Consider the following 270,569-nt stretch of genomic DNA (forward strand, 5'->3'; position numbering starts at 1 on the left):
GATATGGCCTTTTCTGTCCATTCGCAGTTCGCAATCCTCGCAATCCCACCCTGCGCCCCTGCTGCCGCGCCCAGAGGTGTCCACCACGCCTGCCCCCAATGGCCCCGACTCACCGACATCGAAGGACTTCTTTCCCTCTTTCGCTCGTCGATGGACAGCTGACCTCCTCGCTTCCTCCTCCGCGTGAGATAAGCCCAAGCCCGACCCTAGGGCCAGCCAAAGGTAGAGCCAGAGCCAGAGTGCCAGGTCGAACATCATCTCGCTCCCAGACGCCCCTGACTATCATGCCCGACATGGACCTTGAACCAACGAGACCTGTTCTCCCTCGCGATTTCCACGACAGCGAAAGTGAGAGCGACACTGTCGACACTTTGGATCTGCTAGGAGGATACACAGATGCTCCTGAGACACAACACGCTTCACCTTCACCCCATCCCGATCCCCTGGTCCCGCGCGGCCGTCACCCGCTACCAGTACCCGTCCACCAGCAGCAGCAGCAGCAGCAGCACTACCACTACCACTACCACCACAACCACACAGACGTCCAGCAGCGAGGCAAGCATACCTCCCACGCCCACGCCTCTTACATTGCGCACTCGCCCATCACGGCGCCGCCCTCTGCCGCCAGCTCCCGCCAGCCCTCACCCGGTCACGCCCGCTCCCACACGACGCCTGTCGTAGGCACACCCAAGACCAACATCATCAAGAGGAAACCCCTTTCCTCGACCGCCTCGCCCCTAGCCACCCGTTTCTCTGAAGGCGCTGCCACCCTCAGCATTCACCTGCCCAAGCCCGAGACGCGATTCTCGAGAGCCTACTCTGTCGACAGCCCCACGCTCTACGAGTACCCGGCCGCAGCCTCGGAACATTCGCTAGCTCCTTTCATCCTCGACTCCTTCCCGACCGTGCCCACTACTCTACCGCACGAGAAGCCGCCGTAGGTCTTCCGCCGTGCGCCTGGTATTGGTCCGACCACGGGCCAGTTGCTATTGGCAAACAAATTCTAACTTGTTTCTTCCAATAGGACACCAACAAACACCGACCGTGCTGAAGAGGACGACGACGGGCCACACCCTTTGACGCGAAACACTCCCAGCAACAACCTGGCTTCCCCTCAAACGAGAACTTCAGACGACCTGCCGCAACATGCCAGACTGACCAACAACGTCACGCAAAACCCACACTCGTTCGACGCACCTTTGCTACCAAACGCGACCAAGGCGGACACCACAGACAGCGAGTCAGAGTCGGCATACAGTCTTTATTCTAATGATAATCGTACCATGTCCATCATCGCACCAAAACCAACACCACCACACCTCAACCTGGACAAGGTCGAAAGAAATAGTCACATATCCACGCCACCAACAACTGCCATCGACTCGAGCAGACTGCCCGAAATCAACAAGCCATTACCTAAATCCCCCGGGTCAACAAAATTCGGAAGCCTTTTCGGCTGGGCCATCTCACCCTCGCCGTCTACCACCGAATTCTCATCCCTACCGTCGCCGCTCTCGGCCAGGAACCCAGGTTCGACAGATGAAGCCGGTTTCTCTGCAGCCCCATCTATCCTGCAGCGCAAGGGCTCAAAGGCGAATGCCAACCCCCTTGGATACCTCGAAACGAATTTACTCACACCACCGCCGGCATCCACCCTACTACCACCGGCGCAGATACAAGAGATGGAAGATGAGCTCAAGGCCATCAGCGCCGAACTGGCTTCGTCCATTCGGCGCGAGATGGACCTAGAGGATCTTGTGGACAGGTTACAGTCCGAGATCAGCAACCCGCAGGCCCCGGGCAAAAGGACAAGTGATTACTTCTCCGACTCGGGTGTCAGCTCCACCAAATTCAGTGAATATGACCAAAATAAAGAAGAAGTAGAAAAGGTGCAGAGGAGGTCGGAGCAAGAGAAGGCGTCTATCCGACTCGAACTGACCACGAAGGTGCAAGAAGAACGTCTGAGGAGGAAAGCCCTCGACCAACAAATTAAGGAGCTCGCCGACAGAGCTTCCCAGATCGATCTTGCTCAGATGAACAACGTTGATGCCAATGGACGGGTGAAGGAACTCGAAGCCACGTGCGAGGATCTCCGCCGAAGGCTCTCTGAGGAGAAGAAGGTCAAAGATAATTTTGAGGACCTGCTTGCTGCTCTACGAGGCGAGCTGCAGAGCGCATCAAATGAGCGCGACAACCTTCGTGACGAGGTCGTACCCCAGCTCCGGGCGCGTGTTGAGGGTCTTGAGGCTGAGGCCTCCGAGTACGACAACCTCACATACGAGTCGAGCAAGTTGCAACAGGAACTCCACGCCTTGAAGAGCGAAAACCAGAATCTTCGCACCATCAAGCAGGCTTCTGTCGAGGAACCCCCCACACGCTCCACGCGGTCGTCCGTTGCGTTGTCTAGGTCCAACTCGGTTACCGCAGGATCGTTCAAGCTGCAGAGAGCCCCGACCGGCTTGACGCGATCCAATACTGTCAAGGGTGGTATTGAGTCTCGCGAGGCCCTGTCAGAACGGCTGAAGGACGTGGAGGCGCAAAGGGACGCCCTTCACAGCGCGCTCAAGAATCTTCTTGACCGTCAGGAATTCCAGAACCGCGAAAATGAGAAAAAGATCAGGGTCCTCGAAACGGAACGCGAACGTCTTCTCTCGGATTCGCCCAGGCGAGGCGGCTTCGCCAAAGACGTCTCTGATCTGCAAAACGAGATCAAGGTGCTGCGGCGCCGCGCAGAGGATGCCGTGAACGACAAGTTCCAGGTGGAGAAGGGTCTGGTCAGTCTTAAGATGGACCTAGACCGAGCCGAAGGGGAGATTGCCTCGCTTCGCGCTCTCCTGGACGAGAAGGACATCCTGATCCCGCCCTCGATGGCGCGCTCCAGCAGCGGTAGCAACTCGGATGCTTATCCCGTGACGTCCGAGTCGCTCGAGGCAGCGTTCAAAGACCTCCAGGCTGCGTACCAAGAGGCCTTGAATAGGATCAAGGAGCTGGAAGAACAAGGTGGGGCGATTATTTCCGATGAGAGGACGCAATTGGCTTTGGAGAAGCTGCAACACTCCCTGTCGGCCGCCATCATGGAGCGCGATGCGGCTCGCCAGGAGGCGTCGGACAACAAGACTCAAGCCGACAGTCTCCATGAGAGCGAGGCCAAGCATATTGAAAGCGAACGTGTGCTCGCCGACGAGCTTCGCGATTCGGCCCGTCGTGTTGAAGAGCTTGCCACTCAGGTCCGACAACAATTGGCGGCGAACGCCAGCCTTCGACAGCGTCTCGCTGATACGGTGGCGCGAGGCGATATCGATCGCCAGGCTAATGTTGAGCGCATCGCTAGCTTGCAAGGCCGCCTCCGCATGCTAGAAGAGGAGGTCTCTGCGGCGCAGAGCGCGTCAGAGGACCGGGTCGCGCGCCACGAGGAGCAGATCAAGGAGATCAAGGAGGCGCACAACATTCAGCTTCGCCGGGCTCTTCCCTCTCCGGCCAGTAGCGGCGGCCGATCACCTCGCAAGATGCTCAGTCCTGTGGCGTCGCCCATGTTCTCGCGTCCGCCGCGCTCGCCGCTGCCCAAGATGTCCATCGAGGACGAGGTCCAGGTCGACAAGCTCCGCTCCAGAGTCACGGAGCTGGAGCGCACGCTGTCAGAGGCCGATACGGAGATGCAGGATGTCATTGCGCGGATGAGCGCTGCTCAGATCGAGGTTCTGAACCTGCAGGAGGAACGCGAGGCGGCGGTCCGGGAAACGAGGAAGCTCCAGCGCATTTTGGAAGAGGAGAGGGTGAAGTCGTTCGAGGACCGGTTCAGGACGCTGAGCGGTAACGCATGAGGCGCCGCAATCTGAACCGACAGGTTGCGGTCGTGTGTCTTTCATTTTACAAGCGAAGCGCATATATCGGCATTGGAACACACTCTGGAGTTTTGCTTTTATGGGATTCAGAGGCTTAGACGACGTACTCTGTTCCCGTTCTGCATAAAGCCGACGTCTACTCAGCTTGTATATCTGCCGCACCGCGGTGCGACACGGGGGGCGTGTTTCAGGAGTAGTGTGCAGATTAGGGCGGTGGAGTTTGGATGGGATTTGGCTTTCTTGCATGGCTGATTGGCTCTGCCAATTTGTTCTCCCCGTTTTCTTTTCGCTGCATCATCCTGGCGAGTCTTTGTATATATTCTACGCTGGCTAGCTGGGCAGGGCTGAACATGTACGTAGCTGGCTGGCCGTGCCCCTCGCGGCACCTGGCCTGGTAATGAGGTTGTGTTCAGCTGGGTGAGTTGGCGTGATGAGACTTGTATGTTGTGAGTAGTGACGCGAGGACCTGGGGTGAACTTTGTCTAGTCAATCGTACTGCTCCTGGCCCCCCCACACTCATAATATCCTCAGCATGACAGCTGGACCATCCACGGATCGGTCATCTGTAGTTCGGATGGTTCGGACGAACTTGGGACGACGCTGTACCCCCTCAACAATGTCACAAATCACCCACACGACGAGAGGAGAAGAAGACGAAAACACGTTGACCACCTGCGTTGCTTTCTGTCTATGCTCGTCCCTGGAGGCGGTCATGTATCCAAGGTTTTCATTTTTCCGTGTCACCAAGGGAACGAATGACATTTGTCGTGAAGGGGTCATGACGAGAAGTGGGAAAGAACATCCGGCTAGCTCCCCTGCCTGTGGTCTGCCTCGCCCGGTTTGCTCCTCTCCATATTTCAAATGGGGTGGGATAATGAATGCTTCTCGGAGTTAAAAGAAAAAAACTTTTTGATTCACAACACAAAAAAAAGAAATCAAGTGGCTCAGAGCAGCAGCGGGCTGTCCCAGATCAAGTCTGTCACGTCGTCAAGGCTGAGCGTGGCGTTTGCCTGCTGCTGCTCCCCACCCAGGCACCTCTTGCTGCGGACGCTCTACGAACCGTACTGGGTGACGTACTCGGCGACGCGAGCGGCAAGCTCGTCGGCCTCGGAGCGAGATGCAGCCTCGGCGTAGACGCGGCAGGCGTTCTCGGTGCCGGAGGCGCGCGCAAAGGAGCGGCCGCTCGTGTACTTGCGGACGCACTCGTCAATCTTGTCCTGGAGGCCGGCGGGGGTCTCGAGGCGGCGCTCGGCGTCGTAGGTGGTGAAGGCGTCCTTGTTGGCGACCTCGACCTTGACGAGGCGGTTGGGGAGGTCGGTGTAGGTCGTGGCCCAGTCCTTGAGGGTCCACTTCTTGTGAGCGAGGATGACCTCGATGAGGAGCATGTCGGTGAGAGCGTCACCGACGGTCTGGTTGACGAGATCGCTGACGGCGGCGAGGGTCTCGAGGGCGTCCTTCTGGGCGGGTGACTGGGGCTGCGTCTCGCGGAAGGCGCGGCGGGCGTCGTTGCTGAAGAGGACGGTGCCGTGGCCGTTGGCTTCAAAGTAGCAGCCGACGTCGAACTTGAGCGCGGCGTGGTGCAGGTGCTTCACGCCAGTCGGCGTGCAGACGACAGGCAGCTGGAGGTGCTTCTCAATGTAGTTTGTGCTGGCGCCGTTGGCGTAGGCGGTCTGGACGACGCCGATGCGGAGGTCGGTCAGGCCTGCGGAGCGGACGAGGTCGGCGATGAAGGAGGCGGCCAGGGACGATATCCTGTCGCCGTCGAGCATGAAGAAGCCCGTGTCGGGGTCGGTCCAGTAGTAGATGAGGCGGTCGGCGTCACCGTCAAACGAACAGCAACGGGCGCCGGGGACGGGCTTGGGCGAGGGAGGGGCCCTCTGCTTGGTCTTGACGTAGTCGGCGCCGGACTGGATATACGCCAAGGTGCTGTCAGCAGGGGGCAAGCTTGTGGGAGAGAGATGGAGCCAAGGTGGGAAAATGGGCGGTGGCACTCACGTCGAGGTTCAGCACCTCAGGACGAAGGACGTCATCGTTGACAACCTTGACATCGAAGCCCGTGACGTCCTTGGGCACGTATTTCAGGAAATCGACCAGCTTGGGACCACCAACGCCGTTGGAGCAGTCGACCGTCAGCTGGCCCTGGACCTTGCGACCCCTCAGAGCCTTGACAAAGGCCTCGGCAAACTTCTCGTGATATCCGACCTCGCTGACCTTGCCATAGGCCTGGGGCGTGCCCTGGGTGTTGATGGCGCGGGTGAGGTAGTGGAGTTGGGGGGTCGTGAGGATCTTGTAGTCGGTGTATCCGACGTCGGTGGCGTCGAGCGAGTCGGCCAGCGCAATGGCAAGCTTGTGGCCGGAGGGACGGGTGTCACGACCAAAGACAACGCGGCCCGTGGCGGAGAGGTCGATCTTGAGCTTGGCGGCGAGCTCCTTGTATGTTTCGAGCAGGGCCTCGTGGGACTTGCTGTTGACGAGCTGCGTAGCATGGGCCTCCCAGTCTTGCTCGAGCATGTCACCCTGGGGGTCCACGACCTTGACGCCGTTGTCCTCGGCCGGGTTGTGACTCGCCGTGACCATGACGCCAATGGTGGCACCGAGCTTGCGGCTGCGAAGGCCGGCGAGCAGACCGACACGGAAGGTCACGCCATCGAGGAGGTCAGAGTTCATGCGAAACCCCGCAGTGCCATACTTGAAGGTATGGCCCTCGAGGATGGGGTGCTTCTGGGAAGCGGCGAGGAACTTTGCGTCCATGGCTGGGAGAGTGTGAAATCGATCGCGGGCAGAGAGGCTGTCAGGAATTGGGAAGAGAGAGAAAGAGAAGATAAAAATTGATCGTCGAGTTGAAGTTGGTGGTTGTTGAGACAAGCTGAGAAAGTTGTCTGAGAGACGGTCAAGCCCAGCACCAAGACAAGACGCACGTCGGCGGAGGGTGGGGTGGGAGAAGTGGTAGGTGAGGTAGGTAGGTAGGTAGGTAGGTAGGTAGGGGTTGGAGGGGCAGGGAGGGGCTGGGCGGGATGCCCTGAAGGCCTGCACTGGGCTGCGGTGCCTGAGCGAACTCGCCCGGGGTGGCCCCCTCTTGGGTGGACCAGCAGGACCAGCTACAGGTGAGACCCCGCCATGGCCAGCTCGTGTGGTGGCCCCTGCTTCCTGCTGCTTGACCGCTTCAAGGCTAGCGTGGGGTGGCAGCAAGACCTTTTTATCGTGTCTGCCGGGCTGATGCAAGTCAGTCGGTGACGCAAATACGACGCAACGTTGCGCTGAGAATAGAAACCGACCCGTCCTTGGGGATCACGTGAGTTCGCGCGCCTAGCTCGCACTTGCGTCCCCACCCGCCGCAACCTCGTCGCGTCACCATTGGCGATGCCTTCCCTGCCATCTTGGGAGCGTCTGGCCACTACTGAATGGCTGATCTCTCCAGTTCTCCAGTCTTTGGCTCATCCCGTCGTTTGGAGCTTTTTTTTTTTTTTTTTGCCGCTGCTTTTCTTGCCCGCGCTTTCTCCCTGCCACACTGCCACCCCGATCCCATGAGCCCTGGCCATTGCCATGAGGATTGACCACTCGCACCACCATGGGGGAACACGATCAATACGCCAACCCCCTTCTCCTGGACTGGGTCAAGGAATGGCTCGACACGGCCAGGGAGCGCAACTCAAAAGGCGTCACGACATACAAAAACGCCTACGAGTCCCTGAAAGCATGTCCCCTGGCCTTCGAACACCCCCAGCAGCTGGTCCAGCTCAAGGGCTTCGGCGAGAAAATGTCGTCGCGGCTGACGGATCGCATGAAGAAACACTGCGAGCAGAACGGCCTGCCGATGCCTGAGCGTCCCCGGAAGAACAGGAACGCCGGCGAGACGCAGGATGGCGAGGGCGAGGGCGAGGGCTCGGCGGCGCCCAAGAAGACGAGAAAGCCGAAACCGTACGTTCCTGCCTATCGATCCGGCGCGTATGCTCTCGTCCTGGCCCTCGCCACTCTCGGTGAAGACGCCACGTCGGGCATGACCAAGGCCGATCTCGTCGACAAGGCGCAGGAGCACAGCGACTCGTCTTTCACGGCACCGAGCGATCCCACCAAGTTCTACACGGCGTGGAACTCGATGAAGACGCTGCTGGACAAGGAGTTTGTCTATGAGAGAGGCCGGCCGCTGCGAAGGTACGCCTTGACGGATGAAGGCTGGGAGGTTGCGCGGCGGATCCAGCAGACCACAACGGGCGGCGGGGGACCATCTGGGGCCGCCAGCGCCGCCGACGCGCCCCAGGCGGCACATGAAAGTGGCGGGGCACCAGCACCGATCAACACAGCAGAGTCCACGGGAGCACTGCGGCGCACCGAAGCAGGCAGCTCCGCTGAAACCGCCCCTCAAGCTTCTTACGAGGGCGTCGTGGGTAACGGGTCCGTCACCGCTGGTGATAGCCTCCCCCAGTTTACCCCTATCGAGCTCGCCCCCGGATCCTTCACGGTTCACCTCCTCCTCGACGTCCGCGAAATCCGCGCCACAAAAGACCGAGATTATCTGCAAGAGGAGCTCATCAAAAAGGGCGTCAAGCCCATCATGCGTTCCCTCGACGTCGGTGACGCGCAGTGGATCGCCAAAACCCACGACGCTACAGCTCTGACTGCCCACGGTGCCGAAGGCGACGAGGTTGTTCTCGACTGGATCGTCGAGCGCAAACGTCTCGATGACCTTGTCAGCAGTATCAAAGATGGTCGGTTCCACGAGCAAAAGTTCCGCCTCCGCAAGTCCGGAGTTCAGAACGTCATTTACATTGTCGAGGAGATCGCCATGGACTCGAACCACTTCTCCAAGTACGAGGAGTCGGTGCAGTCGGCGGTGGCGTCGACGCAGGTAGTGAACGGCTACTTTCTCAAAAAGACGCAGAAGGTGGACGACACGATCCGGTACCTTGCCAGGATGACGGTCCTGCTGAAGAAGCTGTACGAGAGCAAGCCGCTGTTGGTGATTCCGACCAAGGTGCTCACGGCGCAGAACTACCTCCCCCTGCTGGCGCACCTCCGAGAGAAGGAGCCGGAGAGGGGCTACTACATCAGCTACCCAGCGTTTGCATCTCTGGCCTCCAAGTCGGATATGATGACGCTGAGGGACGTCTATCTGAAGATGCTCATGACGACGAGGGGTGTCACTGGCGAAAAGGCACTCGAGATACAGAAGCGGTGGAAAACACCGCACGATTTTGTCAAGGCATTTGCGGCGTGCGGAACCTGCGAACAGGGTCTCAAGAGGAAGCGCGAAATGGTGTCAAACGGCTTGGCCCATATGGTGGGAAGGAAGAAGATTGCCAAGGCCGTCAGCCAGCGGATTGCCGAGGTATGGGGGGACGCATGACCGATGCGTGACAGATGCATGTCTGAGGAGTCGTGCCGGGATCGTCCCCCACAACAGGCTCATTGTCTTTGTAGCACGGCGCGCACACAGGACGTTAGGATAGTCTCACGCTTCGAAGCGAATTTCATGTCATTGATGCAATTTTTTAATTTTTTTAATTTCTTTTGCTACTGCTCGCTGACGCACCCACTCACTGGTTCTGCGCCGCAATGTCCTTGATGGTCGTCCCCGCGGCGGCGGCCCCCGCCTTGCCAAAGTAGGCCGCGAGGCTCTTCTCGGCATACTTGGCCATCATGTCGACCTCGACATTGACCGTCTCGCCGGGCTTCTTGGCGGCGGTGACGACCTTTTCCTGGGTGTAGCTGATGAGCATGACCTCCCACCAGCCCTCGTCGTCGTTGACGCGCGTGACGGTGAGGCTGGCGCCGTCAATGGCGATGAAGCCCTTGTAGACGACGTAGCGCAGCAGGGCGGGGTCGGCGGGGGCGAAACGGAAGGTCAGGGCATTGCCGTCCGGGGTGACGGCGGCAATGGTGGCCGTCGTGTCGACGTGGCCCTGGACAAAGTGGCCGCCCATGCGCGTGTCGGCGCGGACGGCGCGCTCGAGGTTGACGCGCGAGCCCGTCGTCAGGGCGCCGAGGTTGGTGATGCGCAGCGTCTCGGGGGCGACGCCAATGGTGAAGGCCGTCGGCGTGAAGGAGGTGACGGTCAGGCAGACGCCGTTGACGGCGATCGAGTCGCCGAGGTGGGCATCGGAAAGGAGTTGGGAGTCGGGGGCCAGCGTGATGGTCAGGGAGGTACCGCCGGTGGCGTCTTGCGCGTTGAGCTCGGTGACGGCTGCGATCATGCAGTGTGAGTGCGTGTGTCCGCACAGAGGTGAGAGTCATATGAGGGAGTCATATGAGGGAGGGGCTTACTGCCGAGGTCTTCCACGATGCCTGTGAACATGGTGACGGCTTGGTCGTCAACTTGACTGCAGAGTCTTGAGGTGGTATCTGGGTTGGAAGGATGGCCGATTTCAATTTTCGATGATGAATGGAACACAGACGCTGAGAATGTCAATCTGATCCCAAGTGATGCCCCTCCGAATATTGTTCACAGAAGCCCGGGGTACGGAGGGGCATTGCCCCACCCTCGGCCGGCAGACACAGATCTGATTACTAAGCTCGACACATGCTTCCGTAATGGCGTCTTGACCCTTCCAGAAGTCCAGTCACACAACCTATCTGCACCAGGGGTACACGAAGCCTCGAGCGGGACTGCAACGGAGGAATGAAGCTAGTCATTTCATCGCTGTTCATTTCCGACGCCCGAAGACGCCCGATTGCACGATCAGGGTCTCACGTTCGGGCCGCTCCATCGCACGCCCCCGAGATCTGGGGAGGAGGGAGGGGAGGGGAGGGGGGGCCAGTGCAGCTCCGAGACGCAGCCAATCAATCAGCCCTGAACCGCCAGCCAGTGACGAGCAACAGCTTGGCAGGGGGAGGGGGGGAGGAAGTGAGCACACGCTGTCGGCTTCTTGCATTCACCAGACGCTCGGAACTGGCAACTTTGCTTCCATTCTACCTTTGCCTTTCGTCCATGCTGCAGCCATGATCCGATCGAGTGCGAGAGCATGGCTCTCGCCACTGCTATGCAGCATCGCCCTGCTTCTCCTTTTTGCCGTCGTTGTTGACGCTTCTGTGGGAGACCGCCTCCCAGACTTTCGTGAGTGTGTCGAGGTTCGTGTGATGCCCTCCCCGCAACCCTGAGGGACACCAGCTCATTGATCGCAGGTTTGCAAGCAGGAGAACTGCCTGAATTCCAATCCGACACCGATTCGTATGCATTTCCCGCCTACCCCCCCCCCCCCCCCCCGACCAGACAACGAACGGACCTCTTCCTCCCCTGTCTGTCATCCGCCACGACAGCACGCTGACTTTCTCGTCCCTGACAGCTCTCCACCGCCGCCTCCTCTTCTGGACATGTTCCTCCGAATGCGACTACACCTGCCAACACATCATCACAAACCGCCGCGTCGACCGCGCGCTGCCCATCGTCCAGTTCCACGGCAAGTGGCCCTTCCACCGCCTCCTCGGCATGCAGGAGCCGGCCTCGGTCCTCTTCTCCCTCGGCAACCTCGTGGCGCACCGCGACGGCCTCCGCAAGCTCCGCGCCGCCATCCCGACCGCCTACCCGCTGCACCCCTTTTACGTCCTGCTCGCCCAGGTCGGCATCGCCTCGTGGGTCTTCTCCGCCGTCTTCCACACGCGCGACTCGACGGCCACCGAGCAGCTCGACTACTTCGCCGCCGGCGCCTCCGTCCTCTACGGCCTCTACTACACCGTCGTGCGCATCTTCCGCCTCTACCGCGCCACGCCCCGCCGCCGCAGCGTCCTGCGCGCCTGGTCCCTGCTCTGCGCCCTCCTCTACGCCGCCCACGTCGCCTACCTCAAGGGCGTCGCCTGGGACTACACCTACAACATGGCCGCCAACGTCGCCGTCGGCATGGTCCAGAACGCCCTCTGGGTCTGGTACAGCTACAGCAAGTACCGCGAGACGAAGCGCGCCTGGGCCGTCTGGCCCGGTCTCGTCGTCGCGAGCGTCATCACCGTCATGAGCCTCGAGCTCTTCGACTTTGCCCCCGTCTGGGGCGCCCTCGACGCCCACAGCCTGTGGCATCTCGGCACCATTGCGCCGACGGTGCTGTGGTACAAGTACGTCACCCCCTTCCTTCTTTCTGTCTCGTAGTCTGGCGCGCCGCGACGTCATTCTGGGTGGTGCTGACCTCGGCCGCAGCTTCTTGATCAAGGATGCGCAGGACGACATGGCTGGGACGGAGAGGCTCAAGGGTTGAGCCTGGCATGCATGCACAGCATTGCACTGGAAATATCTGATGCAAATATGACGAAACAAATGGGTAGTCCTCCGCATAAACAGAATAGTAGCATAGGTAGAAGTAACTCTAGAGCAAAAAGGGACATGTCATCACAGCACGCAGGCGACACTTCACACACGATTTCCACAGGACTGTGACCCTCAGCTTTATACTTGGTCTAATTCGGCCAGACCTAAACCTATATCCATGAAGGTGGCAGCTCAGAGAGAAAACGGCATTTTTAAAAACCAGCGATGACTTCGTGTATCCATACTTCGAAAAGCCAATCCTCGACACCCAACACCGGAAGCGAGAAAACTGATGGACTGAATCAGCATGCACCCAGGTCCGACTCTCTAAAACACGTAAATGACGCCCTCGCCCCAGATACCCACGACGGCCATCAGGAAGCCGACAGATGCGACACCGGCCTGCACCAGCTGCGTCTTTCCAAACGCCTCGACCTCGCCGCGCACCTGCTCCCCGTTGAGCGCCTCCTCCTCGGCATCGAGGTCCTCTGCGCCGCTGACACTGCCGGTGCCGTCGCTGTGCGAGTCGCCGACGACCTCATAGCTGGCCTCCATGCGTGCCGTCCGGGCGGCGTTGCGGGCGGCGCGCCTCTCGCGACGGGCGGCGAGGTTGGCATGGGCGGCCTCGTGGGAGGACGAGTCGGCGGCGAGAGAGCGTGAGGCAATCTGCTCGGCGAGGCTGGAAGTCAGGGCGAAGGCGGAGGCGTAGACAAGGTAGGGGTGGCGGAAGGCGCGTGGGGAGAGGAAGAAGGCGAGGAGGAAGGAGGCGGTCGAAAGGCCGGTCAAAGCGCGAAGCTGGAGGGTCGAGGAAGAGGTGAGGTTCTCGAAGGCGCGGACGGCGTCAGAAGCGGAGGGGAGGGCGAGAATCGAGGGCACCGTGACGGCGGAGAGAGAGTAGGAGAGGCCCTAGAGAGTGTTCGCGTTAGTGGTCGTTGACTGCGACAGGGAGATGTCCTCCCGAGTTGCGGACGAGAGTGCGGTGCGGTGCGGGGAGTCCAACAGGCGGTGGTGGCGTCACTACCCACCCGGCCGCTCGCGGAACCCGGCGTGAACAGAGTGCAGGGCGGAGAAAAAGCAAGACGTACCGTCAGGAGACCTAGTGAGACAGTGCCCACGAACTTCAGGGCCGAAACTCTTCTGGAAGCCATGGCTCAGGTGGTTAGGTGATGCTGAAGGAGTCGGGGACCGATGGAGGTTGAAGGGCGAAAGTGGGAGGGAATGGGACAGAGCTGATGACCGCCTGTCGTTCGACGTACGAAGAGCTGGGGTACCTCCCTACGGGTGGTTGGAGCCGGGGGGGGGTGTGCCTGATGACTGACGACTAAGGTCGTGGTGCGGCGTGGCAGGTGGTAATGAGGGGCTGGTCACTGGTCGAATGCTGTTGGGCAGGCGCTGGTGGCCGTCGGAGGATAGCGCCTGTCGCTGGAAACGGAGCGCTGTGGAGGTAGGCGCCTCCAAGCTCCAGTAGTATTGGGGTCATGTGGGGAAGGATTCACAGGCCAACCGTAGACTGATGCGAGCCAAACTACCTTACCTAATCACTCCAAACACCCAGCTGATGCCCGCGCTGCCTCACACGTTAGGCGAGTACAGGTAAGTTCCCCAGACTTTGGGCCCACTCTTAGTCCAAGCTCACGATGGTGGTGATGACTTGCCGAGGTTCGATCCTTGGCAAACTCTCAGCAAGGCCCGGGTGACACTGATTAGTCGAGCTTCATTCGTATCCTCGGAGTACGGTCGTTGTACACTTCATCATCATTTCCACTTCCTTTACGTAGCATACATCAAGATCGCGGATCTGACAAACTGTTCATCGCTTCTATCCTTCCTTCTCTTGCATACAGTCATCCTTCCCAAAATGCCTATTCCCGAGTCTGAATACGTGAGCTCCGTCTGGAAGGACGGCATCTTCAGTGAGCCCCTTCCCTTGTGACCGCTCACCACTTGCATGAGCTTGCCCAGCTGACACCTTCTCAGAGGATCGCGTTGTGTTTGTCACTGGCGGAGCAGGCACCATTTGCAGTGCTCAGACGAGAGCTCTTGTCCGCCTGGGCGCGAACGCCTGCATTATCGGCAGGAACGTGGAGAAGACGGAAACTGTCGCCAAGGACATCGCGACTGCCCGTTCAGGTGCAAAGGTCATTGGCATCGGCGCATGCGATGTCAGGAGCGTACGTGCCCTCAATCGCTGTGCAGTTCAAGTGAAGACGTTTTGCTTACGAAGCCCATGCAGCCCAAGAGCTTGCAAGATGCAGCCGATCGCTGTGTCAAGGAGCTGGGTGCCATTGATTTCGTCATGTAAGTTTCCTCGGACCTGTTTGCCCGGGTCACGATGCTGATTATCGCGACATAGTGCTGGAGCCGCGGGAAACTTCGTTGCTCCCATCTCTGGCATGAGCTCCAACGCTTTCAAAGCAGTCATGGATATTGATGTCCTGGGCACCTTCAACACGATCAAGGCCACCGTGCCGTATCTGGTCGAGTCAGCCAAGAGGAACCCCAACCCGAGCACGAATGGCTTGACCGGCGGAAGGATCATGTTCGTGTCGGCGACGTTCCACTACACCGGCATGCCTCTCCAGGCCCACGTGTCTGCGGCGAAAGCTGCTGTCGATTCGCTCATGGCCTCGGTGGCGCTTGAATACGGTCCCTACGGCATCACAAGCAACGTGGTGGCTCCTGGCCCGATCAAGGATACGGAAGGGATGCAGCGACTGTCGAGTAGCTCAGTCGACATGAAGGCTGCGGAGGCTGCCATTCCCCTCGGTAGATGGGGTCTGGTCAGGGATATTGCTGATTCGACCGTCTACTTGTTCAGTGACGCAGGAAGTCTCGTTAATGGTCAGGTCATCCCCGTCGACGGTGGTGCATGGAGGCGGTCTGGAAGCACGGCAGTCGGCCTCGACGACCATGTGAAGTACCCTGACTTCATTCTGTCAGGTTCTTTCTCCAATAATGTCAAGAGCGGGCGTAAGGGGGAGGCCAAGCTTTGAGCAGAGTACTGCGTAGGTATAGACTTTTATCAACACAGTGGTCGCCTTTGGTTACGGAATTTCGCTGGATGTGGCCCTCATACGCTGATGCAAGCTTGCCATGTGCCCAGACGCATTTGCTCCTCGAACCCCGCGGTGGAAGGTACCGGCAGGGCCGCTCCCTCCTTTTCACTTCGGGCCAGAGATCTAAGGCCTCCCATCCTCCTTCCCTTCGCTGGAGGCCCCGGCTAGTTCTTTTCAAGAGCCACACAATGGGGTTGCTTCCCTGGCATGATGGGCCGAGAATCCCCTACTCCCCTTGAACAAACTTTTGGCGTTGGCCCTCTTCTTTTTACACCTCTCTTCTTCTACATCTCTTCTTCCACATCTCCCATCTTCATCGCCTTGTCCCCCATTACTAGCAAGCTCCTCGAACCGACTTTGGTTTATCACTCATTGTCTTTCAGCTGCCACATTCTCTTATAGTCACCACAAATTGCCACTGCACCACCTTTCTTTACGCTACCATCCCGGAAAGACAACGGTCGTCAACCATACACCTGCCACATCCTCCGATTTCTCGCAAAGCTGGTTCAGTATCGGCTCAGGAATCCCAGGTTTATCTAGCACATCTTCTTTGACCCATTACTTTTTATCTCAACACGACCCTCATCCCTGCCCTTCGTACTCACGTCCCATCCCACGGCCACATTGTCCACTTCTCAGCTGCAAATATGCTGACGAACGTTGCCCTCGTGCTGTTCACGTTGCCGCTCATCCACGCTGCAAATTTTACCCGCAGTGTTGTCATTTACCATCGTCAAGAGGAAGAATGTGACACCAAACACGATTTCCAGATGCCCGAGGAGTGGTACGAAAACACAAGCAGCTCACACTCTGGCCAAGCATTCTTCAGCAGGTACTTTGACAGTGAAGCCACCTGGCTCAGCAACTGGGAGGTTGATGAAATAGTCAAGGGACAAGCCACAGTTATCCTCCCCGACAAGAACATTCATGCTGTCCGGCACGCTTGCATCGGCCTCGCCCATGGTCTGATTCCCGATAGCCACCGCGAGAGCCAAACCTTCTGCACCACGCGACGAGTCCCTCCCACTTCTCCTCACAGAGACCTTGAAGAGTTTTCAGTGAAGAACATTCTGGCAGACGTCGTCGTCCATCATAGTGTCAACCCCACGAGGGTTAAACATTCAAAAGAGTCAGATGGATTGACGCACAAAGCAGGGCCCGAGAAGGGAGTCAGTTGGGCCGAGTGCACCCCAAAAGGCAAAGGTGTCAAGGAGGCCTGTTCAGTTGCTGGCAGAGTGCTTGCGGGCCAAGTCATCAAGGCCTTTGATGGTGTCATCAAGGCCGATTACGAGAAGCCGCAGCTCACAATATCGATTGGACCATTCAATGCCATTCCGTCGTTTTTCCATCTCGCTCGCCTCGACACTTCTTCTCCAGAGGCTGAGAAGATCATCACGCGTGCCACCTCTGTGGTTTTCGAACTCATCTAGGAGGCTGAGGACCCCGCTGTCGGAAATCACGAAGACGTCTTCGTTCATTTCTACACTCATTCGAAGCTAGATGGCTTCAAGGAACATTTTCTCGGGCCCGATGGCAAAGGCTTGCGCTACAAGAAGTTCTCAGCTGAATACGAGCCGACCGCGATCGTGAGCCGAAAGGAGTGGTGCAGGGCATGCAACAACGATTCAGAGGAGTGCAAAGAAAGCAAGGCCGATCAAAACCTGGGCAACAAAGCTTGTGTCTCTGCAATCCTGATCTCCACGATGGTTGGGCTCATTGCTCTATTCAGTGTTTGATGTGTGATTTAAGGGGCCAGCTCCCAACTGTTTTGCCAAGAAGCCAGGGGCTAGATGACTGCGGGCGCATGGACTGGACAAAGTACGCTTACATAGAATCATTATGAATACACTCTTACAAGTTTTGTGTCTCTTGCTTTGATGACTTGAATTTTGCGGAGTAGTGATGTGGGCTTTTGTCGAGGAGATTGAGACCATCACGTGACACGCGATTCCTGTTTGTGGCGGTGCAGATTAAGCCACAGTACAGCCCGTTTCCTAGCTCCAGCCTCACCTATGCGAACCTCCACTGACGACACACCCGTACCCTCTAGGCAGCTCTGCATCAACAGCCTGAAATCCACGATTGACCGGCATTGCAACAGCATCCAGAAACAGAAACCAATTCGCAGGCCCCAGACAACCCAGACTTCGCAATCATGAAGCCTGTCGTGAGTGCTATGCAGGCGTGGTCGTGGTATGTATCCCTCTCTTGTCCTCGCGATCTGTAGCTCCGGACATGTCGACAAGTCCGGCGGCACCATCAACAGCAGGCTAACGTGCGTATGCTCACTGCAGCACGGTGATCTCCGTATTCGCGATCCTCATTCTCGGCGTCTTGGGGCTGCTCTTCAGGGCGAACAACCACGAGCTGGTCGGCGGTATTGAGGACCCCAAGAACGGCCCCGTTGTCGCGAGCACCCTCTTCGTTGCTGTGATCATCTACGCGGTAAGTTCTCCTCGCTTCTCCTCTCTGACCTGAAAGGTCTCAGTTTATGACTGGTGCTAATGTGTCGACGCAGGGCTTCCTGGTCTTCTGCGGCATGCAGGGCGTTCTGCACATGCGAGAGAGCCGCAGGGGGGCGATTGCGCTGTGAGGAGACGGCGGCGGCGGCGATTCGAATGCGACCTGCGATACGATACCAAGGCTGGCTGGTGGGGGGATTCGATCATCGAGATGGATGGGAGGATGGTCGAGCAGACAATAGAGGAGACGTCACACATATTTCTCTCTCCTGGCGTTTTCTGGCATGTTGCTTTGTATTTTCTTTTTCGGAGCTTTGTAGGCATCTTGAAGAGGGCGTCGACACCGGCCTGGGCGCTGACGGCTGCACAGCGACGGCTGGAGGTGGCCTGGGAGCTGTCCCCTTGTGTACCAATACGACGAGACGGCGGTCTTGCTGCAGTCAGTGGTTGCCGAAGTTGAGCAATGCCAGGCAATGTTCTGTTGTGATAATTGTGATGATGCTTCTGCTGCTGTGCGCGCTACGCCCTCGACGTGTGACCTACCTGGCATATCTTCATCGTGACATACATGGCTTGTTGGGGAGGCATAGGGTCGGCTCATGGCGTACGGTACATTGAAGTCCAGACTTGGCAGCATCATATCAGTCTGCTCAGCAGTAGTTCCAGACAGTTTTGAAGCCTGTAATCTGGCTTTCGAAGTCTCCGTTCACACTCCGGGCCGTTTTGTCCACGTCCGATACCTCAGCCCGCCACTTGCACGGTCATCTGCGAGTTGAAGCAGCTAAGCATCTAGCAGCTAAGCGTTGGATGCTTGAACACAAGTCGCCGCATTCAATAGCAACCAGTCTTGGCTGAAAAGATGTTTAGGATATGCTGGCTTCCTAGTTCGGAGCCGGGTTGAAAATAGCGGAGGGAGTCACCGAGCTCCTGTGTTATCTGGATAAACGCGGCGACCACTAACATGTTCGAGAATAATCGCACAATCGAGTTGGGTATCTACCTATTGTTCTGCTTTCTTTCTTTTTTTTGGAGTCAAGTATCAAGCGTGATGCTACACGCCTCGCGATGTGCCATGATGTGGACGGACATGGATTTAGATGATGTTTGATGCAGCACTCGATGTGCCCTTGAATCTGGCAAGGTTCGGGGGCGGTGCGGCCTTTTCTGTAAATGCTATATAGATCGTCAGGTGGCAGCAGTATTACTGTTTGCAGCTCCTACTCGCTGGAGACCATCTCTAGTAACTTCAGCAGAGGAGTCATTAACAAGTCATGATTTGCATTCCCTCTAAGTCTATCTCTGCTCTCATCATGAATTTCATACCGGAACGTTTACTGGAACGCCTCCAAATCTCGTCACGCTTGCTCTGAATGACTGGCGGGGGCAAGCTACCTCCGCGCTGCCGGTGGTGCCGGCATATCAGGATGCCCCTCTCCACTGTCCCTCGGCCCATCAGGACTGTACGCTCGGTATGTCGGTGATGGAGACCTAACACGGATTTGCCCACTCTCGATATCCCGCGGCGAGCTGGGTATTGAGACAACATTGAGCTCCATCTGTGACTCGCCGCTGGGTCCAAGCTGGCTCAGGTGCTTGGATACCGTGTGAGTGGTCGACGAAAGCTCCGTGCCCTTCTGGTCACGGCTGTGGATATTGTCGTCGCGAGGGTCTCGCTTACTTGTCCATCCAAAACCCCAATTCTTGAAAAGAGGACGGAAGGTAGCTGTACAAGCTGCGATGATGCCAAGGGCAGGTTCCATGATGGACCAAATGGCTACGTCACTGATGTTGTGTCTCAGCATATTGTGGTGTCGGGAGCTTGGTCAGGGGACTTACATTGTCGCATATAGAAACTCCATGGAAATGTCCAAGTGGCGTACAAAAGGAATGCGGACAATGAGGGCAATTCCAGCACTTCGTCTTGTTAGCACCCGGCGTCAAAGCAAGCGACAAAGACTTACACCATGCCCATGCTCAGGAGAATCGCAATGATGACCTTCGTTCTTCTGTTGATATCTACGTTCCAAAGCAACGCAATAGGTAGCAGTCCCAGGCACCAGTCAGACAAAGCCGAGATGACACTGTGAGCAATGGTTGCGTATGGCACGATGTTATGATCGATGCAGGTGCCCTGAATTCCATATAGCTGGCGCCAGAAGAAATGTACGGGGCTACACTGGAAGACCAGTAGGAAGAAGAAGGCGATGGAGACGACGCTAACGACGGCAAGATTGATCCAGATGATCCAACGGTGAATCTTGTTCGAGGCGAGACGGAGGAGCAAGACACAGACTGACGCGCGAATGGCCAAGGTCGTGGGAGCATAGAGAACTTCGCAGATGTACCAAGCCCGCAGTGAGACAGCTGCATCGTCTATCTCGAGCTCGGCGAGGGACTTTCCAGTGGCGCCGTTTCGAATGCCATCGAGAGCAACAGCACCATACACAAGGTATATGAGCTGACTGAGTTAGCTCATGCCACAATGGGAGAACTAAGAAGTCTGACCATAGCAAGGAAAATAAGCCAGTCATCCAGAGTTACTTTCTTGACCAACACAGTCCTGACATAGACCCTGAGCAGGACGAAGAGGCCTGCAACTATCAGGAATACGAGCTGGATGTAGAACATCTGTACTCCCCTTGACTTGATGTTTGAGTAGTCTTCCATGGTGGGCAACGCGGGTGTACTATGGCGTCTGATAACCCCCAACAGCGTTGGCTGTGACCGAGGCGTGTGCGTACCCGTAACCTAAGAGGGCATGGAGCATTTATAGGTTTGAGAGTGCGGACGAGTGGCGGGAAACACGTCTAACCAGGGGACGAACGCAGGGGATGGAAGGGTTCACACATAGTTTCTCGCGCAGAGCACGCACCAATGTGGCAGACATCAGACCAGAACCAGCCATCATCTGTTACGGCAGGGAGATATGGCGAAGATTTGTCACTGAGTAACGTCCATCAGCTTCCGTGAAGGGAGTGCCGGGGTCACATTTTGCGGGCAAAGCCAGGAGAAGCAAGATGTCAGTGAATGGAGTGAACCGTGCGGGAATAACGTCGCGTGCCGGGATGAGGAAGTCAGCCACGGGATCAAGGGTCGTCACACATCTATGTCCTAGCGCATCTGACTTGTCATACCATCGAGGCCATGGTGTGCGGGAAGGGAAGACGGGGAGGCAGGAGGTGCGCAAGCGTTCCACCCCCATCGTCACCAACGGTCGTCGCCTGCATCTCACCTATGGAGGCTGTATCGTGTCAAGCGAGAAGGGCGGAGAAGGGGCGGAGGACATCTATGATGCACGGACCCAGCACCATGGCTGATCTCAAGATCTCGACCATCCAGGGGAGCACGGCTTCGATCCGGCAGCGCATAAGTGGAGATGTAGAGAGGGGGAGAGCTGCGAAAGTCATCACATATCGATTTCAGTTTTATGGTGTGTCGCATCGTGTAGTACAGTATGTACGGTGGCCATGTTTCGCGTCGTAAGAGTATGTGGGGGTACAGAGCGGCGCTGATGATGTAGGTAAGAACAAATGAAGCTGCTCAAGCTCCTCTGGCCTCCCCTTACCGAAGCCTTACGGATGAGGGGAGCACAGGAGCTGGCTTCTGGCAGTATGGCGATGCCCACGATTGCGAGCGGCTTTGCGCCAGATCCCTGTTCCGTGGCGGTAACCCTGAACATCGTCTCATCGTGACCAAGTGGGCGCACCCGCTGCTGCTTCGATCCTCTGACAAAAACCTTGATGGGAAAAACCACATGTTTGCGACTCCTGCCGTTGAAGGTGGGTAATCTTGTTCCCATGCCGACAGAGAGTTCTGGTAGCCCTGAGACCGGTCTTCGCGGTGCTCAAACCGATGATAGATCAGACGAGTCCGAGGGCGAGGCCGTCCAATAGCCAATGCTGGCCAATGCTACAAGCTAGGCGTCACAAGCTGTTCTCGATCTCTGAAGTGCCGTGGCCTGGAAGTGTGGGTGGTATTGTTGGCGCTGTGGCGCGGCGATGTCGAGACGTGACAAGATGTCGCCAGATCTTACCGACGTGGGGTGGGTCGGACGGGACGGACGACGTCGGGTGGCTGTAGAGATACAAAGGCTCATGGCGGGGTTCTTGGTATGGACATGGCCTGGAACTCGCGGCGCCTCTCAGTCTCCATGATCATCGGGGGAGATGAGGGACTGCACACCAGGAGTTTGGAGGAGCTGGAGAAAAAGGAAGCAACGTGGTGTCTGGATACAAGCAGTGCCGCCAGCAGGGGTTGTTTCGCCAATCGACGACAGCCAAACCTCCCTCTTCCTGCCTCCTGCCTCTTGCCTCCCCCGAACCCACCCTGCTCCCGATTCGCGGAAGGCCCCATCAACCCGGGCCGGCAAATCGGGGCAATGACTGTCGGTGCGATATGGCCTTGAACCTGTCAAACCTGCCACGTCCTGCCTGGCAGGTATATGGTCTTGCCTCCCGGTGAGCCATCACAAAGCGGTCCAAGCTTAGCTCTTGCATTGCCTGCCTCGACTGGCTGCGCCTTGTATTCCGCTGCACATTTTCCCCACCTAGGTACCTACTCACCTGCCGAGGTAAGGTAGGTACCTTGCGGTGCGTCCTTCCCCAGCAGGTGCCTTGCTTGATCTAACTGGACCATGTGGACTGGCCGAACCATGAAGCCTCCTCATTTGGCCGCTTTCTTCTCTAATGCAGCATACTCTGCGTCCTCACGAGTTGCCCGCTACCTGGTAGGTAGGCATGAGTACTCCGATCCTGCGGCTATATCGATCCGGCCCTCCTATTCATCCATCTCGACCTGGTTGCTGGACCCTGTATATTTCTTTTTCTGTTCCATTTTCCCAATCTGTCAGTGGCTCATCGTGCATCGGAGCCCCCCCGTCCCTCGCAAGCTTTGTCTTTCTAGGACATATGCCCGGCCGTTTACAGCACTCTGGTCAATTATGGTCGGAGCTGTCATGTTTCCTCTAAAGGTACTTTCTCTTATCCCTTTGAACCCGAACTTGATCTCAGTACAAGCAAGCGCCCCACAAGCCGTATACCGCCTTCATAATCAGGTTTAGCGCTGCTACATTTGTTAACCTTGCTCACTACCTAGAGTCCTACCTCATTCTAACGTAATCCATCTGAGATCCTCGCTATAAACCCAGTACACCTGATGTCATTAGGTGGGCTATAGTACTATAGCTTATTGTGAATGTACTGTGGGCTAGGTGCATGATTTGATTAGCTGTCAAGCTCATTTCTGCCATGTTAGTTGGGTCCTTCCAGTACGTATTTTTTGTACCTGATATCAATTTCGGGTTCAAAGGGATGATGTATTTTCGTGATGTCCCCCGTCCCCCGTCCCCCCTTCGGAAAATCCATTCTACACTTTCCCGCATACCAGAAAGTGCTCTGTCAGAGGACTTTTCGGGGTCCAAATTCTACTGCCTCATTTCGGAGAGTCATGACTGCATTATCGGCTAAGCTTGGGGTTGACATAATGTTCGGCGAAAACAAGCACTTGATGTAGCACGCACGTGGCTTCGACGTGACGTCAGAGAGGACCAAACGATCCTGTAGAGGTGTTTCGCGCATGCAATTCACTGCTACCGAAACCTTCATGAGACTGGAAGGCAGTTTTCTGCCACTCAAGGCTAGGTATCTAAGTGGTAATCGATGATAGAGAGCTCGTCGCTGTTAGCTCAATTTCCACCTTGACCAACCGCGTCCTGCAACCGCGTCCCATCTCGCACCACGTTGTTTCTCGCCACAATGCGTGGTTATCCCGCCGCACGTGTCGACAAGCAAGCTGTCAATAAGTCGAATCACTGTGATTATGGAAACTAGAAAATTAGTGGCCACCGAGTTCGGGCTCAGGGCTTGCGGGGTCATTTTGGCCAGCAGGTGATAAGTGGTTCTACGCATTGTTGCGAATATGTATCCTTTGCATACTTGGCGGCTCATATCAAGCACTGCACGGTTAACACCACTTTGAATCAACGGTGTCTCAACCTCTCCTTGTGGTTGACCTGGTTGGAGAAGTAGGGCATTACCGGTCAATGACGACCATGTTGCCTGGACCCGCTACACCGCCCAAGCCTTCTGGTGAGGCACCTATGACGAAACACCACAACTATATTCATTGGGACCGATGAAAACATAAGACTACAGGCGTTGAAGAACTTGAGATATTGACTTTCTTGCACGTATCTTCAGAGGAACAGGAATTTTCAAGCACCCTAAGCAAGCACAACCCGTTCAAAATGTCCGAGCAATTTAAACCTGGTACGCCATACACCATCTCACCATAATAGCTACCTTGGCGATTCTAACACGACCTGCAAGGCCATGAGGTCCCCGTGACCGACCAGAGCTTTCCAGGCAAGGAAGGCGACATGCCTCACCCAACACCTAAGTTCGACAAGATCCCTACAGCCGACGGCGGCGAGAAACTTTACCAGGCTGCTGGGAAACTCAAAGACAAGAAGGCTATCATCACCGGCGGTGATTCCGGCATTGGCCGCGCTTCTGCGATCCTCTTCGCCATGGAGGGTGCTGACACGCTGATCGCCTATCTGCCCAACGAAGAGGACGATGCCCAAGAAACCAAGAAACGCGTCGAGGACTACGGCCGCAAGTGCTATCTGCTGGCTACCGACGTCACCGACAAGGCCAACTGCAAGAAAGTCGTCGATGAAGCACTGGAGAAGCTCGGAGGCATTGATATTCTCTTCAACAACGCCGCCTACCAGATGATGGTAGAGAACATCAAAGACCTATCCGAGGATCAGTGGCTGCATACCTTCAACACCAATATTCACCCGTTCTTTTTCCTGTCCAAGTATGCCCTGCCCCACATGGAGCCGGGCGCGACCATTATCAACAATGCGAGCATCAACGCCTACATTGGACGACCGGACCTGCTTGACTATACGTCGACCAAGGGCGCCATCGTGTCGTTTACTCGAGGTTTGAGCAACCAGTACGTCGACAAGGGCATCCGCGTGAATGCTGTCGCACCAGGCCCAGTGTGGACGCCGCTCATACCAGCGACAATGAATGAGAAGGCGCAGAAGAACTTCACAAGCCCCATGGGACGTCCGGCGCAGCCATCAGAGATTGCAACGTGCGTCGTGTTCCTGGCTTCGACGGATAGCTCTGCCCTAAGCGGACAGGTTATTCATTGCAACGGCGGCGTCATCGTCAACGGATAAGAGCCGAGTTGAGACATTATCAGGTAGAGTGAGAGCTTGAGTAATAACGGCCATTTTCATCCGCCATGGCTTGAGATCCGCCCCCCGATGACGTTGTCCACAAGCTCGGCGTGCATCGCGGAGTCGTGGAGGAGGAGCCTCTCCGTGCCGTTCTGCGTGTAACCCAAATAGGTAGGGGTGCCCACGCTAAGCCGTTTATGATATGGCGGCCCATGTGAAACACAGTACAGCCCGAAACGCGACATCCCTGCCAGCCCTTTCTTTGGGTTCGCGTCGTGATTCTCGCTTTGTTTATTATCATTGTGGACAAGTTGCGTTTCCACTGACAAGTTATGGCTATCTTGATGATGATGATGGACGGCATATTGAACGAGTTAGGCATGCCCGGGGAGGACAGATGGAGGTTGTGTCATTTTCGATTGGGTCAAACAAACAATGCCATGTCTTTCGCCAACTGGCACGTTGTCCTGACCCTTGACCTGCCATCCCAACTGCGGGAGCCGAGCATGCGCCATCTTCATGGCGGCGCATCCTACTCACCACCTGCCCCCGCTGTCCGACAGCCCGGCTCTAGATTCGACGAAGGGATTCCTAGGTGATGCTAACGGGGACTTGTAATTTAGGGCAATATTATGCATGGACGACAGTACCTGTTTAGTGGCCTCCAGTCCCCTGAACCCAATGCGCGCCACAGGGGTGGCCACGGCGCCAGAACGCCTGGCAGGCACCACGCTGCGGCACCTTCCAGAGTCGCGTTCGGGCTTCCCCTTGCCCCCCTTGCATCCCCCTCCACGACCAACAACAGAAACAGGGGCAATCCCTTCAATTTTCCTTCCTCCATCCACCCTCACACGGTAGCTTCCCCCTCTCCCTTCTGGCCCTCCTCCAGGTCAAGCATAGCCAGTCACACGTGTTGTCTCTTGTCTTGTTTTTCCCACTTCCCCCCCTTGTTGTTCTGCCTACCTTGATCAACATCGGTCTTCAGTTCATCGTCACCAGCTTCTTCTAGCTCCCTCCCATACTTGCAAGCCATCTTCTACCACTTTACCCACCGACAACTACCCCACACGATCAGACGCCGATACAAGTTTCCGAGACACTGAACATTAACCTCGCTTCTCCACGTTCCATCTCGCTTCCGTTCGCCATGTCTGCCACGGCGGCGTACCGGCAGTTTCTCGCCTCCCCCAACTCGGCGCTGCTTGCCGCGAACGCGACTCTCCATTACATCACCACCACTTCGACTTTCAACGGCCCTACCGACATCATCAAGCACCTCAGCACCCAGCGGAATCAGCTGAAGAAGCACCAGGAGGACATACTCGACGTGGTGGAGGGTCGTGATGCGCTAGCAGCCGAGATTGAGACGGCCCTTGAATTCGTGACGAGCGGTGGTGCCTACCTGCCTGGTCTCGACGACAACTTCCTGGCTGACCAGAAGGTCTACTTCACTATTGTATGTTTGGCCAGCAAAGAGCTCGCGAACTCGGTTACCCACATGGTGTACTGACCTCTGGTTGCCCAGACTCACTTCGTGACTTTCGATGCCGAAGGCAAGATCACACAGATCCGCTTGACCTGGGATCAGGGCTCGCTTCTGAAGCAGCTCGAAATCATTGGCAAGTCCGGACGCAACTGGCCTATTCGCGATGGCAAGGAACAAACCAAGTTGATCACGACTGCCCTCAAGGCCTCCGGCAGAATCGCGAGCGCACCCGACACGAACGAAATCACGATTCGTTCCCGCGGAGCATCCCAGAACATCCTGAGGGACCCGCACGCGTCCCTGTCTTTATTTGCCTCTCGCGAGCAGCAGGCGGCTGACGAGACCAACGGCCAGTCCGTCGTGTCACCATACGCAGGCACCCGCCCTCACCAGAGGTCATTCACTGACATCCTGACGGATGCGCCTGCGGAAGACCCTAGCTCACCCAGCACCGGGCGCGAGCGAGCGCCCAAGATTGGCGCCGGCAAGAACTTCCAGCCCCAGCGACTCTTCGACGCTGACCCCAATGCGCCACTGGAGCCCGAATCGCCCGAGGCCACCATGAGCCCCAGCAAGGCCTACCGTCCTCATCCCACCAAGTACGACCACTTCGATTTCGCCGATGGCTCTGATCCTCAGGATGCTGCCGCCGCGGTCGCTGCTCGCGACGCGCACAAGCCCAAGCCTGCCAAGAACGGCGCAAATTGGTCCTTCGAAGACTTCACCACCCCCCACAAGCCCCAGCCTTCGAAGGCGTTCCGCCACCAGGATGTCCGCCACTGGGACGCGGACAAGGACTCTGGTATCCAGGAGACCCCTGTGCACCACGCACCACCCAAGCCTCGCCGCGATGCCGAGGCCCATTTCGAATACCTTGACGATGGGCTTCCCCAGCCTGGAAGTCGCGTCTCTAGCCGGCCCCGCGGTGCAGGCCAGAACGAAGGCTCCCATCTGTATGAGAACAACCTGTACAATGAAGACGGATCAGCACCTACACCTGCTCCCAACCGAGCGCTGGGTAACATCACGAACCTGTCGGACCGCCACAAGGACTTTGACCCTCACTTCGCCATTGAGGACAAGTCTCCTGCTCCTAGCAAGGTGCACAAGCCTGCCGAGGAGGCCAAGAAGGAGAACGCGGGAGGCATTCACATTGCCGGCGACGGCATGGGTGGCCGCAAGGGCACCAACCGAGACTGGCTCTACGGCGAAGATTCGGAACCGACGCCAAAGGCCAACAATGGCAAGAAGCAGGGCACGTCGGGAGCACAGAAGAACTCAAGCTTCAACTGGGACTTTTAAGTGACTCTTGCAGCACCGGCGGCAACAGCAGTCTGACTTGTCCGCACTCTATTTAATCTCTCTGTTCTTTCCACCAATTTGTCACTTGACGATGCCACGGACACGCGGCTTATGAATCATGAGCTTCTTCGCTTTCGATTCTTGTCTCCATGCGGCGCAGATTCGCCTCTTTACCCCCTTTGTTTTTCCTCCTGAATTTGTTTTGTTGCATCGCCATCTGGGGTGGGGGTAGGAGAGAGGGGGGCGGTTCGTGCTGGATAACCGGGGAGGCCGCCCTCCCACCTCTCCCGTGAGACGAATGGTCTTGAGGGCGTATTTTTACTACAAGTTGTCTACCTGTATTACGTCCGTTGATAGCCTACGAAGTAAAAACAAAAGACGTATCCACTTGCAGAGTTTCCTTCAATCAGCTGTTACTAAAAGGAGATTTGGTGATGAAAATGCCTGCGTCAGCACGGGTTTTCGGAATGTTCAGTCACTTCCACTACGACGATATTACTAACATTCACCCGACTTAGGGTTCAAAAGTAAGAACAAGGTATATCCTGCCTCTTGTGAAAAAAAAACAAAAAACAAAGGCGCGCTAGTGCCAGCGTTATATCTGGCAATGCGAACCAATCATAGTTATCTCATATCCTAAAATTGCCGGCCCTTCAATCCATGACCGTCTCATCATATCGTGTTGCAGCTAGACGAGGAGGACGAGGACACCAGGATCCTTGCCTTCCCTCCCGCGCCCTGGGAACACGTATTCAAATCATTACCCCATGGGAATCCGAAAAAAGCACCGAACGCCAGGCTACCCGTAACCACTACCGACCCTCACACATCATGCTTGTTCCTCTCCAGAACGGCGGCTAACACAGGAACTTGTACACCTTCTTCCATCTTGGCCATGTCTTCTTCTCCTCCTCTTCCTGAGATATCAGGATGTTGAGGTGGAAATCCCGTCGTCCCGTGTCCACGTCCATGTCGGACAGTCTGACCCATGTCGTTCGGTAGTAGAGCTTGTGGCCGATGTAAAACACTGCGACGACGGGGGCGGCCAGGTAGCGCAGGAAGAAGGACTTTGCTATGCCTCTGCTGTCGAGCTCGTCGACCTCGATGGGCCATGCGCCTACCCAAAACTGCGCCACGAGGACGATACAGTTCATGATGAGGCCGCACCAAGAGCCGGTGACGCCGACCTGGGACCGCCAGGCGAGCTCGCTCGGGTGATGGCCGGCGGCGCGCCAGGCTTGGCGGAAGCGGATGTGGCAGTAGCAAATGGAGGCCCATGTGAAGATTGAAGATAGTCCTGAAGTAGCGAGGAGCCAGTCAAGAATATCGGACTGCTCAGGCATGTCCGCGATGTAAGAGAGGAGGCCGATAACGGCGGCGGCACCGATGGCCATCAGAGGCCGGCCCTTGCGATCAATGTACGAGAAAATGCGGGGAGCCTGGTTCTGGTCGGCCAGCGCGGCGAGAGTACGGGAGGAACCGAACACGGCCGAGTTGCCGACGGAGAGGACTGCGATAAGAATGACGGCGTTCATGATATCAGGAAGGACGCTTATCTTGGCTTCCTCAATGGCGATGACGAATGGGGAGGCGGTAGCGTTGATCGGAGACTCGACGGCCATTAGACGGTGGTCGTTGTGTGGCACGAGAAGGCCGACAAGGGTGAGGGCGACAATATAGAATAGCGTGATGCGCCAGAAAACCTGCTTAATAGCGGTAGGCAGGGACTTGCGCGGGTTGGCCGTCTCAGCAGCCGCGAGACCGACCAGCTCAGTGCCGGCAAAGGCGAAGGCGGCAGTGACAAAGACGGAGCATAGGCCCTTAAAGCCGTTGTTGAAGGCGCCCGGGTTTTGCCAGTAGCGCCCACCAACATAACCCTCGCCCGGGGTGCCACCAATGTTGAGAACAATGCCGAGCAAGATGAAGCCGATGACGGCAATGATCTTGATGAGAGAGAAGATGAACTCGGCCTCGCCATAACCCTTAACGCCGAACATATTGATGCCGATAATACCGATGAGGAAGATGGTGACAAAGATGGCGCGCGTCACCGACTCATCCCAATAGTTGATGGTAATAGAAGCGGCGATAATCTCCAGCGGCAAAACAATAAGCCACTGGAAGGCATAGTTCCATCCCATGGCGAAGCCCCAAGAGGGGTCGATAAAGCGCGTCGAGTAGGCCGAGAAGGATCCGGCGACGGGAAAGGTCACGGCCAGCTCGCCGAGAGCCTGACACGTACAGTACAGCATGGCGCCGACGAGAGAAAAGGCGATGAGCAAGGAAGCTGGCCCTCCGTTGGCGAGGGCCCGGCCTGAAGCAACAAACAGACCGGTACCGATAGAGCCTCCGATAGCGATCATCTGTAGGTGACGGCCCTTGAGACTCCTCACGAGGTTCGAGTTGACGGTCTGCAGAGTGGCTTGGCGTAGGTCATAGTAATGAGGGTCGAGCTCGTGCTCCTCGCCATCCTCGTCGAGGAAGCCGGTGGCGCTGGACGGCTTGGGCAGGATGCTGCGGTCGGGATCGCGCTGGAAGCTCTCGGCGAAGCGCTTCCAGCGAGAAGGGTTGGAGGAGGCGTCGTAGACGGGCTCGCGCAGGCTGAAGTCGCGCATGCTGTAGCTGCTCCCCTGGCCTAAGGAGTCCTCTTTGAACTTGAGTGTGTTGAGCTCTATATCCCGGTGCGATGCCATGGTCTAGACGGCGGGAGTCCCTAGGGCTTTGGGCGTGGGCGGGGTCGTAAATGGCCCGCCTTGGGACGGGACGGAGCGTCTCCTGGGAACCGCAGAGGGAGGCTGGCGGCAGCGGCGGCAGCAATGAAGGCTACCGGCAATGATTATGGCAGAATTCGATGTGGAGGGTCAATAATCACACGTTGGGCGGGTATCTGAACAGCGGCATTCCAGTGGTGAGTCGTGAGGGGGAGCAGGGAGATTCGAGGGTTCAAATGTTCGAGAGTTGAGGCGAGATGATTGGTGGTGGGTCGTGACGACTCGAGGGATCTGACAAGGCCAGATCGAGCGCCCGGAAGCGTTTCGCAAGGGATGGGATGAGGATGGGCGTCTTGTTGTCAGCGACTCGGTGAGATGAAGTCTTGCGAAGGCGACAGAGAGGAACGGAGAGAAGGACGCGGCGGTGTTCCTGGATGCATGGGGGCTGGGCTGGGGGGGGGGGGAGGCACCATCTGGTGGAAATGGGCGGACGTTGGTGGACAGGCATGGGGGAAGAGGAAGGAACAATCGGATGCTTATCTGGGCTGGGGCAGGGACGAAAGACGGGCGACTTGTCGCATTGGCGTTGACAAGGATGCTGGGGTGGGGGGTTGTTTAGGGAAAGAGCGGACGGGAAGTGAAGCACGAGGGCAGCCGTTGGGAGCACGCAAGAGCCGAGCGGTGCCGTTCTTGCTATCTGCAGCCAGCTGCATCGGTCCCGAGCGTTAATCGACCTCACCATGACTGTCCCTACTTCTTTCTCCCCTGGCATCGCAGCTACTAGCTCAGGACGAGACAACCGAACATGTGTCCATTTTGAGGCCGGTCTCTTGACCTAACGCTTATCAGAGCTGCTTGAAGAATGGGAACGAGGTGGCATCGGCAGCAGGTATCAAGAGCAAGACAGCACAGCATCCCCACCAAACAAGATTGCGGAGAGCGCCCGGCCACGTACAGCAAGCACTCCATCCACTGACTGGTCCCCTAACGCCCATAGGGCACCACCGACTTACCGAAGGCACCTTGGAAGGCCCCTTTGGCTGACACCTGGGGTGCACGGTGCACGGCTTGGGTCGAGCCACATTCGACCTTTGTCATGACTGCTACCTCGGACCATCCAGTCGGGACGGGAAAGGGCCGCGAGTGCCGCTTGGCCGCGTGTCACATGGAAGTCAAGAATATATAATGCAAAATGGGTTGCAGTGCACACGATGAAGAAGAAAGTTTGCTGATGGCATGCAGGATGAGGACATTTGGGCGAGAAAAGATTGGACTGTATACCTCGAATGAGGGCGCGCGGTGGGATGGGATGGCTGGCGGTTTGCCAAGGGTCCTGCCTTCACAATCACTGGGCTCTTTGGGGCCAGGCCATAGCTGGCAGGGTCCTCTCGCGCCACCAGACAGACATGCCAAACTGGGCATGGTGTCTTCCAGTGGCTGCGCCAGTGGCAGAGCCAGGTGGGACGATGGTTTGACAGACCTGCATCCCCCGAACGCGAATGTTGGAGCCCGCTCGCTTTTCTCCACTCACTTCTTCAACTGTTACACTTGCCTTGGGTTCGGCGCCACACGGCGAAGATCCTATGTGCCGGCCGACACGCGACACCAAAACCTTCTGATGCGTCTCGGTATTCTTCCGAGGTATTTTGGAGATACAGCCAATCTTAAAAAAGGAAAAAAGGTTTTCAACCCCCCCCCTTCCCCCCATAAACGGCCCATAAACGGGAGAAACTTCACGCGTGCATGTATTCAGCAGGCAATACCAGACTTGATGCAGTCAATGCTCGTACGTACTTTTCGGCCGTTGCAACATTTGTCGTCACCACCCTATCGTACTCTGATACACATGTCTCCTGGCGTCATGCCCCTCGTCTCATCGTCTCCCATCTCATACAATGATCTTGCCCTTGTCATCGCGCGGCTTGCGTTTCCATCCCGTCGAGAAGAGCGGCCCCATGTCAAACCGCGGGAACGGGTGTCCCTCCGTGTTGATGACAATCTTGTCGAGCGGCATCAGATCGTTTGGCGAAAACAGCAGGTACATGTACTTCAATGTTTCGGCCTGTAACCGTGTCAGCACTTGGGCCAAATTCTGGAAGAGGAGAAACACATTCAAAAAATCGTCTCAAATGCACCACTTACCAGCCAGAAGCTCTCGAGGTTATCCTTGGCCACCGGGGGCACCGTGTTGGCGTTGCTCAAGCTCGTAAAGCCGCCACCTTCCTCCACCGACGCGTGGGTGACGAATGACTTGAACATCTCCCATCCCCATTCCCGGTATATCGGGTCTCCCGTGATGCGCCACATGTACAGCAGGCTCTCTACCGTCTCCGGCCGCTGCAGGTTGTGCACGTCATTGCTGTGCACGTCGTAGTCCTTCCGCCATGTCGCCTCCGGATCCGAGTCAAACTCTTTCGGCGCCCTGTGTGGGGCCGACTCTGGCAGCGGCGGGTCGTTGACCTTGAAGTACGTGATCTCGGCCGCCAGCCCCGTGGCCATCCACTTGTACATGCCCCAGCATGTATGCATAAGCTCGCGCGCCAACGCCATGTCTGCCTCCTGTTTGGCGCCCCACGTCGACAGCTTGCGCGCCTCGGCTTCCGTGAGGCCGCCTGTGGCCGCGAGCGCAATCGTGCCAGGGTAGAAGCACACGAGATGGTCCATCTTGGGTGACAGCTTGCCGTCGAGCCCTGATGGTCGCTCACCCAGTACAGTGAAGCGCGAGGGCTCACTGTACGTGATGAGGTGCTTGCGCACGCCCCCGAGCGACTCCTCCCACATCTCCTGGTATACCGGCTCCTGTTTGTTCGTTTGGAGGTACTGCTTGATCAGGTACTCGTAGTACGAGTCGCCCCTCGAGCCGAGCCGGATATTCGACCCGCGGAACTTGCCCGATGTCGCATAAATGTAGATGGGCACGAGGCCGTCCTGCGCCCCGTTGTCGTCCACCACTTGCATCACCTTCTCGACCTTGTCCCAGTAGTACTTCTCTCCCGTCAGCTTGGCAAGATACTTGAACTCAAGCTGCAGCGTCGTCACTTCGGCTGTCGACGACGCCCCATCGTCTGCGTGCGAGCTGACACCCTCCCCCTTGCTGAGGATGACACTTGCGTACGGCACGCCTGACTCCGAGTCGAATGCTCCGATCAATCGGTCTGCCAGGTCCTTGGCTTTCTCGAGGTATAGGTCCTCGCCCGGCGCGCCCTCGTCGTCGTCAGCCAATGGTGCCAGCTGCGGGAACTCGGTCGAGATGTAGTGCGCCGACAGCAGGCCGCCGAGCATGCGAATCGTCGTTTCAAATGTGTTGACGTCTTGGTTCTGGTCCCAGGTCAGCGACTGGGACAGCCACTCGCGGGCATGCGTCAGCCGCGAAGTGAGGTTCATGAGCATCATCGTGTCGAGCGAGTCGATGATGATCCAGCCGAGGCCCTTAGGTGCCATGTGCTTGCCGGTCTTCGCTACGGGGTGGTACTCGTCGTAGCCTGGGAAAAACGTAGAGTGTCAGTTGACTGTTGTCAGCAGTCGCACAGAGGTCACTTACCCCAAGCGTATCGCTCGTACGCATCCCAGCTCAGCTCAAAGGCTTCCACCACTCTTGCTCTCCTCTTGTCCCAGTCTACCTTCTTGCCACTCGGTTCCTTGGCCGCCTCGGATGACATCCACCGCTGCAGGTCAATGTGCGGCGTGTCGACATCCTCGAAGGCGCCAAAGAACCAGCAGCCGCCCAGCACCAGCAGTATGAGGAGCAGTATGGTTCTCTTTCTCCGCCACGCCGGCCGCAGGCGCCTGGACGCGGCATAGGTATATGGTTTGTCTTTGTACATGGGCAGCTGTCCGCGCGTACCCAAGAAATCGTCCACGCGGTGCTGAACGCCGTCGAGGATGCCGGACGCTTGTGCTTTCGAACCGCGGGCCGTGACGCCTGAGGATGACCACATGTGATCCTCGATCAGTCGTTGCGGGTTGCCGAAGGACGGAGCATTCTTCGGGACTGTAAAAGACATGATGTCGTCGACCGAAAGGGGAATAGGAAGGCGGTGGTATAATGTATGTCGTGGCCTTCCTGGTCTCTCTGCCTTATGCGAGCAGCACGGCGGTCCCCACACCACTACCTGTCCTTGGTGATGTGTGGGCCGTGGGCCGTGGCCTGGGGGTGTGTCGTGTGGTTTGACGTGGTCTCGGACGTTCTCAGAATGGGGTTTGTGGCATGGCGCAGGTTGTTGTAGAGAGCATGTACGGGTATGAGGTTCGCGATGTCGGCTTTGCGTCGTCTGTGTATCAATTGATGCAGACCTTGAAGGGGAAAAGACAAGAATGCGAGACAGGTCTTCGTTTGTCAAGGGAAGCCTGAAAGCTGGAGCTCACGAGACAGGGTCATCGCCAAGCTGGTGGGCTTGCAAACCAGCGAATAGAAGAGCGCGCTGGGGCTGCTCCTGGTATACCTATGTACCTTTGCTGGGACCCTTGAAGAGGACACTTAAAAGGTGCGGTGTTAGTGGCTGCACCCCCCTGACGACACACTACCAGGCAGGCTCTGGGATTCCCTAGAGTGGCCATCTTCGACGACGATTGTTCATCACATCGCTGGTCTTGAACATGAGTATTTTCCAAAGGCATAGATCTCAGGGCAAGCTGCATGTGGTGGCAAGTTCAGATACCTGCACCCATCCTTTCTGTCATAGTGGATGCTTCCTACCTCATCACCATAGAAACCTTCCCTTTCCTCCACGTCAGCAGGAGATGTCGGCTAGCGAACGAGATGCAGAGGTCGGAGATGTCAAGATGTCAAACACGGTCTTGCTAAGTGCAGTATCAGCTTCTCGAAATGACAATCTTGTTGCCCATTTTCGAGATGAGACCTTAAGTCAACCTCTCTCAGGTATCGTGATTTAGTCAGCCAATGACAATCGGACTTCCAGCTGGCCATGACCCCATCTGACCATGCACGATGAATGCCTTTCCATATCCAGTTGATCTCAACCAAGAAACTCTGCACATCCCTGAGAACAAGCCGAACGTTTGAATCAGCATTCAGATCGGGGTAGTTCCCGAAATGCATGCACCATGGCCTCTTACTCCGACCTCAAGAACTTTCCCAATTTGACAAGAGACGAGTTCGCCGAGGTCTGCCATCATTTTGACAACCGTTATGTCCAGGCAACATTAGGTGCCCTTCGTCGAAGATGGAAGATGAGAGTCTTCAGCGCCTTTGACATAGCATTTGGCCTGGGCGCCGACTGCACCACCTATATCCAAATTATACGACCCCTTGAAGCAACCCTGGACCCTGACGATCTGTCGTTGTTCTTGGACGGCTTCTCCTTTGGCAGCCAGGCGAAACCAGAGTCTCACGCGCTGGAGCTCGACCATGCCATGATGGATGCCGAAGAGTCGGATGAGGTACATCACTGCGAGTCCCTCGGGGCATAGGCGTGTCCCGTGGCTAATCACGAACAGGCCGCCATGCCCAGGAAGCGAGCACCGCCCGATTCGGGACATGTTGTCTACGAGATTCACCTTCACCCCACATATCAGATGCCTTGTCTCTGGTTCACGCTGCACGGGTTGCCGGCGGACGAGCCCCCATTCGACATCGATACGGTCTTCAGGAGGCTGGTGCCCGACCAGTACAAGAGCGCCCTACGCGGCACAGGACCCATCGGCGGCATCTCATGCGATGTGAGTTTCACTTTCAACGGAGGAAGAGGCTTTGTATTGTGTCGATTGGTGGCACTATCTTTCGCCATGCCTATATTTCTGCTAACAAGGTCCGGCAGCATCACCCCCTCACGGGAGTCCCATCCTTCTACGTCCACCCTTGCCTGCTCGGCGATGCCATGGCCGGGTTCGAGTGCTCCAAGGAGAACTACCTGATGGCTTGGCTCGGGTTGGTCGGCGGCTGTGTTGGGCTCTGGGTGCCCAAAGAGATGGCTGAGGTAGCCCGTCCGTCGTGGGACTTCCCGTAGAGCTTCCGTAAAGCCTTTTCTTCCGCTTCTTCTTCTTCTCTCTAGGCGCCACCCTCCTTTTCGTGGCGCTCGTCATCCGATTTGTCAAGCACAAGAATACCAATCAGTCGCTGTCCTCCTCCATGGCCACGTCGCCGTCATCGTCGCTCTCCTCCTCTTCCTCCTGGTCTCTTGTCCTCTTCTGCCCCCGGCCGCCCTCCGAGCGCGCATCCTCCATGGTTGTGTCCGCGGCGGGCGCCGGCTTAGCAGCGGTCCCAGGCGCTGGCGCGTTGAAGATGCTCTGCTGCAGTGATGTGACCTCAACCTTGGCGGCGCCCGTCTTGGGCAGCTCAAAGTTAGGGTCGAGCCTGGCAATGAAGTCCGACTTGCTCTTGGCGTACTGGATTCTCTGTGTAGGAACAACGTCAGTACGGGGCCACCCCGAGGAAGTGGATGACTTCAGTATGAGTGAACGTACGAGTGGGCGACCGAGAAACTCGAATCCCTCCAGCGACCTCATGGCTTGTGTCGCTGTCTGAATATCGCGGTAGGTGATGTGCGCCTGGCCGCGCATCTTCATGGTCTTCATCGCGACAATGTCGAGAACAGGACCATAGGTCGAGAAGAGCAGGTACAATTCGGTGCGTAGGTCGGGTTTCTGGATTTTTGCTGAAGGGAGGTTTGTGATGTAGAGTCTGCCTGGTGTCAGCGAGCCTTTCTGTGCCTATCTGACAGCTTCAACATACGTCTGGTTGGGTGCGATCGGGGTCACCTTGGTGGGGAGGGAGGCATTGGGCGGAAGACCGCGGGGAGGGGCAACGGCAGCCATGGCGGTGGATGGCGGACGAGCTGGCGCAAGTCCTCTAGACACGAAGAAATCTGTCCGTCGAAGTACTGCGATTGTTCTTGATGCGTTGTCACGCCGTGCGTCGTCGTGGTCGTTTGCTTCTGGGTGTTGCGCCGAGGCTGTCGAAAGTTCGCGGTGAAGAGAAATCCCATGCCCATCCGGCAGCGCCAATCGAAGTCAGCATCCGACCCCAGCTCAACTCAAGGCTAACCTGGACTCCCAGGGTGCGGCTAGCGCCTTGAGCTACGTAACCCCTCAGCGGCGCAGCCCCACCAAGCTTGACTTGTGGTGTCCATGTTCTGGCAGCACTGAACACCATCTGCGAACCCAGCCTGCATCATCACCGTCCGAATTCATCCTCCACCATTTCTCACCCTCCCTGAACATACGCAGTGGTAGTAGAGAGCTACTCCTACCGCACAGATATTCATCATCATGGCTGCTCCCGAAATCCACCATCTCTTCCACAACCCCATTGCCGACCACTCCTTCTCGGCTGACCGCTCGACTCTCGCCATCGCCCGCGACTCGACTATCGAACTCTACGGAAAGGCAGGCAGTGCTTTCAAGCTGAAGGATGAGCTGAAGGGCCACGATAAGAGGGTCACCAGCGTTGACATTGCCCCCAACAGCGGTCGCATCGTTACCTGTTCGCAAGGTCAGCGACCCCCGGCCACCCCACACAACAGGGTCCAACATGACGCTGACGTGCTTCCTAGATCGTAATGCCCTCGTCTGGGAGCCCTCTCCCTCCGGCTACAAGCCGACTCTTGTGCTTCTGCGCATCAGCCGCGCCGCGACATTCGTCCGCTGGTCGCCCGACGAGACCAAATTCGCCGTCGGTTCCGGCGACCGCCTCATTGCCGTTTGCTATTTCGAGGAGGAAAACGACTGGTGGGTGTCGAAGCACCTGAAGAAGCCCATCCGCAGCACCATCACTTCGGTCGCTTGGCACCCCAACTCGGTGCTCCTCGCTGCCGGATCTGCGGATGCTCACGCTCGTGTCTTCTCTGCCTTTATCAAGGGCAACGACGCCAGGCCCGAGCCCAGCGTTTGGGGCGAGAGGCTTCCCTTCAACACTGTCTGCGGAGAGTACCTCAACAACTCTGCAGGCTGGGTTCACTCTGTTGCCTTCTCGCCCAGCGGAGATGCCCTCGCATTCACCGCCCATGACAGCAGCATCACGGTTGTCTACCCCAACGGCGCCGACCAGCCCCCCAAGGCTGTTCTCAACATCGCGACCCAGCTTCTTCCCTTCATGAGCCTCCTGTGGAGTTCCGAGGACGAGATCATCGCTGCTGGCTACGACTGCGAGGCGTTTCGCTTCCAGGGAGGCGAGAGTGGCTGGCAGCTGGCGGGCAGCCTTGAGTCCAAGGGCCGTCCTGGCCTTGGCGAGGCGCGTGAAGAGTCTGCCCTCAACATGTTCAGGCAGATGGATCTCAAGGGCAAGACCCAGGACGACACCAAGCTCAAGACGGTTCACCAGAACACCATTTCGACCATTCGTGCCTACGAATCTTCTGGTGGCAACGTCACTAAGATTAGCTGTAAGTGCTGTTTGAAAGAGTTCTTCTTTCCTTGTTTCACAATGTCATTGATTACTGACCTGCCATGCAGCCACTGGCGTCGATGGAAGGATTGTCATCTGGTCCATCTAGACTAGCTATCTAGTTAGCAATGAAAGCCTTTGATGTTTCAGGGACACCGATTCAGTATCAGACGTCCATAAGATGCACTGCTTCTCTGAGCTGCCTGATGCGTTGTCAGTGATTGTGCATGCTTCTTCTAGATATGCTGAAACGGTGTCGCATAGATCATGACCGGTTCATTGTATATGGATGGCATTTATACACCGATCAAGCTCTCCTCTCTTCATGTCCGGAATGACCGTGCGCAGACTTACGACGGCGACATGAGCCAACAGAGATCACCAAGCGAATTCATCTACGAGCGTCCGTCCGTGACGCCCATGATGAACACCCATGTTTATGATAGCTTTTTTGACCATCTCCCACCGGCGCCACCCGCCAACACACCACTCGAGGGGTATTCTCCGAACTGGAGATTAGGACAATATCCTCGCGGACAAGTTCTGGACGGTCAGGGCGAAGATACAAACATCGGCGTCCCATATGCCACAGGCCAGATACTCAACAAATCAAGCCCGTTTCCCATCTGGACAGCAACAACGAACCAAGAAACCCACGGGCTGGGCTTCGAAGGCCAATACGAGGGGTTCAAACAGGTACCTGCCGCTACCGCGCAACCCTTCTGTCCACCACACGGCCATCACAATGATCCATACCGGCCTCAAATGACGAACATCAACATGAACGAGCACATTCACAAGACTCACCAAGCCCCTTCGCCTATGAGCATCACGTCGAACATAGCCGCCACAGTCCTCCCCTCGGGTGAAGCCCACCATCGCGACGGCCGCCTCAGCTGCAGCACAACGATCGTCAGCGTCGACAACGCCAGCTCCAGCAACCCGGCCAGCGACGTTCACACCATCTGCCTCCTCGCCACGGAATCCTACCTCAGCGAACGCCGCGCCAACTGGCGGCTCCGCGGTGGCGGCGGCGTCAGCAGACAACGCCCGCAGCGCCCCTCGTCGTCGCCCCGTGGCAGCCGCTGGATGCCCTACGTTCCGCCCAGCCAGGACAGCGACGGCGAGCACGGCCACCGCCGCCGCCGCAGCTCGACGGGCGAGAGGCCCACCGGCTCGCTGCTGGCCAACGTCAGTCGGATATCGACGGCGTTGTGGAAGCAGGCGATGCGGGACAGGCTCTATGTGCTGCGTTCGGAGAGGATGGCGCTGGAGAACATGGGCCAGCTGCTGGATTGGGCGGAGACGATCGCGGCGGGAGACAAGGGCGAGGAGATGGAGCCCATGCGGGTTTTGACGGCGGGGAGGAACTTGTGCGCCTGGCTCGGCGACGAAGTGGGCGTGGAGATGATGGAGGCGTCGGAGTGAGTGAGTTGACTCTGTCTGCTTTTGAGTTTGTCCTATCGGTTTGATTTGTTGAGTTCATCGAGGGGATGCCCCAGAGAAACGCTGTCGGGGATTGATTCCCGCGAGGCAGAGATGCCTCTGCATAAACGCCATGATGCTAGCCGTCCTGATGCATATGCCATCTTTGGCCATTTCTAGTGAAGTGAATCAAGATGGTGCCCGTGTCCTGTACAACTGTCTGGGAGGCACCACAGTCCTCGTCATGACGGGTCAGACCTGGCGTTGACCCCCGCTGATGTAACCGGCCGGCGGTGGAAACCCCCCCACCTCCGACCGCCACCTCCAGCACCTGCACCACAGCGCATAGAAGCGTGCTTGAGCTTTTGACACAAGCACGACACGCCTTCGCCCGCAAGTTCTGGTGAGACGGTCCATCGCGCATTCTGGAATCACTCTGCCATTGAATTTTTCAAAGGAAGGATCATCAGTATTCTGCCCAGTACCGGATTTATGTGAGGACTCGTCATTTTCCGCCACCAGCTTCACGACAGTCCAAAGTGCTGACCAACAGACCTCCCCCCAGCTACAGCTCGCGACTTACTCCTACGATACCCGACCGCTGCTGCAGTTCACCACGAGTTCGACCACCCGTTTTCCGACTGGTGGATCTTTCCACACTCTTGCCTTTCTCGTCTCTAGACCGACCATGCGATCATCCTCATGATGGAACCCCCCACAACCACACAAGAGCGACAGCTCTGCGAATTCCTCCGCGATCTGCCCGCCCGCCACAACTACCGCTATGAAGGGTCCGCCCCCACTGACCTCCTCGAGAGCCTCTTCTGGTCCCTGGCCGGCGGCGAGCGCTACATGGGCCTCCTCTTCCCCCAGGGCCGTCCCTCCCACGACATGAAGCTCCGCGATGCCCAGGGCGCCGTGGAGGGCGCCGAGTACACAGAAGCCGCCCGCGGCAAGCGGTGCGGCCACATCTTCAAGCCCGGCGAGGCCTCGTACTCGTGCCGCACCTGCAGCACCGACGAGACGTGCGTGCTCTGCAGCCGCTGCTTCGACTCGACCGACCACCAGGGCCACATGGTCCGCATATCCATCTCCGTCGGCAACAGCGGCTGCTGCGACTGCGGAGACGACGAGGCCTGGCGCCGGCCCCTCTTCTGCACCATCCACTCCGAGAAGGCCACCGAGAGCCGTGAGGACAAGGGCAAGCAGCCCGTGGGGCTGCCGGAGGACCTGGTGCAGAGCATGCAGATGACCATTGGCCGCGTCTTTGACTACATCTGCGACGTCATCTCCTGCTCGCCCGAGCAGCTGCGCCAGGCCAAGTCGGCCGAGACCATACGGCAAGACGAGCTCCTGTCGAGGCTGTCTCCCGAGGCATACGGAGAGGGGCCCATCGGCAACACCGAGTTTGCACTGGTGCTGTGGAACGACGAGAAGCACACGGTCGAGGACGTGCAGAAGCAGGTCGCCAGAGCGTGCCGGACCACCGAGGCCGTCGGCCTGACACGCGCCACCGAGACGGACTTTCTGGGACGGAGCATTCTCAACCACCTCGACGACCTCGATCGGCTGCTCGAGATGGCGAAGAAGCTGGAGGAGATCAAGGTCACGGTGACGATTCGCTCTTCGCGGGACACCTTCCGGGAGCAAATGTGCGGCACGCTCATCGACTGGTTGAGCGACATTTCTGGATGCAGTGTCGGCAACGACCACCACATTCTCCGGCAGCTCGTTTGCCAGGAGATGATGAAGCCGTGGCGCAAGGGCAGTCCTGGAACGCATGCTGTCGTTGGAAAGAGCGGCATCTACGACGAGGAGAAACTGTTCAGACAGGCTGAGATGCAGAGCGCCATGGCACACCACTTTGTCCTGCAGATGCTGCAGATGCGAGGCATTCCGGGCCAGCAGGACGATGATGATGACGACGGTGAGCTTACCGACGAAGACGACACAGACATGGGCCGCGAAGAAGGCGGGCCGCCGTCCAGCGACGGTGGCGACGGGGGCGATGACGACGTCATGATGGTTGATGTGAGGCCGGACCCCGGAGAAATGGGCATCGACTGGCGAGGGTCAGATCAGGCTTTGGAAGAAGACGAGGCCACCATGGCTGGGTATCCTCCACCGCCGCCGCCCCCAGCTCAAGCCGCGCGCCGCGCGAATAGAGAGCGCGACAACACCCCCTCAGATTCCGACACGGCGGACCCTCTCATTGCCCCGGCTGTCTACGCCAAGGCGAACCTCGAGATCCCCAAGACGCCTGGCAACACAGAGAAAACGCAATCTCCCAAGCCAGGCAGGTACTGGCTGGAGACGCCTCCGGGATACATGGACCGCGGCGAGATGCCTCCTGCCGAAGACGTCTTCCAGAGGGTTCGTTTGGACTGGCTCATCTTGTTTGATCTGCGAATGTGGAAGAAGGTGAGGAACGACTTGAGGTCGCTCTACATCTCGACCGTTGTCTCGATACCCGAGTTCAAGCGCATCCTCGGTCTTCGATTTGCCGGGCTCTACACAACGCTGGCTCAGCTCTATCTCATTGGAGACCGAGAGCCAGACCACTCCATCATCAACCTATCCTTGCAGATGCTCACTACGCCGAGTATCACTGCGGAAATTGTTGAACGGGGCAACTTCATGACCAGCCTTCTCGCCATTCTCTACACATTCCTCACGACCAGGCAGGTCGGCTACCCCTGGGACGTTTCCTCCAACGCGGTCCTGGCATTTGATTCTGGGTCAGTTACCAACAGGCGCATGTATCATTTCTACCTCGACTTGAAGTACCTCTTTGGGTCACCCCATGTGCAGGAGAAGTTGCGTTGTGAGGAACGTTACCTTCTTCAGTTCCTGGACCTGGTCAAGCTCCACCAGGGCATCGGCCCCAATGTTCGAGCGGTGGGTGAGCATGTCGAATACGAGACGGACAGCTGGATAACAGCGTCCTTGGTCACACGCGAGATCAACAGGCTGGCTAAACAGCTCGCCGATTCGTTCCGCAACGTTCCCGAGAACGAGGTCCAATACGTTGCGCGGGCTATCAGGCTGACCACCAAGACGGTTATCCTGAACTCGCTTGGCGCCGAACGTCACCGCTTCAAGCAGGCCGAGATCAAGGACGAAGTCAAGTTCAAGACGCTGGGCGACTTTGAGTTTGTCCACGAGTCAGCCAGGTACGATGTCGTCAAATTTACCGTTGAGGAAGACCCCATCAGTCTGCATCATGCCTTGCACTACACTCTGTCGTGGCTGATTGAGTGCGGCAAGTCGCTGCCCGCATCTAGCATGCGGGCGCTGCTGAGTTTCACCCCCCAGGACCTGCTGCTCCAGCCCAAGTCTATGGGTCGGAAGAGCACTGCAAGGCGTGACAATACTCCCGAGGACCATCTTATGGCTGTGATCGACTATCCGCTGCGAGTTTGTGCTTGGTTGGCTCAGATCAAGGCCAACATGTGGGTTCGCAACGGCATCAGTCTTCGACACCAAGCGGCGACGTATCGCGGAGTCAACCAGCGCGATGTGTCACACCACCGTGATATCTTCCTGCTACAGACCGCTATGGTCATTTGCGACCCGAATCGTGTGCTAACCGCCATTATCGACCGTTTTGGCATGGAGAAGTGGGTGAAGGGCCTTTTCGAGCAGAAGCCCAACGCGCAGGACGACAATCAGCATTTGGACGTTGTGGAAGACATGATCCATCTGCTGATTGTGTTGCTGAGCGATCGGACATCATTGATCACCGTCGAAGACGAGCCCAACCCAGGCACACTGGCCATTCGCCGCGACATTATCCACACGCTCTGCTTTAAGCCATTGTCGTTCAACGAGATCTCCAACAAGCTGCCGGAGAAGTTCCAGGAGCTTGAGGACTTCCACCGAATTTTGGATGAGATGACAACTTTCAAACCCCCTGAAGGTGTTTCTGATGTGGGCACGTTCGAGCTCAAAGACGAGTACCTCGAGTATCTCGACCCGTACATTGCCCATTACAACAAGAACCAGAGAGAAGAGTCAGAAACGGCCTACCGCAAAAAGATGGCCAGGAGGACAGGCAAGACCGTTGAGGAGATTGTCTACGAGCCGAAGCTACGCCCTATCCCCTCTGGCCTGTTCAAGGACCTCTCGGCGTTCACCGGCGCGGGCATGTTCGCGCAGACCATCTACTATTCGCTTCTGTATCCCCTGGTCGCCGCCAAGTTCACTCCGACGGTGCCAGGGACGCGCATCGAGACCTTCTTGCAGGTTGTCCTGCACTTGGTCCTCATCGCTGTATCAGAGGACCACACCAACGAGGACGACGTGACTGAAGAGTCGTTGAAGTCTTTCATCTCCATCGCCTTGTCAAGGCCTGCCAGGAGCAATTTCCTGCCAGAGGCTCCCAATGCGAAGACGATTGTGGCCTTGTTAGACATGATGTCGACGAAAGAAGAGTTCAAGGCATGCCACCCCCGGATCGGCCTCATCCTCAAGCGAATGCGCCAGAAGCGGCCTCGCAGCTTTGAAAATGCCTACATGCGCCTGGGTGTTTCTGTCGATCGCATCGAGACCGCCTCTCCGGCGAACAATTCGGCGGAGGAAGAGCGTGAACGCAAGAAGAAGGCGGCGCTGAGTCGACAGGCCAAGGTCATGGCCCAGTTCCAGCAGCAGCAAAAGAGCTTCATGGACAACCAGGGCGATGTAGACTGGGGCTCTGATCTTGAAGATGATGACGCGCTGAAGCCGACCGAGGACCGTAAGAACACATGGAAATATCCAACGGGGACTTGCATCCTGTGTCAGGAAGACACTGATGACCGCCGGCTCTACGGCACCTTTGCCTTGTTCAACCAGAGCTCGATACTGAGACAAACCGATCTCCAGGACCCCGACTTTGTACGCGAGGCATTCCATACTCCTGCCAACCTTGATCGGTCTGCCGAAGACATTCGCCCGTTCGGTGTGGCGCACGAGAACCGCCAGGAGGTGACCAAGGTCAATGCGAACGGAGAGTCCTTCACTGCTGAGCGTCAAACTATTGGAAAAGGTTTCCCCGCGAAGCTGTCCCGACCCGGCCCTGTCTCCATCGGATGCGGCCACATGATGCACTTCAGTTGCTTCGAGACGTATGTCGAGGCGACCAACCGAAGACACCTTCACCAGATCGCGCGCCACCACCCGGAAGACCTGCGGCGGCGAGAATTCGTCTGCCCTCTCTGCAAGGCCTTGGGCAATGCATTCCTTCCTGTCATTTGGAAGGGCCAAGAAGAATCTTACCCCAGCGTGCTTGACCAGGGCTCGCGATCTTTTGCCGACTTCCTTGAGACGGAAATGCGCAGTGCGTACTACGTCCGGGGGGCTACCCGGCCGCCTGACCAGCTCCAGTCCTCGTTCGCGAGATACACAAAGGACGCTATCACGACGGCGCTCGCAGACAAGGCAAGCCAGCTCTACGAAGAGGCATGGAGCACAGAAGACTCGTCCAGCGGCGAGCTGCCTCTTGTCACGCCACTGAGCTCTATGTTTTCGGCCATGAACACGCCCGTGACGTCTCGTCGCTCAACTTCTAACGACGCGGGCGGCCTCCTGGGCGAGCTCGTGCGGGTCTACCGTCGTCTGCGTGACGTCGTGCAGATGAACGGCTGCCAGACGAGGCATCCCGTTGACCCAAGGGAGATGCGGGAAAGGAATGAAATTGTCTACAGTGATGTGCTGGTGCGAGTCGTAGGCAATTCCATCTCGGCGACCGAAATCCAGCAGCGAGGTGTGGAGGCTCAAAGTGGTCTGACGCTTCTGGAGAAGATTCCGGAGCAGGTCTTGACGCACCTTCGAATCCTCTCCGAGACGACGACTTCGTACATTGCTGTAGGCGGCCTCAAGGCGCGCGGCGACAACCGCGTCGAGGAAGAATTCCGAAGAGACAGCGAGAGGCAGCACTGCCAATTGTTCATGTCGCAATATTTCGGAGAGGAGACAGACAACACTCGTCGTCCCGTCGACATTTATCCTCCGCTGATGAGCCAGGACAGCTTCCTCTTCTTTAACGAGTGTTGTTTTGGTCTCGTTCAGGCGCACGAGTACGACGTCAACCACATTCTCAAGCTTTGCTACCTCGCCGAGATTGTCAAGGTTGTCTATCACATGAGCAAGAACATTCCGTCCCACGTCTGGGTCGGCTATCTGGTCAACTGCCAAGCGCGAGACGCGTCGCTCAAGCACTTTGCCGAGTTCTGTCTGGCCATTACGAGAATGGCCATGGACATAACCGCCGCGCCTTCTGACGTGGGGTCCGACTTTGACCTCAGCAACACGGCATTTGGCCAACCGGAGCTCGACAGCCTAGAGAGCTACTACGCCTTTGTCAAAAAGTACGCCCAGGTCTTCCTGCGCAAGTCGGTCGTGCTGCTGTACGTCAAGTACGGCGTCGACTTCAACAGCCACGTGTCGCCGGCGCCCGAACAGGACGAGCTCGAGCGGCTCTCCGAGGCCCTGCAGCTGCCCGACTTTGACAAGATGGTCGCCTCGCTGACGGAGCACGGCCCGCACGCCGGCTGGTCGCCCTCGACGTCGGCCCTCGTCAGCGGCTGGGTCCGCCACCAGATCCTATGGCCCGGCTCGGTCGAGGAGAAGGAGCTGCCGGCGTCGGCGCAGCTCAGCCACCCGGCCATCTTTGAGCTCGTCGGCCTGCCCAAGACGTTTGACACGCTCATTGAGGAGGCGACGAAGCGCAAGTGCCCCTCGACCGGCATGGACGTGTCGGACCCCATGATCTGCCTGCTGTGCGGCGACGTCTTCTGCGGTCAGGCCGTCTGCTGCCTCAAGGAGGAGGCGTTGTCGGGCAACCGGGAGCCGCAGCGCATCGGCGGGTCGCAGCAGCACATGCGGAAGTAAGCCTCACCCCCCTCCGTCTACCCACACTGATCCCTCCCTACCCACGCTGATCCCCGCCCCCCCCCCTTCACACACCCATCGTTTCTGTGAAGGGTCATGAACCGCTCGCTAACAGATAGGCACAGATGCCAAAAGAACATTGGCCTCTTCCTCAACATTCGCAAGTGCTGCATCTTCTACCTCTCCCGCATGTCGGGCTCGTACAGCAGCGCGCCCTACATTGACAAGTACGGCGAGACGGACCTCGGCCTGCGCCACGGCCGGCAGCTGTTCCTGAGCCAGCGGCGGTACGACTCGATGCTGCGCAACACGTTCCTCAGCCACGGCGTGCCGAGCTTCATCAGCCGCAAGCTCGAGGCCGAGATTAACAACGGCGGGTGGGAGACGATTTAGGTAAAGGGGGCTCGTCGAGAGCCCCTCTGCGCAGCGCAGCGGAGGGCACCGCATTGAAGGGGCACGCATCACTTACAGGAGACGGGACAAATGCATAAAGGAAGGGGGGCGGGGAGCATGAAGGGCGTTTCTGTCTCACTCTCGCTGTATCGTTCCCCCCCTGGTTTAGACACACACCAATGATGAACGAACGCTATATGTCATTTTCGCGAGACCGTACGGTGAATCGAGATGATGATGAGTATTCACTTTGTAAGATAAAAGGGGGATTCTACGTCCTTCCAGATTCAACAGGCTCTCATCACTCATGCACGCCGATGCAGGCTAGACGACGCAGCCTATGCTCACGCGCTCGTGCCGTCCATGGCGACGTCGTCGTCTTCCATCTTGATGGGCGGCTCGGCGCTCCGGCTCGTCTCGGCGGGCGCCAATGGCGGCGTCACGCCGTTCTCCGCGTGCCCATAGGCGCCGCCGCTGCCGTTCGTCGGCGCGGCGGTCGCCTCTGTGGCGTGGGTCGCCTCTGTAGCGTGGACTAAGACGCGCAGGGACCCGTCCTGGCCGGCCGTCACCATGGTGTCGCCCCTGACATCGACCCAGAAGCAGACGAGGCCGGGGTGGGCGTGCAGCCTCTGGACGACCTCCTTGGAGGACACGTCCCAGAGGACGACGTCGCCGTCCTCGCTCGCCGACGCGACAAAGGCGCCGCCGTCGGGCAGCAGGCCAAAGCAGCCGCCGACGGCATAGCCGGCGTTCTTGTGGCCCTGGTAGGTCTTGCGGACGGTGCCGGCGACGTAGTCCCAGAGGCGGATGCAGCCGTCGAGGTTGAAGGCGAGGACGAAGCGGCTGTTGGGGGCGAAGCAGACGGCCGTGACGGCGGGGTTGTCCTCGTGGACGAGGGTCGAGAGGCACTGGCCGGTGTACGTGTCCCATATGCGGATGAGGCCGTCGGTGGAGCAGCTGACGACGAGGGTGCCGTCGTGGGAGAAGCCGATGCCGGAGACGGGGTCGGAGTGGGCGGGCAGGGAGCGCATGAGGCGACCAGCGCGGACGTCCCAGAGAAAGACGGCCTCGTCGTGGGAGCCCGAGGCGAGGACGTTGCCCTTGGGCGAAAAGGCAATGCTGACGACGTAGTTGTGGTGCCCGCGCAAGGGCGGCATGGGGCGGGCGGCGCCGTCCTTGGCGCCCGAGATGCCCTTGGCGCTGACCTTGGGGCGGCCGGTGACGCGGTCCCAGAGGCGGATGGCCTTGTCGTCGGAGCCGGTGGCGAGGGTGTCGCCGTCGGGGGACCAGGCCAGGCAGCTGACGCCGGCCATGTGGCCGACGAGGGTGTCCATGAGGCGGCCGGTGTGGGCGTCCCAGATTTTGACGGTGGCGTCGGCCGAGGCCGAGGCGATCCAGCGGCCATCGGGGGAGATGCGAACCTGGGAGACGGGGCCGCGGTGGCCGGTGAGGGTCATCTTGGGGCGGTAGTCTGGCCGCACATTATGGCGCGGGGGCGGGGGCGGTGGGGGGTGGTCTTGTTGTGGCGAGAGGCGCAGGTGCCGGTCGACCTTGTCGGCGAGGCTCTGGGGTGTGGTGCGGTCGGAGGCGGCGGGGGAGAGGGATCGCGAGTCAAAGGCGAGGGTGCGAGGCGACGGTGACGGCGAAGGGGAGAGGGCATTGGGTCTCGAGCGGGAGCGGGAGCGGGAGCGGGCTGAGTCGTCGTCGGAGGCAGATGGTGAACGAGAGGGCGAGCGGGCTCGGTTTCTGGTTCGCGTTCGGTTCCGTGAGGGCGAGGCCGAGCGAGAGGGGGAGCGCGAGGCGGGCCTCGTGTCCGGGGTGGGTGACTGAGTGTAGTAGGCGTGGTTGAGCTCGTCCTCGCTGGACCTCCGGCTGGGCGGGGACCTGCTAAGCCTGCCTCTCCTGATGGAGACGCGGCGCGGCGAGCTCTTCTTGAGGTCTGTGGCGAGCTCATCGGGGGAGCTGTAGCGAGGGGTCGAGGTGGTGCTCTTGAGGGTCGAGACGCGCCGTCGCTTGGGCGCGGGTTCGGGGAGGATGGTGTCGTCGAGGTCCATGGTGGAGGTGGTGGAGGTGGTGGTGGTGGTCGTCGTCGTGGAAGATGGTGCAGAGGAAGGAGAGGCAGTGCTGGTGCCTGGGCAGCCACCGAGGACGGGCTGGGAGACAAGTTGTCGTGGAAGGCCCCGCGACGAGAGGAAGAGGTCAGCGTTTCGTGATGCACGTGAGGGTTGGTGGTTGAGGCTCGATGAATGGGTCTGGCAGGGCGAACTAAGAAAGGCTGGCTGATTGATGGTCCATATCGATTCGAGGGTGCTGAGACTGAGACTGAGACAGGGGGGTGCATCGAGACCGAGAGGGGGTGCATCTGGAGGGCCGCTCCTTCTCCACGGCCTCTGTAGCTGCCGAGTGCCGACTCCAACTTATCTAATCTGGCAACAGCTGCCTCGTCTCTTGCCTCGTCTCTTGCCTTGGCCCCTGCCTCGCTCCCTGCCTCGCCCCCTGCCTCGCCCTCAGCCTCGTGTCTTCCAGCTTGAGCTCCCACGCCAACACGAACACAAACACACCATCATGCTCCCCTAGCCTGCACGCAAAGGCCTCCACCCCAAGGAACCCCTCCAAGGTCTACTCCAAACCACGGAGCATCACCACCCCCACAATGGCCTCGCATGCCGCCGCCGCCCCTCCTACCGACATCCACATCGTCACCCTCAACTGCTGGGGCCTCAAGTTCATCTCGAAGCAGCGGCCCCAGCGCCTCGCCGAGATTGCCCGCCGCCTCGCCGTCGCCGACCCCGCCCCGCACATCGTCGCCCTGCAAGAGTGCTTCGTCCACGATGACTACCTCGCCATCCGTCGCGCCACGCGCCACGTCCTGCCCCACGGCAAGTTCTACTTTGCCGGGCCCTTCGGCGCCGGCCTCGCCCTCCTCTCGCGCTGGCCCATAGAGGAGGCCGCCACGCTGCCCTACCCCCTCAACGGCCGGCCCACGGCCTTCTGGCGCGGCGACTGGTACGTCGGCAAGGGCGTCGCCTGTGCCACCCTGCGCTGCGACGACGACGCTGAGCCCGGCTCCGACGCCGCGTCCGACGCCAACGCCGGAGCCAGCCCGCCCCGCCGCATCCACGTCTTCAACACGCACACCCACGCCCCCTACAACGACACGTACACGGCCCACCGCCTCGCCCAGTCGTGGTACCTCGCCTCCCTGCTGCGCCGCGCCCACGCCGCCGCCGAGGCCTCGCCCGCCGCCGACCTCGTCCTCGCCCTCGGCGACTTCAACATGCGGCCCACCTCCCTCCAGCACCGCATCCTCACCGCCCGCGCCCCCGTCCGCGACGCCTGGCGCCTCCTCCACCCCGACAGCGCCCTCGGCCACGCCACCGACCCCCTCGAGAAGCCGCGCCGCCGCCCCGTCCCCGGCGCCCTCTTCAACCTCGACGAGAACGGCGCCACCTCCGACTCGGCCTACAGCACCTGGCGCTGGCCCGCCCGCGACCAGCGCGCCCTCGCCCGTGCCCGTGCCGACCGGCCCCGCCGCGTCGTCGCCCCCGACGACCCCGACCCCACCGGCAAGCGCCTCGACTACATCTTCCTCTCGTCGCCGCCCGCCTCCGCCTCGCCCTCTACCCCGGCCTGGGTCGTCAAGTCCGCCGCCGTCGGCATGCGCGCCCCGCACCCAGACCTTCACTGCTCCCTGAGCGACCACTTCTCCGTCGAGGCGACCCTGACCCTGCACAGCCCCTCCTCTTCCGGTCTCCGATCCCCCCTCGACGCCCAACTGGCCCCGGCCCCGGCCCCGCCAGCCGCCGCCCAAGACGCCCTGCCCCTCTCGCAGGACGAATACGACGCCCTCCTCGCCGAGATAGCCGCCTACCGCCGCCGCGAGCGCGCCCAGCGCACCCGCCGCGCCCGCACCGCCCTAGCCCTGCTCGCCCTCTGGCTCGCCGCCCTCGTCGCCGTCTGGTTCGTGCCCGATGCCGCCGGCAACGGCCGCCCGAAAAGCCGCTGGCCCGCCTTCCTACTGCTGCTCGTCGGGAGCCTCGCCCTCGCCGCCTCGGTCGTCGAGGGCCTGCTGGCCCTGCTCTTCTTCCCCGCCGAGCTGCGCGCCCTGCACGAGTTTGAGTGGGAGGTCCTCAATGCCCGTGCTGCCGCCCTGGGCGACGGCGAGGGGCCCGGCGCTCTCGACGAAGATGGTCATCTGGACCTCGTGGACGACAAGTTATAGAGTACTCCCTTCTGGCCCTCCTCGTCCTACTTCTTCCTCTTCTTCTTCCTCTTCAATGACCGTGCTCGGCCATGAGGGAGACAACCTAATTTCCTTCCAGTAGTCCCGTGTTCCTCACCCCTAACACAGCACTACCCAGCGAACAATCACGTCGTAACAAATACTAATTGATGCTACTCCTTCTAACAATACTCAGGGCCTGGGACCTCGGGCCGCCGCCCTTCATCTTGCCATCGGGCACACCTCTCAAAGCCCACCCTCTATCGATACTCTCCGTCCCAAAAGTACGGTCTGTCGAGCCGCTGCTCGTACTGCTGCTGCCCCTGCCAGTACATGGTGTTGACCATGGCGTACGGCCCCCCGCCTATTTCATACTGTCCATCCAGTTCCCAGTACGTCCTTTGTGCGGCATAGGCCTCGTACGCGTTTCTTTCCTGCTGGGACGTCTCCGTCATCTCCTCATGGTACCACACGCCATCATCGTCTACCGCGGTAACCGGCACGCAAGGCAGCGCCGGCGCCCTTTTCCACGTGTAGTCGACAAAAGCCTTCTGCTTTCGCACGTTCATGACGTCTCGCCGCGTCGTGGGGTCTCGCAGAAGAATGTCCCGCGCCCCCTTGCGCTCTTTGCATCCAAACTTTCGCACGAGATACTTGAGAACGTGTTTGTCTTCCTCGCTGAAGTGCGCCTTGCCTTCGATTCGTTGGTCAATCTGCCGTAGTCTTGTCGTGTCGAAAGGCGTGGCAATGTACCCCATGAAGCTGCCAATGGACCGGCTACAGAACCCTTCACGCCGCAGCAGTCGCTTCATCTTGTGCGGCGAAATGACGGGTTCTTCCGACTCCGCCGTCTCTGACCAGTCCGAGACGGGCTCATCCTCGTCGAAGTAGCGTGTATCGTCCGAGGCGTGGAGGTGTGGTACGAAACCAGGTGTCATCCGGTGCAGATGGTTCCAATCAAGATACTGAAACCAGGGGTGGTTCTTGATGTCGATCGCATCATCCTCGGCAAATACATAGTGCTGCGGTGCAAGAGGGTCTTGGCTGTGGTACTTTGGAGATGACAAACGGGATTCCTGGTTCTGAAGTAGTTGTAAAATGAGGTGCTGGCACTCGTAACTGACGTCGGGTATGTCCCTCGGGAACTCAAAGGTCGATGCATCGTGGGCCTAGAATACTGCAATCAATGATATGACCAACCCAAACCTGCGTCGGCCACTTACGAGAATCTTCTTCTTTGTGTCATGACGGCCTCCCTCGGCAAGAAACGGCGTGCACCCATACAGACACTCATAGAGGATGATGCCAATGCTCTACTAGTCGCATCTTCCATCATATCTCTTCCCCTCGATCACTTCAGGAGCCATGTACTGGCTGGTGCCAACAACAGACTTGGCGTATGTGCGGTTCCTTGTGGCCCGCCAATCTAGCAGGCTGCCCACGAGGGGGATCTGTTCGCCGCCTTCGGCGTTCGCCCGGAAACAGGATGGAGGCTTGTGCCTCTCTCTTTCGACCCGATCTTGGTGACGCTTGTGCGCCTTTGACGTTTTTGTGTCCTCCTTCTGATCGGTCGCATCGCCCTCGACGGCAATGCCCAGATTACGCATAAGGTCGTCGCGTTGCCAGAGGTAGTAAGCCGTGTCATGTTGCCATCGACCGTCAAAAGCCAGTCCAAAATCGGAAATTTTCAGGTGCCCATGGGCATCAATGAGAAAGTTGTCAGGCTTGACATCGCGATGTATGAAGCCCAGACGATGGGCCTCCTCCACGCAAACCACCATCTCAGCGACGTAATGGCGGGCGACATGCTCCTCTAGGATGTTCTCACGGATGAGAAGACCAAGAAAGTCGCCTCCTGGCATGTACTCCATGACGAGATAGAGATTCGTAGCATCCTGAAAGCTGGATATCAGCTGGACTATCCTGCAAAATATCAGCACATCCGAAACGGTTCACCAACAGCGCTGATCCTAGGCTGCCTCACCATTCGGAGGTTTCGGACGCAATAAGGAAGTCCCGCTCGGCACGTAAGTGACCTTCCTGTGAACTGCGGATCATGTCTGTCTTTCTGATCACCTTCATGGCGTACACATTCTTCTGGCGCCGTTGACCGCTCTGGAGGTCTCCATCACCTTTTTCTCGAACCAGGCGTACAACGCCAAAGCTTCCCTTGCCCAAGTTCTTGAGCGTCGAGTACTTCTTCGCGCATGGTCCTTGGCCGTTATCGACAAGGCGATTAGCAGCGCGAAGACTTTCCCACTTCAGAACCCTGGACTGCCGCAGATGATGGGTTTCCTGTTGAAAAAATGCGGTTTCGAGCTCCTTCCTGTCTTCAGGTAGTACCATGGGGCTGCTATCTAGGACGGACCTTATGCCATCAAGCCTTGCGGAGCGAGGTGATGGACCGTCCTGCAACAAGTCGTTGTAGTACGTCTCGAAGTGAGCCTTGGCAGTGGCCGCCTTCTCCATTGCCCGAACCTTGACGTCCTGGGGATAGAACAACACGGGGACCTCTACGCCAGGGTTCATATGGTTCTACCTGATGACGTCCATGACGAACTGTGCACGCTGGCCCGTTCGATCGAACTGGGAAGTGCGGCGCAGGCTCGAGCCAATTGAGGTTTGGCGTGTGGAAACCTGTGTGTCGTTGGGCGAGGACCGGATGACACTCGGCGACGAGCTGCTATCGCCGTCGGTCGAAGCCTGTCCTGTCACACGAGCACCGACGAAATGACGAGCGAATTCGGGAAGGCTTTTGGGTTGCAGAGCAGAGAACCAAGAATTCTGCCTGACCAACCCTTTGAGAGACGAAGCAGGGGATGGTATCAGCGAGCTCGGACCTGTGCCTGTCAGTGTATGGCTCGCTTTTCGCTGGCAGTGGCCGAGTCTGCTCGTACCACGATGCTTTGAGACGCGATATAGTTTGCTGTGGATTCTGCCCGCGATTCCGCGGCTCTGGCTCGTTGCAGGTAGGGAGCTTGTTTCCATGCCGCTGCTGTGAGCATGCTGGCCTGGTTGACCAAAGCCAGGTTGCGGAGAGGCCAACGCAGACTGCATGTTGGTAGTGTTCGGGGGACAACGATGCGTATCCCGCAGTGCAATGGCGGATGTTTTATGATATGGGAATACCGAAAGAGAGACCGAGCAACGAGCAATGCAAATACAATGATTGAGAACGTCTTCCGTGGCGATGCCGCCAACGGCTGATGCTACGAAATGGATGTGGAAGGTTGTAGGAAAGGAAGGGGAGTCGGGTGCCGCGAGTGAGCAGTTTGCAGAGCAAGGCCGGTGATGGCGGAAGAGTCATTTGTTGGTCAGAGAAGGCGTTTCATGGCCAGCACCTTCCTTGCTCGAAATCTGACTTCTTCCTCTAAGTGAGTCGCAAGATTGACCCAGGGGACTGGGAATCGCCATAACGGCTGCCAATGGCCTCGGCTTCTGGCAGCAGTGCCCCTCCATTGTCGTTGCCGTCTTCTACTTCTCCAGATCCCATGATTCAACGCACACATCAGTCACAATGCACACAAGATCAGTCAGCCAAGTATTCAAGATTCAGTTCATTGCCACTCGAGCACACCATCTATCTACTACACGACGAGGTAGCCTCGAGACCTAGGCAGACTTAACCCAAGGAAATCAAGCAAAAAAAAGCTTTTACCCCCTGACGCCGACCAATGCAATGCAGAGCCCTCGCCTCGTCATCCCATCCGACATGGACCGCGTCATCAGATCGCGGACCGCCGCAGGTCGGAGACTCTTCAACACGGCATTGCGGTGATGAGAATATAAAGGAAAGGCCGAAAAGTGGCTGAGCAGCCGGGACAGAGTCGACCCGGTTTTGCTCGAGTGTATGTAGAATACAGCCGCCGCAAGACCCAATGCAGGCTCGTGGTTGTTTCCAGGCGGCGGCGGCAACAGTGGAGCATGGCGTCGGACAGCCCGAGCCACCATCACAGTTCTCTTCCTTTACTTGATCTCAAGAAGCTTGACGTCGAACTGCAGAGTGCTGTTCGCGGGGATACCGGGGAGGCCCTTGGAGCCGTAAGCCAGGTGGGCGGGGATGGTGAGGCGGCGCTCGCCACCAATGGTCATGCCGAGGATACCAATGTCCCAGCCCTTGATGACCTGGTTCTTGCCGGCCTTGAAGGAGAAAGGCTTGCCCTTCTTGTTGGCTGAAGAGAGAAAAGTGTTAGCAGTCAATCTCTTGTGTGATCGAATCCCCAGTGATGAGCTTACCATCGAAGACCTTGCCGTTCTCGAGCTTGCCGATGTAGCGGACACCAACATTGTCACCGTTCTTAACGGCACGGCCCTCGCCGATCTTGCGGTCGTCGATGGTGACGCCCTGGACGACCTTGACGCCCTGGACGACCTTGACGCCGACAGCGGCCTTGCCCTTCTTCTCAGAGCCGGTGGGGCCCTGTTCGAGGTTTTTGGCGAACTGGACCTTCTTGTCGGCCTTGCTCTTAGGCTCCTCAGACTCGACGGCCTCGCCCTTGTTGTTCTTGAGCTTCTTCTGCTGCTTCTTGGAGAGCTTGGCGTCGTCCTTGGTGATGAGGTCATCGAGAGCCTCGGCCTCCTCGGCGGCGCGCTTGTTCTTGCCCTTCTTGACCTCGACGAGCTTGGGGGCCTCCTCGTCCTCACTGTCAACCTCCATGACGCGGGGGTCATCGAGACCGTCGAGCTCATCGCTCTCGTCGCTGTCCTCGCCGCCGAGGAGCTCGTCAGAGGCGAGGTCGTACATGTCCTCCTCATCCTCGTCGTCCTCATCCTCGTCATCCTCCTCCTCGTCGTCGACAACGTAGTTGCCGGTCAGGTGGACGGAGAAGTGACCGTCAACAAGGAACCAGGCCTGCTCGTTGGGACCGACGGAGATGTCGAGAGCCTGCTGGAAGTGCTGGTCGGGTTGTCAGTAGTGCGCTGGCGAAGGAGGGGCTGTGGTCGGGTCTTGACTTACGCGCTCACCGTCGAAGGTAGCCAGGACGTACTGCTCGAGCTGGTCGGGCGAGTCCTCGTCGTCGCTGTCCTCCTCATCATCCTCATCGTCCTCGTCGGAAGCCTTGCCCTTGCCCTTCTTGCCGTTGGTCTTAGACTCGGCCATATCCTCGTCCGAGTCCTCGCCCTTGAGAGCAGCGATCAGCTGGGCAGCGCCCTTCTTCTTCTTCTTGGGGTCGCTGGGGCCGCCGTTGGCCTCCTCGTCAGAGTCCTCCTCGTCGTCGGGGGAAGCAGCGAGAAGAGCCTTGAGGTACTCCTCGTCGATCTCCTCGTCATCAGAGTCCTCCTCCTCATCGTCGTCAAGGGGCATCTTCAGGAGACGGAGAACGGCGAGAGGCTTGGAGGGGATCTCCGAGTCCTCGTCTTCGGGACCCTCAGGCCTGGTGGGGTCAATGGCAGCCATGGTGATGCGGTACTGGGAGCATGTTAGTATTTGATGCGATGCGCAAGCTGGGGAGCACAGCATGGACTGCTGAAAAGGCGGCGAGCAGGCGACATGGCACAGCGCCGGGCCAAGGCCACGGTCAACCCGAACGTGCGCATGTCGGCTTGCCGCGGTGGGCATGTGCAGAATGGACCGCCGTGATGGCAGCCACCGAGCCCTTTTGATGATGAGGAAAGTGATGGAGGACTTACGCCGGCGGGGAAGTTGGGACCAGCGGGGGTCAGCTTGCCGGGGCGGACCTCGAGGCCATAGATGGCGACAGGCTGGGGAGCCATCTTGTTGGTTTGATGTGAATTAAAGAGGTAATGAAGTAGGTGGTAGGAAGAGTCACGCGAAAGTGAATGCGCGCGAGGTGAAGGGGATCTTTGATGTGTGTTCGTGTGGTGGTAGGAACAGGATCCGGGAGGTGGACGGAGTTCGTTGCAAGGTGTGAAGAAACTTGCGTTGAAGATTGTCAAGAGGCAGGCAGATGGATGGATGGGCAAGGCGCGGCTTGAAGAGCTCCAGTCCAAAATTTTCCTGGACGCTTCAGGGTGTCCCAGAACTTTTTCTCTGCGGCACCCCACTACGGATGGCGCTAGCCTGATAAGCCCTCTTATCGAGCCTATGGCAACGGCGGGACGACAGCCTGCGCAAGGCAGAGGTCCAGCACAGTCTGGGGAAGGCAAACACCTGAGCGCCTGAACTCTTTGCTTCCGTCTCCATCCATCTCGAGTCCTTGGCCAGTGCGGTGGGTTCACATGCAGGCGGCAGGCGCAGGGTACTTGATTGTGGACCACCATACGGCAGTGGCAGAGCAGTAGTAGCAGCAGCAGCATGAGCAGGCGCGGTGGATAGATCCACTGGCAGGACCGGAGCGGTGAGGTGCTACATGATGCCATTCTCTGTCATCAAGCATGGGCTGGTTCCAGGCCTCAGCGGCTTTGTCAACTGAATTGACTTTTCGGATCGACGGGGCGAGACAAGATTCGCAACAGCCTACCCTAAGTACCTAGGAGGGACCCCTACACACTACTCCTTCGTTGCCACGCCGCCGCGACCTGAATCATTACACCCGCGACCGCTCCCCGGCCTCTGCCACAGCATGCGCCATCTCGCCCACCTCAGACGCGAGGGACTTGCTGGACACTGAGCCACGCCCGGCCTGCAGCCCCCGTGCCCGCACCCGGCATCGGCCCGGGCACGATCACAATGCCCACTGCCACAGGGTCCACCCGTCGTGCTTAACGTGGTGTGTCGGCGCTCCTCTGAGGCCTATTGTCAGAGGAAAGTGCCTCGACGTTGGCCTTGGAGGTGACGCAGAGGATCTCTCACTCGGTCGGGCCCAAGACGTCCATCTTGACCTTGTTCTCGGACTCGGTGCCTCGAACAAGATGACTTTGTTTGGTAGCTTTCGCGTGCTGAGTCCACGACTTACACGAATGCATGTTGCATGTAACTTCCGAAGCCACGGTTTACTTTCACTAGACACGAAAGAGCCAAGCCGCACCTAAGAGTCGTGCCCGCTATTGTGTAGGAGTACCCTCCCAGAGAACCACTTTGGGCTGGGACCCCAAATCGTGGAGTCAGCCTGCTTCATTCTTAACCTGTTACCCATATCATCAAGGACAAGGATCACCACTTTGTGTTACTTGGAGTTCCCATCCCAAGGTAATAATTAAGCTGCACAAAGCCTCTACGAAGTGCTTGTGAAGCATACGCCCGCTACGTCTAGTGTTTGTCAGTTTCTCCAGCCGTCCCTGTTCGAGTGGTTTACGCTATGACCCAAAGCCCGTAACTTTGCTGTTATTACCGCAACGTTTGCCTGCTCATCCTCAAGCTTCATCCATCCGCTCAACACCCTCGTCGCTGTGAAACGTGTCTATACTCTAGAACGAAGTCCGATGCTGAAGAAGAAATAATGGTCATTGTACACGTGACGCCCCTGCAGTTGTTCTCCCGAAAGCAGAAAATCATTAAAAGCCGGTATCGGGTGAATACTCTCGAAATTGATGGCGAGGGCGAATAGAAGGGTGGAAAAGTATTCGGCTCGTCACTGCAGTGCCGGTTGAAAGAAGCGCTCTTTCTCAAACAGCAGCCGAGCCATCATGCCATCTGTTCGATTGGCGTAACGGACTTTGATCTCTGGCGTGTTATCTTCCCGCTCACCGTGTAGACCAGGTCCACGGTCCAAAAGTGGCAGATTTGCGCCTGCGCACATGGAATCGAGCCATACAGTGGCGCGACCAACGGCACCATAACGTAATCAACGAAATTCCTCTTCACCGAGCGATATGAGAAGTTCATATCCTGTGCCAGACCCGCCTCAATCATCTCGCGTTCCCTCGTTCGTACGCACACGTCGTGGTATCGTTCGTAAAGGAACAAGAACAAGGCGACCTCCATAATGCCAACTGTGCGGATGATGTTGGAGACGGTAAAGATCCATCCAAGATTGTGAGGGTCTTCGTTTCCTTCGGCGACCCATTGAAACAGCGTTGATGCGATGACTAGAATCGTCATCTGCACAGGGAGAAAGTGTGCCTCGAAAAGACGATGGCTAAGAACGAGGAGACACCACCAGTTGGGACCCGACAGTGTGTCTTGGGTGATGTCAGAAAAGACACCGCTCTCGTGGGACTGATCGGTGTTTGGTTGTAATTCGGGAACGTAAACATTTGAATCGTTATCCAAGGGCGTATGCAAAGGTCGGTATGCCCTCGAAGTATGCTTCCTCTCCCGAAGGAGCTCCGCGAACTTGCGCATGGCGTATCCTGTATCTAGAGCTCCCCACATGTGTCGGAGGGCCTGTTTGTAACGTGCCTGCATATCGGCATAAACGCCACGCAGCCCTTTGATGCTACCAGCTGTTACGTTACTTTGGCTGACTGGGCTGTACACCGTCCGACAGGTCAGGTTTCCGTTAAGAGCAAAGAGGCACTTGAGGTACATGTGCAGGTCTTCGCCGATGGCTTCACTGTCGCAGTCCCACCCTCCCACGCGGTCGACAAGCTTCAGGGGGAGCGAGTAGACTGAGGTAGGTGGTGCTACAGAAGACCCTTTGTAAAGCCCGGAAAGACCACCGGCGCCCCAAAGAATGTCCGCAACACGTACGACTGCGGGGACGATGTGCGCGTTGCGATCAAAGATGATGGGTGCCGCGTACAACGTCGTATCAGCCTTTTCTGGATGCGCCATATGCATGGTGGTGATCAGCGCCGTGTAGTTGGCTGACAGGTGGCTGTCCGCTGCACACAAATATTGTTAGCAAATGATAGCCATCGCATCGTGCTTGAACGTATTTTCTCAGGGATTCCCCAGGCAAAGCCACTCGCTATAAGGTGCTGACAGGTGACCACGTACCATCAATCCCGGTAAAAATGACATCCTTTCGATCCGCAAAGGCGTAGTTCTGGCTTGCCATCCGTGCTGCCCAGGCCACGTTGCTGCCCTTTCCGGCAGCCTCGTTTGGAATATCGGATGGATGGACGGTGTAAGTGATGTTGCGAAACTTTTTCAGAAATTCCTGAATGAGTGAGGTAGCCTTAAGCTCGCAGTTGGCTTCACGAGACTCCATGCCGAGATAGATCTATGCATAAGCTATGGTCAGCTACGCACAAACCAAAGCAACATGACCGTCACAATCAAAAGAAAACGCCACTTACGTCGTACGAGTTGACCGCTTGCGGGTGCGATGCGAGGACTTCGAGGGTCTCCCTGAGCGTGTCCACTTCCTCCTTGTAGTTAGGAATAATGATGGCGTGGATGACATGGTCGGCAACATAGTCTGACGATTCGCTATAGGCCTCAACCTGTGGATCGCCAGGCTGGCTGGTGATGGAAGAACAGGCGTAGTACGAGGTCAAGGTCTCTGAGCTAGAGAGAGAGGATGAGGAACCTCGGCGGCGGTGGGCGAATTTAAAGTCGCGAAGCCTCTTGTTAAGCGCAGTCTTCTTGAGGTTCCAAGTCATGCTGATGACGGCGTAACATGAACGAAAGGGGAACGCGAAGACCAGGAAGTGGATGAACAAGCAGTAATACGCGAACACTATGGTTGGCCAGTCCTTTGCGAAGAATGATGTCGGGCCTTTAGCGGGCTGTGGCCCGGGGTGTCGAAAGTTATGCGCATAGGCGAGATGCGATGCAGCCGATGCCCGCGAGATGACCCAGTAGCTGAGGGCAAGGAGAGCGATCATGGCCAGCCCGCCAGCGCGGCGGCTGCACCAAGCGAAGAGCGACATGGCTCAGTCGTGACGAACAATCGTGTGTGGTATAGCTGTGACGTGTGGTGAAGTCCAGCCTAGTGAGGGTCTGGGGGGAGGAGGGGAGGCACCCGATATCTTGGTGACGGTTCGGGGGAAGAGATGCCTGGAAGCAAGAAGACTTTCAAACTACCAAGACTGATGAGAGATCTAGGGTTGCAACTGTTTCGCGGGTGAGGGGCGACGAGGGGAGTCGTGTAGGAGATCGAATATGGTCGTCATCAACTCCCTTTGACTGTGGTAGTGTGCTGGAGGAGTGATGGAAGGATGAAATTGCAGCGTCACTGCTGGTTCCGGCAGGAAGAGAAGGGAGAGAGTGAAGAGAGAATAAGACCAAGTGGCTCTGGTGTGCTGAGTATGACAAGAAAGGCGGAGAGCTCTTGATATGGGAGAGGGCAGGTCATCACGGTCTGAGACAGAGGGAAAGTGTGAGCTATCCAGGACCTGTAGAAGCGGCACGATACTCCATATAGCCAGCAAGAGCGACCAGATCTGCCTTGTGTACCTACCTAGACTAAGGTACCTCCGCGTCCATCACGTACCTATGACAAAGGGGGTGTGAGGGGGGAAAGGGTCCTGTCCAAGCTTCTGGCGAACAAGCACCCCTTCCCCGTCAGTGCCACTTCGGAACGGGGCCATCATCACGATCACCTGTCGAGAGATGAGATGCCAGTGCGGGCTGGTAAGCCTAGAGGGTTGCGCCGTCCAGTACACGAGCAGGTCTACCTCGTGTGGCGGTGGGGGGTGATGGGATTGGGTGTCAAGGACAGGGTTCTCTCCGAAGGTAGGGGGTAGGAGTATAAGGAGAAAGGGCTCGTTAGGCAATGCCCAATGCTCCTAGACTTGCGTGATGCACGCCCTTTTTGCCGTTGTTGGAGCCATTGTGGGGTCTCGATCACGATACTTTGTTGAGCCAGTCGAGCCCTCTTTGGGGAATGGCACCGGCTGCCTCTCCTAGGCCGACATGAAGTGGTTCACACCAAGTTGGTCCCACCTCCTGTTCTCAAGGGACCAGAGCTAGGTAAATAGCCGTGGGGGTCCTCCCCAGAGGAACCAGGTAGGTAGGTAGGAACCCCCAGTGCTGGAACGGCTTGGATGCTGTCGTCGAGATTGATCTGGGAGACTTCCTTGGCACTGCCATGGCATCGACCTAGGTAAGGTAGGGAAAGGTAGCTGGGAAATGAGTGCATGCAGCAGGACAGGTTCAAGAAACGTACAAAAGCGCAGAAACTTGTTCACATCCGGCACGATACAAGACACGCCATTGCGACGTACGAAGAAACAACTCGTGCCAGAAAGCACAGCTTTGTCCTGGTCTTTTTCTTACCAGCCTATTCGCTTGCTCAGTACGGTCTGACTCGCCAACAAGAGAAAAGTCCTACAAGTAGACCTGAGCGCGCCCAAGTTGAAGCAGTTGGGACAGTATTCATGACAAACGAGGCGATATCGACGACCTAGCCCTTCTAGCCAATAAGGCCGCAAGCGCATCTTGTTGCACCCAACGCTCGAGTCCAGCCGACGTGGCTTGGGCCAGGGGAAATGAGACGGGCTAACCTCGAGTAGACGGGCTTGCTCTGAGTTGTTTGACACCCCTCGCTCTCGATTTCGACGACTCACATGGCGAGGCGAAGAGACAGCCAACCAAACAGACAGACGAACCCCGCGGTGCTCGTCAATCTCCGAAGGGGTTCTCGAACGGTCCTAACTTCGTCGACGCGGCACCAGTGTCTGGCAGCTCTAGGGGACAGGGACCGCGGAGTTCGAGGGCCTCGGCCAGGTTCGTCAACTCCATCTGAAGGAGTTTCGTAGCGTCGGTCTGCGGCACAGCCTTGTTGATGGGCTTTGCGATGGTTCGGGACAGGCTTGCCGATGGGTGAATGCTGCTGCCTAGGAAGAGTTTCTGCGTTGTCGCATGGGACGCGCGTTGAATCATGTCAGGGCGCTTCTGAATTCCCTCTGATGGGGCGACCATTTTGACTTTGGAGCCCTGGACCCCTCCTTTTTCCCGCCTGGGGAGGTCGTCGTAGCTTCACTGCATTTCCTCTACCGACCGTACTAACAGCACCAGTAGCCCCCACATCTGTCTCCAGCTCACATCTGAGTGGTTCGGTATTCCAGAACGGGACCAGATCTCGTGGGTTGGCCGGCCCCCAGGCGTGCGCCCTGTCTGGACCCTAGTTAGACTTGTCCCCCCCTCCCGTTTTCGCACCTTCAGCTGATGTTGATTCGTCTCAATTCCAAGGTCCGTGTTAGCATCCATGGTCTATTTGTTTTGGCTGGCATGCCGTCAACGCTTGCTGGAATGCTGTGGCATGGCTGACAAAGTTCAAGACCCTGGTACTTATATCGTGATGTGCATTGCCATCCATGTTGTATTTATTCGCTAGTCACGCCGAGTACTGGTTCGGGTGAACACCTGCTGGTAGCGCGAGCAGATGCTACAGTTCTCCTCCGCCAGGGGTGTGTACATCAGACGAGGGGGAGGGAGAGAGAGAGAGAGAGAGAGGGAGAGAGCGAGGGAGAGAGAGAGAGAGAGAGAGATGGAGGGAGCACAGCAATCGAGACTACACCCACTTGTGAACATGTGCGGCCCAAAACTTATCATTTGCATCATCGTGATCACCCTGCCCGCATGAATAAGAGCCCCGTGATACCCCCAAACAGCATCGCAACGAGCGCGCAGTGCAAGACAGGCGGCGCGATCGGCGGATGGGAAGAGAAAATGTCCTCCAATCCCCAAAGCACGCCCACGGCTGAGATGGCCTCTTTCGGCTGAACGATAGAGTTCAGGGGCGGTGCAGTGAAGACGACTCATTTCCCACGTGAAAAATGACGGCGCTTGAGTGGATCAGACACCGGTGCATGCTGGCTCCGCTTGTTCGGCAAGGAAAAGCGGCCTGAACTGCCGTCTGGCAGGCCGTCACGGGTCCCCTCGAGCTTGGGGGAATATTGCGACGGAGACAATATCGGGGGGTGGGCAGTCATCTCGTTGCCTGAAGCTGTGCTTCGATTCTGTACATATCGTCAAGGCCCCGCAAGGACGCGTTCAGCGTTCAACGACCAAAACCGCCTGAGCTACCTCACTCTGCTCGAGTCGTTTGACTCGCCTTCGAAAAGTCATGAATCCTGCGCCACAAGTGTGCGTGTCAATAGAAACCGGCCCTAAGGCACTGAGCAATAAGAGAATTGTCGCGGAGCTGAGTGGAACACGAGATGGCCAGTGCTGTGCTCTGTGCTATCAGCTTCACCGCCCGCCAGTGACCCCACGTCTGGGCTCTGCGACGGGACCGGCACTCTTAAGCGTCGGCTACCCATATGGGTGCGACGTTGTCCACTCCAGGCAACCGTTCAAATCCAGCCCAATGCGTCGGGTTCTCCATTTGCATAGCCACTGATGCTCCAGGCAGACGTTTTGGATTCGCTCAAGGAGTCAAATAGCGACAGATAGTAGCAGGGTACCAGTCAAACAGTCTCAGGTCGAAGTCTCAATTGGGCGTGCCGTAAACTCCTTTTCGACAAGGTACTTTTTTTTCGGCCCTTGGGAGAAAGGGAGGGGGGGGTATCTCTAAGCAAACTGTAATCGGATTCCGGCATCCTAGCCAGACCCTCTCGTAAAAAGAATATTTCGTCGTTGGCCGCGATCACGCCACCTTCTCGAAAAGTACCTGAATCGGCTTCGCGGCCTGCGCGACCTAGTCAGCATACGCGTCGAGGAGAGGAAAGGGTTAGGTGCAGGCGCCAGCCAGGAGAGGGAAGGAGACGGGGGCACAACAGACATCAATAAATTTCTCCAGGTCCTTGTCGAGATTCGCCAGGTCATCCTTGCGCTTCTTGTTCTCGGAGATGAGCTTTTGCTTGCGCTTCAGGAGCTCCTGTCTCTGTTGCTCGAGGGTCTCACGCTGAGCGCGTTCGTGAGCGATGCGCGCCGTCATGAGCGCGTTCTCGTCGTCGGTCGCCTGGTCGGGATGCTGTTCGAGAAAGTCCTCGACAGGAATGAGCGGCAGGCGCAGATGCGAGTGGCTGCGCTGATGTCAGTCTTCCGTGGCATTGCGGAGGAGGCGACGAGCGGGATAGGGGCAAGAGCAACTCACTCGTACTCGTCGCAGGCAGCGATCTCGCCCTGTAGGTGGCGCTGCTCGTAGTAAAGGTTCTGTAGCTGGAGGTGCAGGGTGTCGACGGCCTGACGGTCCTCGGCGGTAGTCGCCTTCGTCTCGCGGGCAGAGAAGTGGGCGGCGCGGTGGAGGCCTCGGAGGTGGGCTATGTTGGTGAACAGAAGCTTCTGCTGCTTAGACAGGGTGGCCTCGAGGTCGGCAGGGAGACGGGCGCCGGCTTCATCGGCAGTGGTCAGGAGGGCGACGAGAGCATCCGCCTGTTCGCGGGATTCGGCAGAGGTGCGCAGCACGGCGTCGAGGCGCAGGTCGGAGACCTGGGGTTGAGAGGAGGTCATGGCTGGGTCGGAGCCGGGACGCGGCGTAGGGACGTCGGCTTACGGGAGGACGACGAAGAGAGGATGAGTTCTGAACAGGCGGGCAGACGGGGACTTGTATGTTGAAGGACGGTCGGGGCCTCGGAGGGTTTATGCGAGGCGGATGGCGGAAGCGCCGGAAGGCTGACGGGCAATGGTGGGATTGAAAATCCGGGGAGGGAGGGAAGGCTGACAGAAGCCTTCCAGCTGGCCTTGCATTCAGGTACAGTACAGAGCACTGCACCTGGGGCAACGACGCATGGACCAGGAGACAGACAGCCATGTGATAGGACAGCTCAAGGGTGAACAGCTCGATTCGATTAGGTAGGAAGGCCTTGTAGGTCCAGCGTGGCAGCCCCGCTGCGTTGCGTGGCAGTCGGAGCCCTATGCCTCCGCTTAGGTTCGCCTACCTGGGTACCGACCTAGCACGCGTAGAATGGCGCCTAGGAATGCTGGCCGTCGTGTGCTACTGGTCATCTCTCGTCGCTGACGTGGGTGGCCTTTAGATTCACCCAGTGTCCTATGGGAAGATGGCACTTGAGGACGAAGAAAGCACCGGACTGAGAGTCCTAAATCATACACCACCGAGAGCCATCACAGGGTTCCTGCCTAGGTAGTACCATCAACGGCCTTCGAACGCAAAAGGCAGCATGTCATCATTCCGCCTGTATCTCTACCAGCAAAAGTAAGATCCTGGCCCACTGTTTTCGCCTCATTGCCCATTGCCATGTCGTGCAGACTCATCTCCACGCATCACAACACTGTAAGCACAGTGCCAGCTCTCCTCCATCAACCCCGGCCAACAGCCAAGCAAGAAGCCCAGGCATAGCAACCGAGCTTTTCCGGATCAAGGACCGACATGGCCACAAATCACCAGAGAAAACTAGGCACTACATGGAAGGCCAAGCCTCTGTCGTGGGGTTGCCCCCAAGGACAGGACTGTCTCCCTCGTCCCCTTCCGTCCTTCTGAAAATGCGCTCGGAGGACCTTCTCTTCTCGTCTGCGCCTGCCTTTATTGTGACCTCGTCCCCGCACGTCATAACCTGCTCCTCTTCCTCAACATGTCACGGGGCAATTCTCGTCGCGTGCAACAAACATCCCGATCCTACCTACATCATCAGCACGGGTGACTTGTCGCTTCAACATAAGTGCGAGTGAAAGCGGCCAGGACATTTTTGACATACATTTGAGACATCGACTCAGCACTGCACCCGCCCCTGCCGCAGACGCCTGTACCTGTCACTGTGCTGTACCTGGGAGGGTCTTTTCTCGGGGACCACGCATTCCCACGTCCCGCCCGCCTCAATCTGCCCTCCACCCTCCACCAAAGATCCGCTTTGCTGCACCAGGCCAATCGATAAAGACTCTTGTTGAGATCGCTCGCCACCTCCGCCCCAACACCACGCACCCCTCGGCCGTCGCCGGGCTCACTTGCAAAGACTCGAGCCAATTGATCAGAGACATCTTCCCCTCGTGGGCCTACCTGCGAACCCATTCGCAGCGGCCAATCTCCATCCCGCAAGGTTCGATCAAACTTCGGCGACAGACTTTCATCGAAAGCCCAAACACCAACAAAAAGGGCGAGCGGCCCACCTCCTTTGCTTGAACAATCCCGAGACGCAAGCCCGGTCGCAAACGGCCATGGAACCCCTATCGAACATGGCCGCCATGTCATCGCCATGCGTGTGCACCGTTCAGGACGACGAGTCTGTCGGCCAGTCCTCCGGCGCTCAGCTTGACCGCGGCCATATGCTGCAGCGCCGTCGTCACTCCTTTTTTCTTCCGAGGCGGAAGTCGATTGTCGGACATATTATGGAGACGGAGGAAGGCCTGCTTCTCAAGGTGGGAAGACAACTACAGTTCGCAGTCATACACGAACTCTTTGCTGATTTTCGTGCGTCCTCATAGGTTGACCTCTTTCTCTCCGAACTCGAGCGACGACTTGATTTTATTGAAAACTATGGTGATCTGACACTCGACTCGAGTATCTCCCGCGCCTTCTCCACCCTGCAAGCGGTGCGCGCGAGGTGCTCTCAGGCATCAGAGGAGGTTCTGGGCGAGGGCCGTCGAAGGCTGCACCTCATGGTCGAGACACTCGAGGCGAGGTATCAAGAAGGGCTCGCTTCGGCCGAATCCCTGAACGAAAAGGCGCGCCTCGGCATTGAGTTGCTCGACGGTATGCTCTCCGACTTTGAGGCTCGCGCATACAAGTTCCGCGAGGATGGTTTTGCCGGTGCCGCCGATGCAGCCGGAGCCATCATGTCTGAGGGTCGCCGTGTGGTTGACGAGAGCATGCATCGCGCTCGCGAGGTTGTCGACGAAGGTATCGAGCGCGCAAAGCGGGCCGCCATGAGCTTGGAGGAGAAGATTGAGTACGCCGTCGGGCGAGCCCGAGAGACCGGCTTGATCGTGTACGACGACCTGCCCGTGCCGTGGAGGGTCAACCCCCACATCAGAAAGGGCTACCGGTTCACCGAGTCCAAGATTGAGTGTATCACGTCCGCCTTTGGCCTATCCAACGAGCTGTTCAACATTTGGTCGCATGCCATCGGCCTCGTCATTGTCCTGGCTGTCGCCCTGTACTTTTACCCCCGCAACACCAATTTTACCCTCAGCAGCAAATCCGACATATTCATCGCCGCCGTCTTCTTCTTCACAGCTTGCCTGACGCTCGTCTGTTCGACCATCTGGCACACGATGAATGCCGTCGCTGACGTCAATGCCATTTCCCTCTTCGCTTGTGTCGACTACACCGGCATCTCTCTCCTCATTGCCGCCTCCATCATGACGACCGAGTACACGGCCTTCTACTGCGACCCCGTCAGCCGCTGGTCCTACATGGTCAGCACCGCTGCCCTCGGCATCATTGGCGTCATTCTGCCCTGGCACCCGACCTTCAACAAGGCTGACATGGCCTGGGCACGCGTCGCCTTCTTCGTCGGCCTTGGTGCCACAGGCTTCCTGCCCATCCTGCAGCTCTGGTACAGCCACGGCCGTGACTTTGTGGTCGAGTTTTACTCGCCCATTGGCAAGTCCATCATGGTGTACCTCGTCGGCGCGATTGTCTATGCGAGCCAGATTCCCGAGCGCTGGTGGCCTGGATGCTTCGACTATATCGGCGGCAGCCACAACCTGTGGCACCTCGCTGTTCTCGGCGGCATCTTGTTCCACTACAGCGCGATGCAGGCATTCTTCGAAGGGGCATTCCGGAGGGCGGAGCTCGAGTGTTCCGTCTACTGAAGAGTCGTTGTACGGAGGCATGTGAGACACCGGGCCACGTGAAGCTGTCGTGCGGCAAACACGGTAGGGACCCCAGCGCCCCGGCAGGTCATCGCCGCCGCGGACAGCACGGTGGCACCACGTCCGACGCCCGCTGAGAAGGCAGAGGATTCCTCAAAATAGGAACGTGACGGGACCCTAGCACCAAGGTGCCAGCCTGACCCTCGGCGATGACAGCTGTCTGCAACCTGAACACCACGAGGGCCAGAAGCCAAGCAGTTCCCCCGCGACGGGCCCTGCCCCCGTGCAGGATGCCGCGGAGGAGTTTAAGCCGCGAGTTTCAACAGCACTCGGACGAAATGCAGAGGCGAACATGATACACACCCGCCCGCCCACGTCCTGTCTCCAAAGCCCAGAAGCAATGATGAGACGGTGCGGGAATGCCGTCGCCCGTCTGCCTAAGAGGCATGACGCATGGCGTCTATGATACCAAACGCACATAGCATGGCACATACTACTTTTAATGATGTACATATTTTGCATGTCTCGAAGCGCAACCATGAAAGAAGAAGAAGAAAACGGTCATGACTTCGTGTTTTGTACCTGCCCCGTTCCAGCTCTCCCAGCTTTCCATGTCGTGTTGTAGCTAGTGTACACAGTTTTCCCTGCCATGCGTCATAAACAAAGCCGTTCGAATAATTCGTTGCATGAATTTCCTCAGCCGTGACCCTCCGTTTCCGCATGTCCGTTGATGATCCAAACCCCAAGAAAACACAAAATAAAAATTAAAAAGACGCCTTTTCTGATCATGCAATCCCCATGTGAGGATCGAGCCTGCTGACACGCCCTGACCGCGGCAGCAGCGCCGCATGCTGAAACCTCGTCGCTACAAGGCGTGCGTGACGATGGCGGCGTACGTGTCGTCGGGTATCCGCTCAATGATCCAGAGCGTGCGCTCAATGACCTTGTCGGCCTGCAGCGACGGGAAGGCCCTCAGCAACCGGTTGGGACTTGACCTCTCATTAGCCATTTTCCTCACCTCGCTGTGTATGTGGAGTGGAGAAAGGGGGGTAATCAACGGGGCAAAAAGAGGGGGGGAGGGGGGAGAACCAACCTCGGCGAGTTGAGCAGCTGGTCGCGCATGCCCATGAGCTGGGCGACGATGCATAGGATGTTGAGGTGCGGGCCGTAGGCGAACAGAAAGTCCCAGAGGCGCAGGACCTCGGGCAGGGGCGGGGTGCAGGCGCAGAGGGTGAGGACGCTCGGGAAGGCGTAGAGCTCGGCGGTGAGGCCCTTGGCGAGGAGGTGGCCGCTGAGGCGCGAGTCGACGGTGGCGAGGACGCGGTCGACGAGGGCGAGGCCCTTGTGAACGCCGTCCATGGCGCCGCGGATGTAGCCCGGGCACTCGCGCGTCAGGAGGGTGTGCAAGGCGACAAAGGCCTCGCCCTCGGAGCGCGCGGCGTAGAGAAAGGGCGCCGCCAGCACGTTCATGCCCTGCACGTAGGGGCCGGGCTCGGAGGCGAGGGCCGGGTCGGTCGAGGAGCCCTCGGTCGTCAGGGTCAGGGCGCGGGCGCGGTGCTTGGCAGCCGGGGAGGATGTGATGCCTTGCTGCTGCTGCTGCTGGCCCGACGACTGGGGCCGGGAGTGGGAGGTGGAGGGGCGGGTCGTCGGGGTGGCGGCCGAGGAGGAGGAGGCGATGCTGTCGCGCGTCGGGGGTCGGTCCTTGAGGCGCTGGGCTTCGCGCGCGTCGTGCAGCTTCCAGGCGATGGCGTTGAGGAGGCGGATGAGGGAGGCCTCGCTGACGCGGCGGCGGAAGAGGGGGTCGGTGGTGAGGGTGCGGAAGGTGTCGTTGCGGATCTTGGCGTAGGCCGGGGAGGCACCGCGGTGGATGAGGCCGAGGTATTCATCCGTGGGGAGTATATGGGTGTCGAGGAAGATGAGCCAGGCGTAGATGCGCAGGTTGGACATGCCGTCGGCGTCGCTCTTGATGCCCTCGCTGAGGACCTTGCGGCGGGCGGCGCTCAGGGCCTCGGCAGCGTCCTCGTCGGCGCCGGGCCCGTCGCGCACGAGCTGAGCGAGGGGCACCTGGGCGTACTTTGAGTTGAGGCTCAGCATGCCGCGCTTGTTGGCAGCCATGGGGTTGATCTGGGCGCCCAGGGACGTGGCATCGCTGTTGGCGCGCCCGCGGGCGGGGGAGCGCGTGTTGTGGGCGGTCGGGCTGCTGAGATCGCGGCGCGTCGGGGAGATGTTTCGCTGGTGAAGGCGCTGCTGCGCGATGAGGGAAGGACCGCTGGCGGCTTTCGATCCGAGGTTGTGGGCGGACTGAAGCTTTCGAAGGGCGCGATGTGTTCGTGGAGACGGCGGCGGCAGGAGGTCGGTCGTGTGGGCCGTGACGAAGGCGGGCAGGGACTCCTTAGTGGGACTCGGACTCGGCATGGTGGGCGAGGGCGAGGGCGAGGGCGATAGGATGGGACAAGGACGGCGACGGTGCGACGATGGTGTTGTGACGAGAAAGAAGCTTTGCACCACCGCGCAGTCGTGGCACACTTGCGTGGTGGACGGGCGGTGGATGACGGTGGACGACGGTGGAGGAGGAGGTTGGTGTTGCTGGTGGGACCTGGAGGCTGCTGTATGTTTGTTGTACCTGGCCTAGCGCCAGGCGGTGGTGGTGCAGGATGCTGTGCACATGTGGGCTCGCGTCACTGGCTCTCGTTGCCAGCGATGTAGGTAGGTTAGAGTCGTGCCTCCTGGTGTTCTTGGATGTGTTTGTCTGCAGCAGAGCGCCGACTGATCGTTCCCAGCAAGACAGGCAGGTTGCCTGGCAACATTCCCATGAGCCATGCAGAGCCATTGATGGAGATGGGGTGGCTGGAGCAGTTACAATTGATTGTGTCTTTCACTGGCCTGGCTTGGCTTCGGCTTGACGGGCCGCGCATGGGCCATCAGCCTCGACAACGGTCGGTTGTCCTTCACCGACTCGGTGTGGCTGTGCCAGGACCACGAGCTTGGTTGGTGAGTGACGGGAGCTATCGCAGGCGCTGAACACAACATGTTGCGTCCCAGATCAGGAGTGACTACATCCATGTGTCTTCCTCGAGGGCACAGGATGAGAACTGTTCCTGACAGCCCGCGGCATGACTGACTGTGGCATACTTCGTATTCGGTACCCCTACCTGTCGAGTATCAACGAGCCTTGGCCAGCAGTAGCCGTCTCTTCAACGGCCACCCTGCTATCACCCTGCTATCACCATGATGGCCAGAAACTCGCCCTTCATTGGCGAAGAAAAGCCATCCTTCTAAAACGAAGCTCTTGAGGGGCGAAGCTCAGCGCCAGCGATATCCCACGTCTGCCTTGCGCACCTCAGGCTCACGGCAAGATCGGAAAAGAATGATCCATTGGGCCATGATAGTAAGAATGGCGCAAGCGCTCCCCTTTTCTCGAAAAACAAGGGTCTCGGGTTCGCGATGCCGATGATTGCACCTGTTGGTGTGGCCTGGCTGGTGTCGTGCCCGATGCTGCTGAGCTCTGAGACCGGCGCTTCTCTTGGTCTTCGTCCGCTACGGCTCATTAGCTCGGCAGCCACAGACTTTGACGATCCTCCAGTAGGGCAGTTCGACCGAGACTCGAGATGAGATGTCCAATGTCGTCCTGCCCAATCGTGCGGCTACTGGCTCCCCTGGTTGGTGCCTTGCCTCTGTTCAGCCGCCATCTCAACAGCCGGCGAAAGATGTCTGGACCCTGGACCAAGTGTGTTAAGGCGCTGCCCACCCCCCACCTACACCGTGCTGTAGCGTAGCGCGTTCCGGCACTGGTGATCCGGCGACGTGCATCATAGGGTAGTCCCTTATCTTGATCCCATACTCTTAACCATCCCGTGGGACTGGAGGCTACCGAGATTTGGCAGAGCAGGCACAGTCAAGGCAAGTCAAGTGTTGTGGATGCCTCCCGGATGGTTGCGGCGAAGCTGGGCACGCTTGCTTGTCTAACGGCACGTGACCCTTCAGTGGTGTGAGGTGGCTGTTTGCGCTGTGTCTCGGGCTGGGTCAACAGCAAAGCCCCAAAAACCCATCAACTCTGCGCAACTCCAAAAGATCACGGGTGAACCAGCAAAATGTTCGCAGTCCTTTGGAGTGCATCGCAGTTCTCCATGACTGACGACTGAACAAGGGTGATGCAACCAAAACATCAGACGCACGTGGCTTTTCACACGAGATTCGTCCTTCCACAAACATCGCTTCATGACGCGTCGGCCACTCGCCGGTGGGGGTTGTACGACGCGGAATGAGCCTTCGCAACCAGACATCGGCTGCTACCACACAGTCAAGCATGTTGCCATATCTTCCCAGCAACACAGTCACCCAGAAGCCGAGTTGCCGACCCTTGATGACAGGGGCACGCTGACGAGACCGGAGCATGGCGCAAGATGCGGAAAGGCTCTGTAAGCAAGTTCTGGGTGGCAGCACGGATATAGACAACATCACCCAGTACCCACAAACGAACCACCTAGGGCTCTCGGCGTCGCCCCTCTGCCGTCGCCAGGTACTCGTTGTGCGTTATAAGGTTATGTGGAAGAAAGCCGCCCTAGAGTGACCGACTCTCGGAAGCTCCACAGAAGCTATCCCCACGGTCCTGTCCTATGGCATCATCCCTAGGGTTGAGTTACATCATAGTGGAAGCTCAAGATGATTGGAGGGGCGCCAGGGCCTGCACCTGTTGTCTTGGTTGTTCAGGCTCATCCAGGTCTGTTCAGCTTACGACACGGCATCGACGAGCTTCGATTGGAGCAAATGTCTTGGATTGAGCGGGTGGGGGGGCGTCCATACATGCAAACACGGTACTTGGCCCGTTTGCGCGCGACTCAGCTTCACGTACCAACAGGTTCTTTTCTCTGGGGCCCTTTGTTTGGGTCTTCTTCAGCGAGAATCCATCAAGAACCTTCGACCGTTGCCCACTATTCTCCACCCGAAAAGTACCACCTGGGGGGGAGGGGGGACCGCCGTGGCGATCGTTGCTAGGCTTTGCGGTGGGCGAGCCATGCCATGCCATGTCCTTCTAGCGACCGACCGGCGGCAGGCAAAGGCAGAGAGGCAAGGCTCCCAAACCGAACCGTGATGTTCCTCATCACCTGCCACCATCATCCCACCCCGTGTCTCTCGCCAGCACCTGCGACTCACCACCAATTGCCCCCACGACCAGAGGGCCGTCATGCGGCATTTGACGCTTTGGGATGACAGCATAGGAATTGTTTGCCATGGGCATTCAAGCATCGACTTGGCTTCCGACTTACCCATGGTCCCGTCCGTGAGAGGGGCCGCTAAACTTGGTACGGTCAAGCTTCGATTGCGACATCGACTTCGTCCCCGAACCTCGACCGGCAGCAACGTCAACGCGGAACATTTTACGCCCCAAAACAGTCAGCCATGTCATCCCACCCACAGCTCGAGGCAAAGGGTACTTCACCTCGTGTCTCTGCTTCCCATGATGAAGAATTATCAAGCCGGCACCAGTCTATTTTGCCTGCACGTCCTGCCTGTGTGAACCTGTCTGTCCTCCCCTTTACCTACTACTTCTTCTACCTCCCTCCTTCTCTCCCTCGCTGCCGTGCACTGCTTGCCGTCTGGTTCATACACCCAGCGGATTCTTTTATTTTATTTTTTTGGCATTCAGTTTTGTTGGCTCGCCTTGTTCTTGGCATTCATCATTTCTTCCCCATTCAGCCTGGCGCCCGCCTCTCTGTCCCGGTCGCCCACGCGTGTAAGTCACGGGAGATCGACCCCATCTCTCCTGCCTGGCAGCGCATAAAGGACCATCATTGCAACTCTCGTCACTTGCGCCCGACATTCCCTGAGGTGTTTGCCGTCTCGCCGCCATGACGAGCACGCGAACCAAGATTGGCCACGGCCTGGCCAAGGTCCTGGGCATCAAGCTCCAGGAGAACGAGCCGCAGGAGGAGATGCTTCGCGGCGAGTCTGTCATATCCACCCAGAGCTTCGTTGAGGAGCAGCCCACGTCGGCCGAATGGCTTGCCGAGCTGGTGCCCGACGCCGAGTTCTGCAGGAAATACGTCAAGTCGCTGTTCCCCTTCATCAACTGGATCGGCTACTACAACGTCGGCTGGCTCATTGGCGATTTGGTTGCCGGTATCACCGTTGGCGCCGTCGTCGTGCCGCAGGGCATGGCCTACGCACTGCTTGCGAACCTCGACCCGGAGTTTGGCCTGTATTCCTCCTTCATGGGTGTCCTCATCTACTGGTTCTTCGCCACGTCCAAGGACATCACCATTGGTGTAGGTTTTCCTCTTCTGTCTTCTGTAACAAGCAGGTGGTTTTCGTGCGACGACAGATGCTGACAGAGTCTTAGCCCGTCGCTGTTCTGTCGACCGTCGTCGGCAACATTATCAGCAGGACGCGTGACGAGTTCCCGCAATACGCACCCCACGAGATCGCCTCGGCCCTCGCCATCATCTCTGGCGCGATCGTGCTGTTCATCGGCCTCATCCGCATGGGTTGGATCGTCAACGTCATCTCTCTCACGTCCCTGTCCGCCTTCATGACCGGTTCGGCCATCAGCATCGCTGTCGGCCAAACGCCCACCATGATGGGCATCAAGGGCTTCTCGACGAGGGAGGCTACCTACAAGGTCTTCATCAACACCTTGAAGGGCCTGGGCCGCACGAAGATGGACGCCGCGATGGGCCTGTCAGCGTTGACCATGCTGTACGTGATTCGCTCCGCCTGCTCGTACGCCGCCAAGAGGTGGCCCGCTCGCCAGCGCCTCTTCTTCTTCCTCTCTACCCTGCGCACCGCCTTTGTCATTCTGCTCTACACCATGATCAGCTGGCTCGTCAACATGAACAGGCGCAAACACCCTCTCTTCAAGATCCTCGGCAACGTGCCGCGAGGCTTCCAGGACGTCGGTGTGCCTCGCATGGACCAGGGTCTCATCTCCGCTTTCGCATCAGAGCTTCCAGCCACCGTCATCGTCTTGGTCATCGAGCACATTGCCATCTCCAAGTCGTTCGGCCGTGTCAACAACTACCAGATCGACCCTTCCCAGGAGTTCGTGGCCATTGGTGTCACCAACATCTTCGCCCCTTTCCTCGGCGGTTTCCCCTCGACAGGTTCTTTCAGCCGAACGGCCATCAAGTCCAAGGCCGGCGTCAAGACGCCGTTTGCTGGTGTCATCACCGGTCTCGTCGTGCTGCTCGCCATCTATGCCCTGACTGCCGTCTTCTTCTACATTCCCAGCGCATCGCTCTCGGCCGTCATCATCCACGCCGTCGGCGATCTGATCACGCCCCCGAACACCGTCTACGGATTCTGGCGCGTGTCCCCGCTCGAGTGCATCATCTTCTTCATTGGTGTCTTTGTCACCATCTTCTCGTCTATTGAGAACGGCATCTATGCCACGGTCGCCATCTCGGCTGCCATGCTCTTCTGGCGAATCCTTCGTGGCAGGGGCCGCATCCTTGGCAAGGTCAAGATTCACTCCGTGATTGGCGACCACGTCATCGGCGAGGACCACCGCCAGATCGTTGGCGAGTACGGCACCTTCGACCCTCAGGACAACGCCGCTCGCAACGTCTTCCTCCCCGTGGACCACGGCGACGGCTCCAACCCCGAGGTTGAACTCGATAACCCCTATCCCGGTATCTTCATCTACCGCTTCTCCGAGGGCTTCAACTACCCCAACGCCGCGCACTCGCTCGAGTACCTCGCCGACTACATCTTTGCCCGCACGCGCCGCACGAATCTGGAGACGTTTGACAAGCTCGCCGATCGCCCCTGGAACGACCCTGGCCCCTCTCGCAAGGCCACCAAGGCCGCGGCGCAGCGTCAGGCCGTCGAGGGCCGCCCGACTCTCAAGGCCGTCATTCTCGACTTCAGCTCGGTCAACAACGTCGACATCACGTCGGTCCAGCAGCTCATCGACGTCCGCAACCAGCTCGACCGCTACGCGTCCCCCGACGTCGTCGACTGGCACATTGCCTGCATCAACAACCGCTGGACCAAGCGCGCCCTCGCCGCCGCGGGCTTCGGCTACCCGACCGAGAGCCACTCGGGCATGCAGCACCGCTGGCGCTCCATCTTCAGCGTCGCCGAGATTGGCGGTTCCGACTCGGCCGCCGCCGTCGCCGAGAAGCAGGCCAACCAGCGCGAGTTTGCGTCGCAGCTCAGTCGGGCCGCCGACGAGGAGGCGGCGCTCAAGCTCGCCGAGGACGACGACGAGCCGCGCAAGGCGAGCGGGTCGGCTGACCGCAGGACGAACGTCCACGTCGGAGCGAAGAGGCGCGGCGTCGTCGTGCACGGCCTCAACAGGCCGCTGTTCCACGTCGATCTGACGAGCGCCATGCAGAGCGCCATTGCCAACGTCGAGGCCAGGGAGGAGCATGTCCAGGCGCAGATTCAGGACAAGGTGCAGGACTCGTCGACGACGCAGTGAGGGAAGGGATTTTCAGCAGCAGAAGCATTCGTCATCATCATGGTTGCATTTGCATGGGATCGGCGTTTTATACTTGATGACCGTGGCCAAGGAGCCCGAATTGACTCGTCTTTTTTCTTGCGCTTCAGGAAGTGGTGTACGTGATGTGAAATGATTTCCCATTCTGTTGACAAGATCCTCCTGTCTCGAATCCCTTTCTTGGAAGAGAGATCTAGAGATCTGACGCAGTTGGTCATGTCCAGGCCACGAGCATGATGGACCACACCTCAGCCCGTCTCTCTCCAGTCCCTGCCAGCCAGCCCACGAGGCTAGCCAAAAGTGAGATGTCTACCCCCCAACCCCCAACCCGATCAAACAAGACCAAAACTCCTGTAGCCTGTAATCGTAATAAACGATGGCAAAAGAGATGGAACTCCCCGAGACAGGATCGAACTGTCGATCTCCCGATTTGCCAAGTTGTTGTCTTAACAGTCGGACGCCTTAACCAGCTGGGCCACCAGGGATTGTTGATGTTCGACCGGGTGTGGTGGTGGGTACAGGTAGGGCTCGAGGCGGGGAAGCAGGCTGGAGAAACAGAAGAAATGGCTGAAGGGGGCACATTTTGGGGGTTCCTCCGGGTGTGGGCACTTTTGGGACCGGGCCCGGCGGCTTCTGGCTCCCATTTCCCTATTCGGCAGCTTCGCTCTGGGCTCGTGCAGGGAGCCGGGGCACTGAAGTCTACTCAGGGGGGGAGAGAGAGAAATAGAGAGAAAGAGAGAGTGAGTGAAAGGGGAAGACAGAGAGCCAGTGGAACGGTCTGCTGACCATCAGCATCAATGTCAAAGTGCACAAAGGCCTGATCCGGCCTTCTGCACCAGACGCTGGTCAATTGGGTATGGCATGGCAGAGGGCGAAAGACAGCGCCGCCAGGGACGGCCTCGGGACGGGAAGCGCAAGGTGCCTCTGAGTTTCTATGACTGCCGCTCCGGGCAGGGCCAGAATGCCGCCTTGGATGGTGGCATTGCTCCCTCAAACGGGCGACCAGAGTCAATAACGCCTTCCTTCGTCCTGCCCATGGGCTGACCGTCTCGTCATACATCGCCAGACCGTCCTTCTAGTTGGCTGACTTCACATGTTCTCACGTGCAAAGCCCAAGAGGCGCGCATTCAGCCTTCCCTTGACGCCGGCCAATGCGGTCTCTCAAGCGGCCCTGTGGCCTCTGGCCCGGATCGCGAGGACCCCCCCAAGCCAAAGGCCTCGAAACGCGCAGCTGCGCGATGGGGATTGGGTGGCCTGGCAGCCCAACGCCTCGTGTACTCTGGCGACTCATGAGACGTCCCGCCCACAGAACAAGACATTGTCCTTTGAATGGCAGCCGCTGGCTCCTTCCGGCACTGGAAGGGGGGCGGAGGGCGGCCCCGATCGCCATCAGGTCGGGGAGGGGGGGGCAACCAGTCTGGCGGGATGGCCCCCAAATAGAAGCAAACGTGTCACGGTGCGTCAAACATGAGGGGGGAAGCGCGATAGACGCCTCGGTGTGCACCACCACCCGTCAGAGTCGAGGAGAGGGCGGCGTGCCGATCTGAACGATGTCACGATAATGAACAAGCCCGGCAGCCGCGTTGGCCAGCATGGGAGGCCGCCAGTCGAGGTACACGTGGTATCCAAAGGGCAGTTGGGATTGAGGCCGTCGACGCTCTAGAGTCGAAGGGCAAGCAAGAGGGCGACATGACGACGTGGTGTTCGGAGGCGCCGGTAGGTGCCTGGACTTGGCCTGTGACTGTGTGTACAAGTGTAGCAAGCTAAGGTGCGTAGAAAGGTAGCGAGCCTTGAGGGGGGGGGGGGGGGGGTTGCTTCTCTCGCCTCAAGTCAAGTTAGATCACTCTTCCAGCACAGCCTCGTGGGCCCCTTGTCACTTGACCGGCAGACGCTGCGAGGTCGGAAGGATGGAAGGATGGAAGAAGAGCCATGTCGGTGTACACTGATGTGTGTCGAAGGCGACGAGGAAGAATGCCTCAGGAGCTTCAGGTGCCTCAGGAGGTCCCTCGGACGGCGGGGGGCACAGTGAGGCCCTGGTGCTAGCAAGTCTGGCCGCCTTCAGTGGCCGCATCATGGCTGTGAAAAAGAGGGGAGACGACGGAAAAGGCTGGCGATGAGTGGTGTTGAGGTGCGAAGGCGGTCGCATCGAAGGAGGCCCGTTGCAGGGTTGGGTCTTCTTTATAGGCAGCCGTAGGTCGGACGGGACAGGCAGCCTCGCCAACAGGTTGGTGAGGCCTCTGAGAAGGGACCGCACAGGAGCCAATGGCGACGCTCCAACGGCGGTCTCTGGGGGCATCCCCAGGGCTCCTCGCTCAGGGAGCTTCAGGGCCTCCTTCAGGGGCCTGCTTCAGGGGCCTGCTTCAGGGCCCCTCCAAGCCCCATGCCGGCCCGACAGTGGCCGCCGATGTCCCGCCATGGACTCGACTTCCACTCCACTTGCGATGGACCAGGCCACATAATGGGCCTCCCTGATGTCGTCCTCACCACCATCCTCATCATCACCACCACCAACGATGACCAGACTAACGATGCCATACCAGGCTCTCTACTTCCATCCCGTACACCCGGCCCTCCAAGCACCAGAACTGGAAGATCCGACTGCTACAACCCCTCCCTAGATGCCGTCATAGTACTGGAGCTGACTTTCAAACAACCCACCCGCATCCTTGCAGAAGCACCTGTCAAATGTCCACCATCCCCTTGCAAGACCCTCATTCTCTCATGTGCATCTTCAGGCTGTCGAAAGGAGACCTCTCACAGCCTCGGAACAATGTCATGTTGCGTCAAGTACCCAGACTCACCAGGCGCCAGCTTGCCGTCTTTCCACTTCCAGACGTAGACTATTCTTGGCCCAATTACCTTAGATACCTTACCTGGGTACCTTAGGGCAGGACTTTGCCAACCATCATGGGACGGTTTTCATGATCTCTGGCTGACTGGGACCGCTTGACAACTGCCTTCAGCCCCATCCATCGGAGGAGCCATCATCTTGCTCTGCCGGTGGCTCTAGCCTCGATCGAGAGGAAGCCACCAACGGACTGGGGGCCCTCTTCCGATCCATCTTGGTCCCAACATTTGACACCAGTCAAGTATAAGTGCCAGTCCGCCAAAACACCTGACTTGAATAACCTCCTTCCCACCTCATCCCGACAGTCAACCTTTTCTTGTTCCTTTCTTGTTCCAATGTCTGCTCCCGTCTCCAGGCTTAGCAAGCTTTCACTTGAAGACATGGCTTCAACATCGAAATCACAAACACCTCGGCTCCCCCTGGACATCTCAGAGACCGAGTCGAGTTCAGATCCTGAAGACAACTCGGAAGACTCGAGCGCCGAGGATGAGACCCCTACCATAGTGAGGTCGCCCACAAAGCTCACTTACAAGATCGACAGGCTCTCGGACGAAACCCGCTCTACAGTCCGAGAAGCTTTCAAGGACCCCCCAAGACTGTCATTGCAGTACTGTCGTCTACAGGACGACACGTATGCTTTTCAGATGACAGAGATGGTGCCCAGGTCTATTCGTATCGGCTCATCGGAAAGCAAGTTCCCGACGCCTCGATGCTCTTGCGGCAAACAAAACGGACCCTGCAAGCATTTGCTCTGGCTGCTGGATCAGCTGGTTAGACAAACTCTTTACGACCAGGACCCTACTTCACCCTTGACCATGACGCCGAAGGGGTTTGCCGAGGAGGTCGGCGACCCATTTTCGAGCATCTCCGAATTTCACCTCGACGTTCTCGCCGACAGCCTGCGCTGTCGAGTTGTTCACCCTGATGATGACGATGATGACGACGGCGACGAAGATCTTGATCCATCTCGAGTGCAAGAAGCTCGTGAGCTCCTGGCCTCAGTTGCCGTTGTTGATCCCGAAGAGTATCGTGAAGATATATTCACCGACCCTACGCCCGGCACCAACATCATCAAGCGCCGCGACCTTGAGTGTACCATTTTCCGCATGCTCCTCGACAACAACGACTTCTTCCACTACTTTCTTTCCCGCGCTCGCTCCTCAGACCCCATAAAAGACCCCTTCAACAAACTCGAGCAGCGAGTCCGTCGCGTGCTCCGCGACCTGGACGCCTATTCCGCCCGCCCCAGCACCTCCTCCTCCCCGTCCCGTGAGGGTCCTCGCAACGTGGCCTGGGCAGCGCGCCACATCCTCGGCGTGACGACGCTCATCAACACGACAATCTTCAAGCGCGACACCCCCCTCACGTCCCGCGAACGCACCTCGGCAGCACGCGCCCTCGTCCGCATCCTCGCCACCGTCACCGCCCGGAACCGCGACGCACACCCGGGCCCGACCCTTCTCGACCGGAACCTCTACGCCCGTCTCATCGGCGACGCAGTCCGGCCCAACTTTATCATCGACACCCTCCTCCTCCTCCCCGACGCGGCAGCCCCTTTCCTGTCCGATCTCGAGACCGTCGCTGAGGCCATTGGCGTCCACGGCGCCCCGGCCGCCTACGCCGAAAAGCTGTCGCGCTTGCTCGCCAGTCTCAAGAAGCCCGCGCGGAGCGGCAGCGGATCGAAGAGGCAGGATCCCTCCGGCGGACAAGGGCCACAGGGCCGCGGGTCCAAGAGGGTCAAGTGAGCTGCCGAGCTGCTTTAGCGAGTGAGCGCGCGAGTTGGCGCACCCAATACAGCGGGCCAGAGACGCCGGCGCTTCCGGCCTGCTTTCGTTGGGGGGGGGGGGGGGGGGGGGGGGGTTCCAATGGTGGGAGGGCATAGGCATAGGCATAGCTCCTCCTCTCTGTTTTAGGTCGATTTCCTCCTTTCGACATTCATATGCCCATATCTGGATCTCTTTATCTCTGTCCTTTTTTTCATCATCGTGTCAGCAGGTCCTGCTAATTGTGACCCGTCCCCCTTCCCCCTTTCCCCCCCTTTTCATTTTCAAGCTTCCGAACACACCATGGCGTGGAACAGGCGGTATACGTATTTTTCTCTGCTATTTGTAAATGGCTTCGCTTGGCCTCGATAGCGCTTACAATGAATATCTTCTCTTGTCACAATCTGATGATCCAGCCCCCTTGCGTAACTGGAAGAGCGCGCTACGGCGTCAAGACTAACTCATGACCAACTTATGAAATCGAGAGGAAGGAGAAAATGCGAGGCAGCGGGGTGCCAATGCCGCTAGCTTTTTTGACTGCTCGGGCACTAAAGATTACGTAGGGGTGGCACTAAGGACTGCCCTTGAGAGGAGACGTTACTGCGTTAATCGTATGCCAAATTTCTGCTTCTTGGCCCATTACTACACCATGATCTCTGCACGAATGGATGCAAGGCTCTGGAGAACCTGTCGAATCGTTGGTCGATCATACGGGTTATCATCCCACGTCCCATTCTGTTTCTTCGCCTCTCTGTCCGCCAGGTACTTCTCCGCCCAACCGACTTCTTTCTCCCACCAGTCCCGCGCCACTTTGATAAGCACCTCGGGGTTGGTGTCCACATTGGCTTCCAGGTCGGCGCGTAGTACGAGCTTGTTGCCGACACGAAGTATTTGATTGTCGAGCGTCTCGCGACGGCCCTTGGTGCACTCGTCAATGAGCTGCCGTAGCCGTTGCGGCGTTCGGTGGTACTCAGGGAATTGTAGGTGAGACTCCCAACGGTAGGAGACCCAGATTGTCGCTTTTTGTGGCGCACTGACGCCCTCGAAGAGACACCAGAGTACTCTGCCGAGCATGTAGACCTCGGACGCCTCTTGTTCACGGGGCGTCAGGGACTCCCAGGACACGTTATAGCTGCTGGTATAGTTGTCATATTTTTCGTTTCGTGTCAGTGTTTCGTATTCAGGACAGATGCGCTCCATGATGTCGCGGTAGGGCTGTTGCGAACTCGTCACATCAAAGGGAGGGTTTTCGGCTGTGGCAAGAATCCGCATGTACTCGATGGCATTGACTTCTGGCGATGCAAACTCACACCAAACACCGCGCTGCTCAAAGTCGACCATGATGGCATCTCTGGATTCAGACAGCACAATGTTGTCCAGTCGAAGGTCGGGATAGAATGTGCCCGAGGTTTCTCTGAAATGAAGCACAGCTGAAGTGATTTGATATGCCCATTTGAACTGTTCTTCGGTCGTCAGGGCGTTGCTGGAACTGAGAAACGGCACAATGTCACGCAATGTCCCGTGCTGATGCAGCTCCAACGTAAAGCCAAGCACAGCGTTCTTTCCTCCGACTCTCGTCCGTTTTGTGACCAGGTGGACAGGACGAGACATGATGTTTGGGTGCGGTTTGGTGGTGAGTAGGATTCGTAACTCGTGGTACAGGTACTTTGGAAAGCTTGTCAGAGCCTTGAAGATATAAGACTGGCCGTCGATTCGCACGATAGATGTGCTGTCGTGTATTTGCTCAACAAGCTGCACCTGCGTTATGTTGACACAAGGCGGGAGTGTGACATCATGCCCCCAAGCAGCCTCAAATTGCCGCACAGAGAAATGGTAAACTTCCAGAGCAAAGGTTGGGACGACTGTAATGTTTATCTGATTGATGTCCAGAGTGAGAGAATCGAAAACGATGCGGGAACCAAACGGGAGATGGCACAGGTACTTTTCTGCATACTCGAGTCGTTCGGAGTGAGTACGACGACGCCTTGGTCCGTCACCGTTGATGAACTCCTGATCGGCTCCGCCGATGGTCATGGTCCAGATCTGTAGTCGTCGGAGTATGTGCATCGATACGGAAAGTCGAGAAACTCTGACTCGATCTTTCGTGTGGAATGCCTGATCCAGCTCAAGTAGGTCTCGGACGAGACGTGTCTGAAGGGACAGGTCGGGAATGAAGACGTCAATTCTCATGGGGGGCACAGACGCCATGAAAAGAGGCGTGGCATAGTATTGTGAACCCCATGATGTGCAGCCATCGATCCTCCAGTAGGGGGTGACTAGAGGCGCGAGACTATCGATACGGTTCTTGGGGTTCAGCTGAGAGAGATCCCAGGCGATGTCTGCGGGGACCGGCGAGAGAGCCTTCAACTTAGGCTGAGATGGCGGGACTGTGGTTCTCTTTAACACTGCTGTAGGGTGAATGACCGTATCGATGGTTTCAGGGTTCAGTTCCATGGTGGTTCAGTCGCTGCTTCTTCGACCCTCGCCGTCAGTCAAGTCAATCGGGAAGCCGAAAGAGCGAGGGGGGGAGTGGGAGGGGTGCGGCCGGTGCTGAAGCTGGCGGATGAGACAGCTTGCCACGCGCTCGATTGAGGAGTGTGGGAATGGGTGGAAAGTCTTTCGATGTGGGCGGAGCTGATGAATCAAGCATGTTCGTTTCTTTTCTTCTGTCGCGGCCAGGCCGACTGCACGTATTTGGTTGTTCCGACTGCAGAAGAATCGCGGCGCGGATGACGGCCAGCGATCCCCGGGCTCGGTTGAGCCTTCTTCATCCGTCCTGTATCGACCCATGGCTCCTGTCACACAAGGCAGGAAAGATCGGCTATTCGTCCGTCCCCGTCCTGCCAACCTGTCAAATTGCTCACCTAAGGAAAGCCTCATGCAAGGCACTCACGCAAAGAGCGAGGAGACAACTAGGTACCAACTTAGGCATGTTGGGGGAACTCGGTGGGTTGGACGAGCCTTCCAGTCTGCACAGTGAAGGAATCTCCATACTCTCGTGTTTTCTCGCAAGAGAGGGGATGGGCAGGCTCCGAGGTGAGCATTTGTCCAGCTCAACAGGGCCGTCGTGCAAGCACAGTTCACAGTTCACATGAGACATGAGACCATGGCCGCATTTGCACGGCATAGCACCGGAGCAAACACACCCTGCAGGACTTGGATGGTATCCAGATGCAGAGGGCAGGTGCTGGTTGGGCGATGCTTCAACAGCTGGCAGAAACGGCGCGCCCAGGTTTCTTTGTTGGGTCGGGTTGATAATGCCCCGCATCATTCAGGATGCAGGCCAATCCCCGAGCCCCAAGTGATTGGCGCAGGGGCGTTGGTGACCTTGGGAGCCACCAACAAGACGAACTCGGTGCCGATGCCGGTGTCCGATCGAGTGCGTTGTAGGCAATCAGGCGCTGAATGCCCCCGGCGAGGAGGAGAAGTGCCGACTACGACAGCTTGCGAAACGGTCGATCCAATCGGCGTCGGTCAACACTCTTTCTAGTTGGTGTCCGGCATTGATTGATTGCCGACATGATCAGAAGGTTCTCCCACAGGTTGATGAGACGCATGTGGGAGAAAGGACGTTGGGAGTTCACGCAATGAGGTACGCTCCCCTCACACAGCCACACACGCAGCTTGCCGTGCTCTGACGATCATACATGGAGAAGGTCGACCTATGGATAATGACGAACTTGATGTCCCAACGAAGGGCGAGGATGGATGTCTTCACACCACGTGATGCCACACGAAAACCAGGCGCCCATTGCTGACTCAGCCTCCGGGACTCATTCGCAACAACGAGCAAGCTCGCGTGGCTGCCTGCCCTCTGGTACATGTAAGACGGACCCCACCAGCATCAATGTAACCACGGTGCGTTCCGCGGGCACGTCTATTGTCTGTCATCTCTCACCTTTCCAAGCATCGGCTGGCAGACGACCAACATGCTGCGGCCAATCCTCCCGCCGACTTTCAACACTGTCCCTATTTGTAGCCCTGGGACCCCCACTCTCTCGCCGATATGCGACCTGCAGGAGTTGAGCCATGCCTGGACATATTCGTACCTACCTGGAGGCTCGACGTGGGGTCGTGCCATTTGAACGGCACAGGACGAACACGAAATTGAGTGAGACCTTCGACGGCCGCACGCCACGCTGGCTTCAACACTCAAGCCACGGGTGGTTACTAAGATCGATCCGTCGAGAACCACACTGGCAACCCCGGAATGTCGGAAACGAACGTCGGCGAACGAAGCCATGCTGAGTCTCTCCATAGGGGGGGGGACCTACACTCACACCTTGGTGCTGAATATAATGGCCCTGCTGCCCTGTCTGTCGTCCGCCCTCACCGATGTGCAGGGTTCACTGCACTGTGCACCCAGCCTAAGACTATGCCTGCCTAGCCTGCCGGCCATCATTGAGACACAGGTCATCCCGGGGACCTCAGCATGTGGTCGTCTACTGCTCACTCCTACGTGAGAAAAGCTACCGGCGGGGAGATGCTTCGACCGCAGCTTTCACGCGTGGAAATCTCGGTCAGACGTCTAGCCTGCCCCCAGCTTTCGGTTGCGGCGCTGTTTGGGTCAGCAGGGGCACTGAAAGCTTTCGCTCTGCTGGGATCACGGTCCTTGAGAGGCCGTGCCCAGGCTAGCAAAGACATCTCGAGCCACTGATTGGGCAACTTCTGACCGACTGGAATCACACATATGCACCCACATCGTGTGACCGGAAATGAGTCCTGACAGGCTTTATGAACAGCATCCAACGAGCATCAGGTTGCTTACACAGCGCCAGATCTCTCTATTCCCGAAATGAAATAAAATCAACACCGAATTTGTTTCTGGGCCCAGTTCCTTTATTCCGAACCATAAGCCATTCGAATCGAGCGAGCGAGCGTCTAGCTGGTGAGCTCTCAAGCAAAGGCTGTCGATTTGCGTCTGTTCTGACCAGCTGCTTGTCAGAGTGGGCGTGTCCCTGCAACACACAGGCGCCCTGCCACGATGATTGCCATCTCATGCGATCCCACCGATCACATTGCTGCTTCGCCGCAATTCAATACCGCATCATCGTGACGACCATAGATGAGATCAGTGCAGCTACTGTGGGAGGTGAATGTGGGAGGGAGCACACGCCTAGTTTGTCGCGCTGCTTGGCGGAGACGACGTATTATCCTTATCCTTCACCTCGTTCCAAGGACTGGTGCGTGTGGCCAACCAGTTCTCGGGATCAATACCAGCCCTGGGCTAGTGAGGGGGCCTGCTGACCGAGAACTATCCCTTGCATCTCACCATGGTTGATACTGGCCAACCACGAGTACAGCCAGCAAACTTGCCCTTGCCACAGGGGTTCAAATCGGACGAGAACCTCGCATTTGCCCATCTGCCATTGCTCTAGACCTCCCATAGCCTCGGTCTACTGCTCCAGTCGGGACAATCCAGCAGGAAGGGCATCGACCTGCCGTAGTTTCACTCTATCAACTACCAGTCAACCCCCAGATGTTGGTTCACTAACGTTACCTCGCCACAGGCAACCTCGTTTTTTTCTCAATCGATACACTTTCTGCCTGCATTTCCTTACTGCTCGTCAAGCACTGCCGACGAAAACGAGGCTGTCGACTACCTTTCATAGACCCATTTGCCCGCAGAATCCTACTGGCCACCCAGGCTCGCCTCCCAGGTCGAGCCGCTAGACACGCCAAATTGCCTATTCGTGTTGCACGCAAGATCCAGCTCACCAGGATGCTCGCCAACCAGCCGTACAGTCATGGCCAAGGCACTGAGACATCCGGGCTAGAAGTGGTTACACAGACTGAGCAGCATGGCAAGGATCAGCCACGCTCATCATTTGCACCCCTGCCTCACTGCCTCACATCCTATTCAGCCTATCCCAACCTGCCGGATGCCCTGGCAGGGACGGGACGAGTTCTTGGCCCTGCTCTCGCGTGGCATCCCCCCCCCAAAGGGACCCTTGTCCTCTGTTGGGCACGAGTTTCCCTCAGACCGGTAAGAAGTACAACTGAGCACGGGTGCAGCATTTGATCTCGGTGTGACTTCCTCTCCTTCAGCCTCGACAAACTCGATGAAGGCAGTTCATGAGATATCCAATCGCCGTCGCCAACACGTATAACCGGCACGTTATTCACATCCCAGAACGCGCAGGCTTGACTGCTCCACGGCAGGCGAAACATTGCACAACGCAAATCCCACGCCACCATCTGCCGAGCATCCTGAGAGCTACTACGGTGCTTTCAGTGCCTAGGCGTCAAACGAAGCATCGTCAGGTGGGCAAACAAACAGACAGGCAGGCCGGCAGCGAGTGAACAGACCAGCCAGAGGTCAAACAGCGGTAGCAGACAGACTTGGCAGCATCAGAAGCAGCATTGTCGGCGTCAGCAGCACAGCAGCCGCAGCAGCAGATCAACGCACAAGCAGCAGGGTCCTTTTCCAGTAGCAGCGGACTCACTTTTTCCATCTCTCATCAACCCCCATCACTTGCTGGGTACAGCCGAATTGGCTTTACTCCGTTTCTACCCCGACTCCTGTCTACATCCACATCCTCGCTACTCTGCCACGCCTCCCCGACATTTGCTCATCGAGCCATCCATTGTCCCTTCCCTTCTCTACTCTTTTGCCGCGCTCCACTTCCGCGCAAGGGTGTCATGGTGCAGCAATGGCTCTCGTGAGACCGTAGCTCCCCACCCCCTCCCGGTGAGGCGCACATTACTTCGCACCGATTGTGCGTAGCTGTATCTGCCTGTTCCTGCTCTCTGCTTGTCTCTGCTCCGGCACGTCCCACCAGCCGTGGTACTTGCACATGTTGCTCCTACTGACAGCCCGGCTTCTGTCCAACACACCCACCCTCCATCCATCATGGTAAGAATCGTCCCTGGTCCCCGGTAGGCGGCAGCTGCATGGATACCTATATCAATCACGCCTCCAGCCCAGCCTGATGGCCCATCCACCCACATCCTCACGCCTCAGCCCCTCTCACATCGATGCCTGTCCCGAACCTGTCATCCCTTGCTTTCTCTTGTTCCATCCCACCCTCAGACTTTTCCGATCCCCTTGACCAGAGGCGAACTGTCGATGGTTGACAAATGGTCTCCTCTAGAACAATCCCAGCTTGAAGAGAAGGCGCCCTTTCGGCCATGACGACATCGACTCATTAGAGCCGGCACCCCCGTATCCCTCACAGCTCTCCCAACCTGATTTGGACTTCTCCTCCTTGCCTTACGAACATCAGCTTCATCTTGAACAAGCTGCCTTACCCTATGGCCTTACAGGCTTCAGGCTTCACCAATTAGCCGTCCTCGACCAAGCGCAGAAACGCCAAAAATCTTCCTACGGTTACTCCATGTCAACTTCTCACCTCAGCGACGCTTTCTCCCACGACAGCCAGGAAAAGTGTTCGCAGGACGACTATCGACATGTCGGCAATGCCACCCTTCATCGGTCATCAATGGAGGTGCCATCGTTGGGCGGTGTGCATGGTGTCCTCGGTGACTCTCTCGCTCACCTGAAAATGCTCATGTGTACGACCTGCCTCACGCGGTTGGAAACGCCTGAAGGTATTTACCAAAACGCCCTTTCATTACTAACCATTCACCAAACTGACGATACTCCAGCGAGCTATCAGGCCCTGGCACACTCGGTTCCACAAGAGTATGGGTCGTCTAGGCCCTACGAGACAGAGAAGCAGCCGTCTGCTCTGCCTTCGGAGGATCAGAGCTACCTGCCCATGACCATCGGTCCAGATCCCCAGTCAAGCTTTACTGGGGATGATCGGGCTTTGGCCCCAAACTATCACGACGTCCCACAACCCAATCAAGTTGCCCCGCAGCCAGTGTCGCAAGACGTTATGTTCTTCCCAACGACATCGGCAGCCTCTGGCTACTTTGCCGCCCATTCTGTCTTCGAAGTCACCCATACTGCCAACTTGCCCGGCGGTTCCATGTACAACCAAGAGCAACTGGCTGACGACCAAGCGCCCATTTTACCTTACAGCGACGACACACCTACTGTCAACCTTCACATACCCTTTACGCCTGTCGTTGACGCAACCTTCAACATGGCGAGTTCATACGCCCTCTCGGACTCAAACATCAAACGAGAGCATTTGGATGCGCAGGGGACGAGTCGAAATCTGGACGTCGTTTTCACAAACAGCAAACCTGCAGCCGCAAAGCGGGGCCCTTTCACCGATCAGGTTAAGCGAGAACAGACAGCTGAAACTCGGCGTATTGGGTCTTGTATTCGCTGTAGAATGCAGCGCATACGCGTATGTCTCCTCAATGTCAAACCCGAGCAATTTTTTTTTAATTTTTTTTTTTTTTTTCGCGAGACCATATATCGGCGCCCGTGATTTGCTAATGATTATTCTTAGTGCAAAGCAAATGAAAACGATAGACATGGAGCGTGCTTGACCTGCAGCACGAAACAAAACTCGAAGATCTGGCGACTGCCCTGCCTTCGCGCGAAGCTGACTGACGTGAAGCTCTTCAAGCCCGGTCAGGTTCATGGCTACGAATGGACACAACGCTGGAAGGACAGCATCGTGGACAACATAGCCAATTGGGACTCACCAGACGAGAGGAAAATTCAAATCTCTGAGGGACTGTCGAACAGTCCGGTTGAACTGCGTGTCAAACGATTCATTCCCCAACAAGGCGACAAATTGGATCGTTCTTGGTGCGCTAAGGATGGTATGAAACACTCCGTTACCATTCCTCCGTATGCCATTGTCGATTTGGATGAAGCTCAACGAGCATACACAATGTACATCAAGAACTGCATCCGCAACTCCTTTGTGCTTGTTCTCGACCGAGTGCTCGGAGCCGAAAGAAATCTTCTATGGGGCACTTATTATCTAGCGTGGAAACTAAGTGACAGCCAGCACTTGGATAAGGATGAGACTGGTCTGCTCAAGAAAGTACTCGAGCTGTGGATGGCCGTTCGTTTGACAACAACATCAACTGTCATTGTCGGCAATGACACCCTGGGGATGCCCGCGAAGATATTGAATGAAACGAGCCCTCAACACGGAGAGATACCTCTCCCACCGGTCATGGGCGCGCAAATCGACCTTGTCCTAATCACACACATCCAAGCCAAGCTGCGGCGTGAGATGCTGGACATGCTCCAGAAGATGACGCAAGCTAACAAACAGAAGACTTGGCTCACTACCTACCTCGTCACGTTCATTCTCTTGCACAACACAGCCATGATTACGGATCACGATGCCAGATATGCACGAAAGCATGGAATGAAGGTGGGCACTCCCTTCCATGCCATAATCGTCTTGAAAGTCGCTCTTCTCCTCCCCCCCCCCCCCCCCCCCCTTTCCCGGAGATGAGGAAGGACGCGTTGATTGATGTACGAACTGAACATGTGACGGTGAAGAGATGCTGATATATATGGCTAAACAGAGACGCTATGCGAGGGAGGAGGAGGTGAAGCAATACCAACAAGGTGAGTAGAGGGGCGGATGACATATATGCACACTAGACCATAGAGCACAGCATTAACCAGGTGGCCTATTTTGCCTCTACCACAGGTGCGACGATTTTGCTAGCCTACTTTCACTACTGCAACAAGGGCATTTTCCCTTTCTCAGACGAATGTCGGGATCAAGACCTTCGGGGTCTTGCAGAGCTCGATGATCAGTCGATGCACTTTGTACATGAGACTAGACGCTGGGCCACGTCTCATAGTAAGTTTTTTCTTTATCCCATGCTTGCCGCACTGGAGGGTCCGACAAATCTCGGGAGGCGGGACACTACCGCAAGGCCCGTCAATTTTCGGGCAGGATCCGACTGTTATGGGTGCAGGACTCGGCTGACCGACATGCAGAGGGACAGTGGGAGGAGCTGCAGCGGAAGAAAGCTTTTGAAGATAGCTACTTCTGGGTCAGCCAACTGTACGAGCACAACTGGCAGCCGGGTGTGGAGCTATAATGGGGTGGCCAGGACGACCAGGGATTCTTGGGTGGCTAAGTCTGCAACGTGGCTTTCTTTCCTTTGTGCCATCTGATGCCATTGATGTTTCATCCGGGAGCAACGCTCAGGCGTCATGCAGGCGTACGAAAACAGGAGGTAGATAATGTGGTCGTCATTCGAACGCTCAGCTATGGGCCACAGGTTTGCCGCCCACATTGTCGAGGCTCTGGGCAGTCCTGGCGTGGACAGTCGTAGTGTGCGTGAGAGCAATGACCAAAGGTCGAGTGCAGTGCAGGAACAACCTGGGCGTACTCCGACCGCCTACTGTTTGAACGGCGCACAAGTCAATGACTGTGATAGATCGGGACAAAATCGTTGGCTAATTCGGAACCTCTCCTTCCTTCTGATTGTTTTCCCTACGGTGGCGAGTTAGATTGGGGTTACCAGGTACTCGGATCGAATGTGCGCAAGACAAATTAATCAACGACTCAAATCGCAGATGTCGATGGCCATCGTTCAGTTCGTTCATGATCGAGAGCAGATCGGATTAGGGAGATGAGGTACGTACATGCGCCAGGAACATAGGTCGTGCCAAAACGGGGTGGGGAAAGGACGGGGAGCGCTAAGATTCGGGGCCCGGCTTGCCCGGATACTTCCAGCCGGACGCTAGCAGGTGGGCCACGTCCAGCCCTTTCAGGCGACCTACAGGAGCGGAGATCGCTTCCACATCGGTCAGGATCATCTCGAAATGGTTCGCCACAGCCTTGACCGAGCATCCACTTCGTGGCTTCAGTCAACATGCCAGTCTATTCCCCCCTGCTCCTGTGCTTTGTAGGGAAGGTAGGCTTGGTAGGTAGGGTAAGTCGACGACGAAACCAACAAGACGTGTCCAGGTCCCAGTATCCCGCGCGTGACGTTCAGCCCCCTTCGCCTGCTTTCTTTTGCCTCTTCTTCTCCTTCACCTGCAATTTCCCCCACCTGTCGTCGCAAGCGGGACACGCCACGCTAGCACCAAGGCCACGAAATAACGTATGGCGCTGAGCCTGTCGATTGACCACGGCATCACTACGATCGTAACGCTGGAACAAAGCGCACCGCGCACGACGTATTGATTATGAAGAAGACATCTTGAATTCGGCAGCTAAGGGCAAATGAGGAGCTCCAGCTTGCTCAGTTCTAGTATTCCATTGTTCGTAAGTATCGTGAGACGTTGTTGCAACCAGTCTCTCAAATCACGGTGTCCATGACAGCGCAAGGGTACCAATATTGTGCAACTCGATTGTGTCATGTAATGGCTTAGAATATGAGGCGGTGCGCAATGACTCTTACAACGGTTTAATGGATATGGATTACGGCTCCACGTCCGTGGGGGGAAGGTGGAAGGGGGGAGGGTGACGAAGGTTTCGACGACTGTCATTTCTTGACGCGGCTCAGCTTCCAAAGGGATCATCCTACTATTACCTCGATTATCAATCGATCTACGCACATGACCGAGACCTTGCCCCAAGGCAGCAGAACCATAAGGACACATATCTACTCACATCTACTCACAATGCAGGTCATCGTCCCCGTCCATAAATGAGATATTTCTTCTTTTCTCTGCCCTCGTGTTTTGGTCCATTTCCAGAACGGCTACTGTACTGTCTGCATTTTGCCCAGCGCCAATTTGATAGCATTGCCCATCCAACGATTCTTTTCTTTACGTCTCTCGAAATGTACTTTTCCGCTTCATCAAGGTTTGACACCACGGGTGCTCACCGACGATTGAGATTACGTCCCGGATCCGCATCATATCCCCACAACAATGTCTGGTAGAGCCCTTCTGTTTGCTTTGTGACTCTATTTGCAGCTGCGATCGGGTTACGAACATCATCAGAGCACCACATCTCATCGGACTACCTAGCCGATATACGGCCACGGGACTGAGAACCCGGATCGTCTGGGCTGACAGGGGAGACGGCTAGCGACCCGGCCAACGTTCCGCAGGCGGGCGTCATCGAGTTGGTCTCAAATTGTGGTGTCACGGCGGGCACGGCGTCACGACATGCACACGCACAGAGACGAGGAGAGGTGAGGAGAGCCTGATGCTCAATCGAGCGGCTGCCGCTAACCACGGACAGGCGTGTCAACACCGAGGTCCTCGCCTGACTTTGCGAGGTTGACACGACCTGGCTGGGGTCTGTGGGCAAGTCGCCTGCACGGGCTCTTGCATGCGCCGTTCTGGGTCCAAAAAAAGAAAACATGTCTACAACCCCCCCCCCCCCTGTATCACTGTCCAAGCATTTCCTAGAAGCACGCCCAAGCAGGGCGAGGGCGGGGAACACATCGTCGTGCGAGCCAGCCGGTCTTTCTGCCATTTCTGTATCATGATGGGTGCAGGCCATTTTTCCCGCACCGATACCGGGATTTGATCCTTCAGGCGAACCTAGGATCCAAGTACCGGGTTTCCAACACGTCTAATGAACACTAAGGGGTCACTTGCCTTCGAGCCTCCTTTCTAATCTTGAGCCAGGATGCTGTGCGCCTCCAAGTGAAAGAGCCGGGCCGTCCCTTGCTGAGGCATATGCGCTGACAATGAGTCTCCCAAGCTACTTACACTGGTGTGTCCTTCTCAGACACGCAGCTGAACGACGACTCCAGCTATCGGGGCAAGTCTCCGTCGCGGGTAAGACCGGTCTGGCAGTCCTACTTTCCTCCAGGCCACCCACTCTCTGACTCCATTCTGCCACCTTTCAACAACCCCTGCTGATGCTGCAATTGCTGTTACCGTTGCTCCTCCCTTCCTCCCGTTGCTATCAGACCGCGCCTGCTTTTCATGCATCTGCTGGCCAGCTCGCTGGCTTGGAATTGCCTGCCACAATGCGCACCGCATGCCATGCCTTTCTTTTACCTGCCCGCCAGCCAAGATATCCTGTCAAGGTTTAGTCTGCTGCTCTCTCGTTCTCCCTTGTGCCCTCGATGCCTCACCTCCCTTATCTGCCGAGGCTCCCCTCCTGCTGGCCGTCTTTCTTCGTCAATCTCCGCCAAGGACCGTCGACAAATCTTTGCAGGGTCACATCACTTGTCGTTCGCTGCCGCGCCTCCCTGAGGAGCCGTTGGCTGATAAGGCTCATACCCAGGCTTGCACCAGGCCTAGGTAGCGCCAGTACCCGCCTACTATACTACGTCTGCCGTTACCTTTCCGGTCTACGTACCCGCCTAACTCATCTCATCTCGCCGAATCGATCTAGACTCGCCTTCCACGCACTCGGCCGGGGGCCCCATACCTGGACCGGCCGCCCTCGCCGTCTGCTGTACGACGCGCCTTGCCGAAAACCGGGAGGTCTTAGGTTTGTACACTGTGAAACGGCTGCCGCACATCAAGTGAGTACCAGTTGAGATCGGTTTCCTTTCTATCCTTCACACCCCTCCTCTTTCCTTGTCGCGTCCTCAATCTTGGTCCTGACTTGCCCTTTGTGCGGGCCGCTGCCGCTTGCCCCGTCCTGTCTTGTCCCTTCCTGCACTGTCTTGACCAGAGCTTGTCGGCAGGCGTGCGCGCGGTTGAAGCACAACTCCTTCCTTCACCACCACACGGGGACTCATGGTCTACCGGATCTCTGGGAAACATGTGGCTGGCTTGGATTTTTCTTTCCTTCTGCCTTTCTCATCTTACCCATGGTCCCCAGCCACCCGCCTACCAATGGCCACTGTGTGCCACGGCTCGGTCGAAAGCCCATGACCCAACTGACTGGACCGGAAGTCAGAGTTCTCACCTCCTGCCCTCGTCCATGTCCAAGTTTGAACCTCGAAAACGCCTTTTCTGGGCCGGGCAGAGGCAGAGGTTCTGGTACCCTGTGTCCCGCCCGGGTCGTCTTGGACGTCCTCCTTGAAGAGTCGCTTCCCTGCCTTGCCCTGCCTCGCATTTATACACCCTCTCCGCCTCCCTACCTGCACATCTATTTCATCCTCCCCCGTGTGCACAGGTATCCATGTCGGGGCCAAACCCACCGCCATGAAGCCGCACGCCGCCATCCATCGCCAGCTCGAGAGCCGAGAGCTGTGAAACATAAAAGGAACGCTGTGATCTATAAAGGCACGAAAACCCGGACCGTTGCGACCGAGTTCTGCTCAAGCCTCTCGTGAGCGGTTCCTTCTAATCACCCCAGGGGTACGAGTCGTCTTAGAAGTCCTTGCTTCTGAAAGAAAGCTACGTCCTTCATCTACCTTTCCGCACCTGCCTGCCTGTCGTGCCTTACCTTGCGCGTGTCCTCTTGCTTCGATATGAGACCCTGACCTCTTATAGAAAGACCATACCCAGCCTCTGTTCATGACTGCCGAGCTGCTACATTGCATTGAGTACCCCTGGCGGCCGACTTCTTCCTCCCATCAACTTATTTCATCCCTCTCCATTATTCATCATCATACATCATCAGAAACATCAGCTTTTGCCTCCCAACAGCTGGACGTCCTTGAACGATCTTGTCAGAGCCCACGATCGTTTTCAAGAGCTTTCTCTCCCTTTTCACTGTTACTCTTCATATTTTCTGTGCTCTTTTCTTCAGCACACGCACAACCGTCATCCGTCACAGGTGCAAAGCCCCAAAATACGTCTCCCATCATCCACGTCTACTGACAACGCACGGCTACAGCCGCAACCATGTCTTTCAAAATAGCCGGGCCTGCCCTTGGGTATTCTCAGATGGAATTCAAAGACCATGGCTGTAACGGACCCGCTGCTGATATGCTCGGCCTTCCAGGCGGCTTTCCAGCGGTCCTGAACACTGAGTCCTCGTGGACTGGCCAGGATTTCAGTCTTGATCCACACAAATACATTGTCAACCTGTCGGCTGCCAACATCAAGGAATTAGAGAATGCTTTGGAAACGTTCAAGAGTACGTCCCTTCCCCCCCTCGAAGACTCACATCGCGCAGGAGTGCTGACCTTGCTCTCAGACTCCGGCCAAGATGGCGGCAATGTGACCCGTGACACCTTCAAGCTACCTGTTCTCGGCGACACGCTGTGCCAGGTTTCCCAGGACGTGATTTCTGGTCGAGGATTTGCAGTGGTCCGTGGCCTGGACCCCAGAAAATATTGTGTTGAGGACTTGACGCTTTTGTACCTGGGTATCCAAGTCTACATTGCCAACGAGCAAGGAAGACAAGACAAGAAGGGCAACATGCTTGGTGAGTGTGTCTTGGAACTATCGTGCTGTCATCGGCATTTCTGGGTGTGGCGACTGATAATGTTGTGCTACCAGTCCACATTATTGCCGATAACTCAACGGCTCAGCATGTGGAACACCATCGTCACTCCACTTCCTCCATTGTCAGTTCGCCATTCACACTTTGGATGGCCCCGCTGCTGACTCTTTTACCAGACGTTCCACAATGAAGAAGCAGGTGATGTTGTAAGTTGGCTTACCAGAAGCACGGCTGTTGCAGGAGGCAAATGTATCATTGCATCTGGCCACACGGTATACAATGTCCTTGCGAATACCAGACCAGACATCATCCGCACACTCGCCCGCTCTGACTGGCCATTCGCGTTGTAAGTCTTGCACAGCGCCCATTATCCGTCACTCAGCACTTCATGAGACAGGTACGCTGACGCCATGACTTCCACAGCCCCCGGTTTCATTGCCGTCCCATTCTGTTCAACCACCAAGGCAAAGTAATCATCAACTTCGGCCGGGCTCCACTTCTTGGCAGCGCCGCCCATCCCAGGCCTGAACATCTTCCTGCCCTGTCAGCGCGCCAGGTCGAGGCCTTGGATGCCGTCGAGGCCATCGCGCAGGCCACGCAACTCGAAATCCAGACCCAGGCCGGAGACATGCACTTCATCAACAACCTTGTGGTCCTCCACCGCCGGGAAGGCTTTGTTAACGGGGAAGGGCCGCATGAGAAGCGCCACCTTGTGCGTATGATCCTTCGCGACAGTCAGCTGGGCTGGGCCATCCCAGATGAGCTCAAGCGTGACTGGTTTGACGCCTTCGAGAAGGACGCGGACCGAGCGTGGCACTTGGAGCCCATGCCGGAAGGCTTCTTTCCACTTCGCATCAACACAAACTGATGGAACAAACCCTTGCGATCAGTGTGGAACAAGACCGGCAGCGCCCCCTACGATACCCCTGGCGGAATGATGGTTCAGACCTAGTTACATGGCGTCACGGTGAACTTGATTGACTGGGAGCATTACCCTACGTGGAGAAGAAACTAGGAGTTGGGGCTTGCGTGGTGCATGGGTGGCCTACAGTACAGTCCGTGCGAGCACTTTGATGGTTTGGGATTCTCATTCTTGTTGACGAATCGGGTTGGACCCTAAAAGTTTGTTTGCTTTTGCTCCGAGAATTGATTATGTTAACTCTTCCCAACTCCTCTCCTCATGGTAGGTGGTCATTTCCCGATGAAAGGTCTTCATGGACCAAATCTCTGAAATATGAACAACATCGCACTCGAGGATCCGAACTAATGCGTGTCGGTGCGCCAAGCACGGATGTCCAGAATGAACAGTAGATACGAATGAAGTACCTTGTGAATGTGTCAACCAAATTGATGACCGCCCATGAGACCAAATTTCGACAACTCACACAATCCTCGCGGGGCAGATCATCTGAGTTTACCGTTCCCAGAATACCCGAGCGAAGGTCTAGCGGGTTGATGGGCGTGGGTTTCTTTGCATCATCGAGTGAGACGTGCAGATAGCGGTCTCTATGCTGGAACTTCGTCTTAGCGGAGATTCACATGTGTATATTCTTCACCGATGCTGGGTTGGCTGCAGGGACTAAGTGGTGACTTCGTGAAAAGTGGGTGTGGCGGCTACGCGCTTCCCAACCGGGAAGTCTACGGGTAGATGCTTGACAGCGAGCCGACGAAGGTCGCGCAGGCGATGATTGGTCCTACACATCCTCTATCTTGTCGTCCCACACGAAGTGGCTACGGCCCTGTCTGGGAGATGCGGATGGTACGAACAGGTACGTCGAAGAGTGTACTACAGGATAGACTTGGAGCGATGCCTCTGAGCGCGATGGTCGGCCACGGTCTCCCGCATAAAGGAGTCCCATTGGGTCTACGCGTGCTGGTGCACAAGACTGATGTACGTGGTTGCTAACAGATCTGCATGTGCTCGCGAGAGATGAACGGAGCCAGGCACAATAGCCCTGGCTATCCCCCCCCCCCCGGGCTCATGTACTAGTACAGTCAGTAGTTTCCGGAAGCAGGACCGGCGTGTGAGAGGTTGCCTTCTCGCCAACATGGGGGGCCTGCAGACGGTAGGTGTCTCTAGACAGCGTGGGGCTCCCTGTGATGGCGCCGGCTGGTTGGATCGCGGGAGCACATTTTCCTCTCGCCCTCGTTTTCTTTTCCTTCTCAGAACTGGGGTAGGCTAGCCTGACGAAAGAGCGGGGGGAAGGGTGCGGCATCCGAACGGCGTCGGGGCGGCGCGCGCGCGCGGGAGCGGTCAACGGGTACTGCGGCGGCGGCGGCGGTGACACTGGGTCGGTGTAAGGTGCTAGGCGGCTGCCTGCTCACTCGCGCCCCTGCGACCCCCCTCATTCCCCGTCAGGGCTTTCAGGGATGGGCGATTGGCGGCGGGAAAGCCGGGCTGTCATGGCGGTCATCGTGAAGTCATCTCCAAGGAAGAGCGGGGGATGGTTGAGCAGGGTAGGGAGGAGTGGGAAGAAACTGCAAGTTGACCGGTCGATCCTGAGACCTAGCGGTCACATAGCACTTGCGACGAGAGGACCCCTCCTATGGGGTCCAGGCCGGTCTCGGCCAGTGACTGTGACGATGGCGATGCAGTCTGTGTGAGTGAGTAGGCCGCTGCAGGCATCCGGATCTCCGGTTTGGGCACGGTGAGCAATGGTGCTCTGAGACAGGGACGAGGGTAGGTAGGCACAATCAAGCAAGGGGCCGCTCGTCCTGGCCATGTCAGTTGATGTGAGTCGTTTCTGTCTTTTTGGGGGGGCGTGTGGGTGTGGGCGTGGGTGTGGTCTGGAAATGGTCCTCGCGGATAACAGAGGAAGTAAGGAGGAAAAGATCAGAACAAGAAAAAAAAAACAGAAGGAGGGAGATGAGCTGACGAAGTGGCTGTTTGATGGACACCGAGGTGCCGGCGCGACTGGTGCTAGTAACAAGTTGTGTTGTGGGAAGACGTGATGTGCCAATATCTGAACCATTGGCGCTAAGGGGCGTTAGGTAGGTAGGTAATGAGAGGAAAAGCAAGCATTGGAGGGGAGGATCCTGTACTGTTCTAGCGGCTTTTGGCGCCTCATGGAACGGTTTGATGGACAGACGGGGAAAGCAGACCGGCCACCAAGCACATGGAGGCTGGTCAGGCCCATGTTGCGTGTCGTCATGATTGTGACGTTCACCAGAGATGATGAACTCGAGGTGCTTTGTGCGAACAATCAAGACGCGAAATATGGTGCATCGTCCAAGCAGGCACTACACCGCGAATTTCTACGACGGAGGGACGTAGTCGTGACATGTCGTTCCAGCTGTGGCTTGACTGTGGGTAAGGATGGGTCAAAGAGACCGTTGAGGCGGTGCATTTTCCTCCCCCTGTCATCTCTTCTTCTCTCTTCTATTGGTCCTGGGAGGTCTCTCGACCTCAGGCAGGTGCTCCCCCTTACCCTGCCTTACCTGCCTTAGGTAAGTACCTAAGCTGGGTAGCTCCTGCAGCTGCTGCAGATTTAGCGTCAGCTCCAGCAGCTCCGGGGCCCCTATACCCAATGTGCCGCGCTAGCCCTCACTTCAGCTCATCCTCCATCACCACCACCTCAACCACCGGTCGACTCGACCATCGCATAGCAACCCCCCCCTCCCGGATCAAAGAGTCCCGCGCATCACATAACAACACTGGAAGACATGGCCTAGACTTCTTCAAGCGGCAGCAGAAGACATTTCATCAGGGATCCTCATCCGTCCTACCATCGCTTGTCTCGCTTGGCATCAATTCCTTTTCGTTTGACACCCTGTCTGGATCATCATCAACATCACCACTACCACCATCACCGCCGCCACGCCACATCATTATTTATCTTTTGACACAACGTTCATCTTGACGTTCCTCTCGGGTTCCTCTCGGAGAATCAGAAATTTGTCCGCTGGCGTACATGACCCTATTGAAACACCAATCTGTCGCCTACCAGGGGGGCCTCTCGTTGCTTCTTCCATCCGGATTCTGGGTCTTAGCCCACCGCCCCTTTTCCTTGCCTTGGTCTGCATCTGCGACTGCGTCTGCGTCTGCATCTGCGTCAGGCTTCTGATTACTTTCTCGATCTTGGCCCGGCTAGCCCATTCGCTGTGATACGGTCGGATCACCAATCGCACTTCCCCCCACCTGGTCAGTTTCATTGCACCACCGCTGTCGCCCGCGCACCACGGCCCGCACCAGCCTCCGGGCGCCTTGCAGCATCAGCCCACACCTTTCAACGGTACATTGCGTTCTGGTACGACTGCCGCTCTTTCCTGAACTTGGAACCCGGAATCAGACGAGCAAACAATTTTGGGCCCACACCACTCGAGACTCAAGACGCCCTTCCCCGGAAGACGGAGGCCTCTCTCGTGACATTCGCCTATTGCATCGAGGACAAACATGACGGCTGCGGCACGGTCCAGTCGACTCCGCCCTGGCGGATACCAGCGTGTACCTGAATGGGAGTTGGGACAACGTCAAGGCCAGAGCCAGAATCCACGCCAGCAGCGGTATCAGGACACGCCCGCCGGTCCGAGCGACCAGTATACCGGCCGTCAGCTTCCAGAGAAGCCCCTGCCCGCCCTACCACCGCCGTCTGCACCCATGCTCATGAGCCCCGGCCCCGGGACAACTGTCGGCCTCGCCGGTCGCCGGCGCCCCGCCATGATCTTCTGGTGTGCCCTCGCTGGATGCCTCCTCGCCGGCCTCGTGCTCGAGCTCGCCTGGCACGGCACAAGGGCACCACCGCTTGGCCGGTTTGCCGAGTGCCTCAACGGTGGTGGCGGTGGCGTCAACAAGACATCGGCTGATGTACCGCAGTACTTCCAGACATCGCCGCAGCTGTGGGCCGGCCCGACTGCAACGGGGCGAGCCCCCTTCCTGGCGCAAACCCGTGTTGTGCCCACTGGAAGCTTCGTTCCCAACAGCCCGCTCCAGACAGCCATGCCGATCGAGGGCATGGCGACGCAGGATGAGGGCTTGTTCAGGTTGATGGGCTACCTTGCGCCCTATGAGCCCTCGCCCGGATTCGGCGTCGACGAGTATGGCCTACCGGAGGGTGCCGAGATTGTGCAGCTGCAAATGCTGTCGAGGCATGGTTCGCGGTATCCGACGCTGAACTCGAGCGTCACCGGCCTCGGTGACCGGCTCAAGGCCGCTGCGGGCAAGGTCAAAGCAAAAGGGGCACTTGAGTTCCTCAACCGCTGGACCTACGAGCTTGGTCATGAGATATTGGTACCAAAGGGACGATCAGAGTTATTCGAGTCTGGTGAGTGCCCTTCTGCTTGCCTCGCACCCCCAGGCGTTAGCCGTCGAGCTGATAGCGGCAGGTGTGTTGCATTCGTACATGTATTCACAGCTGTACAACACGAACAGCAAGATCATTGTTCGCACCACGGTAAGTCACACATCGGTGGTGTTTCGCCTGTCGTCATGGCTGACGGCCCAAGACCCAGGACCGTATGCTCAAGTCTGCTGAGTACTTTCTTGCGGGGTTCTTCGGGCTCGAGTGGTAAGTTGCCGGGTGGTAGTCCGACTTGAAGCCTCCGCTCACGCGAAAAGGACCAACAACGCAACGATCGAGGTAATCATCGAACAGAGTGGCTTCAATAACTCACTGGCTGGCTATCTCAATTGTCCCAACGCCTGGAAGCATCAAGTTGGGACCGAGGCTTCGCTGGACTGGCAGTCGCGCTACCTAGCGAACGGTCAGTTGACACTTTGCTCCAGAGCTTAATCGATACTGTTGCTGACAAGAATCAGCCACCACTCGCCTTCAAGGGCTTATCGAGGGATACGATTGGACCATTGAGGATACGTACGCTGCGCAGACAATGTGCCCATACGAGACGGTAAGTTCAGCATGTAAACACCGGCACGCGCGGACGCTGATCTATCTAGGTTGCCTACGGTTATAGCCGCTGGTGCGAGCTCTTCACCTACGAAGAATGGCTCGGCTTCTCCTACGCCGTGGACCTCGCCTTTTCAGGCAACAATATGTTCCACAACCCCACCGGTGTAAGTGCCTAAACATTTTACACCGCACTCTGCCCCTGCTGACTGGAATTTCAGCGTGCCGTCGGTCTCGGCTACCAGCAAGAAGTTATCGCCCGCCTCAAGAACCATACCCTTGGCTATTCCGGGTCCCAGATCAACACGACCCTCGATTCCTCGGAAGAGACCTTTCCCTTGAATCAGAGCCTTTACCTTGACTTCTCGCACGACACGAACATCGCCTCGATTCTCACGGCCTTCGGACTTACGCAATTCGCCGGCCCCCTTCCGCGCGATAAGCTGCCTGAGACGCACAATCTCACAGTCTCTCACCTGACGCCCTTTGCTGCGAGGCTCGATATTGAGATCATCCGTGCGCCTAAGCCCGTCAAGGCTGACCGCTCAGGATACGCTGATAAGGGTGGGGAGACAAAGTACGTGCACTTCGTGCTGAACCAGCGGACGGTACCGCTGGGTGTGAGCTTCGAGGACTGCGACGTGGGGCGTGTGGACGGATGGTGTGAGTTCGAGACGTTTTTGGAAGTACAAGACAAGATGGAGAAGTTGGCAGACTTTGATCGGGCCTGCTTTGGAGAGGTGCCGCAACGGCCGTTTGGCGAGGTGAATGATGGGAGGCCTGTATGAATGAAGGACCGCAAGAGAGTGGCCTAAATCGAGATGTGTATAAGGAGGAATAGACCCTGTATGCTATGATACGTGTTTGTATATACGAGGTTGCTTGGACGTGGCCTACCTATCTATTCCCTTGTATCGAGCCGTTTTCTTCTGCTGAGTTAACATACCATCGACGCCGTGCATTTTTATCTTTTAATAATTACGCCACAGGGACAACTGATTCGGGCTCGAGCATGAAGCTGAGGGGCCTGTGAACGGTTGTGTTCCAACTTCTGCAGACCTTGAGGTATTGATACGCATATCCCAGGGCGTGGCTTCATGCATGAAGCGTTTCCAGCCCTGAGGCGCTGGAGTCATGCAACGTAGGTGAAATGTTCAACCGCATCTCTTCTGGCCGGGTTCTGTCAGAATGCGTCTCTGAATGACGCTGTCGGGGATGCCATCAAGGCCAACTCGACGCTTCTGGCTGTATAGTCCCTGGAGGAGCCGCCCGTTGGGAACGCGGAGTTCTCCACCATGCAGTGGCCGCTGGGAGAATGACACGGACTCCCGAGATGTTTGTTGGTTTACATATTGAGAAGATTCCGTGCGTGGAGGCTGTGGTTCTCCGAGTAGGGTGTCTCGTTCTCGCTGCGGCGGACGAGGCCATACAGTGTTTGGCAACGATTACCTGGATGCTCCCTTCTGGGACACGCCCTGCCCTGTTGTAACGCGCCTCTGGAGCTCCGTTGGCAAGGACGTGCCATAGAGCGTTTCTCGAGAACGCCTTGTCTGTGGCTGCCTTGCCGATGGCGTGGCGGATGGGACGTTTGTGCGAACTGGGTGACAGCCTCATCATGCGCGGGTGGTCTAGCGACATCTTCCATGTTCGATCAACAGCTCGAGGATAGTCGTGTGCGAACACTCACCGAGACCATCAGAGGCTGTCGACGAACTTGAGTCCGACGACGTCGTGAAGAGGTGGTTGCGTGGACCTGCTGGCGTAAACGTAGAGATTGAGCATGGCTGATGTATGCTCCAAGGGCAATGCTTCACGAAGCCGAGGACGAAGCGCCAATGTGTCCTAGCTAGGCATTCTAGCGGCGGTGGTAAATCAGGAGCTGTTTGTGTCTACCAATCTCTGCCATGGTCGGAACGGTTCGAAGGCACGAGGCGGCTCCTATGGGAGATGGCAGCGAAGATGATCGAGCCGTTGTCATAGACGCTCAACTGCAAGTAAGCAATGCTTAGAATGGCCGTCATGCCTGCATGGCAAGCCTCCATGGAAGATGCCCTGGAGATGCAACGGCTGCGCACGTTGTGGGTCGTAGTACATCGTGTCATATCTAGGCGCATGGTGGCCGTCCAACCGGGGGACAACCTCACGATGCATCAGACTCAACACCATAACCCGGCCGCAACGTCGGCTTCATGACCTCATTTCACCACGGAGACGGAGTCATCCATCAAAAAGGAGACGCAGAAACAATTTCAGGGTCTAGGCGGGGCCCCAGCACCCCAGATCTCGTGCCAGGCGCCCCCCGTCCCAGTCCACCACTCACCACCCACGGCGTTACGAGACGTTTACGCGATGAAAACCCCCCCGACCTCACGAGACCCCCGACCGGTCCCTGATGCGGCTCAACACCTTCTTTCAACCTCGTCCATCCATCGACGTCTTGATTGACATCTTGTTCTTGACCCTGCATTCGCGGAATTCTTCACGCAACAGCAGTTGAAATAAGAAAACCCCATCCCCCGCCGTGTGACCCGAAAGACTCGCTGACGCCCGCAGAAACCCACGCCAAGTGGCCCCCTCTGCGCCCGCACGATCGCCATCAAAGCACCAAACACTACAGCCCCCCCCCCCCCCCACGAAATCCCAGCACCACAGGGCATCATCACTCGTTGCGCCCGCACGTCGGCACGTTCCCTAGGAACAAAAATAAAGAAGAAGAACTGCACGCCATGCAAACTGCGAGATGCGCCGCTGCACGATGGAAGCCAAGATCTGGGGCTCGAACCACACCATCGATCTCTTGGGGTGCGAGGCGAGCCGCTGCGCTCCTCTTTGCGGGGGGGCGACACAATGTCTATTCAGACGTCCGACTTATCATCCCAGCACCCGCGAGGCTGTTCGATCACACGCATCTCTTCGTCTCCGTCTGTCTCCTGTCGGAAACCAATATAGCACGGGCGGGACACATGTCAAGCCAGACCCCATTCACCGGCTGGGGCGCGAAGTGACCTGGGCCTTTGTAGCCTCACAACCCTTTCTCTCTCTCCCTCTCCCTCTCTCTATCTCACTCCTCTACTGGTGGGCGCACTTTTTCCTTTCTGTCTGCCTTATCTTCTCCGTCTGCCAGCTTGCTGCTCAATTTGCCCACCAGCTGCTGTTCATGAGCCCACGGCGCGACGCCACCCCTTTCTCGATTCCTCAGCTTTCCCTTCGATCGGGGAACATGCCCCCTTGCCCATCTGTCGACACGACCTCAGCCCGAAACTCTCTGGCCCCCCCCTACTCCCCTACTCCCCTACTCGCGGCGAAACGAGCCACTCATCGCGCACGTCGTTATCTCGCGCGCGCGGGGGGCCCGGTGCGAGTCGCGTGGCGCTGTCCCATCACACACACACAGCCTAAACCAACTGCGTCATTCCCACAAATCCCAGCCCATGTTCAGCTCGCGTCCTGCGTCGCCCGATTGGTGTGGCTGTTTGTAGCCTGCCACCAAAGTTTGATGGCAAATCTCGGCTGCGTATCACTGCGTGCTCACTCGCAAGGGGGAGGGCGACGGCACTCAGTTCCATGTCACTCAGTCAATCAAGCAATGAACGAATCCGCCAAGTGTGATGATGAATGTTCAGTATTCGACTTGTAAAGTCGTGGGTATTGATACATCGCGCGCTCTCAAAGGAATATTCTATCTTGTGGGTTCGGCTCGATGGGAAAACCCCCCCGCCTGCCCGTTCAAATGACCGGAAATGCAAATAAAAAGTGTACCAGTGTATCTGGTGTTATCCCGAAATTTCCATACGAGGAAAGAGAGAAAAAAGAAAAACGCCTCAACCCCTTTGCTGCCCCTGCTCCAACCGTCCCGTCGCTGGTTGTGGCCAGCTTAGACGGCAGCCGTCTTCTCGCTCTTTGTCTCAGCCTCCGAGTCAGCAGGCGCAGCCTTGACCTCGGGTTCTGGTGAGCTGGGGTTCGAGTTGCGGTCGGCCATGACCTGGTGCTCCTCGATGCCGTGCTGGGGCACGAAGCGAACACCCTCGCCTGCGGGCTCGGTCTGGTGGGGGGTCCAGGCAAGGAAGTCACGGCGGACCTCGACGTAGTCGTACGAGAACTCGCCATGCTGGTCGTCATCCATGCCGAGGAGCTCGGCCTCCTCAGAGGCGCGGAGCTTGAGACCAGGGACCATGTCAATGGCCTTGGCGATGAGGGCCGAGACGACGAACGAGTAGGCAGAGGCGGCGACGATGAAAGCAATCTGGATGTACATCTGCTTCCAGTTGCCGTCAATCCAGCCACCCTGGATGCCGTTGTTGACACCGTCGAGGCCGATGATGTACTCGGTAGCGAAGAAGGCGTTGAAGATGAGGCCGACAATGCCACCGATGCCGTGCTCAGCGAAGACATCGAGCGAGTCGTCAATCTTGAGGATGAACTTGACCTTGGTGCCGAAGTTGCATGCGACACCGGCAACGACACCGAGGATGATGGAAGCCCAGGGAGGGATAAAGCCGGAGCAGGGAGTGGCGGCAACAAGACCGGAGATGGTGCCTGAGCACCAGCCGACGAGGGACCACTTCTTGGCAAGGCGGTAATCAAGCAGGCACCAAGCCATGGCGGCGAACATGGCAGTCAGGCACGAGTTCCACGAAGCCATGACGGCACGGAGGTTGGCGCCAAAGGCAGAACCACCGTTGAAGCCGAGCCAGCCGAACCATAGGAAGACGGTGCCGAGGGTGATGAGCGAGATGTTGTGAGGGCGGAAGTTCAGCATCATCTTCTCGTTGCGGCGGCCGAGGACCCAGGAGTAAGCGAGAGCGGACATGCCGGAGCCAATCTCGACGGGGCCACCACCGGCGTAGTCGAGAACGCCGTAGTTGAAAGCCCAGCCGTTGACGTTCCAGACCCAGCAGGCTAGGGGGCAGTAGACGAGGGTGGCCCAGAAGAAGATGAAGACCATGCAGGGAATGACGCGACCGCGCTCGGCAGTGGCACCGGCGGTCAGGGCGGCGGTGACGGCGAGGAACATCATTTGGTAGAAAGAGTAGAGAAGCGCGGGGACCAGAGGCGAGCCGGGCGAGGGCTGTCCGAGGGTGTTCTTGAGTCCAAAGTGGCGCATGTTACCGATGAAACCGTTGGTGGCGGTCTCGCTGAAGGCGAGGGTGTAACCCCAGAAGTACCATTGGAAAACACAAACGGAGAAGGTCATCATGGCGACCCAGAGCTGCGAGAGAGCCGACTTGCGACGGGCGAGACCCGAGTAGAGGAAAGCGATACCGGGAATCATCATGAGGACCATGCAAGCGGAGACGAGAATATAGGCCTGGTCGCCGCTCTGATACCACTGGTTAAGGTTCTCGGTGACTGTTGGGCGAACTTGGTTAGTGGTGTCGTGAGTAGATCACAGTTGGGGCCTCAGCGTACCGGAATCACCGCCAGTGTCGGGATTGGTGCCATTGAACTCCGTGGGAGCTCCCACCCAACTGTACGACATGATGGGCTGTGTCGTGTGTGAGAGATGTCAAAGGACAAGGTGTGTCGATGAAGGGAAAAGGTGGTCGAGGGTTCGACTGTCGGAAGGGTGTGTGAGTCTTTGTCGGGTGCAGAGACAAGAGACTTCTATGGGTGGAAGTGGGTATCACCAGAGACGGATGGAGTCGAGACTGGAGAGCGAGAAACCTTTCGAGACGGGACAGCGAGGAGGGATGGACGCAAGAGATATATATGAACCAGATGCGGTGGTAGGGGAGGGGCCCATTAGCAGCGCGGGTCTGGGGAAAAGATAGAGAAGACCCAGAGATAGTAAGACCCCAAACGGACCTTGCCTGCGACGGAGCGTCGTATCTCTCAGTCGAGCATCCCATCCCGTCGACCCATCCCATTCATGACGCCGGCGCCGGTGCTGGCGTTGATCCCTGGCTGATAAGAACAGCCATGATGGGGGGGGTGGTACATTGTACGGGGGCACACGGAGGTGGATGCGTGTGTAGGGGCCAGGGTGTGAGAAACGAGAGATCCGGAAGTGCATGCGTGTGGGAGGGTCTTGCAGACGAGAAGGGCAAGGGGCGCGCCAGAAGGGTCGCGGATTTTGCTCGCAGGTGTATAATAGAGTTGACCGACCAGAAATGATAGATAGCAGCTGGAAGGCATGTGAGTGGTGGAGAGGGAAGGGGGGTGTGGCCTTGATCCTGCCAAGGGGGGGTGCCGCTCGGGAGCCTGGAAGCTGGGACCGGGTGCGTTAGGAGGAGATGGGAGAAAAAAGAATGGCAGCGACACTGAAGCATAGGGACAAGGCTAGGAAGGAGCGTACTGTACAAAGAGAAGCAGGCGCCCTCGACTCGTGCCGGCTGGGCAGGCTCGCTTCAGCAGGGGTCTGCCCCACTTGGGTATCGGTACGTAGGTACCAAGTACAGCAAAGAAGCACGGTCCCAGCAAGCAGGCACGCCTCCCACGCACTTTCCTGTGTGCGGGACTCGGCAGGGGTCCTGCCTGCTTTACTTACTGCTCCCGCTTCCTGCTCCCGCTTCGATGCTGCATCTCACCAAATCACCCGTTGTCATGATGCTCATTCTCATGATAGTGGTCCACCAACCAGGACCCCCAACTCCCAAGTGGATGTCATCCCTCCAGTCTGATGCGCCGGTACATCGACTCGCCTACCTTAACCAAGCACCCGGGCGAATGCCGCTTCGTGATGCAACAGACTGCCTCCACCCCTTCTTGTCGAATTATTCCGGGGTTAGAGAAGGACAGGTCGGGCTGACGGCAATCCATGGTATCGTGGGATAGTCAAGGTGGGGTGGGACTTGTTCCCCGGAGCCCAATGCCATGGGTTGCAAACGGTCAGCGCCAGCGGAATTCCAGCCTCACCTCATCCAGCACCTAAAAGAAGCAACCCAGGTACTACCGCTATCCATCCTGAACACCAGCCTGGAATGGAAGGCAGCATCATGGCCATGTTGTGCGCCCACGCACGCAGCCATGTGAAACCAGCCAGCCCATTCACCATCGGCATCAGCAGCTCAGGTTATCGGTGCCCTATTCCTCCTATACATATACATCGCTAGGAAAAAGACGGCACCTGCGCTGGTCGTTAATTGCTGTCGCCAAGACGTCTCGAGATCAACTACCTCAAGGAATTGGCCAGCAAAGCCTGATCGAACCACGCCCGGGCGCCATGCTTGACATTTAATGAGGCAGTGTGAAGATAAGAGAAATCATCCAGTCAATCACAGACACCACCATACACGTCAATCGAGTATCAATCGAACCCCCCCGTTGGCCAGCCATTCAGCTGACTCACCAAAATCCACCACGTCTCACTGGTCGCGCTTGACCGGAGTCCAGAATCTGGACGTAATGCTATCACAGCATGCGAACTACCCCCCTGGTCCGCTTTCACCAGTACAGGGCTCACGCTCGTCCCCATTTCAGTCTTCCCAGGGATGGCCATGCTCCTTCAAGCACCTCAAATTCCCCCATTGTCCAGCTGTCATGACATTCTCGCCTCGTCACGCTTCGAATCGAATCTGGCGATAACGCGAATTACGCTTGGAAGGGGGGTTCCTGTGGGATTTCCTCTGTCGCGAGAGCCTTCGACTGGACGACAAGAGTTGAACCACCCACTCGACAATGCTTCTTCGCAATGCCCAGCCTGCCCAGCATTCAGCTTCGACCAATGGTCGCAGTCTTGGTGCTGATCTACCGTTCCTGACAGGACCTTTTTACATCTCATCAACAAATCGCCACGACTCATCAACTATACTGTAGCGAACTCTGTAGCGGCGGCAGACAGGCGAATAGCAGCGACATCGGATCTCCGTCATCTGAAGAAGTCTACTTCGTCTCATCGGACAGTGAACACACCACTCGCGATCTGCCAACTTATTATGTTGGGCCCTCCGCTGTCGCTCACCCACGCGTTTGGGAGGCGCCCATCTCATTCTGTTACGCAACAGTTTGTTATTGTCCTGACAAAAGGGCAATCTTCGGCCGAGCTGCCAGCCAATGCGGTGCCTCCCTTCTTGGCTCCATCCACTCCAGGAAAGCTTAGCCCTCAAGGAGGGAGACACGGGTCGATCGCTCAGTACAGGGGGGGCATGTGTCTTCGGCTGTGCAGTGGGCTGCCGATGCCCAATGGAGCCCTCCGATTTGAAGACTGACGTTATTCAAGATTCGATTCCCTTGATAGTGTCTTGTAGGCTCGTGCTGGTTGTTCCGAAGAACCTGCCATCTCGGTCTGAGCAGCTTGCTGATCGACTTGGCGATTGACGCAGTGTCCGTCATAAGAGGGCGTCTGACCGCTGCGAAAACCCTCGCCTTCGGCCACGGATGACTGAGCGTTGAATGGCGAATTGCAATCCCGTCTAGACTTCGTAGTGTTTTCGCCCTATCGACACCCTGAACATCCCAACTCCAAGATCGAACGACCTCAAATACCTGCACCCCGGCTTCTTGGAGCCGCCTCTGTATCGTCCTGCGTTTGACATGGAAAACGCGCCTCCCGCCTTGCATCGCAGAGCCCCTCAAATTTTCCACCTTGTCATCGTGCGCCGCGCCCTTCTCGCCCCATGTGTCCCGTTCGCCCCAACTGCCCCCGGTTCCCAAACCGGCGGTCCCGTCGACAGCGTTAGCCTTATCTCACGCCCGAGCCAGCGGTCCCGCCACACCCACTCCCTTCGAGCTGTTCTAGGCAGGTTTGTCAAATGTGCTTGTCACCTCTTGCTGCCCAGCTGCTTGGATGCTTCCGACTCTCTCCGAGGTCGAGGCTTTCCCCTTCTGGAAGGTTTCGATTTTGCGCGTCACCAAATGGACACGCTTCTGAATCGGTCGAATGATAGGTGTTTTGGGGGGAGATGGACCGATGAGCGAAAAAGGGCAGCATGTGATCGCGCGTCATTTTCCCGAACACGGTGACCGCACAATCCTCCTTCCTTCCTGCCCATTGCCGTTGCTCTTGAAGGTGGCTTGGAAACATGCCAGATACTTCTACATAAGCTGCATCGCGCGACCCATGCTTTTGAGTACTCTGAGCAACGATTCATCTCGGATGCAGTCGACGCGGTTCTGTGTGCGACGGCCGTGTGCATCAACGTACGCGACTGTCAAATCGGTTCGATCCGCGCCCTTCCACCTCTGAATAAGTGTGATACAACGTGTGTTGCTAAGTGCCCTCCCTGATTAAGTTCGCGTAGAAGAACTCAAAGCTTGGATCGTATACGTGGCGGACGACACGGACGTTGGTCATCGTGGCTACTCGACAGCATAAATTGTAGAGCCTAGTGAACGAGACATGGGCAGGTTATCTGTTTACATGTGATGAAGCTGCAGGCACTGCGCCATGCGAGGTCTGCCACTCTTCTAATGTTTCTGGTGGTCAGGTGACATGCACGAAGAGATGAGCCCATTGATGTGCATTATGGAGCTGAATTGCATCAATCAGCCTCCTGGAAATCGGCGGAAGTTGTTCAAACGATGCGCAGATCCGCCGTCCTGTCGCAAGAAAAGGCTTCTTGACTAGCAATTCTGTGACCCTGATTCCTTGTCATGTTCTCGCCCTTCATCTACTCGTCCTGCGAATGCGTCATCCTAGTTAGGCCGCAATAAATAGAGGCTTAGACCGAGCTTCCAGGAATTAAGTTCAATATCCCTTACTGCCCTTTTTTCCGACCGCTAAGGTTGCTTGTTCCAAGGCGAATGTCGTATCGTGGATCTTGGCAATGTAACAGGTCTGCGGACGAAGAGCCTTGAAGCCCACACATCCACCACCTCTGAGAAAAGACTGGCATCACCACTCCTCTTAGGCGGAACAGCCTTCTCCCTTTTACGAGTACCAGCGACTGTCTCGGTGATAAAGCTCTTTTGCCAGCTCTTCACCGCTGGTGCTCAACCGAATACATCGGAGCTTTCCGACGCCTTGGAATGCCGAGCGTACGGCCAATGTGCCCGAGCTGTGCGCCTGAACTCTCATCTCTGCATCGGCTGGATAGCATCAACTGTATTTAATGGAACCTTACGTGAATAAGGAATGATAGTCCATTTATATCCTTGCCGCACGTAACAGACACGTCTGCTTTCGTCTGTTTGAAAAACGAATGGTTGAATAAGAGACAAGAACCAGCACGTCTAGTCCTGGTCATCGACTACGGGCTGACCCAGTATGCCGACACTGTCCTGTTTTCCGTCAAAACGGCTTTGGGGCTCGTGCCGCGGGCAGCACGTATCGCTTGCTGCGGCTTCGTGGTGGTGGTGTGGTGCGCAGCACTACATAGCTCACGGCCACTGACGTCGGCGACGCTCAAGAACGTGGTTGACCAATTGCTCGAATCTGGCATCAAAATGGATATTCCTTCGAAACACGATGACTCAGTGCTCATACTGGATCCTGAGAGGCTTCGAACCCGGTCACATTTTCCTACAGCTGTCATGGGGAGAAAGTATCCTGAGACACGGTACCAGGGGGCATGTCAGGCAGTTTTTTGCATCAACGACCAGTCGAGGGGCGGGGAACGCGCTCGAATCCTTGTACGCACCTCTCTGTATTCAGTTCTGGTGGAGAGGACTCGGTATTTCCTTGATTGTTGTGAGCAGAACATGGCCCGTGTGATACAGGACGAGGTCATGTTGAACTCCAATGAATATATTGACCCATCGACACCAAGCCCCAGAGCACCACCAGGGCACAGAGGAGCGCAGGCCAGTGACCACGGGGTGCACACCGCCCCAGGAATCATTTCCTTACTTTGCGCAACAGCCCTAGACGAGCTTGGGGAGGGGACATCGGCTCGTCAACGAAAGAGAGTCGTGAGTTCGAAACGTCAAACACCGCAAGCCCGCAGGACGTGAAGACAAAGTTCTAGTACGTGCCACCAGCGCAATATTCACATGCAAGGCATAGAGGTCCACAGTCATCCACAAAGGATCGAAGAAATTCATTAATCTGGGTATCTTCTCGTCATAACCTCGTTGCGTCGTCAAGCGACGGCGTGGACGTACTGAACCTAAGAGCGCTGTTTTCCAGCCCCGCCCATAGCACAATGCTGAAACCAAAACACAACCCAAAATCTCATGCGACGCCAATGCATCAATAGGGGGCGAGTTGATTGTCGAATCCACCCACGTTGAGACCACGAACGCCGAACCACGGGGTCGAGAGTGGCCCCGAACGAACCCGTCCTCCGAGACCAGGGCGCTCAAACGATCTCGAGCCTATAATCGTCGTTCCGGCTGAGCTCATACGATAGAATGGTGTGGTCTCTGTAGTGCAGCATGAGTCTATATCGTCTCGACCCCGGCCCGGCTGTGGTCTTGCCCTCTGGTCGCGCCAACAGCATACCCTCCGCGCCACCCTCCTGCACAGGCCCGACGGCGATGCCGTAAAGCGGCCTCGCGGGCCTGCGTCCGGCGTCCTCGTCCGTCTGCGTCGGCAGGACCCAGTCGACGCGGAATCCGTGGCGAGTGGACCAATCCGTTCCCTGGGGTGCGTGGCCCTTGCGCTCGTCGGCAAAGTTGACGCCGCGGTCGCCCGTCGTGGGCGTCAGTAGGACGACCTGCCCGACTGCCGATCCCACGATGACGAGTGACAGCTCTGGAACGCGTAGCAGCATGTTCAGACGTGCCATGTGGCGGAATACGGGGTGGTGTGGTTGAGCGCTCGTGACAGCGCGGCAGATGACGGCGCGGTGCGGGGTGGACAGGCGACGCATCTCAATGTCGGTCGTGTAAGTGCGTAGTAGGCACGCACGGCTCGTGATATCCCTCAGAGTGGCGGGGTCCTGGGGCGTCGTGTTGCGGTTGACCTCAAGGCTGCGCCGGAGAAATGTGGCCTTGTGGTGGAAAGAGGACTGAAAGGCATAGACTTTGCCTGTATGTGGCAGGTAAAGCATGTCAAGCCAGAAGTTCTGGACGGTGTGCAGCTTCTGCGACGGCAGGCGACGACCGTTAATGGTGCCTTGGAATAGGATCTTGGGCTGAGCTGCGACACTTTCCAGCATCTGCGGATGAAGAGGTACGGCGCCTGTCAGTGGAGGGCTGATTTGTGGCGCGAATTCGGCTAGATCTATCGTGCTGCTCCCTGAGAGTTCCCAGGGCCAGACGAGCCCGCTGCCGTTGGAGTCAAGGGCGTCCTCCATATCGTCGTATTCTTCGCTCCCGTCACTCGCCAAAGAGAGGGGCGTGTCGGGAGGCTCAAGCGGTGCACCACCGTCCACATCGTGTTCGCTGTACAAGTTCATTCCAATCGGGTCTCCAACCAGGCCAGCCTCGCTGCCTTCGTCGTCGTCGTCGTCGTCATCTTCTTCTTCTTCCTCGTCATCGTCTTCGTCACCGTCATCGTCGTCTTCGTGCTCAGATGTACTGTCATCCAGACCAAGGCCGACTCCCTGACCAAAGATGGCCGCTATCAACTGGTTGGGAGGGTTCATGTTCAGAAGCGTAGCAGGAAGCTGCAGCCCATGAATCGGGCTATCGCGGACATGATTGAGGCTCTCTGATATGTCTATCACGCTCGTATGCGCAAAGCCCGGTGCTGTCCGAATCTCGTATTCGACAGTCGTAGGCTTTTTGGTGCCGAACGCATCACTCGACGTCGTCGCGCGCATTGCACCTGTGAGAGGTACGACCATGACACCCCAGCCGCTACGACGAGTGCGTCAGTACCAAAGAATACACGCTGACTTGAGATGCACGAATGCCTTGCTTACCCCTGTGGCACTCTGATCATGTTCGCACTGCCCTGGTCGCTATGTGCGATCCGATACGGAGCAGTGCAGGGCTTCCAGATGTCGAGAATCCAGGTGTTGCCGTAGATGTCTACCGCGCACACCTTCTCGGCGAGCCCGTTCTTGTCATCCCAGAAAGAAACGTTGGGGATGTTGTGTCCCTCCTCCCCCAGAAGCAGGACGATGCGCCAGTTGCGCTTGCGGCCCGCCACCAGCGCGACGGGAAAGTCGTGCTTGTGTCCCTTCTTGGCTCCCCCCGGCTGCTTTGAAAGACCAAAGGCGAACACGGTCACCTCGCGTCGGTTGGAGCTGACGGCTATGAGCCGAGATTCCTGGTGAACAGCGACGCCCCAGGCCGAGGAGCCGACGTTTTCGCGAAAGAACGGCAACGGGATCGGGGCCGCCTTGGCCGCGCTGGCAGCGGCGCCGGGTGGTCGAACATGAAGGACGTATTCGGCAATGTGTTTGGTATAATATGCGATAACCGACCCGTCGTCAAACACGAGGAGGACAATCTCCTGGTGACCGAGGAATCCCGTTGTAATGGCGTTGGCCTGGTGAGAGAAGCGGCGGTCCATGGTGCCGCCCACGTACTCGGACATTCGGTCGGGACCCGTCGCGAGGATGAGGTCGGCATCTTCGGGGATCGTCTGCCGTGGCACATCACGAGGGCGGTAGACGAAGAGGCGGTTCTCGTAGGCGACAAAGTAGAGCTGAGGAGAAGCATGTTAGTCGGGGTCGAACGTAGTGCGCAGCGCAGAGCAGGGTAGTGGCGGGGTCCCTACGTTGTATTTTTGCGACAAGGCTGTTAGGTTGTTGCGGTAGTAGGGCATCCGCGGCACTCTCCTCTCAGGAGCGACAGGTTCGCCATTGACGCTGGCAGGCGGACCGCCCGTGTAGAACTGGCCTGTCGGTACGCCGTTCGTGAGGTCGTGCTGGACGGTGCCGTTCGAAGACTGGTGGAAGTCACTGTCTCGTTCTCGTACGACGTCGATCACATCTGGACCAAACTGTGTACATCGGGAAGGTGTCAGTATGGCATTTCGCACAGAGGACCTGCAGAATGCTCACGCGTGCTGTCGCCGTCTGCACCTGGCATTTGCCCACGGTTACTTCGCGGAACGGACGGTAGGCCATCGTCTCCTACGAGAACCAAAGGCGCAGTCGGCCTCGTCGGACATAGATGCTGTTGCCGGGTGTTTGTGTGCTTGAGAGCGCTGTTGCCGCACAGAATTGCGAAGAGGGGCCTGGAAGAAGCGAGAGCAGCAAGAACGGGGTTTGCATGGGTCGGTGCGCCGGCGTCCTGTCGAGTTGCAAACAGAGGTCAACGACCTAGTCGGTCATCATGGGATGTTTCCCACGAGTGGATGAATCGAAGAACAGCCGCGCGGGCGCCGCTGATGCTCGAGGGGTCAGCCCCACTCCTCTGCTGTATCGATAAGCCTCGCCGCGGCATGACGTTCCGTAGCGTCAGGGTGCTCAGCACTATTTCCGTGATGCAACACAATGGATTTCGTGGCACGAGAATAGTGGTGTAGAAAGATCACGGCAGGCGAAGGGATTCAAAATGAAGCCAGCATCCTATCGCTTTTCATAGGTAGCAAGACAAAATAAACCTCACTAACTAGCTGTCCAATCCTCATGTCCAAGCTGTCCAGAACGCCATATCCAGGGTGCCTGCGATTCGTAAACCTGATCGTCATTACCATACCCCCTCATAATTCATTGTGTCCCTCAGAAGTGCCTTGCTTCATCATTTCCGCCATGTCTTTCATGCGGTAGTCGAGCACTGGAGTCCTCCAATCATCCCCGACCAGCGCATACGTTTCCGTCGTGTTCGCCTTTGGCTTCCTCGGGTTGATGGCCCAGTAGCCAAAGTCGGCGTCGACGACCTTGAGATAGCGCACGAGGTTCTGCCAGTAGTTGGCGTCGCCCATGCTCGGGTCCCTCGGCGCCCCGAACTCCCCGACCCAGACGGGCGCCTTGTCGCCCTCGACGAGATAGCCCCAGTTCTCCCGCATGGCGTGGACGAACGAGGCGTACCCCCTCTTGGCGAACCGCCCCTCGAGACTGCCCCAGCCGGACCAAGCATACACGTGCGCCGAGTACACGACCCTACCCGGCACGTCGAGCCTCACGGGCCGCTCAGCCACGCCGCGGAGGTCGTTGCCCGACTCGGTCCCGCCAACGACGATGAGCCAGTCGGAGTTCATCTTGAGCAGCCTGTTGCCAGCCCTCTCGGCGGCGGCGGTCCACTTGCTCCATGGCATGGTGCCCCAGACGCCGCGCACCTCGTTCCGCAGGTCGGCGCCGATGACGAGCGGGTTGTCCACGAACCGCACCATGACGGTCTCCCAATTCCGGATCCAGCCCTCCTCCGTCTGGCGCACGCGGCACAGCGGCCCCAAGTGATCGTTCGCCCACCCGGCATCGCAAGGATCGGCGCCGCAGCACCACGTTGCGTGCGTGATGTGGTTGTTGACCACGACGGCGAGCCCCGCGTCCGTGAGGGCCGTCGTCACGGCCTCGAAGATGTCGAGGGCGCGCTTGCCCGCGAGGTCCGGGTTCGCGGCCACGACGCGCGCGTCGACGACGGGGTTGGCCGTCACGATTTCGTCGGCGTAGGGGAGCCTCACGCTGTTGAAGCCGAGGGCGCGGATGGTGGCGGCAATGTCGCGGCGGTGGCGGATGTCGAGGCCGCCGGGCACGAAGAGCTCGTCGGAGGCGCCGTACCAGTTGACCGAGAGGAGCTTGAAGCGGCGGCCCTGGGCGTCGACAATGCTGCGGCCCCTCGTGGCCAGGGGAAGCTGGTACGTAGTGATGTCGTCTTTGGCGGGGAGCGGTGTCAGCGGGACCTCGGCGAAGAGGCGGGATGCTGGGTCGGGGACCCAAGGAACATTGATGGTGGTTTCTGCGCGCCAGAGATAGTGGATGTAAGATCCGATCAGCAGGAGGGAGATCACGAGAAACATATTGCGTCGGAGAAACCTCGCAATTTGCCCTACGACGCAGGCTGTGTTGCGTGCCAATCGACGAGCAAGTGGTGATACGTGATATCGCAGTGTCGTGGAAGGATGTCGAGCAGAGGAGGGCGTTGGTAGGTGTAGGTGAATTGGGCCCAGACCGTGTGTGCCATACTCCGTTGGCGTTTCTGAAGGGATGAATGCAAAGTCGTCGTCGTTGTCGTCGTTATCGCGGTCAAAGGCAGAGCACCTCGTCGACGGTTGTTCAACGTCGTCAAGCCGGGTCCCGAGTCTGGTGTTCCCAAAGCTTCTCTTGGCTCGAAGAGCCCGGGTCCAACTCCACGCTCTGACCCTAGTAGTGGCCTGGTCGGGGCTGCAGCTGCCGCCCACAGCGGGTGACATGGTTCCTGGTCACACTGAGGTCCCCCCGCCCACAGCCGTCTGTGCTGTGGCAAGGGAATATCCAGAGCACGTGGTGCCAAATTGTTCCTGTCACGCACGATTCAGGCCAGCCAGGGCAGCAGCCAGGGCAGGAATCAGGGGCCGGCGTCACAGCCGGGAAGCGGCACTTCGGTCGTGCCTGCAACCTGCTCCGTAGCAGGGTCGACGTTTCCTCGAGAGAGAAAATAGAGAGGGAGAGAGAGAGAGACGGAAGGAAGCGAGGGCGGAGGGGAGATGGGCCTCTGCAGCGTCTCAAGACCTTCACTCAAGACACCGAGTAAGGAGATGCAGGCGCCAGGACCGTCAAAAGATCGACAAAGCAGCGCGTGTTTTGTCTGTCTCGAGTGCGTCGCCTCAGCAGAACTAGACTTATGTTTCCTCGGTACCCTCCTTCAGACTAGATGCGTAGGTAGTACATGGTAGGCACGGCCGGGGGCCCGACATGAAAAGAAGAAATGAAGGAGAAGATCAACTCGCAGCGAATGCACCCATCTGAGTCGCGTGTTTCCTTCTTTAAATCAAATACCGGACGCTGATCCCACGCACCGAGCCAGCTTTCCGTGGGGGGGGGGGGGGGGGGCGGCGCGCTGTCAGACAATGCAGCCCGCAACTATGTCGTCCTCCGAGCGTGCCGAGCCTAATCGTGGTGATGCGGGCGAGCCGCCTTGCTCTTCAACATCCGCCCCTTCCGGGGGCGCTCTGCTGCTGTCCTGTCAAGTGCGAGACCCCTCGCCCGACGACATCCGCCCACCCAGACCCGCTCTCCCGCGACGTCGAAAGCTTAATGTGAGGGAGCCACCGACGACCTCTTTTTGGAGCGTTCAACATCAACATTGCTGCACAGCATTGCTATATCAGTGGTCCCAATTGAAATCGTTGACACTCTTCTTATTCACTGGCCGTCCCCACCTGCTGTCGAGAGCAACACCTTAGTGACGACATTAGGGCTTCGCAAGCTTGCCCATCCGCTCCTTTCACCGAACTATACAGTAGTGGTATCTCGAGGACGTAGCCTTGTGTGTTCCTCCTCGACAAATTCCCAACAAGTGATGAATGAAAAAAAAAACCCCCGAGACGCCGGCGCTGATCCTACATCGCATTCGTCACCGTATATGATTGGCTCGAATCATGGCCATTCTGCCCCTTGGCTCCCCCCTCTGCCTGCCCGCCCCAAGTCGATATGAACATGGCGTGTGTCCGCCTATGGTGTAAATGATGGTACTTGTAAGCCAATATATAATGGAAGGGCACGTGTGTGCACTGAGCGATCGTGGCTCGTAAATATAATACTCCTTCTACCCCTTGTGTTGAGTCCGAGGCGCCTGAGGCTTTTCATTCGTGTATTTTCGTTTTCTTTCTTTTTTTCTTTCAATCGTACTGATTCGTTGAGATTCAGATTCTGTTCATCCCCAGCGGGTTCATGTCCTCGAATCCCTCGGGGCTGTGCCGCCTTTCAGGACGCACATGCGTTGGCCTCATCTCCCAGCCGTCATTGGCAGGCGGGCTTCGTGGTGGCCGTGGGCTCGAGAACGACCGTTCAGGTGCGTGGTATCGTGCAGTCTGTCCGAAGTAATCGGGCGTTCTGCGGCCGCTCGGTGGGCTGGCAGGTGTTTTGACTGGGTCAATCGGTGTTACCGCAGCGCTCGAATCAACAGAGAGCATCTCGTACGCACGAGTATCTTTCTTGGCATCCTGCCGGGCGTCCACGGAAACGAATTCCTTCTTGCTGTCACCGCGGAACGACCTGAAGAGGTCAACCCAGCCGGTGACCATGGACCATCGTCCGAGGAGGATGAGCAACCAAATTCCGTTGATCTGCACAGAAATGTTAGTGGCGTTCGTACTGGTTCGCCATTGCAAGTGGGCTCTTACCGCGAGAAGGATCAGCACTGCCGTGATGGTAGCTTCATTTACGACGAGAGGTTTTGCCAAATCCAGACACTTGTTTTTATCGCCGCTGGAACCGAAGAGGCAGAGGATCCAAGGTTCCGCAATGGTCTTGTCCTCACGTACAGCTTGCACCGTGACGTCCTGGAAAACAAAGATGACGGAGAAGAAGATGACATCGCAGATAATGATGAGCACAATCGTGATGCCTCTCCACTGTAGTGCAATGACGCGGCGCACACGTCGGTATGCTTGGCGCGGGGTCATGGTGCGCGCACTAGGGGCATACTGCGGCAGGCTTGATCCTTCGGTGGAAGCGCTGTTGTCGGCCAAAGAAGCTAGGTAGACTTTGATACAGTAGCCAAACGTGGCGAATTGTATGATGACCGTCAGGCCGGCAAAGACCAACAGAGGAATCCAAAATGTGGCCAGACTATTCTCGTGGTTGATGTGGCAAGTCGCACCGAATCGGAAAGAAACTCCGCTGAAGAGGAGGGCAACGAGAAGCGCAATGGCGGGGAAGCCCCAGCCGGTGGCCTGAGAGATGAGCATGAAGTTCCGGCCGACGACGGCCTGCCAGCAGATCTGTAGGTGGAGAGACACGGCTCGCAAGAAAACCCACATGACGCCGGCGAATCCGCCCAGCAGGAGGAAAGATCCGGAAGCGCCACAGACGCCGCTGGTGTGCATGTTGTGGGGCGTGATATCGTTGATACATTCTTGTGGCTGGGCCGCCAGAGGAATGACAAAGCCCATCTGGAACGGTTTCGAGTTAACATCTTGTGGCCTGGCATTGTTAAAGGGGAAAAAAGAAGAGAGGAAGACTCACGTTCATGAGCATGACGGCACAGACGAGACTAATGCTCAGATAATGCCGGCTCGTCTTGTCGACGGGCAGAAACGCCCACGACAAGAGTAGGAAGAGGCAACACAGGACGCTGGCGACACATATCCAGTTCGCAACTGCTGTCAAGGTCTCAAAATAGTCAGGATATACCCATTCTGTCATGGGGCATGGCAGACAGCACGTCAGAGTCTCGGTGATGTTCTGGCAAAGCCGGCCATCGATATCTAAAGGAACGGTATCAGTTGGCCGCGCTAGAACTGCATCATGGCATCACTTACGCCCTTTGTCGGGGGGGAATCCAGCTGCGGAGATGAACGGCTTGGGGCAGCCAGACCCCAGGAGGCTGTTGGACATTGTTGTGGATGATGGTGAAAATAGGTATAATGTTTACTCCGAAGCAAAGAATAAGGCGGTCCTTGGACGATTGATGCCGTATTCAAGAGTATCAGGCGGCGCCGGTGCAGTTGTGTACGAGGCCGAGACTGGTTGTAGCGGGTGTACTGCTGTGAAAGTAAAGGTACGTGACGTGCCAAGGCGCAACGCTGCGCGTGTGGGAATGGTGGAGAGCCGCGGATTGGAAACGGTGAACAGTGTCAGAAATCCTCCATCAAGGACAGTTTCTCATTCGCACTGATGAGGGACTGGATCACGGTGGCCGTGCTTGGGACGAGCCGATATAAGTCGTCTGGCTGGACCACGCTCTAGTGGGTAAAATAATTATGTGACCGTGGCGTTCGCTCGATCTCGTCAGTCAATGCGTAGGTTGAAGTCAAAGTCGGTACCGCATAACGTGTATAGCTATCAGACGTGAGAGCCGGCGGGGTGGTTCGTTTGATACAAGGCGTAAGGTCTCGGATGTTCATGGATGGCGTGGACGGACGTAAAACCAGAGATCCCTTTCCCTTGGTCTATGAAGAGAAAGGGGAGGGGAGGAAGATATGTATAGGCAGCGGGCCGCGATGGCGGGTGCCGGGGTCTGCTTGTGTACCTTCTTGTTCTTTGCTACGGATCCCGCTGCCTAACAGGTACGGGGGATGGACAAGAGGGTCGAAGTCTGGGACTGGGGTAGCACGTCCGCGCACCCAACCACACATCAACGAAGACTCGGGACGGGTATTTCTCTCGTGATGGAGCTCTCCATGCGCTAGCATCGAGTGTTGGGACTGGTCGGACCGGGGGGGACAAGGGGAAAGGGGGGTCGAGACAACGCCGCCAATAATGAAGGTTTCCTGGTTTGGTCTGGTCTGGGGTTCAAGGGCCATGGAAACCCGTCATGGTACCTACGAAGTTCTTGCGGTGGCCTTTTTTGCTGGATCGTGGTCTTCCGAGGGAAGTCCATGGGGGGAGGGGACACCCCTGGACCTGACGAGCTGACGGGCGACCCTCTCTGGTATCTGGGCGCCGAGGCGGAAGAAATCCATGGCGCTGCGAGAGATTTCGCCCCCCCTTCGAAGCGCATGAGGGCACCAGAGGAGGTCCTGCAAAGACGATTGGAAGTTGGCGGGGGGGCAGCAGGTCTGGCCGCAGCAATGCGGCAAGCGAGCGAGGGACGACGATGCTTGGGGCTGCAGGGGGCATCGATTGATGCCATGCGAGGATGTGAAGCTGGGTGGTTGCCCCTCTTACCCCCCTGATCCCTGACTTGGCGACAAGGGGAAGGGGGTGTGTGAAGATCACACTACAGGAGCCACCCTTCTCAGCCCTCCACTCCACCACCCCAATCACGACGCGGCCGCGCTGCGGTGCGGACTTCGCAGGTACCAACCACACTTGCCTATGGCGTAGGTATGGGCAGGAGTCCCCCGACGGACTGGCGGGACCTGCCACTTGAACGCACAAGTACCTACCCGCTAGCAGGAGGATGTTGCTGGAGATTGAATCTCTTGTTCTAATCTCGTTCCTACCTTGGTACATAAGCACCTAAGTATTACCAGACTTTAGCTCCCGCCCCGAGATGGTCCCCCCCCCCCAAGGACACTCAATCGGCTGGAGAGTCGTCAGAAAGAGCTGGAACGCTCATTGCGGGAGGTCGTCATACTGGGGATGACTTCGTCGCCTGCTGTGCCGCCAGTCAGCGCTGCAGTCGCGTCTTGCCCTGATGACACTGGCTGAGGGGCTCGAGGTGACCAGCGAGTACGAGTCCAGAATAGGGCCGGTCGTGACTGCCCGCTAGCCCGCTGCCCCGCCAGGGCGTCGGACAGCCGTCGTCAGTCCCCGTCGCCTGTAAAAGTGGCGAATCGTAGGACGTACAAGGGGCCTGTTGTCAGTATCGCAAGCTTCTTGGCAGTGAGTGTGCCCTGTCCATCCTTGATGATCAGATTGATCCTTGGGTGTCCACTGTCGACACAAGAGAGGAGCCTGATTGACAGCCAAGACGCGACAGTCCTGTCGTCCTGTCGCGCACCGAACAGGAGCGGGACCCTCACAAGAGGCGTCATAATCAAGATCTGGCGGCAAGCACACGCAGTCGATGCTTTCTGCCAATCTGAGGTGCCGGTCCTGCCTACGCACCACAACCGACCTACGGGTGAGTGGTCCTCGTGCTCTCGAGCTGACGTCGTGATGGCTTAGTAGCTTTTCTCCGCTTCCCATTGCCCAATTTTCATATCCCGTCCAAGAGCAAATCCATGATGCGTCCCAGCCAGGCGCCGCCATCACCCATCGCCATCACACACCCACCTATCTCACCGTACTCATGTCTCGGCTCCGCATCAGCGTCGCCGCGCCTCGAGCGCCACAACCACCTCTGTCTGAATCAGATTCCCCTCCACTAGAGCCTGCACTGTCATCACACCGCACCCACCAGTCTTGCTTCTGCACTCAGTTGTCGAGTTGCGACACCAGCTGCAGTCGACGAGATCAGACGGAATCACCCTCGTGATCGCATCGCCATTCTCGTCGTGAGCGCTGGCCCACTTCTCCTAGCACAACCTGGCTGTCTCACAACATTGGTTCAACAAAGGTTGGACCGCCAGCTTGGCTAGCTTCTCGGCTTGGCCTGAACCGACCTCTCTTCAGCGTAGCAACCGTTACAACTCTACTGGCCGCAACCCACCCAAACGTCCCCTACTTGGCTCAATCACAAATGGCCGTTTCAGGCCAGCAGGGCCTCTCTTGGAATGCCTAAAATCACGACCCACGACACATGCGGGTGCCCACTTGGGTGCGTTTGCCTTTGAAGGCCACCGCAACTGTGACCAGTCCCAGTTAGTCGCCCTCCCCACCCCTCCTGCCAGCCACGTACCGGACGGTTGGTCTGAGTTCAGGGTGGGCTGACGCCGTCTGGGCGGCCCAAGGGCACCACCCACCCCATCGTGGACGTGCGGCGAGCGACTGACACACAGACGCAAGAAGACCACCACTATCCATGAGCCGTCTCCAAAACAAACACTTGTCGTGGCACTGTCCCGTCGCTCCCAGCCCGCCCATAAAGACTATTTGCGTCCGCCTCTTGAGTCGTGTAGTCCGAACCGATCGGCACCGAGTCGCAGGCCAGACCGGCAAATGTTCACGTCACCTGCCGGCTGTCTTCGGCTCCGATTTGATACGTGGCCCAGACTGCGCAGCCCGGGCTGATCGCAATGATAATCTTGATCTTGCTGGCTTGCGCCACAGTACTGGAAAGAAAAGCAGCGCAGCTTCGATCCTAAAGAAGCATGTTGTATGTACGGCATGACGGTGGCTGTCTGAATGCCGCTGATCAACCCAGCCATCGTCTCCAATTGTGTTCCAATTGACAGGGAGACGCCGGTTGCTTGGTGGTCAGACCACTCCTGAGATATGTCACCCGCCTGTCAACGGTTTGGCGAATTCACTGCACACGACGTATATACAACCCTGCCAATAATGATGACCGTTTCGCAGCCCATCGGTCCAGGTCCGACCAACGATACGCCTGGATCTTGTATTCAATCTGGTCTCGCCCTGTTAAGCGCGTCAGTTCTTTGGCGACCCTGGACTGGGAAGCAATATCACATTTTTGCCGATGGGCATTGACAGCGGATTGGCCACACCAGCCGCTTTTCTGGCCAACCACTCCAGCCTCTGGGGGGAAACAAGCAAGAGCCATTTGTGGAATGCCATTCTCGAGCTGCTATAGGAGCAACCCATCGGTGACATGACTGAGGTAAACTTCACCATCATGTGTCGCACACAAGAATGTTTCGAGCTGACGGTGTTGACTCACGAAATTTTACTCTTATTGATTGCAGCACTCATGTCCCACGCAATGGCCAAGTACGACGGGCTTTGCCCCATGGCGAACGCAAACCGCCCTTCACCTGAAGCAGACAGGCATCTGAGGGTGAACAAGGACAGCTGATCAATAATTGGCTTGAACACTGAGCATGACGTCCCTCTGGCAGGTGCTGTACAGCAAGTAGCATTCACCGTAGGCAAATCCATCTTGCGATAAGGGACTTGGCTCGGATGCTTCAACAGCTGCACTACAAATCCTGTGAGCAAGGAGCCGCAGTCCGCATCAGCCCAAAGAAGAAGCCGGAGCACGATGGCTTTGGCAACCGCTGTGCTGACGTGCCTGCTCCCCTGTCTTCTAGAAACACCACACCTACCAAACAGGCAGGTCATGGTGGGCTTCTATGACATTGCTTCTTCGGCACGGCCAAAAATTCGGCTTTCAGCGTTGAAGTGTCCGTCTGTGCCACCATCCTTTCTTCTCCCGATCTACGGCTGCAGCTGTCAAGAAGAGAGAGGCACACCGCACAGTCTTGCTCATCATGACTGCCGTGACCACGAGGTGAAAAAGCAAAGGCAACGCCAGTCACTCCCGAGGCTGCGCTAGATCACATACAGCCGCCACGAGGTGCGGGCATTTCGCCCCATCGTCGCATTTGGCTACGATATGATCCTACGACGATGGATGCTTCTCCGGCCTACAAAATGACCGAGGCTGCGACGGGAAACTGGCTGGGTAAGACGTCATGCTCTGTGGAGTTTGAGATCGGTGCTGCAATAGCCCTGCATATTCATCACCACGCTGCTTGACACAATGAAGGCCATGCCTGGCCAGAATTGCCCACCCACTATCAAGCTTGTTCCGCAGGATCCCTTGCCTGGATCGACGTAGCCTCGACTACCCCGAGACTCGCCTGGTCCGATCGACAGGTTTACTTCTCGGGTGCCTCCATTTAAGCCAGAGCTCAGCGACTTGACAAAGGACAGCACACTCTGAGCCCAAACCAGATTGCAATCCCAGCAGGAAGATGTCAACAGTGCAAATCGGAGGAGCGGGGAGGGGGAAGGGGCAGGCACAAGCAGCTGTCGCCAGACATCTCGTCTCATCTCTCTGAAACAATACGCCGGTCATCTTCTTTTGAGTTTCGCGATTGTCCTTTGTTTGTCGTCAATTTTCGTCGCCCACGTCGCCATCAGAACCGTGCTGTTGCATTTCCAGGTGTTCTAGAAGATCAAGTCTCATTTCCACATCTGACTTTGACTGTACAGTAGCTCAGTCGCAACGGTCCCATGCTAGCTCTGATGGATTCCCATTTCGATTCGGCATACAGCCACCATCCGAGTACCACGCGGTCATACGAACGGGTCCGCCAGCGCCATTTCATCTCGCACCGAGTAGCAACAGATTGCTACCGCAGGTGAGACCGGGAAATCATAGTAGGGACAGCCGGCATTTACAGACTTTATCGTGAGGCGCCAAGGCGGCGCAACCACTGCCTGTATGAGCCTGGTACGGAAGTTGAGCAGCCACCAAGGTATCGTCCATGCGCCATCCGACTACATGTCACTCTGCAGCTCTGAGCCACGAGGGGAAGGATCCCGGCCGGCCCCCAAATCTTCCGGCGCGACAACACCTACGTACAATCTTATCGCGATGGCGGCGGGCAGGGGTCAGATTTGAGCACTACAATACTGAGCCGTGTCGTATGTACGTCAATGCCGCGAGATTCTTTGCTAAGGACGGCTCGGCCGCAGTTCGCACCGCTCGTTGGTCTTCTGGCGCGCGATGTAGTGTGTGGGGAACGTGCTGTGGGAGGCAGTCGGGCAGACGAAAGGAAAAAATGGCTCAGTTGAGATTTGCGACGAAGCACGAAACGAGTAGTAGCTTCCGCTAAGGTGCTGTCGAGGCGTGGTGTGGTTAGCGGAGGGGCCTGCCACTGAGCCAGGGCCACCGAAGCGGGAGGGACGGGAAGGGCTAACTCTATCCGGTAGTTGTGCTCCGAGGTTGAGGATGCAGGGCTCACGGGTTAGGCAGGATCAGGACGTCGGGCGGATTCAGATTACTCGGTCGAAGCAGTGCCGTGCAACACAGGATCCCCCCCTCCCCTCGACCCTGCACACCACCACCGTAAGTTGCCGTCAGCAGACGCGTGTTGGGAGGATCAGGTACGCGGTGGTCCAGCGATCTTCCCGGGCGCAGAGCATTTCTGGGCAATTTACCGGAATTTCTCCCAGGCGGAGAGGCCTTCATTTCTTTCGATTGCGTGCGAACGCTGGGCCTTCCAGGTTTGAGTTGAAGCTGACATATGGGGTCCTTACGGCAGACCCTGCCGACGGTACCCTGCCCCGGACGGGGGCTTGATGGAGTGCAAGGTGTTCAGCCAGCCAGCCGACGGCTGTCGGCGGCCAGCGCTGCAGCCACAGCGAGCTTCCTTCTCAACGAGGCAAGGTGAGAGACTGTGACGGCGTGGAGAAATAGAGAGAGTCATGGGGGTTGGCAGGGAGTTTGAAGACGGCCCATGTCGACTGTCGGTCCATGTCCCACTTCTCCAGCCACGGAGAACCGTACTGCTGCTTCTTTTAGGAGGGGAGGCCGTGTATCGAACTGCTGAGATCCAATAGCTCGGGGCGCGTCCCCACAGGTGTCGAGGCCTGGAACTTGTGACCACTGGTTGTTGGCGCGGGCAGCAGAGATAGGTTTGCGTCTCAGACTGGGGAACTTCGAAGCAGAAAGAAAACGCCTTGGTCGGTTTACTGACGCGAAAGGACATACTTCGGAGGGCAGCCATGGTGACGAGGGCAGCCCTACATGTCTGCTCATGCGTCATTCACGAGGAGACCGAGGTAAAAAGTTGTTGGCTGTCGCGCTGTCTAACATATGACGTTGTGTCTTGGATCGAGAAAGAGGTGTCTTCATGTAGCGTGCTGAGACACACAGGTCCCAACCCAAGTAAGCATCAAGCGAATAGGCGAAGCAACGAGGCGAGGACACCCTCTCAACATGTCTGCCATCCTTAGCCCGCGCAGGCAGTAAGACCGTTCCTGTCCGCATCCCCCCGTGGCCGCCAGTGGTCGTGCAGCCCGCCAATGCAGGCACCGGTCTTTCTGGAACGCCACAGGGAAGCGCAGAATGGGTAATGAGGGGTCGCATCCGCACTTCGGTGTGTGTGGATCATGCCGGAGAGAAGGGGAGACAAGATGTCGTCGTGGTCGTGTTGAGTAAGTGTGTGAGACGCATCTTGGCATCGTACTAGCATGATGTTGACCTGCGCCAAGACCCCATTCGCCATTTTCCACGCATCGATCAAGCTGGCAATCATGCGATCGCGACCAGAACACGGCTGTCTGTGGCCCGCCGCATCTGACCCGGAACCAACTTGACGTTGAACCACCTGCCTGCCTGCGTGCCCATTGCCGTCTCGGTTCCCTTCATCCTCGCGAGGTGGTGTTAGGACGGCGCTGAGAAGGCGTTCTCGTCGATGAGCAAGCCATGTGAAGCAGAAGCACCTTCAGAAGCACCTTGTCCCCTACCTAGTCCCTGTCCTGGCCCTTGTCCTGGTCCCTGTTCTCTTCTGCTCTTTCCTTGCCTCGCGACATGTCTTCAGCCTTCCTTCGCCCCGAGCGAACAATTGTTTTGCCTGTCTATATCCTCTTCGGAACGAGGGCGCATTCACGACGGGGGACCAGGGTCAGCCGCAGCATTGGGAGCTCGCCCGGTCCGATTAGCTTATTCGGGCCATGTGTGGACACGATCGAAACTTTGTCGGTCGAGCAGGAGAGCGAAAAACTGACGATTTCCACTCTCTTCCTGCTCCTCTGATCCTCTGCCCCCCCCTCCCTCCTCCCTTCTCGAGAGCGAGGCCAAGGAGTGTTGGGGGCAGATGAGAACGCCAGGATGCGCGCTAGAAGGTGGACTCGGTCTGGCCTGTTGAGCGAGAGCCTGGGGAAATAAGGCTTGGTGGCCGGGGCGGGCAGTCGTGATGCACGCCGACGCATCGGGACACGGTCATGCCTTTGCGCCCCCCTTCGTCCACCGCCCAGCTGCCCCGGCCGGTGAGGGACGATGAGGGCCGAGAACACACAGGGCAGAGAACGTGGGTTCAGAGTCTCCACGAGGTTGGGCCGAACATGTGCACGCTGTCGACTTTGTCTCGACGACGGCACTTTTTCTGGCGCAGCAGAGAGGCGTGAGGACGGCGCCGAGAGTGGCGCTGCGCGCGGGGGAGATGAGATTGGCAAATGAGGTCTGCGGAGAGCGAGGGAGGGAGTGCAGGCGAGATCACATGCGGCTGGAAGGAGAGGTTGGGGAGCTTGCATCATCATCATCTTCCTCTTCTTCCAGTTCTTTGTTTTCATGTGTTCCTGGGGAAAGATGGTGTGATAACACAACCAACAGCGGCGAGGGAGTACGACAGCGGAAGCGATCATTTCATGCAGAGACGATAAACTAATCTTCCCCAGACAGCAGTAGCGCGCCCCGTCACACACATCTGACGGATGTCTGGAACTACCTGATATCCGGGCGGATGAGTGGACGGCGCAGACATGGGAACGCCTTTTGCTGTCGATCTCGGAGGTGATCGGGGACGGGGAAAGAGCATGTGCTTGCCGACACATCGAATGTCGTACATGGGCGGGCATGTTGCCCACAATGAAATGGTGGATGAACGATCGACAACCTCTGTCTGTCATGGCGGAAGACAGCACCGAGGGCCTACTTGGGAGGGAGGTGATCGCCCGACAGGTGTGGCAAGCCCGTTGGTGTTGTTGATCTAAACTTTTCTTCCCTGTGTCCGAGGACTTGCTTGTCTTTGCCTCGTGTCAGTGGGCTGACCATGCCATTGAGAAAAACATGTGCCTGTCCCCTCCCCCCTTTCCTCCGATCATAGTTCTCCCAATTCCTACGACGATGTCCGTTGTCGTCTTTCATCTTGTGAGTCCATGCCTGTCGCTCTCTTTGACCCTCCAAACTAAGGTAGGATGTCTGTCGCTGCTCCGGGTGGGTGCCGTGTCTCCCGCGCCCGTCCGTCCAGCGCTCGCTCTTGGCAAAGCCGCGTTCCCACCGAGTTGGTCTCTTGCACCCCTCGTGGACGATTCGGGACGCAGGCCCTGCCAGGCTGTCCACGCGGGTTACCACCCCGCGTAGCATCTGCGCTCCAACAGACAGCTTGGCTGCGCGGCCGTCGGCGGTGAAAAGGGTAACGTTGCCCACGCGGGAAGGGAGCCGAGGGAATAGGGGATCCACGCGCATCACCGCACAGGCAGGACTATCATTTCTCCTCTGTTCCCGGCATCGTCCATCGCAGGTGGAGTCCAGTGGGCGGGTAAAGAGAGAGGCAAAAGCGCTTCACAATGCGCAGGAGCCTCTCCCTCTCCCTCTCTCCCCATCCTCCCCACCGCCAGTGGTCTGCTCCCATGCCTGGTGGCAATGGGTCGAGGCTGACAAGACTATGCTCGAGAGCGTGCGATTTCTTTCACCCGGGATCCAGTCGGCGCCGTCAGCCCACATGGATAAAACAGTAAACAAGGAGAAAGGATAGAAAGGCTTGCTTGGAGGGGCCATGGTTTTCTTACTCGCTTCTTTGAACCGTGTGGGTTTTATTTTTTCCCTGGGGTCCGCAAGCAATGCGACCTCGCTCCAATGCCATGTCCAACGTCAGACGCGCTTGTGGGTGGTCTTTTTTTTGTTGTCGATAGGTTACATCGAGCTCGGGGACTGCGAATTTCGGTTGTGAGGCTCAGGAGCTCGATGGAGCACGGCGTACCGTGAATCATGGGGGGCGCGGATTGTGCGTAGGACAGGCGGATAAAGAAGCTTGTGGTAACGCGTCTCGAATGTTGTTGACGGGCGAGGGTGCCGCAAAGAGACGACGGTGAAGCTTTGGACGGTGGAGGACACCAAGGAAGGTCAACAACAGGACGGGGCGATACTCTGTGGCAGGAAACATTGCGTGCCGGTAACGGAGCTGATGCAGGTATTGGAACGAGCTCGTCTTGCTGTGTAACGAAGGAACAAAGACGTTATTGTGCAGGGAAATATCCGTCGGTGAAATATCACAACAGCCCCCTCGCCACAGGTAGCAGAGCCTCCATCACCATGTCCAACCCGCAACAGCGAGGTGGTCAGCCAACGGCTTGCACTGTTCGAGTTCACCAGAAAGGACATCATCAAGGATACCACTGACACGTTCCCTTCGGCATCGTTGCTTCCGAGGACTCCTACATCACCAGAAACCACAAATCCCACGATACCCTCACAACAAGGTATCTTCGCCAGTCGGCCATGAACCAAGGGACCCGCGTGGTCAAAGTGTGAGTCTCTAATGCGAGTTAGTCTAGCAACCAGCAGACCTGACAGTGGTTTCCTTCAAGAGCAGAATTATTTGTTCGCAGAACCGCATTTACCTTGGCTGCCATGTCGTGACAAGCCTCCCCTCATGGATCATTGTCGATGCTTTGAGTAACGACCCGAGAACATGCTACTAGGACTTGAGGAAGGAACTGCAGTGTCGTAACAATAGCCCTTCGATAGGTCTAGCATGACGAGAGTCAACTTTGGTCTCAGAGTGACACAACCAGACACCACGAACGTGTTTGGCGACGAGAAAGATAACGAATAAGTGTCTTAAGCCAAGTACAGACAGTAATACAGAAAGCTATTATCGCAACTCCGAATCCCCGAAACTCCAAGAACCCAAACGCCCATGGCAGAATAAGAACAAGCACGGAGAAAACGCGATGCGTTGCGGATACGTCACAACGCGCTCCCCATGTGTGGGATGATGCCAAGTCATGCAAGACGCCATGCCACACAAGCCTAGATGTATCTCCGTTCACAAAACAGGAATTGGAACAATCCCCTCTCTCCGGCCCGTCGTTGCCAAGGCTATCAAAAACTCAACGCCACTGCATGCAGAAACACATGAGCCTGGTCGTGTGTCGTGTTCATCATAATCGTAAGCTCTCCGTGAACAAAAACTGACACGCCGCAAAAACGCCTCAAAAGAGCCTCGAACGTTCGGTCAAACAGTCGCCAAGCATGCTGTCCTCAGACGACATCGCTCCGGCCTCCGCTACGCTTCGGTCTTCCTCCGGGTCCCTAGATGCCGTTGGAAACCTTCCGCGCCGTTGCTGAGGACGGGGCGCCGCTGATGCTGCCGACACGGCCGCTGGTCTTGCGGACGCCATCCTTGGAGCGAAGAGGTGACTCGGTGCCACGCTTGCTGCTGCGGACCTTGGTCAGGATGCCCGACGCACTGCTAGCGCGCTCACGGTCCATTGCCTTGACGCGGGCAGGGCTGCCCATGTTCTCGACATCGTGGGTAGAGTCGTTGTCGATGTACTTGTGGTACACGGTTGTTGTGGTCGAGCTGTAGGATCGCATCTTCTCTGAACGGCTTGGTGACTCGGAAGGTTTGCGGTGCGCACGCATGCGGAGGTGAATCTCCTCATCCGACTCGCCGGCGTTGGATCGCCTGTGAACCGAGAGGACCTCAGTCTCGTGCTCGACGCCGCCTTCCTCCTCGAGTGTGGCCGAGTATGAAGGGGCACGCGAGTAAGGGTGGTGGCGGTCAGCACGGCCGGTTTTGCGTGGCTGGCCTGGTGTAGGGGCGGGGAGGTAGTCCTCGTGAACGGCAACATTACCGCGCTCATCGTTGACCTCGCTGAGGGGAGTACGGTTTGAGGCACTTCGCTGGGGAGACGGCGTCGTTGCCTGGGGGTTACGGAGCGAAGCCTTTTGCATGGCACGAATGGGTGTGCTGGGTGTGGCATGGGCGGCGGCCGCCATCTCCTTCCTCAACTTGCGTTCGACGCGCTCCTCAATCCACCACTCACGGAATGTGCCCTGGTGAATGTGCAACCAGTGCTGCTGGGGCCCGACAACCATGCCCGGTCTCATGAAGCGCATAAAGGCAATGACCTCATTCGCCGTGAAGCCGTGGCGGTAGATCAGATAGGCACCGATCAAGCAGCCTGTCCTTCCGAGACCAGCCTTGCAGTGGACAGCGATGCCCTTCTTCTTGACGGTGATCATCTCATGAGCGAGTCGGATGAATTTGCGAACCGTCGGCATGGTCGGGCACGTACCATCATCAAAGATCATGTCGAGGTGCTGGATGCCCAGCGCCTCAAAGTACGAGGGGCAGTAAAGTTGTGAGTTCAGTCGGACGACGAGCCCGATGTCCCTTTCGCTGAAGTGCTTGAGAACATTCTTGAAAGGCACAGGTAGCGTGGCGTGAGCATCGACCTCGGCGATGGTGGTGGGCAGCTTATCCCACTCTGGGGTCCCCTCGGGGATCTTGGCGATGGGGGTCTGTTGAGGGGAGGCGAAGGCGAGGAAGCTGGGCGAGATCCAGTTGAAGTCACCATGCTCGACCCTCTCGTACTTTTCGTACTCGTCGAGGTCAAAGTTGTCGAGAGCGCAGCACCCCTCCTCCTTGGCCTTCCAGACACCGTAGACAACGTCCTGCACAGTGATGCCGTAATCAGCCTGGCTGTATCCGGCGTCACGGAAGGGCATCAGAGGAGGGTCGACCTGGGCCATGGGCGCAAGGGCCAGGTGAGGCGGCCATCCCTGGATGAGGACCATGTAGCACGCGAGCATGCAAGCAGCATTGGCGCGGCCTGGGCACCCGAAATGTTAGCAACGAGCGCGGTTTAAATGACGGCGACGAGGGGTGTGAACATACTGCGCGGGTCAGCCCGGCTCCAGAAGACAATGGGCCGGTCCTTGTTCTCCTTGGCACCGAGCACATCGTGAAAGTGCAGCGCAAAGCGGTACAAATGGCCAATGTGGAGCGGGCCAAAGTCGTGGTGGAAAGCGTTGTACAGGAGGGTGTCGTCAACGGTGAAGTAGAAGGGCGCCGGCTTGGGGGTGCCGGAAACAGGCTTGGGGCCCTCAGCAGCGCGTTGCGACCTCTTCCTCGGGGACTGCAGAGGCTCAGGGTAGGGGAAGAGTGTGTCGGCCGTGGGAGGATGGATGTAAGCGGCGAGGTAGAGGCGGTCTGCGATGCATGTCAGAAACGTGAAGGGGGTATATATACCAAGATACAATGGATATTGGAGATGAAATGTAGAGATCAACGCCTCGGGGCTGATGGGACGGAGACTCATGTCGATGGTTTGCGAGCTGCGAGGCTAGCCGCGGAGCATCGGGTAACAATGCGACATGGCTCGGGGTGGCACCACTGCGTGCGGACGTGGGGAGAGGTTGAAGCTGTCGATGACGAGCACCGGGAATACGTACCAGGGATGTATTCGACGACCTGTCCCAGGTTGTGGGAGGCCGATCTGGAAGAAGGCGCCATCGGATCGTTGGCGGTGCTTGCTTCGGGGTAGGTGTAGCTTTGACGACGCGGGCTCGCTCAGCAAGGACTGGAGAGGAGGTGCCGTGTCGCAAATGGTGGAAGCTGGAGCGGGTGCAAAAGCGCAGAAATCGCAGCGGCGGTCGCTACTGAAGTCCGGCAGTAGATATGTCAGGACTGATGTTGTTGTTGTTGTTGCCGTCGGCGGGTGGCGGTAGAAGGAGGAGGTGGCGATGTTGCGGTTGGCGAGGCAGGAATGCGAGTTGCGCTGCAAGTCTTGGGCGGTCAGGCTGATCAGCGTTGGGCGGTCGATGATGGCATAACAACAACAAACACACTGGTCGCCTGTGGTTCTGATGTTGACCTGGGTCTACACTGGGCGCCTAGCAAGTGAAGCGAAAGGGGAGGGGATATAATGCAAAAGGCCAGGAGATGGAGTTTGGGAATCCTGAAAGTGTCGATGGCATGCGATGACGGCTGAGAAGATGTTTTTGTACGAGTCCGAGCACTTGGGACTGTTATTTTGATTCCGGGCCCCTGGAGAGGCCTGGCCTCTGTTATTGTCTGGTTGGCTGGGGCCTTGGTTGTCGTGGTAACCTCGCACCTGTTGCCACCTGCCTACCGACCACCATGAAACCAGGAGCCCACCAAGGGGTCGATCATCCAAATCGTGCACCGCCTCAGCAACGCCCACACAAAACAACAGCCTTGCGTGTGCGAAAGAAGCAAGCCACACGCATAGTGGGACCGTTCTTCCTGATCCGTCTGACCCAATCGAACACAACCACCTCCCTGCACTCACTGACTGACATCTGAACATCATCCACCGCGGGGTCTTCACCTCCAAGACAACCCTAGAACTTTGACCATTTTGGCGACAAGACTCCCTCTGTCCCTGCTCCCCCTGCCCCCCCTTCCCCCGCACCAGCGACACCGCAACATCGCATTCCACCACAACACCAGGTCGACCCTCGCACCGACCGCCACGCAGCACAACATGGCGACCGCTGCCGATCCAGACTTTCCCTGCTCCCTGTACGTCCACGCCCTGCTGCCCCCGCCTCCCTTCACAACAATACACTGACGATCGGTCCTCTTTCGCCTCCAGCACCCTCACCATCCCCTTCCCCACCGACCGCCTCGCCGCCGTAGCCCATCAGGCCCTCGCCGTCGACAAGGAGCTCTCGCCGCTCGTCTCCCGCGCCTTCGCCGTCAAGCCCCAGCCCGCCTCCGCCGCCTCCTCCGTCCTTGAAGTTCACTACAAGGCCACGACCAACCGCATGCTGCGCGTCGCCGTCAACTCCTTCATGGACAGCCTCAAGCTCATCATTGAGGTCATGGAGCAGCTAGACGCCGATGTGCTCGAGCAAAAATGATTGTGCGGGTCTCCGGCCCCAGCGGCGCCTGTGGAAGGATTTTCTCCCCTCTCTTGCTTGCCGCTCTTTTCCACGACACCGAGTAGGCCTATTTTTCTTTTCACTTTTGATACCCCAGACGACGCTGCAGGATAGATCTTCTTATTATTTCTTCGTGACAAATAACATCCTCTGATGCTCAATTCTTGCCCGTCGCAGATCTAGGTGGCATCGCCAACGCCTCGCTTCTTGGAGTGTCGTGCGCCATCAATTGCTAGCCATCAATTGCTAAGTGATAAACAGATGTGATACTGCCGCTGACCGTCTCCATCACACCTCATGATATTTCCTTGGTATCTTGTCCCCCCCCCCCCCCCCCAGACTTCCCAACCATGCGGCCTTCAACAGTCCAACCAAAATGCCGCTCGACAAGTAAAGTCAATGTCGCGCGCCCAGTAGCAGCCCCCGCTCCTTCGTCGTTACCTCGTTTCACCTGGTGGTGAGGCTTGCTTGAGCTCCAGCTTGCGTTCGGCCTCCTCCGCTCGCTTGTTCGCATCGGCCACCTCTTGCTTCAGTTGCTTGATGTAGTCAATAGCCATCTCGACCGTGCTCGCCTTGCTGTTCGGCGTCGCACCCCCTTTGCCGTCCTTCTTGTCGGCACTCTCGCTCTCGCTCTTGCTGATCTCCAACAGCGCAGACTTGGGCAACATTGTCGCGATTTCTTGCAGTGCCGTGTTGATGCGATTCCTCCGGCCCTGCTCGGCGATCTTGTGCGACGTCCTCTTTGACGTGAGATTTGTCGAAAGCGATGTTGGGTACGATACGCCCGGCACGACTGTGCCCTCAAGGATGTTCTGGTAATTAGACTTGGATGTCAGGAGAAGGGACGCCGTGTCCTCAGCAGACATGCCGCCGGGCGTTCCCGGCAGAAGCGGCTTGATGGACGGAGATATCCTAGGCAACAATGCTGGCGAGACTTGGCTGGAGCTGATGCTGGCCCTCTTTTTGCTTCCTCGCGGTGCAAGATTTGGCGTCCTCCTGGGAGCTGGGCCCGTCGAGCCGGGGATGATGCGAGGGCTCTGGTTTGCTGAAGCTGTGCCCGAGGGCTTGTGGAAAATAGGGGACGGTAGGGGTTGGAAAGATGCGGTTTTCGCCGAGCTGGCTTCCAGTGGTGATTGTACCGGAGTTTGGTTTGTATCCAGAGGAGTCAGTCTGCTCTTGGGGAAGTTTGCTGATTCCGGCAGCTTAAAGTCCTCGATTTGCTCAGGTGCGCCCATCGTTTGCGCATTGGACGACACAGCGCCTCCATTTGCACTTGATGACGGTAGCTTCATGAGCGACGCTGGCGTTGCGGGCGAAGGCTTTCCTTGCACGTGCGCTGGTATAGCTGAAGTGGCCTGCTGGGCATGTTGCGGGCCGTTCAAGGGTGATCTTGAGAGCCTGTTGTGAGCGGGCGGCGGCGGCGGCGGCATATCGGATAGGTTTTCGGGCGAGACGGAAGCATTTTCGCTCTCCTCGCTACTCATGGGCATTGGTAGAGATGTAGGTGGAAGCATCTGGTCGGAACATTCCTCGTTGGATTCTTGCATCTCTGCAAGTACTTGCGAAACCATCTTCGGGGTCGGTGCCGTCTTCTTCTTCATTGGCTTAGAGATTGGAGATTGACGCACACTGCCCTTGCCCTTCGCGCGTGAGGCGTTGTTTTTCCGAACCTTTTTTGAGAGGTCAACCACGGGTGGAGGGGCTGCCGCTATCGGGGTTTCAACATCCATTTCGCCAGGGGAGTTGTGATTTGAGTTGTGTGTCGAAGTGTGGTTCGAAAAGGAATTACGGTGATCATAAGGCGAGTTGGACTCACTCTGGGCGTGAAGCGCTGGTGAGGTAAGCGGACTGAAATATGAGCCCGGCATGGTGAAGCTTGGGTCGATCTGGAACTGAGGATCAAGGGGCGTTACGGCCGGAGACACAAGGGGGGTGAAGGCCATCTCCAGGGGGGGTTAGTCACTCGACGGCATGATAAGGTCGAGAGCCAACTCACATCTTGCTGCTCCTTCATGCGCTGATACCTGCTGTCGAAGACATTCTGTTGCGCCTGCTCCTGGGCGTAGTAGTGGTTGCCATTCGGCGGCATCTCAAGGCTTTGCGGGGTGGGGGGGACAGGATTATGGCCGACGTAGTATGAAGTCTGCTGCTGAACCTGATGAGCTTGGTGCTCGTGCATTTGTCGCTGCTGCTGCTGCATCCTCTGCTGCTGCAAAAACTGGATTTGCGCGTCAATCTCGGCCATGGCGTCAGTGGGAGTCGGCACCGGCTGGATCATCTGTGCGGGAATGGAGGGGTGAGAGGCAGCAGTGCTCATGGCAGCAAACTGGTCCTGGACAGAGCGAACAGAAGGGTCGGTTCTGGTCATAGCCATGGCGCTGTCGGTGCCACCCATTTGGGTGTCTAGCTGGTCGCGGCCATTCTGTGGCATCATGGAGGAGTCGGCGCTATTCTGGAAGTCGTGAAAGTCGAACCCAAGCGGCTCACTTAGGTTGCCCATACCGCCCATGTCAAGGAATTGTTGAAAATCATCATCGTGTGACGAAGGCAGCGTCTGGTCCTGGGTAGTCCAGCTTGTCCCGCCCATCATTGCCATCCCAGTTGGCGACATCTCGTCAGCCAAGACGCAGGCGCGTGATCGAGCGATTGCGACGAGTCTGCGGGCGGTGAGTGACCGGACGGGTCGGTGGGTGCCGATGTTTGCTGTGCACGAGGCAGGCGTAGTGTGCTGAGAATCGGGTTCGGTCGGGAAATGACGATGGATAAGGTCCGAGATGACTTCGGCTTGGTTTTGCGATTAAATCCACTTCGAAAGCTGCTTCAGCACGCCTACCGAACGGTTGTGCGATTGAGCGAGAGAGGTGCGCAACAGGTCGCCCGAGAGAGTGTGAGAGGTATGAGGAAAAGTCGGATTCACAGATGGTTCCAGCGGCGACGCCAAATCAGCGGGGTCGTGACTACGACGGACTTGCGGCCGGCAGTGAGTCGTGAGACGGGTGGGTGGGCAGGTGGCTGGTGGGACGGGAGAGTCAGATAGGGCCTTGCTGCAAAGGGCCAAGGCGGCTTAGAGCGCCATGGAGACAGATTCAGGTCAAGATGGTGTTGGCGTTGGCTCGATACGCTGAAGGTGAGTCGGTTGAGAATGAAGAGGAAGGCAGGAGATGAAACGAGACGAGTCGTGACTGGCGCACCGATTCGTCGTGATGCAGATGGGCAGGAACCATCAGGGACGGAGCATACTGGGCAGGTGCAACTGACCTTAACAACTATCTGCGTCGCAGTGAGCAGCAGAAGGCGCAGGAGAGCGAGCGACTGGGAAGAGGAGTCGCATCGTAGTGGGGGTTAACCGCGGGTGGTTCTCAAGGCATTCACTGACTGTGACTGGCCGGAGGGCTGCCAGATGGTCCCGACGCTGCTTCTCTAGCGGGACACTCGACCCCACCAGCCCACCTCGCTCACCACCATATCGAGATTGGTCCGTGCATGGGTGGCTAGCGCTTTCTCTCCAGCCCGAGACTCAGGGTTATTGCAGGGCCTGGCTTATGACGGCTCGACACTGGCTGCTCAGGCACATTCGGCCTCAAAGTTCCAGATACTTTGTTCCAAGGGGGATCTCCGCGCTTGTGTCTCCTCCCTTTTTGCCGGATTTAACACACAATGCTTCCCAATCTTACCTTCTCGGAATGACGCCGTTCGTGGACGCGTCACGAGACGTTGGTTCTCCCCTTTCTTCTCGCCATTTCAAACTGACTTGGCTCACCAATTTTGAATCGACCTCGTTCATGATGCCTCGCTTTTGTCCAGGTATGGCTCGCTCGTCGTCTGGTCAGCCAAGCGTCAATCCGTTTCCGCCGCGTGCGGATCGTGTGTCCCGCAGGCTCCCCGACACCCAGTCTGTATGCTGGTGAACAGGGGACAAGGACTCAGGAGGGCCGTCAGTCGGCGGTGCCCTCGACTCAGGTCATCAACTCTCCTCGCTTGCTCATGTTATACCTCACAGCCGCGGTGGGCCCTGCAGCCGCACCGGGGAAGCACCTCGTCCGCCGACAGCCCCTCTATGCTAACCAACCTCACCTGAGTACCCTTGATTGACCGGAGGTCGAGCAACAGTTCAGCACGAGACAAGCAGCAGACAGTAGGAGAAAATCCCTCTAAATGAGCCGAGATGGCGCGAAGTGTGGAACACGCCATTTCACAATGTTGCAAAGAGTGGTGAGTGAGTTAGTACAGCATAGGCAACGAAACCCCTAACGGTTCTCGGTCTAGTTCTGCCGTCACTCCTCCCATCCCCCGCTAGCCAGTTACAAGGTCCGTGACCGAGAAGTATCCTGGAAACCCTCCTTTACATCCTCTTTCCCAAGCCGTCAGCAGGGAATCGCGGTAAGGTTCATCAGGTGCCCTCGACCTCGGTACAAGACAGAACTGAGCATCAATGCTCGATTTGCGGTTCGTTGGCCACGCAAAAATGAGGTTCCGCACAGTTGGCCTTCCGAGAATTGTTCCGTATCTCCCCCAGAAATTAGGTAAAGGTGCCTCATGACGGGCGCAACAGTCCCCTGCCTTTGCCGTGGGGGTTTACATGCGGGGGGAGGTACGAGGTACGTATATCACCTGCAGCACCTTAGTCTGCGGCTTCAGCGTTGGATTCCACCAGGAGAGTGAACCAACTTGTCAAAGAAGCAGGTTCTTGTTTTCTGTCAACTTGTTCGACCAGAGTATCAACATCACGAGACCGCGGCATCTTAGCCTAGCGCGCGACGCCTAGCGAGATGGCAGAACTGGTGAAGAAGAATCACCACCGAGCTACCGCAGCGACCTGACCTGCCTAGAACGAGCGATGTCGTCCGGGCTAACCTTCTCTAGGCTGGCACACGACAGTCCCTGGTGTCCTGACCGGCCACTTCTCTTCCAGCAAACGACGTACAGTTACATTCATCCTTGCAAGGTCTTCGAGATCCACCTCAGCCATGAGATATAAAGGCGTACCTTTGTGCTTAATTATCCCTGTATCAAGCTCGCCGAGGCAGCGATCCGTCAGTCGTTGACTTGAGGCGGCTCGGTAAGTCCTGCGCAGCTCCAGTCCTATCAATCTCGTCGCAACCTGCTCTTCCCTCAGCGAACTGTAAGCCAACTACGTACTCATCCCAATCTGTATCCATTACGATCCATATTGAAAACTGACAGACCTGAAGTCATCACCAACCAAGGGCCCATCTGGAAAACGACTCTTGACGCCTTCCATCCTTCTCAACCTGACAAGACCTTTTGAGCTAGGGCCAATGAGAAAACTTTTCTCCCTTCCCCTTGAGGGCTGTTAAGAGCACCACCCGCATACGCTCCACAGAGGGGCAACCGCTGGGGGTGTGGCAGCGGCAGCCTTGTGCATATTCTCAGCTGTTCCTTTTCCTCTCGGGCCTGGACCGGGGCAGGCCTTCTGGAAGTTCTCATCAGACTTCGCCTGCAGGGGGCACTTTACAAGCGCAACGGGACGTTCGGTTGGATGGAAGGACCGAATCATGGCAGCCGCGGGCTTTACCGTCGGCTCTCGAGCGTGATTCGACATGGTAGCGAGAATGGCCGATCCTTCGTCCGATGTGATTCGGTAGTGATAGTCAACAACACAGACATTGAAGCCGAGGTAGGTAGTATTCGATGGCGCAACGCGAGACACAGTGACAACTCGGGAGTAATGTGTTTCCTCCTTGGGGTTACTACTGCACTGCACCCCACGACATGTTGTGGAGAGGTTGACCCGACATGGTGGTTGCGAGCTTACCGGCTTATGCGACAGGCGGGATGAGGCAAGGCGAAACCAGCTGAATCGGTCAGCTGTTAGCTGATTCTGGTCAATAGATGCGGACTGCGTTGAGGTTCTGCCGATACCATGCAGGCTGACGATCCATGATTTACCAAGTCAGGTTCTCGAAGTGACCCACAGCATGCATAGTTCACGATGACACAGTAGGTGGCGGCACAGCAGTAGCATATGATGGCCCTGGAGGCTTTAACACACTATAATAAGCATCAGCAGGAAGCTTGTGTTTCCCTCCTTCTGTGACGCGCAGACAGGATCGCCACCTGGAGGTCATCACCGGACCACCCCTCGACTAAATTTCAGGCTCTCACATCACCTGCACCACCACGTCGGTCACTCCGTGACAGGCCAAACCCTCAGATCACCGTCATGCATCGTGAACGCTTGGTCAAGTCGAGTAGCCTATCGTGGACGTTCCGATCTCAAGGGTCCGAAACCCTTCGCCGGCACAGCCATCGCCCGAAGGCTATATGCGTCCGCAGGAGCTTCTTCAAGCCTCTCGCGTCATGTTCCACTTAGCTATGAACCTCCTCGGAGCTGTGGCAGGGGAAAGAAACAGCGCTGCAATAACCAAGCAGCGCCCCCCCTAAATGCACCCGGCTTTTCCCTCTCCCCTCTCTTCATAATCAGGAATGATGAACCCTGCACCACAGGGCGTTGCGACGGGGTGCCGATGTGATGGTGTCGTTGTGGGGGTCCCAGTTTGGCTCGCGCCTCTTTTTACCCCTTGGATGCCACTGCACCCAACGATCAGCCCACGTGCGCGCCTCCTCGCCTCTCAGCCGTGGAGTACCCCAGCGTGCCGAATTCCGGATTATTGTCTGGCGAGATTTCAATTGACTGCGAGACAGAGAAGAAAACAAAGATCATTTAATTCAACCTTGAGCCTGGTAGTAACGTGACCCACGTCATGCAGCACCGATGACGGAGCGCATGCCAGAGCGTGCACCGATGGTCATCCGCATCGCCCGCCAACTGTCTTCCTGACGGGCGAACTGACGTTGAATGGGAGGGGGGATTGAAATCTGGGGAAGACGGGCTTGAGGCTCAGTCCTGTGCTGACCTAATCCGACGCGGTCGCGCCACCGAGCACCCACTCACAACCCCTTGTCTCGCGCCTTTGTGCCTTTTGGGCCCTCTCCTCCGTCCGGACGCGTCCGCGGAAATCGGAAGCAAGGTCGGGTAACGATGCCGCGGACGGACTCCGCTTCGTCACACCTGGAGTCCCATTTCACGCCCCTCTCTTTCCGAGCCGCCCAAGGTTGCTGGGATGAGGACAGGAGCATGCTCTCAGGACCGTTAGGTAGAGTGGGTTTTCGGCCGAATTCGACATGTGATCCCAACGATGGGGTGCGAGACAGGGTCTGCAGAAACGGGTATGGACCGCGTCCTGGAGGCAAGGTCCATCTGAAAGCCCGCGTGTAACCGGGCGGGCTGGGGACAGCTTCGAGAACGCTGTAATCTGAGACGTGTCGACAATCACGCTCTTGAGAGACGGCCATAAAAGTTGGGTTGGTCTGCTCTCGGAAACGAGAGCCCGCGACCCGATGCCCAACTGGCCACGAAGAAAACCCACCCGCGAGGCGTGATATGTATGAGAAATGCGACTTGTACCAAAGGTTTCACGTCATACATCCTCGTCGCAAGTAGAATTGACACGTCAAAACGAACGCATTTAACATGGAAAGCCGTGAATTAAGCACAGATAGCTACTCCACACATATTCACCAACTGCTGCGCTTCCCCTTCCCCTTATTCAACCACTTTCCGCCTTCCGCCTTCCACACCTCCACCTTCACTGCCAACCAGGTTACACGCACTGGCATCAGAGCGCAACCTTCATCCGCTTCATCCGCCCCTGGGGATCTCTCAGAGAGTAATTACATTTAAACAAGCAAAGCAGGGAAAGCAAAATCGCACATTTGGTAATAGGCGGGCTGATATCAGGAGTTTGGTATCAAGGCAAGGACCGACGGGAAACGAATGACCGGCCCTGGCGGTCTCTGGGGTTCTAAGCTGACGGTGACAGAAGAAAAGAGTGACGGAGTTTGTACAGAAACGCGGCGGTTTGGATTCACCGCGAAAAAAGAAAGATGAAGAGAGAAAGCGAGATTGGAAGATGTGGAGAGATATGTTCAAGAGATGAGTGAAGGAAAGTCGAGCTGCTGATTATGCTGGCTGGACAATGCGTTGTTGTGGGACAGAAAGACGCTGGCTTGCTGCGCTTCGTGTGGTTCGGATAGCGAAAGTGGTAGTCGAGTGACTGATGAAACGCCGAGAGAGGCGAAAAGCGAGAGTGATTGGGGGCGGAACTTTTATGGCGGTCCTCCTCTATGCCGTCTATGGTCGATGTGTGCATGCGGCGAGGGCGACAAGACCCCGCCGCCCTCGCTGCCCCCGTTGTTAAAAAGAGGCTCCGGAACGATATAAACAAATACCTGGGTATAAGATGGCAAAGGCGGTAGAGAAATAGACAAGAGATGATCATCATGCGAGTGATTCGTCAATGCGCCGCAAGCCGCTCGTGGGGTTGGGTGACCCTGAGAAGCCTGGTGCAACGAGTTGCAGAAAAACCCCTCCTTTTTTCATACATTTCGTTGAGATGGGTAATTTATACCCGAGACTCGTTGGCGTCGTAGCCACCGTTGTTCTTGTGGAAGTCGCCAAGATTGAGCCAGCTCATGTCTGTTGAGGTCGTAGCCATGGCGAGTTGCGGCTGCTTGCTAAGGCCATCAGGAACAGGAGGGGGAGGGGGCGGCTGCCGCGAGCTTGGTGCCAGAGATGTGGGGTGATAGAAGCTTTCGCTGTAGGCACTGCTGGGTGCCCGCTCGGTTCCCCAAGGCTTCTTGTCTGAGAGAGGATCCCATGTCTCGCGTACGCTTTCCGGGACGCCGCTGGAGTATCCTGACGACGCGGCTGACACAGGTCGCTCAATCTTGCCAGACATTTCAGGGTCCAAACGGAACTTGTTGGGATAGTTTGAAACGGTAGGGCTGCCTGACATAACCCGGTTCATCTGCGGTCTGCCTTCGAAGTTCAGCGGTGGTACGGTGGCGGAGTCCTGGGTGATGCGGTTCCTGTTCGAGTAATGCGAGCTTTGGTCCGAATCCGTTGTCATACGCTTCTGACCACCGAAACCGAGGACATTCAGCGCACTGCCGCCAGACCAGTACCTGTTCCAACCAGAGCTTCGTCGCAAACCGTCAGGGTCAGAGGCGACACCAGGTGGAGGGCCAGGCCTCGGCTGTCCACCCGTGTTGGCTGCGAAGGAAACGCCTTTCTCGTCTCCTGTCAATGAGCGCCCTTCGTTCTGAAGAGCTAGGTGGTCATTCATCTGAGGCATGGGCTTGCTGATAGATGACTTGAACCCCTTCCCAAACATGCTACTAGCGGTGCTCTGCTTCTTGTCGTGGCCATTCTTGTGCCCATTAATCTGACCCATGAGAATAGCCATGGACGAAAAGGAGCTCTGCGAGTTGGAAGGTTCATGGCCGCGGAAGTGGCCGCGAGAGGGTGGGCTTGCGGGAGAGCGGAGGTCGTCGTCGCCGCCGACGGCGATCTCCTTGGCGAATTCAGAAGGCTGACCCTTCTCCCGCACGCGGGCGCTGCTGGCGGCGCGGGCCAGGTTACCGGACTCGAGGTTCTGTCGCTGGATCCTCTTTCGGCGAAGGCAGAATAGAGCAAGGCCTAGGAGAATCATTGCAGCTGTAATGGTGCCGAGTACTATGCCAAGAATAGCGTTGGCATTTAGACCACTGCCTCCGGCAGCAGCGGCGGCGGCCACTCCACCCGACTCGGTGGCAGTGGCGGAAGCAGACACGGAAACCAAGGACGCCTCAGAGGCTCCGGTTGAAGATGCAAGGATGGACTCCGAGATCGACGTAGAGGTAGTGAGTGTCGATGCCTCAGTAGAAGAAGTATCCGATGAGGATGAAGCACTTGCAGAGGCACTCGTAGATTCGGCAGAGCGGGAGGTGCTGGACTTGTCATCGGACAATACTTCTTGATCCGTAGCAAAGGCGCGAGATGTGTCCTCCCAAGTGTTCTCGCGAACATTAAACATGCTCAAAGATGTGTCAGGATTTCCTCCCGCCAGAACTACCATGCCGTCCGAGTTCTGTGCGATGGCAAAATTGACGCGAGTGATGAGGGGTGCGAGGGTATCGTTGTAAGAAGGCCAGTCTGCCACAGTGAGGTCTCGTCGGGTAATATCGGCGTCGTGTTCAAGAGCAAGCCTGCTGCCCTCGTCGCGACCAGAGATGGCGGACGAGATGGTAACAGGGGCGCCACCGGCGCCTTGCAGGACCATGCGGTTGACCTTGTTGGGAATCTCGCTCAGGTCGAAAGTCATTAGATTCTTCGAACCGTCATCTCCGTTGACCATGATAGCCTTGACCACAGAAATATCCTTGGGGATAGGTTCGGCCAGAGTAACACCAGCATCGATCCAGGATGTCTCTGAGCTGAACAGCATAACCCTTGTGTTTGCGGCAGCGCCGCCAACCATGACAACCTGCCTGTCAGACCAAGGAAGTAGGATGGGGTTCTGGGCGGGCGTCGCCCCGGATGGGTAGGCCTGCACGTCATATGGCGCCGAGGCCCTGATGGTGAAAGTTTGGTCCGAATTGCGCTGAGCGCCATCGACGGTGCCGGCATACGTGATGATCTGATCGGTGGCAGGGAGGTAGGCGGCACCATGCCACTTGCGATTCTTGGCGACAGGTTCCTGGGCGTTGATGACTTCCCACGTGCCTGTTGAGTAAGTGTACTTTTGAAGGCCGGTGTAGCCTGCTTCTGATGACTGGCCTCCTACAACCCATAATGCGGTTGGGGTGCCCACGCACTGGGCGCCGTCAACAGGCGTGCCAGGCTTCAGCTTTTCCCATTTCGCTCCTTGCTTCAAAGGCAAAGCCTGGAAAGCACCAGTCGAGAAGGTGTAAAGTGTGTTGCCCCATATGGTGGAGCATATGTGGTCGAGGGGAACCTCGGGCTCAGGAATCGACATTTTGTCGGTTCGAGTCGAGTCCTGGGTCGGAGGTGCGGATGTCGCTCTGAAAGTGCGAAAGAGTGTTGAGGACGAATACCTCAGTGATATCCTTATGGGCCTAGTATTGCATTGCGGGGATGACAGCAAGGACTTGATCAGGTGAAACTCTGGCGGGCCTCAGGGACGAAGCGGTCGTCGGACGTCGAGGCTTGTCGTCCGAAGGTTGGGTATGAAGTGGCTTCGCAAAAATGAGCAACAGTTGAAAGACGATGTGCCTGAAGCCAACAGGGCAGACCAGACGACCAAACGCACCAGTAGTAAGTGTCTGGTGGGTTTCTGAAGAGCACCAGCACTGATTCCGAGACCGTCAAGGCTCAGTTGATCGAGAAAAACAAAATAGGTCGAGGGCGCGCGAGACACCACACTACAGTAGTCGTACGAGGAGCGGCGTGGTCTCGGAGGATGATCGACGGAACAAGTTTCTCGTTTGAAAAAGCCCCGAGTAAGGGAGAGGGCTGGTCAGGTCGGCTGGGCTCTGGTCGTCTCCTGAACTCTGAGGGGATTGGCGTCGCAGATTTTGGTGGGATGAACGATGCTGTCAGACGACTATATGTCGGAAAGGTAAGGAGTCTGCAGGCTAGCCAGCGTTTGCTTCGTTTTTTAGGCAATGGTGTCGAGACGAGGACGTAGTTCTGGATCAAGACGAGACCAAGGGTATGTGGCGCGGTTTGTCGTCGTAGTTTTGGTGAGAGAATCGAAGGATGGTTGGCGCGAAGACGGAAGATCAAGAGCAAGTGAACAATGAATGGCTTGGGTCGACGAGATCAATCAACGTGCCAGACGATGAACAGCAGCGGCAACAATCGCGGTCGCGGTTTGACGATGTACCTCGAGTCAAGAAGAAGAGACGGAAAGACCGGCGGACAGAAAGAGAGAAGGCGGGACGGAGTCGAGCACCTGCGAAGCGAGGCCAGGCGGAGGAGGCAAGGGGCAGGCGAAGCAAGACTCCTCGCAGCACTGGCAAGACCCCCCGTCGAGCAGGCTTGGTGAGACAGCGACAAAAGTTGACAGGCCGTGGGTCGTTTACCTCCTGCCACTCAGGCACCTGCCTCCTGGAAGACCTCCACAGCCATCTTTCCACCTGCGAGGTCAAGGTTGGCACAAACGAGGAAACACGAACAGAGGCAGGGGCAGGGGACCGGGAGGCTTTGACGCAGCGCGGGCTTGGGCGAATGAGAGTTTGCAGCGGGGATCAACAGTGGGCACCTGAGGGTCCAAACCGGTGAAGCGTGCTTCGTGCGGCAGGCCCACCCCGGAGCGAGCCCTGGAAAGCCAAGGCTCTGGAAAAGGGGTGGGAGCACCTGGGGCCAATGAGCGCTGCAATGCATTTCCGTGCCTGGCATTGGCGCAACCCCGTTGGAGCTAGTCAAAACCAGGCAAGGCCCGTGTACAACAATAGCAGCAGCGCCTCGTCGAGAAACGAGAAGGCGTTCCTCTGCTCGCTGTTGTGTCTTTGGTCCAGTTCGTGTCCAAGTCCTCTGTCCACGATGGTTGGAAGGGGGGCTCGGGGCGAAGGGACTGACACTGCATCAAGTCGTGCATGCAGCAAGTAGGTAGGGAGGGATATGGTACCTCCTGGTCACACCGACCTGCCCGTCTTTCAAGTCCTCCGTCTCGTGTGTGTGCGATTGCTGTCGAGAGTACCGGCATGTCACCTCACTCAGACTCTATTTCTTTGTTCTTTACCCTCACGTTGCGTTGTGCATCACATCGAGGTGTCTGTGCTAGCAGTCTGTCGTCATTGCAATCAAACGAGCCACATCCCAAATCTCCTTCCGACAATGCCCCACCCGCGCGTCTCTTGCACGAAGGTGCTGTGTAGGAGAGCGAGGACGAGTGAGGGAGGAAGGGCGACAGTTTGGGGAGAACGTGAGATGTGGCACATGTGATTGGCTGCTGAATGAGGTCCCGTTCCTCCACTGAGCGGCTTCTCAGTGAAACACACCATCGTCCACCTGCCGCTGTGGCCCCTGAGCTAGTCTGACCAGCCCAGGCACCCTGTCGGTGCCCCCTGTCACCGATAAGCTGCTGCATATTGGGCACTCCATCTGCGTGCTTCGACCAAGTGATTTCTTCAACTTTGGTGCACTGTGGAAGCTGAACCACACCATGAAGACCTTCTCTGGTCTGTTTGCCAAACTGGTGATCTCAATTTGGCCTACAACGATGCGTCGTATCGCGCAACATCTCGCAACGCATAAATCATCTCAGCATATCATCCCTTTCACGATTTCTGGCACCTGATGAGCATCGTGCCTTCACCGCAGATACCACTTCAATTGCTTGATCGCCTCGAGAATGGCCAAAGCAACCCCCATGTAGAAGCACGCGCCTCCCTACAACTGCTGCTCGTCCCACACCCATTCCACATCGCGTGACAACCATGCCCGTTGGGCCTCAGCCACTTTGTACATGTAGCCCTCATCGCTGCCCAGCACCTGCGCGAGTCTTCCAACAGGGGGGGGATTCTTGCTCTTCAACGACATGTAGGTATCTGGGTCATGGTGGGCCATCGAAAGCTCGCGTCTTGCCTCAAGTGCACTGATTCCTTCCCCTTCAGCATGTGCCTGACCCTTTTCGGTCCATCCTTGGGCTAGGAGACCTTGCACCTCGTGCATCGTTCGCTGCGTCCGAGGAGCCCTGCAACGCCTGTTCTTTTCGGGAGTCCGCTCCGACGACCATGGCCCGGACAGCAGGACGAAAGAAGGAGGGGCGTCCAATACTTACGGCGTGGCTACCCGCTCGCTCCCTCGTCTCCGAGTTCCAGCCTCACCGTAGGCCACTCCCATCGTCTCCCCCCCCGGCCCCCAGTGTTAGTCAGTGCACAACTTGTCAAAGGGCTGCCACGCCATGTCAGCACGCCAGCCCACGTTATCAAAGAGTTCGCCTCAGGGTCCCCTCGTCCGTGGGGCAATATTTGTTCCCCCGAAAAGTATGACCGTGGCAGGAGGACCGAGCATTGCGCCCGAAAAGAGAGAAAAGAAATTGTCTTTGCTGCTTGGCACTGAGGCAGCAGGCCTCGAATTCGAGTGGCTTCCCATTGTTCTGCGACGGATGGACGGCCTGTCCACCTCATCGTGCGTTGTTCACGTTGAGTGCAAGATGACGTCTGGATCATTTCGATGATGGAGTTCCATGTCGATCTAGATCTCCTTGTCATGCTCGACTCGCGCAAACTCATGGGAACACGCCTTCGTGATACGTGACACCTTCGTCGTCTCGATGCTCCATCCGGGGCAATTGAAGATCGGGGTATCCCAGCGGTGAGGATGAGACGCCCAGGTTGGGAGCAGTTGTCTGGTTGCATAAATCATCCCCGCACTGCGCCTCGATCTATGCGGCCTGCTGGTTGAGGCTATCCGAGAAATCCGCTGCTGCGTTTCCAGTTGCTGAATGGTCTATCGTGTTGTGGTGATAACTGAAAAACATCAATGCGTCCCAAGCCCATAGTGTTTTGTCAGCACACCATTCATGTGTCCCCTTGATGCCCAAATTCGGCCCCAGTACACATAATGATCACCGCCTGCCTTGGAATAGAGCTTTGAAATACATCAGAGTAGATACTAGCTCAGTACATGATCGAGGGCGGGTACGTATTTGAAACATAAGGTACCTAGGGTAGGTAACGTAAAGGCATTTAGATGTACAGTTTGCTCTGTCCCTCAATTCAATTGGCGACATGTATTTTCTACCACTCAGCTATCGATTATGGGAAGTACTGTGGCCCAATTTGGGCACTCAAGGGATGGACCATTGTGGCGTTGCTAGCAACCAATGTGCCAGCCAAAGTCGCAATCGCAATCGCAAAACCATCAAATCGATCGCGCCTTTCATGACTTGCATCGCAGCTGACGCACCCTCCCCGCCCACCTGCCTACTCCCGCACAGTCTCACTGGGCGTGTTCTCCCCACCATAACCCAACCACACACCCAACCACAGAAAACCCGCGCGTCTCAAATCTCTATCGCCCCGAAGATCGACTTCTCAGTCCCCATTGGTGGGACTGTGCAATCGTTAACCTTTTTATCAGACCCAAGTGCCGGCCACCTTGCAGTGATTCCATGAATGTGGCTGCTGAAGAATCTTGGCCAATCTGTCGTTGCGTAGCCGCCGGAGTATGTTTCCGCGTGGACATCACAGCGCCAACAGCTCGACGTCACATTACCCGCCGCACTGGGGATCTTGGGCATATGCATGTCACGCAGCGAATCATGCACATTGGGTGTTTTCTGGTTGAACGATCGAGACGCCGCTCTCAATGTATTTAGGTATTTGATGTACACGCAACCACCAACAGCAAGCCTCCGATCTCCCTTCCCATGACCATGGCCTCCTGCACCGGAGGATCGTTGTGTATATAATATTCATGTCCATAACTATTCACATGTCCCGCAGCAGCGGGAACGTTACAGCATGCGAGTCGTGGAGTTGTTCGTCTGTGTTCATTCCCTTCAAAGGATGCCTGTCTTATCCGTCCTCCGATCGTTTGGTTGAACTGAAACTCTTCCGTTCGATAAATAGCCTCATCCGCAACCACCCGGTCCTGGGCTGGGTTCGGTTTTCAAGGTCGTCTCTGATATAACGAGCGTACTAGCTCATGACTATGCCCTCAGGTGTGATGTTCCTACACCACAGCGAAAGCCTCGGCAGGAAGCTGTGCCTGATAAGAGCAATGATATTAGCGCTTCGTTCTGGTGACAATGATGTGTGGGGAAACGCTTACCTTCTTCTCATTGAACACGGCCAGTGCGCGATCGAAGTCCCAGGCAGTGTCGTTGAGACACATTTCCGAGTAGACGGGTGTCATTGAGGTTTGCTTGCATAGCTCCAGGATCTTCGCTTGACGGAGCTCTTGCTCTTGGGCCGGAACGCGCGGCGGCGCGGCGGCGGAGGTAGCAGCAGCAGCGACGAACACATTTGGCAAGGCATTCCAGGCTCGCAAAGACAACATGTCACTGACAACGCGAATGGGGTTGTTGCCTGGACGCCCAGGACCGAGAACAAAGCTTCGCGAGAAGCTGCGGAGGCCTGGCTGATTGGACGCCTTGTCCATTTCTTCAAACTGCCCATGGACAGAGAGCACCATACCATCTAGAGAAGCACCCGTCTGGCCTGTCGGGTCACCCAGGCCCGGAAGAAGATGGCAATCCATAATGTACTTGGTAGTATCAGCTTTGATGTCGGGGTGCTTTGTAGATGGCAGCTCGTTCCAAGTCTTGAGAATTATCTCACGACCGCTGAGAAGACGCGTTTCTCGCGCGGCAGTGGTCGTGATCCTGGTCAGATTCCTCGACTTAGGAATGTATGCTGACCAGGACATTGGCTGCGGCGCGTCCTTGTCGCGGATTGAGTTCGTATCCACGGCGAGAGAAAATTGACTGTCGTCGTCGTAGTACTTTGCCAGTAGACCAAGGCGATCTGTGTCGAATCCCACGAAAAACTCCAACAGAAAGCTCTCGCCAATCCCGTTAGCGTCGCGGAAATCGGGGCCGTGTTGAGGAATAGGGCGTGGTCTCGTAAACTTTTGCAACTCGGCAAGGTGTTCAGGTGTGAATTGCTGTCCGTTGATGTTGGTGAGCTTGGGGAAGAACTTCAGCAACGCTGCTTGGACCTTGAGATCGGCAATGTCGATAGGGTTGTCGGTTATGTAGAGCGTATCCAACTTGCGAAGCCTGCCCTTCCATGGCATGAGACCAGACAGAGTAGCAATTTTGTTACCGCTGAGGTCGAGGTTGAGGAGGTCTGGGAATGTCTCTGCAATGTCCTCGACTTGGGCGACACCGTCGAGGCCATTATTTGCGAGACTGATGCTGTGGATGTTGTCCATCTTGTCCTTGGGCGTCTTGAAGAGGTCGTCACAGATTTTCATCATGACCTTCACGAGCTTTTCAGCTCGATCCTTGGACTCAAGAACGCCCATTTCAACGAGCTGCTGGTCTTGGTTCAAGGCGTCAAGCTTCAAGAGTTTGTTCTCAGTTAGGTAACGCTGTGACATGATGTTGGTAAGTTTAGACTTGAGGTCCTGTGCTGCTGCTGAGGCTTCGGTGGCTTTAGCGAGAGAGCCGCCCGAGTCGGTGATTTCGAGCTTGGCACCGGCAAACACGAAGCCGTTCACCTTAATAAACTCTTCGGCGTTCTCCTTGGTGGCGGCGATCTGGACGATGTCACTCACGAGTTTGTGCTACTGATCATTAGCAAGATGCTTCCCCGTATAACGGCGTGGACCGCGAGGGGAAAGATTCGGGCATAAGCAGCCGGTATGGACGAGGGCTGTTGTCTCGTGCGTCGCGGCGAACGTGGCGTTTTGACGAGGTCCAGCTGGACCATTCGGCATCCCTATGTGCTTCCCTTCAGTGTTTCGATATCTCAACATACCTTCAAGACCATGACACCCTTGGTCCTCTGACCAGCGCTCTGCGCCTTGCGCTCTATGAACGAGATGAGGTCTCTGATTCCACCATCCCTGTTCCTCGAAGCCTTGCTCTCCTTCAACCCCTTGACATCTAGCCAAACGAGTGGACCGGATTGTGCTTTCTTCTTGGTGATCAGGTCCGCGCCCTCGCCATCAAGATGGCGGGCGATAGCCTGGTGGTTTCGTGCCGAGCTTTTAGCAGGGGCAGCATTTGTTCGGGCGCCCCGTTGAGGGCGAGCGGCGGTCGGTTCGTTCCGGGCAGGTCTGCCAGCACGGCGAGCCGCAGCAGAGTCCATATCAAGATCACCGTCCTGATCAACCCGTCCTGCCCGTCCACGCTTCTGGATACCGCCCCGAGACGGTCCCTTAGGAGCAGAGGCTGGAGCCCGGTTTGACCGAGGGGGCGCCATTGCGAGTGTGGTGAAGTGAAAGTGGTAGGCGCAACGGCGTTTCGGTCAAGAGCCGCGAGTCGGCATGCACAGCGGGGTGGAACGTTCTTTTTTTTTTCAGGTTCTTCCGTGAAGCGGGCTTCAGACTTGGCGGCTGTAAGACCAATCTGGCGAGTAATGTATTGGTGCTGCGTGGTTCTTCCGAGGAAGACGGTGGTAATGGATATTCGCTGGAAGACGATTGGAAGGATCAATCGTCAAAGATCAAGCCCGATCGATGCAAGCAGACAGTCGTCAGTTGGCAATTGCGCCACAGGTTCGTGACGAAATTCGTTTCGCGTGTGAGTAGTCGCAGGTTGTTTCGTTTCCTTCGTGGGGTGAGGTGAATAGCCCCTTTGTCCGGACAAAACCAGCGATGTATGTGTGTGTCTTTTGTGTTAACAAGAGTTTCGCGGGTGACGGGTTGGTCAAGGTTCTTGAAGAAATCCTGGGCAGGCATGACGCTTTGGGTTTCTGCACATGCTGCTACCTACCTACGTAAGTTACCTTAGGCAGGTCGTGGGGCACGCGACACACCAATCAGAGTCTGAGAAAGCCAAGTGAAAGGAACTGCCTAGAGTAACCCAGTCAGTTTCGATCCCTGGAGGCTAAGGCTGACTCATTGACAATGGGATCTTGGTCATGTGATTCGGAGGCTGTTTCGCGTCGAACATTGGCAGGGGTCGCGTCAAGAGTGGCCACTGTAAAGACGAGCGACGTGAACCATATGACCATGTGACAGCATGCTGGCCACCTGGAGTCGCTAATGTTCAATTGCACATATGGCCCACTGAAACATATTTCTCGCGGTTCACTTACCACCATCGTTAGGTGTCGGATTCCGCCGCGGAAGGCTCACGCCGCGTATCCTCATAACGCGCTCCCATCTGTTTCGCAATGGATTCTGACGACTATGATGACGACATTGCTGATGAGGATCTGGCAGAGGCTTTCAGCCAGAGCGACAGGGCAGTTGGGTCCAGCGCACCTCGAGCAAACTCCAATACAATAAGCCATTCGAGGTCTTTGCCAACCACTCACCCTTCAACTATCAACGTAAGCATATACCGTGCTGTTCTCAGCATTCTGTTTGAAATGTTCATACTAAAGCACACGTAGACAGCTCGTGCACCAGACTACCAGGATGTCATGAAAGCCGGCGAGATGGATGAGCTCCTCGCAGCTGCATTCTCATCATCGCCGGAACTGGACCCGGTCGTCGCAGCACCGCCCAGAGCACCGCGGCAACCCTTTGGACGGACATCATCGAACGGCTTTCGTCAGACGACCCTCTTTGGTGGCACTGTCAATGACGAAGAAGATGCTGATTCCAGGCCCATCCAGCCTGGTTTCGGAAGGGTATATCGTGCAGATAAGCCTGTCGAAGCTACTCATCACGAACTAAACAACGAAGCTCTCAAGACATGGGTCTATCCCAAGAACCTCGGCGCTGTCCGAGACTATCAGTACAGCATTGTGAAGAATGGACTATTTAACAACACTCTGGTAGCCTTGCCAACTGGTCTCGGGAAGACCTTCATCGCCGCCACGGTCATGCTCAACTTTCACCGCTGGACCAAGACAGCCAAAATTGTTTTCGTCGCGCCGACCAAGCCGCTTGTCGCGCAACAGGTCGATGCCTGCTTCAAAATTGTCGGTATATCTCGATCGGAGACTACCATGCTCACGGGTGACGTTGCTCCAGCTACTCGCGTTGATGAATGGCAAGCCAAGCGCGTCTTTTTCATGACGCCGCAAACGTTACTCAACGACATCTCTAGAGGCTACGCCGATCCAAAGTCTATTGTACTTTTAGTGGTTGACGAGGCTCATCGCTCGACAGGAGAGTATGCATACGCCAAGGTGGTCAAGCAGATGCGGCGCTTTAACCCCTATTTCAGGGTGCTGGCTTTGACAGCCACGCCAGGCTCCAAGGTCGAGACGGTGCAAGAGGTCATTGACAACCTGGGCATATCGCACACTGAGATTCGCACAGAAGACTCCATCGACATTCGCCAGTATGTCCATCAGCGGAATATTGATCAACGCATCATTGACCCATCGTACGAGATGTGCGAGATCAAAGATCTCTTCACGAAAGCCCTGAAGCCGATGATGGACAAATTGACGAAGCAAAACATTTACTACGGCCGAGACCCCATGGCCATCACCACCTTTGGGCTTATGAAGCAAGAACAAGACTGGATGAAGAGCGCGGGGCGGCATGTGCCTCAACCACTTCAGCACATGATGCGGGCCATCTTCGCCATTCTGAAATCGCTGGCACATTCGATCAAGCTTCTCAACTTCCACGGCATCAAACCGTTCTTCGACAATCTCAAAGACTTCAGGAGCGATGTGGAGGAGAAGGGGCAGAAGGGCTCCAAATACAAGAAACAGCTCGTCGCGGACCCCAGCTTTCAGGACATGATGCAAAAGATCGAGGGGTGGCTTCGCATACCCAGCTTTGTCGGCCACCCAAAGCTGGCCGAGTTGGCCGAAACGATGCTGAATCACTTCATGGACGCCAAGGAGGGTTCAGCCACCCGCGCCATTGTCTTTAGCGAATACAGAGACAGCGCCGAGGAGATCGTACGAGCGCTGAGCATCCACAAGCCGCTCATCAAGCCGACTGTCTTCGTCGGCCAAGCCGAGGGAAAGAGGTCAGCTGGCATGAAACAAGCTCAACAGATCGCAACTGTCGAAAAGTTCAGGACGGGCGAGTACAATGTTCTTGTTGCCACGTCCATCGGCGAGGAGGGTCTGGACATTGGTCAAGTCGACTTGATCGTGTGCTATGACGCCTCTTCGTCCCCAATCCGTATGTTGCAGCGGATGGGCCGGACAGGTCGCAAGCGAGAGGGCAACGTCGTCCTACTCCTCATGCGAGGCAAGGAAGAAGAGAGCTTCAGCCGAGCGAGAGAAAACTACGAAGCGATGCAGGCCCTGATTTGCGAGGGTAGTAAGTTCAACTTTCGCCACGATCTATCGGCACGTATCGTTCCGAGGGAGATTCGACCCGAGGTCGACATGCAACAGATCGAGATTCCAATCGAGAACACCCAGAACACAGCACTTCCTGAACCGGGGAGACGAAAGGCGGGGGCCGCGAAGAAGAAGATGCCACCCAAAAAGTTCCACATGCCGGACGGCGTGGAGACGGGTTTCGTCACGGCTTCGCGCGTAGGATTATTGGATGGATCTGTGTCGAAGGGCCCCAAGAAGAAGACGCCGAAGAAGGCTACGCCAGCAGCGCCGTGTGAGCTCGATCAGTTGGCAGAAGTACCCCCACTTGACTCTGTGCTGCTCAACACGCGCCAGATGGCGGAGCTGGATCGAAATTATCGGACTCTGCCTTTCAACCGGAGCAAGGTAGAGGAGATTGAGGTTGTCGACATCAATGCCCATCCAGCACTCAATCGACGTCTCAGGCCCGTCGGCAAGGTACAACATGGCACGCGGACAAAGAAGTACGTCGAGCTTATGCAGACCTGGACCAAGAAGTACAAAGATCCGGCAAAGAAATGGCACAAGCCGTATGGAGACCAGGACACCAGCAGATGGGAAGATATCCCGTTCCCGCCATTTGCGCCTGACACCGATGATGAGCGGCCACCAAAAGTCACCAAAAAAAGGCAGTCTGATTTCCTCGGGCTCAACGATGATGGGCCTGATAAAGCACCACGGGCGAAGAAACGCAAGTCAAATGGGCCAGCAACAAAGGCTCCCCTTCACATCTTGTCTGATGCGGAGGAAGGAGACGACTCGGAGAATACAGTTTGCGAGGCACCTCAGCGCGGTCGGCCGAAGAAAGCTGCAGCGCCAAAAGCGCGAGGGAGGAAGCCGAAGAAGCGAGCGCCTCAAAAGAGAGGCGGCATCAATAGTGATGAGCTGGGAGACGACTGTGACCGAGATAGCGACATGGATGACACGGATGGATCTGATGATGGGGCCGATTTGCTCGACTTTGTGGTCGGGGACGATCATCCCATCTCGAGCCTCAGAGACGTGTCGGATGACCTGCCGTCGAGTGTTACGTCAACTCCAGTTCCAACAAGGACGAAACTGAAGCCCTTTTTCGAGCCCCTGTCTTTGCCAGCTACCCAGGAGTCAATAGACGACCTGCCTGACCTTAGCGTAGTGACGGCAAGGACAAGCCTGGCCACCAAGACGGCAAGGCTAGGCAAGGCTACGGTTGTTGATGATTCGGACGCGTCTGAGAACATGAACGACTTAGGGAACAAATTTGACGAGGCTCATGACGACGATCTTCAGCCTCGCGGGCAGCGCAGTCGGCACAATCGCCGGCGGACCGTTATTGATGAGAGTGACGAGGACGACTACTAGTGTCAAGACAAGGCGCCGGGGATCATGCGGACTAGGCCGGGGTGTTTTTTTCTAGCGTGGCGATGCTGGAAAGCTCATGTGTCCAGAAAGACGCATAGATAGATAGATACCCTTGCTGTTCGGCGGACGGACAAGCCCCAAACTCACAGAAATCAATTCACGTGAGCCGGTGTAGGAAGACAATGATACGGTTGAACTGGTATATGTTTTCTGTGCATGTTGTGTTATTGTGTTTGTATTAGTTGTTAAGCTACACGTCATTATCACGTCCCCGTCTCTCCAACCCAACAAACAACCAAAAACACAGCAAACCAGTCCCCCGTCACCAACAGCCAAGTTGGACTACTGCGAAAGTTAGCCGCCAGCTCATGGCAACAGAACGACAGAAACACTCCGCGGTGATTGGAAAAAGCCACATCAGAAACCCGATTATAAGCACAACTGACCCCACCGCCCCCACCGCCCATCACAACCCCCCAGCCGAGGGCGGCAGACCTACCACGGAGACAATTCGCATGCGACGGTGCCAAATCTCCGCGAGTCTTGCCCATCCCCAAGCCGGGCGAGCGCGACAGCGTCAGCGGGAGCTAAGCCGAGGGACCGTTTGCACTCCACGCGCCGCGCACCCCTCGGTGACCCCATCCTCCGAAGAGGCTGGGAGCGAGGGAGAGACAGCGGCACGAGAGGAGAGCGGCCCGGGGCGTCTCAGACGGCTCTTCCTATGATTTTGAGGGGGTTGATGCGAATCTCATCATGTAGGCCATTGTTTTGTTTTGTTTACTCCTCCTGTTTGGGAGGGACAGGGGGGAAAAGCAGTAGGAAGAATGAAATCAGATAGAGAAAAGGGGCTTACCTGTTTGGGGGCGGCCAGACGGGGCTCCTCGCTGGCGAAAGGAAGCGAGAAGCCGCTGGCGAGGCGAGGTGTGGTTTTCGGTCTTTGGCAGAGTTGTGACGGTGATGAGTGTGAAGGGGGGAAAGAGTAGGAAATTGCTGCAGCTCAGGTTTTTCTCCCTGATGCAATTGTGGAGTGGAAGCTGCCAGCTGGCGGGCGGCCTCATGCAGCTGCCCCTCACAATCCATCCATGCACGTTCATCCATGCAAGGCGAAAACGGACAACCGTGTGTCACTTCACGCAAGTCATCTTGGTCGGAAGAAGGTCTATCTAATTCTGTTGTATTGTGCTACCTAAGTTTTTTTTTTTGGTGGAATTCTGAGTTTCTGTTATCCTCCTTACCACGTCAAATCTTAGGTTCGGGGGCTTCCCTTCCCATACGACCTCCGCGAGGCATCGACTCGCCTCTCATCGGTCAGCCGGCCGTGCTCGACCAAAGCGCATGCTCTTCTCAATACCTTTACTGTAACGCATAGCACGGGTTCAATGCACAGCAACACAAGAAGCAGCAGGATGGCACTTTGATGGGGGGTCAAGTGAGAGGGTCTGCATTCTCTGTGGCTTCGTGCCATTACCAGATCCCAAGAGCCATTTCAAGGCACAGCAAATCGACCAAATCCTTCCAAGCTATCGACAAATATCCAGACAGGGGGAAGCAACATGTCCGACGTCCTGTTGACTGATTGGTTGGCTCGCTCTGACTCTCCGGTCCCCCTTCTCTCGCCATCTTGCCACATTGGGCTATCTCCTCGAGCAACTGGTTTTCTTGAGCTGAGACATCGTCAAAGAAAGAGGTCAAATGGAGAAGAGTGTAAATATACAGCAAGCCAAGGAAACAAAAGCAAAACACTCCTTGTGCGTTTGACACCATTGTCAAACAAGTCTTCATCGTAACATCATGAGCCAAATCGAAAGTCATCGTATCGGCAATCTCTGGAGAGAACGTAAAAGAAACACGCCATCCCATACCAACCAGTCCGTGAAGTATCACAACACGACTCTACTGCTGGTGCTGGGGCTGCTGGGAGTAGGTGTGGTAGTCCATGCTGGACCAGTCCATGCCGTTCCCAAAGAAGTCCTGGGAGGCGCCCTGAGACAAGCCGAGGCCGCTGCTGGGCATCTCGCTGCCAAAGAGAGTCTGGAACTGTGCGTCCTTGTCGAGCCCGTTGACGGGGAACAAGGTGAAATCGTCACCACAACCGCCAAAATCATCAAAGCCTTCGTCGACCTCGGCCAACGAGTTGGGCGTGAAGAGCATGGCATTCCCTTGACCTATCGGGGAGATGTGTGGGGCGAGCTGTTCGGGCATCATCTGAGGTTCGCAAGCAGACACTGGGACGTAGTTCTGCATGCCGGCCATCATCTTTTCAGGCCACGTGGGCGTCGGGATCTGGACATGGGCGCCGTAAATGTCATCGTTGTTGATGACAAACTCGGGTCCATCCTGGTAGGAGGTGTATGGGTAGGATGTGTCGGTAGAAGGGGTGTTGTAGTCAGTGGGAGACACGCCGAGGTCGTTGAAGTCGATACCCTCGAGCGTCATGGGCGGCTGTCCCATGGGTCCGAGGCAGGTGTCAGCAAACTCCTCGGCCGGGACGTAGTGAGGGAAGTCGTCGTGGTTGAAAGGCGGGAAGAGGCTGGTGCTCTCCTCGGGCGGCGTAGCAATGCTGTGGCTGCTCGAGGGCGTTGCCATGTTGCCGAGCTGAGGGGTCGGCTGTGCCGAGCTTCCAGCAACGCTGGGCGCCTTCTTGCCGCCGTTGGTCTTGGTGCGGACGTACTGCCATCCGTGGGCCTTCTCCATGTGCTGCTTGCAGTTTGACTCGCGCTTCGACTTGTAAGGGCAAGGCTTGAATAGGCACTCGTGCATGGGGGGCGCTGAGGAGTGCTTGTCGTTGTGATGGCGGTCCATCTCCTTCTCGGTGGGCCAGCCATACTCGTGGTACTTGCAGGTCTTGACGGGGCACTTCCAGGGACGAGAATGGGTCTTCTCGTGCTTGGTCAGGTCACAGGGACGCTTGAACTCCTTGTTGCAGCCAGGCTCACGGCATTTCTTGGGAGCGAGCTCCTCCGGCGTAGCGTTCTTCTTCCTACGAGCCATGGACCGCATGATCTCTTCGTCGTCCGCCAGCTGCTGGCTCAGGGAGCGCTTCAGTCTGGGGAAATCCTTGCCGTCCTCATCCATGTCAACGGGGAGGCCGGTGGCCATGGAGATGGCTTGACCGTCCTTCCTGACGCGGACAAGCTCGGCGGGGCGGCCGTTCTGCGAGATGCCACCGAACAGCTTGACCTCGTCGGTGGGGTCGACGTCCATCTCACGCCCCTCCACTCCGGCTTCCTTGGCAGTGGCAAGTTGTCCGGCGTATTGGCGAATCTGTTCGACGAGATCGATGAAGTATCCGTTAGTGTATGGTCGGTCGGCCGGTCGAGTTTGTTCGCGGTCGCTGAGATATTCGACGGTGGCTTGAATGCATCGAATAGACGTCAGGCAGAAATCGAGGTACAAGGCGGCGGTCTTGGCCCTCTCCTTCATCAACGACCGATAAGTATCTCCCCAAACGCTGCGTTGATACAAGAGTTGACTTACCGGTGCCATGAAGATCAAAGTCTTCTCAAGATCCCTGAGGCAGATGATTTCCTTGTCACGAATGCGCCTGGGAATGTCCAGGACGATGGGCTCAAAGTCCTTCAGCTCGGGCTTGGCACGAAGGGGGCGAAGAACGTGTTCGTGAACACGGCTGACCGCCTTGGAGCTCAGACCAGAGACCTTGGTCATGGTGTTGGACGGAGCGGCAGCCGAGCGCGTAATGGCGGATGCCTTGCTGGTCTTGGAGGTGATGCTGGGGGCTTGCTTCTCGACGGAAGAGGCCAGAGAGGTGCCGAGACCGCTGTCTGAAGCGTGCTGCTCCGATGAGCGACGATGTCTTGGGCGCAGGACGCGGCGCTCCCCACTGGTCTTGGTGTCTTTTGCCATGGCGGGGTCGACAGTAGGGCGGCCGAGGAAGCCGTTTGTGCGAGGCAGGCACTCGTCACGCGAAGGCTTGGAGGCGGGCCTTGGGGTATCATTCAGATTGAGTGATGTCTCGATACCGCTGACGATCATCTCCATGCGGCGGACGTGGGCGCCGACAACGTCTTCAAGGTTGGTCTGCGACCGACCAAGAGCTGGGGGGATGAAGGCGTCGATGGATGAAGAGTCGAGAGAGGTGGGCGAGTGGAAGGTGGCACCCTTGCGCAGGGTCATGTTGGTCTTAAGGCTGGTGAGGCCATTGCTGGAAGCGTCGCCGACGCGGGTCACAGGGGACCGGCGGCGAGGGTTCTGGCACGACATGACGAAAGTGTCGGAAGGGGGAGTGGGTACTGGCGGGCGATGGCCAGCTCTGGTATCACCACCAGGGTTAGTCAAGGGACTGGAAGGGGCTACCGGCGAGTGAGGCGAAGGAAGGTGTCGGGAAGTGAGTCACTGCCTGAGAAGTCTGGGGAACCCACGCGCCGGATGGGTGCGTGCGGTAGTCCTAGACTTGGCAGAGAGGGTAGAGAGTGTATTGGTGGATGAAGGAGTGAGGAACGGGAGAGTTCGGCGAGGGCGGCGACAGACGTGGGGGAACGGGTTGAGGGGCGAGGCAGAGAGGAAGAGGAGGAGGGGAGGAAGAGGAGAAGGGGCGAGCGTCACTCACGGTCGATTCGCAGACGTGATCGAACGGCGAGGCACTCGACAGCAAGGGCGTCGTCGATGTTGATGGACAGCCGGGGAAAGTGCACGATTGGAAGAGAGAGGATGGAGAGAGACGCGAGAAGGCGGATATATGTCGATGCCAAAATGGTGTGCCTGGAGGGCGGGGAGGGGCCAGAGGAGGACTTGCCCAGGAGCAAAGGAGCAACAGCCAGCGACAAGTGGGAAAATGGCGCCCGAAGTTGCGCCTTTGCTACCTAGTTTGCGTTGAGTTGCGTGACGTGCTGGCTGGCGTAAGACGCGCTGGCGAAAAGCGAAGATGCGGATGGAAGTGGGCGGAATGAATGGAGGATATGATGCTCTGCGATGCTGCGCGATGCTCGAGTCGACAAGACAAGGGGGGGCGGGTGCAATCACGGATAAAGATGTTCTTGAGGACGACGTGTCTCTTCACGCTCTTTCAGTTGCTGGGTGATGGTAGCAGAGAAGAAACAAGTTGTCCTGACGGGGTTTGCGGAAGTAGGCGGAGTGAGGAAGAAGCGAGAAACCAGGGACGAACAAGAAGATCTCGGGGTTCAGGTCGAGGGACGTTGGGGGTTGGAATTGGGCCGAAGGGGGGGGGGGGGGGAGGCAGACGAGGTGAGGTCGTTTGCTTAGAAAAGCATCCGGTCGTGGCAGACTGAGGACGCCGGAATTGATGGGAGGGGGGAGGCTGCTGCCTAAACCAGGCCCCACCCAATCCAATCAGAGGCAGACCCTGCAGGCCAGGGAGGCGGAGCGTGCTCAGAGGATCAGACACTAATGATCCGCTCGGGGGGGGGGGACGCTTCAGTGCCCTTGGTACCATACATGGTACAGCGAAAGTAGCCTCTGGTAGGGGAGTGGAGGAGCATCAGTCAGCCCATCAAGTGGATGCCCCCTGGATCTTCCTGTTAGTCTGGCCGGCTGTCAACACCGCAGCGTCCCTAACAGCGGGCTATCGATGTCATCTGCTGGGCACCGCCCCCAACGGCTGGGTGCAAGCTCCGGCGACGAGTAATGCGCCTCGCTCCTCGAGCCACTGAGCGCCTGTTCCTGGTGACAACGCTTGGCCGTCCCTTTACCGACGCTCTTTTTGGGTCAAGTCTCTTTTTTCCTTCGTCCCGCGTCAACCCACTCCCCATTCAATTCATCCGCCATCCGATGTCCTGATGCAGGACATGCGCACGGCGGTGGCCATCAAGAGAAACCGAGAGACACAGGGACAGAGCATAAATCCATCTGTTTCGGCGGTGGCCAGCTATGAAGGAACCACCACGTCCTCGTCATGCTCACACGAAACATGCACCACCAGAACGCCAGGAGAATGGTTCAGATGTGCACCATTCGACAGCGGTGACATTGAACCTATCACCGACGCCCGCTTCCACCGGGCCCACGGTCCAATCCACAGGACCAAATGACCCCTGCGTAGGTACTCCGACGGAGGCCAACGGTCAGCCCTGCCAACAAACCATCCCCAAGTCGCCTGCCCCTGGAGCATTCGCTTGACATACACTGCCTTCGAAGTCAGCTCATTCTCGACCTGCTATTCGGTCCCTCGAGTCCTGCGGTCCTAGAGTCCTGCGGTCCTGCATGGCCGCGCCCTCGTTCTGCAAGTTTCGCCGGCTGGACAGTCTCCGACGAAGCTGTCCATGGTTGCTGGCGACTAGGCGAGATTGAATCGTTGGGCGAATACGCTCTGGTTATTCGTCACAATCCCCCATCACTCACCCATGCGCCACCGCAGGTTCAACATCCACCACAGGAGAACATACATGCACACTATTGCTCCACGTTCCTCATCCTAGTCTGAGGCCAAACTGGCCGGATGACACCGTTCTCTCCAACCCTGCCGGGGGCGAGGCCACCCCTCCAAAACAAGGACTGGAGCTCCCATGCAGGTTCATGCTGGTATTGATTTGCTTGCTTGCCAATTGTTCTCGTCAGTCACCCAGTCGCGGCACTCAACAGTCCCGCCGGGTGGGGCCCGATCTTGCACAGAACGCCCAGGGCCACACTGCTGTCCGCGGCATCACCTCGATGAGACATGGTGTTCTTGCTGGCCACCAAATATGAGTCGCTGGTTCACTTACTGATGCAGTTTCTAGTGGTTGATTGTGAGGTTGTGAGGTTGTCCTACCCCCCACTCGCACGCTGCTGCGCTCCACGCATAGGGCTGCCAAGACTATGGAGATACGTGGAAGACCTAGGAACTATGGACCAGGGTTTGGGGCCAGCTGCTCGTCACCTGCCAAGTCGCTGCGTGAGAGGATCATACTGAAGAAGCCTTGCCCATGTTGATCGATGTATGGCTCACAGGTTGACAGAGCGAGTTCGAGGAGGGTCTACGAAGCCCCCAAAGGCCAGTGAACGAAAACGACAGACGACACGTATGCGCCCGCACTCCGTCTTGCTTTGTTTGCTTTCTCTTCAGCTGGGCTCGTCAACCCCTGTCAGCCCTACGACCACCTTGTGACGAATCAACTCAGCGGAAATCGGGCAGCCTGCCAGGAACTCCGCTCGCCGTCGATCAGGCCAAATCGCTCGGTCGCCAAACAAAACGCCTCGCAGCAATTGCAAGCGTAAATGCTGCAGTAGTGTAACCCCAAGGCACCAACATTTTCACTGACCTTGGCGGACACGTATGTCCCTACGCGGTCTGCGCCAAATTGACCCCCGTCACATCAGTAGATCACCTGGCCCCTCCACATCCGTCACCGAGTCCGAACCATGCCGATACGACCGGGCCTCCCAACCGGTGCTGGCCCTCAACTCGCAAACAGTTCGCTGTGCTTTCATCCATGTTCAATCGTACAGCTCACAGCGCTATCCATGACGTCCTCCTGACCGTAATGTCCTGCTTATACGGTACAAATGTCCTCTGGTCCGGCCCAACGAAGACCGGCGAGAAAGGTTCATCCGCTGAAGAGAGCAACCGCCCCCACTCTCCTGGGCCCATTCAGGTTTCTGGGCCAGCTTTCATCCACAGGAGCTCTACCTCATCCAGGAACCGGGACAGAGTCATCCCCGACTCCATCCCGATATCTCCCTGTAGTGTCTGCATTTGGCTATTGATGTGCAGTCTTCCAGGTCTTGTGGCCGCCTCCTGTGCGCGTGCTATGTTATCGCCCCGGGCCTGGAGCTTGGGCGACCTAGTCTGCGTGTGTTGATCCGTCTGGCCATATGTCGGCCTGTCTAGTATTGGCTGTATGCTTGCGCGCGATGTTTGATTCCGGCCAGGTTGTCGACGAGTTCCGTCAGACTCGCGACAATCAGCACTTGGTTCGTCGGGTGCGTTTAGCTCGAGCGATTTCGCAGTCGGCGATTTCTGGCTGTGCGGTAATTGGCCGGTCGAATAACTACTTTGAGAGCCATCAACGGGCGATGATCGGCTGGACGGCGTCTGGCTAGACCAGATGGCCGCCGCTGGCGAGCAATTCCGGATCGTCAACGTCGTCCTGGTCAACTCCAGGGACTCAAACAAGCTGTCCGTGCCTGCTTGAGCGAATAGCCATCCCGAGAGTGTGAGGCTTGACCTACCATGTTCTGTGGTCAAGAACCTGCTCCTTGAGGAGCCTTTCCGAGTCTGATTCTCCAGCACCAATTGTCTCTTCTGAGCTGTGGCGGTTTCCGACATTATCCACGAGTGCAGTCCAACATTTGGAGCACTTTGCATCCCATACTTCGTAGTCAATCTGAGGCAGGTTGCCGCATATCAAGTATCGCACCTTGGACAAAAGAAGGTAGCGGATCATATTAGTCTTCGTCTTGAAGTCGGCGCATTCGTACAGCCAACATTCGTGATGCTTGCATCTGCGAAAAATGTAGGTTCGTCTCAGGCACATTTTTCAGCTGTTGTTCAGACTGAAGCGAAAGAGGAGTCAACCTACCTTAGCCATGTATCATTACAGGATCGTAAATATTTGAGTGGTTTTCTGACTGGCTCAAAGGCGGCAGTAACGTGTCAGAACAAAATTCTCTTGGTTTCTGATCCAGCTTCTTCTGCAGGCAGATTGAACATGGCCAGAGAAATATGACTACAATGACCCATGTTGTCTTTGTTCGCTCCGGAGAAGAGGCTGCTGCTACATGCATGCCACTCTGGCCTGCAAGAGGTCAAAGAAAGTCCATCATCTTAGGCTTTTGAACAAGATATTCAGCCACTCACTGAAATGATGCATCTCAGGTGTCTGTTTGGCTTAACCGTAGGTCTTGAACTGTCTGTTCTACGCCTGGCATATCAAGTGTGCCACGCGCAGGATGAGCGGTATTGCAGACGGACACATCCGCACTGCCACCTCTCCCTGGAAACGGTCAGGTGTTGTTAGGCTGGTGAGATGGCCAACGGATAGCTCATCACGTTTTATCGGATAAACGCACCAAGGACAGCCTGGACGGCCTCTGGTGCCCACAAGGACTCTCCAGAACGTCTCGCAAGTGATAGTTTCGGTTCCCAAGACACGACTTGTATGCTGCAGTCCTGTCGTGACTACGACTGCTGTGTCAAACATCTCCCCTATGTCTATCCACGTGTAAAGGCATGTTTGTTCACCCATAATTCCACACCAGGAACCCCTTTGTGGACAACGAGACTGACCCGACCAAGTCCCAACACTGAGACAAACCAACGGCTTGATAGCGCCCTTCGTCGTGAACATGGGAATTGAAAGACGCCTCTCGCCATGCCGATAAGTGCAGAACGATCTCTCTGCGATGAGGGGCAAGTGCAGTTATCTACACGACTCTGAACAATCCCAGCCACTTCATTGCACACCGTCAGAGACGAGACAGAATGCCGTTTCCCTGGATCTCCCCGAAGCGCGCGGCGCCGCTCCAAACCAACAGGTTCTCTCCACAGCCCAGACCGACCCTGAATGCTACTGTCGATGGCATAACCAGCACTATAGCTGCCTCTTCCTTCGATGCATACTACACACATGGCTTGAGAGAAGTACCGACCTGTCTTGAAAGTCGCAGCCCAGAGACACTCGTTACGACCCCGACTGACGCTGTGGGCCACTTTGTGCGCAGCCCACGAACACAAGGGGAAGACGAGGTCCTGCGATGGCTGGCGTCTCCTGGACAGGAGACGCTGTCCCGAGTCCTCGCAGCAAGGGACGCAGCACGAGTAGAGGCGCTGTCTCGACCTGCCACGCCGCTGGAAAAGCCATCGCCTGCGCTGCCAAGGCTGCGGTTCGAGCCGCTGAGGGACATGCTCGCTGGCACGGAGCTGGAAGTGTCCCTCGCAGCCGACCTGGTCTCACCACCAGCTGCAGGTATGGGTATTGCCGAAGAGGAGAGCTTACGGAGTCGGGCCTCCATGTCAGTAGATGCTGATGAAGACGTGCGGCGCTGGAAGCCGAGACGGAAGCGGATGGGGATATCGCACCTGTATCCCGAGCTGTGCGGCAACTCTCTTGAGAACAAATTGTCTGCCACCAGTACGTTGTCCAGGTTTGCAACCCTTTACCGAGAGCCGGTGTACGACTTTGGCGATGACGAATCGGCAGAAGAGGATGACTACTTCTATGAAGACATGGCCTCCAGGGATGTAGACAGTCATGAGTGGAACGACGAACATGATTCCTATTCACCTAGCCTTCCCCGTGTTATCTCGAATGGGACCATCGTTGGCGATGACGCCGGTGACGGCCAGGTACTCCCGCTAGCATCCGCTCTGGTCACGCGTGCCAACGTTGTCGAAATCACACATGGCATTCCGAGGCTCGTTCGCCAAAATGCGACCCTAGGACAGGAGATTCCTGTGACAGCGGGCCATCCCGCTCGAGGCCGAGTCGTTTGCGTTGAGAATCGCAAGGTAGGCCCCGAGAGTGAAGGCGAGCTACGGGTCGAGACTGACGAGCGTGAGCGCAGCGACAGAGAGCACCGAGATGTGGAACGTGAACATGACATGACGCGCAGCGACAGCTGGTGGTTTGACGAGGAGAATACAATGGCAGTGCCCGCCGAGGGTGTGTCGAATGTGATCATCATGACGACGCCTCCTACACCACTGGGACAGTCGGCCTGGGACTCTTCTTCATCCGATGACGATTCTGATGGCAGTACCTGGATCGAAGATACAGCAGAGACTCACACAGAAGACAGCGGCGTCAACGCCTGGCGTGAAGCCGAGGGGTACACCAAGCAGGGGCAGTCCATCACCGTCTCTCTGCGCACATCGCAGCACGAAAGACGAAACCTCAGTATTCCTACCCAAAGCCACGGTCCTGCAACTCAAGCAGCCCCCCTCTCCCCAGCGACCCCCGTCGCACCCCCTTTCTCCTCGTTACGAGAAGAGTCAATCGCACTCCTCCTGCAAACCTTCTCCCTACCCCCCTCCACCTCCTTCACAACCCTCCAGTCCCATCTCGCCTGCAACACCTCCCTCCTCCACGCCCTCCTCCTCGGCACAGTCCCAGCCCCCTTTCTGCCCGGCAGAGAGCTCAACGACAGCGGGCCGACGGCGACGATGGACATTTGCATCGTCCGAGAACGCTTCACCTCGGCCTCGATCCCCGCGCTGACAGCCTTCCTCTCCGTAGACTGGGACCCCGCAGCCCTGGGCGGCGGCACCCTCGCCCTCGTGGCCAGCGCGTTCCGCGAAGCCATCGACCGCGCGAGCGCCGGCGCCGGACGGACGGCCCTGGTACGCTGCGCCGCGGAGCTGCGCAAGACGTCGCGGGCGGCGATGCGGGCGGCGGGCCGGTTGGACGACAGGCTGCTCGTGCGGCTGGGGCGGGTTGTCGGGCTGGACGAGGTGGCGGCGTGCGCGGACCTCGGGGATGTGATCCGTGCCGGCCGGGCCGAGGAGTTTGTCGGGCTTGTCGAGGAGGGGAGGGTGACGCGGGGCGAGGGGGGCGAGTTGGCACGCAGGGGGGCGGTTTTGGAGTTGATGGGGATTCGGAAGGCGGAGCATGCGTAGACGAGGGTCGAGAGGAGGAGAGCCGGGGTGCGCGAGTGGAGGAAGGTGAGGTTTGTACAAGTCGTCGGCGAGGAGAGGATGCTCGGCGGCGGGGTCGTATGATATCAAGTGCAAATTCTTGCGACCAAAGTGTGTCTTTGGTTGTCAAGGTATATAGGGATGAGCAAGAGAACACTAAACCAATACGATAAGTCATGATCAAGATGGCATACGCATCACGCTGGGTATCATTCTCACCACCTTCATCCATCTGATCTAACAAAAAAAAAAAAGAAATCAAGAAAGCTACCCCAAAAGGCAAGAAAGAGGACCGTGAGCGCCAGCCGCTACAAATGCATCCAACCATTCGGCGCCAGAAAATGAGCCTCGTTAATCAAACACGCGCGTCCTGGCTCGTCACGGTCCTGCTCCTCGGCCTTCCACTGCGCCAACCTGTCGTCGACCCGCCGGTCTGTGAACCGCGTGCTTGTGAACCAGCCCAACAAGCGGTTCACAGTCCGGCCGCGGCCGATTGCCCAGCCGCTGAGCCAGCTGCGGCCTGGCCCAGGGTGCGTAGCGGCATACGCCATGACGTTGTAGCCCACCCGAACCCTCGGGTTCAGGTAGACGCCAAGGTCCGCCGAAAGGGGATTGTCGGCGTGGATGAGGCAGCACTCCGAAGCCTCGAGGTGCAGTTGCGCCAGGGAGTCGGGAATAGCGCGGAACCGTAGCCGTTTGGACTCGATGGGGGAGGTGAAGGGCGCCGCCGGCATGGCGACGATGCCGTTCCAGCAGCTCGTCACAGGCACGGCGTCGGCGTGCGCTAGAACCGCATTGCGGCTTGCCGTCGCTCGGAAGTATGGCCACGTCGGCGTCAGGTGGGCATGACCGTTGGCGTCTCGCAGCGCAAAGGTATCGTAGAACAAGGGGGGATCGGAAAAGTCGAGCGAGCATGCGGCCGCGTAGACGCCGCGGTTCGTGTCGAGCAGAGTCAATGCGTCTTCGGGCTGCTCCAGTCAGTACACTTCTTGTCTTGGCCTGCTTTTTTTTTTTTTTGGGCGAGAACCATGTTAACTGACCGTAAACAAGACATCGTTCAGAAACAGCACCTTATCGAATTTGAACCCCTTCTCGTGGAGGTCGTCGAGGTCGCGCAGCGCCGAGTTTCTCAAGTTGGCCAGGAAAGGTATCCGTCTCATCTCTGGCTTGGCTCCCTTGGACGGCACAATCCAACCCTCGGGCAGGCCCGCCCCCTGAGCGGGCCTGTTGGCCTCGAGCTCGTCCTGGTGCGTGACGTTGCTGGTGATGACGCTTCTGGGCACGCCGCGGACCTCAAGCTCGGCGTCGAGCTCGGCGAGGGCGGCCTTGGTGTCATCCCAGCTGCCGCTCTCATGAACGTTGACGAAGACGTTGGCGCGACCGAGGCGTTCGACGAGGGCAAGAAGAGCCGGATTCCACTGCTGCCGAAGCAGGGGAGCGTCGTTGTAGTGCAGAGCGGCTATGTAGACACGTTCGTGCTTGCGGGGGGTGTCGAACGCGTGCGGCACGAGGTCATGGCGGGCTATTCGGTTCTGGAGGCGCAGCGTATCGAAGAAGGTGACGAGGGCGAAGAGGAGGAGGCCCAGGCGGACAGAATTGCTTCGGAGGAGGCGGCGGGCGGCGAGGCGGCTGCCCATGGTGGGTGGTAGTTGAGGCCAATGGCCAAAATACTGTGCCGGGGAGCAGAATCAAGTCAAGGCCAACAGCCCCAGCAGAGTCAGGGTCGGTTCTGGAGAGGGAAGATGGTTGTAAAGAATGACGACGTGAGGGTGAGATGGGCGACTCGAGGGTGGTGATTTCCTCCTCCACCGTTCAATTGCCGAGCGTTGAGCCGCTCCCTTGGCAGGAGACGTGGGCAGCGTGTGGGCAGCGTGTGGGCAGCGTGTGAATGTGTCGACAGCTTCTAGCCAGTAGAGGTGTCTAGGTTTCCAGAGCAGGTAGCACCCCACAAGGGATCGAAATCGTCGAGTTCAGAAGAGGCTCTCCGAATTGGCATTATCCATGACTTGCGTGTTGGCGCTCTCTGTAAGAGGGGATGGCGGTTGGGTTCAATGTGCACGCGCGAGGCAATGCGAAACCTAGAGATGGTGACACGATTTCCATAGTTCAAGGTTGAGCAGGCCGAGCACCGCCTTGGCCACAGGTGGAAGCTTTCTTCGCCTTGGTGGGGTCCAAGGGATACAGGCAAGACAACTGCATCTGCAAGGTACCCTTCCGTTACGTACCGAAGGTACCTTACCTAAGGTAGGTACATGTAGCTACCTACCTAGGTAGCTAGGGAGGTAGCTAGGGGTGAGTACCAGGTGCGGCGGCGGACACTGGAAACCCTCAACGTCGCCCTCCACCGAACCCGAAACATTCATGACCCTTGTACGGACAGATGCCCCCACCACTGGCCTATCAACCTCCACAGCGCGCGAGACACATGATGCAGATGCTATCACCAATGCGAACACGGCTAACTCATTGATTCCATCATTCTTCAAAGTTCATCATTTTTTCTTTCAGCTAGTCTTACATGAGAAAAAGGCCTCCTCCAGATAGCGAGGCCATGAGGGCGATCTATTTCACTCGTTCACCCATCTATGGCTTCGTAACACCCAGCCAGCCCATCTCTGAGGCACCTCGCGATGCACACAGTTGTTGCGCAACCGCGTGTGTACTGCGTGGCTTCTGGCGCGATCCATGAAAGCAGCTTCATCAACAGAGGGCTTGCTTCAGGACCACCCCCGACGCTATAGCGTCGGCCTCGAGTGACGATACAATCGCCCTTTATTTGGCAAAGTGCAGGTCGTAGCCGAGCCACTTGCGCCGCACCACCTGGTCGACCGACAGGCCGGGGTAGCCGTACGTCAGGGGCAGGAAAAACCACCAGCCCGCGACGGCGAGGGCGAGTACCACGGTGGCCGCGATCCACGCGCCCGCCATGCTCTGTCCGCCGAGACGCTCACGCGCCGTGAGGTGTCGCTTCGGCGCGTCCTCGACCTTCTTCGTCTTCTTGTCCTCGCCGACGGGCTCCGCCAGGAAGATGAACTCGAGGAGGGCACCGGCCACGAGACACGACGCCAGGTGTGCCGGCAGGTAGTGGTGCAGGAACAGCTGGCGGCCCATGAGGTAGAAGGGGAAGTAGTGCGTCGCCCACGCGAGGAAGAAGAAGCCCGTCGAGTTGTAGAGACGGTTGCGGGAGCCTAGAGATCCAGTCAGTACGACGGTCATGTCATGGGACGGAAGGTGTGTCACTCACGGCGGTCCAGAGCGTCGATGCCACGGCGCAGAGACACCTGATCGGCGCCAATGATGCCGACAAACACCGCGAGAAGACTGCTGGCAATCCACCAGCCCACCGGGTTGCCCAGGAAGTAGATCTGCTGGCGCGTGTCGTTCTTGGTCCAGAAGCTCACGCCGCGGAGTAGGAAGGGCCACTGGTATGGGTGGCTCGAGTACGGGTGGCTGCTGGTCAGCTGGTTGTTGTGCCAGAACATGGCGCGCTGCAGCTCGAACCACTTCTTGAGGAATGGCATCGTCTTGACCTTCTTCTCGGGCTTGGCACGGCGCGCATCGTCCTCGGGGAGCGACGGGATGTCCTCGACGAACCAGACGTTGGACGCCGCCGTGAGCTGCTTGTTGCCGTTGATCTCCTGCTGTTTGTGGCCCCAGTCTGGCAGCGCCTTCGAGTGTGTCCACATGGCTACCTTGCTGGGGTTGTGGATCAGCTTGAAGTGGCCCGACACGCTCTTGAACGACTGCTTCTTCTTGCCGTGCTCGATGCGGATCTCAAAGACCGTGTCCTTGGCGCGGGCACCGAGGGCCTCCTCGACGGTGACGGCGGTGAACTCCTGATTGGTGGGGTACGAGGGAGACGCAACATCGTGCGAGAGCAGGATCATGTCAGTCACCGTGTGCCGCAGACGAACGAGGTCGTGGTTCCTGACGACACGGCCAGCGGTCTCTTCTCCCTCCAAGGGGAGGATCTGCCAGTAGTTGTTCGTGTCGTTAAAGGGATAGCCTGTAATCTGCTGGCCCTGGCTCGACACACGACCGTCGTCGTACCTGAGAGGATAGCGGTCAGGGTGGCTGTGCAGGTACGTCTTTGTCTCCTTGTGGCGGATGGTGAGCGAGTCGTAGTAGTTGATTTCCAGCGAGTTGGCAAGCATGACGTTGTCGCTGAGGGTTTCCTGGAACTCGGGCGACATGAAGTCGTCACCGGGGCCGGATCGGTTGAGGATGGCAAAGTGGACCTGGAACCAGAAGAGGTAGAAGAGGAAGGGCATGACGATGAGGCCAAAGGCACGGGCGAGGAAGTGCTTGGTGAAGTCGGGCAGGCTCAGCGCACCGCCGGGCCTCTTGACGTCGAGAAGCTCCCACAGGTCAATGGCGACCGCCGAGCCGATGGTGACAAAGGCGAAGAGACCCACGTACTTGACAGAGATGTCAGCCGAGAGCGCGAAGCCCGTGAGGATAAGCCACTTCCACCACTTGCGGGAGAAGGGCTCGTGGCGCAGCTTGTGGAATTTGATATAGCAGAGCAAGCTGCAGGCCATGGCGAAGACGAGAGTGGCGTCGAGCAGAATGAGACGGGTCTGACCGATGTGAGCGTTGTCAAGAAGGACAAGGCCGGCGGCGAGCAGACAGGCAGGAAGACTGTAGCCAGACTCCCACATTATGAGGTAGGTCACAGTAACAGTGAGAGCGCCGAGGATAGCGGGAAGGGCTCGGAAGGCAACGTAGGGAATCTTGTTGGTGATGTACGAGTCACCGATGTTGTCAAAGTGGAAGTGACCATCGTATCCCACAAGCCATCCCATAAAGGCAAACAGGAGCTTTCCGAAGGGAGGGTGCACGTCGAAGAAGTAGGTACGCTCGAGGTAGTAAGAGGCAAACTGATCACCAGAGCTTTGGTCAGAAAGGGCTCATCGACACGAAAAATACGCAAGTGTCGGAAGGGCACGCCAACATACCTTGCCGAAGTGAACCTCGTCGAATACTACCTCGTTCGGGTGGCTGATGCCCCAGAATCTGGTGACGAATGCCAAAAGGGTGGTGATGGCAAGTCCAACACCATACTCGGTCTCTGAGGGCTTCTTGAGGGAGCGCGCAACAGACTTGGCTTTGGCCTTGGCCTTGACCTTGACCTCAGGCTCGCTATCCGAGGCCACAGGCGACTTCTTCGAAGCCGGGTTGCGCTGACGGACGCTGCCCTGCGGGGTGGCAGTCGTCGACGCCATGGTGAATGGAGAAGAAAGAGAGAAAGAAAAAAGAAGCTGCAGGAGTGTCAGTCCAGCTGCAGAACGAAAGGTGATGCAGCAGCGATGGACAAAGTCTCCCGTCTCTGCTGAAGTAAACGCGAACGTCTTGGGTCCAGCTTGTCAAAGGACAGGTAGCTTCACGGGCCCACCAATAAATTCAGGGGAGATACAATGGGCTGGAATGGTTAGACATACTGTATGGATGCGCTTGGCTACACTGGTAAAGTGGAACCGTGTCGACCAACGTCACCGTCGAATGATGGCGATCGTTCCGTCGATACGAAAGGAGTGACTGGAAAAACACACAGAGGTGTGAATAAGAGGAGAAAAGTGCTAACAGACTCAACGAGCTCGAGATGGTCCTCGATGCACCCTCTAGCTGGTCGAGAACCCGAGTGTAAGATTTGTCCTTCGCTGGTCTAGCCCCGTCGCGGGCCTGCTACTGGCTTCAGGGGATCAACAGGGATACCCACCAGGAGGATGCGCCAAGGGGGTCCTCCCTAGCTGAGTTCAGTGGGTTGTCGAGGGATCACGGGACTTTCGATAAGGGATGCGATAAGCCGACTGGGACACACCTGGACTGCAGTTGGGACCATGCCAGAATACCGCCTCTTCTTGCAGGTATTGAAATTGAAATTGAAATTAAATGTGTGTGAAGCATAGAAACCAGTGCTGTAATAGCTGGTGCCAAGGCCGGATTGGAGCTCAAGATTATGTTGGGCCTCGATCTGTTGTTTGAATTGGGGGTCGGTGAACCATAGTCGGTGTAGGCATCGCGCTCTTCGGTGAGGCTGCGCGTGAGAGTCATTCGCCTGGGGCCGTGGATATCCGCCCGCCGATGAACGGAGGCTCTCGGCGGGGTTGTCCTCCTGGTCACTCAACCTATTGGATCATCCACATCCGACATTCTACTCCCCGCGATACGTTCTTATTAGCGACGCCATTGCAAACGACCCCTCACCCGGAATTGATCTTCTCCATGTCCTCATTCCTCACCAGATCACTTCTCACCCATACTACGCCTCGAGCACTTCGACGCCTCACGCCTAGCCTACAACTCATTGCCAATCGCCAAAGAATTTCACGACGGAACAGTACAATGTCTGGCGCCGTTAATGTCTACACGAAGGACGCCCCCTTCCGTACGCCCGTTGCCCACCTCATGATCGGTGAATAGCTGAGCTGACATCCTGATAGCCCTGGGCCCTTACGTATGCTCCGATACATTCTACAATGACCACTGTGCCTGATATTGATTACGTTTTGCAGTCCCAGGCCGTCAAGACCCCCACGGCCATCTACCTGTCCGGCTCTATCCCCCTGACCGCCGACGGCAAGTTCGTTGAGGGCACCATCGCCGAGAAGACGAGACAGTGCATCCTCAACCTCAAGGCCATTGTTGAGGAGGCTGGCTCGTCCGTCGAGAAGATCGTCAAGGTCAACATCTTCCTTGCTGACATGGACAACTTCGCTGTATGTAGCCTTACAGCCCAACCTGAAAGTTCAACTGCCCGGACACCATTACTGACCGACCCAGGAAATGAACGGCGAGTACGAGAAGTGGTTCTCCCACAAGCCTGCCCGCAGCTGCGTTGCTGTTAAGACGCTTCCCAAGAACGTTGACGTCGAGATCGAGGCTATTGCTCTGCCGTAAGCTGGGGTCTCGCGCCGAATGACATCTGGCAGACTAAGCGTCATTGTAGTGCGGATACTGAATCGCATCCTCGCCTTTGAATGCAAGTGATGCTTGCTGTAGTCTTACGCCAGTTTAAACAACGTACGCCAACTCAGGAGCACAGAGTTCAAAATCCTCTTAAGCTACTCAATTCGAGTGAATATGTCTGACGTACTTTAAGTGTCGACGGTCCCTGGCTGGGGGCTGAAGCTGTTCATGCCGTCCATGTGAACGAAGGCCGAACAATGGCTACTAGGACACCTGCTTGGGACATCGCATGCACATTTGGAGGTCATGTCACTGACTATGCGGACGACGCCAGAATTGCGTAGTGATGATAGTGAACCAACACCCATTAGATGCAACACAGCAATCGTGCCAACAACGCAATAAGCGCAAGAAACCGAATGGATATGCAGCAACGTGCTCTATGTTCTACACCCCTCCTTATCGGTACACTTCCTCCAGCCAGTCCATAGGTAGTCCCCGTATCTCATGGTCAGGTCTCCTCTGGGCGTCCAATCGTTCAGTTTGGGAATCCTTTACTCTTCGTCATCCTCGGCGGCCTCAGCGTAGCGCTCACGAATGTCCTTCCATTGGCGCTGCGATAGGTTAGCAAATATGTAACCTGTGTGTCGATTCGAGATATCTTACACCGCGGTTGAGGTGGTCCCAGTACTTGTTGGTGAGCGAGTTGAAGCCCCTACACAATGTCAGTCGTCGTGAACTGCCGTCATGCGTGCCAGATGGCTAGGTAGAGGGTTTGTGCCTACATCTCGAAGGCAAAGCCGGCACCGAAGACGAAGCCGAGCATGGCGAAGTTCTGCTTGAAGAACGCACTGCCGGAAAATTCAGTCAGCATCCTGTACAATTGCGCCCGTGAATGTGTCGATGTAGCAAGCCCTCCAAGCTCAGTCGTGTCGGGTATCTTCCATCCCGTGCAGTCTCTGATTCCCAGGTTCTTTCTTCATCCAACCCATGATCTCTGTGGATCCATCCCTCGTGTCGCTGCTCGTCGAAAGTTCAAGGGTAAGGCTAGACTTGCGTGTAGAGAGACTTGGTGAGGCCGGCCTGTAGTTAAGGGTGCGCGATTAGCCGATTGGCAATTGAGAGACGGGGACGGGTCGCAACGGTGCCTGAAGCCTACCATTTTGAAAGTGTTGAGCGGCGAAGCGCGTTCGATGGGGTGTCGGGCTGGGTAGTCGGGGGTCGGACGTGTCGGCGATGCGGTCGGTTCAGGTGCTGAAGGGTGAGCTGAGGTCCAAGTCGACGTTCCTGACGAAATTCGTGATGATCCGAAATCTTGCCGGGACCAATTGGGTGGACGGTCATTGGTCGGCCGGTGGTATCCACTCTTCAATGTGGGAGTACAGGCGAACCCCACGAACAGCGACTGTATTGGCCTCGACCTTGACCTTGTTGAAAGGACTTGCCGTTTTCACGTTGTCTTACGAGTTAGATATGCCTATTTCGTTTCGAGCAGGGGTTTTCTCACCCATAGTTTTCGTGTTTCTTGGATTTAAGCACTCAAACAGTTGCAGGCCTGTCTGCTCACACGGTGCCATCACCCCATGCGTGAAATATGGAAACTCACTCGGCTTTCAGCTTACTTCCAAGTCGCTTGTTGAGTACATGGTAGAGTGATGCCTTGTATACGTTGATGGCATACACTCACCAAGTCTGTCGCCCAGACCGGAAGGCGCCCAAGCCACACTGTCCAGCTTGCCTGGTTGAAGGTTACAGTGCAGCAGACCGGCATGATCACCATGTTGGAAATACTTCTTTGCACTTTCAGTAGTACACGTACTTTCCCCCATCTATTTGTATCAAACTTTCCCAGAACTGCATTAATCCAGACGCCGTGATCATGACCATCCGAGACCTTAATGAAAGACGCCGGGAAAGCGGGGAGGAATCGTACTGGTCTGTGCATGGTCCTCTGCGGGGCATTTTCCTTTGCGCAACAGCTGCGAAATGCGACTCGCACAGCGAAGCCTAACCTCCGCACCGCCAAAAACGAACGAGAATTCGCTCTGCGACGCCCGGCTTCAAGCTGCGGAAGCCCGGCTGAACTTCCCTACCCAGAGCCTCGACCCTTAATCCATCCAAACGCTGTGGACTCCGGTTCATTTTGATTCTACGACTGTGATTACCATCCCCGCCAACATATCGGCGCGACCAAACACGCGACTACTTCCCAAGTCTAGTTTCTCATTTTACACATACGAGCCTGATCTACGAGCTGAACACCCGAAAATGGCTGGCGAGAAGAAAAAGGGCCAGCCCAGCAATGCCGGAATCATCACCGACAAGGGCGGCGAGCGCTTCATCCCCGAGTCTCAGCGTGCCGATGGCAGCACCCGCAAGGCCATCAAGATCCGCCCCGGTTTCCGCCCTACCGAAGATGTCGAGGTCTACAAGAGCCGGGCAGCCGAGGCTCGCGCCGCGCGCGGCGTCCCGGGGACCGTCGGTCTGAGCGATGACAAGGCCGATGGCTCAGCCGCAAGCGCCAAGAATGCGAAGCGGCGCGAGGCACGGAAGAAGGCCAAAGCGGAAGCCGACGATGGCGACGACGGCGTGACCGAGAAGAAGAACGCGGAACCGCCGAAGGAAGTCGTCGATGAGGTCGATCCTGAGGTGGAACGTGCCAAGAAGGCGAGGGCACTCAAAAAGAAGCTGCGACAGGCAAAGGAGTTGCAGACCAAGAAGGAGGGCGGCGAGGCACTGCTACCGGAGCAGATCGCCAAGGTCATCAAGATTAACGAACTTGTACGGGAACTGGAAGCACTTGGTTTCGATGCCGATGGCGAGCCTAAGAATGGCGTCTTGCCAGAAGAGGAGAAGCCCGAGGAGAAAGTCGGGGAGAAAGTCGAGGAGAAGGCCCAGGGCTGATTGACTTTCTGATTCCTACGCGCCAAAGTATCGAGTCAAACAGCATGACAGCACACGTTCTGCTTCGCACGCTTCGCATGCTTCGCTCGCTGGCCGAATCCTCTCACGCCTGCAGGCCTCACCACGGGTCATACTAAGTTATGCCAGGTCATGCAAAGCCTGGGCTGTATGTGCCACATGCCAGTCTCTGACAGAAATCGACACGACGAGCTTGCCTCCCAGAAGGTGGCGACGGTAAGATGATACTGCGCATCCTCGAGCGCGATGCTGCGGGGGCTTATGAAGTCAGTGTCTTCGTACAAATTTGGGAGGTAGATGAGGGCAACCCGTTGAGCTCATTCGGTCGATTGTCACTTCATGAGATCTAAGTAGAACCTTCTGTTCGCGGCTTGCTGGAATGCAAGCATTGTGCCAGTATCAGCGCGCGACGGCTATAATAGCTGTGCTGCTGAGGCCTATAGAGGCCGCACTCCCAAAATACACTCCATGTTGTTTCCATGTTCCAGATCATGCAATTGTTAGTCCAACCGAATCGTACATGGATTAGCCAATACGAGAAGGAAACATTTGATACTCCGAAGATCCTGTTTCACATGCTGATCGTTTTCCAGTCTGTCCGTGTCATGTCGACATCTTGAACAGGAGGTGAGTAGCCTGTGGTGAATTCGATCGCTCTGGGGATTGGGCCACTGCCCGCGGCTCTCAGTAGGTAGTGAAACGGACGGCGTGGAGTAGGCGAAGAGTCGGGGCCTGAATCCTTTCACGTGCTGACAAGGCGCCTAAAAAGAGCTGGAGTGGAGTCTTCAAAGCTGAAGCTTAGCGGATCCAGTGGCGATGATGGCTAGCGGCAGCAGGGCTCAGAGCTCAAGGGGCCGCCCCCAGTCAAGCCAGTGTCTGGCGCGAGCGCCCACTCACGGCCCGGCTGTCCAATGCTCAGTGGGGGCGAGAGCTACGAAACACGCAGGGTCTGGGTTATGCTGACGTTTCCCTTTCGTGCCTCAAGAACAGGTAGCAGTGCCAATTTCCAAACCCCAGTAGCTTCAACTTCATCACCACCCTGTCCATCTACCAACGCGGGCACATCCAATCTACCTGGCCCGTTTGTTGTTCAAGTCTTTGCGACATCATACCTATTCGCTATTGCTCTCCTCCGACCCTACGTGCCCTCTGGATGATCACGACCGTCCTCCCGACCAGTGCGACAAGATGAGGATCTGGGGCAGGGGTGCAGCCTCATGGCGCACTCTATTGTTCGTTCTGTCATGGACAACGACGACATTGGCAAAGGATGATGGACCTACAATCAAGGCGTCCAAGTTCAAGCACCCGCCGCTGAACATGAATTACTTCGAAGACTCAGACGTGGTACTGTTTCATGACATGTCCGAGAACAACATTTATCGATCCGACGATGCTGGAGTCTCTTGGGGAAAAGTCGCAGGCGTTCCTGATGGCGTCGCGTATACCCTGGCCATGCACGAGTTTGATAACAGCCGGGCCTTCATCATCACCGACCGCAGAGAACACTTCAAGACCACCGACCGTGGCAAGTCCTGGGAGAAATTTGACAGCGCCGCCCAGACGAGCCGATACCGAGACCAGATCCTCAGCTTTCACGCCGGTGATCCCGATCGCGTGATCTTCAACGGCATGGATTGTGCAGGCATATTCTGTAACGAAGTGGCCACGTACACAACCAACAATTTCAAGGAGGCGAAGACACTCAGGGGCTCGACCGAGGGCTGCTGGTGGGCCAAGTCCTCCGAGCTGTTCACCACTGGCAAGGACGATCTCGACCGCCAGCGCGTCCTCTGCATCGGTGCCGACTCGATTTCGCCTTTCAAGGAGGATCAGCGACTGTTCATCTCGGACAACTTTTTCGAGAAGATCGACGGCAAGGTACAACAATTTGAGCCGAACCTGGATACGAATCACGGCATTCAGGGAGTCGTCAACCTGGCCGTCGTCAAGAAGTACTTGCTGGTTGCCACAACATCGCTCAACACAGACGAAATGTCTCTCTTTGTCACCGACGACACTCTCAAGTGGCACCGCGCCATGTTTCCGGCGGCGCACGGCCACAAGGTCAACCAGGGCGCCTACACTGTCCTCGAGGGCACCAACTACAGCATCCAGGTCGATGTCATGAACACCCGTCCTTCAAACCCCATGGGTGTTATGTTCACGAGCAACTCTAATGGCACCTACTTTGTCGAGAACCTCGAGCACACGAACCGTAACGAGAGGGGCAATGTCGACTTTGAAAAGATCTCGGGCATCCAGGGCATATTCCTCGTCAACACCGTCAAGAACTGGGAGGACGTTGAGAAGCACGGCGGCAGCAGGAAAGAAGTTGTCACTCAAATCACGTTTGATGACGGCAGGACTTTCCACGATATCAAGGCTGGCGACGATCGAGTCCACTTACATTCAGTGACTCACCTTGACAATGTCGGTCGGGTCTTCTCGAGCCCTGCACCAGGCCTCGTCATGGGCGTTGGCAACACGGGTGGCTCGTTGAATGATTTCGAAGAGGGAAACCTGTTCGTCTCGGATGACGCCGGTGCCTCCTGGAAGAAGGCTCTGGACGGCCCTCACAAGTACGAGTTTGGTGATCAAGGTTCGCTACTAGTAGCTGTCAAGGACTCCAAGAAAGACGACGTCGGCGAGGTTAGCTACTCCTTGGATCACGGTCTCAACTGGAAGACAGCGGCGCTTCCTGATGGCCTCAAGCTCAAGCCTGAGATCATCACAACCACCCAGGACTCCACTAGCCTCAAGTTCATCCTTGTCGGGTCCTCTGGAGGTGACAACTACCATGTTGTAGCCCTCGACTTCGGGGGCCTGCAGGAGAAGACTTGCGAGGACAATGACATGGAAGACTGGCCAGCCAGGGTGGACAAGGATGGCAAGGCCATCTGCGTCATGGGACACAAACAGACATATCGCCGTCGCAAGAAGGACGCCGATTGTTTCCTGAAGAAGGAGTTCAAGGACCCGATTCCCAAGACTGAGGACTGCGAGTGCTCCGACGCGGACTTTGAGTGCGACTACAACTTTATTCGAAAGGATGGCGAATGCGAGAAGGCTGGACCGATAGTTGCCCCCGATGAGGCTTGCAAAAACGCTGGCCCTGACACCAGTTTCAAGGGATCTTCGGGCTGGCGCTTGATACCCGGCAACACGTGCAAGCGAAAGGACGGCTCGCAGAAGGATGACCCGGTTGACAGAAAATGCTCCGACGTTGTCAATTCCCCGGCGCCACCTGCAAGTGGAGATATCACTGCTACGCAGCACATTTTCAAAGATACCAAGCTCAACGACTTTGAGAAAATCTATCTTGAGCGCGGCGACTCGAGCTCCGACTCGGACGAGACCGTCATTGCAAGGGCAGTTGAGTATGAAAATGATGGTTCGATGAGGGTCGAGCAGCGCGTGTACCGCACGCGGGACCACGGCAAGAAGTGGGACGAGATCTTGGAGAAGGAGGAAATCAGGGGCATCTACCCTCACCAATATTTCAAGGACGCCGTTTTCTTCACGACCAAGTCGAGGAAAGTTTGGTATACGATCGACCGTGCCGAGCACTTCCACGAGTTTGAGGCTCCTTCAGACCCCGGCTCCGGTAACCCACTGTCGTTCCATCCTGACAAGAAGGACTGGCTCATCTGGGTAGGCCAGAAGTGCGAGAAGGTGGACGGTAAAGAACAGTGCTTCAAGGAGGCCTCCATTTCCAGGGACCGAGGCGATAACTGGCGGACGGCGCTGCGTTACGTTCAAAAGTGCGAGTTCACCGGCCGCTCCACCTACAAGTTCAGAGATATGCGGCAGATTGTATGTCTCACCCACAAGCGTGAAGACAATGAATCCGACAACCCCAAAGTTATCGTGTCGAGCAATGACTTTTTCGAAGAAGATAAGCAGGTGCGCGAGTCGAACGTCAAGGACTTTGCGACTATGGCCGAATTCATTGTTGTCGCAGCCGAGGACAAGGAGCAGAAGGGACTTCGAGCGCTGGCCAGCCTTGATGGTGAAACGTATGCCGCAGCTCATTTCCCCTACAACTTTGAGGTGTCTCATCAGAACGCATACACCGTCCTTGACAGTTCTACGCATGCGGTAAACCTGTTTGTGGCTACTCAGTTGGAGAAGAACCAGCGCCAGGGCAGTATTCTCAAGAGCAACTCAAACGGCACGTCCTATGTCATGAGCGCTCCGAAGGTCAATTGCGACAACAATTACTTTGTCGATTTCGAGAAGATTATTGGGCTTGAAGGCGTCGTGCTCATCAACTCGGTGACGGGCAAGGATAAGAAGGGCAACAAGATCCTGCGCACTGAGATCTCCCACAACGATGGATCGCAGTGGGCATATCTCCCGCCGCCCAAAGCCGACGTCAACGGCAAGGCATACGGATGCAGCAGCACTTATGGTGACGAAAAGTGCGCACTTCACCTCCACCACTACACTGAGCGTCTCGACAAAAAGAAGACATTCTCGGCCGCCAGTGTGGCTGGTCTCATGTTTGGCTACGGCAACATTGGATCGAGCCTGGGTCCGATCGAGGAGGCAGATACCTTTATGACGACGGACGCCGGCATCACATGGAAGAGCGTCAAGAAGGGCGCCTGGACATGGCAATATGGCGACCAGGGTTCCATTGTCGTTTTGGTGCCGCGTTCGACCGAGGACAAAAAGGCCAAGACCAAGTCTATTTCGTACACGACCAACGAGGGCAAGGACTGGAAGGACTTTGAATTCAGCCAAGAGGAGGTCACGATACTCGACATCACCTCGATTCGTACTGGCAGCTCGCGCAACTTTCTCCTGTGGTGCAGGTCAAGCGATGGCAAGACCTTCTCCGTCAATCTTGACTTCACTGGCTTGACGGATCGTCCCTGTGTGAACCCGGAGAGCGGAGACTCAGACTACTACCTCTGGTCGCCCACGCACCCTCTCCAAGACAATGAGTGTCTATTCGGCCATGTCTCCAAGTACCTCCGCAAGAAGACTGACCGCAACTGCTACAACGATCATCGCATCGAGCATCTCTATGCCATCAGCAACTGCACCTGCACGAGGGCCGACTATGAGTGGTACGTTACATGATACTTCTAGTCTACTAGCAAGGGCTCCACCATACTAACATGAACACAGTGACTACAACTTTGAGCTTGACCCCCATAAGCAGTGCAGCCTCGTGCCCGGCAAGAAGCCTCTGTCCGCAGAGCAGTACTGCAAGGAGAACCCGGACGCCGTATCTTACTACGAGCCGACAGGCTACCGCCGCATTCCTTTGACAACGTGTGTCGGCGGTACGGAGCTTGACAAGATATCCGAGGCCCACCCGTGCAAGGGCAAGGAGGAAGAATTTGAAAAACTACGTGGCACATCGGGCGTTGCCATTTTCTTCGCCATCGTCATACCCATCGGCATCGCGGCCGCCGTCGGCTGGTGGGTGTGGCGCAACTACGGCAGCCAGTTTGGGCAGATCCGCCTCGGCGAGTCGAGCGGTTTTGACAATGACGCGCCGTGGGTCAAGTATCCCGTTATCGCCGTGTCGGCGGCCGTGGCCGTCGTGGCGGCCCTTCCGCTGCTCGGCTCGGCGCTCTGGCGGACGGCATCGTCAGCGTATGAGCGGGTGAGCGGCGGCGGCAGCGGCGGCGGCAGCTGGCTTAATGGCGGCGGGCAGAGGCGATTTACCACGCGAGATAGTTTTGCACGGGGGCGCGGGGACTATGCATCTGTTGACGATGACGAAGGCGAGCTTCTGGGTGACGACAGCGATGAGGAGGTCTGAGGGGGTGAAAGAGGAGCGACGAGGACAGGACTACGCGAGGGGATGGCTGGAGGAACTGTTTGCTGTTCTAGACGCAGCGCTGGTTTGTTTTCACTACTGTACGTACTATGGAAGAGTTTGATGACGTTTGGATAGGCCGCAAGGTGGACGGACATTACGTAGAGCGTATTCAGACCTGGATGACTTGCACGACCACGTTCCCTCCATCCCCATGGCTGTCACTACCTGACCGCAAGAAGCAACATGCTGCTCCGTGTTTACGAATTGAGCCGAAGAACGGGGGGGCGGGCAGGGGGCCATGGTACCTTGATGTCACCAACGGCAGCAAGCGGCCAACGTCACCTGGCTCCAGGGTTAGGGGGGACGGATGGCGAGGAAGGCGACCCCAAGGCATGCACGGGCTTCAGCAGAATGCACGTGCGAGCTGAAGAAAACAACATCAAAGCACCACGACCACGGCAGATACCTTGGTAGGTACCATGTAGGACCAGGCAGATTATGGCGCCAGCTTTGGCGTCGAACTACGGAAGTTTACGCAAAGTGACAAGACAGCGCTACGCTTCGAGCACGATCGATCGAGCGAGCAGGCGAGCGCCGTGCACGCGCCCTAGGGGGCCAAAACAAATGAACAAGAGACAATACCATCCCTTCATCTTCTCGTCGTGCTCCTCATCTCTGAGACTGGTAATGGCAAAGCAGCGGTGACATGACGAGGCAGATTAGGACAAGATGGCACGACAGGGTGGCCGGCGGTGAAGGCAGACACGTAGGCCTTTTGAGCATGACGAGGATGACGTCTCCCCCGTTGCGGGCGGGAAGAAGAGGCAGACGAAATGTTTCGTTTCGGCCATCTCGGATGGGTTTGGAGTGGGTGCGAGTTATCAGTAACCCCCCCCACCCCCCCGGCCTGCTGTACATACTTTCGAGCCACCACAGTCGTCGTTCGCAGGTGTCCGGCCCCTCATCCAGTGAGATGAACGCATGGAGGGGGGTGGGGGCCGGCTTCGTGGAAAAGAAAGCACGGCAAACGGGACGAGCGAAACCTGGGGTTTTAGATGACGGCGGGACTATTGCTTCCCAAATGGCCGATTCAGCCGTCTGAAGGGCCGGGCGCTAGATTTCGATAGGCCATCCGAAAAAAAGAAGGATGGGTTTCGCTTCGGGTGGGAGATCAAAGTCAAGGGGGGAGAGAGGGCGAGAGCGTGTGGGAAAAGGGGCAGATGGGATGATCGGTTCTGGACCGTCGTTCAGGAGGGCAGGTGGTCGAGGATCGCTGCCCTTTCGGTAGGCGCATGGTGATTTGCGATGTAGCTTGGCTCTCTCGGGAAGGGATACGAAGGGACTAGGGTGAGAGGGCGGGCCTTGGCGGGCTTTCTGGGCTTCTGGGCTTCTTGGCTTCTGAGCTCCCGAGCCTGGTGGTTGTGGTGATTTGGGATTTCGGAGGCGCGAGACCAAAACAGGCGATACTTGGTGATCATGAGATGGACGCTCGCAGCGGTGGCAGCAGAGATAGGAAAGGCTGGCTGATGAAGGGGAAAGGGGGCGGGGGGGCGGCCAGACGGTGAATTTCAGGTGGACCATGGATTGGGGGGGCTGAAAGGTCAGCAAGAGCAACGGTGACGGTGAAGCTGGAGCACTTAATGGCTCGAGCTATACGCTCGCTATCCCCGTGGTGCCGGTACTGTACCGTACAGTCGGTACGGCATCACAACTTTGCTACAACGGATGAGGTGATGATTGCCATTTCGTGTTGAAAGACAAGGTCAACACAACGCGACTTGGCATGCCGAGGCGAGTGGATAAGAGGCGAGGGGATGATGACACAATGTGTTGTTTTGTGCGACATGACTTCGTTCCCAACCTGACCTTGTACCTAGGTACCTACCAATGGTTACCTAGGTAGGCCCTTCAGACACATGCGCCAACCCGCTCTGGGAGAGGAACAGGAGAGTTTCGACTGATAGGGACCTTAATTTAGGTCCATGCTTGGCGGAGAGGGACTTTTTGTCGACTTGGTTGGACCGACCTGGGTGGAAAGACCTGGTTGGAAGCAAACATGAAAGTGAATGCTTCTGAAAGGGCCTAGCGAGAAGCTCACAGGGCAAAGACATGCTGCCTCCAGGGTCAGGCGGCGAGGGCGGAAAGAGCGATTGGCGCAGTCGGTTGTTCCTGGATTGTACATCTGGCAGATGCACTGATGCAGGTACAGCTGCGCTAGACCCTAACAAGGAAGGCCTGTCCGGGATAGGGGTCGGGAGCTTTCAGACGGACGGCTGGATTGGGCGTGGCTGGGGCCCCTGGCTGACACCGTGGTTGCACCCATCTCTGTTGTTTTAATGCGGAGGAGGTGTGACGATGGGGCTACCGCCGGGGGCTTTTCGATGACAGCCATTGTTACGACGCGAACACAAAAAGACGGCGTCTACGGGAGATTGAAGCCACCAGGAATGTGGGACGAGATATGATGAAGAATTTAGGTAAGCGGGCGGACAATCCGGCATCATGATCGAAGGGGCCGCCGTCATGACAGAGGCCAGAGAAGAGGGAAGGAACCGGGGGGGTGGGGGCTAAGGGGCCCTAAATTTCAGCAATGTCGCTTAGCTAATTTCCCGGCAAGACCACTCGTGTCCATGGAGGGCGTTCCACTTTGAGGCATCCCTGCGCTGCAGTACGTCGTTCTCGTTGGTTCAACTCGCCATGGGCCCCTCTTCAACCCCTTTCCCTCATGCCTCATGCCTCTTGCCTATGCCACCGCCCCCATCTCCACCTCCACCTCCAAGAAACAAGATCATGGCCAAGACCAAGAGCCAAGCCCACGACCAGTTCACTGCTCGACCGCTCATCCACACGACTCGCTGCATGCCCACCCCCCCAATCTTGGTCAATCAAACACCCTCCACTGGTCTCTTGCCTGTCTTTGGCCAAACGCCGTTCTTCGCCCCGATCGAGGCACCTAGCGCCCTACATGCCTCAACAGCCCAAGCCCCTGGTCGAGTCGCCGTCAATGCGTCCCCCATCTTTGGGTACGGATGCGCGATGGGCAAACGCCTCCCAGCCGTCCGACCTGAGCTGGATCACGAGCTAACCTCGCATCTTCGAGATGCCGGCGCAGCGCTCTGTAGGGGATCCACGTTCATCCTGGGGAGCCCGACAGGGGGTGGGAAGGAGACGGGGGCCGGATGACCTGTAAGCGCGTCTACACCCTGGCTCGAGAGGGCGAGAGGCGAAGGCTGACGATGAAGGAATAGGGAAGCTGGAACAACAGAGGCAGGGGTGTGTGTTCGTACTCTGTTTGATGGTCCAGCGTCTACGGTACATCACCGCTTGTGCTCACCTGCATCCACGCGGTACACAGGGCTAGAGTGAAGGCCGGTCCCGCGTCTCGAGGGAGAATCGCCGACAAGCGACGGAAAGCACTGCAACCCGCGGCCGACCCAGTCAGTCATGCTTTCTCGTACCTACCCGTGCCAGGTGTCGACTTCAGATGAGGGTATCTCCCTATCCCCTGTCCGCCAACTCCGCCTAGTCTCGCCCCAGCCATGGCAGGGCCCTCCTCTGGCAACTCGAGCTCGACTGGCCACCTCCACGGCTTGACGGCTACCCAGGACCTTGCACAAGCACCAAGCACACGCACGCCCACCACCCCCGGGCCCAGCAAGTGGCCTGCCAGGAAATAATAACATCCCGGCCCTCCACACCTGTACCCCCTTCTTCTCTTCTTTTTTCCTTTCCCTTCTCTTCACGAACACATCCGTCAATGAGTTGATTGCTTGTCAACACAGTTTCGTCCTCTCATCCCCCCTTACCTCCCTAATCTTCACCACCGCTTCACTCTTTCAGCGGGCATTCGTTCCAACGCAACGCCAAAAACTCGAAAAATCACAAATTCAGCTTCCACGCTTTAATTCGATTCCCCTAGTCAACATGAAGGGCTCTCTCATCCTCGCCGCGGCCGCCGCCGCCGGTGTCAGCGCCTCCAGCGCTCACCGTCACGCCCACGGCCTCTTCAAAAGGACCAACAACGGCACCGAGGTCTGCCTGCCCGGCTGCACCACCATCTACAAGACCATCTACGGCGAGCCCACCCGTACGTACACTCGACACCATCTGATATGGTCATGCCGTCCCAGTACCGACTAACAAACATTCCAGTGATGCCCAACCCTCCCAGCCCCAAGCCCACCACCCAGGCCCCTCCTCCTCCTCCCCCCAAGCCCACCTCGACCTACGTTCCCGCTCTCGAGGTGCCCACCCCCGTCGCTGAGGTTTGCGAGACCCCCGGCATCTACACCTTCCCGGCCACCACCATCACCGTCAGCGAGACCACCACCGTCTGCGCTCCGGCCACCACCAAGGTCCCCGCCGGCACCCAGACCTACGGCGGTGTCACCACCATCGTCGAGAGCTCCACCACGGTTGTTTGCCCCTACGCCACCGAGAAGACCACCAACGGTGTCGTCACGAGCGTCATTGAGACCACCACGTACGTCTGCCCCGAGGCCGGTACCTACACCATCGCCCCCACCGTCACCGTCTGCGAGAAGGAGGAGGATGTCGTGTACCCTATCATCACCACCGTCACCCCTGGCACCTACACGCGCCCTGCCGTGACCACCACCATCACCGAGGAGCACGTCGTCGTCGTCTGCCCCTGGACCAGCGAGGTTCCCAAGCCCACCCCCACCCCCGTCTACGAGGCCCCCAAGCCCGAGGCCCCCAAGCCTGAGATCACCAAGGCTGCTGAGCCCGAGCCCACCCCCGCCTACGAGGTTCCCGAGACCCCCAAGGAGACCCCCAAGAAGGAGACTCCCGCCAAGGAGACCCCCAAGATCGGTGGCGGTGCTGGTGACCACTGGGCCATCACCTACACTCCTTTCAGCCAGGACGCCTCCGGCTCTTGCAAGTCCGCCACTGAGGTCAGCAAGGATATTGCCGTCATCAAGCAGTCCGGTTTTGATACTGTCCGCGTTTACTCCACCGACTGCTCCACCCTCGAGAACGTCGGTGCCGCCTGCAAGGAGCACGGCCTCCGCATGATCATTGGCATCTTCGTCAAGGACACCTGCAACCCTGAGAACCCTCAGGTCAAGGAGCAGATCGACACCATCAACCAGTGGGGCAAGGCTGGCAACTGGGATCTTGTCGACCTCTTCGTCGTCGGTAACGAGTGCATCTTCCAGGGCCGTTGCGACGCCAACTCCCTGAAGACCCTTATTGTCTCCGTCAAGGAGTCGTGCGGCGCTGCCGGCTACAAGGGCCCTTACACCACTGCCGAGACTCTGAACGTCTGGGAGCAGAAGGAGGTTGCCGCTGCCCTCTGCCCCGTCATCGACGTTGTCGGTGGTCAGATTCACCCCTACTTCAACGCTGAGGTCGCCCCCTCGGATGCCGGCAAGTTCGTTAAGAACCAGCTTGACATCCTCGAGAACAGCATCTGTGGCAACAAGCCTGCCCTCAACCTTGAGTGCGGCTGGCCTACTGGCGGCAGCGCCAACGGCAAGGCCACCCCCGGTAAGGCTGAGCAGACTATCGCCATCACCTCCATTCGTGAGCTTGTTGGTGACAGGACCGTTTTCTTCTCGTTCCACAACGATGAGTGGAAGGAGCCCGGTGCTTGCGGCTGCGAGCAGTCCTGGGGCTGCGGTGACCTTTTCGAGGGCGGTAACACGCCTTCGTACTAGGCGTACATCCCTCACGTTTCCATAATCCGCGTCGACACTTGGCCAGACAAATATCGACTGTTATTTACAACCTATCCTGCATACCGCCCATAGCTCACTAGCTTGCAATGTATATGAAACGGACCATAACGTTGTTAACGCCATGTCCTTGTCCTCGGGTCATCTCGTCCCCTCCGAAACGTTCGTCACCGGGCTAGTCGTTGTGTGCAGCGGAGCAAAAATTTCCAATATTTCTCTCAATCTTGGATGATATAGGCGAACCTTGCATATCTTTTTTCTCATGTTCCTGTTTCGGTAGTCCAAGCATGGGAAGCGCTCCCTCCTGCTTTCGAAATGATTCATCTGCATTGAACAAAAGCTTTTTGCCGTCTCGCCTCATCCAATGCGTGTCCGGGGGGTTTCAACTTGATCTCTCGCCGTGCACCAGTCAGGCTGATTTGGACACTATGGTCAAAACGAAGAGCTTACACGGGGATTCATCCTTTTGGTTTCTTCTGATGTTCCCCCAATGCTTGTATTCTCCCATTCTTCTTGGGTGCTTTGCTCGCCCAGTCATGTATGTTTATGTTGTAGCTAGTAGGAGTCCCAGCAGTGTCTGATACGTGGATCGTGAAGCCAGCTTCGGTATACACCCTGGCCAAAGATCTCTGCCAATCCAAGCCCGCGGTTTATCCTTTGTGCTGTGAAAAACTAGGAGATTGGTCATCCTTCCTCGTGCTGAGATTCTTCAAACAGCTATGGTGTCATGGGGGGAATAGAGAGCAGACCCCATGTCCAAACGATTCATACAAAGTTACATCCATCCGGCGGCGGGGTCCGACTGACTGGCGTACGGTCCACATGCGGTGGGTGCCTGCAACGCACACGAAACGAAGTAAAGCCGGACGGCTTTTGGGTGCTTTTGGAATTGCAGGCTCTGGAACTTTATTCACTCAATACAATCTAGCAAAGCCCACAAGCCTTGGTTTGGGCTCCTTCACTAGGTCATCTTGCTGCAAATTCTTCTTGCCAACGGTCAGAAGTTGCGCGGAAAGTGGGGCAGCAAAGGAAGACTTCACCGTCGTCATCGTCTCTTCACTCTTCTGCAATATCGACCCGGCATCGAATCTACTTATTACAAACTGTCATAGCTCTACTCAACATTGGTGTTTCTATACGGAACGGCCGCAACAGCTTGAGTTACAATGTTCCAGCTGTCAGCATCATCGCTATGCCAGTTTCACCTCAAGCTTCTGACGGGAACGACGAATCCTCACGTGGCACCGCTTGATTTTTCTGTCCCTGCAGCGTAGAGATGTATTCATGGTTTTGCTAGCCAGGAAGATCAATGCTCCCTGCCAAACTCCTACATCTTATACAAGCGCGCCTCTACCTCCTAAAACATTGTCTAGCCATGTGCTCGTTGTGTATGTTTGCTGCTGTTCATGATTCAGCGGACACAAGGAGTGCCATCATACCGCATGCAATATAAGGGCGGGGGAAAGCAACAGCAGATTCAGAGCCACGCGTTGTGAAATACAATGTCGAACGGCAACCCCAAGCTCGCAGACTCAAGTATGCTTCGCCGTTCAAATTGAAATGCAGGGATATGAATGCGCGCCTCATAAGTCGTCTTCTCTCATCAGACATTTCGTCGTATGTGCTCGGGTATCATGCAAAATGCTTCAAAAAGGTTCCATGTCGTCCCAGTATAATCTGGTGCGCGGACCTGCTGGCCCACCGCGTGTCAGGCCCTCGTCGAGGCCTTCTTCATCGTGTAGTGCAGACCGGTAAGGCTGCCTCCATATATCGTCCATGGCGTTTGGCTGAAAAGGGCCTACGAATTCAGACTTGGATCCGTAGTTACATCTGTCGAGCTGAATCAGACCACCTCGGTGACGGTCCGTACACAGTATATTCAACTCGTTGCCGTCATCTGTGAATCCTACTCCGCCGATTTCGCCAAAGACATCGATCGTCTGCTTGTGACGGAACGTGCGTGCATTGATAATGTTGACAAAGTCGGCCTCTTCCGCCGCAACAAGTACCGGAGGCCCGTTGCCAACTGGAGAAAACCGCAGTCCGCGAACACTGGCCAGCTCTGATCGGATTGTAGCCACAGGTGTGGCTCTAGCGCTCGAGTTGGTCCATCGACGAGCATCCCAAATTTTGACGCTCTTGTCCTGTGCTGCTGTTGCCACCGTCCAGCCATCCTCGGACCAAGCACACGCAAAGCCATGATCACGGTGGCCAGAGAGCCATTGAACGGGGCCGCCACTCTCGGCACAGGCTATGATGACCGAATTACTGTCGCCGACCATGACGCGTAGTCGACCGTCGGGGGAAAGAGCGGTGCAGTTCATGGGAAATCTGAACTTTGTGTCCAGTGTAAATTTTTGCGAAGCGACGTCCATGACACGGAAGCCTTGGTCATTCGAAGCAAATGCGACCAAAGGACTGCTCGAGTGACGCGACTCATGAATCTGCAGATGGTTCGTGATGCAACTGCTGTTGTTGGTGACCTGGCCCTCCGTGAACCTCGGGTCTTGCGAGTGGACACTACGCATACAGTACTCCCCGTTGAATGTTCCGACGACAAGCATGCCATGCTTAGCATCGAGTGTCGAGATTTGGACGTGATGCAAATCACTCAAATCCATAGCCACGTCGGAATGGCCAGACAGGGGGTTTATGCGGTGAATCACATTCCTACCCGGATAGAAGACGTGGCTTCGGTCGGCGCAAGCCAGTACATTTCGTAGTTGGAAATGTGCTAGATGAATGTTCCGGCGTAAATCCATGCGCCGAAACCTGTAGAAGCTCTCTGAACTAGGGATCGCTCCGTCGAAGGGACGGATCTACAGCCCAGCATGTCAGCGGGATAAACTTCTATCATGGATGTTAAGATTCTCACCTTCCACTTATCGGAGTCTAGCTTGTTAGTATAATTTTTGTAAGTAAGTTTTCGTCGCTCACGTGCATACTTGCGCGACACGCCTATGTCCTCCCAGTCCAAGCCCTGAAAATCCATTCCTTCGCCGTCGAGCTCTTCATAGCTCATACGCATGGGCTTAGCGGCGAGTTGGGCGCTGATTCTATCCAGCCGAGGGCCTGGCATGCTTGAAGAACCCCATCGATCACTCAGTGCCCATATCCTAAGGAACTCGTTCAGGCCATGGTTCTCGGGGCCGAGAGACGTGGGCTGGGCGGTGCTGAACAGATTCAGTTGTGCGTGAAGATCCAGCGTGAGCACTCCAGGTGCATTGAGACTTCCGAATGCTGGCTGTACGGGCGGAAGGGCTGTCAGAAGGAAGGACTGGTCTTCGGAGTTCACCACCACCGGATCGATCGGGGCATGAGGTGAATCGGTGAGGTGGGGGGGATAAAGAGTCTCAATGTGAGAGAGTGGCCCCGAAGTGGCACCCGGGTTGGTTGGTTCGAGCAGGCCTTCGAGATGGGGGTCAGCCAACTGCATGCTGACGTGTTGTGTATGCTGCATCGCCATGGGAACGGCGTTGAATGCTTCATGGTTCGCCTGCAGTGCTAGAGCACCTTCGGTGCCGTCGGCAACATTCTGCTCATGATACTCTTGAAGCTCATGCAGCTCACCAGGTACTGATATTGAGTGCGCGGGAGTCTGAACGGTGGTGAGGCCTGAGATGGGTAGATTCGGTGGGGCAATAGGCTGTGGATGCATAGCATCGTGATGATTGAGACCAGCAGTGGCTGAAGCGCTGGCCTCTGTCCCGGTTTGGCGGCTTTGAGGGTTCAGATGTTGAACACCACCTTCGAGAGCCGGCGAGGTCATCCCGAGGGCATGATCATGTGAGGGATCGGAAGCAACTGGAGGATAGACCTGTGAATGAACGGCCTGATTCGCCCGTGGACGCATGGTGAACGTTGGTGATGTTCCAGGGCAGCTCTTTATCATCAGCGGAGCAGATTGGCGAATTGGCGAAGACCATTGATGTCCACGATACGTAGAGCCCAGGCTGTTGGTGGACAACTGGCCACCTCACCTTCGAGTGGGTGCTTGGTAATGTCGATATCGTGCCGAACTCAGTTTGCCATGCTCATCCGGGGAGGCTCTTTGCTTTTCAAGGTCTCGGGGGGTTACAGTTCCCCTAGTCCCGTGGCAGCTAGGTTAGTGCGATCAAAAGGATTGGGTCCTTTTGCTTTTGAGTTCGCCGGCCGCCCAATTTGGCACCCAAGTCTAGTGTCGGTAAAGCGACGGCATGAGGTTCGATGCCTCGTTGACGTTCATCCGGCAATAATGAAGGTTGCGGGACTGCAACAAGCCAACCAAGCGTCACGCCAGTATCCAGGTGAGTTCGTCTCGGCTTTTGAACAATCTGCTTTGATTTGCGCGGCCGCAGACAGAGTGAGCCAGACTTGCGGATTGTGCCGTCTGAAGAACGAGGGATTGCTCTCTTGCGACGCCAGAGACAGTGAGAGATGGCCAACGTGTTTGGCACAAGCCAGAGGGGCGAGAAGAGGCGAAGACACGGTCTTGGAATCGCTGGGAACTAGAAGTTGGGGTCGGCAACAAAGCAGGTCAAGTCGACATGGGCTTGACTGGATGGGCCGGGGGGCAGACGGAGAAGGGGGCCCCGGCCCACTGTTAATTGGCAATTGGCAATCGTCCACCGGGAAAGTGCACAGAGCAGCAACCATGACCCCAGGAGGAAGACGGCAACAGCGACAGAGCAATGGTGCGGAAAGGGCAGACGCAGGCGGCCAGGACAGCGGACAACGGTTACGAGCAGGGAAGGCAGGGCAGGGCAGGGAAGGTGCACCCCGACATCCATGGCCGTAGGTGCCACTGGGCGGACGGCAAAGGGCAAAGGGCAAGGGCCTGGGACATGATCTTGCAGCGCAGAGACTAGCCTGTCGCATCCTCACCAGGAGCCACCCGACAGCCCGCTGAAAGCTCTTGCCCCATATCGCCGCTTTTGACCAGGGTAGGAGTCAAGAGGAACGATGTCGTCGTTCATCATCATGACAACTTGACTTTGGAGTAAATCTCAGCTCGCTGACGAGTCAAATGGGCCACATTGGGCCGTGGACACCTTGAGAAGCACTGACCCAAGTCAGGCACCGCATCTGTGCTGGACACATCATCACCTCAGATTCGCTGACTGGCTGAGCAAACCCCGTCAGCTACCAAAAGCTGTTCTTGCACCGAAATTACAGCTCCTACTTGTCTCGAACCGGCCTCAGCATCGACAACTGGGTCGTATCACCTCAAAACAGGTGCACTTCAGCAGCCATCCGACTCGAGAAGGCTCGCGACGGAAGCCATTGTTACGCAACATGGCAGAAATCCTTCTCATCACAGGATATGCGACCCGCAGCCTGGAGCGTCGCACATTGTCGCCTCCCTCACTGTGCCAAGGGCTCCTTTCTTCAATTCACCCACACTTTCGATAGTAAGATCATCCGTCCCAGCACGTCGAGTCACCACCAAGAAACCAATGTCACCTTGACCGTCCCGCCATCAGCACATTCCGCTGTACCTCGTCCGATTCGGACGCCGTCCCCATGTCGGCGGAGAGGAGGTCCACGGGCGCCCCCCCCCCCCCCCCTCCCTCCTCCTCGTGGCACCATGCATGGCGCCTATCAGGGTCAGAAACCGCGAGCCAGGACATGGACCCGCCGACTGATGCGATGCGCCTTGGGCTGGTATTCATCATATGCGGTGCGGTGGTTTGCCCCTCAACCTCATCAGAGTTCCTCGCCCCTCTCTTGAACTACCAACTTCCTTGTTGGTGCACAATGAGGTGCTGAGCACGATGCACACCGAGGCAATGAGGCAATGCAGGCCCGACTCTGCTCATCATCTACCCACCATGCGAGGTCAAACATTGTTGGCCGCACGTGCCAGATGACTGTTGAGAGTCATATGATAGGTTTGACTTCCCTTTCTATTTGAGGCTGCCGTCAAGTCCCTCCTCCTCTTGGTCTAGACAAGGGCCTTACTTGCGACCCCAATGTCCTCCTCCCCGGACACGGGCCGCCGACCCCTCATCCCCTGTCGCGACCCGCCCATCCCTACCTCAACTTCGCTCCTACTAGGTAGCTACGTTGGTTCAACAACCCGGATCCTGCCCTGTCTGCCTACCTAGGCAAGGGGCAGCCACCCACCTAATGGTCTCCCACCACATACACGAGCCCCCCACACCCAAGACAGCTGCGCAGAATCCACAAAGTGACTCGCCCTCGTTCAAAACGGCTGCCCGCATGGCTTCAGTCAGCCGTTGTGAGCACAGCCTGTTTGTCGACCCTTGCGGGCCCTACACAAGGTCCCTGGAAGAGCTGTGGCCGACTGCCTTGCTGGGGTTTACTTGTGAGATCGACAGAAGTGGACATTGAAAGGTTGACACTGTTGATCTGGTTCGCTGATTGCTGACAAACTGCCACTCTCCTGGCCCTCAACGGACGCTAGCTCGCCCGCCTTGCCGCTATAACCCAGCTTCGACAGTCCCTGACGTCGTGACCCGGGCATGACGATGTAGTCCTCCCCATCTATTCGAGAGTGTCAGGCCACATCGTGGCTTGCTTCGAGCGAAATATACAGCCTTTGGGCCTTGTGTAACAAAGTCAAATATCACAACTTATAAGCTTTGCTGCGAGAAGAAGTGTAAACGACGGGGAAGAGAGGACAATGTGTCACGCACGCAACGACTCGACCTCCCAGACATCTCGGCATGCATGCTTCCTGGGGTTGAATTTCCAGCCTTGCGCCCCGAGGCTTCTGAGGATGTTACGTTTCGGCCCATCCGACAGAGTTTCTGGGTATATTAATGACGCCTCCTTGAAGCCTGTAGCCTTGGTGCGGACATGAGCGGAGAAGAGAACAAGATAGTACTCCCAACGAGGGACCTCCGCTACTGTCATCTCATGTCGCCCTCGAACTGTTGAGCAGGCGAGCTAGCCCGTCCACGCTTTAATGATCATTAGGTACAGGTCGGAAGCGTCTAGTGGACAAGTTTATGACCTTTGTCATGGAGCCGGTGTCTCCAATATTTCGTTCCTCAACACCAGAGCGTCGACTACGACTTCAAACAGTGTGCGAAAGACGGAGGTCATGTACGTGACGAGAATCCCACCGAGCCCATCATTTGATATTATGAACTCTTACTACGAACCTGGTTCTCGCAGTGAGCCTCCATGTAGAGGCTTCATTACTTAATAGTCAGGGGCTGATGTAGTCAGACGAAGATCTTCGGCTGGATGGTAGGCGTTCGTTAAAGGGTCTGTGTCAGAGGAGACGAGGCGCACTGGGTGAAGCAAGGTCTTGTATATCAGGCCCAGCTGATAGGTTTCAAGACAAAGGGAGGATGAACAGGTGTTCAAATGTATTCAATTATTTTGAGATGTTGTCGTGACGCGTAAGGAGTTGTGCCTCCGTTGTACCAGATATTGCAGCAACTCCAAGGAGAGTCCAGGCACAAAGATCGATATGAGACCATTTGTGTCGCCTCCTTCTTATGCATCGGTTCTATAGTACCAACTCGAATGTTTCAGCTCGTCGGCAAAGGTGTGATCGGAGCTAAACATACACTGATCACCTTTCAACGCCCGTACATTTGGTATGCCACCCACCCCAGCCATAGCAATATCCCGGAACAACATTTAGGCTCTCCGACATGTTTGCTGGAAACACCTGCTGTTCGAAGAAGGCGCCCCATTTAACTTACCTACAAGATGTTCTTGGCCAGAGTCATCACCCAACGAATCAACTGCCTATTTCACCACCACCGAAGGGAACGCGTAAGCGATTGACATTTATTTGCATGCCCACCGCACTGTGAAGAGGGAAACCCATTAGCGCCTGGAAGATAGTACAAAGTACTGACAACGCCTGGTCTTGTATAAACGCCCGGCACGGAACTACTTGAACTTCTGGAGAGCTCGTCCGAGCGAGGGATGGCGATGCAGGCTTCTCCGAGGCTGTGTCGGCAAACCAGCCGAGCGCCTTCAGCGCACGCGTAAGCTCTTGCACGGGCTTTGATAGGTGGTGTCTCAATTTTGTCAAAGTAGAACGAGATCCATCATCGCTGGTGGTGCAGCGGCCGTCGGGACGCCGTCAAAGCTTGCTTTGCGAGCACGGAGGCATACCCGGCAGTTCGCGGACCGGCGCGCGGCGAGTATGCCTCGCTCGCACGTCTCGTCACGGCGGCGAAACGGAGGCCTGCCCTACTTGGCTGTTCCTAACCAGCTGTTCCGTCGAGGGAGAAGACCGTGCGTGTAGGAATCCCACAGAAGCCTGCGGCTAGAACGCCAGTGCCCTCCCTGATGACCCCCTTTCCCATGGTTTGGAGGCGCAGACGCCAGACATGTCAGACAGCACGTATCCACTCTGAAGCCAAGCGCAAGGCTTGAAGATTCCAAATTCTCAGGCGATGGAGGCGATCCGCTGAACTTTCAAGGGGCGCCACTGCCGTGCGAGCTGCCGCGAAGGAGGGCAGTGAGGAGCCTTCGCTCTCCATCGAACGAGGACGCGCGCGCGTGTGAACACATGTGTGTGAACAGACTTCGCGGGAGCGAACCCCTGGTAGCTAAAAGCGGCAAGACCCAGCTCAGGTGTGTGTGTGTGTGTATGCTTGGGGCTCATCGACGGCCATGGCACGCACCATCGACCATCGGGCTGCTTCTGTACAGTACAACAGAACTCCCAACGCCTCGGTCACCCAAGGAGGGAAGAAAGGGGGGGTTAGGCTTTATTGAGATGTGACAGCTCGCTGGACCTCGTGACTCTGCGCCCTTCTCCCCCCCTTGCCAGAAGTGACATCGACCGATTCTCGGCCACTCACTTGACCAGCAACCGCCCCCCCCCACGTGTCCTCATCCCGGCCACGACTCATGTAAGGGAAAAATACCATTTGCAACGACGTGCATTGCATCGCAGATGATTTTCCTTGCACCTAGGCCGGAGATTCGCCGACACGTATTGTCATACAGGTGGAGAAGGGTATGGAGGTGAGCCCGGAGCGTTTGGTACCATCATTTTGAGAAAAAAAGGTGCGTTATCTACTGACTCCCCCGCCTTTGCTTCACGAGCAAAGTTATAAATCACAACCCTATGTGCTATAGCAAAAAGGGGGAGGGTTTGGTTACAGGCGTGGGGGAGAAGAATAAATACAGGATGATACGCCGGCTCCAAATGCTGCCAAACCCGTGCGTGGCCTCTTTCTCCCGCGACAATGGCAGCCATTCCAGCCCGACACCAGCAACAAGGCGATCAGAAACAAGAATAAACATGGCTCCTTGTGCTCTGCCCCGGCTTGCCTCGCCTTATTATGGCAGCCGGGGTGGCATTCAATAAACCCAGGGGCGCCATTTGCACGTAATACGGGGCCCTCGAAAAAATGTATAAGCACCTCCAGTCATAAAAACACAAACCAGGCGTGCAACCTCTCCGCCATTTCGCTTTTAACACCAAGCTCAGGCGTCTGAGTAGTAATCGTCGTGGTACTGGTGCCCTGCTGGCATGGACCAGCTGTTGCCTCCGCCAACAACATTCTCCTTGGAACCCCAGTAGTTTGCCTTGGAGCGCCTCTCACGCTCAAACTCGGCCCAGCGCTTCATGGTGATCTTGCTGCTGTCAAACTCGCCCTCGTACTCGAGACCAGCCTTCTTAGTCGTTTCGCCTGCCGTTTTTCGTGTGTCACCCCAGGAGAAATCGTCAAACTTCCAGAAAGCGTAGACGGGGAGAACAAAGTTCCACACAGGCAGAGAGAAGAGGTAGATGATCATCCAGACGAGGTACGACCAGGAATGCGCTGTGATGACGATGAGGACGGCTGGGAGACCGAGAATGAGAGCCAAGAGAATGAGCGGGATGACCTGTACAGGCTTGGAGACGATGGACATGATGACTGGACAAGAATGGTTAGCACAAAACCCGAGCCCCGGGGGGGGACAGGGCAAATGAACATACCGACGTAGAAGGTAAAGGCGATGGCGGCGGGCAGGACAAGAGTACCCATCAGCTCGACAAATACGATAAATTGCATGCTGAAGCAGAACGTGCCGCAGAGATCCCGAACCAACACGAGCTCCATAAGGTTGTGAATGGTCGAGTTGATCCATCGTCGACGCTGGGATAACAGAACCATGAATGTATCGGGGACGGTGGTCTTGCAGACAGCCTGCGGAACGAAGACTTGCTTGCGCTTGGGGAAAGTGCGCAACATGAGGGTACTCAAATAACGATCCTCGCCGAGGAGCAGGAGGTTCTTCTTGTGGAGCGTGTCGACAACGTTCTCTGAATAGTGCTCGACGACATCGGGATTGGCGAGGATGGGCACCCAGTAGTTCTGAGCCCCCTTGGGCGCCTTGATGCGGTACATGCAGAAACAACCAGGCAGACAGGTGACACCACCAAAAACTGATTCGAATGATTTGGCGAGGTGGTGGGAGATGAAGTACTCGAAGACCTGGATGGCGGAAACCCAGCTGTCACGCTTGTTGGCGATCTTGGTCTCACCACAGAGACCCATAATCTCAGGGTCCTTGACCATGGCGGATAACATGTGCGTCAGGCTGTCCGGGAAAACCTTGGTATCGGCATCAACCATGAGAACACACTCGTAGAAGTCTGGGGATATGCCCGTGACCTTCCAGAGACCGTTGAACATTTCGTACTCGAGCTCCGTCATGCGCTCGTCGAACATGATCTTCTGGAGGAAGGACATGAGAATGATCTGACTGTCGCGCTTGCCACGGTTGCCAGGCTTCGATTTGGTAGCTTCATCAGGAGTGCCGCACTTGACAACAAGCATCATGGGGACTCGCTGCTGTTTGTCAACGGGGATAGCAGACTTGGTTCCATAGTCGTAGAAACCGCAGTAGACCTTGGCCATGTTGTGACGCTTCGAGCCACTGGCAACCGCAACATAGGAGAAGGGCTGCACATCCTCAGGCGCCATCGTATGGTCCTTCATCATAGCAAGGACATAATCCGGGGTCGCCATTTCTTCGCCATGACCTTTGATGATACCATCGCAAATAGCTATGATGACCTTGTGACTGTTGGGGTAGTCGGTCGTGGCGATCGAGTCGAAAGTGGTACGGATACCCATAGCGCCTTCAGAGTAGGCGGTGACGAGACAGATGGTGTGAGCGAGCGGGAAACCGTAAGGCATCCAATCGGCAGGCGGCTGAGGCACAACGGCATCGTGAATGAATCCCGCGGGACCAGGACCATCCGAGGGAGGAACGTTACTAGCGTAGGGGTCGGATCGGAGGAAGCTGCTACGACTGTCGTTGCCTTGACGATACATCGAGTTGGGGTGCAAAAGCTGACTGCCGCTGCCGCCGGAACTGGCCATCGTGGTCGGTACGCGCTTATTCGAGGAGCCCCTATCAGGGCCGTAGACAGTGGAGAATCGGGATGTTGTCATGAACGTGCTGCCACGTTTACTGCTGCGGTCCGAGGTGACGACGCTGCTGCCAATGTCGCCAGTGATCCTTGCGGGAGCCTGGTATATATCGTTGGACCAGTCCTCAATCTGCTGGGCGCGCTTTCGCTTGTCGCTGGACTGGGAGGTCTTGGCAGCGGCATAGTTGCGGCTGATAAACCACTGGAAGATGAGAGCCAGAACAAAGCGAGATCCAACAACAGACAAAATCAGGGCGAGGAAGACGTAGAGAACAACACGCGAAGCGATGCAGCCAACAGTGACCGTATCGATGGATCCAACCTTGATAATCTCCTCAAAGCACTCGGCAATCTCCTTGTCACCGTTGGACTGGAAAGGACGAGTGACGTCGCGGCCTCGGAAGGCCTTGTTGGCAGCAGTGTTGGTGTCTCGGAGCTCCTCAAAGCGCTGAGGAATGGTGACCTGCCTTGAGTCAAACCAGTGAAGAAGGTCGAGGTCGAGAACGTTGCCCGAGTAGACGATGAGGTTTCGAGAGCTGTTCTTGATGTCGTCCCAGGTGAAGTAGACATCGGCAGACTTCTTCAGATCGATGTAGAAGGAGTTGCGAGACTTCTCGCTGGTGTGGCACGAATAGCCAGTGTAGTACGGTGCTGTAAAGTTGGGCTCGCTCTTGCCGTCCTGGTTGAACGTCGTGCAAGGGAAGTACCAGGCAAGGTCGCCGTTGGCATTGGTCGGCACCTCCGAGTTGGGGGCCGCCTCGATTAGGCCCTTGCAGCGCCCATTGACGTTCTGGAACAAAAAGCTACCATCCTTTCCACGGTTGTCGACGCCAGGCATGCCCCACAGAATGTTGGCGCCTCTTTGGCCCCTGGGAACGGGGATACCTTCGGCCGGAGGGTGTCCAGATCTCGTCAGATCGTAGGCGGTGCCGTGGAAGATCATGTAGCCATCCGAGACCTTGTTGACCCGCATGCGTAGGGGCGGCGAGCCGCACACGACAGCAGTGAAGCCGAAAGTGATGAAGCCAACGCTGCCCATGACAAGCAGAATAAGACTGATCAGGCCCATCTTTTCCCTCCAGGCTCTCTGCTCGGCCCTGGACCGCATGCCAAAGCACTTGAGCATAAAGTCGGGGCACCAGAACGTGATGATGGCGCAGTAGACGTTCCAGAAACTGGGCGGCCGGATAACCTCTTGGGGCGTGCTCCGCTTCTTTGCACTCTTAGTGATCTTGCCGGACTTGTGTCGAGAGACGCGCTTGGCGCTGCTTCGTGGCGCCTTCTTCTCTTGCTCGCCGCTGTTGGGCCTGCTGCCGTGACCGCGCGGGGGTGACGTGTCGGATACGCCGTCGAGCGTCTGGGACCGACTGCCGGAGACGTCGGTCGTGGCCTCGATATCCTCGGCGATGGGGTCGTTGCCGGTAGCCGAGGGCATGGTGCTCATGTTGGCGGCATGTTTCCGGTAGTGGTAGTTTGGGTGGTCTTTGTCGATTCTGTTTCTCTCGGGCCTGACCAAACTCCTCTTCCGCTGGAAAGGCTGGTCGGGCGCGGCAGGCCGCTCTCCGGTGGGCGAAAGAGGCATATTCTCTACGAAGCTATTGTTAGGCGAGGGGATCGTCTCTGCGAAGGAGTTCGCGGAAAGCCCACGTTGATGACGACTTGATCGACCTCCTTCCACGGGGTAATAGCTCGAGGCCTCAATGTCTGCTGGGCGATGGCGTCGGGACTGCGATTGCCTATAGGCATTTCGATGTTCAGAGGAGTTGCCTCCTGGTCGTTCGGGAAGAGACATTGCGCCGGTCCTGCGGAAATAACAGAGTCAGCTCGTTTCATCCTTGACATGGCAGGAATGCGATGCGCCGTCGCATTCCTCACTTCTGGCCTGATGGAGGGAAAGACTTCACCCTTTGGGGAGAGGCGAGCGTGGCGTAGACACGCTTGGGGAGAGGCTGCGAATCTCAGAGCGAGGTAGGGTATGTGGAGTTTGGAGGAGGGAAAGGAAAGAAAGAAAAAAAGAACAGTACGACGATGGGGGACGAGAACGAGCGTGGAATTGCTCAGTGAACGTGACACCTAACGACGACGACGACGAGAAGAGCGGCGTGGGTGATGTTTGTGATGTCTGACAGGACTGGGAGAGAATGGCCAGGCCAAAAGGCACGGTACGGTACAGTAGGTACACAGAGGCGGCAGGCAGGATCGGGCAGGCCAGGCAGGCCAAGGCAAGCAAGCAATGGGAAACAAGGACCTCACTCACCAATGGGTTTGGTTGTTATGGGGGAGGGGAGGGGGGGGGGACACAGGCCCCAGGGCAAAATTTGTGGGTTGCGTTGGCTGAGGCCAGGCAATGTATCCCTGCTAATTGAGCGGGGGTTCCTTGGGAGACGGATGGCCGTGCAGCCCTCTCAGTGGCCGCAGACCTGATCTGGGCCTGTCCTCTCTGTCCGGACAGACAGTCTGTGCAGTGAGCAGGCTGTGCAGGCAGAGCAACAGCGTGGCGATCGGGCGGGTGCACCCACTTTGAGAACCGGTTTTCTCAGAAGAAAGTGTGCAATATCGGTCGCCCTGTCTCAATATCCGGGGATCCAGGAAGAATCCGTGATCCCTACTCGAGGGCAAGTCGACGCGACGCGATGCAGTCCGTCGTCAGGGACGACAGCGGCGTGATCAGAGACAAATGGCGAAACGGGCGACGGATGAAGCCGTTGGGATAGCCGTGTGCGGCGACTGAACAGGTTGGAACAGAAAACCGAGTCTTTCTGCCTTCGTTTGGTGCGGGTAGTGCGAGACGATTGAGTCGGATGGCTCGTAGCCCGTGTTGGCGTGACAGACAACCGAGGACAGACGATCGTTGAGCAGTCAGTCAGACTGAAACGAGAGAGGTGGGCGACGCCAGTCCTCGACCTTGCGTTGTCGCACAAGAAAAAAAAAGCGAGAGTGAAGGAGCGAACGGACGTGGTGGTGATTGCGAGACGGGCCAGAAAGCGAGCGGGCTGTAAGAAGAAGCGAAGGAAGAAGAGACAACGTCTCGCCACGAAAAGGGACTTAATTATTTGCCTGACCCTCCTCCTTGAACGATGGGATAGGTGAGGAAACTCGAGGGAGCAGGCTCCGGGCTGGTGGCTGTCAAACCAACTCGAGGGATGAGATGGATGGGTGGATGGACGGAAAAAGGGGCTAGCAAACTTGGCTAGTCGAGCTGACCACGAAGGGGCATGTCCAAGTATGGAAGTCATCGCAGTGAGGCAAGCCTCGAGAATCCGCCCAGTCCGCCAGTGCTGGGAAGACTTCGAACGGGCTCAGGTACCTACAAAGTATCCGGGCGTTCCGACACGGGCCCATCAAACACGAGGGGGTCATTGGGGTGCTGGCTCTGACGGCGTAGAGGCCCTGAGAGGCCCCCAACGTGCAGTGGCACTAACGCTGAGGGAGTACGCTCCCAACAGGGCCAGCATGCAGAGTGGTAGGTACTTCATAGTGACTTTATCTCACTCCCTTAGCGCGCATCCATTTCGCATGGCACCACGGAACATGGAAGCACCTCACCCCAGAAGATACATGGTTACGATCGGCGTGCATCGAAGACCTCCAGGGTCGACTACTATTTCCTAGCACTGCCCGTTGCCCTGCCGACAGCTTCCTGTCACTTCCCGCACCCAGCTTCTTACGATAGCCGATGTACACTGCCAACTGACACGCGCAATCGTGGCACCGACGCGGACGATGAGGGAGATCATGGTATTGTGTGGTCGCCCGGGAAGGATCATTTGTCGCTCCAGAACCTCGTCGATCAAAAGAATCTGCTGCGACTTGCACGCACCAACCCCCAAGAATGCCCTGGGAAAAGGGATCAAGCTCCAGCCTCTCTCATGCCAGGTCTTATGTCCCATGTGTCTGAGGTGGAATGCGCATCTCACTTAACGAGATCACAGCTGGCAACCTATTTTGTAGATTCACAGCAGCCTGCTAGCCCCACCCTTCCACTCCCTCTGTCCAGGGCTGACCATCTGAATGCCAGCACGTGGAGCTTTAAAGGTGCGCCGTGCGGCGGTGCCCAGATTATGCCTCCCTCGTGCGATCCCTCCTAAAGTTAGATTCATGTCATGTCGTGATAGGGTTGCAGCCGCCGTCAGGACGGCTATCTGCCTCACTGCCTTAGGGCCCAAGGGAGCACAGCTGTTCGGACACGAATTGGCGCCCATGACGCATCATGGATCGTACAACGTCAATCCGATTGTAACGCTCCGGATGGTAGCTCACCGCTGGGTGTTTCTCGTGAACGGCCTGACTTGGCCCGTGCCTGAGACGTCTCGTGCAAAGATGCGTTGGAAAGACAAGGTCGAGATCGTGATCTGGATGTATGCGTGCCCGAAAAGAAAGCACCCGTCCGGGCGCGAACGCTATTTGCATAGCACTTGCCCGCCGATGGCAGCCGGGAGCGGTCGGGGCATGGGAGGAGGATTTGATGGAGCAGCACGGCCGGCGGGGGCCTTGTCCACTCTGTCGTGGTCTCGGGCCCGTGCAGGCTTGGAGGTCCTCACGGTGAGCAATGAGACAAGACTCCTCGATTGGCACTGGTGGCAGACGGTCAGCGGAGGGAGAGGGGCTCAAGAGAGGGGCAAAGTTGGGAATACGAAAGACGCTATTGATGATAGGGGTTGCCAGCCTTGTGCAGATGGTCTTGGCTTACGGCGGCACAATTGCACTGGCCGTTGGTCACTCTACACACCGGTACTTGAGCGCCAGGGTTCGTGATGGCCACAGGGATGAGGGGACGACTGGATATTGCGCCATAAATGGAACTACGGGGCGATGGGGCAAAGTATCGAGGTCGCAACCGGCAATGAGGGTGGTGTTCCGCCCATCCTCGTGGAATAGCCATTCTTGTACTGAGGATTCTTCGTCAACCAGGCGAAGGAGGGAATGTCTGGCCATTTTTCAACTCCTCGAGAATCGAATGCGGAGCAGAAACGGCGGCTTGGGCCTGCATCTTGTTGAACGAGCACGGCCTCTAGAGAAGATGACCCGGGCGCCCAGCCACGAGTAGAATGGCGCGGGGAGGCCTGGCGGATGCTGATGATCCGGCGCTCCTCGCCTTTCTGGAAGGTTATCGAGTAGGGTGCTGTAGGGTCATGGATGCTATTTCCAACCCCTGCCAAGCTGGGGGGCGATTTGCATAGCGCAGGCGCCGGTCGGCCGTAGCACAGGACGAAGTGACCTTCACGGCATGGCGAGGTAGTAGACGAGGAGAGCAATTCCCCCTCTTCCGCCTCCAGACCCGAAGGACGCTGGCGCGCAGTCGTTTGTAGCGCCGCGCCCCAAGCGCCCCATGATCGGAAAGAAAGCAAGAAAGCAGCGGTCAGTCGTACAAGACGGCGATGGGGATCTCGCAATCTTGGGGTTGGTCTGTGTGCAGCGTACGTAGTGATGACTGCGTCTGCACCAAGCCCCGTACCTGTGGACTGAGGTGGAAGACAGAGACTCATGACGGGCTGGCGAGCTGCAGTCTTTGCTTGTGTTGGGTGTCAGTTCAGCCTCAATTGGGACCATCAGTCGAAGCATGACAGGGCATAAGCAGGGCTTGCACGCAACATGATCACCGCCTGCCCGAATAGCTCAATGTGTATGTACCTTAGGCAGGTACATGTAGCCCAGTACATCATGGAGAGCATCGGTCTGTGAAACGTAGGCAACATGCAGGCATCTTGATGTACTGTTCGCTATATCGTTTGATTTCAATTGGTAGCATGTATTGTCTGCCACTCGGCTATCGATCATACAAAGTACTGAGACCAAATTTGGGCATCAAAGGGATGACAGGTGGAAACGACCCTGGCAGACACGACGCCAAAAAAATCGAAAAAAAATAATAATCTATTCGGCGAGACAAGAAAGCGCAGGTTGAGTGGTGGAGGAACCATGATCGGGCTGTGCGTGGCAGGCAGGCGGGCAAGGGCAGGTCCCTAGGTAAAGGACCTACCTTGGGTTATGAGGGATTCGCGAATGACAGTTCTGTGCCTCTCTCGTTGTGAGGAGACCAGACGCTGGCTGCGAGGAACGAGGGACTGGAGGTACCGGTACGCGACTGGTACAGGGTCCGGCCTCCTCTCATGTCAGACATGAAACGGAGTTTTCCCCGTAACCCATGTTCCATTTCCGATCTCTGGCCCCCGTCCCCTCCTTTAGCGACCTCTAGACACAGCATTAAGGGTCGTCGGTGAGGATCATTTGGTGTTGGCGCAAGACAAGGACTGCCATCCGGCTGGTGAAATGAACACACAGGGCAAAGCAAGGAACAGAGGGCCAGGTGCTTTCTCCGAGGCCCAGCCTGTTCATAATAATAAGAATAAGCCAAAGCAGGTAGGTAGGGTGGCAGGTGTTCCATCAGGAATCCGAGCCCGGCCCCCTTCCCGTCGCCAACGTGCATGAAACGGCGCCCGTCCCCACCCTGAGGCACCCAAAGCCCATCATCCATCATTCCCAGAGCGCAGTAGCCCGTCCTATTCCAGGCTTTTTATTTTGTGTTTCCAGCGCATCGTGATCAGGGGACACGAGGTGACATTCATCCACTCGGCTCCCCCTCCCCCTCACTACCCTCACCGCATCTGGAAGCCGAGCCAGCGCGCTGTCACGGTCGAAAGCGCGCCATCGTAGTCCCTATACGACGAAAAGCATCCGGTACGTCATTTACCCTGGTCGAGCACATCTTCGTCCATCCCGTCGTGTTCGAGTGCCCGAGTGTCCAAGGGTTCAAGTGCCCGCGGGTGGATGGTGGGAGGTCAGTCCCACGAGAAGGATTTCGACCGTGGCTCGATTCAGTCATTCGCATATCTTGTCTCCAGCCACGCCACGCTACGCAGGGCATTTCGCTCACCTATTCACCTTCTCACCTTGTTTCCCAATTGTTCCACTGCCATCCAAGCTAGGTCGGCTCCGAAAAACGATCGACCGCCCTTTCGTTAACCCTTAATTATAGCCTGGGGCTCGTCACGTCGCGCCACCCCCATCGCCCCTTTCGGTTCGACAACCTCACTCGTTTCGCGGACTCGACTCCCTTACCAAGTTCCTTACCAAGGCGACCGACGATCTCCAGCCGTGTCAGCGTCTGCACCTGCATCCTTCAGCATCACTCGTTGCTTTCTCGTGGCACCGCATCGTCCTGCATCTCATCGCCCCCCAGTGGCGTGTCATTTCACGAGCACACATCTACGACATCCTAGGTCAGTTGTCACGTCGAGTCTGAAGCCATTTTCTTTCGTTCCGTCTTCGATCAAGCTGTCTCCGATGATTACGCTTCGGCTACACGGCGCAAGCGCGAAAGCTCGCAGCAAGTCGTGTCACCGTCGGGCTCCTCCTCTGAGGCTTGTGATGGGACAGTTCAGGTTCGGAGCGAAATACAGACTCCGAACCATGGCCTGGGGCCGCCTTGCCTTGCCTGCTACCTTCGCCTACCTACCTAGGTAGGTAGATAGGTAGTCAGTTACCGGCCGAGGTATGCAAAGCTCCGCGGGTGCCGCGCCTGCTTGCTGTCGTGCGAGGTTCTGAAGAGTCAGCCCGGGAGCAGCAGTGTTCAGCTCAGGCGAAATTCACCCCATGGCCGGATCGCTGGGTGGTCTAGCAGCCTAGGTGGCTGTTGCTGCCTTCCGCACTGACAGCGCCCACCGCTGCCAAAGGCACTTGACGGCTTCTTCGCCGCCGTGGGCTGAACACTACCCTGCCAGCCTGCCCACTCTGGTCTCTGTTCCTGAAGCGAAGACAACTGTCATTCGAGAACACGACTGGGCCACTGCTCCATCCACCCCCAGGAACGCCTTACATAAAACGCTCTCCGCCCAGCCTGCACGTCCATCTGCACCACCACACGCATTGCTGGAGTCGAGCGTGCATGGCGCCGAGCAGCCGGTTTCCTAGGGCAGAATACGACTGGGCCTCCGAAACCCCCAAGCAGAACCTCCTCATCTTCGTACCCACCGCCCAACCGCCTACCTCGATCAATTTCCTCGCTGCTGCAATCATTGACTGTGCACACTTCACCAGTACAGCCCACGACTAACTGCTCTATTCAGTATCTAGTTCATAATACACACCCCCCCCTTCCGAGCAGCCTTAGCGACTGCGCGGCTCACACAGCAGCAAACCTTCGCTGCACAGCATTCCGCTCGTTTCTGCTGCGATCGACTCGGCAAGTTTGCGGGCGCATCCTACCGTCTTGCGAACTCTCGTACTGCGACCGAGCCTCTGAGAAATACGCCTGCATCAATGCCCGCCGAGACGTCCGAGCAATAGCATTTGGCCTCGTTCACTCCACGACTGCCCCTCCGTGTTGCCTTGCCGTCGAACAAGCAGCCGCAGCGAACTCTATCCATCAAAGACGTTACCACATACCCTGGCCATCATGGCCGCCACTGTAACCTCCCCCCCTCCGGAGCCGACCAGCCCCAATACACACAAACTACTGCCGCGGGTCCCTCATTCCCACGAAAGACTCGGAGTCGATGTCAAATCTGGACCCACCGCTCCACGTATTCGGGACGCTCCCGTCTCTCCCGTGAGAGTCAATTTCCAGGCCGACAACTGGGTTCACTCCAATGCGAATATCGAGCAGGTGCATGGCGCCACGACAGAGTTTGTGGTCGCAGACCGCACGCGGCAGCGAAGTCAACCTCAGTCGCCCACCAACTCCCACCTGCCACCACACAGCCCAGTGCTTCAATCGCCGACCAGTCCGTATAGTCAGAGCTCTCGCCCGCGACACCACGACCGTCAGCCGCTCTCGCCAGCATCGACTGCATCCAGCCGACACGCGCCCCAGCTAGCAAGTCCCATCGGCAGCGGCTCGCTGGGAGACTTCGACCTTGGTTTCTCTCCGAACAGCAACTTGACAACCCCCGCACCCGAAGACATCAGTGGGCTCACAGCAAATGATACGACGTTGCAGGACGACAATCGCAACAGCCGTGAATCTGATGGCACTACAAGCACGAGGCGACAACATGTCTCCAAGGAGTCCTCGGCATCGACCAGTGCAAGCTCCATTTCTGGCATGAACGAAAATTCCGAGTGTCGCGACAATGGATCGGCAGAGAGCTCTCTCATTGAGGGGCACATGCCCCGAAATCAGTCCGTGCCGCTGTTCCAATACCACCATCAAGACCAGTATCCTCCTGAGCGGGTGGCGAGCGCACCCAACATGCCAGATGTCAGGTCAGCCTCCAACCCTGATCTGGCTGCGGATGCTGGCATCAACCGACACCTTACCCCTAGCTCGAGCGGCTTTCTTCAGCGCGGCCCGCTTCAGCGGCCCCCGTCTGTCTACTCAACCTACTCCGACTTTGGTGCCCGCAGCCGTTCGCCTGGCTTGATGCCTGGCAACCGAGTGTCGTCTGCTCAGTCGAGGCGTTCCCCCGATGTCAGGCCATCGTCCTACGCCGAGCTCCTGAACGTGCCCTACCCTCAACAGGCCCCGGCTCCCATCAGCTTTGACAACAACAGGCTACGGAATGCTGTCGGTAACAACGCTTCACTTCTCAGCGCCCAGAAGACCTTGGAGATGTATCGTCAAAATGTTAAGAAGACAACCGATCTCTCCATCCAATACTCCTTTGCTGTTTTCCTCATCTCCACGGCCCAGGAGCAAGGGCTTGATTGGGAAGAGCCTGCACGGAAGAAGGGAGACGACCAGATCAAGGGATCTCCGCAGGAGCTGGTGAAAGAGGCCAAGCAGATCCTCCAAAAGCTGTCGAGCGCTGGATATCCATTTGCGCAATACTACCTTGCCGATGGCTATGCGTCTGGTCTCTTCAGCAAGGGCAAGGAAGATTACAGTCAAGCATTTCCCCTGTTTGTGATTGCTGCCAAGCATGGCCACGCCGAGTCTGGATATCGAAGTGCTCTGTGCTACGAATTCGGTTGGGGGTGTCGCAAGGACCCTGCGAAAGCTGTTCAGTTCCTTCGCATCGCCGCGTCAAAGAGACACCCTGGTGCTATGACGAGGTTAGGCAAGGCATGCCTCGTGGGTGACCTTGGAGAGAAGCGCTACCGCGAAGGCATCAAGTGGATGAAACTGGCGGCGGAAGCCGCGGACTCCATCTACAATTCGGCACCATATCAGTTGGCGTGCTTGTACGAGACGGGCTACGGGGACGATGTCTTCAAGGACGAAAACTATGCTGCCGAGCTGTTCACGCAAGCTGCCGAACTTGGACATCCCGAAGCTAACTTCCGTATGGGGGAAGCATATGAACATGGCAAGCTCGGATGTCCGAGGGACCCTGCCCTCAGTGTGCACTTTTACACTGGCGCGGCTGAGAAGGGCCATGCGGCCGCCATGATGGGACTGTGTGCGTGGTACATGGTCGGTGCGGAGCCTATCCTCGAGAAGGATGAAGAAGAAGCCTACGAGTGGGCCAGGCGGTCTGCGGAGCTTGGTAAGTCACTTGCCCCGAAAGTTGTCTGATTTTCGTACTGACCGTCACAAAAGGCTTCGTGAAGGCGCAGTATGCCGTCGGGTACTTCACAGAGATGGGCATCGGATGCCGGCGCGACATCTTGGAGGCCAATGTGTGGTACGTCAAGGCAGCTGACTCTGGAGACGACCGCGCAAGGCAGAGGATTGCCATTATTCAGGCTGCCGTCAGCGGCGGAACACCTATGGAGGTTGCGCCGCCACGCAACGGCAAGGCTAAGAAGGGCGACGACAAGGACTGCATTCTCATGTAATTTGAGGAGCAGAGAACGACTGGCGGCACGACTCTGGCGTTTCTGGACCACAACATTCCATTTGCATTAATGACCGAGGCTTTCCTTTATCCTCTCACCTCCTCCGGGCCGGAACGACGACCACCTCAACCTCACTTCATCAGACATGGTGAATCTTGGATATTCGGCATCATTCATCATGTTGGCCTATTCCGATGGCACCCATTGCAATACGTTGACTTTTGGGGCATCCTGACTGTCATGGCCGCTTGACCAACGACGCACGCAAGCACCGAAGTGATGCGCTCCCACTCTTACCACTGGGCGTGCTGCTGTTGGGCGGTGGTTGTTCTACGAAATTTGTTTTGCATGGTGTGCACGGGACGCGCGTTAGCGTTGTTACCATGTGCATCCCCCCCAACCCTTTTTTCCGCCCCCGATTGCCCTTCTTATTTCCATGCTCGGCGTGATTTTACGGTGTGAGAGAAGAGGTGAACTTTGGTTTTCACCCCCGAGTGCATTGATACAGGACGCGGCAATGAAATGGTGGTGGACTCGGCGACTATGCCTGGGATCTGTACATACGAGGATATAATAATGACCGGTCATTGGCTGGTAAATTTGCTATGAACGGCTTGACTGTGACGAATGCATCGTGTTGTTGAGCCTGCGGACCAAATTGTCCTGGCATTATATTATGCCTGGCAACCTGGGAGGAAATATCCGTCTTGACCAGGGTGAAAATCCATTGCCCGGCCTTTGTTTTCGTTATAATCTCCACACTCGCCGCCCAAGTCATCCAATGAAAGCAACTTGGCGCAGCGGAAGCGCGCCGGGCTCATAACCCGGAGGTCGGACGATCGAAACGTCCAGTTGCTATCGATTGTTTTTTGACCCTTTTTTTCAAGGTCATGCTGTATGTACTTCTCCGTCTTTGTTCTAGTCAAACGCTCCACGCAATTCTCCCTTTTGCACTTTCGCGCTCAGAGCTCCTGGCCTGTCGTCCACTCTTGGGGTGTCGAGCTGGATTGTGCTGCCGTCGGGTACACAGGACGAGCAAGGGCTGCCTGCCGTTTGTCTTTGCGGCGATGTCTTCCGTGTCAGTAAGATGGTTTGTCACGGTAACATTTCAAAGCCGATCTCTACGGAGGGGCTCGCCGCGAAAGTCTCGCGAGCTACATACACGTCCACACGCCATCGAACTTGGCAGTTGGCTAGTCACACCTTCGGCAGTCCAGCAGGCAGGCTTGCGTCACCGAGCAGAGACATCAATGGCAGGTGGATGAACAAGATGCATTCCCAAAAAAGAACCTCAGCCCAGAACAGCATGCATGAGGCCTGACGCCATTGCTCACTACAAAGAATGTCACGATTCCCGGCCTACGCGCCAAACTCCCCAGATGTGCATGTTCATTCAGCCAGTTGGAGCCTTCCAGTCCTGAAGAGAGAAAAGGTGCGCTCGATATGACCAGTGTTGCACACCTCGTCTGCTTACGTAGGAACAGGTGTGAAAGAAAAGGAAGAAAACCAACGATCCACGTCTCAGCCTACCACGGGTGAGATCAACGCCAGGTCATCAAGTCGTGATTTAGCTGCTGTGGCTGCGAGCGAACCTTTTAGGCTCGTCAATTTCTTCGCCCAGCACCGTCGGGTTACGCGGGTCCACATAGGCGGACAGCCTGTCATCGCCCCATCGAGCCCCAATCGTCACCCAAGTCATCTTGGTCGGAATCTTGACATTCACCGTCTCGCGGTGACCAGCCCACATCAGCCTGTTCTCACGGTCCATGCTGCTGTTGCCCAGTCCACCGTGGCTGACCCACTCCTTGACAACGTCCTTGATGAAATGGATCTTGCGGCGGAAATCGTTGGCCGCAGGGATGCCCTGTAAGTCGGCCGGAATCTCAGGGCGGCGACGAGTCGTTGTCGTGGTGCGTGCTGACGGCTTAGTTTGGAAGTTCAGCAGCGTCTGCAGAGGGTACGAGAGAGTACTACGCTCATCAAGACTCTTCGGGTCAAGCGTGCCTGTCTTCGCCAGGCTTTCGGCAGCATCCTGTGGGAGGTGCCAGAAGTGACACCATGTACCGGCCGCGTTGATGACGAGCTTTGTGTGATCGGGGAAGTTAAACTGGAGATGACCGTCGCAGAAGACCCAGCAACCAACGTCGCCAAGTCTCTGGTAGAAAATCACCAGATCAGTGGGTTGAGTCGAGGAGGGGTCTTGAGAACCAAAGAGGTCTACCGTGTTGTCATGCCCCGGACCGAATTCATCCCTGCCATATGCAATCATGTAGTTCGCAAATTTCTTCCAGAGAATCACCCTCTCTCTTTTCCTGTGTTCATAGACGTCCCGGCCAGGAGGCATCTTTCCCGCAACACCCCGTTCATCGACGGGAACACGGAATTGCCGAGCCGGAACACCGTACCATTTCAGACCCGCCTCGCCATTGTTTTCGTAGAAGTGGACGTCTTCTCGCGGTGGGACTGGCTGGTGTCTGTCGGTGTAGCTAAGGTCCTGGTCGCGCTTGCTGTGCTCTTCCGCGTTGCGAATGAGCATGCAAGCTGGGGGCAGCATGCTGGTCTTGCCGTTCTCTGTTGTCGGAATGTCTCGCAAAATGCAACCAATACCTCCATCGTCGAGGATGTACCCGAGGCCGAACTTATTTGTGTAATCTACCCAGCGAGTCACAACTTTGGGTCGAGGGGGGGCCTTTTCTTTGGCGGAGATGATTGCCATGGTGCGCGCATTCAGTGCACGTTCAAGCTCAGTCTGAAGACGTTGAAGACGCTCCAGGATGGCATCCGGCTGAGTACCGAGCACTGGCGTTGGTTGCTCCGAGGCACTGAAGAGCGTCGAGTAATTGTTTTCCTTCGATGCGTCACTCTGATTCGATGTTGGTGAACTGCTGCGAGTCGAACTTGACTGTGTAGGAATAGCCGAGGCAGACTGAGTCTTGGGCAGTGCTCTTCGCAAGCTTGTCGTCGGCTTCTGTGGAGGTTGCTGGGGTTGTCTAATGGGTGGCGCCGTCTCTGTTTCAGTGTCGGACGCTGTATACTGTCTTACCGTCCTTGGGCGGAGGGACGGGGCTGCATCGGAATGAGTTTCGGGTTGCGCCTTGGTCCTGATCGCAGCGGTTGTCGTGGTTGGGCGGCCCTGGGCTCTTTGCTGCGCTGCAAAGCTTTGCGGCGGTGCGCGTAGCAGTCCAGTTGGGACAGTCTGGGAAAGAGGGAGCTGGGCATCAGCCTTGCCCTCAGCCCGCGCCATTGAGTGACTCAGGAGGCCAGCCTTGTACGACTTTTGCTCCTTGAGCCATTCGTCGAAGGGTCGATACACGATGTGTGCCGCTAGAGGAATCATCGGAGTTAGACCCGACTTCTCCTCCGCCGCCATCTCCTTCCAAGTCTGTGTATGAATGGCCTGCTGGCGAGCGTAGGGTCCGACGTCGCACTCTCTGCACATGTCTTTGAGATGCCTCATTGTTGAGGCCTGGAGCACGGTACTCATGCGGCTGCCGTAAAAGTGAGGCGCATCCGGAGGCAATGTGAGTAGTTTGGAGGTCATTTCGGCTTCTACAGGCAGATAACCACAGCTGAAGAACGGGTGTTGAACGATGCTGTCAGGCTCAGGTCTTCTGTCTGCATCCTCGAGCATGGTGGCGACAATATCCTTAGCCTCGGAGCTGATAAGCTTGCCTGCTGTCTCCATCGTTGGCCATTCGTAGTCGCGCTCTCGCGCCCTGCGATAGATTTCATCTGTGCTTGTGGACTGGAAGGGAGGTTTCGAGGTGAGCATGGCGAACCTGTACTCTGTCAGCAATGTGCGTCATCCTATGAACGCTGATAGAAGGACTTGCATGATGATACCCAGACTCCATATATCGACCATGTGGTCATGTCCCTTCTTTCCCTTCTCCAAGATCTCGGGCGCAATATAGTTAGGGGTGCCGCAAAGGGTGGTGCGTCGGATGGTGTGCATGTCCTTGCCCGTGACAAGAAGCGCTGCCAGTCCAAAGTCGCCGACCTTCGTGTTCATATTGCGGTCGAGGAAGATGTTTCCCATCTTGAGGTCGCGGTGAATGATGCCCTTGCTGTGCATGTACTTGATGGCGCCGGCAATCTGGATTGAGTAGAAGCGAACTTCAGGTTCAGTCAGGCCCTTTCGCTTCTTGACCATCTCCATGAGTGAGCCGTAGGGACAAAGTTCGAGGACGAGAAAGGTGCAGTCATTGAAGGAGAAGGCTCTCAGAAACTGAACGATGTTTCTATGCTTCATCTTGGAGTGGATCTGCAACTCGGTTTGGAACTACAAACACTGGTCAGTCAGGTGCCCACGCGAGAGAGGGGCGACGTCACGGACCTTCGTCTGCATCTTGCTCGGCATCTGGCTCTTCACAATCTTCAGGGCATACTTCTTCTTTTCGGGCATCAAGTAGCCCTGATGGCAGATGGCGAAGCCTCCCTTGCCGAGCAACTTGCCGACCTGGTAGACGGCGCCATCGGGGCGGTCAGAGCTGGGCGGCTCGACGACGGTATCGGGCGGTGGCGGAGGGTGGTCTTTCCCCTGTGCTGCCTTGAGCTTTGCCACCGGGTTGGGAACCGGGTTGGCCTTCAGGTCGGTTGTCATCATCATTTGACGGCCGGCGTTCGCATCCCTAGGCGATAAAGCTTCCATCTCGGGTCCTCCTTTGGCCATTAATCTATGGGCCATCATGTGCTGACGCACTGTTGACGTCGCGGGTCAGGACGGGGCTGCTGTTGACGTCGTCCTGGATTGGTGTGCGGTAGGAGTCCTCTGCAATGGGGTGTCGCGTGATTAGCACCAGCACGCTTTCGTACGTTGCAGAGCCGTGACTGCCAACCGGGGTGGCCTACCTCGTTGAGCAGGGCATGTGTAGAGGATACAGATGCACTCGAGATTGTCGACTCGACTAAATAATGTTACCACCCGAGGAGAATGGGGTTGGCGTGATTGTCGGATCCGGGGCACGAAAGAGCCTTCCGACAGCGAGAGTTGGGGGGAGAGGTCTACAATAATGTGGATGGGTGGTTGAGGGCGCGTGGTACAATATTGCTGCTGTTGATTTCCCGATGTGGTTGGTTGTCGTTGCTGTGGGAACCTTCGTTGGCAGCACCTTCCTCGCCAACCTGGCCCCACCTGGGCATCCCTAGCAAGGCCTGGCGGCATCGCTCACCGCGGCTGGGCTTACGACAAACAGCCATGGGCCACGGCCAAGATGTCCCTTGTGCCAGCAGGCTTGGTATTCATAAAGCATCTCAGAACAAAGGTATCTTGGATCCTCGAAGCGAAGCGACCTGTACAGCAGCGGAAGACTGGGTGTTGTACATTTCAGGTGTCCAGACCCCAGAGCATGCTGGTACGAGCAACAACCGCCTCAAGCAACATACCTGCACGCAGATCGAAGATTGAACAACATGGTGGGTCATCATAAATCGTGTCCTCGATTGAATCATAATATCTAGTACATCAATGCTTGTTGTACATGTATTCGGCAGGAAGTTCGACTGGCTGTCTCGGGCCTTTGTAGGCATCCAACTCTAGCGGTGTCCAACTTCGTGAATCCCCATGTTTCACGCCTCGTTGATCAGCAAACTGTACCTCTGCCACTCTCTGCTGACTACTTGTGTAATGAGTCTCACCGATCTCACCACATCCCGATCTTGGCTCCCTGCGTTTCCTCCGCCGCCACGCCCACCAGGTCACGATTGCGATTACGAGGAGCCCGCCCGCGACGGCCCCCATGATGATGCCAATCGTGGTCACTGACGTGGAGTCTCCCGAACCATTCGAGCTACCGGCGGTCGGAGAACTCACCACCGGCTGCTGTGGCCCGGTGGAAGCAGTCGTTGTCGCTGGCCGTGCCCGATCTGTGCCGCTGATCGTTGCCTCGGCCGAGATGTCCGTCATCGACGCGACCAGGTCCGTGGGCTGGTAATTAAGCTGTATCATGGGGGCATATAGTGTGATGACACGTATTGCCAGCACAGTCTCAACGGAGCGGATATTGCTCGTCTTCGTAATGGTCTGCGTGACAATGTCTGGAAACGTGGCGGTCCCCTGACTTTCGACATCTGTCCCGACACAACGACCTGTCGGGACAACAACGCTCGCTACCCTCTCCGTCGAGGCGATGAGGACGCACGTGTTTCCGTTGCGGTTTGTGCATCGATAGCCTCTAGTAGAGGGGCCGTGTCAGCAGCGCAGGGCGGTGGGATCACGGGGTAGACATAGGGGACGAACTCTGGACAACACCCTACTGCAGTCTCACCCTCCCGGAGCTTGATTTGAATATCCCACTCTGGTAATCTGTCGTATCGAGCTGTACAAGCTGCTGTGTATCCAGTGGGGCAGGCCAGACCGGGTGAGTAGAAGCCCCATCCCGCGAAGGGATATCGTGGGGTCCCGGCGCCCCGTGTCCTTGGCGGCCAGCACCCCGTATGATCGCGTGCTGAGCCCAACCCGTCGGTGCCGGGGAAGCACGATTGTCCTCTGAAGCGTTCGGTGCAGATTTTGCAGTTGAGCAACTGTGCCATAGGCGCAACCCGACGACATGACCCCAGGGAGTGATTAGGAGTCCAGGGGCAGTGCACCACTAGATTGTTGGAAGTGCCCATGATTTGGAACGATCCTGGTCCGAGACTTGGCATCCCAGGCAGCAGGATAAAGGTAAAGTTATCGAAGGCAGCAATGCTCATCTCAACAGTGTCATGGTCAACCCGGCCCCTTGAGAGAGGCGGCGTACATCCTTGCGGCGAAAGCAAGGCCTCGAACACACGGTCGTCTAGTTACCTGGACGTAAATGAGCTGCTCTGGCTGGCGCCATGATCGTGAAGCCTTCGTTAGCGCCGACATGCACAGGCTTGCACCAACGAAAACACCCTCGAACCAACAGTAGGAATCATTATGGGCGCCGAGGTTAATGTACCAATTGAACTTCTCCCTTCAAATGATCTAGGGCGAACAACGACGATTCAGGCGAGCGGCTCTTTAGGCAGACCCCTGAATGCCATTTTTACCTACCTAGGTAGGTAAGATACCTAGGTTCCTACCTGGTACCTCGCGTCCGGTAGCTACCGAGCAGCAGCACTCGATCAGAACAGCTTACTAGAACAGCAGACCAGAACAGCAGACCAGAACAGCAGAGAGCTTGTGTCCTGAAGCAAGGCACCAGAGGCTTTAGGTGCACATCCCAATTAGGAATCTTCAGCGCCCAATCGGAGGATCTACGTGTTGCGATTACGGCAGCAGACCTCAATACTCTACCTACCTAGGTACCTAAGTTGGCGTTGAACTACGCCAGTTGCTAGTTAACTCCCCATCAGAAATAGCAAGGCTTGGCGTTTCGTGTAAGCGTCAACGTCGATTGCAAGCCACCACCACCATGTCGCAACCACCATTCGATCCGTCGCGCCAGGCCGACAGTCGAGCCTCTAAACGCCAGAATCCCTTTTCGCAGGCTGGTTCCTTCACGCCAAAATCAACAGCAGCGCGTACGGAGATGGACCTCCACGCTCCCGTTTCAGAGGCAGCAAGAACACGTTAACCACCACTGGAGGCAAATAAGATTCTTACTATGACTTCGGGCATATATAGCCGTTCTGGAATGCCGGGCTTTTAACTTTTCAAACCCCCTGACATCAATATGATACCCCCACTGACGAAGAAACCTAGCCGTGTCACCACCCAGCAATAACTGGGCTGTCGAAATGGCGCATAAAAGTAGCTCGCTGCCCTCCCGTCAGGTTATGCCGCTCAAGCAGCCCTATTTTTTTTTTCTGGGAGCCTCTCCTCCTCTTCAGCATGATAGAACCAGACTCTGCCGTGGGTTACTCCCTCGAAGTCGCTTTGGCGTGAGGACAGCTTCGGTCTTTGCCGCCTTGCTGGTGATAGCCTTCCTCTTACTCACGTCCCGCGAAGCGAGATCCTACATACCCGCATCTTTGGCCTGCAGTGACGGGCAACCCGTGCAGGCTGAGATCATCCCGAATACTGTCCACTTTGTCTACATTCTGGCCGACGTCACGAAAGACTTTGGTTTTCAGTTCAGCCACTTCCTCTCCATTTACGCCGTGTGGTTTTACTGGCGGCCAACGACCATCTATCTCCACACCAATGCTGAGGCCAACAGCACCTCAGTTGCCCGCGCCCGCGAAGGCGAGGCCGGCAAGTGGAGCAAGCTCATCTTCACCCTCTTCGACATGGAGGTCCGCACTGTCGACGTGCCGACCCACGCCGGCAACGGCTTTGAGATCAAGGGCATGGAGCACAAGTCCGACTTTGTCCGCGTCAAGGCCGTCCACGACCTCGGCGGCACCTACCTCGACTGGGACGTCCACGCGCTCCGGGACATCCGGCCCCTCCGCACCAGCGGCTTCAACGCCGTCGCTGGCCGCGAGCTCGGTGGCATGGTCAACAGCGGCTACTTCATGTCGGTGCGGGCCGGGCGCCTGATCCGCCTCTGGATGGACGGCATGCATCTCGCCTACGACGGCGGGTGGATAACGCACAGCAACCTTATTATCACGAATTTTGGCCAGCGCCTCGTCGGGGAGCCGGGCGAGATGCTCATTATGGAGCGCGACGCGTTTGCGCCGGGCAGCTGGGAGAACAAGGATACGGATGCCCTCTTCGGCACCCACGATGACGAGCCGTCTAATTTGTCCAACTTCACGCAAGGGGACACTCTCCCTTCGTACGACGAGAGCTTCTTCGAGAGGTTCAACCACCCCGAGCGCTTCCCGGCCTGGGCGCGAGACTGGTCGTCCACCTATGTGCTGCACGCTTTTGGGCCGGGACGGTGGAATCACAAGGTCGAGGGCTTTGAGCACGTTTCGCCGCGGTATGTGCTGGAGAGGAGGAGTAATTTCGCGCGCGCTGTGTATCCTATTGCGAAGCGCATGTACGAACAGGGCCTTATCGATCTTAACGATTCATACCACGGCCAATGATGTCGTGGAGCATCATGGTACGAGGACGGAGTTCGGGGGCAGTGGCGCTGGCAAGCAACCTTGTGTGTCTCTTCGTACTTGACTTGATTTATGGGATGGGAGCGGCCAGCGATGTATTCATGGTTTCACACATACAATGTTAGATGAGATATAATAGACTACCTTATAATACTTAAGATTACAACCGAAGCAGGTTGGCACGACGAGGTTCATTGTCAAGCGCATTCTAAGGCGCTGCCATCTCTTCATTGATGATTTTCATTCGGCCATATAATATATCGGGGATCGAAGCTACGGCTTCTGTTAGGCAAGTTCGTGTCCTGACAGACTTGTTCGTGCTCCAAGTCGATCGTCGCTGTTGCGAAAGACCGATGCACGGGCCATCCGACCCGCGTCGCAGCGAGCCAAAGCCAAGACTTTGGACAACCTCAAGCTCTCTGAGGTCTCCCACCTATGATCACTTCACCCAGCGATCTGAGAATCCGACCCCGCCATGGTCCCCCTACCCCTCTTCAAGCTCGCAGCACTGCTTGTGCGACACATCTCCAAATATGGTGCCGTACGTTTTCCCAACGTCAAAGCCTCCAGACCGCCCAATTGGTGCCTGGATTGGGGGGCCTTCGATCTGCCTGACGCCCCCTCCCATGCTGACGCGCGACTCTAGAACCACATCAAGGCCCAAGCCCACGAGCACCCGCGCTTCCGCCAATTTGCCGCCCGCTACGGTCAATCCATACACCAGATCAACATGCGGCTGAACGTCGCCCTTTTACGAAATCCCAGCGCCGAAGCAAGAGCAAAGGAAAAGGCCGAGGCCCCGACTGTGAAGACGAAGGAAGAAATTGAGAAGGAGGAGGAGAAGAAGAGGAAAAAGGAAGAACAGGCTCGAATAGAGGCCGAGCAGCAGCAGCAGCAACAGCAACAACAGAGTCAGCAGGGCCAGCAGGGTACGACAGGCATGTTCGGCGTGCGCCAGGGCCACTTCCGCGTGTTCCCCGCGACAACCCTCTGGCGACGCAAGTTCCGGCCCCTCTCCGAGAACAAGGCCGTCGACCTGTTCGCCGACGTCGTGGGCGACGCCTTCATCCTGAGCGTCGCCATGGGCCTCATCGTCTACGAGTACTGGAAGGCATCGCAGAAGCCGGACGCCAACCTCGAGCGCATCAAGGACCTCGACGCGCGGTTCGAGCAGCTCCAGCTGCGTGAGGACAAGCTGGAGAAGGACGAGGAGGAGGTCAAGGCCAAGGTCGCCGTGCTCGAGGAGGCGCTGCGGGCGCTGCGGGATCCCAAGACGAAGAAGCCTCTGTGCCCGACATTACAGGCCACCGTTCCCTCCTCGGCTTGAGGCTGGCTGCCGGATAATAGTTGTTTGTATATTTCTGTACATCACGGCTTTTCACTGCATAGATGGCTGCGCGAGCTGACCAGCCTGGGGAAAGGAGTTCTTCGGTCCATTGGCGCTGTGGTGGCGCTTGTTCTGATTCATGGCGGCAGCATCCCTCTCGGGAAATCTCGACCGGGATACTTGGTTTTCTCTGATCTCATCTCATATAGAATCTTGGCATACCTGTACTGAAACTGATATGTGCCTGCTGGTGATGGCGGCGCAGGCCCTCTTCGTTCGCAAACAGGCTTCAAAAGCTTCGCGTCCAGAGCAGCTTGTGCTCTTGCGAGAAAGGCCTCCTCTCAACACGTGACATGAACGGATTATATAATCGCTCAAACTTATGGCAGCAGGCATCAGAAGACGGCAGTCAGCTACGCCAATGAGCGATCCTCACTCAACATTATCACCTGTTGATCTGACCTACCCGCATTCACACTCACAGAAGGACATCCAAGACCTAGCCATGTCTGCAGATTCCCACGTCAAACCTAATTGATACCAGCGTGCTCATCAGATACCGTCATAGTCCAGTTTGATGCATTGTACATGCTATGAAACCTGATGTCAAGACATCTCCGTCATGCGGAGGGGCTTTCTGACGTGCTTCAACCCTTCTTTACAAAGAAATTCCTCCTCATCCTCAAGTGATAAAGTGTACCCATATCTGTACTCCTATGTGTCCCTTGCGTAAACTCTTGGAGCGCATTTTGTTTTTATTTTGAAACTGGTCAAAAAAACTCTAGAGGCCGGTGAGCCGACAACGATGGACACTGATCCTGGGTAGCTACTCCTCTCTTTTTTATCTTTCCAGTGTTCAGATCGACCTGGTCACCAGTCGCGACAGCGATCGAGAGGTCACGACGCAGACAGTTAACAGGCGCATTGTTTCTACTTGTGGCATTTCAATAACGACCTAGATATTGGCATGCGCCTCATGATCTTCACAGCTTCTCGCATCACCGGCCTCATGTGATAGGCGAGGGCCCTTGGGAAGTATGGATCATGTGCATGTGTGACATCAGATCCCGACAGGATCAATGATCGTAGAGTCTTCAAGCAATACCGAGCAAATAAGAGCATGTTCACGTGAACTCCCGAGTCTGAGGCTTCGGATGACGTCCCTGTCTTCCTGTTTCATGATTGAGACGACAAGCGGGTTGTCGTCCAGATCGAGGACCCCGCCCCGGTTAATCGGCATTCGTTTGTAAAACATCTCACGGCGACCTGAGCAGCCGTGAAATCAAGTCGCTGACGCTCACACCCTGTCTTCATGCCTTGCACAGGTCGTGCAACGCCGCGGCGATCAGGGCGGGTGGCGTCGGATCCGAGGTCGAAGGCATTCTGCTTGGCCGACCCACCACAGCAACAGCTTAGCGACCATTTCCCTGTCATCAAAATCACGACTGGAGCGAAGCAATCAGGTGACGGATGGGTTTCAGTGTCGGGAAGGGACAAAGAAAGTCGCGACTTGAGCCGGGAACAGGTGCGTGACGGTGCCGCGGTCCTGGGTGGGATGAGCCGCCATGAGACGAGTCAGGACAGTAGCGGTCAACATGTCACGACACCAAGTTGGACGGACCGATTGCAACGTTTATGAACTGGGCAGCTCTGCATAACTTTGGGGTCTTATTCGTCTGGTTGTCATGTGACATAAGTAGGTCACGATAGACGAAAAGCCAGGCCTGGCTTTTGCGCGCCGGCCCTGAGCTCCTTATAATTGCAACAATCAACATGGCTGCCTGTCGTCGTCCAATCAGTCAGCTGGATGAACCAACATCGAGACCCAAGTCTGTGGTTCGCACAAGATTTTGCACGACATGAGATCACTGATGTTGGACATTCTTTGTGCATTCGGCTGAGCCCGGATCGCCGCTGGCCATCTGGCCACGCGAGAGCTCGATAATTCGTGCCAACGTCGAGAGCTGAGTGGCAGGACGACTAGCGTGGACGTGATTGTTTGGTTGCTGGGACGCAGTAGTGAATGCAGGTGACAAGCCAGGATGCCACTCATCATGAGGGTTGTATATGTATGGCTGCTGTCGTTGTATGGTCACAACCGCTGGCGGCGTTGTGCAGAGCCGTTGTAGCCAATGATAGCCGGTCTTGAACCGCTGAGGGCAACCGACGGCGGGGTTGCGGTGGGGATGCCTTTTTTTAGCATCATCCGCCGATTTGGATGCACGGCAAACGCAACCTCTTTAACAAGCACATGCCATGGTCGCCAGTCGCTCGCAGATTGAAGTCGGGTCTTTTGATGCCTGTTCTCGCAACTCTTGGCAGCTCGCACTATCGATTTCCATCACCGACTGGTCTGGCGATGGGTGGCTCAAGCGGCCAGGAAACCAGAGCATGCACTAGCAACGCCTTTCGCTTGGGTGCAGGACTCCTGACAACGCCTGTGCTGATGCGACCTGAAAGGCCGCACTTGCGTATCGACGACCGCGCAGGAGGCGAACAGACTTGTATCGTTTTTCCCGATTGCATTTTGCTGGATGGGGGGGAGGGGGGGCTTGTGTACGGCCTGCCATCCCAAACTGACGGCGGACAGTCTGACGTCTGATGGGTGTCCTACTGAATCGCTCGACAGTTTCTTGTCGTGGGTCATGGTGGAAGAGTTCGGACCACCAGAGCCTGATTAGGATGTACAATTCGTGATGACTTCAAGGGGTTGGGCACAGAGGGTGGCCCGGGTCCCTGGAAGTGCTGATCTTTGACAGCTTGTGCTCTGTGCGGTGTCGATACCTCGCGGGTCGGGTGCGAAACGGGCGCTACCTTGTTGCCTGGTAGCACTGGAGTGGACTGGGTCCACTGCATGAAGAAGTTGACCCGATCGAGACACAACTCTGGGTCGATGACCCTTTGAAGTGGCTCGTTCTTCCTAGCAAGACGAATGATCCCAAGCCGGAAGACCGGCGGCTGCATATTGGTCCATCGACGTCGAGAAAGGTTGGCAACTGTACACATGCTGTGGAAGCTCATGAGTCGGTCGAGCCAGCGGATGACGATGCTCGCGCAACCCGCTAGACATGCGGGCTCGAAGCTATCTTCTCCAGTTCGAGAACCAGTGTTTCCATTGCGACAGCGGTGTGACGGTGCGGTTTACGCTTGTGGTGGTACCAAGCGTGCAACGGTAGACACTCACCGAGGGTACGGAGAACAGACAGAAAGAGAGACCTGGAAGAGACGTCTAGAATGGAGCTCGGACCCAGAGCCAAAGCCAAAGACCCCTGTCGCTGGCGAGACATGGACAAGTCGCCCATGTGACTTTGTCAAACAGGACTTGCGTCAGCCATGAGATTCTGGAACTGGTGTCTGTCGGAGCTCCCTTGATCAACCGTCTCAGCACATGAGATGGCATAAGCATCATGGTATTGCGCCTGTACATGGGTTGACGGATCGATGCAACGGTTCAGCTGAGTGGAAGGTACGCTCGGTTGCAAGACGGCTTGGGAGGTGCCAGCCACTGTGCCAGTTATCAGAGGTAACCATCTTAGGTACCGCGTGCTAAGGTGATGGGTGCCGTGTGGCAGTTGCAGGCGGGGAGCACCTTCTTTCACACCTGCAGGCGGGATCAGAAGGTGCAGACGGGACCGAAGGGGAAGAGGGGAGGGGAGGGGCTGGGCCGATGTTCCTACTTACCAAGACCTCTCTCGCCTCACTTCAACTATCGTATCCCAATTCGAATGATTTTTCCTTGCTCGTTTGGACCAATCCCAGAACAAGCTCTTGGACTTGTTCACGATCTGACTTGTCCAAAAATCTCCTAGACTGCCAGTGACCCCAGATGCCCCCATCGAGTCACGAGCAGCAGGGAGGGAAGCAGCCCAGGGCCTTTTTGGCGCCAGCATCTCGTAAGTCTGGGCGGGAGGGAAGGGGCCCCCCCTTGTTCCACCCTTGCCTGAGCTGCAGCGGCAAGACCCACCATTGGTAGCTGCTTTCTAACCGCCGAGCTTTCACCAATCACACCCTGTTTGAGCATTCTCCTTGTGCTGCCTGCACTTTGGCCCTGGCAATTATCGATTCTGCCCAGATTCAGAACACCATTCTCGACGTCCCGATGCTGGTCCCGTCGCTACCGCATGTCTCTGCAGCCTCTGCAATTCGTACGCCGGGATATCACTCTCATGTTTCTCGCCCAGTCTAGTGGCTTAGCCCGCCACATTTTCCCCTCTTAGAAGAAGCCGCCCTCGATTAACCATGCGCCCAGGTCGCCAGTGTGACCACATCTGGGGCCTCCTCGAACCGCATGCTGCATGATGAACGGCAAAAGGCCTCGCCCAGCGGCCACCGGCCAGAGGCCATCGGCTACGCATGGGATGGCTGGCTCAGAGTGATTGCCCCCCCCCTTCCCGTCCATCCAGATCGTAACGGTCGGTCTGATAAAACAGCCTCTGCCGCCGCTTCAACAGCCCCTTCCCCGTCCCCTACCCAACTGTCTGATCTTCAAACCTCTTCATGCGCCAGCCCACATCGCAAACCGCAAAAGACAGACTCTCCATCCCTGAAGACGATCGCGTATCAGACCCCACCTCTTACGCACCGACAACCAGACTTGCCTTGCTCACCCACGACCTTCCACGGCCACGACCTGCGACGCACTACCGGCATTTGCACCAGACAGCTCCAGATCCCAGCGCAAGCCCGCAAAACAGAAGAGCCTCAGATCCCTCAACCTAACCACCTCCTCGCCCACTTCTCTCTGACACGCGATCGCCCACCCCTTGGACGCCGCGCCTCTCCTCCCACCGTTCACGTCTCAATGTCGCTCGGATGCCAGCTGTCATCATAGATCAGATCACCAGAACCTGGATCGCGAAAGACTTGCGCCGCTGCTTGACCCATCGCCCACCCCATCGTCAGTGTCGCGTTGGAGGCCCACCCAGAGACGTCCCATACCCTGCTCATCCTGGGCCATCGTTCCCTTCACCACCCGTCCCAGATCCCAGCCTCTGACACAGGCCCCTCGACACCAGACACAAGCTTTTGCTTCGCCTTGGTGTCCTGCCCTCCGGGCGAGGGCCATTCTCCCTCCACCACCCCCTCGTCGCCTTGTCGACCCCAGACCCCCGTCCATCGTCTACGCTCCGAGGGTCGTGCTCCTCCGACTTCAGACACCCTTCTCTCGTCCGGAGTCTCTCCATCCCAATATAGAGCCGCCCATTCCCCGCCAACAGACAGGTGACACTTTTGGCCTTCTTCTCTGCCAGCGCTGTGCACTTGCCTAGTCGATAGCATTCTTTAATATCGGCTCTCTTTTTACCGTTTCGACGTTCTCTTCTCCTCCGCAGGTCCGGCACCTCACCTTCCTTTCTTCCACCAGTCTAGGACTCATTTTCAACTCTCGACCGGGTCGACTTATCTCTCCTTTTTTTCGGTGTCTTTATTTGGTTCGGGCTCCGGTTAGCTTTGGCAACGAGGTTCCTTTTGCTTCTTTCGAATCACCGTCAGACGCATCGACTTTCGCCATTACATCGCCAGGCCTTCTCGTCATTTGGGTCCCAAGACAAGCTCGAGAGACGACTGCCGCAAGGACATCGACGACTTGCCGATCAGCAAGGAGACACAGGACAGATCAGAAAAAGACAGGATTAGAAGGACGGTGTAACCTGGAACCATGGGTCGTCTCATCAAGAACCACTGGGCTCGCCTCATCGTCATGACAGCGTCAGCTTGTAAGTCCTATCACCATGAGATGCGAAGTTGTCAGGTCGCTTACACTCAAATAGATCAAGTTGCTGCTGCCATCGAGGGCTTCTTCTGGCCTAAGATCTTCTGGGACTTCCTCACCAAGACATTGGATCCGGCTGTCAAGCCTATACCGGCCCTTCAAATCATAAATCTGGTTATGGGCTTATTCATGTTCGCTCTCGAATGGCCCATGCCTCTACTTGCCGGCACGGCACTTCACCGCAGCCTCGAGTTCCGTCTCGTCATGTTGCCTCTTACCACCCTCGCCGCCTCTCTTCTTTACCAGGCGACGAACCCAGCAATCTACTACCTCACCGCCCTGATTGTGTACTTCTGGGCTTACAGCGAGGGCGAGGTACGACGAGCCATCTCTTGTTCTGTGAGCTTCATGACTGACCTGATTGTAGATCATTTGCGCAAGCCCCTGGTCTCTGCCCCAACGAGCCCGCTCCAGCGGTCCGCGCGTATAACCCACGACAAAACTCAACGACAGATATCGCCATCACCTTTCCCCCAAATCCATGTACTATATGCCGCGATGCCTCGACCTCGCAGGAGGATCCCAGAGGGACTCTCACCTGACAGAGAGGCGGAGCCTATATATTCAGCCAACAGACGAGCAAGACAATTGGTCTGGACGATCGGCAACCCCAAACAAACAAAGCACACAAAAAAAAGATTACTATCGAAAAACATTTCTTATTTTATCATCTATTTTATCACTCTGGCTCTTCAATCTCACCCAGATCGGAGCAACATCTGATCTCTCATGGCATCAAGCAGCGGCGTTTTCGTTTTAGGAATCTCTCAACCGTCATCTCGCGATGAGCGGTATTGGGAAGCAGGGCAGGATTTTACGAGAGCGAGAGAGAGTGAGAGAGGGCAGATGAAGCACGCTCAACGTCTCATACCCTGGGAGTGGCGGCAGCAGGACTCGACGTGAGAAGCCGAGGCCAGGCCGGCGGCCAGCAGACCTGTCTCAGCATTCTGAGGTTTCGCCTCGGCCAAGAACCTGCTCACCCGCGGTCTTCTAGTATCTGCCCCTTGGTCGCCACTACAGCAGGAGGCGTGCGCTGAGGCCCGGAGGAGACGGCACGGGCCACCCTGGGCCACGACGCCTGATCAGGTGGAGCAGGCAGCTAGCTAGCCAGCATCACAGTAATGTCAGCACAAGACCACAGCAATTCTCCGAAGCAGTGACGTCGTCCACACCCCTTGGTCCTCCGTCTAACGTGCTCTCTGGCTTTGCCCTTGCTTGCTGCAGCTAGGGTTGCGACCATGGCCCCTACGCAAGTTCATGCGTAACATGAGGAAAAAACGGACAAGCAGCTCAAACTCTCCAAGTGAGCATGTTTGTGTCGTGCAAGCGGACGTGATGCCTGTTCTCGGCCGCCGTTGTAAAGCATGTGGGGGAGAAAGGGGGTCCCAGCTTCGAAACATGTCGGAAACTGTGTGTTGGGAGGGACGACGGAGGGTGGGCGCCAATAGAGAGGGCGCCAGGAGGGGGCTGAGGCGACTGGGCGGGCTGGGCGTCTGATGTTCGGTCTGGCCTCGTTGAAAGGAACTTAATGATCACACTCTGCACCAAGATTGATGCCTTTCGTCTGGTCGTTCGTTTGGCCCATGCTTATTGTGAGACTTTTTTTTTTGAGTCCAATTCATACACCGCTGCTCTTTCTGGTGTTCTTGTGAAGGAGGGTTCTGATGACTGACTGGCCTTTCGACCAGCGGGGCTCACAACTCACTCGAGTTCAGGCCCCTCGGAGCCGCAAGGGCGCTAACCTGATTGGAGCAATCGTTGGTCGTGGAGGGTGGACAGACCCAGCGGCGGCTACGGGGAAGGGACATGTCTTCTCAAGCAACGCTGGACAGTCCTTTTGGCTGTTGACCTGGAAAGCCTGTCTCGGCGGCGTTCCCTTTCTTTCGAGGGGGTGGGACTTTCTCGAGTCCTCGCGGCCAGTCTGCGTCCATTGCGCACGCTGCTGAGACCCGGCAGCGACGGGAAGACATACTTTATTCTAGTCCAACTCTGAGTGAGCTGCTTGTCGTGTCATATCAAGATCACGAAGGACTTGGTATTGTGTTCAGAGCCCACCGTCAGTTTCCCCACAGCAGCCTCCGAGGGTTGTCAATTCGCGTTTAGGGGCGGAAATTCGACGGAGGCCGATAACCTCAGGAGGGTCGAGGCTACAACGGCGAGGGACGTGGGGCTGGGAGCACTGGCCTCGGGGGCACTTGAGTTCAGCGACGATATTTTTCGAAAGGCCAAAAGGTCCCTGCTAAACTCTTTTGTCGTTTCAACATGATCCTGGCACACTTCGTATACCTTTATTGAAAGGAACTCTAGCCTTGCAATAGGAGCCTGGCTTCACCCCGTGGACTGGTTCGGGCAGCGTGTGCAGCTCTTGAACACGCCCAGCTTACCTACCCAACTTCCCTGTCAACACCGCCAACCAGATTGGCCACGCAGTAGGCCGTTCATTTCACTTGCTGTGATCGCAAACTTCGCGCGCTTCGACAGAGGCTGACTAACGCACCGTCTGCGTCATCCCACAGGTTTCCTAAGTAGGATCCCTTAACCCAGTATGCCTTTCCGGCTATCGCGAGACATTCCGAGCCGCCATTGACATGCCCAACGTGCGGTTGTACATGCGCGCTGTGCATCCCATGCTCAAAGGGTAACAAAACTCCACGTCAAGGTAAGATGACTCCAGAACACTGCCAGGGTCAGAATCCCTACGAATGGGCTTGCTCTCAACTCACGTACGCAACGCTGATACTGATGACACAGGCACTAGCTTCTTCCTCACCTCAATTCTTGACCATGACCGCGAGGGTTGCGCAACTCACGCCACTGTTCAGGCAAGGAGCAAGGACGGCAGCCCCCTTCGAAGTAGGAAACACACATGCTCTGGAGTTCGGGAAGGTATCGCTGCGTCTTCCTGGGTCCTGGGCACTGTAGGGGTCAGGCGTGCCCAATCCCCAGGTCAGTCAAATACCTAGTACCTGTGCCATGGAAGGGGCTTACGCAGGGGATACTGGGCTGCAGACTGTTGGCAAACGTGTTTTTGGGGCCTCGATCGTCACGCCGAACTCACATAATCTGAAGGGCACCTAGCTTTGGGGGGCATGAGCCATCCAGGGCTACGGAGTAAAGCGCTGAGTACACCAGCCCCGCAAGCCTCCACACCAACACAGAAAAGCTCAGTCTCGGCCGGCTCGATGCAGCAAGGTGCTTGCTTCACTATGGCCCGCCGGTGACTGGGACCCTGCCAACCCCGTCTCGAGAACCGTGGTGACCCAGATCATGCTATGAACCACATGAGCCTCTACATAGGGTTCAGTCTCGCCGTAAGTCATTTACGATCAAACAATACAATGTGATGAGACGAAAGCAAGGTTGTGGTCAATGTCGGGTTTCTGTATTTGTATCAAAGCTGGCTGGTGAAGAGAATCTTCCCCAACCAGACGCCATTTGCGCCAGTCCTGGGAGAGCCCCCCTCTCCCCCCGCTCACCTCGCGATTTCCTTTCCTCTGACTGGCTTTGGCTGCGCCGATGCGGGGGGATGTATGCGACAAATACAAACAAGAAGCCCCGATCATCGATCCTTCCTGGCGCCTGAAAATATGGCGCCCTCGCATTTGTTTGCATCTACCCCTCATTTGCGGGAGTGACGTCGTCGCTATCATTACCAATAAATCCCTGGCCTGACCCCGTCACGTCATGATTAAAAGGTCAGGGGAGGGTGTGGGTTGAGCTCCGGGACAACGAGTGCTCCGGAGCGCCATCCGATCCGTTGTGCGATCGTGACTGACACTGGACGGGGCGCGTCTAGTGAGCGGCCATGGGGCCCTTGGAGTCGTTCTTCGGTCCCTGGCGGCCGGCCATCTGCAGGTTGACGACATGTCAGTCTTGTCTCTCGAATCTTGGTGGGCGGGGCAGCGGGGTGGAGGCGGGGTTCGCCGGTGGGGTGATCGCGATTGCAGGCAGAACGCGATCTGGAAGCAGGAATCAAAACGTACCTCGTAGGGCTGGGCGTCACCCTTCTCAAGGATCTGCTTGATGACCTTGTCCTCGTCCTCGCTGCCAAAGGCGTTCTCGAGCTCCTGCTTGGAGGCGGTGTCCAGATGGCTGTTGCCGATGAAGATCTTGAAGGCGGAGATGAAGTGGGCGAGGGGAACGCTCTTGTCGTCCTGCCACTTCTTGTAGGTCTCGGGGTCCTCAACGAGAACGCTGAACTCGCTGTTGGCGATCTTGTAAGTGACCTTGGTCTGGGAAACCTCTCCGCGAACCATGATTGCTGTTTTTGTGTGTGGTGGTTACTGTTGTGGTGGTAGTGAAGTGAGTTTGGTTGTCTGGAAGACAGAATTGAGGTGAGGAATTGCTTTTTGGGGGGGGGGGTATCTTGGGGAGTGATGGTATTGAGGGGAAGTGCGAGACACGAACGAGGGGAAAGGCTGATTTAATACCAGCGGAGGGGAGAGACAGGGACAGCTCAGCTCAGCTCATTCGATCCGGTCAAGCCCAGCTCATGGTGGAAGTTCTTGCCAGCTTGCGGTCACACTACGTCATCATCTCGGCATCGAGCTTCTACGGTACACCTGGTTTGACTAACGGCCCCTCTCTGCCCCGCCAGCCTGCCTGTCCAGCCTCACAGTGCTGCAAACACACTGTCTCACTGCCCCGCCCCGCGACATCTTTCCTCATGATTTCTTTCCTTTTCGACCTGGCCCGCTGGGCAAGCTTGAAATTAATTGAACTGGTCCAAGCACCCCCCACCCCTCAGCCGTTACGTCATTTCCAATTACCTGCCTACCTACGTGCCAGCACTGGAAAGACAACGAAACAGACCGGCCGGCCGGCTCCATGTCCGTTCTGAGCACCCGCTTCATGTGACATCCCACATTTGAGCTGCCCCTGCCAGCCCGCAGATCATCGCCTGTCATCGGCCTTTCCCCTGAATGGCGGCCGGCTCAAGCTCCTTAGCTGATGTGCCGTGTGCCAGTCGGGCAACGACCCGACATCAACCTTGCGCCTAGGTCACACCCGTGTTTGAAAGCCGCTCTTGTGCGCTGCCGTGACATTGATAATAAGGAGGGTAAATCTATGAGTTTTCCAGTCTCCCTGTCCGGTAAGGGGTATAAGCCATAGTGAAAAGGGACAAAAAGCCATCCAGCCATATATCTCATGCTCATGCAATCCAAACGCCCTTGATCAGTCATCAAACCCATCCTCCACCGTATTATGAATGCTACACATATGGGGTTCACCCTCTTCTGCAGCCCTCCGAGTCCACATGTTGGTTGAACCTGCTGCCTCTAACGGAAAAAACTGCGAATACCTTGTATCATTACGTCTCTGTTGAGCACGCCGACCTTGCCCCACCGGCTAGGCCCCGCCCCGTGCGCAAGTTTGGCCTTCTTCGCAGCCCGTTTGGCTGCCATAGAACAGGGCTCCTCTTTCACCGAACCGGTGGGTGTCGCCGAGCAGGGTCGGGAGGTTGGTGGCACCGGCCTACTCCTTCTTGTGCCCTTCCTGACAGTGCGGCTGCCTGTCGGGGACTCCTGTAGCGTCTTGATGTCCTTTCGGCCGACGTCTCTCATCACAACATCTTCGTCTTGGTGTTGAGCTTCTGCACTCCCTTGACCGAGAACCTCGATTGGCGTCGGAGCCAACGTAGCCCCCGTAGCCGTGCTGCCTGAATCCTTCTTCTCGGACTCGTCCCGAATCCGATGCAAAATGGCGCCACAGGTCGGTCCGGTCTGGAGGTCGCCGTCTTGCTCGGTCCATGATCGGCTCACTCTCGTTAACTTGGATACTGGTCTCCGCATTTCGAGAACATCGGCAGCCTCGTCTTCGCCGATGAGTTTCGTCATGCTCACAACACTGTTCGACCGCTTCGTAAAAGAACTAGTAATGCTTGTGACACTCAGCTTCCGCATCATAGTGCTCGCGGAGCTTCTGACAAGATTCTCACTCCTCGACCTCCCTGTCATGCTAGGGAAAGGGAGAACGTCACGACTCCAGATATCCGACAGCAGGGCTTCGAGTCGCGCGCGCTCGGCACGATGCGGTGCCAGCACCGGCACTCTGTATGCAGAGGTTGATAAGAGCGACTGCGATCTGTTGATCGTTGGGTTCAGAGGCAATGCAGGTGCCTCGCGAACGTCACTGGTGTTCTTCAGAATGACTTGGCATAGAGGTGTTTTCGAGCCAATGGTCATCGCCCGATGCATGGAAATGCGTCGTGCCACCGTACCTAATTCGTACTCAGTCGCTTGAACAAACATCGCGCGGGAGAAAGATTCAAACTGACCTGGTTTTCCAAAGACTGTGCCCAGGCTTCGAATGTCGAGCGACATTGAGCTGTACAACAGGTTGGGATCGGATTGCTCTTGACATTCCTTCGCTGACTGCTCCAGCCGGCCACGCCATTCGTCACGTTCTCGGGGATTACATGCCGTCATAACCATTTCGTACAATTGAGAATCACACTCAAAGACGATCTTCCACGAGAAAGGTGCAGTGTGGCACTGTAGTCCTATTGAAATTGTGAATTCTGTGGAATTTTAGAGGAGCTGGGCCAACCAAGTGGTGACGTACCTCGACCATTATCAGGCTCCTCAACTTTGATGCCATTGAGGCTGATGCATGCCTCAATCGTGTAAATCTGATCAGCCTTCCCTGCCGACGCCAGACACAGCACGTCATTATAGAGAAGGCAGACCATGTATCGGCCACAAACACCCTCATGAGCCTGCCAGCAGACGTGAAGGGCACCGCAAAGTTCGACGTGGCCAAATGAACGTATCCTGGTCTTCGTCGCCGCGTCGATGCGCTATGCTAAGGTTAGCCCACCCTACTTCTTTTCGAGAATCGTCCCAAACTTACTTGATCAACGAAGACAAGACGATCCTGTAAGATCCATGTCTTTTGCAGGGTGGTCCTCATAAAGGCGTCATTCGTGGCACGGTTGATTTCGGCTGTTGCCTCTCGAAGCCGTAACAGAGCACTTTCGACCTCCATATGAGAATTTGGGTCATCGACTACAGGGGTGTACTTGAGGAGCTCGGCAAAAAGCAAAGGATATTTACACATCCTTTGAATCGGCTACACATAGATCAGGACATAGCCCCCCAACAATATAACGCAGTCTACTCACCTTGACAAGAAGATCTCCAATAGTTAGCGATTTCCTCGACTGGTCGAACCGGGAGTTCACGGGACCTAAAGAGGATGCCAAAGCCTCCAATCCCTTTTGATAATCCTCCCAGTGTGGCATTTTGCGCTGTGTCGAAGCCACGTCTTTGATCATCATCTCATACTTAGCTCCATATTCTTCATAGATGAAGAACTGGTTCATCTGTTGACGTCAGATGTTTCTCCATGAAAGAGGCTGAAAAAGAGGACTCCATACCTTCCTGCTGAAAACCCTCGCAACATCACCTGCTATTTGAGCTTCTGATCCAATGCTTGGTGCATCTCTGATCCATGGCGCGGGGTGGCGGTGCTCCGGAACGGCGTCGAGGCTGCGCCATCTTCGGTGGCCTTGACCTGTGGACGCAGCCGGAGGCCGAGGAAAGTCAGGCAGCGCATACTCCGAGTCTGGAACAACGCGATGAAGATCACTGAGGATTTCCTCGTGCAACTGGATAATGTCTGTGAGGTTACGATTAATCGAAGAACGCATGCCAAGCGGCAGCGTTGGAAGAGAAGCGAGAAGCGTGACGTAAACCTAAATGCCGTCAGTATCAAAGAACTAACAAGCCAACACACTCTCGCGTGCTCACATTCATGAGGAAACGAACATCGCCGATGTACCCTTCCTCGGTGCTGATAAGCTCTTCGAGAATGCGGCGGCGCTGCAGCGATCGCTCGGTGGCAGCTGGATCATGGGCTAATGTCCGGTCTCCGTAGCCACTATCCTCTGACACTCTCGCAGCAGTAAAAGACGCCCTGCTACTACGTTCAGTCCGTGAGTGCCTGCAAGCTAGGCCTGGGTCCTTCATCTGACGCGTGACGATGCTGGCACTAGCTAGACTGACGCTGGCGCTTTTCACAGCTGCGACAAAATCGAAGGACGAGCCCGAGGACGAAGACCTGTGATGGGCCCTCCTTGGAGACTGTGGCGGCCAGCAGACAGGGCTGGAAGGATCTCCGGAGGTGTCGTGGCCGTTGTCAACTGAATCGGCACGGTGCCTGGCTCGACGGTGCAGGGCTTTCATCCACTTGCGGAAGGGAACGCCGTCCTCAAGTAGCCGATCGTTGCTTGAGCCCCGCGCAAGGCACATGGCCTGTCCTTTGGGTGGCAATGAGTACGGGCTGGCACCGACGGAGTGGCGCATGTCGTTGTCGTGGAGAGGAATACCGAAAGCTGTCATGCTATCCAAGGTGTTCAAGACGTCGATGCCCTCAATGTGCAAGCCATCCAAGTAAGACGAGAGCTCGACATGATCGAAGGATTCATCCAGGTCACTGGCGAAATCGATGTGACGCGGCGGATAAGGAACAGGCCTCGTCGGTTCGGGTTGAAGGGCGATACGGAGGGACGAGTCTGAACAAGAGGCCAGAGAGGGAGCGTCGACAAGCGCCATAGTGGGCTCACGGACAATAGCCAAATCCAAGAAAACAGCGAGTAAGATGCAGATCGAACTCCAGGATACCAAAAAGATTGAGATCCTGTTTGGCGAACTCAATACATGCTGTCGCGGTAGCAGGATGAAGGTCGCAAAGCTACTCTGACCATCTGGCGTCTCGCGCAAGCAGCTGCTTGGAAGTTGAGATTCTCCAAGGTTTGACGATGCCAAGGCGGGAGGTAAGACGGCGGTAATTGGAGTTGATGCAGATGTACAGGTCGGGCAACTGTCAGGCAGCCTTGGGCCGGACAGAGAAGGGGGGAGGCAGGAAGGAGGAAGGGCGGAACGGAAGGATGGAGATCAAGAGCTGGTATGTGTTGGCCAGAATACAGCAAGCGCGGTGAGATAGGACAAGATCTGGACCTGGGCAGGCGAAGGTGAATGACGCCTTCCTACCCTGCGTGGGTGTTTTCTGCTCACGCTCAGTATGAGATTGCGTCTCACCGGGGCGCATAAGTGGGTTGAGGCAGGCAGAAGAAGCGAGAAGGAAAGAAAAAAGCAGCAGTAGATTCAGACAGTCGAGTTGGCAGGGAAGAATCATGTCTGGGGCACGCACAGTAATACACCGACTTTCAAGAGGCCAGCTCCTGTTGTCTTTGAAAAGGATCCGTCTCGAGGGGCGACATGGCCTCGACTTCGGTCGCCTTGCGATGAAGCGATTCTTGCGTTTCTGCTCTCGGGAATTAAGGTCTCCTAGCTTCGCCTCGATCGAAGCCGTATCTCGAGACTAAAAGCTGCAAGTGGAGGTGATACCACAGCGTCGGAACTGCTGTGACCACTCACCAGTGCCACTTGCGAGCGAATCGGTCTTAGGGGTTGCTTGTTGACGAATGTGCTTGGGGATCAACAACAAGGAATGCGTGCCGCTACGGCATGTAATGCCAATACCGGGCCAAGGAATATGTAGATGGTCCCAGAGCTCCAGTAGCATTGTCCCACGCTGCGTCGCCTCGTCTGGCCGCCGGCCGACAGGAGGGCTCAGCCTGGTACGACGCATAGATCTACGGCCATCTCACCTCAGGCGCTCCCGGCTGGGACAAGAGAGTTGCACAAGCGGAGTGTTCGGGTCGGAGTTGGAGGAGGAGGCGTGCATAAGTGCTCCCCATGGCTGAAGCCATGATGCGCGAGACCGGAGGGAGATGAAGGCGAGACACGGCAGGCCGGGGCCACTGAGCATCAAGCATGAACCCACAGGGCCCAGGGACCAGGACATGACGGCAACTAATCAAGGTCCATCGAGATCTAGCTGCCGCGCTGATCTAAATGTAAGAATCGCATGCTGCTGGGAAAAATGGGGAAAAGGGCCGAGCTCCGTCATGCCATGTTGTCAAAATCTCAAAATCACGACGTCAAGCTGTGAAGCTGCTTCGGATGAGATGGGCAGCTCAATGTACCTAGGTACCTTACCTAGGTAGGTAGGTAGGTAGCTAGCTTTATTAGCGTTGTGAGGGGACGAGGCTTGGGCATGTCCCCAGGAGTCCCCAATGGGGGTGAGATGTGGCGCTGGTCCCGAACAGTCCCCTGGGAAGTACTCTGGGACACGGGTTGAGGCCAGCCAACCCCAGCCGCGCCACATTTGACCCTCGAGCCACGAGTAAAGTCCCCCCACGCCAGCCAGGTTGCTTTGCCGGCGTACACCGAACATGGCGATTCTGGAGGGGAGGGGAGGAACGACATGATGACTGATGACAGTCATGAGACAAGATCAGTCAGCCCAACCTCCTCCACCTTTCCTCCCCAGGTGTTGGCCAGGTCAGGGATCTATCAGCGAGGCCGACACCTAACCAGCATTGAGATGGAAAGACTTCCGCATCGGCGCACACTCGAGTCAGCTAATTGGCCACTGCCCCGCGCTCGCCTCCGCTGGCGGTTCAAAGGCACCAACCTCGTTCGCCCGTTCCTTGTTCCTTGAGGATACGCCCTGACTGGCCAGTCGTCTCCGCTAGATCTTCTGGAAGGGGCCTTCAGGGAAGGGGGGTCACGCCTGCTACACAGTGCACAGCACATTTTGGGCCTAGATGCGCACCAAACCTAACCAGAAGCGGGCAAGCTCGACCCTAGCTGTTCCTTTCAATACGCCCATGGCGAAAAAGGGTCCTGTAACCGGTGCCAAACCAGTGAACGAACACGTATTCTGTAAGGCAAGGTACGGTACCACCCAAAAAAACCAGGACACTTCAGATCGCCGGCCCTGCGCTCGACTCTCTCGCCAGACTACATCCCCCTCCAACAGAACAGGACACCTTACGTAGTGGAGGTCAAGAACTGCGTGGAAACTCTTGGTGTTTCTTGTCGTTGCCCAGACCCATGGTCGTTGACCCGTCGTTGCCTCCTAGCCCCACTGCCTACGCAATAAGATGCCTTGTGTCTAAAGCCTCTTCAACTCTCGTCCCTACTTCACCTTTTTCCCAAGTCCCCGAATCAAGGCAACTGTTTCTCCCGAGCAACAACACCAGTCCTCCCACCGAGAGAACTTGAGCGCAAGCACGACCGCCATATCAATCCTTTGGAGAACCTCTTTCCCCGAACGCAGCCACTCTGCGCCCCGCGCGCGCCTTTGCGATGGAGGACGCCTTTGCGAAACCCGTCGATGAGGTCCTGGCTCACTTTGATGTCGACGTCAAGACCGGCCTCAAAGACGACCAGGTCGTTTCGCTGCGGTCTCAGCACGGCAGAAATGGTAAGTTTCTCCCCCGAGCACTCTTTCTTCACCTTGCGCGCCTCTGCCTGTCGAACTTTCTGCGAACCAAGCTGACGCAACCTCTCCTCGCAGTGATCCCCGAGGAACCCCCCACACCCATTTGGGAGCTCATTCTGGAGCAATTCAAGGACCAGCTCGTCATTATCCTCCTGGGCTCGGCTGCTGTTTCTTTCGTTCTTGCCCTTTTCGACGACGAGGAAGGCTGGAGCGCATTCGTCGACCCAGCAGTGGTACGTAATCCCCGGGCCGCGCCCCCCACCTACCAAGACTTTCCAACGCTAATCATGCCGGTATTCCCAGATCCTCACCATCCTGATCCTCAACGCCGTCGTTGGCGTTTCGCAGGAGAGCAGTGCCGAGAAGGCCATTGCCGCTCTTCAGGAATACTCGGCCAACGAGGCCAACGTTCTCCGCAATGGCCACGTCTCTCGTGTCAGGGCCGAGGAGCTCGTGCCCGGCGATATCATCACCGTCAACGTTGGCGATCGTGTCCCCGCTGATTGCAGGGTTGTCGCCATTGAGAGCAATGCTTTCGCCATGGACCAGGCCATCTTGACTGGCGAGAGCGAGAGCGTCGGCAAGGATCACACCGCCGTCGTCAATGATGAGAAGGCAGTGTTGCAGGACCAGGTCAACATACTCTTTTCTGGCACCACCGTCGTTGTGGGACGCGCCAAGGCCGTCGTCGTCTTGACCGGTACCGGCACCGCCATCGGTGATATCCATGAGAGTATCACTGCCCAAATCTCTGAACCTACCCCTCTGAAGCAGAAGCTCAACGATTTTGGCGACAGTCTGGCCAAGGTCATTACCGTCATCTGCATCCTCGTCTGGCTCATCAACATCCCTCACTTCAACGATCCCAGCCATGGAACCTGGACCAAGGGTGCTATCTACTACCTCAAGATTGCCGTGTCTCTCGGTGTCGCCGCCATCCCTGAGGGCCTGGCTGTCGTCATTACGACTTGTCTGGCTCTGGGCACTCGCAAGATGGCCGCCAAGAATGCCGTTGTCCGCAGCCTGCCTTCAGTCGAGACTCTCGGCAGCTGCAGCGTCATCTGCTCTGACAAGACCGGTACCCTGACAACGAACCAGATGAGCGTCAACAAGGTCGTCTACCTGAATGAGTCCGGAACAGACCTCATCGAGCTCGATGTCGAGGGTTCTACCTTTAGCCCCAAGGGTGCCATCACTTCCAACGGCCAGCTTGTCAAGGACCTTCCCCGCTCATCCCATACTGTCCGCCAGATCACTGAGGTGGCTGCTCTCTGCAACGATTCCAAGCTGGCTTACGACCCCAAGACTGACTCCTATTCCAACGTTGGTGAACCTACCGAAGGTGCTCTCCGCGTGCTTGTCGAGAAGCTTGGTCCCAGCGCCCCCGCTAGCTCAGCCCCTGATGCTTTCCTCCACCACGCCAGCGCCCACTACGAGAACCAGTACCGCCGCCTCGCCACGTATGAGTTCTCTCGTGACCGCAAGTCCATGTCAGTTGTTGTCCAGAACGGCAAGGAGCAGAAGCTTCTTGTTAAGGGCGCGCCCGAGTCTATCCTTGAACGTTGCTCCCACACGCTCCTCGGCGCCGATGGCAAGCGCCAGGCTCTAGACCGCAAGACGCAAGACCTCATCACCAAGGAAATCGTCGAGTATGGCAACCGGGGCATGCGTGTCATTGCTCTCGCCAGCATTGAGAACGTTGGCAACAACGCACTTCTGAAGAAAGCAAAGTCGACCGCCCAGTATGCTGAACTTGAGCAGAACATGACTTTTGTTGGTCTCGTCGGCATGCTGGACCCTCCTCGTGAGGAGGTGGCCACTTCGATCCGCAAGTGCAAGGAGGCTGGCATCCGCGTCATCGTTATCACTGGAGACAACCGCAACACCGCTGAGAGCATCTGCCGTCAAATCGGCGTCTTTGGCGAGAACGAAGACCTTACCGGCAAGTCTTTCACTGGCCGCGAGTTTGATAATCTGACCGCTCGCGAGGCCATTGAGGCTGCCCGCACCGCTTCTCTGTTCTCTCGCGTCGAGCCTAGCCACAAGTCCAAGCTCGTTGATCTTCTTCAGCAAGCCGGCGAAGTTGTTGCCATGACTGGTGACGGCGTCAACGATGCCCCTGCTCTGAAGAAGGCTGATATCGGTGTTGCCATGGGATCCGGCACTGATGTCGCCAAGCTCGCCGCTGACATGGTTCTCGCTGATGACAACTTTGCCACCATCGAGGTCGCCATTGAGGAGGGCCGTTCCATCTACAATAACACCCAGCAATTCATTCGGTACCTTATCTCATCCAACATTGGCGAGGTTGTCTCCATCTTCCTCACCGCTGCTCTCGGCATGCCCGAGGCTCTGATCCCCGTCCAGCTTCTCTGGGTCAACCTCGTCACTGATGGTCTCCCTGCCACCGCCCTTTCGTTCAACCCCCCCGATCACGACATCATGAAGCGCCAGCCTCGCAAGCGTGACGAACGCCTTATCGGCGGATGGCTGTTCTTCCGCTACATGGTAATCGGCACTTACGTTGGCCTGGCCACTGTTGCCGGCTACGCTTGGTGGTTCATGTACAACCCAGAGGGCCCGCAGATTACCTTTAACCAGCTCTCCAGCTTCCACCGCTGCTCGACGCAGTTCCCTGAGATTGGCTGCCAAATGTTCTCTAACGACATGGCCAAGTCAGCCTCTACCGTCTCCCTTTCCATCCTCGTCGTCATCGAAATGTTCAACGCCGTCAATGCGCTGTCCTCCAGCGAGTCCCTCCTCACCCTTCCTCTCTGGGAGAACATGATGCTCGTCTACGCCATTGCTTTGTCCATGGCTCTTCATTTCGCCCTGCTCTACACACCGGTTCTGCAGAGCCTATTCTCGATCTTGCCGTTGAACTGGATCGAGTGGAAGGCTGTCCTCTGGATCAGCGCTCCCGTCATGTGAGTTTTCCCGTTCTTGGCTAAATTGATCACTACTAACACAAGCCAGTCTTATCGACGAGGGTCTCAAATTGATTGAGAGGTCGTTCTTCATGCAGACCAAGACGGTCGAGGCTATCAAGGCAAAGAAGGCCCAATAAAAGACGAATGTAGAGGGTCGTTTCGGGCTAGATCGATAGAGAAGTGTACCATACTATAGAGTGAGATACATTGCTTGCCTCGAGCTCTCCGCCTGTAAAGACTTGATAGCCGTTTCAGACTGCCAAAAGTAGAAGAGAAAGTCGTTCAAAGTCCAAAAAAAATACAATGTCCTTCAGTTTCATTATCAGTCATGATTCAAATTTCAGTGACGTGTCGACCATGTCTATTGATCATTACGCCGGGTCTGTTGATACAAGATACACGCGCATGTGATGAAGCTGGGATCTCTGTCTGCCCATCCAGCATACCGATGTAACGTTCTGCCACGCTCTCCTGTTCTGCTCTGCCCCCGCCTGCTGCTTGTGCGGAGTACCTTAATCTTGCCTGCCCTTGAGCAGCCTCTTGGTAACCTTGTCCTTCTCAATAATGTAGACGTGCGCGCCCCAGCCGGACAGGGCGTCGCGATCGACGGCGTTGAGAAGGGACTGAGAGATGGTCTCGAAAAGCTCATCGGGGCCCTGGAAGTCACGCGAATTAATACCCCGACCGCCGCGGCAGTTGCTGCACCGCAACAAGGAGGAGAAAATCTCACCAGATCAGGCTCCCACAAGCTCTCGCACATGCCGAACAGCTGCTCGGACGCCGTGCCGGAGACGATAAAGTCCTTGGCAAAGTCGATGCAGCCGATCGAGTCGAAGCCGCAGATGAAGGGCTTCCCCGTCTTGGGGTCGAGGCCGGCGACGACGGGGGAGACAAAGTAGGGGCCGAAGCGGCGCTCGTAGAGGGACGAGGAGACGAGGTTCGCAAAGGTGCGGGGCGCGATGTTGCGCTCCTCGCGGAGACGGTACATGTTGGACTTGTAGCGGAAGAGGTCGCCGACGGTGGTGACATCCGTGGCAAGGCCCGTGAGGCCGAGGAAGACGTCGCCGTACTGGAAGATCTTTGGGAAGTTGTTGGACACGGTCAGGGCCTGGAGGCCGAGGCGCAGGTCGCAGGCTATCGCGACGCAGTCCTTGCCCACCATTGCCACGCAGGCGCCGCCGTCTGGGATGAGATTGTTAGGGGGAGGACTCGAGGGAGGAGAGATATGAACGGACTTATGGAGAAGGGGGAGCTCTGGGAGGGTGATTAGCTGGAGCCGTGGAGGGGGGATTGAGGGTGCTCGTTTGATGGACATACCATGTTGGCTCTGTGGTCAGGAGACCTCTGCAGCTGTTATCGGATCGGGAACGCTGTCGGGCAGCCTCGTGTCAGGATTCGATGGAAGGAACGTCGTGGAAATCGTCAAGTTGTGTGATGGTGCTGCTGTCGGGGAAGGTCGTCACGATGGATTCGATAGCTGCAGGGTGGGAAGGTCGGGGCAGGTCGAATGCCAGTTGCATCCATTAGCCAGCTGGAGAGCAAGGCAAACACGACATGGCGCGGCAGCGGTGGTCGATTTAGACCCATTTGTCTTCTTGTGGAGCTCTATCATTGGTGGGAGCTCCTCAACCAGGGACGCTGAGATAAGCCCCGTTCGCCTTACGCATCCCTCGATAACAAGATGCTGCCTACGTCTCCGCGCAATGTGGTAATATGCCCTCTCGCCGAGACCACGACTTTGGCCTGCGAGAAAGACTACGTGTCTTCGGCCTTTCGTGTGCATGCAAGCTTGTTGGTTTACCACCTGTATCTTACAAAATCGCAAGCCTGGGTGCCGAGCTTCGGTCCGGTTCCACCGAGTTCGACCCTCATCATCAAACGTACCACGTTCGCTGATGACCTATGCTACGCCCGCTACCCCACCAAGCACCACTTGACCCTACAGCGAAGCAACCAGCGACGACGGTCCAACTCCTGATTCCTAGCAGGGTGAATGTCAACACTAAGGTATTTGAGAAGAAAGACAACAATACAAAGAAAAAGTGGCATCAGATCATGGCGTCTTACGTTACCGTCATCGCCACTGACTTGCGCCGGACAACGGTCAAGGTCAACCCTGGAACATACATGACAGACGTTCTCCAAGAGGCTTGCAAGAAGCTCAACCTCAGCAGCGACAAATATCTCTTCAAGTATGTCCATCCTTGACAGCCCTCCAGCCCCGCGCTGACAAGTCAAGACATAAACAGAAGCAAGTCGATCTTTCGGTTCTTTGGCGCCAAGCAGGCCTCATCCCCGGCGCAAAGCTTGAGCTCGTCCAAAAGTCAAACACACCCTCCGCCGTATCCGTAGCCCTTCAGCTCCCCTCCCCCGAATCCAATGCGACTCCAAACGGACGTGTTGTCGACAAGTTCTCCAGCGAGTCCTCATTATGGAAAGTTCTGCGCCAATTCGAAACCCGGGTCTCGAGCCAGGGGAAGAACCTCAACCTGACGGCGCGGGGCGTGGCGCAGACAACGGCTGGTGGCCAGACTGGTAGCGGCCAGCTGTTCTACGAAACACCGGTCCTCAACATCATGGGCAGGGAGCTGGCCTCCTTTGCGGACTTTCAGAAAACCCTATCCCAGCTGGGATACAACTCGGGCAGCGTGTTGATACGCCTGTCGTTCAGAAAGACCGACAAAACGCTGTTCGAGTCCATGACGGAGATCAGTCAGTTCTTTGCGGACGTGGAGGCTGAAGAGAAAGAAGCCGCGACTGTGCCCGCAACTACGGCTACTGTCCCTGAGACGGTGGCGCAACCCGAGCCTGACAGCACAGCTGAGCAGTCAACGGAAGCGCAAGTTGCTTCGGTTCCTGAACCGGCTTCAGCTCAGCCCGAACAAACTCTTAGTGACGCCATGGATGTCGACCCTGCACCTATCGCCCTGCCTTCAGACCCGTTGCAGCCAGTAGGCGTCTTTCAAGCGCCCACAGGCACGACAATAGCTGCGGCAGCCATGCCCATGTCCGAGAGTGACTTCACGCCGTCCATTCAACAAGCGCAACTGCACCAGGCGCGACTCCTGCATAGCTCCCATAACAAACGCCTGCCATCGGACAAGGAGATCGAAGAGAAGGCGCAAGCCGAAGAGGCGAAACTAGCCTCTGTATCCTCCGTTCCTGTCAAGGTTCGTTTCCCCGACAACACATCAGCTCAATGGGTGTTTGGTCCTGAGGCGACCGGCGCTGTGCTTTACAAGGCGGTGCGGTCCGTCATGGCCAATGGCGGACAAAAGTTCCGGCTCGTGTTGCCGGGAGGCAAGGATGTCGTCAAGGATAGCCGAGGCCCCAACACTCTGCTGATCCACGACTACAAGATGACGCGCAGCGTGCTCGTCAACTTTGTGTGGGACGACAGCGTGCCGGGGGACGTGAGGAAACAGGCTTTCCTGAAGGGTAGCGTTGCACAACGCGCGACGGCAGTCAAGGTACCGGACTTGCCCAAGGAGCAGGAGGTGGACGACCGAGCTCCGGTTGTACCGAGCTCCAAACCAGAAGGCAGCGATCGGGGGGATGGAGGCGCAGGGAAGAAGCTACCCAAGTGGCTCAAGTTGCCTGGCAAGAAATAGACATCGCTAACACGGGACATCATGAGAAGGCACATAGAATGATCACCACAAGACACAAGCGATGCATATAAATGAAAGAGGAGAAAGTGAAGGCGCAAGCTGGAATTTCCTTGCTGAAATCGTTGGTATTGGTATTTCTCATGACCTGCTAGCCGCCACTCCGTGAAAGCCGCAGTAAACCGTTATATTTTCCTCAGAGGAAAATGCCATGAGGGGTCCTCTTTTTTCTTCTGTAGGACCGCCGCCATTTTGTCGCCCGCACGCCGAAACCCAGATGCCCCTATTCAACTTCCCAGATCAACCCACGTCGAGTCGTGAAAGCATTTAGTGGGCGGCACGGCGAGACTCAGCGATGACACGCTGGAGCTCGTCGACCTTGCTCTTGGCGCGGCCGAAGGTTCCGAGCTGGTTGTGGTGTTAGTATAGAGTGCAGAGCAGCCGTTGTGTCGTGGAGCCTTACCCTCTTCTTGGCGAGCTTACGGGCGCGCTTGTCCTTGCTGTTGCGAAGGAGTTCGATGACGCGGCGCTCGTAGGGGGCGAGGCTAGAGACCCGTTAGCATCTGAGCTTGATTCAATTTGCAGAGCGAGCGCGGGACGTTGGAGGTAGAGCCCAGTCGATCAGACAGCAGCCAGCGAGCAATGTTGGTTGACATCATTGCTCCCAGACCGCCGCCTCATCCCAAACCTCTGCCTCCGCCTCCCGCCTCTCCATCTCATAGTGTGTGGCTTGAACGTACCCAGACACCTCACGGACAACCTCGCGGACGAAGTTGGTGCGCTTGCTGATGCGGCCCTTCTGGGAAGAGATGCGGGGCTTAGCGACGCGAGGGGTGGTCTTCTGTTAGATTGAATGGCTGGTCAGCCTTACGTTGTCCATCGTCTGCAAATGCGAGCACAGTTGCTCAGGGAGTCGGATGCAGAGATCCTCCAGGAGGTGAGACACGTACGTGACCCTTGTTGAGGCCGACGGCAAGGCCGGTGCGGGTGGACTGTTCCTTCGCCATTGTTGTCGTCGGGTTGGGCGATGTTGTCGTCGGTTGTCGTTGGGCGATGGGGAGGAGAGGGAAAGTCAACTTCGGGGTCGCGGCGGGATAATCTGAAAATTGGCCAGCTGGGGGGTGGGGCCTGGACGAAAATTCGCAGTTTGTGCGGTCACGTGGGCATAGAGGGTAGCGATGATTTCTTGTGTGCGTTGTTATCGATAAGCCTATGCTTGTTCTGGGCTTAGCGAGTAGAACTTGGGGTCCACCTCGTTCAATCCACTTACACTGGAACTGCAGCCTCTGAAGTCGTTGCCCGGTGGCTTTGCCGTTTCCACCTCTTTATTGAATCATGATTGCTGTACGGCACACCATCCAGAACTCTGAACACGAACCCCAGTAATCACCGAAGCTGTGATAGATTTCTTTGTTTTGGCCGGAGGTGACACGACGTGACTAATTATTTCTGCAACTGGCCGAGCTTACTATTAGGTCCTGGTGCTTGGCAACAGTGCACTGGCAGTCGACCTTGGCCGGGTTTCCACAAAGGCATGATTTCTATCAGAAGCAAGTCCCAGGGTGTCATTCATTAAGCTGCACCGCACCGTCTTACGCGTCCTTAATAGGAGAACGACTATTTGCTCGGCCCTTATTAACTATTTATTCTGCCCGATAGGGGTAAAGCTATAATAGATAGGGGTTAAGCTACGAATATAGCGCTACTACTAAAATTAGCTATAGTAACTATATACCTATACTCGTCTCTTATACCTTTAAGTCTCTCGATGAATTCCGAGCTAAAGACTAGCTATAGCTAGCTAATAAAGTAACCTAAGTAGCCCCCTAAAGCTCTATAGCCCCCTAAGGCTCTATAGCTACCCTATCTATCTATTAAATTCTTAATACCCTTAAATATAATAATACTACTAAATATACCTATTCTAAGCCCTCTAGATATCGCTAATGCTTTATTTTATCGTTAAACGAAGCCTCTCTAATACCTCCTTTATTAATAGACTTACCGACTATTACTAAAGGTCCTATTATCTCCTTTACTATAGATATATACGAAGAGCTACTTAAAACCGTTTACGACTATTACGCTTACTAAAGATACGGATTAACTATAAAACGGATCCGGAAGAAGATTAACGGAATTAGGAACGGCCCGATAATATAGATAAAGCTCCTTTATAATCGAGGGAAAGCTAGACCCTCTATATCGAAAGGTCTCTAGTAGAAGCTTTCCTCTAAAATTAACTACCTATAATAAGGAGCTCTCGAGGAGGTAAGTAGCTAATAGAGATATATACCTATTTTATTAAATAACTATTATAATTACTCTATTATTATAGAGGTAAGAATTAAGGTATTACTTATAATTCGGAGGGTATTTTATAATCTTAATATTATAAGTCGTATTAATACTTTTATATTAATTAGTTAATTAATTAATAAATAAATTACTTAATAGATTATTAAAGAATATATAAATAAAGGCTAAAATATCCTCCTTTCTAATATAGATATAAAGAATTAGCGGAGTTAGCTAAAAAGGGCTTAATAAAGCTATTACTCTCCTATTTAACTCTTTATTAACGATCTCGAATAGAATAAAGACGTATATTATTATATTATATACTATAATCCTATTATATAAAAGATCGACTATATTTTCTAGATTTACTCTTAGTATAATTAATTATAAAAGTAAAACGCTAACCTCTTATTAATAGGTTCTATATATTAAGCGAATTATCTATACCCTAAAGCCTTATCTATAATCTATTAAGTAGCCTCCTTCTAATTAAAAACTATAAATAAATTACTATAAAATACCTCTCCTCTAAGTAAATAGGGTAATAGTAACTTATACTTAATTTAATTACTATTTTACGCTCTTTTTTAATAAGAGTATTAATATATATATATAAGTAATTACTTATATAAAGGAGGTAATAGATAAAGAGGATATTAAAGCCCTTAATATTATAATTACGGATTTCGATTAAAAGCTTAAAAATACTCTTAAAATCGTATTCCCTCGTCTCCTATAATAAATTTATATATAGTATATAAATAAGAACGTTCTCCTTTATATAAGAAGGAAGTAAAATAGCTACTTAGAGGGTAATATTATAATCGGAGGCCTTTATAATAGTTATATAAATAGCTATTCCTATTATTCCTATTTATAGGAGATATTAACTACGTTAACCTAATTAAGTAAATAATAATATAATAGAAAACTCTATAATTAGCGAAATCGTTAAAAATAGCTTAATAATAAGGGTATTTCTAGCTTTTAATTTAATACTTAATACTATAAATAATAGAAATAGCTTATAATACCTAAATTCTATATTCTTATTATTAAATCTATTATTAGATTACTCTCTTAATAGCTTTTTATTTACTTAGAAGTAATATATTAATATTAAAATCGAAAGAGTATTCTAGTTTATATAAGCCTTACTCTATTATAGGTTTAATCTTAAATAACTTAGTTTATTTACCTCCTTCCTTTTCTATACTCTTAATTAAAAAGCTAATATCTTAACTTTAAAGCTTATTTACTATCTAAATATTACTTAATTACTATTCTATTAGTAATTCTATAAGTTTTCTATTAAAAGATTCCGAAATTATAGCTTTAGATCTATATCTCTAATAAAAAGAGCTTATACTAAGCTTAAGAGCTACCTTCTAAGAAGTAAAAGCTAAATTAACCTCTATACCCTATAAAAGCGAATCTCCTAAATAATTAATAAGAAAAAAGAGTAATATAAGATTTTAATTTAATTATAAATATATTATTTTAATATTAAATTTTAATAAAAATAAATTATATAATAATTTATATTTCTTATATCCTTTAAAGCTTTTAAGAAGATATAGGATAAACTATAAATAGTTTTAAAAGCTAGGAATTCGGATTAACTATAATTCTAATTATTATTCTATTCTAATAGCTTTACTAAATAATAAAAGCTATTTTATTAATATATACTATATTCTTATCTATCTCTTAATTAACTATTAATTTCTAAGGATATTTTAATATATTAATAGCTTAATTAGAACGTTATTAATTTTACTATTTACCCTCCCTCCCTCCTTTAGCTTCTACCTATTAATTCTATTATAAATAGGCTATCCTCTAAACGGCTTACGAAGAAACTCTCGAACCGCCTCTAGATAAGGTCTTAAAGGGCGCTAAACGTATTAAATAAGAACGCCTATAACGCCTAAGAGAGGCTACTAATAATACCTCTATTATAGGATCCCTTAATACCTTAATTTCCCTCGCCTCTATTATATAAACTATTACTTCTAGCTAAGTACTATTAAAATAGGAGTAATTAGAACTATTATTATTATATTCTATATTAATCCTATTTTAGAAGCGTACTCTTACTATCTATCCGAGGAAGAAGAAGAAGATTAATAGCGATAAATAAATAGACTTTATCGTAGCGTAATTAGCTAACTTTATAAAAGCGTCTCGCTAATAAGAGGCTATATAACGTCTCTTAGCTAAGGAGTAGATATATAATACTTCTCTATAACTATAGCTACTATTAATAGCTACTATTATATAGCTATTATATAATATACCGTAGTTCTAGTAATAACTATAATAGTAGTTTTAAAGCGAATAGCCCGAGCTATTTACTCTAGGGGCTTCTAGAGACTATAGCTAGTAATAAAGAGGATTCTAAATAGCCTCTAATAGAGGCTAATTTAGTATTTACTATAGTTTTTTCGATATCCTAAATTATAATATAAAAAGATTAATATTAGTTACCTTAAGCTATTAAGGGCTATTAATAGCTATTCAGTAACTCGCTTACCTTACTATTCTATCGAGTAACTCGAAGGTATAAGAGACGAGTATAGGTATATAGTTACTATAGCTAATTTTAGTAATAGAGCTATATTTATGGCTTTACCCCTATCGGGCAGAGCAAATAGTCAACAAGGGCCGAGCAAATAGTCGTCCTCCCTTAACAGCCGCCCATGTTTATGACCCACTCGTTGATGTTCGCCGGGCCAACGGCTGCTGGAGCCCGTTTCCCTACTGTAGCCCAGCCCCTGAGCACTGCTTCCTTATCTGGCTGTTTGTCTCTCTTTTGGGTCTCCCCAACAGCGACATAACGACCAATCGGGCTGGTGTTGATGTTGTAACGGGAGACGCATACACGACGGGATCTACAGGTTTAGTGCGTGGCTGTTCTGAGCGACCCAGCTGTCTCGAAACGCGACACATCATAACCCACTCTTTTTGCTCCAGAGATCTCCAGGAGACCGCTGCTGAACTCATCATGGTGATAGGCCGTCGCTTTAGAAAGTGGCGCTGACAGGGCCTAGGTGGGCATTTCATGGGCTATTGCATCACAGATCTGCGCAATACCTTGCGGTAGGTTCTTCCCAACTGTCGGCCTCTGCAAGGGACGGCAGATGTCGCTGGTCCCTTAAAGAATCATTGTTTCCTTGCGGGCAAAAATGGCTGGTCTCTCCTTCCATGCCTGCTTAGGTACTCTGCACATCTAAAATCAATAGTTTTCGTTTCCATACACATCTATCTACCTAAGATAGGTACATCAGCATCTCACATCACTTGTGCACTCTATCCCTACCACTCAGCGGTAGCCAAATTCGACATCATGAACCAGTTTCTGTACCTCCTCCTAGCAGCGACACCTACCGCCAACGCCATGGCAGCCTACATGGCCTCCCTCCCGCAGGAGATAGCAGCTCTGGTGGCCACGGACGACTGCCAGCTACCCGACGAATTCAGCATCCAGAATTTTGTCGCCGGATCGGCTGACGGCGGCAAGACACTGGACTCGTTTGAGTTTGGCTTTCTGGACGACAGCACGACAGTAGACACATCCTGTCTCTTCAACTCCACATCCAAGGCCGTCAACAACGACGGGAGGACTCCAAGATACAGCTGCAACGACGCTCGTGTCAACTTCATCTGGCAAAATGGGTCCCTGACGCTGATCGAGGGCGTATGTGGTGGTGAAGATGGGTAAGATGAATCGACATGGCGATACTGTATGCAACAACTGACGTTCTTTTCAGTGCGGCTGACTATGAGGCATCCGGTACGGCACCCGTGGCTATTACTTGTACCGGCAGCAATGCTACAACCGCCAACAATACCACGGCTACCGGTGGAAGCAACTGCAAGGCCGATTTGGCGGACATCCAAGCCAAGTTCTTCAGCATCCAGCCTGTGGCACCCAAGTTTGAGTGAGTTTCTGGAAAGGCTGAGGGGGGACACAGGCTTAGACAATAGAATGAACAAGGAAGGCCGTGATGATTCTTGAATGATCAGGACGATTGGCGTATCACAAATCAATAGAACATATTATCACGTCCAGATCACACATGCTGTCCAAATCTGCCCGAGGTCGGGGAATAGATGAATGTGAAGCGGTAGTTAAGCGATCCGGGGGTGGGTCGATCCCCATCCGATGTAGCCACTCAGGCTGCACCTTCAGGGGGGGATATCTGCTCGGCAGGTGACTGACTGACTGGAGTGCCATATGACCTCACCGCATTAACAACTTGGGCACGATCAGTCTGGTGCACCAGACGTGGTCCGCGCTGTCTCAACCATCCGCCGTCCACTCGCGACGTTGGTTACGATCGCTGTCCCGAAACCATCCCAACCATGTGACCACGAAGGCATTGACGCAACCAACATTCCTCTCAAGACGATACTCTCTGTCGAACAATCAACTCTGAGCACCTGAAAGCGCTCCAGCGCCCCTTCTGCGCGAGGCAACGATGGTCTTTGCGCCACGACTTCCACAGCACATAATTGTCCAACTCAGCCTCTCAACCACTCAATCAACATGCGGTTCATCGCCTGTGGCCTTTCGGGCCTGGTGCGATTTGCATCCTTACTAGCCCTTGCTCTCAACGTCGGCGCAACTATCAATCAGCGACCGCTGGGCGGCGGATCAGACGACCACGGACGACAGCCCGTCTCTGTCGCTCTGTTCTCTTCCCTCGAGCGCATGTCCCGCTTGGTTGATATCGCCTATTGTGTCGGAACGACAGGCGTCTCCGAGCCCTTCTCCTGCGCCTCGCGCTGCATCGAGTTCCCAACCCTCGTCCTCGCGAAGACATGGAATACCGGCATTCTCATGAAAGATAGCTGCGGCTACATTGCGGTTGACCACGGTGTCCGCCGTCCCGATACTAAGGAGGATGAGCGCGATCTCCTGGGCGGCAAGGCAATCATCATCGCATTCCGAGGGACCTACAGCATCGCGAATACGGTCGTCGACCTGAGCACCGTGCCGCAGGAATACCTTCCCTACCCGTCCCCCGACAACGGCGGCGAAACCGCCAAGGCACCGAGCCACAAGTGCGACAACTGCACCGTGCACCAGGGCTTCCTCGAGTCCTGGCAGCAGGCCCGCAAGCTCGTCCTGCCCGAGATCGAGGCGCTGAAGGCGCAGTTCCCAGACTACCCCGTCCACCTCGTCGGCCACAGCCTCGGCGGCGCCGTCGCCATGCTGGCGGCGCTCGAGCTGCGCGTGTCCCTCGGCTGGGACGACCTCCTCGTGACGACCTTTGGCGAGCCCAAGGTCGGCAACCAGCCGCTGTGTGACTACGTCGATGCCGTCTTTGCGCTCGACGCCGAGGCCGCCGGCGCCGCGGACCCAGAGAAGCGCGTGTACCGCCGCGTGACGCACGCCGATGATCCCGTCCCGCTGCTGCCGCTGACGGAGTGGGGGTACCGCTCGCACGGCGGTGAGTTCTTCATCACGAAGCCGGACCTGTCGCCGTCGGTCGAGGATGTCGTCGTCTGCCGCGGTGCCAGCGACGATCAGTGCATCGCGCAGGGCGACGTCGAGGTCGAAGAAGTGGAGGCGGTGGCCGACGAGGTTGTGCAGGAGGCGGGGGAGGAGGGGCTCGCCGGGCCCGTCGAGGGGACGGCGCCCCAGGAGCGCAGGTGGGTCAAGAGATTCCCGAGCGTGCCGGCGCGCTTCAAGCTGTGGCAGCTGTTCTTCGCGCACCGGGACTACTTTTGGCGCATCGGCCTCTGCGTGCCCGGCGGGGACCCTGCGAATTGGGGCCGGGAGAAGTATCCCGACGGCCAGGGGGATGATGACGATGCGCGGCTGGAGGAGCTTTAGAGGATTGATCAGCGGGCGAAGCGACACGTTGAGCTGTAAACAGGATGAGTGGCCGAAGCGAACATATGGGAAAGGGCGCACAATTGCACTGGTGGGTTAGAGCGATTATGGGTAACGAGACTGCTGCCTGGCCCCTTTGTATTACTTTAAACCAGTCTGAATGTAGTATGATTATGCTTTCTAAAACTGCTCCCTGCATAATGGCCTCTTCGCTGCTGATACACATCTTGTTCACAGGGTGACATGACGTTGCTTCGACAGTCGGGCGACGTCGGGCTGGAGCAACCAGATACTGCGGATCGCTGACGCTGACGCCTCAAGATCAGTCCTTTTGCCGCCTAGATTGACTACAGGAGCCTAGACAGGTCCCATCTCCAAGGTTTCCGAAATAGGTGCCAATGTGCCTCGGCTGCTCCACAGGTCTATACTGTATAACAGCATGAACAGCTGCGTGGGCCAGTGCAGGACCCCACGCATAAAATAAAATAAGAATAAAAATGAAAAACAGACTCGAAAACACACAGCAACTTCGGGCTCGGGATCGTGGCAGTGTGACCTGTCGCTGGAATGACACGGTCCCATGCGTTCGGCCAGCAAGCCAGCAGCAAAATGTGCCCAGCAGATGATCAGCCCAAGTGGAGTGAGTCTCCACAAAGTTCTATGAGGGCGAGGGACGAGGGGAGAGCTGGGTCGTGAGCAAGCAAATGGCTTACCTCAGCCTGTCTTTCCCACCTGGCGCCCACTGATAACACGCTCCAGAATGTGTTTCAGACCCATTTTGGCGTGGCCTCAACGGTTAGCGCCGGCCGCGAATGATGGGCGCAGGGCGTTGGTCATAGATCTATGAGAGACGAGGGCAACTATCACATGGGCCATGTTTGTTGTTTTGTCTAGTGGCAGGATGCTGACGAGGTGGGGAGGGCGAGAGTGGCTGTTGATTTGTCCAAGGGTTGGAAAGGGGCCAAAACAAACAAGAGGTAGGTAGGTAGGCACGCTTGACAGATAGTGATGAGCAGCTCAAACTGGCGCCGCTCACTACAAGGTCACGCCCGCCCTGCCCTGCCCCCTCCCCCGTGGTGAGGTGGAAAGTGGAGATCCGGCCGGCCCACGGCAGAGAGAGGTAGGCAGACAGGCGTGGGCTGGCCACCGGTACGTACCCAGATTGCATCGTCCGCCGCCCGCCGCCCGTCGCCAACCAGCCAGCCATCAAGCAAGCTGGAGGAGTGGGCGGGCTATGCACTAGTGTCGGGGGCCACGGTTGAGCTTGGGCTCCCACTTCTATTTTTTGTCAATGGTGGTCGGTGAATGGGCAGACCAGCCAGCATGGCGACATGAGGATGCCCCAACCTGCAATCTCGGCATCTGAAATCTCGTGGCAGGCGGCAGAGTGAGGCGGTAGACGAGGGGGTTCTTGATAGCGGCGGGAGCAAGCAGAAGTGGTGGGTTGGACGAGATGATCCAGATGGGGAGGGGGAGAGGCAGAACAAGAACAGGTCGGGACTCGATGCCCCTCCCTCGTGATTGATGAGGTGCCAGCGAGCCGGCGAGCAGCCAGTCATCAGGCGGCAAAGGCAGATGAGTTGTTCAACAGGAGACGAACTGGGGCCCCAGGAGGCGAGGCATTGCTGGCTCGGCCCCTCCAAGGAAAAAAGCCCATGTCGAAAAAGAATCCCACCGTACCTACCTACCTACCTCAGGTACCTACCTAGGTGCGTGACCGGGGCTGCTGGTACTGTCCCAAGTGTCCACAGACGCGGCCATGGCCCCGTCCCTGCACATGTCCATCCGCTGATGCCCGAACCGCCAGCCGCGAGGGGCCAGAGCCAGGAGCCAGGAGCTAGTAGCCAACAGCCAGCATGTCGAGGGCAGGACACAGCGGCCCCCGCTTCTCCCCTCGCCCAAGCAAAGAGGAGAGCAGGAGCAATGAGCCAGCCCGATAAGTGTTTACCAGGCCGGGTAAGGTACCTAGGCAGCTACCTACCTACCTTAGGTACCTGCCTAGGTAGCGCGGGAAGGAAGCCAGCCACAGCTCCCCCCCTCTTATCCTGCTCAAGAGAGGTACCTCTCTACCTGAGTTCTGGCCTCGCCTTCGTGACTTCCCACCAGTTGCCCTCGCCCCCCGGAAGCCCAAGCAGCCTACCCCCCCCCCCCTCGTCCCCTCCCACGACGCTTCAAACCCTGAAAGTCTCCCGCTCCGGACCCTCAACTCACCCTCGCCTTACGCACCTCACCCTGTCCACCCACCCTGCCTGGTCATTCAGTCCTGGCTGCGTCTCTGACCTGCCTGCACCTGCACCACTACCTACCTCCCTTACCTGCACTTTTCCCTCACCTCCATCTCCACACCACACCACCAACTCTCCCGCCTGTTTTCTTGTGAAAACAACAACCCACTACGATCCTCACATCCGTGCATCCCATCCCCATCCACATTACGCGCTTTCCTCTTCTCCAAACGAACCCCCTCAACTACAATCCCCAAGCAAGTCATCATGTCCGGCGATGTAAGTACCTCCCCTATTTCTCCCTCCTACTGAGCCTGCCTGGCTGGCAGTCACATTCCCCGTTCACCCCTCCTTATCACGGCCTTGCCGTGTGAGCCTCGTCGGCACCAGGCGCGGGCGCACACCTCGCCCAGTCGAAATCGCCTCGCCCTGCCGTCGACCTCGTACCTTGAGCTGCCCTCTTTTGCACCATAATATCGTCTTTCTCCTCTACAACGAAGACCATCTGCTAACCGGCCTTCTCTGACAGCGTGAGAGGTTTGTTGCGAACCGCATCCCTCCCCTGAACTCCCATGTCCTTTGCCTACCCCCTCCCCCCGCTCAATCCGCCATGCTGACTGAATCCCCGCCCTGATAACAGCAAGACTTTCCTTGCTCGCCTCTGCGAGCAGGCCGAGCGTTACGATGAGATGGTCGGCTACATGAAGGAGGTTGCCAAGCTTGGCGGTGAGCTCACTGTTGACGAGCGCAACCTTCTCAGCGTCGCCTACAAGAACGTCGTCGGTACCCGCCGTGCCTCGTGGCGCATCATCTCCTCCATCGAGCAGAAGGAGGAGTCCAAGGGCTCTGACAAGCACGTCGGCACCATCCGCGACTACCGCAACAAGATCGAGACCGAGCTCGAGCAGGTCTGCCAGGATGTCCTCGACGTTCTCGACGAGAGCCTCATCCCCAACGCCCAGACTGGCGAGTCCAAGGTCTTCTACCACAAGATGTACGTTGCACACCACCCCGCCTTACTCCTCGGCGGGATTTCTGGTCGTAATGCCCGACCGCCTTTTCCCGCTCCAGCCTTGCTGACCATGTCTGTCCTCCGTCAATAGGAAGGGTGACTACCACCGCTACCTCGCCGAGTTCGCCTCTGGCGACAAGCGTAAGGGTGCCGCCACTGCCGCCCACGAGGCCTACAAGGTGAGCAATGCCCAATCCCGAGCCGTGCGACGTTGGCTCTTCGTCTTCTCTTGCTAACCCCAAACGTCCACAGTCCGCCACCGACGTCGCCCAGACTGAGCTGACCCCTACCCACCCCATCCGTCTCGGCCTTGCCCTGAACTTCTCCGTCTTCTACTACGAGATCCTCAACTCGCCCGACCGTGCTTGCCACCTCGCCAAGCAGGCCTTCGACGACGCCATTGCTGAGCTTGACTCGCTGTCCGAGGAGTCCTACCGTGACAGCACCCTCATCATGCAGCTTCTCCGCGACAACCTCACCCTCTGGACATCCTCCGACTCTGGCGAGGCCGAGGGCGCCCCCACCGGCCAGGCCGACGCTGTCGAGGAGAAGAAGGAGGAGCCCAAGGCCGATGCCGCCGCCCCTGCCCCCGCTGCCGAGGAGCCCAAGGCTGAGGAGCCTGCTCCCGCTGCCCCCTAAGTTTTGCTCTCTCGATACCACTTCTCTCGTCTTGGCTCAACCATCCCCAAGGTGAAATGATGACTCCGGTGGTCTACTGGGCTCCGCACGATGCCACAGAAGAAGGCGCCGAGCGGATCCTGGCAGAAGGCTAGCTGGTGATACATGCGATTCGTCTTTGGTGCTCTCGGCAGGGGGCATGGAGTGATAGGTGTTTCCGGACACGGCGGGGACTTGGGAGATGCGCTTGGCCGCATGGGTTTTGGTATGGGACCTCGCGGGGTTCTGGGACGTGGGAGGGGGGCATGGGACATCACTCTGGGGAGACCTCACCTGCCCTTTGGCCAGGCGTCGTTGATCCAGCAGAAAGATGACCCACGCTGCCCATTGCGTTTTTATCACATTCCCCCGCTCGCCTCGATATTTCCCCCTTTCCTTCCCAGCCCGAATAATCCACACTTGATTTCCCCTCAGCCCCCTTTTGCCCTGAGTGTCCTAGATTACGGCTCTCTCTTGATTTCTCGTTTCGGTTTTCCTACAGTGGTCCTCCAGTTGTCGCTCGGTCTCGCGAGGAGAGGAACGTGTTGCTCCATCCCCACCCCCACCCCCCAAATGCCCGTGTCCATTACGTCTCAAAGACAAAGAAAAAAACACAAAGTTCATTCATGTTGGGTTATTGGTGACGGTGATTACAATGTCATGTGTGGATGATGGGTAGATGCGACCAGGGCGGATGGCAGACGGGCACGTGATGTGTGGCTTGATGCGTGAATTGGCTGCGAGACGGAAATGCACGACTAATGATGAGTACAAGTATCCTTGGTCGTTGCAGTGCAAGGAAATATGAAGAATGGCTTCCTTGCAACAGTAGGGACATTCCCGGAAGGATGATAGAGTAGTTTTATATCTCATGAATCATTATCGTATCATGCCTTGGTCTACCGCCTTTATGAAGTAACACTTCATGTCTAGGTTCTCTTTGAGCCCTTACTGCAATGCTCGGTTGGACAAAACTACTACACCCCCTGCCGCTCCGCCCTCTCCTTCCTCTCAAGTAGCTCCCTCGCCCTCGACAGCCGAGCATCCCCCTCTCGCGCCCGCTTCACTTTTAACCCTTCCAGCCCGGCATCGTCAGGATTAGAGCCCGTCGATGCGCTGGAGGGATTATACTCGGCCCCGACACGCCCCGCCGGCGCGCTGACGGCCGCGACAGCCGCCGCCGTGACGCGCGGCGTCTTCCTCCTCTCGGCCGACGGCGTGCCGCCCCTGCTCGCGTTCGCGGCGGCCGTCCTGGCGGGCGTCCGCTCGAAGCTCCACTTGCGCAGCCTCATCTTTCGAAACAGCGACGACGACGAGACTTGCTGCTTCAAAGGCGCGCCGTCGTCCCGCCCGCTCTGCCGCTTGGGGACGTCCTCGTCGTCGTCGTCTTCCGTGTCCGGGCCGTGGGGGCTACCCGGCTTGGCTGCATCTGGACCCCCTCGTCTGGACGAGCCGCTGCCGGCGCCGGGCTTGGCGGCCGCGCGCTTCTTCGCGGGCGTCAGGCAGAGCGAGGCGATGCGGGAGAGGGCGGCGCCGACGGACGAGGAGGCGGCGCCGGCCGAGGCGTGCGGCGCCGGCTGCTGCTGCTCGTGCTGCTGCTCTTCCGGGGTGGGATCTGGCGTGGCCGGGGCGGCGGCGCCGAGGCGGGCGCAGCGGGGGCATGAGTCCGGGCGCCAGTCGTCGTCCGGTGGCGGGGGCGGCGGGTGCCGGCGGTAGGTCCAGGTGCCGTGCCAGAAGTTGGTGTGGGCGGCGAGAAAGGTCGAGGTCGGGTGCGGGAGCGGCGTCGGGGGGTCGGTGCAGGTGCAGGTTGCGGCGAGGAGGTTCGTCGTGCGCCAGGTGTTGATGCGCTCGAGCGTTGCTGCGGCCAGGGGCGTGTAGAGGGGGGGCTGTCTTTTCGGCGTGGGCGTCGACGGCTCCATTGTTGTCTGTGAGGAGGATGTGTCGTCCATGGCGGCCAGACGATGTATGTGTGTATGGGCGAGAGAGAGTGAGAGTGAGGGAGGGAGGGATGGGAGACAGATTGAATGGCGACGAATGCGTGAGAAAGAGGAAGACAGGGAGAGCGCGAGAGATGAGGTTGAGGTGAACAAGCGACGGCGACAGCGGCGGTAGCGCGTGGTGTCTGGGTGAGGTTGAGGAAATCAGAGTCCACTCCCAAAGTCTAAAAGCAAGTCGGTCGCCAGGACCAGACAACGCGAGGCCCTCTTTTGGGTTTGATCCCTTCCTCACACGCGAGGGGGAGCTAGCATGATATGCGCCCTGGACGCCCTCTCGAGAAAGAAACGACGCTGTCAAAGCTTGCGGGCGACTCAGCTCTCGTGCCCGAAAAAGAACAAGTGCGTGTCGCCTGTGCTGCTTTGGAATGATGAGACTGATAGCGCCATCCGATCCAGCTGTTTGGAGGAATGGCAAAAACTAAGTTTCGGAAGAGCCTAAGTGTGGCACCTAAAAGGCGAGCGAGACCTTTCATCACACGCGTCCGCGTCGCACTTGGTTGGGCTGTTCAAGTCGCTGGCGTCTCCGAGTCATGAGGATTGAGGGTCGAAATCGTCGAGGCACGCGAAAACTAGTATAGTATTTGCATCCATCACTTCGTAAAGTCTTTGACCCGCTTGACCGTTGCAAGAACCCCCCCCCCCCCCCCCGGCCCCAATGCCACACCAGACCACCAGGTTGCTCGTGGGAACACCCTTCTCAAAAATAAAAAACAATATCGCCACCCTGTCTTTTGTTCACGTCTTCTGTTCGTTCCGACTGTCCAGCTATCTACCGTCTGTGGCTGCTGGGCGTCAACGTCTCCCAGCTCCCCGCACCACGCGGTTCGTCATCGCCCAGGGCATCCAGCAAGTCAACCGGTGCCTTCTTCTGTATCTTCGTCGGCACTTGTGGTTTAGGCTTGGGCCGGTTCTCGCCTGCTCGCATCCCTGGCAAGGCCATCGCCCCGGCCATCGGCTGTTTCCTCAGCACGCCGCTGGCAGGCGACGTCGGCCCGCCGTGGCCGTTCTGCGCGACAGGCCCCGTCGCTGCCCGCATAGGAAGCTTTGGTTTCTCATCGCTCAGAATACCATGCCCATTCTTCGTAGATGACGGGCTTGCCGTCGGCGACGTTGAGCTCAGGTGTAATGGCTTTCTTGCCACGGGTGGTGCTGCCTTTCCACGTGACTGTTGCGAGAGCTGAGAGAGGTCCGAAAGAGCCGATGACGGTCGCGGCGGTGGCGGAGGCACAGCCTGCGTTTTGTGTAAAGCCGCCATGGAGGCCGACTGGTTCGAGCTGCCCGTAGGGCCAGCTGTCTGGCGCCTCGGAGGCGGAGGAGGGGGTGGTGTCTCGGCTCTCTGCATCGAGTTTGAGCTACCATCGACCCACGTACTGGTTCGTGGCGGCGGAGCTGGGAGAGTGGAAGGGTCAAATGGTGGCGGAAGCGCCCTGCGCGCCGAGGGCGCCGTTGATGTCAAGAGGTCGGCCGGAGTGTTCACATGCTCGTAGGGTGACGTTGACAGGTTCGTCGAGAAGGACGAAACGCGCGATCTTGATACCGTTACCCAGTCAGGTTCCGTCGTCACGCCGAACGGATTGGCCGGTCTGTTGGGGTTCAAAACCATGCTCTGCCCGTCTGCACCCGGAGGTGGCGGCTTCACGCCTGCCCTCGCCGGTTGCTTGTTGTCGAGCCACCACTTTTGCCGGTCGGAGCTGGCAGGTGGTAGTCCGGGTTCGATGGCGTCGTATCCAATAAGGTCTTCGTCGTCCTCGTCCTCAGTATCAAGACTGGTCGAAGGGTCCCCAACTTCCTGCTTCCGACGCAAATATAACTCTTGGCTGATCTGCTCGCGGTGAGACTCGTCGACAATGTTGACAGTGCATTGGAACGTTGCATAGACTGGCCGATGGTCTGAAAACCTCAGCGGTGCTGAGTTGTAGCACAGCTGGCGCAGGTTCTGCCCCTTTCGGAGAATACGGTCCGTCCAGGCCGGAATTCTTGCCTTTTCCCTACGCACAGTGAGCGAATGCTTCATACCCCGGTTTCATGTGGCCACTTACGAAGTATCGTAGTCGTCCGTCCCGAGATCGAACTTGTAGGTGGGCAGAAACGTGATGCGCGCCTCCGAATAGAACGGAAAGGATAGACCAGCTACCATTTGTAGATTCAGCTGGAAAATATGAGTAAACTGTGGTAATGAACTCTGAGCGGTGCAGACATACCTGGTCGTTCTCGTACAGCGTAGCCAGGTCCTTCTTCTTGACGAGAGACCGGGCAGCATCAGGACCCAGACCGATGCGGTAATTGAAATCACCAAGCCATATGACCGTGTCTGTGTGGCTGTCAGCAACACGTTGCGTGTAGTGGCATACCGCGTGACTGACCATGATCATCAATGCCGCGGTTGCGCTGAAACCTCAGACCGTCATGGATAGTCGCGTAATCGCGGTTGCGTTCGTCATAATTAGAAAACCCGGCTGCTAGGTGAGCCGTGACAAAGCAAATGGGGGTGCTGGCGTAGTCGAACCGAATGGCGACCGCGCCCTTGTTGCCGGCCATGCCAGACATTCCCGTCTTCTTCACACTACCTTCGACATTCTTAATGCTGCTGAGCGAGGATGCCTTGACGAAAATGCACAACGCGGCACCGACAAGCTGTCCGCTCCGAAGCAACACGTAACGCTCGCCACCGGCTTTTTCAAAGTGGCTGTTGAGTGTCCGCTTCACGGCCTTCTCCCACAATCGTTTCCGTGTGGGATCGCTGTTCATGATCTGCTGGGGGCTCAAATCGACAATTTCTTGGAAGCCAACGGCTACAATCTCGGGCTGGATTGGGCCCAGCTCTTTGGGGCAAAGCCAAGACGATAGATCGTGGTCGATGCCTTGGGTCCGCCCATTGAGATTGAAAGTGCCAACCCACCTGACTTGTGTGTCAGTATCAGAACCTGGGCATGATGCATCGAACTCACATGTTGATATCCTGTGTTGAGGAGAACTCTGCGCTCCTCTTGCTCATCTCGGCTGCGACAAAGTCACTGATCGGATCGTAAATGTGCATTGGCGTCTGGCCCACAAGCCGGCCGAGCAGACGATCGATGGTCGTTTGCTTTGCGGCGTCAGTAAAGTTGTTGTGGTAAAGCCTCTGCATCGATTTGCGCATATCAGCAACGGCGCCTGCCAGGGACATTTTGCCAGTGCGGGTATATGATGACTTGAGGGCACCGGTGCCTGCATAAATCTTCGACAAGGCATCGCCATTGTCCGCCCAGAGGGTTGAATGTCTCATCCAGAAATCGGACGTCGCGTACTCTCCTCTTTGGCCCAGGAACGACTCCATGGCCATGGAGGAGATCAGTGTCTGGATCAGGTTGGTTCTGTCGAGGCAGTCTAGACAGTTGGTGCGGAAAACACCTTCTTGCTGGAGCAATACGACCATGCGAGGGGCTCCGTTGACCGTTGTCAAGCTGCGATTGTCATCGGCCACATCGTCGGTCTCCTCGGCGAGATAATAGGCAAAGCCCTCGGTCGAGTTCTCAATATATCTTCTGATGTTCCTAGCCGACTCGTAGCCAGCAGCACCTCTCGTCTCCGCATGAAAGTCATAGTGCGTCTCCCTCAACAAGGCGTGATCTTGAGACTGATTCTGGCCGACCTGGCTCAACGGGGAATGGCGCACACCGTTGTGGTAGAGCTTGCTGAGCTGGGCTTCCCCGGGCTTCTCCTCGCTGAGCAGGTTGACTACGTGAACGGCACCGTAAGCATGCTCGAGGTCTTGGAAATGTTTGTTGAAGGCAGGTTGCGTGCCCTCTGGCGACCTGGTAATGCTGATGTTCTGCTTTCCTGGTAGAAGATCTGCCGCCTGCTCCCAAAACAGGGGCACAGACCCTCGAACCTGGCTGAACGAGAAGAGAGTCCCTCTAGGGCTCCAGTAGGTCGTTTCCGTTTCTACAAAATTGGCTACGTTGCCGTCATCGTCGATGCCGCGGGAGTTGAACCTCGTGCCAGCCCTTCGACACGAGAGTCGCGATATGACTGTCAGATACGAAGGGAGGCCTGTACTCGTTGTTTTCAGAGGAGCACTGATCTGCGGGATGGCGATGGTACGGCAGAAACCCCTGATGGCGGACGTGAGGATCCTCGATGCGTCAAGGGCCTCTCTCTCGTGGGGAATGAGACGTGATCTGAATTGGACCAGGGGGCTAATCATGAAGGAGTTCCAGAGGAACGAGTCGTCAAAGTTGTCAATGTCGAAGGCGGCCGAGTTCACGGACCGATCTTGCAGCCTGTTGGTGACATCAAAGTCGGTGCTGTAGTAGAATGAGCCATTGCTCAGTAGTTTCCTGAGGTCATGGCAAGGATGTTCGACCGTAATCTCTCGGCGACTCAGGTTCTGACCATAGCCGGCTGGTCCGTACACGGATGAGGCATCGGACAGGTCGGGGTCCAGATTGTCAATGGACACGACATCGTCCCAGCGGTCGCTGTTGAGGCAGAAGAAGGCAACGCTGGAGATTTTCTCGACCGTCTCGCCAGGCCGGATGGTCGCAACCCGTGTGGCGTGCGTGACGACAGACAAGAAGACATCTCCATCAACCGCAATCAAGCCCAGTGTCCCAAATATCGGCCGCGGTATCAGACTGCGATAGTCGGAAAGCGTGTGCTTCGACAGTGGCGTGAATTCGGCCATGCATTTGGACACGGGGGTCTCTGTGCCTGAAGTTCGGGATCGATGAGGCTGCACTTGAGGAAGATGGTGGCTGCTGCCATTGCCTTGGCTGGTGAGATCGTGGCTGGATGTATGACTGAAGATGAGGGCGTGGGAGTTGGATACAATGGCGACGGATCGATGCGGGTAGTCGCGTATGTAGAGCTGGCTCGACTTCTCTGGCGAAGGGACTTCTACTCCCCACGAGCCTCCGCCTCCGTGTTCCATCCTGAAAAGGCCAGCTGTCGCGAGATTGGTGGTAGGGTCAGAGTGACGAGGTGGACATGTCGGAGCAGGAATTGATCAAGAGGGGGCAGTTGTCGTTGCGCGGGTAGGCGGGTTTCCGACCAGCGGCTTCGGTTCGTGGGTACGATTCGATGAAAGTCGCAGTGATCGGTCGAGGTCAAAGAGCTCCAGGGTCGTGCATTCAAAAGCATAAGTCTATTGTCGCCATGCTGACGAGGAAAGAGAACATTGACATGAATTTGGTTCGGACAGGCTACGAAGGCAGGCCTGGAGGCTGACTACCAGGGAGCTTCCAGCTGTAGGTACCTCGAGGTATGACGTTGGGGGGCCATTTCGCCCGGGCTCGCTGGGCTGCCCATGAGTGGGTGGGGGGGGGCCTGTACCACGATGACCTGCCAGGCCAGTAGTGGGTGCCCCAGACAACTGGCACAACATTCACACCTGGGGAATACATTCTCAAGATGGCCTGAGTGGTGATCTGAGTGTGATACTGAAACCAGTAGATGCAATTGCCATTGCTTTCACTTGGAGAAATCATTTTGGCACGGCCAACGTGTAGCACCCCAGCCACTTTGCCAGCTGTCAAAAACGGACATGTCTGCAGCCTGGAAACCTTCGACTGGTTGGTACGAGAACCTTCAGCGTGGTAACGATGAAATCCTCGCAAAGTCAAGTAGCGATACAAAGAAGCACGATAGGCAACGTCAGCGAGGCACTCGTCATCTGAACCCGTCCGACGCAAGTGCGCGCGTCTACGAGGTTGCGGGCATTTTTTTTTCTCTCTATTAGAACAGTCGGACACGACTGCATCGTTCCACATCCGTTGACCAAGTACCTGCAACAGTTGGGAAGAGATGTGCGTTGTGTTGAAAAATGAGAGTGTGAAGAACCGTCTAGCAATCTGGGGTTTGGGAAGAAGGCTCATGCGGGAGCAGAAGAAAAGGTGGCTTCAGATTTCGAATTGAGATCATGCTACCCATTGGGTAGCGTTCATCCTCTTCCTATCATGTTGATTTAATGAATATCATCACGAGCCTGGTACGAAAGAAGAAGAGACACCACGAGATTTTTTTTCGACGTCGAGGATATCTCCAGTTTGCTGACATAACAGTGTTCTGGGGCCCACTCCTTGTGAACCAATAAGGGTCGTCGCGTCATGGTCTCAGTACCTAGGTACGCTGAGTTAATACGAGGCCTGGCCTGGCCGCCCCACTCAAAAGTTTGACCCCCTTGTCAATCTCAGTGGTCGTTCCGCCAGCAGAAGCTCCGACGCGCGCGCTGCAACCAACTAAGGATTATCCCCAGCCTTCTGCGCGCGCCTTCCCTGACGGCATCCAACGTTCAGCCTTTTCAATCCATCGCTCCATCGCCGACCCAGCTCGCTCTACTCTGCGGCATAGCTACCTCGATCCAGATACACGACCGCGACATTGATCGATAGTGCGACTGCCTGTGATCGCTTGGGAGCGTCCTTATCATGGCCGATTACGACCACTATGGTAGCTCTGAGGAGCATGCCGAAATCAAGAAGCTAGAGGCTGAGGTCGTAAGTCGCCACACACACATTTCATCCTCGCCCTCCAACGCCTGTTCTCTGTCCTGACCTCGTGTGTACAGGAAGCCGATCCGGACAACTTCGAGACCTGGGAGAAACTCATTCGCGCGTGCGAAGGGCTGGAAGGAGGCCTCAACCGCAACTCGAGCCCGCAAGCCCTGGCTGCTCTTCGCAACGCCTTTGATGGCTTCTTGCTGAAGTTCCCGCTCCTCTTCGGCTACTGGAAGAAATATGCCGACCTCGAATTCAACATTGCCGGCCCTGAATCCGCAGAGCTTGTGAGTTGACACGGCTCTGTCCATCCCCCACCATCCATGCGGAAGGCCGCGGCTGACGGGACGTTGCAGGTATACGAGCGCGGATGCGCCAGCATCACCAATTCTGTCGACTTGTGGACGGACTACTGCTCCTTCAAAATGGAGACGACCCATGTCCCGCAACTCGTCAGGGAGTAAGTACTGTGTGCATATGTGGTGGTGGTGGTTTTCCTTCCCCTTGCACCCCCTCATCCCTTAATACCGTCAACACGACAGCACGCCGCACGGCCGCTCAAACCCCTCCTCATGAACTTGCAAGCCTGGAGTGTCACCATTGGCCCCATCATTGCCAGCCGGTGAGAAATGCCAACAGACGCCCCCAATGCTGGGATGCCATCTTACACCATGTACCAGGCTCTGTTGATTTCCACATGAATCTGTGGCTGAACTGATATGACCACTCATTCACTTCACGTCGCGTGACTTTGTGTGCGCCCTGGCGCACCATGGCCGCTCGAGTTGGAATCATTGCATTTTTGTCACCGATAACCCGCTCCTGTACATGCTTCCTTCCCTTCCCCGTTGCCCTGCCGATCCCTCCCCAGCGCCCTGATCGATCGCTGACCAACACTCTCAGGCTCTTTGAGCGTGGTGCTACCCACGTTGGCCTGGACTTCCTGGCCCATCCCTTCTGGGACAAGTACATTGAGTATGAGGAGCGCCAGGAGGCAGAGGACCGCGTCCTCGCCATTCTGCGCCGTATCGTCACCCTGCCGCTTCACCAGTACTCAAGATACTACGAGAAGTTCCGTCAGCTCTCGCACAACCGTCCCGTCTCTGAACTGGTCGACGATGACGTACTCACTGCGTACCGCGCCGAAGTTGAGGCACCGTACGCCGGCACGCAAAGGCCTGAGCTCGAGACTGAACGCGACATCCGCGGGAAGATCGATGCCAGGTACTATGAACTTTTCACACAGACGCAGAACGAGGTCAGCCGTCGCTGGACCTACGAGTCGGAAATTAAGCGCCCTTACTTCCACATTGACGAGCTCGACTATCAGCAGCTTGCCAATTGGAACAAGTACCTTGATTTCGAAGAAGCAGAGGGCGACCATGCTCGCACAATTTTCCTGTACGAGCGATGTCTGGTGACGTGTGCTCTGTATGACGAATTCTGGTTCCGCTACGCCAGGTGGATGTCTGCGAAGCCCGACAAGGAGGAAGAGGTGCGCATCATCTACCAACGCGCCACTACGATGCACGTCCCCATCAGCCGGCCCGGCATCAGGCTGCAGTTTGCCTACTTTGAGGAGAGCTGCGGACGCATTGATGTGGCTCGCGACATCCATGCCTCTATCCTCATCAAACTGCCGGATTGCATCGAGGCCATCACCTCCTGGGCGCACCTGCAGCGCCGCAACAGCGGTCTGGACGCAGCGATCGAGGTGTTCAAGAACCAGATCGACTCTCCGCACGTCGACATCTTCACAAAGGCAGCCATGGTCACAGAATGGGCGTTCTTGCTGTGGAAGGTGAAGGGAACTGACGAAGAGGCTCGCAATGTCTTCCTGAAGAACGTGGACTGGTACGCCGACAGCCGCATCTTCTGGGACAAGTGGCTCGAGTTTGAGCTGCAGCAGCCGACCAGCGCGGAGACTGAGGCTCTGCACGGTGAGAGGGTGAAGCAGATATTCGACTCGCTGCGCAGCAAGAGCAGGCTTTCCCAGGCGTCGAAGAAGCAGCTGTCCCAGCTCTACCTGGAGTATCTGCTGCAACGGGGCGGTAAGGACGCCATGAAGCAATTCCTCCTTATCGACCGCGAGGTTTTTGGGTAAGTCCACATCAATCAGTCCACATAACTCCGAAGGCCACATGCTGACAATCGTGATAGTCCTTCATCCATCTCCAAGCTCTCCCCACCGAACGCCAAAGAGAATGGCGCGGGAAGCGCGGATCTGGACGCAGCCACAAACGCGAAGGCGGAGGCTCGATTCTTCAACTACTACCAACTACACGGCGAGCTGGACGTCGAGAGGCAGGGCAATGTCTCTTTCAACTGAGGGGGCTGGGAATCAGCGGTGGGCGGAGCAACTTTGCTCCCACACCTGGCGACCGATCGCGTCGGTCTAACGTTTAATGCTTTTCCTGTATCGGGTGTACTATAGCGGACGCTTGGTCCCAGCCGCTTCACGATGGTTCGTGTTCAGAAAGGTAATAACAGGCAAAATGAAATAAGCAATGAATGAACTCTTATGAGGAAATCGTCACCGTGGCGAAAACGTGT

General features: G+C 56.6%; 72 protein-coding genes and 2 non-coding genes across 74 annotated transcripts; 35 read left to right on the forward strand and 39 right to left on the reverse strand.

Annotated features, from left to right (window-relative positions):
- Positions 1-284: 284 nt before the first annotated feature.
- On the forward strand, positions 285-3,821 carry D7B24_000112 (uncharacterized protein; the record flags this gene model as incomplete). The annotated part of the gene is made up of 2 exons (XM_028634375.1): positions 285-937; positions 1,025-3,821. 2 exons carry the CDS (start codon positions 285-287, stop codon positions 3,819-3,821), a joined length of 3,450 nt encoding a protein of 1,149 aa, XP_028499415.1.
- A 1,073-nt stretch (positions 3,822-4,894) lies between these two features.
- Positions 4,895-6,593, reverse strand: PCM1 (Phosphoacetylglucosamine Mutase; the record flags this gene model as incomplete). The annotated part of the gene is made up of 2 exons (XM_028634376.1): positions 4,895-5,749; positions 5,838-6,593. The coding sequence occupies 2 exons, from the start codon at positions 6,591-6,593 to the stop codon at positions 4,895-4,897; spliced, it is 1,611 nt and encodes a 536-aa protein (XP_028499416.1).
- An 817-nt stretch (positions 6,594-7,410) lies between these two features.
- Positions 7,411-9,186, forward strand: MUS81 (Crossover junction endonuclease mus81; the record flags this gene model as incomplete). Its single annotated transcript, XM_028634377.1, has 1 exon — positions 7,411-9,186. The coding sequence occupies one exon, from the start codon at positions 7,411-7,413 to the stop codon at positions 9,184-9,186; it is 1,776 nt and encodes a 591-aa protein (XP_028499417.1).
- A 190-nt stretch (positions 9,187-9,376) lies between these two features.
- Positions 9,377-10,134, reverse strand: RIB5 (Riboflavin synthase alpha chain; the record flags this gene model as incomplete). The annotated part of the gene is made up of 2 exons (XM_028634378.1): positions 9,377-10,023; positions 10,104-10,134. 2 exons carry the CDS (start codon positions 10,132-10,134, stop codon positions 9,377-9,379), a joined length of 678 nt encoding a protein of 225 aa, XP_028499418.1.
- Positions 10,135-10,778: 644 nt separating this feature from the next.
- On the forward strand, positions 10,779-12,022 carry D7B24_000116 (uncharacterized protein; the record flags this gene model as incomplete). Its single annotated transcript, XM_028634379.1, has 4 exons — positions 10,779-10,907; positions 10,962-11,007; positions 11,123-11,882; positions 11,965-12,022. 4 exons carry the CDS (start codon positions 10,779-10,781, stop codon positions 12,020-12,022), a joined length of 993 nt encoding a protein of 330 aa, XP_028499419.1.
- Positions 12,023-12,399: 377 nt separating this feature from the next.
- On the reverse strand, positions 12,400-13,220 carry D7B24_000117 (uncharacterized protein; the record flags this gene model as incomplete). The annotated part of the gene is made up of 2 exons (XM_028634380.1): positions 12,400-12,978; positions 13,158-13,220. The coding sequence occupies 2 exons, from the start codon at positions 13,218-13,220 to the stop codon at positions 12,400-12,402; spliced, it is 642 nt and encodes a 213-aa protein (XP_028499420.1).
- Positions 13,221-13,930: 710 nt separating this feature from the next.
- Positions 13,931-15,065, forward strand: D7B24_000118 (uncharacterized protein; the record flags this gene model as incomplete). The annotated part of the gene is made up of 4 exons (XM_028634381.1): positions 13,931-13,985; positions 14,050-14,243; positions 14,306-14,370; positions 14,426-15,065. 4 exons carry the CDS (start codon positions 13,931-13,933, stop codon positions 15,063-15,065), a joined length of 954 nt encoding a protein of 317 aa, XP_028499421.1.
- Positions 15,066-15,778: 713 nt separating this feature from the next.
- D7B24_000119 (uncharacterized protein) lies at positions 15,779-16,561 on the forward strand (the record flags this gene model as incomplete). The annotated part of the gene is made up of 1 exon (XM_028634382.1): positions 15,779-16,561. One exon carries the CDS (start codon positions 15,779-15,781, stop codon positions 16,559-16,561), a length of 783 nt encoding a protein of 260 aa, XP_028499422.1.
- Positions 16,562-17,286: 725 nt separating this feature from the next.
- Positions 17,287-17,724, forward strand: D7B24_000120 (uncharacterized protein; the record flags this gene model as incomplete). The annotated part of the gene is made up of 3 exons (XM_028634383.1): positions 17,287-17,324; positions 17,426-17,576; positions 17,650-17,724. 3 exons carry the CDS (start codon positions 17,287-17,289, stop codon positions 17,722-17,724), a joined length of 264 nt encoding a protein of 87 aa, XP_028499423.1.
- A 1,257-nt stretch (positions 17,725-18,981) lies between these two features.
- Positions 18,982-20,260, reverse strand: D7B24_000121 (uncharacterized protein; the record flags this gene model as incomplete). The annotated part of the gene is made up of 4 exons (XM_028634384.1): positions 18,982-19,375; positions 19,430-19,507; positions 19,555-20,051; positions 20,135-20,260. The coding sequence occupies 4 exons, from the start codon at positions 20,258-20,260 to the stop codon at positions 18,982-18,984; spliced, it is 1,095 nt and encodes a 364-aa protein (XP_028499424.1).
- A 3,577-nt stretch (positions 20,261-23,837) lies between these two features.
- D7B24_000122 (uncharacterized protein) lies at positions 23,838-24,788 on the forward strand (the record flags this gene model as incomplete). The annotated part of the gene is made up of 2 exons (XM_028634385.1): positions 23,838-23,859; positions 23,920-24,788. The coding sequence occupies 2 exons, from the start codon at positions 23,838-23,840 to the stop codon at positions 24,786-24,788; spliced, it is 891 nt and encodes a 296-aa protein (XP_028499425.1).
- Positions 24,789-25,935: 1,147 nt separating this feature from the next.
- D7B24_000123 (uncharacterized protein) lies at positions 25,936-27,576 on the forward strand (the record flags this gene model as incomplete). The annotated part of the gene is made up of 2 exons (XM_028634386.1): positions 25,936-26,244; positions 26,314-27,576. The coding sequence occupies 2 exons, from the start codon at positions 25,936-25,938 to the stop codon at positions 27,574-27,576; spliced, it is 1,572 nt and encodes a 523-aa protein (XP_028499426.1).
- An 857-nt stretch (positions 27,577-28,433) lies between these two features.
- On the reverse strand, positions 28,434-30,269 carry HIP1 (histidine permease; the record flags this gene model as incomplete). Its single annotated transcript, XM_028634387.1, has 1 exon — positions 28,434-30,269. The coding sequence occupies one exon, from the start codon at positions 30,267-30,269 to the stop codon at positions 28,434-28,436; it is 1,836 nt and encodes a 611-aa protein (XP_028499427.1).
- Positions 30,270-32,175: 1,906 nt separating this feature from the next.
- Positions 32,176-34,291, reverse strand: MNS1 (mannosyl-oligosaccharide alpha-1,2-mannosidase; the record flags this gene model as incomplete). Its single annotated transcript, XM_028634388.1, has 3 exons — positions 32,176-32,349; positions 32,430-33,769; positions 33,829-34,291. 3 exons carry the CDS (start codon positions 34,289-34,291, stop codon positions 32,176-32,178), a joined length of 1,977 nt encoding a protein of 658 aa, XP_028499428.1.
- A 1,060-nt stretch (positions 34,292-35,351) lies between these two features.
- Positions 35,352-36,253, forward strand: ATG10 (E2-like conjugating enzyme atg10; the record flags this gene model as incomplete). The annotated part of the gene is made up of 3 exons (XM_028634389.1): positions 35,352-35,687; positions 35,745-35,966; positions 36,065-36,253. 3 exons carry the CDS (start codon positions 35,352-35,354, stop codon positions 36,251-36,253), a joined length of 747 nt encoding a protein of 248 aa, XP_028499429.1.
- Positions 36,254-36,356: 103 nt separating this feature from the next.
- On the reverse strand, positions 36,357-37,061 carry MSL1 (U2 snRNP complex subunit msl1; the record flags this gene model as incomplete). The annotated part of the gene is made up of 3 exons (XM_028634390.1): positions 36,357-36,641; positions 36,711-36,927; positions 36,979-37,061. The coding sequence occupies 3 exons, from the start codon at positions 37,059-37,061 to the stop codon at positions 36,357-36,359; spliced, it is 585 nt and encodes a 194-aa protein (XP_028499430.1).
- Positions 37,062-37,514: 453 nt separating this feature from the next.
- Positions 37,515-47,316, forward strand: D7B24_000128 (uncharacterized protein; the record flags this gene model as incomplete). The annotated part of the gene is made up of 7 exons (XM_028634391.1): positions 37,515-37,737; positions 37,799-38,626; positions 38,697-38,704; positions 38,893-40,052; positions 40,511-40,547; positions 40,735-46,919; positions 47,049-47,316. The coding sequence occupies 7 exons, from the start codon at positions 37,515-37,517 to the stop codon at positions 47,314-47,316; spliced, it is 8,709 nt and encodes a 2,902-aa protein (XP_028499431.1).
- A 344-nt stretch (positions 47,317-47,660) lies between these two features.
- SWD3 (WD domain protein) lies at positions 47,661-49,370 on the reverse strand (the record flags this gene model as incomplete). Its single annotated transcript, XM_028634392.1, has 1 exon — positions 47,661-49,370. The coding sequence occupies one exon, from the start codon at positions 49,368-49,370 to the stop codon at positions 47,661-47,663; it is 1,710 nt and encodes a 569-aa protein (XP_028499432.1).
- A 599-nt stretch (positions 49,371-49,969) lies between these two features.
- On the forward strand, positions 49,970-51,538 carry ISC1 (phospholipase C type enzyme; the record flags this gene model as incomplete). Its single annotated transcript, XM_028634393.1, has 1 exon — positions 49,970-51,538. One exon carries the CDS (start codon positions 49,970-49,972, stop codon positions 51,536-51,538), a length of 1,569 nt encoding a protein of 522 aa, XP_028499433.1.
- Positions 51,539-51,798: 260 nt separating this feature from the next.
- On the reverse strand, positions 51,799-54,067 carry D7B24_000131 (uncharacterized protein; the record flags this gene model as incomplete). The annotated part of the gene is made up of 4 exons (XM_028634394.1): positions 51,799-52,707; positions 52,762-52,827; positions 52,894-53,461; positions 53,523-54,067. The coding sequence occupies 4 exons, from the start codon at positions 54,065-54,067 to the stop codon at positions 51,799-51,801; spliced, it is 2,088 nt and encodes a 695-aa protein (XP_028499434.1).
- Positions 54,068-55,504: 1,437 nt separating this feature from the next.
- On the reverse strand, positions 55,505-57,253 carry FPR4 (peptidylprolyl isomerase fpr4; the record flags this gene model as incomplete). The annotated part of the gene is made up of 4 exons (XM_028634395.1): positions 55,505-55,710; positions 55,775-56,435; positions 56,496-56,948; positions 57,170-57,253. 4 exons carry the CDS (start codon positions 57,251-57,253, stop codon positions 55,505-55,507), a joined length of 1,404 nt encoding a protein of 467 aa, XP_028499435.1.
- Positions 57,254-59,063: 1,810 nt separating this feature from the next.
- Positions 59,064-61,198, reverse strand: D7B24_000133 (uncharacterized protein; the record flags this gene model as incomplete). Its single annotated transcript, XM_028634396.1, has 3 exons — positions 59,064-60,205; positions 60,321-60,546; positions 60,623-61,198. The coding sequence occupies 3 exons, from the start codon at positions 61,196-61,198 to the stop codon at positions 59,064-59,066; spliced, it is 1,944 nt and encodes a 647-aa protein (XP_028499436.1).
- A 1,693-nt stretch (positions 61,199-62,891) lies between these two features.
- Positions 62,892-63,191, reverse strand: D7B24_000134 (uncharacterized protein; the record flags this gene model as incomplete). The annotated part of the gene is made up of 1 exon (XM_028634397.1): positions 62,892-63,191. The coding sequence occupies one exon, from the start codon at positions 63,189-63,191 to the stop codon at positions 62,892-62,894; it is 300 nt and encodes a 99-aa protein (XP_028499437.1).
- Positions 63,192-64,860: 1,669 nt separating this feature from the next.
- D7B24_000135 (uncharacterized protein) lies at positions 64,861-65,666 on the reverse strand (the record flags this gene model as incomplete). Its single annotated transcript, XM_028634398.1, has 3 exons — positions 64,861-64,902; positions 64,996-65,239; positions 65,311-65,666. The coding sequence occupies 3 exons, from the start codon at positions 65,664-65,666 to the stop codon at positions 64,861-64,863; spliced, it is 642 nt and encodes a 213-aa protein (XP_028499438.1).
- Positions 65,667-67,352: 1,686 nt separating this feature from the next.
- D7B24_000136 (uncharacterized protein) lies at positions 67,353-68,924 on the forward strand (the record flags this gene model as incomplete). The annotated part of the gene is made up of 2 exons (XM_028634399.1): positions 67,353-67,526; positions 67,593-68,924. The coding sequence occupies 2 exons, from the start codon at positions 67,353-67,355 to the stop codon at positions 68,922-68,924; spliced, it is 1,506 nt and encodes a 501-aa protein (XP_028499439.1).
- An 865-nt stretch (positions 68,925-69,789) lies between these two features.
- On the reverse strand, positions 69,790-71,339 carry BUB2 (budding uninhibited by benzimidazole- protein; the record flags this gene model as incomplete). The annotated part of the gene is made up of 2 exons (XM_028634400.1): positions 69,790-69,913; positions 70,018-71,339. The coding sequence occupies 2 exons, from the start codon at positions 71,337-71,339 to the stop codon at positions 69,790-69,792; spliced, it is 1,446 nt and encodes a 481-aa protein (XP_028499440.1).
- A 1,657-nt stretch (positions 71,340-72,996) lies between these two features.
- D7B24_000138 (uncharacterized protein) lies at positions 72,997-74,301 on the reverse strand (the record flags this gene model as incomplete). The annotated part of the gene is made up of 4 exons (XM_028634401.1): positions 72,997-73,027; positions 73,135-73,340; positions 73,777-73,915; positions 74,192-74,301. The coding sequence occupies 4 exons, from the start codon at positions 74,299-74,301 to the stop codon at positions 72,997-72,999; spliced, it is 486 nt and encodes a 161-aa protein (XP_028499441.1).
- Positions 74,302-74,773: 472 nt separating this feature from the next.
- Positions 74,774-77,346, forward strand: SUL2_1 (Sulfate permease 2; the record flags this gene model as incomplete). The annotated part of the gene is made up of 2 exons (XM_028634402.1): positions 74,774-75,190; positions 75,265-77,346. 2 exons carry the CDS (start codon positions 74,774-74,776, stop codon positions 77,344-77,346), a joined length of 2,499 nt encoding a protein of 832 aa, XP_028499442.1.
- Positions 77,347-77,758: 412 nt separating this feature from the next.
- Positions 77,759-77,849, reverse strand: D7B24_000140. Its single transcript has one exon. It is a non-coding gene; the product is annotated as a tRNA-Asn (tRNA).
- Positions 77,850-80,592: 2,743 nt separating this feature from the next.
- On the forward strand, positions 80,593-81,957 carry D7B24_000141 (uncharacterized protein; the record flags this gene model as incomplete). Its single annotated transcript, XM_028634403.1, has 1 exon — positions 80,593-81,957. The coding sequence occupies one exon, from the start codon at positions 80,593-80,595 to the stop codon at positions 81,955-81,957; it is 1,365 nt and encodes a 454-aa protein (XP_028499443.1).
- A 660-nt stretch (positions 81,958-82,617) lies between these two features.
- D7B24_000142 (uncharacterized protein) lies at positions 82,618-84,429 on the reverse strand (the record flags this gene model as incomplete). Its single annotated transcript, XM_028634404.1, has 1 exon — positions 82,618-84,429. The coding sequence occupies one exon, from the start codon at positions 84,427-84,429 to the stop codon at positions 82,618-82,620; it is 1,812 nt and encodes a 603-aa protein (XP_028499444.1).
- Positions 84,430-89,312: 4,883 nt separating this feature from the next.
- Positions 89,313-91,911, forward strand: D7B24_000143 (uncharacterized protein; the record flags this gene model as incomplete). Its single annotated transcript, XM_028634405.1, has 5 exons — positions 89,313-89,526; positions 89,584-90,236; positions 90,342-91,226; positions 91,384-91,426; positions 91,808-91,911. 5 exons carry the CDS (start codon positions 89,313-89,315, stop codon positions 91,909-91,911), a joined length of 1,899 nt encoding a protein of 632 aa, XP_028499445.1.
- A 4,618-nt stretch (positions 91,912-96,529) lies between these two features.
- D7B24_000144 (uncharacterized protein) lies at positions 96,530-97,941 on the forward strand (the record flags this gene model as incomplete). Its single annotated transcript, XM_028634406.1, has 5 exons — positions 96,530-96,764; positions 96,825-97,055; positions 97,130-97,197; positions 97,250-97,419; positions 97,497-97,941. 5 exons carry the CDS (start codon positions 96,530-96,532, stop codon positions 97,939-97,941), a joined length of 1,149 nt encoding a protein of 382 aa, XP_028499446.1.
- Positions 97,942-101,466: 3,525 nt separating this feature from the next.
- On the forward strand, positions 101,467-103,704 carry D7B24_000145 (uncharacterized protein; the record flags this gene model as incomplete). The annotated part of the gene is made up of 7 exons (XM_028634407.1): positions 101,467-102,334; positions 102,396-102,463; positions 102,522-102,577; positions 102,628-102,773; positions 102,823-102,917; positions 102,967-103,083; positions 103,138-103,704. The coding sequence occupies 7 exons, from the start codon at positions 101,467-101,469 to the stop codon at positions 103,702-103,704; spliced, it is 1,917 nt and encodes a 638-aa protein (XP_028499447.1).
- Positions 103,705-106,790: 3,086 nt separating this feature from the next.
- On the reverse strand, positions 106,791-108,395 carry D7B24_000146 (uncharacterized protein; the record flags this gene model as incomplete). Its single annotated transcript, XM_028634408.1, has 2 exons — positions 106,791-108,265; positions 108,326-108,395. 2 exons carry the CDS (start codon positions 108,393-108,395, stop codon positions 106,791-106,793), a joined length of 1,545 nt encoding a protein of 514 aa, XP_028499448.1.
- A 5,698-nt stretch (positions 108,396-114,093) lies between these two features.
- Positions 114,094-116,757, reverse strand: D7B24_000147 (uncharacterized protein; the record flags this gene model as incomplete). Its single annotated transcript, XM_028634409.1, has 4 exons — positions 114,094-115,537; positions 115,603-116,333; positions 116,406-116,630; positions 116,692-116,757. The coding sequence occupies 4 exons, from the start codon at positions 116,755-116,757 to the stop codon at positions 114,094-114,096; spliced, it is 2,466 nt and encodes an 821-aa protein (XP_028499449.1).
- A 578-nt stretch (positions 116,758-117,335) lies between these two features.
- On the reverse strand, positions 117,336-118,592 carry D7B24_000148 (uncharacterized protein; the record flags this gene model as incomplete). Its single annotated transcript, XM_028634410.1, has 1 exon — positions 117,336-118,592. The coding sequence occupies one exon, from the start codon at positions 118,590-118,592 to the stop codon at positions 117,336-117,338; it is 1,257 nt and encodes a 418-aa protein (XP_028499450.1).
- Positions 118,593-120,416: 1,824 nt separating this feature from the next.
- D7B24_000149 (uncharacterized protein) lies at positions 120,417-122,112 on the reverse strand (the record flags this gene model as incomplete). The annotated part of the gene is made up of 4 exons (XM_028634411.1): positions 120,417-120,839; positions 120,897-121,667; positions 121,741-121,982; positions 122,037-122,112. The coding sequence occupies 4 exons, from the start codon at positions 122,110-122,112 to the stop codon at positions 120,417-120,419; spliced, it is 1,512 nt and encodes a 503-aa protein (XP_028499451.1).
- Positions 122,113-133,051: 10,939 nt separating this feature from the next.
- CDC14 (cell division control protein 14) lies at positions 133,052-135,260 on the reverse strand (the record flags this gene model as incomplete). The annotated part of the gene is made up of 3 exons (XM_028634412.1): positions 133,052-134,577; positions 134,643-134,957; positions 135,200-135,260. 3 exons carry the CDS (start codon positions 135,258-135,260, stop codon positions 133,052-133,054), a joined length of 1,902 nt encoding a protein of 633 aa, XP_028499452.1.
- Positions 135,261-136,254: 994 nt separating this feature from the next.
- D7B24_000151 (uncharacterized protein) lies at positions 136,255-136,633 on the forward strand (the record flags this gene model as incomplete). Its single annotated transcript, XM_028634413.1, has 2 exons — positions 136,255-136,292; positions 136,366-136,633. The coding sequence occupies 2 exons, from the start codon at positions 136,255-136,257 to the stop codon at positions 136,631-136,633; spliced, it is 306 nt and encodes a 101-aa protein (XP_028499453.1).
- A 458-nt stretch (positions 136,634-137,091) lies between these two features.
- D7B24_000152 (uncharacterized protein) lies at positions 137,092-139,265 on the reverse strand (the record flags this gene model as incomplete). Its single annotated transcript, XM_028634414.1, has 2 exons — positions 137,092-138,597; positions 138,651-139,265. The coding sequence occupies 2 exons, from the start codon at positions 139,263-139,265 to the stop codon at positions 137,092-137,094; spliced, it is 2,121 nt and encodes a 706-aa protein (XP_028499454.1).
- Positions 139,266-145,080: 5,815 nt separating this feature from the next.
- D7B24_000153 (uncharacterized protein) lies at positions 145,081-147,474 on the reverse strand (the record flags this gene model as incomplete). Its single annotated transcript, XM_028634415.1, has 1 exon — positions 145,081-147,474. One exon carries the CDS (start codon positions 147,472-147,474, stop codon positions 145,081-145,083), a length of 2,394 nt encoding a protein of 797 aa, XP_028499455.1.
- A 4,667-nt stretch (positions 147,475-152,141) lies between these two features.
- MEX67 (nuclear mRNA export, poly(A)+RNA binding protein) lies at positions 152,142-154,339 on the reverse strand (the record flags this gene model as incomplete). Its single annotated transcript, XM_028634416.1, has 4 exons — positions 152,142-152,177; positions 152,241-153,698; positions 153,743-153,853; positions 153,893-154,339. The coding sequence occupies 4 exons, from the start codon at positions 154,337-154,339 to the stop codon at positions 152,142-152,144; spliced, it is 2,052 nt and encodes a 683-aa protein (XP_028499456.1).
- Positions 154,340-155,254: 915 nt separating this feature from the next.
- On the forward strand, positions 155,255-158,704 carry MPH1 (3'-5' DNA helicase; the record flags this gene model as incomplete). The annotated part of the gene is made up of 2 exons (XM_028634417.1): positions 155,255-155,413; positions 155,477-158,704. The coding sequence occupies 2 exons, from the start codon at positions 155,255-155,257 to the stop codon at positions 158,702-158,704; spliced, it is 3,387 nt and encodes a 1,128-aa protein (XP_028499457.1).
- Positions 158,705-160,597: 1,893 nt separating this feature from the next.
- ACE1_1 (copper-binding transcription factor) lies at positions 160,598-162,925 on the reverse strand (the record flags this gene model as incomplete). Its single annotated transcript, XM_028634418.1, has 1 exon — positions 160,598-162,925. The coding sequence occupies one exon, from the start codon at positions 162,923-162,925 to the stop codon at positions 160,598-160,600; it is 2,328 nt and encodes a 775-aa protein (XP_028499458.1).
- A 5,155-nt stretch (positions 162,926-168,080) lies between these two features.
- Positions 168,081-170,213, forward strand: D7B24_000157 (uncharacterized protein; the record flags this gene model as incomplete). The annotated part of the gene is made up of 1 exon (XM_028634419.1): positions 168,081-170,213. The coding sequence occupies one exon, from the start codon at positions 168,081-168,083 to the stop codon at positions 170,211-170,213; it is 2,133 nt and encodes a 710-aa protein (XP_028499459.1).
- A 326-nt stretch (positions 170,214-170,539) lies between these two features.
- D7B24_000158 (uncharacterized protein) lies at positions 170,540-171,868 on the reverse strand (the record flags this gene model as incomplete). Its single annotated transcript, XM_028634420.1, has 2 exons — positions 170,540-171,199; positions 171,272-171,868. 2 exons carry the CDS (start codon positions 171,866-171,868, stop codon positions 170,540-170,542), a joined length of 1,257 nt encoding a protein of 418 aa, XP_028499460.1.
- Positions 171,869-173,003: 1,135 nt separating this feature from the next.
- D7B24_000159 (uncharacterized protein) lies at positions 173,004-175,456 on the reverse strand (the record flags this gene model as incomplete). The annotated part of the gene is made up of 3 exons (XM_028634421.1): positions 173,004-173,419; positions 173,476-175,111; positions 175,190-175,456. 3 exons carry the CDS (start codon positions 175,454-175,456, stop codon positions 173,004-173,006), a joined length of 2,319 nt encoding a protein of 772 aa, XP_028499461.1.
- Positions 175,457-176,576: 1,120 nt separating this feature from the next.
- D7B24_000160 (uncharacterized protein) lies at positions 176,577-177,131 on the forward strand (the record flags this gene model as incomplete). The annotated part of the gene is made up of 4 exons (XM_028634422.1): positions 176,577-176,619; positions 176,675-176,688; positions 176,747-176,950; positions 177,015-177,131. The coding sequence occupies 4 exons, from the start codon at positions 176,577-176,579 to the stop codon at positions 177,129-177,131; spliced, it is 378 nt and encodes a 125-aa protein (XP_028499462.1).
- Positions 177,132-177,694: 563 nt separating this feature from the next.
- Positions 177,695-178,014, reverse strand: D7B24_000161 (uncharacterized protein; the record flags this gene model as incomplete). Its single annotated transcript, XM_028634423.1, has 3 exons — positions 177,695-177,754; positions 177,807-177,855; positions 177,926-178,014. The coding sequence occupies 3 exons, from the start codon at positions 178,012-178,014 to the stop codon at positions 177,695-177,697; spliced, it is 198 nt and encodes a 65-aa protein (XP_028499463.1).
- A 1,394-nt stretch (positions 178,015-179,408) lies between these two features.
- D7B24_000162 (uncharacterized protein) lies at positions 179,409-180,044 on the forward strand (the record flags this gene model as incomplete). Its single annotated transcript, XM_028634424.1, has 1 exon — positions 179,409-180,044. One exon carries the CDS (start codon positions 179,409-179,411, stop codon positions 180,042-180,044), a length of 636 nt encoding a protein of 211 aa, XP_028499464.1.
- A 1,206-nt stretch (positions 180,045-181,250) lies between these two features.
- VPS10 (vacuolar protein sorting/targeting protein PEP1) lies at positions 181,251-185,844 on the forward strand (the record flags this gene model as incomplete). The annotated part of the gene is made up of 2 exons (XM_028634425.1): positions 181,251-185,140; positions 185,202-185,844. 2 exons carry the CDS (start codon positions 181,251-181,253, stop codon positions 185,842-185,844), a joined length of 4,533 nt encoding a protein of 1,510 aa, XP_028499465.1.
- A 3,924-nt stretch (positions 185,845-189,768) lies between these two features.
- On the forward strand, positions 189,769-191,525 carry D7B24_000164 (uncharacterized protein; the record flags this gene model as incomplete). Its single annotated transcript, XM_028634426.1, has 2 exons — positions 189,769-189,931; positions 189,997-191,525. 2 exons carry the CDS (start codon positions 189,769-189,771, stop codon positions 191,523-191,525), a joined length of 1,692 nt encoding a protein of 563 aa, XP_028499466.1.
- A 1,664-nt stretch (positions 191,526-193,189) lies between these two features.
- Positions 193,190-195,396, reverse strand: D7B24_000165 (uncharacterized protein; the record flags this gene model as incomplete). Its single annotated transcript, XM_028634427.1, has 3 exons — positions 193,190-194,362; positions 194,419-194,435; positions 194,481-195,396. The coding sequence occupies 3 exons, from the start codon at positions 195,394-195,396 to the stop codon at positions 193,190-193,192; spliced, it is 2,106 nt and encodes a 701-aa protein (XP_028499467.1).
- Positions 195,397-197,844: 2,448 nt separating this feature from the next.
- D7B24_000166 (uncharacterized protein) lies at positions 197,845-198,689 on the reverse strand (the record flags this gene model as incomplete). Its single annotated transcript, XM_028634428.1, has 3 exons — positions 197,845-198,029; positions 198,182-198,418; positions 198,653-198,689. The coding sequence occupies 3 exons, from the start codon at positions 198,687-198,689 to the stop codon at positions 197,845-197,847; spliced, it is 459 nt and encodes a 152-aa protein (XP_028499468.1).
- Positions 198,690-200,951: 2,262 nt separating this feature from the next.
- Positions 200,952-204,636, reverse strand: CHS3 (Chitin synthase, class 3; the record flags this gene model as incomplete). The annotated part of the gene is made up of 3 exons (XM_028634429.1): positions 200,952-201,385; positions 201,448-204,448; positions 204,538-204,636. 3 exons carry the CDS (start codon positions 204,634-204,636, stop codon positions 200,952-200,954), a joined length of 3,534 nt encoding a protein of 1,177 aa, XP_028499469.1.
- Positions 204,637-211,285: 6,649 nt separating this feature from the next.
- D7B24_000168 (uncharacterized protein) lies at positions 211,286-213,609 on the forward strand (the record flags this gene model as incomplete). The annotated part of the gene is made up of 2 exons (XM_028634430.1): positions 211,286-213,317; positions 213,371-213,609. The coding sequence occupies 2 exons, from the start codon at positions 211,286-211,288 to the stop codon at positions 213,607-213,609; spliced, it is 2,271 nt and encodes a 756-aa protein (XP_028499470.1).
- A 786-nt stretch (positions 213,610-214,395) lies between these two features.
- Positions 214,396-214,467, forward strand: D7B24_000169. The gene has a single exon. It is a non-coding gene; the product is annotated as a tRNA-Met (tRNA).
- Positions 214,468-215,176: 709 nt separating this feature from the next.
- On the reverse strand, positions 215,177-218,299 carry CDC5 (Cell cycle serine/threonine-protein kinase cdc5/MSD2; the record flags this gene model as incomplete). The annotated part of the gene is made up of 3 exons (XM_028634431.1): positions 215,177-217,395; positions 217,453-217,891; positions 217,946-218,299. The coding sequence occupies 3 exons, from the start codon at positions 218,297-218,299 to the stop codon at positions 215,177-215,179; spliced, it is 3,012 nt and encodes a 1,003-aa protein (XP_028499471.1).
- A 3,014-nt stretch (positions 218,300-221,313) lies between these two features.
- D7B24_000171 (uncharacterized protein) lies at positions 221,314-222,555 on the forward strand (the record flags this gene model as incomplete). Its single annotated transcript, XM_028634432.1, has 1 exon — positions 221,314-222,555. One exon carries the CDS (start codon positions 221,314-221,316, stop codon positions 222,553-222,555), a length of 1,242 nt encoding a protein of 413 aa, XP_028499472.1.
- A 493-nt stretch (positions 222,556-223,048) lies between these two features.
- Positions 223,049-223,900, forward strand: D7B24_000172 (uncharacterized protein; the record flags this gene model as incomplete). The annotated part of the gene is made up of 2 exons (XM_028634433.1): positions 223,049-223,114; positions 223,220-223,900. 2 exons carry the CDS (start codon positions 223,049-223,051, stop codon positions 223,898-223,900), a joined length of 747 nt encoding a protein of 248 aa, XP_028499473.1.
- Positions 223,901-229,556: 5,656 nt separating this feature from the next.
- D7B24_000173 (uncharacterized protein) lies at positions 229,557-230,100 on the forward strand (the record flags this gene model as incomplete). Its single annotated transcript, XM_028634434.1, has 3 exons — positions 229,557-229,614; positions 229,669-229,985; positions 230,038-230,100. The coding sequence occupies 3 exons, from the start codon at positions 229,557-229,559 to the stop codon at positions 230,098-230,100; spliced, it is 438 nt and encodes a 145-aa protein (XP_028499474.1).
- Positions 230,101-233,462: 3,362 nt separating this feature from the next.
- On the reverse strand, positions 233,463-233,926 carry D7B24_000174 (uncharacterized protein; the record flags this gene model as incomplete). The annotated part of the gene is made up of 2 exons (XM_028634435.1): positions 233,463-233,519; positions 233,654-233,926. The coding sequence occupies 2 exons, from the start codon at positions 233,924-233,926 to the stop codon at positions 233,463-233,465; spliced, it is 330 nt and encodes a 109-aa protein (XP_028499475.1).
- Positions 233,927-234,949: 1,023 nt separating this feature from the next.
- On the reverse strand, positions 234,950-238,225 carry D7B24_000175 (uncharacterized protein; the record flags this gene model as incomplete). Its single annotated transcript, XM_028634436.1, has 6 exons — positions 234,950-236,172; positions 236,235-236,469; positions 236,523-236,741; positions 236,794-236,994; positions 237,049-237,366; positions 237,422-238,225. The coding sequence occupies 6 exons, from the start codon at positions 238,223-238,225 to the stop codon at positions 234,950-234,952; spliced, it is 3,000 nt and encodes a 999-aa protein (XP_028499476.1).
- Positions 238,226-240,829: 2,604 nt separating this feature from the next.
- On the forward strand, positions 240,830-244,032 carry ATP2A3 (Sarcoplasmic/endoplasmic reticulum calcium ATPase 3; the record flags this gene model as incomplete). Its single annotated transcript, XM_028634437.1, has 4 exons — positions 240,830-240,947; positions 241,041-241,198; positions 241,269-243,892; positions 243,942-244,032. The coding sequence occupies 4 exons, from the start codon at positions 240,830-240,832 to the stop codon at positions 244,030-244,032; spliced, it is 2,991 nt and encodes a 996-aa protein (XP_028499477.1).
- Positions 244,033-244,407: 375 nt separating this feature from the next.
- On the reverse strand, positions 244,408-245,215 carry PUP3 (proteasome core particle subunit beta 3; the record flags this gene model as incomplete). Its single annotated transcript, XM_028634438.1, has 3 exons — positions 244,408-244,551; positions 244,626-245,165; positions 245,213-245,215. 3 exons carry the CDS (start codon positions 245,213-245,215, stop codon positions 244,408-244,410), a joined length of 687 nt encoding a protein of 228 aa, XP_028499478.1.
- Positions 245,216-245,950: 735 nt separating this feature from the next.
- D7B24_000178 (uncharacterized protein) lies at positions 245,951-247,506 on the forward strand (the record flags this gene model as incomplete). Its single annotated transcript, XM_028634439.1, has 2 exons — positions 245,951-246,087; positions 246,135-247,506. The coding sequence occupies 2 exons, from the start codon at positions 245,951-245,953 to the stop codon at positions 247,504-247,506; spliced, it is 1,509 nt and encodes a 502-aa protein (XP_028499479.1).
- A 324-nt stretch (positions 247,507-247,830) lies between these two features.
- RPL36 (60S ribosomal protein L36) lies at positions 247,831-248,510 on the reverse strand (the record flags this gene model as incomplete). Its single annotated transcript, XM_028634440.1, has 4 exons — positions 247,831-247,911; positions 247,967-248,048; positions 248,244-248,344; positions 248,454-248,510. 4 exons carry the CDS (start codon positions 248,508-248,510, stop codon positions 247,831-247,833), a joined length of 321 nt encoding a protein of 106 aa, XP_028499480.1.
- Positions 248,511-253,153: 4,643 nt separating this feature from the next.
- Positions 253,154-253,752, forward strand: D7B24_000180 (uncharacterized protein; the record flags this gene model as incomplete). Its single annotated transcript, XM_028634441.1, has 2 exons — positions 253,154-253,524; positions 253,578-253,752. 2 exons carry the CDS (start codon positions 253,154-253,156, stop codon positions 253,750-253,752), a joined length of 546 nt encoding a protein of 181 aa, XP_028499481.1.
- A 604-nt stretch (positions 253,753-254,356) lies between these two features.
- Positions 254,357-255,649, forward strand: D7B24_000181 (uncharacterized protein; the record flags this gene model as incomplete). Its single annotated transcript, XM_028634442.1, has 1 exon — positions 254,357-255,649. The coding sequence occupies one exon, from the start codon at positions 254,357-254,359 to the stop codon at positions 255,647-255,649; it is 1,293 nt and encodes a 430-aa protein (XP_028499482.1).
- Positions 255,650-258,141: 2,492 nt separating this feature from the next.
- Positions 258,142-259,525, forward strand: D7B24_000182 (uncharacterized protein; the record flags this gene model as incomplete). The annotated part of the gene is made up of 5 exons (XM_028634443.1): positions 258,142-258,153; positions 258,404-258,411; positions 258,515-258,868; positions 258,978-259,065; positions 259,139-259,525. The coding sequence occupies 5 exons, from the start codon at positions 258,142-258,144 to the stop codon at positions 259,523-259,525; spliced, it is 849 nt and encodes a 282-aa protein (XP_028499483.1).
- A 995-nt stretch (positions 259,526-260,520) lies between these two features.
- Positions 260,521-261,492, reverse strand: D7B24_000183 (uncharacterized protein; the record flags this gene model as incomplete). The annotated part of the gene is made up of 1 exon (XM_028634444.1): positions 260,521-261,492. The coding sequence occupies one exon, from the start codon at positions 261,490-261,492 to the stop codon at positions 260,521-260,523; it is 972 nt and encodes a 323-aa protein (XP_028499484.1).
- Positions 261,493-262,309: 817 nt separating this feature from the next.
- Positions 262,310-266,452, reverse strand: D7B24_000184 (uncharacterized protein; the record flags this gene model as incomplete). The annotated part of the gene is made up of 5 exons (XM_028634445.1): positions 262,310-263,528; positions 263,580-263,689; positions 263,742-263,851; positions 263,904-264,439; positions 264,489-266,452. The coding sequence occupies 5 exons, from the start codon at positions 266,450-266,452 to the stop codon at positions 262,310-262,312; spliced, it is 3,939 nt and encodes a 1,312-aa protein (XP_028499485.1).
- Positions 266,453-267,947: 1,495 nt separating this feature from the next.
- On the forward strand, positions 267,948-270,345 carry PRPF39 (PRP39 pre-mRNA processing factor 39; the record flags this gene model as incomplete). Its single annotated transcript, XM_028634446.1, has 5 exons — positions 267,948-268,016; positions 268,088-268,303; positions 268,559-268,638; positions 268,920-270,116; positions 270,177-270,345. 5 exons carry the CDS (start codon positions 267,948-267,950, stop codon positions 270,343-270,345), a joined length of 1,731 nt encoding a protein of 576 aa, XP_028499486.1.
- Positions 270,346-270,569: the final 224 nt, after the last annotated feature.

This window comes from Verticillium nonalfalfae (assembly GCF_003724135.2).
Source record: "Verticillium nonalfalfae strain VnAa140/NRRL 66861 chromosome Unknown scaffold_1, whole genome shotgun sequence".
In the NCBI taxonomy this organism is placed as follows: Eukaryota; Fungi; Ascomycota; class Sordariomycetes; order Glomerellales; family Plectosphaerellaceae; genus Verticillium; species Verticillium nonalfalfae.